The 288358-nt window shown below is 48.3% G+C and overlaps 3 protein-coding genes and 3 non-coding genes across 12 annotated transcripts; 4 read left to right on the top strand and 2 right to left on the bottom strand.

Moving 5' to 3' along the window:
- Positions 1–39459: 39459 nt before the first annotated feature.
- On the top strand, positions 39460–39598 carry LOC114810849. Its single transcript, XR_003758540.1, has one exon. It is a non-coding gene; the product is annotated as a small nucleolar RNA SNORA7 (small nucleolar RNA).
- A 19148-nt stretch (positions 39599–58746) lies between these two features.
- Positions 58747–58884, top strand: LOC114810939. The gene has a single exon (XR_003758628.1). It is a non-coding gene; the product is annotated as a small nucleolar RNA SNORA7 (small nucleolar RNA).
- Positions 58885–65676: 6792 nt separating this feature from the next.
- On the top strand, positions 65677–83655 carry PTH (parathyroid hormone). Its single transcript, XM_029059841.2, has 3 exons — positions 65677–65762; positions 66470–66752; positions 83533–83655. The coding sequence occupies exons 1-3, from the start codon at positions 65677–65679 to the stop codon at positions 83653–83655; spliced, it is 492 nt and encodes a 163-aa protein (XP_028915674.1).
- Positions 75191–140219, top strand: BTBD10 (BTB domain containing 10). Of its 5 annotated transcripts, none has more exons than XM_029060611.2 (9): positions 75191–75364; positions 102332–102461; positions 125340–125554; positions 129072–129357; positions 133240–133342; positions 134423–134543; positions 136519–136716; positions 137945–138055; positions 139012–140219. In XM_029060611.2, the coding sequence occupies exons 2-9, from the start codon at positions 102361–102363 to the stop codon at positions 139317–139319; spliced, it is 1443 nt and encodes a 480-aa protein (XP_028916444.1). In that variant the 5' UTR covers positions 75191–75364; positions 102332–102360; the 3' UTR covers positions 139320–140219. The 5 variants fall into 5 exon arrangements, with proteins under 5 accessions (XP_028916444.1, XP_039767396.1, XP_039767397.1 ...); XM_039911462.1 differs by having other exon boundaries at positions 129069–129357; XM_039911463.1 differs by lacking the exon at positions 102332–102461 and having other exon boundaries at positions 129069–129357.
- Positions 140220–144125: 3906 nt separating this feature from the next.
- ARNTL (aryl hydrocarbon receptor nuclear translocator like) lies at positions 144126–213053 on the bottom strand. 3 transcript variants are annotated; one of them, XM_029061188.2, is made up of 20 exons: positions 212902–213053; positions 175552–175663; positions 170803–170942; positions 168105–168258; positions 166470–166490; positions 164563–164601; positions 161500–161541; positions 159805–159962; positions 157039–157118; positions 156217–156309; positions 155225–155342; positions 154271–154420; positions 153015–153261; positions 152281–152387; positions 149747–149897; positions 148762–148850; positions 146687–146795; positions 146065–146158; positions 145059–145161; positions 144126–144789 (listed from the first exon to the last, which is right to left on the bottom strand). In XM_029061188.2, the coding sequence occupies exons 4-20, from the start codon at positions 168242–168244 to the stop codon at positions 144632–144634; spliced, it is 1899 nt and encodes a 632-aa protein (XP_028917021.1). In that variant the 5' UTR covers positions 168245–168258; positions 170803–170942; positions 175552–175663; positions 212902–213053; the 3' UTR covers positions 144126–144631. The 3 variants fall into 3 exon arrangements, with proteins under 3 accessions (XP_028917021.1, XP_028917023.1, XP_028917022.1); XM_029061190.2 differs by lacking the exon at positions 166470–166490; XM_029061189.2 differs by lacking the exon at positions 175552–175663.
- Positions 213054–245430: 32377 nt separating this feature from the next.
- LOC114810409 lies at positions 245431–245568 on the bottom strand. Its single transcript, XR_003758109.1, has one exon. It is a non-coding gene; the product is annotated as a small nucleolar RNA SNORA7 (small nucleolar RNA).
- Between the last annotated feature and the right edge of the window lie 42790 nt (positions 245569–288358).

Below are 288358 nucleotides of genomic sequence, written 5' to 3'. Positions count from 1 at the left end.
GTTAAAGCTGGAGGAGCAGTGAGGCCTAATGGAAAGAGCCTGGGCCTGGGAGTCAGAGGACCTGGGTTCTAATTCTGGCACCACCACATGCCTGCTCTGTGACCTTGGGCAAGCCACTTCACTTCTCTGGGCCTCGGTTTCCTCAACTGTAAAACGGGGATTAAATGCCTGTTCTCCCTCCTACGTAGGCGTGAGCCCTGTGAAGGACAGGGACTGTGTCTGACCTGATTAACGTATATCTACCCCATTGCTTAGACTGTGAAGCCTATGTGGGACAGGGACCGTGTCCAATTGATTATCTTGTATCTACCACAGTGGTTAAATATTATTTTTATCATTATTTTATAGTGTTTAACAAATACCATAAGAACATAACAAATACCACAACTATTATTATTAATATTACTACTATCGATATCATTATTATTAACACCGAGCCTGGGAATTTCTCTAGGTCTTGTAATTTCCTCTTTTTTTAAGGTGTTTGTTAAGTGTTTATAATGTGCCAGGCATTGTACTAAGCGCTGGGGAGTTACAAATGAATCAGGTTGGAGACAGTCCATGATCCACCTGGGGCTCACAGTCTTAATCCCCATTTTATAGATGAGGTAACTGGGCCCCAGAGAAGTAAAATGACTTGACCAAAGTCACACAGCAAACAAGTGGCAAAGCCAGGATTTGAACCCAGTTTCTACTTACCCCCAGCCCCGTGCTCTAACCATTAGGTCACACTGTTTCTCCTCTCTAAGAGAAAGAGAAATTGTCCTGGTCACCCCGTTCTTGGGTCTGGAAGGGTTAATCAATCAATAGTATTTACTGATCACTTACTCTGTCATAATTTCATTCTGAAAACAATTTAGCAGAGGTCCAAAGTCTAGAGTATTTATTGAGAGCTTTCTGTGTGCAGAGCACTGTACTGAGTGCTTGGGAGAGTACAGTTTAGAAATAGACACATTCCCTGCCTACAGTGAGTTCATAGTCCAGCCAGGGAGACAGACATTAATATAAATAAATAAATGAATATATTACATATATATCTATGTATGTATGTATATACATAAGTGCCACGGGAATGGAAGGGAGGAGGAAAGAAGGGAGCAAGTCAGGGCAACACAGAAAGAGTGGGAGAAGAGGAAATGAGGGCTCATTCAGGGAAGGCCTCTTGGAGGAGATGTGCCTTCAATAAGGCTTTGAAGAGAGGGAGAGCATTTGTCTGTCCGATATGAGGAGAGAGGGCGTTTCAGGCCAGAGGCAGGATGTGTGCAAGAGGTCAGCAGCAAGATAGATGAGATCGAGGCACGGAGAGAAAGTTAGCATTAAGAGGAGCAAAGTGTGTCGGCTGGGTTGTAGTAGGAGAATTGCAAGGTGAGGTAGGAGGGGACAAGGTGATTGACTGCTTCAAAATCAATGGGGAGGAGTTTTTCTTTGTTGCAGAGGTGGCTAGGCAACCACTAGAATTTCTTGAGGAGTAGGGAAACATGGTCCGAATGTTTCTGTAGAAAAATGATTCAGGCAGCAGAGTGGAGAATGGACTGGATTGCGGAGAGACAGGAGGCAGGGAGGCCAGCGAGGAGGCTGATAATAATCAAGGTGGGATGGGATAAATGCTTGGATTAAGGTGGTAGCAGTTTGGATGGAGAGGAAAGGGAGGATTTTAGCGATGTACAGTTATTATGTATGTAAGTGCCGAGGGGCGGAGGGTGGGATGAATAAAGGGAGCAAATCCAAATGGAAGGGCAACACAGAAGGGAGTGGAAGAAGAGGAAAGGAGGGCTTAGTCTGGGAAAGCCTCTTGGAGGAGATGGGCCTTTAATAAGGCTTTGGAGGTGGGGAGCGTCATTGTCTGCCGGATATGAAGAGGAAGGGCATTTCAGGCCAGTGGCAGGATGTGGGCGAGAGCTTGGCGGCGAGACAGGCAAAATCGAGGTACAGTGAGAAAGTTGGCATTAGAGGAGCAAAGCGTGCAGATTGGGTTGCAAAAGGAGAGCAGTGCAGTGAGGTACAAGAGTTGGTAGATGCATTCCTTGCCCACAATGAGCTTACAGTCTAGAACAGTTAATGAGTTCTTTGTGATCTTGGGTGAGTTACTTAACTTCTCTGTGCCTCAGTTTCCTCGACTGCAAAATGGGGATTCAATACTTCTTCTTCCTACTTAAAATTGTGAGCTCCATGCGGGACAGGGAATGTATTCTCCTGATGAACACGTATCTATCCCAGCATGTAGAACAGTGCTAAACACGTTATAGTTGCCTCACTAATGTCACCATATCATCTTCATCATTATTCATTCATTCATTCATTCAATAGTATTTATTGAGAGGTTACTATGTGCAGAGCACTGTACTAAGCACTTGGAATGTACAAATCGGCAACAAATAGAGACAGTCCCTTCCCGTTGATGGGCTTACAGTCTAATCGGGGGAGACAGACAAAAACAATAGCAATAAATAGAATCAAGGGGATAAACATCTCATTAAAACAATTATTATGTCAATATTTGTAATTTATCTGTTTATTTATTTATATTACTGTCTGTCTCCCCCTCTAGACTGTAAGATCATGTGGGCAGGGAATGTGTCTGTTTATTGTTATATTGTATTCTCCCAAGGGCCAGTGCTTTGCACACCGTAAGCACTCAATAAATGAGATTGAATGAATGAATTATTATTATTATTATTTTGGAAGGGTCCTCAGGAGGATGATTCTGTTAACTATAAATGGAATTTTTGTAATCTTGTAAAAAATTACTTCAGAGGTAAGGGGGAAGCAGCATGGCCTAGTAGATAGAACACAGGCCTGGGAGTAAGAAGGACTTGGGTTCTAATTCCAACTCTGCCACTTGTCTGCTGTTATGACCTTGGGCAAGTCACTTCTCTTCTCTGGGTCTCAGTTACCTCATCTGTAAAATAGGGATTAAGACTGTGAACCCCATGTGGGACAGGGACTTGTCCAACTTGATTTGCTTGTACCTACCCCAGCGATTAGTACAGTGCCTAGCACATAGAAAGCACTTAGCAAATACCATAAAAATAGGGGAAAGGGGGCTTGTGAGCTCCCAAGCAGACTCTTACATTTTACATTTATATTTAAAATTGGGATTTATAAATGAACATAAGTGGTAAGTGGGAGAGTTAAAGTGTACGATTTTATAGACTGTAGAGTCCTGTACAAACTCTAAAAAGAGATGAATGGTGTAACCCAATTTAGTTGGTTTTTGCTGTGTACAAGCTTGAAACGTCAATGGTTTTACCCGCCAAACTATTCCATTCAGAGGAACATCACCCCCAAAACTGAGTTCCATGGGTTTTTGGGCTGGGTTGGGAAGATCAATTTGATGTTATGAGCAAATATTTATTGCTGTCTGACCCAGGGTAAATGGGGTGCTCTTAACTGACAGATCTCCATATCCAAGTTTACTTTCTCCATTATGGAGCTGTTTTGCCAGAGTTTTTATGCTGACCTAAGGGAGAATTTGCGACCCATGTAATTAATTCATTCAATTGTATTTATTGAGCACTTACTGTGAGCAAAGCACTGTACTACGCACTTGGGAGAGTGCAGTATAACAATAAACAGACACAGTCCTTGCCCACAACGTGTAATGCAATCTCTTGGTTTCTCCATGCTTCAGTTACCCCATCCGTGACTTGTTTTCCTTCCTATTTAACTGTGAGCCCCATAGGGGACAAGGATTGGGTCCAACCTGATTAATTTTTTTAAATCAATCCCAGAGCTCAGAACAGTGCTCGGCACGTAATAGACGCTTAACAAATATAATCATCATCGCCATCATCATTATCAGTCAATGTGCCCACTTCAGATCTGCAAGCAAAGTTAAAGTGACTATATTTTTCAAGCTTAGAGTGGGGCAGAAAGTGCAGCCTCCAGAGACACTGGTTGAGGCCAGAGAAAGAGGCAGAGACAGAGGTACCAAGAGAAAGAGAGACAGAGGGAGAGGAGAAAGAGAGAAATCCAGGGGCGATGAGAAATAAAAAAGTCCAAGACAGAAATCCTACAATGCCTACAAAGTTAGGGACTTGTCAGAAAGGGGCCTTAGCCCAGGCCAGGAGCAGCTGAGAGCAGTGGCAATCGATCAATTCACCAATCGACTGTATTCATTGAGTGCTTACCATGTGCAGAGTACTGTACTGAGTTCTTGGGAGAGTACAAGACAACAGAGTTGGTAGACACGTTACCTGACCATAATGAGCTTACAGCCTAGAAGAGGAGACAGATGTTAATATAAATAAATAATTTTTAGACCAACACATAAGTGCTCTGAGGCTCAAGGTGGACTGAATACCAAATGCCACAAGGACACAGATCCAAGTGCATAGGTGATGCAGAAGGGAGAGACAGTTGGGGAATTGAGGGCTTAATCAGGGAAGGGGTCTCAGAGGAGGTGTGATTTTAAAAGGCTTTGAAGGTGATCTGTTGGAAAGGAAGGGAGAGGGTGTCCCAGGCCAGTGGCAGGACATGGGCGAGGGGTCAGCATTGAGATCGATGAGATCGAGGTACAGTATTTAGTTCGGCATTAGAGTAGCTAAGTGTGCCAGCTGGGTTGTAGAAGGAAATCAGTGAGGTAAGAAAGGAGGGGACAAGGTGATTCAAAGTCGATGGCAAGAAATTTCTGTTTGATGTGGAGGTGGATAGGTGACCACTGGAGGTTCTTGAGAAGCGGGGAGACATGAACATTGTTTTAGAAAAATGATCCAGGCAGCAGAGTAGGCCAGAGTCCATAGACTGTTAACAGAACCAGGAATTTTCTGCCATTGCTGGAAATAATCAGAAATAACAGCAGCCATTATGGTTTAGAAATGACCTTGCCGATTTTTAAGGTAAAGGGAAGCCATTACTAGCCCTTTGACTCTACATACCAAGGTCTCTGATAAATTGGAGGCTGAATTATGTTTAAACCCCCATTAATGAAACTCATGCTCCACCAAACATTTTGAGAGCACAGGCGAGAGAGACTTGATTTCTTCATGTTCTTTACTACAAGCTGCACAATAACAATTATGGCATTTGTAAATCACTTACTATGTGCCAGGCATTATACTAATCGCTGGTGGGGGTGATACAAGCAAATCGGACTGGACACAGTCCCTGTCCCAAGTGGGGTACACAGTCTCAATCCCCATTTTACAGATGAGGAATCTGAGGTACAGAGAAGTGAAGTGACTTGCCTAAGGTCACACAGCTGCCGAGTGGCAGTTTCAGGATTAGAAGTCATGAGCTTCTGACTCCCAGGCCCGTGCTCCATCCACTATGCCATGCTACTTCTCATGCCTTTGACACTGTTGACCATCCCCTTCTCCTCAACACATTACCCAACCTTGACTTCACGGACTCCATCCTCTCCTGGTTCTTCTCTTATCTCTCTGGCCGGTCATTCTTGGTTTCCTTCACGGGCTCCTCCTCCCATTCCCATCCCCTAACTGGAGGGTTCCTCAAGAGTCAGTTCTTGGTCCCCTTCTGTTCTCCATTTATACTCACTCCGTTGGTGAACTCATTCACTCCCACGTCTTCAACTATTATCTCTATGTAGATGACAACCAAATCTACATCTCCTCCCCGTTCTCTCTCCCTCCCTCCAGGCTCGTATCTCCTCCTGCCTTCAGGACATCTCCACCTGGATGTCCTCCTGCCTCCTAAAACTCAACATGTCCAAGACTGAGCTCCTTATCTTCCCTCCTAATCCCTGTCCTCTCCCTGACTTTCTCGTCACTGTGGACGGCACTATCATCCTTCCCGTCTCACAAGCCCATAAACTTGGGTCATCCTTGACTCTGTTCTCTCATTCGCCCCACACATCCAATCTTTCACCAAAACCTGCCGGTCTCACCTTCACAACATTGCCAAGATCCACCCTTTCCTCATCATCCAAACTGCTACCTTGATGGTATAATCTCTCATAATATCCTGACTGGATTATTGCATCAGCCTCCTCTCTAATCTCCCATTTTACTGTCTCTCCCCGCTTCAGTCTATACTTCACTCCACTGCCTGGATTAGCTTTCTACAGAAACGCTCTGGGCATGTCACTCCCATCCTCAAATACCTCCAATGGTTGCCTATCCACCTTGGCATGAAGCAAAAACTCCTCACTCTTGGCTTCAAAGCTCTCCATCACCTGGCCCCCTCCTACCTTACCTCCCTTTTCTTCTATAGCCAACCCTGTACTCTCCACTCCTCTGCCACTAACCTCCTCACAGTCCCTCGTTCTCACCTGTCCCGCCGTTGACCCCTGGCCCATGTCCTACCACTGATCTGGAATGCCCACCCTCCTCACATCCACCGAATTATCTCTCTTCCCCTCTTCAAAGCCCTACTGAGAGCTCACCTTCTCCCGGAGGCCTTCCCAGACTGAACCCTCTCTTTGCCTCTGCCCCTCTTCCCCTACCCATCCCCCTATTCCCTCCCTCTGCTATACCCCCTTCCCCCACCACAGCACTTGTGTATATTTGTATATATTAATTATTACTCTATTTTATTAACAATGTGCATATATCCATGAATCTATTTATCTATTTTGATGACATTGATGCCTGTCTACTTGTTTTGTTTTGCTGTCTCTCCCTTTTAGATTGTAGGTCCATTGTTGGGCAAGGATTTTCTCTATCTGTTGCCGAATTGTACATTCCAAGTGCTTAGTACAGTGCTCTGTACACAGTAAGCGCTCAATAAATGTGATTGATTGAATGAATGAATCCCAATAGACTTACGTTGTCAGATGAATATTCCCTAATTCCCCAACCAAATTCTAACAGAAAGTAATCATAATAATGATGATATTGTAAGTGCTTAATATGTGCCAAGCACTGTATGAAGCACAAGGGTATTATTATTAAGTGCCGTCGAGTCATTTCCCATTCATAGAGACTCTATGGATATATTTTCTTCTGAATGTTCTATCCTCTGCCGTAATCCATAACCTTTCTAAATGTTCTTCCATTAATGTTTTTGTGGTCTTTAACCACCTAGCTGCTGGTCTGTCTCTTCCACATTTTCCCTGGACTTTACAAGTTAATCAAGTGAGACACAGTCCCTGTCCTACACGGGACTCACAGTCTAAGTGGGAAGGAGGATAAGTACGTTAAATCACCATTTTACAGTTAAGGAAACTGAAGCACAGAGAAGTAAAGCGAGGTGCCCAAGGTCACACAGCAGGTAAGTGGCGGGGGTGAGATTAGAACACAGGTCCTCTGACTTCCAGGACCGCACTCCTTCTACTAGGATATGCTGCTTCCTTATAGTGCAAACTTGGATCATGACAAAACTGAAGGTAGTTTTATCCTAGTGGATAGATCACAGGCCTGGGAGTCAAAAGGACCTGGGTTTTACTCATTCAATAATATTTGTTGAGCGCTTACTATGTGCAGAACACTGTACTAAGCGCTTGGAATGAACAAGTCGGCAACAGATAGAGACAGTCCCTGCCGTTTGACGGGCTTACGGTCTAATCAGGGGAGACGGACAGACGAGAACGATGGCAATAAATAGAGTCAAGGGGAAGAACGTCTCGTAAAAACAATGGCAACTAAATAGAATCAAGGCGATGTACATTTCATTAACAAAATAAATAGGGTAATGAAAATATATACGGTTGAGCAGACGAGTACAGTGCTGAGGGGATGGGAAGGGAGAGGGGGAGGAGCAGAGGGAAATGGGGGGGAAAAGAGGGTTAAACTGTGGAGAGGTGAAGGGGGGGCGGTAGAGGGAGTAGAGGGAGAAGGGGAGCTCAGTCTGGGAAGGCCTCTTGGAGGAGGTGAGTTTTAAGTAGGGTTTTGAAGAGGGGAAGAGAATCAGTTTGGCGGAGGTGAGGAGGGAGGGCGTTCCGGGACCGCGGGAGGACGTGGCCCGGGGGTCGACGGCGGGATGGGCGAGACTGAGGGACGGCGAGGAGGTGGGCGGCGGAGGAGCGGAGTGTGCGGGGTGGGCGGTAGAAAGAGAGAAGGGAGGAGAGGTAGGAAGGGGCAAAGTGATGGAGAGCTTTGAAGCCTAGAGTGAGGAGTTTTTGTTTGGAGCAAAGGTTGATAGGCAACCACTGGAGGTGTTTAAGAAGGGGAGTGACATAATAATAATAATGTTGGTATTTGTTAAGCGCTTACTATGTGCCGAGCACTGTTCTAAGCGCTGGGGTAGACACAGGGGAATCAGGTTGTCCCACGTGGGGCTCACAGTCTTAATCCCCATTTTACAGATGAGGTAACTGAGGCACAGAGAAGTTAAGTGACTTGCCCAAAGTCACACAGCTGACAAGTGGCCGAGCCGGGATTCGAACCCATGAACTCTGACTCCAAAACCCGTGCTCTTTCCACTGAGCCATGCTGCTTCTACATGCTGCTGCTGCTGAGACATGCTGCTGAGACATGCTGCTGAGACATGCTGCTGAGACATGCCCAGAGCGTTTCTGCAGGAAGATGAGCCGGGCAGCAGAGTGAAGAATAGACCGGAGCGGGGCGAGAGAGGAGGAAGGGAGATCAGAGAGAAGGCCGACACAGTAGTCTAACCGGGATATAACGAGAGCCCGTAGCAGTAAGGTAGCCGTTTGGGTGGAGAGGAAAGGGCGGATCTTGGCGATATTGTAAAGGTGAGACCGGCAGGTCTCGGTAACGGATAGGATGTGTGGGGTGAACGAGAGAGACGAGTCAAGGATGACACCGAGATTGCGGGCCCGAGAGACGGGAAGGATGGTCGTGCCATCCACGGTGATAGAGAAGTCTGGGAGAGGACCGGGTTTGGGAGGGAAGATGAGGAGCTCAGTCTTGCTCATGTTGAGTTTTAGGTGGCGGCCGACATCCAGGTGGAGACGTCCCGGAGGCGGGAGGAGATGCGAGCCTGAAGGGAAGGGGAGAGGACAGGGGCGGAGATGTAGATCTGCGTGTCATCTGCGTAGAGATGGTAGTCGAAGTCGTGAGAGTGAATGAGTTCACCGAGGGAGTGAGTGTAAATGGAGAACAGAAGAGGGCCAAGAACTGACCCTTGAGGAACTCCAACATTTAAAGGATGGGAGGGGGAGGAGGCGCCCGTGAAGGAGACCGAGAATGACCGGCCAGAGAGATAAGAGGAGAACCAGGAGAGGACGGAGTCTGTGAAGCCAAGGTGAGATAAGGTATGGAGGAGGAGGGGATAGTCGACAGTGTCAAAAGCAGCAGGGAGGTCAAGGAGGATTAGAATGGAGTACTCCCAGCTCTGTCACTTGTCTGCTGGGTGACCTTGGGCAAGTCATTTCGCTTCTCTGGGACTCAGTTACCTCATCTGACAAACGGCAACTAAGACTGTGAGCCCTATGTGTAACTTGTACTCTGATTAACTTGTTCTCCAGAGCTTAGTACAGTACCTGGCACATAATAAGCACTTAACAAATACCATAAAAAATCATATTTATTGAGCACTTACTCTGTGCAGAGCACTGTACTAAACGCTTGGGAGGAGTTTGATATAACAGTTGGCAGACACGTTCTTGTCAGAGGTCGTGGGTTCTAATCTCGGCTCTGCCACTTGTCAGCTATGTGACTTTGAGCAAGTCCCTTAACTTCTCTGGGTCTCAGTTACCTCATCTGTAAAGTGGGGATTAAGACTGTGAGCCCCACGTGAGACAACCTGATCACCTTGTTTCTACCCCAGTGCTTGGCATGTAGTAAGCGCTTAACAAATACCATCGGTATTATTATTATTATACACACACACTCTTAGCCTAGAGAGACTTCTTCTGGGAGAGTCATGAGAGGAAAGAATTTGATCAGTGGCAAAGAAGTTGAGGTTTCCCCTGTGGATTTACCCAGAAGCTATTCAGCGTGGCTCATGGTTTATACACTAGCTAAATGAGAGCAGTCATACGTGTCCTAACAGGGGTTGGTGTTCTTTGAATGAAACAGGGCCATGGATTAGAAGATGGAAAACTCCGCTCGAGAGTTCCCAAAAGGGTGAGTCCAAACACATGATTCATTACCTGGTTACCTCCGGGATCAATCTTGTCCAGAAGAACTTGCTCTTCAAGGGAAAGTTTGAGCTAACAGAGTAGCTGGGTTACCGAGAAGTCGGTAAAGAGGGATGGCTTTCTTTTCCACTTCCAGAAACCAGTGGCCAGATAGAGACAGCAGAATATTAAGAAGAGAAGGGTGAATTATTTTCAGGGAAGTCAAAAAGTGATAGAGTTGACTGAAGTCTACTTGTGATACTTGTTAAGAGCTTGCTATGTGTCAAGTACTGTGCTGAGCTCTGGAGTCATAATAAAAACAATAAAAATAGTGATGGTATTTGTTAAGTGCTTACTATGCATGAAGCAGTATTCTAAGCGCTGGGGTAGATACAAGTTAATCAGGTTGGACACGGTCCCTGTCCCACATGCAGTTCACATTCTTAATCCCCATTATACAGGTGAGGGAACTGAGGCCTAGATAAGTGAAGTGATTTGCCCAAGGTCACACAGCAGATTAGTGGTGAAGCAGGATTAGAACCCAAGTCCTAACTCCCAAGCCCGTGCTCTATCCACTAGGGCATGATGCATCAGACACAAGTAGATACAAGATCTTTCCCAGATTGGGAAGGAGTGTGTTTTGGTGGAAAGAGCCCGGGCCTGGAGTCAGAGGACCTGGGTTCTAATCATGGCTCCACCATTTGCCTGCTGCATGACCTTGGGAATTTCACTTCACTTCTCTGGGCCTCAGTTCCCCCATCTGCAAAATGGGGATACACTATCTGTTCTCCCTCCTACTTTAGACCGTGAGTCCCACGTGGGACCCGATTATCTTGTATCTATCCCAGCACTTAGTACATTGCTTGACACATAGTGAGCGCTCAATGAATACCACGATTAGTACGGTTATTATTACCAAGATCACCAGATCAAACCTTGTCCCCTGCCCACACGAGGATAGGGAATAGTGGCATGGAATGATAGAAGATCAGATCAAATCTTCAGCCGATATTCAAAAGAAGGGGCGAGGCAATTTTTTGAGTTGTCATATTTGTGCTCATTATCCAACTTCAGCTTCAGTGACACTGTCCTCTCCTGGTTCTCCTCCTATCTCTCTGGCCGCTCATTCTTCATCTCTTTCTCTGGTTCTGCGTCTCTCTCCTACCCCTAACTGCGGGGATCCCTCAAGGTTCAGTTCTGGATCTGCTTCTATTCTCCATCTACACGCACTCCCTTGGAGAATTCTTTCTCTCCCATGGTTTCAACGACCACCTTTATGCAGATGATTCCCATTTCTACATATTTAGCCCTGATCTCTCTCCCTCTCTGCAGTCTCACTTTTCCTTCTGCTTTCAAGATATTTCTATCTGGATGTCCTGCCATCACCTCAAACTTAACATGTCTAAAACATCACTTCACAAACTTCACAACATTTCCAAGATCCACCCTTTCCTCTCCATCCAAACCGCTACCTTGTTAGTACAATCACTCATCATATACTGACTGGATTATTGCATCAGCCTCCTTTCTGACCTCCCATCCTCCTGTCCCTCCCCACTTCAGTCTATACTTCACTCTGCTGCCCGGATCATCTTTCTAAAGAAACGCTCTGAGCTTGTCACCCCCCACACACTCAAAAATCTCCAGTGGTTGCCTGTCAACTTTCGTGTCAAGCAACAACTCCTCACTATTGGTTTCAAAGCTCTCCATCCCCTTGTCCCCTCCTACCTCACCTCCTTTCTCTCCTTCTATATCCCACCCCACACACTCCACTCCTCACTGGGCCTCGTTCTCGCCTGTCCCACCGTCGTCCCTTGACCCTCGTCCTACCTGTGGCCTGGAATGCCCTCCCTCCTCACATCCGCCAAAGTAGCTCACTTCCCCCCTTGAAAGCCCTACTGAAAGCTCACTTCCTCCAGGAGGCCTTCCAGACTGAACGCCCCCCTTTTCCTCTGCTCCTTCTCCCCTCCCCATCTCCCCGACTCCCTCTCTCTGGTCTACCCCCCTCCTCGCTCCACAGAACTTACATATTTGTTATTCTATTTATTTTATTAATGATGTGTCTATATCTATAATTCTATGCATTTATTTTGATGCTACTGATGCCTGTCTACTTGTTTTGTTTTGTTGTCTGTCTCCCCTGCTTCTAGAGTGTGAGCCTGTTGTTGAGTAGGGATTGTCTCTGTTGCCAAATTGTATTTTCCAAGCACTTAGTACAGTGCTTTGCACACAGTAAGGGTTCAATACATATGATCGAATGAATGAAATAATAAAACAGAACTCGTTATCTTCCCACCCAAACCCTGTCCTTCTTATGATTTTCCCATCACTGAAGACAGCACCATCATCCTTCCGGTCTCACATGCCCATAACCTTGGTGTTATCCTTGACTCTCCTCTCTCATTCAACTCACATATTCAATCTATCACTAAATACTGTCAGTTCAACTTTCAAACATTGCTAAAATTGGCCCTTCCCTCTCGATCCAAACTACTCCCACATTAATCCAAATACTTATCCTATCCCACCTTGAATATGGTATCAGCCTCCTTGCTGACCTCCCCTCCTCCTCTCTCTCTCCCCATTCCAGTCCATACTTCACTCTGCTGCCCCAATCATTTTTCTACAAAAATGTTCAGGCCAAGTTTCCCTACTCCTCAAGAACCTCCAGTGGTTGCTCGTCCCCCTCTGCATCAAACAGAAACTCCCCATTATCGGCTTTAAAGCAGTCCATCACCTTGCCCCCTCCAACCTCACCTTCTTACTCTCCTACTCCAACTCAGCCTGCACAGTTTGCTCCTCTAAAGCCAAAATTCTCAGGGTACCTCAATCTCATCTATCTCTTTGCCGACCTCCCACCCGCTTCCTGCCTCTGGTCTGGAATGCTCTCCCTCCTCATATCCGATAGACAATGACTCTTTCACGACAATGACTCTCCCACCTTCAAAGTTTTATTGAAGGCACATCTCCTCCAAGAAGCCTTCCCTGACTAAGCCCTATTTTCCTCTTCTCCGACTCCTTTCTGCTTCACCCTGACTTGCTCTCCTTATTCATCCTCACCGCCTCCCCCCCGGACCCATGGCACTTGTGTCAATATCCATAATTTACTTATATTAATGTCTGTCTCCCCCTCTTGACCGTAAGCTCATTGTGGGCAGGTAATGTGTCTATTTATTGTTATATTGTACTCTGCCAAGTGCTTAGTACAGTTCTGTGCACCCAGTAAGCGCTCGATAAATACAAGTGACTGACTGGCTGTCCTCTGAGTGTGCCTTTCATGAAAGCCAGATTTTGCCTGGACTATTTCCCCTGGATTTGTCTTGGAGCCAGATGATTCCCAAACCCAGTGGGTGTCTCACCATCATCGTTAGCGGCATTGTTGAGGTCAACAGGCAGAGTGTTGATGCAGAGAGGTGCTTGAGAACATCTAATCTTGGCACGCTCCCTGCTCTTAAGGAATTTACAGTCTAAGGGAGGGAAACGAGCAGATAGAAATCGCCCAACTTTTAATGGGTAAAAGCTGGAACACAGATAACAGTGGTAAAAAAAAAAGTGTGAGAAATACCTGTAAGTGGGTAGAGGCAGGTGGTGTGACCTAACCATGCAGTTGGGGATTAATTTGTCAAAATACCTCTTAGGAGAAGTGGCTTTCTAAAAGGGCTCTCAAAATGGGGCAGGCCAGAGATTCGTACATTTGAAGGGGAGGGAGCACTAGAGGAGGGTAAAGTGAGAGCACTGAGTTACAAAATGAGGAATGCTGGATGAGGTAATTGCAGCTCTGCCACTTGCTTGCTATGTGACCTTGGGCAAATCACTTCATTTCCCTGGGCCCCGGTTGCCTCATAGGTAAAATAGAGATTCAGTACCTGTTCTCCCTCCTACTTAAGACTGTGAGCTTCATTTGGGACAGGGACTGTGTCCCACCTGATGATCTTGTATCTTGTGTCCGTAAGTACGATTGAATCAATGAATGAATACCCCAGCACTTGGTACAGTGTTTGGTACATAGTAAGTGTTTCCCAAATTATTATTATTTACAATTAAAAGGTTCTCTCAGAGGAGCTGAGAGTGAGAATGGGGTGAAGCAGAAGACAGTAGAGGAAGCAACAGGGGAAAAGCAAGGAATAAACAAGCAGGGAATGTGTGTGTCACATTATTAATATTAATAATAAAGGTATTTGTTAAGCACTTAACTATGTTCCGGGCCCTGTACTAAGCGCTGGGGTGGATACAAGCAGATTGGATTGGACAAAGACCCTGTCCCACATGGGGGCTCACGGTCTCAATCTCCATTTTACAGATGAGGGAACTGAGGCCCAAAAAGTGAAATGACTTGCCCAAGATCACACAACAGACAAGTGGCGGAGCCGGGATTAGAATCCATGTACTCTCTCAAGCACTTAGTATAGTGCTCTGCACACAGTATGCCTTCAATACAATTGAATGAATGAATGAATAAATGAAAAAGCCTTAAAGGGAGCTGTGGGGGCTTTGTTAGCAGGGAACATTTCTACCGACTCTTTTTATTAGAAGAGGTTTTTGAGGAGGGGATTTTATATCTGTATTTGACCCCTAGTTTAAGATTCCAGAGAAGATCATGGCTTTCAAAGCTTTTCTAAAATGTCTTTTTCCCTTAGGTAAATCACGCAGATAATAAACCTCATCAGGTGATCAGGCAAGCTGGGAATATTTCCCAACTTGTCCGAACCCATCTAGCTGAGGAACAAAGTGTCATTTAATTTTCATTTGCCAATGTGTCCACACAGTCTCACCAGGTAGGTAAGTATTGATTCAACCAATCCAGCCAGGAGGAAATTGAATCTCGCCTTCTCACAAACTCCCTCCCTGAAGGCACAGAGCAGGTCAGAGAGAGCAAAGCAGCCTAAAAGTCCCTCTTCTTCTTCCTAGTAATTGAGATATTTGTTATGCGCTTACTATGTGTTAAGCACTGTATTAAGTGCTGGGGTATATCCAAGATAATTAGGTCTCACATGGGGCTTACAATCTAAGCTAGAAGGAGAACAGATATTGAATCCTTAGTTTATTGATGAGAAACCTGAGGTTTAGAGAAGTTACATGACTTCTTTTTTCCCCTATGGTTTTTGTTAGGTGCTTACTATGTGCCAGGAACTGTACTGAACACTGCGGTAGATACAAGCTAATCAGGTTGGACACAGTCCATGACCCACATGGCTCTCGTAGTTTCAATCCCCATTTTACAAATGAGGGAACTGAGGCACAGAGAAGTGAAGTGCCTTGCCCAAGGTCACACAGCAGACACGTGGCACAGCTGGGACTAGAATCCTGATTTGCTTGTACCTATCCCAACCCCTAGAACAGTGCTTTGACGCTTAGTAAGTATTTCACAGAAACAATAATAATAATAATGTTTAAAAATGTTATTTGAGACTGTTTTCCATCATTATCATCAATCAGTCAATCGATGGTATTTATTGAGCATCTACTATGTGCAGAGCACTGTACTAAGTGCTGGGAGAGTACAGTGGAATAGAATTAGTGGACACATTCCCCACCCATAATGAACTTTACAGTCTAGGTGATGTAATGATGATGATCATCATCCACAGGTTTTATTGAGCATATACTATGTGCAGAGCTCTATATCAGGAATCAGAGCTCTATATCCGGAATTTGTGAAGGAGTACTATGAACTATGTAATACGAAAGGAGTATTTTAATGTCTGCCTTCCTCCTAGAATGCAAGCTCCTCGTGGTCAGGGATCAGGTCTACCAACTCTTATTGTTCATTCATTCAATCAATCGTATTTATTGAGCACTTACTATGTGCAGAGCACTGTACTAAGTGCTTGGAAAGTACAGTTCAGCATCAAATAGAGACAATCCCTGCCCACACCAGGCTCACAGTACCCACACCAGGCTCACAGTCTAGAACGGGGGGAGACAGACATCAAAATAAGTAAACAGGCATCAATAGCTTCAAAATAGATAAATAGAATTATAGACATATACACATCATTGATAAAATAAATAGAATTATATATATATATATACATATATATATATATATATATATATATATATATATATATAAGTGTTGTGGGGAGGTGAGGGAAGTAGAGCAGAGGGAGCGAGTGGGGCTGATGGGGAGGGGAGTGATATTGTTCTCTCCCAACTGCTTGTTACACTGCCCTGCACACAGTGAGACTTCAAAAAATACCATCAAATAATTGATTGATAAAAGACTCAATGCCTGCTCTCAAGGCAGCATGGCCTAGTGGATAGAGAACTGGCCTGTGAGTCAGAAGGACCTGGGTTCTAATCCCATCTCCGCCACTTGTCTGCTGGGTGACCTTGGCCAAGTCACTTCACTTCTCTATGCCTCAACTCCCTCATCTCTAAAACGGGATTAAGACTATGAGCCTCATGTTTGATATACACTGTGTCCAAGCTAATAAACTTCTTGTATCTACCCCAGTGCTTAGAATAGGGTTTGGCACATAGTAAGCGCTAACAAGTACCATAAAAGAAGGAGCTTCCAATCTAATGGGTAGGAAGGTTGACAATGATGACATAACTCTATCTCGCTTTCTCCATTTATCATCATTTTGGAGAATGAGGTTCCGTGTAATAAATAAATAAATAAATATAGTATTTGTTAAGTGCTTACTATGCATCAAGCACTGTTCAAAAAGCTGGGGTAGATACAAGGTAATCAGGTTGTCCCACGTGGGGCTCACAGTCTTAATCCCCATTTTACAGATGAGGTAACTGAGGCACAGAGAAGTTAAGTGCCTTGCCCCAGGTCACACAGCAGACAAGTGGCGGAGCCAGGATTAGAACCCACGTCCTCTGACTCCCAAGCCTCTGCTCTTTCCACTAAGCCATGCTGCTTCTCATTGCTCACTGCTGCTTCTCGCTGCTTACTCCTGGCTACCGAAAAGTCAAAGCGAAGCCTCTATTGATTAATCAATCAATCAAACGTATTTATTGAGTTCTTACTAAGTGCTTGGTAGAGGACAATATAACAATATAACAGACACATCCCCCGCCCATAACAAATGACTTAATCATCTCTGTGCCCCAGCTTTCTCATTTGTAGAGACAATTGCAGCTGCTTCTTCCTACCCTTCAGCGGTATTCTAAAGTCAAAATAAGAATAATGGCATTTGTTAAGCACATATTAGGTGCCAAGCACTATGATGGAATCAATATAATCGGGTCGGATACAATCCCTGTCCCGCATTGGACAAACAATCTATGGAGGAGGAAGAACAAATGCATTTTACAGATGAGGAAACTGAAGCATAGTGACTTGCCCAAGATCACACTGCAGGCATGTGGCAGAGCCAGGATTAGAACCCAAGTCTCCCATCCTGGGGTCTTTTCACTAGGCCACTTTTGCAATTCCCTCAAGAAAATGAAATGTTTAAAAAAGTGCTGCCAGAATTCAAGGTATCATTATCACTATAACCGCTTTTAGGAGAATGATAAATCCTTGGGGACTTCAACTTCTACGTTAATAATCCCAGCCACCTCCAGGCAATCTGCTTTCTCACTCTGATCAAACAATCGATCAACTTTTTTAATTGAACGCTTACTGTTTGCCCAACACTGTACTAAACCCTCAGTAGAGTACAGAACAACGGAGTTGGTGGACGTGTTCCCCGCCCACAATGATCTTACAGTCCAGAGGGTCACAGTCTAGTATCTCCTAAGCCTTCTTGACTTCTCATTCGCCTCCAGCAACACTGACCATCCCGTCTTTTTAGAAAGCTATTAATCATACTAATAATATTAATGGTATTTGTAAAATGTTTACTATGTGCCAAGCACTGTCCTAAGTGCGGACGTAGATATAAGATAATCAGGTTGGACAGAGTCCCTTTCCCACATGGGACTCACAATCTTAATCCCCATTTTACAGATGAGGTCACTGAGGCACAGTGAAGTGAAGTGGCATGGGCAAGGTCACACAAAAGACATGTGGTGGAGTCAGGATTAGAACCCAGGTCCTCCCGACCTCCAGGCCTCTGCTCTATCCAACAGGCCATGCTGCCAGATCACAGCTTTTCCAATGTAGTCCTCTACTGAGTCTCCTCCTCTTCCTCCTCCTACCTCTCTGACCATTCCTTCTTTTGTTCTTTCTCTGACCCCTCTTCTACCTCTTATCCCCTAACTGGAGGTGCCCTTCAAACCTCTGTTCTAGGACCCCTTTTCTTCTCCTTTGAAATATGTTCTCTTCAGGGACTTATTCGCTTGCCTGGTTTCAGCTTCCTCTTAATATTAATATTAACAATAATGACGGTATTTTAACTACTTCATACGCGCCAAGCTGTGTGCTAAATACTGGGGTCAATAAAAGTTGATCAAATCATACCCTGTGGGGAACATATTCAATCCCTTAGCTTCATTTCCCATTTCTCCATGGGGGACCCCCCCAGACTAGCTATCTATCTCTGACCTCTCCACCACTATCCAATTTCAATATTTTACTGCTCTTCTTTTTTTATTATTATGGTATTTGCTAAATGCTTACTATGTGCCAAGGACTGCATTAAGTGCTGGGGTAGATACAAGTTAATCAGGTTGGGCACAGTCCATGTACCACATGGCGCTCCCAGGCTTAATCCCCATTTTCCAGATGAGGTAACTGAGGCCCAGAGAAGTAAAGTGACCCACCCAAGGTCACACAATGGACAAGTGGAGGAGTCAGGATCAGAACCCAGGTCGTTCTGTCTTCCAAGCCGGTGCTTTATCCACTAGGCTACTCTCTTCCAAGTCTCCCCTCCTAACCACACCCTGCTCTCTTCTTGCCTGCTTTTAATCCCCATCTGCTTCCAGACTTTTCACTCAATCATATTTATTGAGCACTTACTGTGTGCAGGGCATTGTATTAAGCACTTGGAAGAGTACAATAGAGCAATAAAGTCACATTCCCTCAGCCCTCCCTGTCTCCAAAACCCCTCCTAATGTCTCAAACCTCCTCCAACTGGCAGCATCCCATGGCAAATCCACCCAACACCACCACTAGCTCTTACATGTTTATCCTTAGATGTGTATGTATTTAGTAATAGTAGTAACAATATTTACTAAGCATCCACGGGGTACAGCGCATTACAAAGCGGGCCAAGTTCACACATTCCCTGCCTGCAAAGGTTCTTCTCCAATGGGGCAGACAAACATAAAAGTATTTACAAGCTGATAAATTAAAATAAATATAATTGAATGTTCCTGTTGAATTTGAGCAGATACATATGTGCTAAGATTAACAAACACATGAGGTGGCTGACAGGTCTGTATCTGAGGGAAGCTGGGAATTCACTGGGAAAGGCATGAGGGAGGAGTTGGTGGTATCTCAGCTCATTGTGAGCAGGGAATATGTCTGTTTACTGTTATACTGAACTCTCCCAAGAACTTAGTATAGGGAAGGAAAAAGAGTAGTTAAAGATGACAATGAGGTAGAAGGTTCTGAGATAGGTAATCAGCCCGGCCTAGTGGAAAGAGCACGGTTCTAACCTAGGTTCTAATCCCAGCTTCATCGCTTGTCTGCTGTGTGACTTTAGGTAAGTCACTTCTCTGTGCCTCAGTTCCTTCATCTGCCTAGTAGGGATTCAATACCTGCTCTATCTCCTACTTAGACTGCCCAGTGTTGAACCTGGTTATCTAACCCGGCAAGTAGTACAATTCATTCACTCACTAGTATTTATTGAGCACTTACTATGTGCAGAGCACTGTACTAAGTGCTTGGAATGGACAATTCGGCAACAGGTAAAGACAGTCCCTGCCCATTGACAGGCTTACAGTCTAATCGGGAAGGGTTCAATTGGGGAAGGCCCTGTTTCCACGGTAACCTGCTCCGCAAACTGGATCTGAACAGGACCCTGCGCTTCTGACTCCCAGGTGGACAATCTACTCGCCAGACAACTCCTAGTGGAAAGAGCCCGGACCTGGGAGTTGGAAGCCCTGGGTTTTAATCCCGGCTGTCAACTGTTGGCTGTGGGACCTGGGGCAAGTCACCTCACTGGGCCTCGGTTCCCTCATCTGAAAATCCCTGTTCTCCCTCTTATTAGGCTGTCAGCCCATGTGGGAATGTCAGGACCGGGTGTCCGCCCCAACTCTCAGTACAGTGCTTCCGGGCACAAAGTGAACATTTAACAAATACCACAATTATCCTCATCATTATCTGTACTCTAGGCAAAGGGGCAGCGAGCGATGATTATTCCTGGGGACGAACAGGGGGTTGGAAACCATTCACAGATCTGTACCCCAGACACAAAATTCCCTAGGGGGGAAGGCGAGTCACACCACCTTGACTTTCGTCCAACTAAAATTGCAAATCAGAGGGTCTCCACTCGTGGAAACTTCCGAATTGGACAATGGTAAGCCAGATGCTTGACACAAAGGAAGTTCATAACAAAAACCACTTTTTTTTGTTATTATCATTATTATTGAAGGTAACCCTGTGATGGACTGAGAGAGGACCCTTAGGAAGAGAAGTGAATAGTTCGATTTACACATGTTGTTTGAGGATATCCAAGTAACGATGTTCTTGGAGGCAAGAAGAGATGCATGATTGCAGGTTAGATAATAATAATAATCGCATTTGTTAAGCACTTACTATGTGTCAAGCACTGTTCTAAGTGCTGGGGTAGATATGAGGTAATCAGGTTGGACACGGTCCCTGTCCCACATGGGCTCACAATCTTAATCCTCATTTTACAAGAGGCACAGAGAAATGACTTGCCCAAGGTCACACAGCAGACAAGTAGCAGAGCCGATATTAGAAGCCTCTGTCTCCCAGGCCCGTGCTCTATCCACTAGGCCACAAAGTCAAGTCTGGAGCGGTAGATTTGGGAGTCAACCACATAGCGGTGGTAGCCGAATCAACACAAGAGAGTAAGCATACAGCAAAACTGAACAAACAACCATGATCAAGGGATGAGAGAAGGAAGAGGAGACAGAGAACAAGATTGAGAAGGCAAGGTCAGAGGTTGAAGGACTAGGTTAGTACCCCGCCGGTTTTGAGGAAGAGGAAGTGGTCCGCCTTGTGAAGATAAGGAGTCAAGGAGGGTCAGGACAGAGTAGAGTCCATTGGATTTAGCTAGGAGCTGATGGCTGATCACTTAAGAAAGTGCAGTCTCAGTGGAATCAAAGGGTGGAAAACCTGACTGTAATGAGGGAGGAAGAGGAAGAAGAGGAAGAAGAGGAAGACTATGGGGCTATGTGACTGGTTACAGGATTTTTAAATTATTTGAATGGTATTTGTTAAGTATTTTCTATGTGCCAGACACTGTTTTAAGCGCTGGGTAGGTACCAGATAATCAGGTTGGACACAGGCACCACATGGGGCTCACAGCCTGAATCCCCATTTTACAGATGAGAGAACTGAGGCACAGAGAAGTGAAGTGACTTGCCCATGGTCACACAGCAGCCAAGTAGCAGATCCAGGATTAGAATCCAGGCTTCTCTGACTCCTGGCCCTGTGCTCTATCCACCTGGCAATGCTGCTTCTCCATTTGGGGAAGGTTTTGGATGAGAATGGGAGCAGGAAGATGGGTGATAACTGGAGGGGGTTGTGGGATGGAGAGAGAAGGGCTTTTTTAGTATGGGGGAAAAAGTGGACATGTTTGAAGGCAAAAAGGAACGAGGCAAGGGAGAGTGAAAGGTTGAAGATGGCAGTGGGATGGGGGCAAGAGGTTTTAGTGGGTAAAAGAGGGTAGAGTCAATGGCATGGGTAGAGGGGGTGGATTTCAAGAGTAGGTGGGAGACTTCCTTTTAAGAAACAGCTGGGTAGCAGGAAAAAGATGGTGTGGCTGTCCTGAAGTGGAGAGTTGGAAAGGAGCAACTCAGGGAAGTTAATGCTTGATGGTTTCCCTTCGGTCAACAAGGTAGTGGACAAGGTCGTCACAGGGCAGGGGGGAATCTTTGGGGGCATTGGACACTCCAGGACTGTAGATTTAGACTATATGCTCCTTGTGGACAGGGGATGTGTCTACCAACTCTGTTATATTGTACCCTCTCAAGCGCTCGTGCAGCGCTCTGCATGCAGGAAGTGCTCAATAAATATGATTGATTGATCGATGGATGGACTCAGGAGGAGTCAAAAGTTTGGAAGAATTGATGGGAGCTGGCAAAGTGGAATTCAGTGAAAGCCTGGGAGAGTTGTCAAACTGATTCAGGAGCAGAGTTTCAGCAGGACAAAGTGAATTTATAGTTTGGGGGGGAGGTGTTTATAATATTTGTAAAGCGCTCGCTGTGTAATAATGTTGGTATTTGTTAAGCGCTTACTATGTGCAGAGCACTGTTCCAAGCTCTGGGGTAGACACAAGGGAATCAGGTTATCCCACGTGGGGCTCACAGTCTTAATCCCCATTTTATAGATGAGGGAACTGAGGCACAGAGAAGTTAAGTGACTTGCCCACAGTTACACAGCTGACAAGTGGCAGATCCGGGATTCGAACCTATGACCTCTGACACCAAAGCCTGTGCTCTTTCCACTGAGCCATGCTGCTTCTCTGCTTCTCTGTGCCAGGCAGTATTCTAAGCGCTGGGGTAGATTCAAGCTAATCAGGTGGGACGCAGTCCATGTCTCACATGGGGCTCACAGTCTCAATCCCCATTTTACAGATGAGGAAACTGAGGTCCAGGAGAGTGACGTGAGGTCACACAGCAGTCACATGGTGGAGCTTGGATTAGAACCCAGATCCTCCTGACTCCCGGGCCCATGCTCTAGCCACTAGACCAGGCTGCTTTTCTATTTATTAAGTGCTCACTATGTGCCCAGCAATGTACTAAGCTCTGCCACTTGCCTCAGTTATCTCATCTGTAAAATGGGGATTAAGACTGTGAGCCCCACGTGGGACAACCTGATTCCCCTGTGTCTACCCCAGCGCTTAGAACAGTGCTCTGCACATAGTAAGCGCTTAACAAATACCAACATTATTACTAAGCCCTAGGGAACATATGAGATAATCAGACCTCACAGGAGGTTCACAGTCTAAGTAGGTGGGAGGACAGGTATTAAATCCCCATTTTGCAGATGAGAGAACTGAGGCACAGAGACATGAAATGACTAGCCCAAGGTCACACAGCAGTTAATCGGCAGAGCCCAGATTAGAAGCCGGATCCCCTGACTTTCAGGTCTGTGCTCTTTCTAAAAGTCATGCTGATTCTATTATGGATCTTAATGCAGAAAAAAACCTCAGATGCCAAGTGTTACACCCATGATTAATCCACCAGGTCACTGGGCCAGCCTGTCAGCCTAGCATTTGGGTGTCATGGCATGTTTACCAGCTTGGACCGCTTCCCCATATCAGGTCATTGAGGGCTTGATTAGTGTGGGGTGTCACTGAGGCGGGGCATGTCTCATCCTGGCTTTCCACCTAACCTTCCTCCCTGTCCCTCAGACCTACTGCACAAGCTCCCACCCTCTCCCACCCCGGATTTTAGCTTTGGGGGTTGGGCTGGAATGGGAACCAGACTGTCTGGATGGTTGGTCAGAGATGAGATGGGGGCTGGGCTGGACTGGGATTGGAGATGGGGCTGGACCGTTGGAAGTGTGGTCTAGTGGAAAGAACCCGGGCCTGGGAGTCAGAGGAGGTGGATTCTAATCCCAGCTCCACCACCTGTCTGCTGTGTGACCTTGGCCAAGTCACTTCACTTCTCTGGACCTCAGTTCTCCCATCTGTAAAATGGGGATTAAGACTGTGAGTTCCATGTGGGACAGGGACTGTCCAACCCGATTATCTTGTATCTTCCCCAGTGCTTAGAACAGTGCTTGGCACACAGTAAGCCCTTAACAAATACCACAGTTATTATTATTATTATTATTAACCAGACCAGCTGGGAGGCAGGGGCTGGGGCTGGAGCTGGGCTGGAGGTGGAACCAGAAGAGCTGGGAGGCAGGTCAGAGCTGGGGTTGAGGCTAAGGCTGGGTTTCTATTCCTGGTGCAATGTTCCCATCAGAGAACCAGGGAGGAAACCAGGTCTCCTGTCTTCCAGCTTGGGGCTGAGGCTGGGCTGAGCCTAGGGCTGGGGCTGGTTTTCCATTCCTGTTGTATTGCTTCCACCAGAGAATCAGCGTGGGATTGTCACTTCCAGCCACGGGCTGTGGCTGACACTTTCTCCCTGTTGCTCTTGGAACCGGCACTTGCAGAAACAATCACTGTGGACTCGGACACGGCCTGCTCTTCTCTCTCTCTCTCTCTCTCTCTCTTTTCCCTGCTCCTATCCTCTCCCCTCTGGACCCCTTCCCCTTCTCCCTTTCGATCCACCTGCCTTCCCAGATTCTCTTCTATCCCCATTTCCCCAGAACCCTGAGTCCTCTAGCAGATGCCACTCTACATCCTCCCAGGGGGGTGTGTGGTAGGAGGAGGGAGGAGTGGGGTAAGGAGGAGGAAGGGGAATGGGGGAGGGGGCAGAAATGCAAGCCCTCCCTCTTCCTCTTCCCCAGTTTCTTCTCCTTCTCTGCCCCATCCTAAGTCCTCAAGCCAACAACCAATGGTAATTATTGAGCACAGTACTAAGAGCTTGAGAAAGTACAACATAACAGAACTGGTAGATGTGACCCCTGGTAATAAGGAGTTTGCAGTCATCAGGGGGAGAAAGTCATTAAAATAGGTTAGGGAGAAGGGAATTTGTTAATATAAGAATATTTACAAGTCCTCATTAAAACTGGGCAGGGGATCTGAGAGTGGGCGGTCAATTGATCAATCAGTGGAATTTACTGAGCACTTACTAAACGTAGAGCACGGTATTAAGAGCTCGGGAGAGTATAACAGAGTTAGTAGACACAATCCCTGCTCTCGAGGGCTGTACAGTCCAGAGGTTAAGAGTGACATTAAAAATAAATTACAGGTGGCGGGGGGAAGCAGGGAAGCAGCAGAGTATAAAGACCTCCCTCGCTCCTTAAATCCGATAGACAAAGACTCTCCCCCTCTTGAAAGCCTTATGGAAGGTACATCTCCAGGAGGCCATCTCTGACTAAGCCCCCCTTTCCTCTTCTCCCACTCCCTTCTGATGGCCCTGATTTGCTCCCTTTATTCATCCTCCCTCCCAGCCCCACAGTACTTATGTCCATATCTGTAATTTATTTATTTCTATTAATGTCTGCCTCCCCCTCTAGACTGTAAACTCGTTGTGGGCAGGGAATGTGTCTGTTTATTGTTATATGGTACTCTCCCAAATGCTTAGTACAGTGCTCTGCACACAGTAAGCACTTACTAAATATGAGTGAATGAATGAATGAATGAATGAATGAATGAATGAATGAATGAATGAATGAATGAATAAGGATACGTACGTAAGGTGACCATTAACGTCCTTAAGTGGGTAGGGACTTAAGAGCATAGGTGATACTGGGCATGTTTAGAGTCAGGGCAGATCAGGTCTTCCTTGAATGTTGGGCTTGGAGAGAGGGGAAGGGGTTCCTGGTTGGCATGGTCTGGGGGTTCCCCTTTCTGGCTCTTCGTCATCTGCTCCCCTGCTTTACGTCCCCAAGCCTCTTCTTTTTTTTTTCTTAATGGTATTTGCTAAGTGTTTACTACACGCCAGGCACTCTTCTAAGTGCAGGGGTAGATACAAGGTACTTAGGTTGGACACAGTCCATGCCCCACATGGGGCTCACAGTCTTAATCCCCGTTTTACAGTTCAGGTAATTGAGGCCCAGAGAAGTGAAGCGACTTGACTAAGGTCACACATCAATCAGTCGTATTCACTGAGCACTTACTGTGTGCACAGTACAGTACTAAGCGCTTGGAAGAGGACAGTACAACAGTTAACAGACAATCCCTGCCTTCAACAAGCTTACTGCCTAGACAGGGAGATGGACATATAAATGACAGATACATGCAACAGTGCAGTGGGGCTGGCAGGGGGGATGAATAATGGGAGCAAGTCAGGGCAACACAGAAGGGAGTGGGAGATGAGGAAAAGTGGGGCTTAGTCAGGGAAGGCCTCTTGGAAGAGATGTGCCTTCAATAAGGCTTTGAAGCGGGGGAGAGCAATTATCTGATAAGAGGAGGGAGGATATTCCATTGAGATGACCCCTATTTTCCCATTAAAAAATCCAGTTCAGGATGCAACCCCTCTGTCTGCATGTGGTTTGGGGGGCGGGAGGGAGAAATGGGCAACTCCTGGTTGTGGAGGGGCACATTTGCCTGGGAAGCTGGGCAGAGGGGTGCAACGAGGGGTGAGAGGAGAGCGGCTGAAACCGGAACGGTCCTTAACGTTCAGGGGTGCTTATCCACGAGTCAGGTGGTGGTGGTGGAGGACTGAAGTGGGTCCTGACAAGGGCCCCATTTCTCACCCATTTCTGGCATTAAAAACCATGAGGGCTTCAAGACCTTGTGAGACACAGTCAAGTGCCAAACATCCTAGTTGGCTTTGGGGATCACTAGGTGGCTTTGAGACTCCCTAGGGCCATGAGAAGAGCTAAATAAAGAGGTCCCTTCCTTCCACACCATCTAAATCCGGGTTTACCCAAAGGACAGCCAACATTTCTTCATGCTCAACTAATAAAATGGATTGTTCTTTCAGGCCTCCCCTTCTTCCAACCTAGCTAGCCCCAGCAGGGTCATTCATTCAGTCGTATTTATTGAGCGCTTACAGTGCACACAGAACTGGATTAAGTGCTTGGGAAAGTACAATACAACAATAAACAGGCACATTCCCTGCCCACGAGCTTACCAAATACTCACACGATTCTCCAGAAATGGAGCCACTTTAATCAATCAATCAATTGTCTTGATTGGGTGCTTACAGCATGTAGGACACTGCACTAAGCGCTTGGGAGAGTACGATCCAACAGGGTGGGCAGACACGTTCCCTGCCCATCACGAGCTGACAGTCCAGAGGGGATCGTGCCCTTTCCCTCCTAGAAACGGCTCCTTCGGAGACTGCACTACCCGGAGCGAGGCGGGTGTATGCCCCCACGCCAAGAGGTGATCCCAGAAAATATAGAAGGGGTAAGGGGGTACATTGGGGCCCACCCCCACCACAGAATGAGCCCATAGCATCCCTCTGGGGCATCTGCACCACCCTATTTAGGTGACATTAAAAAAAAATCGTGCTCTAGCTAACAACAACAACAAAAAATATCCTACCAAAGGTAGGAAGTACATTATCTGAGACCATACATCAAAGTGGCCAAGCTGGGATTAGAACCCATGTCTTCTGACTCCCAGGCTGTGCTCTTTCCACTGGGCCACACTGGGACAGTACGGCCCCTTTAAGGGAATTATTGAGGAGAGATGGAGGCCTCTAGAGTTCTGATGTCTGCCACACAATACAAAAGAGGAATGTGTGCCAATCCACCCAGTAAGTAAGCTTGGCCCAGCTGTTATCCAACAGAAACAGGCCCAAGAAGGGCAGCGACGCCAATTGTATTTCGTGACTCATGGGGTTGAGCTGGCTGTCACTGAGAGTCACTCAGCCTCTCTCCAAATGGATAAAATAGACTCTGCTGACAGTCCCTTGACTATAAGGGAAGTTTGTCGCTTCTTTTGCTGCCACAGGCTCCCCCGTAAACCGCTAGGCCGCTTGCAAGCCGGCCAATGACTAACTCCGACGGGGCTAGTGACGTGATGGCTTGGGAAGGGGTTGTAGAGAAGCTCCTCCCTTTCTGGGGAATCCACCTTGGATTTTGGTGATTTTACAGCTTGCGTGGTGGAGAATGGCTCTCGGGATTGGGACGGCACCCAGGGCTGGGATTTTCTGAGAAAGTCCCACTGTAACAAATACCATATTAAAACAACAACAACAACAACAACAAAAAAAGAGGTCTGTGAGGCTGAGGAGAACCATGGCTCTGTGTGGGAGAGATGTAAGTTCTTGGTGATCAGGGAATGTGTCTGTTTATTACTATACTGTACTCTTCCAAGCACTTAGTACAGTGCTCTGCACACAGTAAGTGCTCAGTAAATACAACTGACTGACTTGTGTGGGAGAGGAGAACCATAGGGCTCAGATCTCCTCTTCTTCCCTGAGCCCCATGGCACTCCTCTCATTCATTCATTCATTCAACTACATTTATTGAGCACTTATTGTGTGCTAAGCACTGTACTGAGCACCTGAGAGAGTGCAATATAACAATAAACAGACACATTCCTTGCCCGTAGTGATCTCCTCTCCAATACAGACCCATGGTTCTCCTACAGCCCTGAGCTCCAAGGCTCTCCTCTCTCACATAGTTCTTCTCGATGTACCTCGATCTCGTCACCAACCTCTCTCCCACATCCTACCTCTGGCCTGGAAAGCCCTCCCTCCTCATATTAGACAGGTAATTGCTCTCCCCCATTTCAAACCTTACTGAAGGCATGTCACCTCAAAAAAGCCTTCCCTGACTAAGCCCTCCTCTCCTCTTCTCCCATTCCCTTCTGTACTGCTCTTACTTGCTCCTTCATTCATCCTCTCTCCCATCCCCACCACACACATGTATATATCTGTAGATGTCTGTAATTTATGTATTTATTTATTTATATCAATATTCGTCTCCCCCTTTAGATTTTGAGCTCACTGTGGGCAGGAATGTATCTTTTCATTGTTATATTGTACTCTCCCAAGAGCTTAATACAGTGCTTTGCGCAGAGTAAGTGCTCAATAAATATGATTGAATGAATGAATGAAGATCTCCTCTCAACCACAGGTCTCCTCTCCCTTACAGGTCTCCTTTCCCATACAGGTTTCCTCTCCCCGACAGGTCTCCTCTCCCTCACAGGTCTCCTCTCCCACACGGGTCTTCTTCTCTTCCCTAAAAGCCTCCTCTCCCCCATAGGTCTCCTCTCTCACACAGGTCTTCTCTCACAAAGAGACCCATGGTCCCCCTAAAGGCCTGAGCCCTGCATCTCTGACCCCACACACAGACCCTACGACCCTCTCTCCTTGTCACTCTGGTCCCTGCTGGCTTTCCTCCTCGTGGAACCTGGGGCCCTAGAAGCTGCACCCACCCTGTGGGATGCAGCACAAGAGGTAGTGGGGGCCGAGTGAGAAGCAGCAGGGCCTAATGGAGAGTGCACAGGGACCTAGATTTTAGGAGTCACCAATGTGGGAAGAGGTATGGTCTGTCGGTCTTGGAGAAGGAGGGAATTCCAAGCTGGGAGAACAACATAAGCAAGGGAACAGAGGCAGGAGAGTCAAGAATGAGATACAGCTAGAGGAGGTCGACTCTATCTTGTTGGGTCAGGTCCTGTGAGCCTCTCACCCCAACCACCCTTCCCTCAGGAGCAGTGAAGCAGCGTTGCCTAGTAGATAGAACACAGGCCTGGGAGTCAGAAGGACTTGTGTTCTAAACCCGGTTCCGTCACCCGTCGGCCTCGTCACTTGTATGCTGTGCGACCTTGGGAAAGTCACTTTACTTCTCTGGGCTTCACTTCCCTCATTTGGAAAATGGGGATTGAGATTGTGAGCCCTTTGTGGGACATTGAATGAGTCCAACCTGATTAACTTATACCTACTCCAGTAGAAGTAGAGTATAGAGCTGAATATAGAGCCTGGCACATAGTAAGCATTTAACAAATACCATAAAAAAGGAGCCCTGCTTCTTTGCCTAGTTGTGGGAGTGGGGAGTTACGGGAGGGGGGGACTGGGAGAGACTGGACAGAATGGGACATCTGGCTGCTGACGTCACGCCATCTGTCAGTCAACCAATCAGTATTTATTGAGGGCTTACAGTGTGCAGAGCACTGAATTAAAAGCTCGGAGAGAGCACAATAGAATTACCAGACACGTTCCCTTCCCCCGGAGCCTTATTGAAGGCCTATCTCCTCCAAGATGCCTTCCCTGACTAAGCTCCCCTTTCCTCTTCTCCCACTCCTTTCTGTGTCACTCTGACTTGCTCCATCTAGCCGTCCCCCCTCTCAGCCTCACAGCACTTATGTACATATCTGTAATTATTTCTATTAATGTCTGTCTACCCCCACCTTTCTGTAAGCTCATTGTGGGAAGGGAATGTGTTTGAGGTGGTGAGGGAGATTCAGCCTCATCTGCTGCAGCTAACAAACAAGTCTATACGCAATCAGATATGGCAGACCTTTTCCCTCTAGACTGTAAGCTCGTTGTGGACAGGGAACGTGTCTGTTTATTGTTGCATTGTATTCCTCCAGGCACTTAGTACAGTGCTCTGCACACAGTAAATTCTCAATAAATACGATTGAATGAATAAGTGTGTCTGCTTATCATTACATTGCACTCTCCCGAACACTTAGAACAGTGCTCTGCACACAGTAAACTCTCAATAAATATGAATGAATGAATGAATGAATGAATGAATGAATGAATGAATGAATGAATGAATGAATGAGCTTCCAGTCTAGAGATGAGTTTACTGTCCCCTTTCCCTTCCCCTTCCTGGATTCGTGGATTTTTTCAACAACTGCGACTTGGGCGGACAGGTGGTGGAACCCAGCTAGCTGCCCTGACAGCACCAGCTGTTGCTATGACCAAAGGTCAAACAAACAAACAAACAAACAAACAAAAACTGGAGCAGAGGCTGGGGATGAGTTAGGGGAAGGGATGAGGGAGATGGGATGGACTGTGCCTGGGATGGACTGTGCCCAAACTGATTAACTTCCATCTACCCCAGCGTTTAGAACAGTGCCTGCCACATAGTAAATGTTTAACAAATACTATTAAAAAAGAAAACGGGATGGATGAGTGCCAGGTTGGAGTTACACTGCAATTTGTATTTACTTTTAGGACCTCGATGCCCTGTTGGGGCTTGTTCTGCAATGGAACCTAATGATTTATTTAATTTTTAAAAATTATTTTTATGGTATTTGTCAAGCACCTACTTTGTGCCAGGCACTGTACTAAGCACTGGGATAGATGCAAGCTAATCAGGTTGGACATGGTCCCTGTCTAACAGAGGGCTCACAATCTTAATCCCCATTTTATAGATCAGGGAAACGAGGCACCGAGAAGTGAAGTGATTTGACCAAGGTCAAAGAGGAGGCAAGTGGTAGAGCCATGATTAAAACCCAGGTCCTCTGGCCCAGGTCCATGCTTTTCCAAAAGGCCACGCTGCTTCTCTAACCTTGTCCTCTCTAGACTGTAAGCTCACTGTGGACAGGGAATGTGTCTGTTTATTGTTATATCATACTCTCCCAAGCACTTAGTAATAATAATGCTGGTATTTGTTAAGCGCTTACTATGTGCAGAGCACTGTTCTAAGCGCTGGGGTAGATACAGGGTAATCAGGTTGTCCCACGTGAGGCTCACAGCTAATCCCCATTTTACAGATGAGGTAACTGAGGCACAGAGAAGTTAAGTGACTTGCCCACAATCAGCTGACAAGTGGCAGAGCCGGGAGTCGAACCCATGACCTCTGACTCCGAAGCCCAGGCTCTTTCCACTGTGCCACGCTGCTTCGTAAAGTGCTCTACACACAGTAAGCGCTCAATAAATAGTGCTCAATAAATATGATTAACCAACTGATTGACTACTCTAACCCTGTCTCCCTAGCTCCTCCCCAATGCAAACTGGAAGCTCAGCATCTCGGAGGAAGTCCGTTTAGACTGTGAGCCCGTTATTAGGCAGGGATTGTCTCTATCTGTTGCCAAAATGGACATTCCAAACGCTTAGTACAGTGCTCTGCACATAGTAAATGCTCAATAAATACTATTGAATGAATGAATGAGTCAACACTGAATTGGGGCAGATTAGAAGAGGCAGCCGAAGTGAACGATTGATCTCTGCCCCTTCCACCTGGGTCCATCTAGGCTACCTCTTTCTTGAGACCCTGGCCAAAGAGGAGAAGCTGAGCTTCCAAACTGATTAGGGATTTCAATCAATCAGTCAATGATGATGATGATGATGGTATTTGTTAAGCATTTACTATTTGTGCCGAGCTCTGTTCTAAGCATTGGGGTAGATACAAGGTAATCAGGTTGTCCCATGTGGGGCTCACAGTCTTAATCCCCATTTTACACACCTAGAAAGATCTGACATCAAAATAATCAGCAAAAATAGACCATCATAGGTTTAAATCTTTATTATCTTCTGGTAAGTCTCAAAAAACTAGTTTAAATTTTAGTGACAGTAAGATGAAGCACTTGAATAAAATAGACTCTCATGAGGAGCGTGGTCTAGCAGAAAGAGCACAGGCCTCAGATGACCTGGGTCCTTATCCCAACACTGCCCTTACCCGCAGTGTGACCCTGAGTCAATTGATCAAATTTATTGAGCACTTACTGTGTACAGACCACTGTACTAGGCATTTGGTAGAGTTAAATATAGCAATAGAACAGTCAGTTGAAACATTCCCTGCCCAGTATGAGCTTACAGTCTAGAGGGGCAGATGGAAAGGAATACAAATAAGTAAATTACAGATATGTACATCAGTGCTGTGGGGCTGAGGGGGAAATGAGGGTACACATCCAAATGCAAGGGCAACACAGAAGGGAGTGGGAGAAGAAGAAGTGAGAGCTTAGTCGGTGAAGGCTTCTTGGAAGAGATGTGCCTTCAATAAGGCCTCAGAGGTGGAGAGAGTCATTGTCTGTCCGATATGAAGAGGGAGGGGGTTCCAGGCCAGAGGCAGAATGTGGGCTAGGGTTCAGTGGTGAGATAGACAAGATAGAGGTACGATGAGTAGGTTGGAAAAAGAGGAGTGAAGTACATGGGCTGGGTTGTAGTAGGAGAGTAGCGAGGTGAGGTATTCATTCATGCATTCATTCGATCGTATTTATTAAGCGCTTACTGTGCCCAGAGAACTGTACTAAGAACTTGGAAGAGTACAGTACAATAAACAGACATATTCCTTGCCCACAGCAAGCTTACAGTCTAGAGGGGAGAGGCAGACATTAATATAAATTTAAAAATTACAGATGTGGACATAAGTCCTGTGGGGCTGGGAGAGGGGAAGAAAGGGAGCAAGTCACGGCAAAGCAGAAGGGAGTGGGAGAAGATGAAAGGTCGGGGGGGTGGTTAGTCAGGGAAGGCCTCCTGGAGATGTGCCTTCAATAAGGCTTTGAAGGGGGGGAGTGTAATTATCTGTTGGATTTGGGGAGGAGGAGGAGGGCATTCCAGACCAGAGGCAGGACGTGGGAAAGGGGTCGGTGGCGAGATAGGTGAAATCAAGGCACAGTGAGAATTTGGCATTAGGGGAGCAAAGTGTGGTACAGTGAGAATTTGGCATTAGGGGAGCAAAGTGTGCGGGCTGGGTTATAAAAGGAGAGAAGCAAGGTGAGATAGGAGGGGACAAGGTGATGGATTGCTTTAAAGCCAATGGCGAGGAGTTTTAGTTTGATGCAGAGGTGGTTGGGGAATCACTGGAGTTTTTTGAGGAGGGGGGGAAACATGTCCTGAACATTTCTGTAGAAAAATGATCCGGGCAGCAGAGTGAAGCATGATCTGGAGTGGGAAGAGACAGGAGGCTGGGAGGTCAGCAGCAAGGCTGATGCAGTAATACAGGCGGGATAGAATGAGTGTTTGTAATAAATTGGTAGCTGTTTGGACAGAGAGGAAAGGGAGGATTTTAGCAATTTGGTGAAGGTGGGACCAACAGGATGTAGTTATGGATTGAATATGTGGGTTGAATGAGAGAGAGGAATCAAGGATAACACCAGGTTTACGGGCTTGTGAGATGAGAAAGAGGGTGGTACCGTTTACAGTGATGGAAAAGTCATTGGGAGGACAGCATTTTGGTGGTAAGATAAGAAGCTCTGTTTTGGAAATGAGGTGACGGGAGGACCTCCAAGTAAAGAGGTGTTGTAGGCAAGAGGAAATGCGAGACCATATCAAAACACGGGAATGAATGAGTTCTCCAAGGGAGTGAGTGTAGATGGAGAATAGAAGGGGACCCAGAACTGAACCTTGAGGGACCCCCTAACTGTGGGAGTTGAGGGGAGAGAAAGAGCCCTCAAAAGAGACTGAGAATTAATGACCAGAGTTAGAAGGGGGCGAGCTGACTGAGTGCTTTAGACGATGGTAAGGAGTTTCTGTTTGATACCAAGGTGGATGGGCAACCACTGGAGGTTTTTGAAGAGTGGGGAAACGTGGCCTGACTGTTTCTCTAGAAAAATGATCCAGTCAGCAAAGTGAAATACAGACTGGAGTGGAGTGAGACAGAAGGCAGGGAGGTCAGCGAGGAGGTTGATTCAGTAATCAAGGTGGGATAGGATAAATGTTTGGATCAACATGGTAGCAGTTTGGATGGAGAGTAAAAGAAGGATTTTAGTGATATTCTGAAGGTTGAACTGACAGGATTTAGTGACAGATTGAATATGTAGGTTGAATGGGAGGGGGAGTCAAGGATAACACCAAGGTTATGGGTTCGTGAGACAGAAAGGATGGTGGGGCCATCTACAGTGATGGGAAACTCATGGGGCGGACAGTGTTTGGGTAAGAAGATAAGGAGTTCTGTTTTGGACATATTGAGTTTGAGGTGTCAGAGGGATATCCAAGTAAAGGTGTCTTGAAGGCAGAAGGAAATGTGAGACTGCAGAGAGGGAGAGAGATCAGGGCTGGAGATGTAGCTTTGGAAATAATAATAATGTCGGTATTTGTTAAGCGCTTACTATGTGCAGAGCACTGTTCTAAGCGCTGGGGTAGATACAGGGTGATCAGGTTGTCCCACGTGGGGCTCACAGTCTTAATCCCCATTTTACAGATGAGATAACTGAGGCACAGAGAAGTTAAGTGACTTGCCCTCAGTCACACAGCTAAGTGGCAGAGCTGGGATTTGAACCCAAGCCCTCTGACTCCCAAGCCCATGCTCTTTCCACTGAGCCATGCTGCTTCCCCTATGTGCAAATCATCCACATAGAGGTCGTAGTTGAAGCCGTGGAAGCGAATGAGTTCTCCAAGGAAGTGGGTGTAGATGGAGAATAGAAGGGGACCTAGAACTGAACATGGAGGGACTCCCAGAGATAGGAAGTGGGGTCAATTAGTAAATCTGGAATATTTACTGAGCACCTACTATGTGCAGAGCACTGTATTGAGTGCTTCAAAGCATACAATAGAGTGAATAGGCATGTTCTGCACACAGTAAGCGCTCAATAAATACAACTGAATGAATTAATGAATGATCCCTACCCTCAAGGAGCTTACAGTCTAGCTGACAATTTCCTCCTTCCCTTCCCACCACTTTCTAATGCAGTCACAGAAGCCCCCGGTCTCTTGAACCACCCCCACTTCCATCCCATCCCATTTCAAGCCCCTCAGGAGCACAATTGGATTGAGCATGCCTGTTCTCCATTCTGTGCCAGGGATAAATTTTTTTAATGGTATTTTTTAAGAACTTAGTATGTGTCAGACACTGACACTGAGACACTTAGATAGATACAAGCTAATCAGGTTAGACACAGTCCCTGACCTCCTAGGGCTCAAAGTCTCAATCCCCATTTTACAGATTCATTCATTCAATAGTATTTATTGAGCCCTTACTATGTGCAGAGCACTGTACTAAGCGCTTGGAATGAACAAGTCGGCAACAGATAGAGACAGTCCCTGCCGTTTGACAGGCTTACAGTTTAATCGGGGAGACGGACAGACAAGAACAATGGCAATAAAACAAGAACAGTGGCAATAAAACAAGAACAATGGCAATACAGATGAGGTACCTGAGGCCCAGAGAAGTGAAGTGACTTGCCCAAGGTGACACAGCAGGTAAGTCGCAGATCCAGGATTCAAATAGTAATAATAATGGCAATAACTGGCATTTTTAAGTGCTTACTATGTGCCAGGCACTGTACTAAGTACTGGGGTGGATACAAACTACTTAGGTTGAACACAGCCCCCGTCCCACATAGGGTTAACAGTCTCAATCCCCATTTTACATACAAAGGAAATGAGGTCCAGAGAAGTGAAGTGACATGCCCAAGGTCTCACAGCAGATAAATGGTGGATCCCGGATTAGAACCCAGCTCTTTCTGACTCCCACCCTCGTGTTCTGCCCAGTAGGCCACGCTGCTTCTCCAAATTAAAGCTTCCCTTTCCCTATCCCCACCCACTCCTCCATCTATCTCCCTATGAAGGGAAGGACCAGAGGGCAACAGTTTCAGAACCATTTTTCATAGATATAAGGGTATTAAAACTCCCATGTGCTTCTGCAGTTTGCAGAGTTAATAACAATAATAACAAGGATAATAGTTTGCCCGCAGCTATAATGTACTGTATTAGAAAAACACGCAGGAGTTTGGAAGACGCCTACATTGGAATAGAGTTACCCAATGGAACACTCGCCAGAAATATAGTCTGGAACTTTCTTTCTGTGGGTTCCCTACCTCCACAGATGACTTGCATGCTATTGGAACCAGTAGGTCTCCAAACTCTGATCCTACACAGGTTGCCTGCTGCTTCCCCTGAAACACAAACTTAGTCGGGGAATCTTTGAGGGGTAGGGCTCATAATAATATTAATGGTTTTTGTTAAGCGCTTACTATGTGCCAAACACTGCTCTAAGTGGTGGGGTAAATACAGTATACGTAGATACAGTATATGCAGATGGAACCGAGTCCCAGTTCCACACGGGACTCCCAATTTAACTAGAGGGGCTACTATGTACGTATCTTTAAACTCTGCTGCATAATAATAATAATAATTTTTATTATTATTACAGCTTTTGTTAAGCACTTACTGTGTTCTAAGCGCTGGGTTGGATAAAGCAAATCGGGTTGGACACGGTCCCTGTCCCACGTGGGGCTCACAGTCTCAATCCCCATTTTACAAATGAAGTAACTGAGGCCCAGAGAAGTGATGCGACTTGCCCAAGGTCACACAGCAGACAAGTGGCAGATCCAGGATTAGAACCCATGACCTTCTGACTCCCAGACCCGTGTTCTATCCACTACATCATACTGCTTCCCCTTACCTATAATTTACTTTAGCACCTATCTCCCCTACTATGTTACTCTGATAATAATAATGACGGTAATAGTGGTATTTGTTAAGCGCTTACTATGTGCCAGGCATTTGACTAAGCACCATGGTGGATACAAGCAAATCTGGATGCAAGCAAAACTGAGGCACAGAGAAGTAAAGTGACTTGCCCACAGTCACACAGCAGCTGTAGATCTTGGCATAGCTTCCAGTTTTGCAACCCTCGCACCAGCGAAACATTGAGAAACAGAATGGCCTCGTGGAGAGAGGCCAAGCCTGGGAGTCAGAGGACCTAGATTCTAATCCCGGCTAGGCCACATGTCTGCTGCGGGACCTTGGCCAGGTCACTTCATTTCTCTGTACCTCAGTTACCTCATCTGCAAAATGGGGGTTAAGACTGTGAGCCCCATGCGGGACATGGACCGTGTCCAACGTGATTACCTTGCATCTTCCCCAGCACTTAGTACAGTGCTTGGCACATAGTGAGGGTCCAGCAAATACCGTTAAAAAAAAATTGATGTGATCGTGGGTCTGGAAGGAAATTAGCTTTTCCTCAGCGTTAGCGTCATCTGGCGGCAAAATGATGAGCCCGCAGCCACTTCCAACCTCCACTGCCTCCGCAGCCCGAATCCCACGGGGTTGGAAATGCAACCGCCTGTTTTGCAAAGAGAAGCAGCTTGGCTTAAGGGATAGAGCCCGAGCCCGGGAGTCAGAGGACCTGGGTTCTAATCCCGGCTCTGCTACTTGTGTGGTGTGTGACCTTGGGCCAGTCATTTCACTTCTCTGATCCTCAGTTTCCTCTAAAATGGGGGAGGGGGGGCCCATGTGAAACATGGACTGTATCCAACCTGTACCTACTCCAGCGCTTAGAATAATAATGTTGGTATTTGTTAAGCGCTTACTATGTGCAGAGCACTGTTCTAAGCGCTGGGGTAGATACAGGGTGATCAGATTGTCCCACGTGGGGCTCACAGTTTTATTCCCCATTTTACAGATGAGGGAACTGAGGCTCAGAGAAGTTAAGTGACTTGCCCACAGTCACACAGCTGACAAGTGGCGGAGCCGGGATTCGAACCCCTGACCTCTGACTTCCAAGCCCGGGCTCTTTCCACTGAGCCACGCTGTGCCTGGTGCTTAATAAATAAAGAACCATTAAAAGAACCCAAAAAACTCTGCCCCCAAATCATAATTGTAATAATTATGGTATTTGTTAAACTACTACCCTTACGCGTTCTGGGATAGCGATAAAGCTTCCCACAGATGGGCAGGCTGAAAAATATCAGTTTGTTCTGGGGGATTTGGGTCAGTTCGTCAAAGAGAGTCCTATTAGGTTTACTAGAGGAAAAGTCAAGATTGGAGAAGGGAAAGTGGAGAGGATTTCTATCGCCCATCTTTCAGGGTTCTGGCAGCTCAGAGCCCAAAAGTCTCAGCCCCAGTGACCACCATAGCCTTCCTTCCCGACACTCTACATCCCTCTAGACTGGAAGCTCGATGAGGGCAGGAAACGTTCCTACCGACAGTCTAACGTGGTACTCTCCCAGTCTCTCACAACTGAACTCTGTACACAGTAAACTCTCAATAAATACTACTAATTGAGGGTGGGTGTCTGCGCAGGCAGTTAGAGAATGCTTCCTTTGAGAATCCCAATGCCCATGCTGGGGGCAAAATCTTAGGCAGGATGGGCAGTGGTGCTGACTCGAGGAAGCACAGTTTAGGGACTGTAGTCCTTACTCTCTTTGGCTCATTTATATCCCTAATTTATTGATTGATAGTCACATCTATCTCCCCTTCTAGACTATCAGCTCCCCGTGGGCAGGAAATGTGCCCACCAACTCTTTTGTACTCTTCCACGCAATCAAGAGAAGCGGCATGGTGTAGTGGATAGAGTACGGGCCTGGGAGTCAGAAGGTCGTGGGTTCTAATCTGCACTCCTCTCAAAAAATATGATTAGAATGAATGAATTAATTAAACCAGGTGGACACAGTTCACCTCCTGTTCGTCTGGGGGCAGTTTTAGTGGGGGGCAGGGTTCCCCTTTGCCCTGTTCTCCTGCTGAGAAGCAGTGTGGCCTAGCAGAAAGAGCACGGGCCTGGGAGTCAGAGGACCTGGATTTTAATCCTGCTTCTGCCAGTTGCCTGCTGTATGACCTGGGGCAAGTCACTTCGTTTCTCTGGGCCTCGCTTACCTCGACTGTAAAATTAGGATTCAATTCCTGATCTCCCTCCTACTGAGACTGTGAACCCATTCATCCATTCATTCAGGGTATTTATTGAGCACTTACCGTGTGCAGAACACCGTACTAAGCTCTTGGGAGAGTACAATATAGCAATAATGAGCTTTCAGTTTAGAGGGGGAGACAGGCATTAATATAAATAAATAAATTACAGATAAGGACATTAAGTGGTGTGGGGTAGGGAGGGGGATGAATGAAGGAAGCAAGTCAGGATGATACAGAAGGGATAGGGAGAAGAGGAAAGGAAGGCTTTGACAGGGAAAACCTCTTGGAGATGTGTCTTCAGTAAGGTCTTGAAGGCGGGGAGAGTAATTGTCAGATATGAGGAGGAAGGGCGTTCCTGGCCAGAGGCAGGATGTGGGCAAGGGGTCGGTGGCAAGATAGATGAGATGGAGTTACGGTGAAAAGGTTAGCATCAGAGGAGTTGTGTGTGGGCTGGGTTGTAGTAGGACCATGCGGGACAGGCTACCCCAGTGCTTAGAACAATGTTTGACCTATAGTAAGCACTTAACACCCCACTCAGGGTCACACCTGGAGAGTTTCCAATACTCTACCAGTTTCGACTACAGTGGGGAGAGTCAAGCAGAGGCCTATCCATTCCATTCCTGGCTTGGGCAGTGGCTAGCCAGTGGAAGGCAATCTGCTACAAGTCAAAACTCACCCACGCTGGGCAGCAGCGGCTTGGGAGAGAGTTGAGGTAGAGACTCAAGTTTACTGCATGGAAGGAGGCAATGGTAAACCACTTCCATATTTTGACCAAGAAAACTCTCTGGACCCACTACCAGAACGATTGCAGATGGAGGTGGGGCATCCTGGGACAGATGCGTCCATGGAATCGCTATGGGTCGGAGACGACTCGACAGCATAAGACAAGACAAACACTTAACAAATACCATTAAAAAAAAAAAGATGAGGTTGTGGCAACTCCTGCAGCTTAGACAGTGATGCCAAGCAAAGAACTGTGTTTCTTAAGGGAGGGGCAGATGTGAATAGACCAAGATTAAGCCCTTTATAAGCCTTCCCTGCATGGCACCTGCCTTCCCAACCCCTTGGGAGAATGGTAGAGGGAATCAATCAATCAATCATATTTACTGAACAATTACTGGGTATAGAGCACTGTCCTAAGCTCTTAGGAGAGTACAACAGAGTTGGTACAGCTGTCCTCTACCCACAAGGAGTTTACAGCCTAGAGAGGGAGGAAGGCAGCTTCACTCTCCCATTTCACTGAAGCAGAAACTGGAGTAGTCATTCATTCAACTGTATTTATCGAGCACTTACTGTGTGCAAATCACTGTATTAAGCATACCACATACTCCCATGGAGACCACCCAAATAACTATTCGTAGAACAGTGTGCAGGTTCTGGATTTACATCAATCTTCCCTCGACTACTCTGTCTTGATAAACAGGAAGAAGACTGGCGGAGAACCAAAAAGCATCACCATCTTACTTCTGGGCCTCATAGAAACCAGGCTGCCCACCCTCCGAAGCCCTGCCAGGCCATTTTATCAAGGTGGGTGAGGGTGGGCACTCCCTTTCCTGTAAGGCCCACATTGGGGCTACAGCCCTGTCAGGCAGAGGGACTCGGGGCAGTGGGACATGGGGCAGTGAGCCCCAGAAGCCGGGCCAGGCCACGAAGCCAGAGTGAACTTGAGAGGACAGAAGGAGAGCGACTTCAGGAGTGGGACTCACAGCTGACAGGAAGCAAGATGTCACCGCAAACAGTGTTGGGAACTTGTGGCAAAGGAAACTGTCTCTATGGCAAACAGGCCCGGGGCAGTTTCTGGTACCTTCATCTGGGGCAGACTCTCCGGCTCAGGACTCTTCCCTTTTTTTTTAAAAAAAAAAAGGTATGTTAAGCACGTCCTATATGCCAGGCACTGTACTAAGCACTGGGGTAGATAGAAGATACTCAATTTGGACACCACCCAAGTCCCACGTGGGGCTTATAGTATTTTCAGAGAAGAAATAACTGAGGCACAGTGAAAATGTTTTTATGGCATTCCTTATGCTCTTACTCTATGCCAGGCACTGTACTAAGCCCCAGGGTCTTCTTCTTCAAATGCCGTCGAGTCGTTTCTTATCTAGAGCGATTCCATGGACACATCCTCTTCAGAACATCCCGTCTTATGTCATAAAGTCTTTCCGGTATGTGTGTCCGTAGTTTTATCTTGGTAAAGATACGGAAGCGATGTACCATAGCCTTCTTCTGTACACTAAAAACTTGTCTTTGACCGGACGCTTTGATCACTCGATCAACTACCTTTGACTCTTTCCCGTCCCGCTGCTGCCCAGCACAGGTGAATCAGCTTTGTCTGACGCTTCAGCTTAGACCTTTCCATTATGATTAACCCTATATTGGCATAGCTCTAAGCTTCATCAGTGTAGGCAAACTTTCCTGCCACGATAAGGTGTCGATTCAAAGGAAAAAGCGCTGGGGTAGATTCAAGCTAATCAGATTGGATACAGCCCATGACTCACATGGGGTTCACAGTGTTTTTAAAGCTGAGGTAACGGCACAGATCATTTTTTAAAATATTTTATGGTATGCGTTAAGCACTCATTCTGTGCCAGGCACTGGGATAGTTCCAGGCTAATCAGGTTGGACACAGTCCCTGTCCCACATAGGGCTCCCTATCTCATCTCCATTTTACAGATGAGGTCATGGAGACGCAGAGAAGCTTAGTGACTTGTCCAAGGTCACACAGCAGGCAAGTAGCAGAGCCGGGTTTAGAACCTAGATCCTTCTTACTCCCAGATCCGTGCTCCACCCACTAAGCCACAGTGCACAGGGGGTTTGTACTCTGCAGCAGCGGCAGCAGCAGGACAAGGTGACTCAGTTTTCTACCACTGTCCATTCCCGCATGAGGCGGGAAAAGTTTTCTGGGACAAGAATCCTGCTGATGCAGCTCTGACCCTGAGAACTCATGCAGGAAAGACAGAGCCTCATCAGGGAACAATGGACTCAGCAGATCTTAGCTCTGATTCTCCGGGTGTGGATGGCTAGTGGCCCTGAAGAAAAAGCCTGGGTCTGGAAGTCAAGAAGACCGGGGTCCTAATCCTGGCTCCACCACTCATCTGCTGTGTGACCACGGGCAAGTCCCTTCACTTCACTGACCTTGGTTACCTCATCTCTCAAGTGGGGATTAAGACTGTGAGTCCCAGCTGGGACGTGGATTTGTGTCCAACCTGAATATCTAGTATCTACCCCAGCGTTTAGTACAATCAACCAGTCAATGGTATTTATTGAGTGCTTACTGGGTGCAGAGCACTGTGCTAAATGCTTGGGAGAGTACTATACATCAGAGTTGGTAGACACGTTCCCCGTTCAAAATGAGCTTGCAGTCTAGATGGGAGACGGACATTAATATAAATAAATAAATTATGGATATGTACAAAAATGCTGTGGCGCTGAGGGGTGGGGGTAAATAAAGGAAGCAAATCAGCCCATCAGCCAAATGTATTCTTTGAGCACTTACTGTGTGCACAGCACTATACTAAGCACTTGGGAGAGTACAATATAATAACAGACACATTCCCTGCCTACAATGAGTTTACAGTCTAGAGGGGGAGACAGATATTAATAGAAGTAAATAAATTACAAATTTGGACATAAGTGGTGTGAGGCTGGGCGGGGAGATGGATAAAGGGGATGTTAGGGTGATGCAGAAGGGAATGGGAGAAGAGGAAAGGAAGACTTAGGCAGGGAAGGCCTCTTGGAGGAGGTGTGCCATCAATGAGGCTTTGAAGGTGGGGCGAGTACTGCCTTCAACAAGGCTTTGAAGGTGGGGTGAGTAAAGGTCCAGCACATAGTAAGTGCTTAAAGAATACCTTTAAAAAAAACCTGATGGTGAGGGCAGCCCAGACAGGGTAGTGTCTCCAGATCTGCTGCTTGCTGGTCACATAGAAGCAGAATGGTTGGGCCCTTTCCATAGAAAGAGAAAAGAGAAAAATGTGGACAATGAAATACAGGCCATCAGGGTGAGCAAGATTTGACAACCAATTTCTAGATGATATTGTGCCAAAGAGAGGGGCGGCCCTGCTATTGGCAAGGCTATTGTAGCTGGAAAGCAGTGTGGCCTAATGGAAAGAGCACAGGCTTGGAGTCAGAGGTCCTGGGTTCTAATCCCAACTCCGCCACTTGCCTGCTGTTAGACTGTTGGAAGTCACTTAGCTTCTCTGTACCTCAATTTCTTCATCTGGAAAGTGGAGATTAAAGGCATTTTTTCTTCCGATTTAGGTGGTAAGGTCCATGTGGGACAGGGACTGTTTTGAACCTAAGTATTTTGTATCTATCCCAGTGCTTAGTAGAGTGCTTGGTGCATAGTATTATTATTACTATAACTATTATTATTATCATTATTTCCAAAAACAGTTTAGTGAGTATAAATAGCTTTTGTTTGCTTATTGTGGTCAGGGAGCGTGTCTCCAAACTCTGTTATTCTGTACTCTCCCAAGTTCAATGCTCTGTACTCTCCCAAGTAAGTGCTCAATAAATAAGATCGATTGATTGATTGCCTCTCCCTTGAGTGTAAGCTCTTTAAGGGTAGGAAATGCGCCACTTGCTTCTATTGTCTTCAGTTATATTCCTTATAATAATTATAATGATAATTATGGTACCTGTTGAGCACTTACTATGTGCCAAGCTCCTTTCTAAGCACTGGAGTAGATACAAGTTAATCAGGTTGGACACAGTCGTCCCAAGTGGGGCTCACAGACTTAATCCTCATTTTACAGTTGAAGCAACTGAGGCCCAGGAAAGTTGGTATTTGTTAAGTGCTTACTATGTGCAGAGCACTGTTCTAAGCACTGGGGTAGATACAGGGTAATCAGGTTGTCCCATGTGAGGCTCACAGTTAATCCCCATTTTACAGATGAGGTAACTGAGGTACAGAGAAGTTAAGTGACTTGCCCACAGTCACACAGCTGACAAGTGGCAGAGGTGGAATTCGAACCCATGACCTCTGACTCCCAAGCCCGGGCTCTTTCCACTGAGCCACGCTGCTTCTCTGTGCAAGTGACTTGCCCAAGGTCATGCAGCAGATGTGTGATAGAGCCTGGATTAGAACCCAGGTCCTTCAAACTCCCAGGCCTGTGCTCTCTCCACTAAGTCATGCACTCAGATACTCAGCCCATCCTCTTTCCCACTGAGTGCTTCTGTATATTTTTTATAGTTGGTGGCTTCCCCTACCCATAATTTATTTTAGTGTCTACCTCCTCTGCTAGATTGTAAATCAGTCAGTGTGTGCAGAGCACCGTACTAGGTGCTTGAGAGAGTACAGTATAACAGATATAATGGTAGTATTTGTTAAGCACTTACTATGTGCCTAGCACTATTCTAAGCGCTGGGTAGATACAAGGTAACCAGGTTGCCCCACTTGGGGCTCACAATCTTAATCCCCATTTTTACAGATGAGGTAACTGAGGCACAGAAAAGTTAAGTGACTTGCCCAAAGTCACACAGCTGACAAGTGGCAGATGTGGGATTAGAACCCACTACTTATGACTCCCAAGCCCGTGCTCTTTCCACTAAGCCACGCTGCTTCTTGATTCATTCATTCTTCAAGGGAAGGGATCCTGACTACTTACTCCATTGTATGCTCCCAAGTACTTAATAATAATGATAACAATGATATGTGTTAAGTGCTTACTATGTGCCAGTCGTTGTATTAAGCACTGGGATAGATACAAGCAAGTCAGGTTGGATACAGGACAGGGACTGAAAGGCTCACAGTCTTGCCCGAGGTTACACAGCAGACTAGCGGAGCTGAGATTAGAACCCAGGTTCTACTGATAACAAGGCCCGTGCTCTACGCCATAGGCCAGGCGGCTTCTCTGAGGAGCCCCTTCCTCAGAAGAGTCGTGTTAGATGGAGTACACCGACCCAGAAACTTCTGGGGTGTTCTTAACACCCTCCCCTTCCCAGTTCCCATTTATTGCACTGTGTTTCCTTCTGTAGTTTCCCTAAAACCTTCTAACACCAGTTCACTTCCCTCCCACATCTTCAAGGTGCCACACCTGGAAAAATTCGAATGGCATTTATTACGGCCTTATTATCGCTCAGGAAGTCAGAAGCTCAGGGTTCTAATCCTGGCTCTGCCACTTGTCTGCTGTCTGACCTTGGACAGGTCACTCAATTCTCTGTGCCTCAGTCACCTCATCTGTAAAATGGAGATTGAGACTGTGAGCCCCACGTGGGACAAGTGACTGTGTCCAACCCGATTTTCTTGTAGCCACCCCAACTTTTAGTACAGTGCCTGGCACATATAAAGCCCTTAACAAATACCATAATTGTTATGATTATTGTTATTCAATCAATCAGTGGTATTTACTGAGTGCTTACTGTGTGCAGCTCACTGTACTGAGTGCTTGGGAGAGTACAGTATGACAGAGTTGGGACACAAATTCTCTGCCCACAGTGAGCTTACTTACTATGTGCAAGACACTCTACTGAGCGTCGGGAAACACATGAATCATGTATAGGCATGGTACTTGTCTCCCAAAAGGGCTCTGGTTGGAAGACAAACATGACAGATGAATGCGAAAGAAACAGCTGGATTTCAGGCTCCTCTCAGTCCAGACCATACGAAAGGAATAAGGAAGACTTCAGGGATAGGACCATTCAACTGTCCTCTGGTCCACCTTTATTTCCCAGTGAGACGGGTCCTCGAGCCCCGGCCAGGAGATCAATCAACCAATCAGTAGTACTTATTGAGTGCTTACAGTGTGAGCGAGTATGATACAACAGAGTTGGTAGACACGTTCCCTGCCCAAAACGATCTTATAGTCTAAAGGGCATGGGCAGGAAACATGTCTACCAACTGTTATTTTGTCCTGTTGTACTCTTCCAAGCGCTTAGTAGAGTGGCCTGCACTCAGCGCTCAATAAATGTGATCGATTGATGGGTTTAAAGCCACTTGCTGGTGGCTGAGAGAAAAAGGCAGGTCTCACGGAGGCGATCTGCAAGGGGCCACTGTGGAGTCGTGTCCCAGACTGGACAGGAGGAGAGCAGAGCTGAAGTGCTTATCATTCTGGCTCCGTGAGATAATGAAAGAGAGGGGCGAGAAAGGCGTGAGCCATCGGGTGAGTTCCATGAACGCCGACAGCTGCAGGAAACCTTTGGGTTATTCCCAGAATAAACATTCTGCCAAGGCCGAGTTTTCAGTTTCTAAAAGTTACCCCTTTATTAAAAGGAATATTAGACCCAGAGTATGGTGTCGGGAAATTCTGCTCCATAACCTTAACCCACAAAAGGATTCCTAACGCAACCGGAGTTATTTCACTGGCTTGGTCGCTTTTAAAATTTCAGCACCTTACTCAAATCGATGTGCATTCTATGAATACTTTATTGTCAATAGTATTTATTGAGCACTTACTGTGCACAGAGCCTTGTTCCAAGCGCTTATGTACACTCTAGGTACCATTTGCTTACAACTTATGTGCAGTCTACAAATGATTGTATACAATTTATGTCAGCCCAGAGATGAATCAAGGATGGAGTCAGTTTAGAGTTCTAATCCTAATTCAATCGATCATATTTATTGAGTGCTCACTGTGCTGCAGAGCACAGTACTAAGCACTCCGGAGAGTACAACAGTAAGCCCTCAATAAATACGATTGGATGAATTAATGAATACAACATAACAGATTTGGTAGATGAGTTCCCCGCCCACAAGAAGTTTACAGTAGAAAAGGGGAGAAAGACATTAAAATCAATTACAGTTATGTCCATAAAAGCTGAGGAACTGAGAGTTGGGCAAATAAAGGATAAAATCCAATCGAGAGGGTGATGCGGAAGAAAGAGTGAACAGAGGAAAAGAGGATTTTAGATGGGGAAGATTTCTTTAAGGAGAGGTGATTATAATAAGGATTTGAAGGTGGAAAGAGTGGTGTGTGTCAGATATGAAGGAGAGGGAGTTTCAGGCCAGAGGGAGGATTATAGGCAAAGGGTCAGTAGTGAGACAGATGAGAGCAAGGTAATTTAAAGGAACACAGTGTACGGGTTGGGTTATAGCAGGAGAACAGCAAGTTAGGGTAGGAGGGAGAAGATCTAGTGCCCGAAAGCCGACGGTAAAGAGTTTCTGTTGATGCAGAGGTGGATGGGCAACCGTTGGAGACTTCTGAGGGGTGGGGAGATACAGGAAGCAGGAAGGTCAGCAATAGCCGATGCAATAGCCAAGGTGGGATTTGAACAGTGCCTGGATCGGCATAGTAGCAGTTTGGAAGACGTGGAAAGGACGGGCTTTAGTGATGGTGGGAAAGCAGAACCAACAGGATTTGATGACAGACTGAATAAGTGGGTTGAATGAGAGAGATGAGATGAAGATAATGTCAAGACTATGGGCTTGTGAGAGAGGGAGGATAGCGTTCTTGTCTACAGTGATGGGAAAATCCTGGGGAGGACAGAGTTTGAGCGGGAAGATGAGGAGGTAGGTTTGGGGCAGGTTAATTTGGAGGTGATGTTGGAAGCAGGTCCACCAGGGGCTCGAGGAGGTGCTGACCTGTGGGCAGTGGGGCCCCTACTACAGTCATGGGCCCCTACTACAGTCATGGGACCACTTTAGCACTGGAGCTGAGGGCAACTTGGGAGTGGGGAGGGTGAGAAGCCACATGGCTTAGTAGAAAGAGCATGGGCTTGGGAGTCAGAGGACGTGGGTTCTAGTCCCAACTCTGCCACTTGTTTGCTGTGTGGCCTTAGGCAAGCTACTTAACTACCCTGAGCTTCAGTTACCTCATCTGTAAAATGAGAACTAAGAATGTGAGCCCCACGTAAGACAAGCTGCTTACTTCGTATCTACCCCAGCGCTACGAACAATGCTTGGCATATAGTAAGCGCTTAGCAAATACCATTATTATTATTATTCCACCCCAGGGGTGGAAGTAGCATGGGAAGCAGTGTGGCCTAGTGGAAAGAGCGCGGGCCTGAGAGTCAGAAGGATCTGGGTCATTCCCCTCCTCGAACCCCTCATGACAGAAAGTTCCACAGCCATTGACCAGACCAGCAGGGCCGCGTTCAGGGAGTGGGTACCAGGCCATCTTCAGATTGCATCATAAGCCTGTGGGAAGAGGTACATGGTGGACCGTAGTTCAACCCCTCCTTTTTTTTTCTTTTAATGTATCTGTTAAGTGCTTTCTCTGAGTCAAACACCATTCTAAGCCCTGGGGTAGATATGAGCTAACTAGGTCAGACCCAGTCCCTGTCCCTCGTGGGGCTCCCACTCTAAGTAGGAGGGAGAAGAGGAGAACTGAGGCACAGAGAAGTGAAGTGACTTGCCCAAGGTCTCCCAGAAAGTGATTCATTCGTTCATCCAATTGCATTTATTAGGTGATTACCGCATGGAGCACTGTACTAAGCCCTTGGGAAAGTACAAGGCAACAATAAAAAGTGATGCTCCCTGTCTACAACGAGCTCACAGTCCAGAGGCAGATTGGCAGAGCCAGGATGAGAACCCAGGTCCTCTGACTCCCAGGCCCGTGATCTTTCCACTAGGCCATGCTGCTTCTCTGTGGGATTGGTAGAATTAATAAAACACCCAGACAAATTCACCAGCCCTGGGGCAGCACTGCAAACTGGGACGGTGACAGTGTCGATGGATTATGTCATACGTCTATTTTCAGGTTTTGCCATCACCAAAGAGCTCAGAAAGGAACCAGCTCGGAAGTATTCAGAGGGGACTGGTTCCTGGAGTGACAGCATAGACCCTTTCAAGTGATAACAAAGAGGAACTGGCATGTTACTGCTGCTAGTATGAATGCAATGTATGATTTCACGCTGGGGAATGTTCCCACAGTTCCCACGCTAAGAATGTTTGCAATCCGGGTGGAATTTAGCCCTTCGAGATCGAACTTTGTCTTTTAATATGCATGGCATTTGTCCAGGTGATTATATCCTGCCCACCCCCCAATTTAATCAATCAACTGTATTTATCAAATGCTTACTGTTTGCAGAGTACTGTACTAAATGCTTCGGGAGAGTACAATACAATAGAGAGAGGGTGGACACAATTCCGGCCCTCAAGAACTTTGTGGTCAGTGGGTAGAACACAGGCCTGGGATTCAGAAAGACTTGAGTTCTAATCCCGGCTCCGCCACTTGTCTGCTGAGGGACCTTGGGCAAGTCACTTCACTTTTCTGTGCCTCAGTTACCTCATGTGTAAAATGGAGATTAAGACTGTGAGCCCCATGTGAGACATGGACTGTGTCCAAACTGATTATCTTGTATCTACCCTAGCACTTAATGCAGTGCCTGGAACATAGTAAGAGCTCAAAAAACACCACAATTATTATTATGATTAGTTATTATTATTACAACAACAAAGATGACAATGCCTAGTCCTTCTGTTGGCTGGACACTAGTACTGGGTCCAGATGTGAGTCCCAAATCTCCTCACAGATCACTGTTTAGACCTTTCCTCTCCCCAGTGGCTGGGAGACTAAACAGGGTAGGCAGCCATAAACTAGGCAGCCATAAACCAAGACAATCGGTCCTGGAAGCAGCGGCTACTGGAACTCACTGCCCATTTGGGGAGAGCTATGCTCTCCCACCGTAGTCCGGTCCAGGGCAGGAAATATTCTCTGGATGGTGCTCCTTGGGTTGGAGAGGGGGGGACTAAAGACACAAGAAAAACAGACACATCAACGCAGCCCTGAAGTCTCCGTGGCACAGAGGAATTCTGGAACTCATGAAAGGAAACAAGAAGCCCAGAAAAGATGTGCAGAGAAGGGGCCAAGAATCAGGGAAATGAAGACCAACAGGGCTTTGAGATTTGTCAGTCGGGCCTGCAGAAGCAGTTCCGTAATTGGCTCAGGCCATTTTGCCCAGGTTTCTCTTTGATAGAGACTCCAAGATGCTTGAAGGAATCTTGTGAGCTCATCCCTCCAGAGTGTGAGCTCACTGTGAACAGGGAATGTGTCTACCACCTCCGTTATATTGTACTCTCTCAAGTACTTAATACAGAACTGTGCCCACAGTAAGTGCTCAATAAATACCATTGCTTGACTGTGCCAGTCACCATTTTTTTTTAAGATATTTGTTAAGCTCTTAGTATAGGTCAGGCACCATTCTAAGCACTGGGGTAGATACAAGGTAATCACATTGGGTACCTTCCATGTCCCACATGGAGCTCTCAGTTTTAATCCCCGTTTTACAGACGAGATAACTGAGGCCCAGAGAAATGAAGTGAGTTTCCCAAGGTCACACACCAGGTAAGTAGCCGAAGTAAGATTAGAAACCAAGTTTTCTGCCTCCCAGGCCCCTGGTCTTTCCAATAGACCATACCCCTTCTCACTGAGTATCGTACTCAATGCTGGGGTAGACAGAGTACAGTCAGACCAGACACAGTCCCTGTACCACAAGGGGCTCACAGTCCCAGAGTAGAAGTGAGAACAGGAACTTAATCCCCATTTTACGGATCAAAAGGCTGAGGCACAGAGAAATTCAGCGGCAGGCAAGTGGCAGAAGTGGGATTCGAATCTAGGACACCCAGTCCCCATGCCGATTCCTGTGTCCTGGGCTCTCTAGTTCTGAGTCCATTAACTATTTGTGAAACATCTGCAAACCAGAAAAAGGAAGGTCCTGAAATTGGAGCTGTGAGGGAGATAAACTTCCAGCAGAGGTAGCCGGCTTGGCTGGGCCAGCAGGCAAGTCCAGGGTCAGCAAACTAATATTATTAATAATAAAAGTTGTATTTGTTAAGCACTTACTATGTTCCAAGCACTGTTCTAAGTACTGGGGTAGTTACAAGGTAATCAGGTTGGGTAAAATCCCTGTTCCATATGGGGCTCACAGTCTTAATCCCCATTTTACAGATGAGGTAACTGAGGCCCAGAGAAGTTAACTGACTTGTCCAAGGTCACAAAGCAGACAAGTGGTGGAGCCAGGGTACATTCCTCCATCCCTGATCTCTGTAAAAAACAAAAAACAAAGACCAACCTCTGTATCATTAGATATTCTTATACACCAAAAAGTGGCCAGCTCATGGAAAATGGATATGTTCTGCTGATCTCAACCCTCAATTCAAGTTACCAAATAATCAATCTGGGAAAATATTTACAGTTGAAAGACTCCAGACATCTCAGGATCTGCGTCGCAGAGAAGATTTGCACCTCCATCCTTCCCGCGTGGACGGATCACTTACGCCTGGAAAGGCAGAGAATCACCCTTTTCCTGCTTCATCAGTTGCTCAGATCTGCAGAGAGAGCACAAAGAATAGAAATCTGACCTTGAAATACATAGGAACAGAAGCACCTGGAAGACTCTGCAGAAATTGGCCCAAATATCCTCCACCCCCTTTCCTGATTTGCTCAATAATAATAATAACAAAAATAAAGGTATTTGTGAAACGCTTACTGTGTGTCAAGCACTTTTCTATGCACTGGGGTAAATACAAGCTACTCAGGTGTCCCACATGGGACTCACACTCTTAATCTCCATTTTTCAGATGAGGGAACTGAGGCACAGAAGTGTGAAATGATTTTGTCCAAGGTCCCACAGCAGGAAAGTGGCAGAGTCAAAATTAAAACCAAGGTTCTTCTGACTCCAAGGCCCAGGGTCTACCCACTGGGCCATGCTGCTTCAACATGAACAGCCTCAATTGAGTCTACTGGGTGAAGTGTTTGAGGATATACAATAATAACAATAATGATGATGATGACGGTATTTGTTAAGCACTTACTATGTGCCAGGCACTGTACTAAGCCCTGGGGTGGATACAAGCAGTCCTGTCCCACGTGGGGTTCACAGTCTCAATCCCCATTTTACAGATGAGGTCACTGAGGCCCAGAGAAGTGAAGCGTCTTGCTAAGGTCACACAACAGACAAGTGGTGGAACCAAGATTAGAAGCCATGACCTTCTGACTCCCAGACCGTGCTCTATTCACTATTCCATGCTGCTTCTCAGCATGTACCTATTGTATATGTACAAGTATAAGGCACATTGTCCACTCTCAAGCTGCAAGAGTAAGGAAATGCACCAAGGGAAATACAGCCCAAGGTATAACTAAATGTTGCTGGGCTCTGAGTTATCAATTTGAGTTATCAACTCAAGCATCTTACAGGCTAATATGGGGAGAAAAGCAGAGGTAAATTCTAATCCCAGCTCTGCCCCTTGTCTGTTGTGTGGCCTTGGGCAATTCAGTTTGTCTCGGTGCCCCACTTGCCTCATCTGGAAAATGGAGATTTTAGTACAGTGTCTGGCACATGATAAGTGCTTAACAAATGCTATTAAAGGAAAAAAAAAACCCTATTCTCCTACTACTTGGACTGTGAGCCCCATGTGGGACAGGGACGGTGTTGAACCTGATTGGCTTGTATCTGTCCCAGCACTTAGAACAGTGTTTGACATATTGTAAATGCTTAACAAATACCATTTAAAAAAAAGAAGTGAAGAGGGTGAATTTAGAAAGGTGAAGCAACACAGTGGATAGAGCGCGGGCCTGGGAGTCGGAGGGGCGTGGATTCTAATCCCAGCTCTGCTGTGTGACCCTGGGCAAATCACTTCACTTTTCTGGGCCTCACTCACCTTATCTGTAAAATAAGGACTGAGAATGTGAGGCTCTTGTGGGACAAGGACTGTGCCTAACCCAATCACCTTGTAACTACCCCGGCGCTTAGTACAGTGCTTGCCACGTAGTAAGCTCTTAACAAAAATCACATTCATCATCTTCATCATCATCAAGGAATGAACCATCCTGGGTGAGCAGGTTAAGACAGGGGACTCAGGGCAGTCTGCCTAACCCTGGCTCCCTGAAGGTATCCTAGATAGCTATTCCAGCTATGCGGAGCACGTCTTTTGGGCTTTCTTTAGCAGACAGGGCAGTGAGCTAGGAGGAAATCCGGGAACATTCTCCTCATTGCTCCGGGATGAGTACACGGGCCCTGCCGGGGCTTCCAACCGGTCCCGTTGGGCAACGGGAGCCCCCGAGCAGTGAGTCCCCACCCCGTCACGATCCCCCTGAGTGAGCCAGTTGGGTTCACTTCACTCTCTAAGAGAGCACACTCAGGAAGAGTTCTTCCTGAAAAGCAGCGTGGCCTAGTGGATAGAGCCCGGGCCTGGGATTCAGAGGACCTGGTTCCTAATCCCGGCTCCGCCACTTGTCTGCTGTGCGACCGCAGGCAAGTCGCTTCATTTCTCTGGGCCTCAGTTACCTCATCTGTAAAATGGGGCCTAAGACTGTGAGTCCTCTGCAGAATAAGGATTATGTCCAACCTGATTAACTTGTATCTTCCCCAGTGAGTCCCCTCTCTCCTCCCCTTCCAGGCGGATGAATCTCAAAACCAATCCAAGCGGTGAAGCAGCATGGCCGAGTGGAGACAGCAGGGACCTGGGAGTCAGAAGGACCTGCGTTCTAATCCCTGATCCTCCACTTGTCTGCTGTGTGACCTAGGGCAAGTCACGTCACTTTTCCGTGCCTCAGTAATCTCGTGTAAAATGGGGATTCAATACCTGCTCTCCCTCCTACTCAGACTGTGAGCCCCATGCAGGACAAGGACTGTGTCCAAACTGATTAAGTGTATCAGTCCTTAGCACATACTAAGCACATTTAAAAAACAAAAAGAGAGGCCCAGGGCCATGGTTTAATTGATAGAGCACGGGCCTGGGAGTCAGAAGGTCCTGGGTTCAAACGCAACTCCACCACGTCTGCTGTCTGATCTTGGGCACTTAACTTCTCTGGGCCTCAAGTTACCTCATTTGTAAAATGGGGATAAGAGCATGACGTACCATGTGGGACAGGGACTGTGCCCAACCTGATTAATTTGAATCTACTCCCCGTTTAGAATAAGTCCTTGGCACATAGTATTCATTCAATAGTATTTATTGAGCGCTTATTATGTGCAGAGCACTGTACGAAGTGCTTGAACCATAATTATTATTTTATCATTATCACTTATTCATTCAGTCATATTTACTGAGTGCTTACTGAATGCAGAGCACTAAGATCTTGGAAAGTACATTATCATCTTCAGGAGGCCCGCAGCTGCCAGAAGCCAGCAGAGAATAAGCCCCGTAGGGGTGGGACAGGATGAAGCTAGCTCCCCAAGATGAGAAGGCTCTGACTCATCCCAGAGGGCTTCAGACCTTTCTCTGATCTCTGCCCCTTCACTCCCCTCACTTGTAAGCACTCAATAAATATGATTGACTGGTTAAATAAATACCATGGATTGATTAATTGGCACAAATGGTTCCCATCAAGCCTAAATCTCACCCCGACTCTAAACTTCACCCCGCTTGCCACCCTAACCCTCAGCCTAATCTCAACCCTCAATCTAACTCTGATCCTATCTCTCACCCTTTCTAACCCCAACCCTAAGTGAAACCCTAATCCCAGCACCAACCTTAACCCTAACTGTAACCCCAACCCTCACCTAAACCCCAAACCTCTTGCTATCCGGAACCCTAACCCTGTCCTTCCCCCAGTCCTATCTAGCTCCTAATCCTGTATCTCACCCTAAACCCATCCCTAACCCTAATGCTAAACCTCACCAAAACCTAATACCTAACTTTATTCTTCACCCTAACCCTAACCCTATCGTCACCTCACCGTAGCCCTAGTTCTAAACCTATCTCTCACCCTGTCCCTCACCCTCTCCCTTAACCCAATCCTAACTCTCACCCTCACGCTAATCCTCACCCTAACCCTAAAGATAGCCAGAACCTTAACTCTCCCCGTAATCTGACCCTTAACCCTAATCTTCACACTAACACTAATCAATCCCTATCCATCTCCCTAAATCCAAACCTTACCATACCTTTCACCCTCACCCTCACTCTAACCCCAACCCTATGCCTCACTTAACCCTGACCCTAACTGTAAACCTAATTTTTCATTCATCATTCTAACCCAAATCCTCAACCTCAGCCTCCTCCTCCCCCTAACCCTGTCCCTCACTCTAACCCCAATTTTAACCCTAACGGTATTCCTCATCTTAACCACACACTAACCCTCATCATAACCATCTCCCTCAACCTATCCATCACCTTAACCCTAAACCTACCCCTCACCCTAACCTTCTCCATAACCCTAACCTTAACTCTACTCCCAACCTCAATCTAGCTCCAACCCCAAGTGTAACCCTACCCCTAAACCCGGTCGTATCCCTCACCCTAACCCAAACCATAACCCTATTCATAAACCTAACCTTATCATTCCCCAAACCCCAAGCCACACCCTAATCACACAGCTAACCCTAACCTCCGGATCCACCTCTGCCCAGACCCTCATAATCAGGACCCCTCCCATCCCCCTCCCCTCACCCACGACCCACTCCAGGACCCTAAATTTGGATTGCCGGGACCTGCGGGGGCTTGTGGTAGGCCTGACTGAGTTCTCTGGCCAAGGGAGGGGCAGCTGAAGCAGGTAACCTCTGGCATCTCTGGCACTGCCTCGCCCGTGTCTTCCTCAGACTCCTGTCTCTCCCACCTCCAGTCCAAACTTCACTCTGCTGCCCAGACCATTTTTCTACAAAAACGTTCAGCACAGATTTCCCCACTCCTCCGGCAGTTGGCCATCCCTCAGGGCATCAATTTACCAACTCACCATCGACTTCAAAGCACTCAATCACCTTACTCACTCCTACCTCACCTTTCTATTCCCCTATCACCACCCAGCCCACACACTTTGCTCCTCTGATGCCAACCTACTCACTGTACCTCGATCTCGTCTATCTCGCTGACGACCTCTCCCCCATCTCCTCCCTCTGGCCTGGAAAGCCCTCCCTCTTCATATCCGACAGACGATATTTTTCCCCACCTTCAAAGCCTCATTAAAAGCACATCTCCTCCAAGAGGCCTTCCCCCAGCTAAGTCCTCATTTCCTCTTCTCCCACTCCCTTCTGTTTTGCCCTTGCTCTTGGGTTTGCCCCCTTTATTCACCTCTCCCTCAACCCCACTGCACTTATGTACATATCTATAATGTAATTATTTGCATTTATGTCTGTCTCCCCCGTAAGGACTGTAAGCTCGCTGTGTGCAGGGAATATGTCTACCAACTCAATACTCTCTCAAGCGCTTAGTGCAGTACTCTGAACACAATAAGTACTCAATAAAGATGATTGATTTATTGAGGGATTCCGTGGGGCTCAGGTGAGGCAAGGTGCCTTGGGTGGGAAGCTGTCTTTACCAGCTGACTAAGGAAGACAGCTGCCTCAGGCCCAGTGGACTGATCCCCCCGCTATGTGACCTGGGGCAAGTCACTTCACTTCTCTGGGCCTCAGCTACCTCAGTGAGGATTGAGATTGTGAGCCCCATGTGGGACAAAGGACGGTGTCCAACATGATTAATTTGTATCTACCCCAGTGGACGGAGAGAAGACTGAAATAGCTGACAGTTTTTCTCTCCTGGAATCGGTAATTAATAATAAAGGAACTAGTAGCCAAGAAATATGCCGAAGATTAATGTTAGGAAGATTTGCTATGAAGAGTCTGGAAAATGTCATGAAATGTGCTAATATAACAATTGCCACAAAAATGCAAATTGTCAACTCAGTGGTATTTTCAGTGATTAATATATAAGTCCGAAAGCTAGACAGTGAATAAACAGGATAGAAAGAACATAGATGCTTTTCACATGTAGTGTAGGAGAAGGCTTTTGTTGAGTACCATGGATAGCCCGCAAAACAAACAAATGGATTTTGGAGCAAATTAAACCAAAGTGGTGTTTGGAAGGCCAAATGACTCGACTTAGACTAGCATATTTCGGACACACAATCAGGAGGACTGATTCTCTGGAGATGACACTAATGCTAGGAAAAGTCCAGGGAAAATGTGGAAGAGGCAGACCGGCAACTAGAGACCCCCAACCGCCCCCATCAGCCAAGCAGAGCTGACCACACCGCACCTCCCAAATTCAGCTCCGAACCAGAGGACCCTGGTTCCCACTGACGTCTACCACCACAAGACCTCACTGCCCCAGGCCCCCTTATTCCCTGGTGGCTGAAAAGTTCACTGCCCCATCCCCGGAATGATCCATCACCACTGCCAGACATGTGCACACGAACCGCGGGAGATAAAATGTGAGCCCAAGTAATAATAATGTTGATAATGATGGTATTCGTTAAGCACTTCCTATGTGTCAAGCATTGTTTAAGCACTGGAGTAGATACAAGCTAATTAGGTTGCACATGGTCCCTCTCCCATGTGGGGATTAGCGTAATAGATGAGGTAACTGAGGTTCAGAGAAGTGAAATGACTCACTCAAGGTCACACAGAAGACAAGTGGCAGAGCTAGAATTAGAACCCAGATCCTTCTGATTCCCAGGCCCATGCTGTATCCACTAGACCATCCCATGCAAGCGTGGGTCTTTAGGTTTTTCTAAAGAGGGGTCTCGGGTCCTTTTGGTCTTTTGGATCTGGTCAGTCTTTGGACAGCGAGGAGGGTCTGCTAGGGGACATCTCCCCCTCTGTCTAGCTCCTGATGGGCAGGGAACATGTCTACCAACTCTGTTGGACTGTACTCTCAATAGCACTAGTGCAGTGCCTGGCACAAAGTAAGCGCTCAATAAATAGCACGGATGGATTAACAAGAGTCTTCAGGGACCCAGGCAATTTAATCAGTTCTGTTCAGTTAGCAGGCTGTTGAAGTAGTGTTGCCTAGTGGATAGAGCACCAACTTGGGAGTCAAATCCTGGTTCTGCAGCTTGTCTGCTGTGTGACCTTGGGGAAGTCACTTCACTTCTCTGGGCCTCAGTTCCCTCATCCGCATAATGGGGATTAATACTGTGAGCCCCATGTGGGTCAGGAATGGACTAGCTTGTAAGAACAATACCTGGCACATAGTAAGTGCTTAACAAATGCCATCAAACAAAACAAGCAAACCTTGCTGTTGGAAAGCTCAGAACTGCTCCTGCCTGGTATCTAATCGCCACCGGTGTCACCTGTAGACGGGGACCAGGGGAGGAGTTGCTTGAGGCCCTTATTAATATAATGGACGATGAGTCCAAGATGAAGAAAGTCAGAAGTCATATAGGAGGAGGGGAGAGGGGACGGGGCACAGAACTTTACCTTTATTGACTGAGGAGGGTTCAAAAGCACGAAAATCATAGTAATTATGGTATTTGTTATGCACTTACTTTGTGCCAGGCACTGTACTAAGTGCTGAGGTGGATATAAGCAAATCGACCTGGCGCAGTCTCTGTCCCGGCATAGGGCTCACAATCTTACTCCCCATTTTACAGATGAGGTAACTGAAGCCCAGAGAAGTCAAGTGACTTGCCTAAGGGTCACAGAGCAAACACCTCCCTCTAGTCTGAAAGCTCACTGTGGGCAGGGAATGTGTTTGATTATTATTGCATTGTCCTCTCCCAAGCCCTTATTACGGTGCTCTCCACATAGTAATCACTCAATAAATACGACTGAATGAATAATTATCAGAAGTTCTAAGACAGTTTCGTCTCCAATCATGATCCACTAAATGACATCCAGTTATTTTAATGTCTTTCTCCTCCTCCTCAAGACTGTAAGCTCCTTGGGGGCAGGGAATGTGTCTATCAACCCTGTTATTTTGTCCTCTCCCTAGCGCTTAGTGTATCTACTAAAGTGCTCAATAAGTACCACTGATTAACCACTGATGGTATTTGATTCACTGCATTGAGGGTAAATCCCAAGTGATGCTTACTCCATTTGGGACCTGATTATGTTGCATCTACCCAAGCGCTTAGTAGAGTACTTGGCTCTTAGTAAGGCCTTAACAAATGTCACCATGTGGACCGGAAAGGGGCCAAAAACATAACTACCAGAAGTTCCTAACTTAGTTCTCCAATCATGAGCCACTAAATGATGCCATATTATTTTAATGTCCATCCTCCCCCCTCCCAGGGTCACACCTGGAGAGTTTCCAGTCCTCTACCAGACTCGACTACGGGAGGGAGAGTCAAGCAGAGCCCCATCCATTCCATTCCTGGCTTGGGCAGTGGCTAGCGAGGGGGAGGCAATCTGCTACAAGTCAAAGCTCACCCGTGCTGGGCAGCAGCGGCATGGGAGAGAGCCGAGGGCGGAGACTCAAATTGACTGCGTAGGAGTCAACCACTTCTGTATTTTTACCAAGAAAAATCAATGGATTCACTGCGGGAACGATTGCAGATGGAGGTGGGGCGTTCTGGGAGAGATGTATCCATGGTGTCACTATGGGTCAGAGACGACTCGACGGCATAAGACAAGACCTCCCCTCCGGACTGTGAGCTCCAGGGAATGTGTCTACAACTCTGTTATATTGTACTTCTACTGGAGTTTGCTTTCCGGGCAGGATCTGAGGCTGACTGGAATCAGCACTTAGAACAGTGCTTTGCATATCGTAAGCGCTTAACAAATGTCATCATTATTACTACTATTATGACCTGACCAAGCACTCCCCATGCTAGACTGGAAAGAAGGTCACTGTGGGCAGGGAATGTGTCTGTTCTATTGATCTCTCCCAAGTGCTTAGTACAGTTCTCTGCACGCAGAAAGTGCTCAATAATGAATGAAAGGATAGGCAGTGTATAAAGTTGTTGCTGAGCTAAATTCAGATTCCCCATCTGATAATTATAAGCATTTTCCCCATGCTTATTCCCGTGACCCCCTTTTTGCATCCTCCACCACTCCCCTAAATGCTTAATTGTGGAGCAGCATGGCTTAGTGGGTAGAGCCCGGGCCTGGGATTAAGAAGGCCGTGGGTTCTAATTCTGGCTCTGCCACTCATCTCCTGTGTGACCTTGGGCAAATCACTTCACTTCTCTATGCTTCAGTTATCTCATCTGTAAAATGGGGATGAAGACTGCGAGCCCTACGTGGGACAACCTGATTACCTTGTATCTACCCCAGCGCTTAGAACAGTGCTTGGCACATAGTCAGCGCTTAACAAATACCGACATTGTTATTATTATTCACTGGGCTTCGGTTACCTCAGCTGTAAAATGGGGATTGAGACTGGGAGCCCCACATGGGGCAGGGACTGTGTCCAACCCAATTTGCGTGTATCCACCCCAGCGCTTAGTACAATACCTGGTGCCTAGTAAGTTCTTTAACAAAAACCATGATTATTATTGTTCTTATTATTATGTTAAGGCCAGAGGGAGGGTCCAGGCGAGTCCAGCTGAGCTCCATGGTCCTCCTATCTACAGACCCCTCCTCCCGTCCCAACTTCCTCTAAGAGGGAGATGCCCCCTCCCCTGTGGGCATCCCAGAGAGCTTTATCCCAGAGATTCCTTCATCCCTCCAGGCCAGGCAAGCCAGCTGCAAAATCCGGGAGAGTTGCGGGAGAGTGAGAGGGGCCATCTCACGAGCAAGAGAGCCTATCGAGCTGTTCTTGCTCTGCCCTCCTATAAATAATAGTGGTATTTGTGAAGGGCTCGCTACATACTAAGCGCTAGAGCCAAGATAATCTGGTCAGACCCTGTCCCTGCCCCACACAGAGCTCACAGTCTGACCTGTCCTTCCTGGCACCGTGTGAAGGACAGTAGCACACCCAGATCCTGGCATAGGCACACTAGGGAAGCAGCGTGGCCGGGTGGATAGAACACGAGCCTGGGAATTAGAAGAACGTGGGTTCTTAGCGCGAGCCCCATGTGGAACAGAGACTGTGTCTGACCTGATTGACTCAAATCCATCCCAGTGCTTAGAAGAGTGTGTGGCACCGAGTACACGTTTAACAAGTACCATAATAATAGTAATAATGCCGGTCCTATCGCTTGTCTACTGCTGTGTGACTTTGGGTGAGTCGCTTAACCTCTCTGGACCTCTGCACAGTAAATGATCAAGAAATACCATTGATTGATTTTCAAATTTTTCATTTTGTTTGGTAAGATTTTCCAACTCAAGAATGTTCTAATCAATCAATTGATAGATCGATAGTATTTATTGAGCACCTACTTGTGTACAGAGCACTGTACTAAGCACTTGGGAGAGTATAATACAACAGAGTTGGTAGATAAGTTTCCTGCCTATAACGGGCTTACATTATAAGACAAAAAGCTTTAGTTTTTGGAAGCTGCTAAAATTTGAAGACGTGACATAAACTATCAATGGGGCAATATAAAAGATTTCATTTTTCCTACTTGGCACAGAACAGATTACAGAAAGGTGGTAGAGACCTAGGGAGGGTTAGGGAAGCAGCACAGCCTAGTGGAAAGAGCACAAGGCTGGGAGTCAGAAGGACCTGGGTTCTAATCCCAATTCTGCCACTTGTCTGCGTTGTGACCTTAGGCAAGTCACTTCACTTCTCTGGGTCTCGATTTCCTCCTCTGCAAAAGGGCTTAAGATTATGAGTCCCATGTGGGACAGGGATTGTGTTCCACTCAATTATCTTGTATCTACCCCAGAGCTTAGTACCCAGTAAGCGCCTAACAAATACCACAATAATTATCATTATTAGGGAAAGTCTATTAATTATGCAAGTGACCCAGGCGAGAAACCCAGTCAGCAGCAGCAATCCAGGATAAAACGTTGGTAACGGGGACGGTCAAGAGTCTTTAAGAGACTCTACTGATTATATTGTATTTTGAAGCCTGATTTTCTTAATCATCCACAGGATCGTTAATATATCGTTCAAAGTGATGAGGAAATTAAGTCGCGGCCACAATTAGACTTGCGTTTTTTGTGGAACTGCATTCGCATTCCCCAGGCTTGATTTGGAGCCCCCCTTGTTTCCTCTGCTTCCCTAAATGCTTCATTAGCTAAAGCAGAGAGGGGAGAGTCCGGCAGTGTAAGTGGGGGTGTGTGTGTGGCTCAGCTTCTAGATGCTGTGAACCAGAGAGATGGGAGTGAAATGAACTTGGCGGGGGTGGGGGTGGGGATTGGGATGCGGGGGGCGGGAGGGAGGAGGGACACCGGACCCAGCTATAAACAGGGCCGGAGTGTGACCCAGCAGCCTGCCCCTAGACTCGCAACCTCGGTGGAAGCATCGGCCGCTACGATCCATCAGAAGAGGAACCACCCGAAGACCATACCTGGTAAGCGAAGCTCACATCCCTCACCACCCTTGGGGCGATTTTCGTCGCAGACACTGGTTTAGTTCCTGGGGGTTGCCTTCAGAAAGTGCGGCCTACTGTTTTGCAGGGAAGTTTTGAAGAGGCACTTCTACGTGACACGGTCAAATTTGGCAGGACTCTAATGATTATTGTGGTGTTAAGCGCTTACTATGTGCCACGCACTCTGGGGCAGGTTAATCGGGTGGGACAGAGTGGCCGTTTCAACTGGGGCCAATGGTCAAATCCAAGAAACTCTGGAAGGGATCGATTCCGGTCTCTGAAAAATCCCCTGAGTTGCCATGGGCAAAACCTCCACCTGCAGGTGTGAGTCTGGCTGAAGGAATTATAGTTTGGAAGGAAGGGCTGGGTCTTCATGGTAGGGAGAGTTCCAAAACTAAATAGGCTATAAGAAGGTGTCCCGCTAGGGCTGGAGCTTTCTTCCTTTATTCTCGCTCAGCAGCTGATAAATCCTTTAGTTAGAGCAATCAATCAGTCATATTTATTGAATGCTTAATGTGTACAGGGCACTGTCCTAAAGGCTTAGGAGAGCACAACACACTGTATCCGACTAGCTTACGGTCTAGAGGGAGAGGCAGACATTAATAGATATAAAAAAATTATGGCTATGTACGGTCTAGAGGGAGAGATGGACAGTGATAGAAATAAATAAATTACGGGTATGAATATAAGCGTGGCTCAGTGGAAAGAGCACGGGCTTGGGAGTCAGAGGTCATGGGTTCAAACCCTGGCTCTGCCACTTGTCAGCTCTGTGACTGTGGGCAAGTCATTTAACTTCTCTGTGCCTCAGTTACCTCATCTGTAAAATGGGGATTAACTGTGAGCCTCACATGGGACAACCTGATGACCCTGTATCTACCCCAGCGCTTAGAACAGTGCTCTGCACATAGTAAGCGCTTAACAAATGCCAACATTATTATAAGTGCTGTGGGGCCAGGAGGGGTGGGGTGTGGAATAAAGGGAGTAAATCAGGGCATCGCAGAAGGGAGTGGGAAAAGACTATATGAGGGTTTAGTCAGGAAAGGCCTCTTGGAGGAGATGTGCCTTCAATAAGGCACTGAAGGTGGGGAGAGCGATTGTGTGTCTGATATGAGAAGGGAGGTCGTTCCAGGCCGGAGGCAGGATGTGGGCGAGAGGGTCGGCGGCGAGACAGACGAGATGGAGGTACAGCGAGGTCAACGATGGAGGAGCAAAGTCTGCGGACTGGGATGTAGTAGGAGAGCAGCAGGTGGGGTAGGAGGGGGACGAGGTGATTGACTGCTTTAAAGCCACCTGTAAGGAGTTTCGCTCACCGGCTAACCCTGTCTAAATTCGCTCTCAGACCCAAAAGCTGGATTCCTTTCCTGAAGCCTGCCACCTTCTGATCGTTTTAAAATAGCTTCCTCTCTTTTGCCTGTGTGCTTCCTCTCTCCCCGTTTTAGGAACAGAGGTGTCAAGGGTCACCCAGGGAATCTGGAAATCGGGATTAGAACAAAGACTTTCCCTGCATCCGATAGCCAAACTGCCCCCTAGTTCCACAACTCAAACTTGGCACACTCTTCTCTTGAAAAGCAATTAACGCAACTGGTTTTTTTTTTAAATGGTATTTATTAAATGCTTGCTATGTGCCTGGCACTGTACTAAGTGCCGGCAGAGATACAAGCTAATTTGGTTGGACAAAGTCCCTGTCCCACACAGGTCTCACAGTCTTAATCTCCATTTTACGGATGAGGAAACTGAGGCCCAGAGAATCAAAGCGACTTACCCAAAGGTCCCACAGCGGACGAGAGGAGGAGCTGGGATTAGAACCCAGGTTCTTCTGACCCCCAGGCCCGTGGTCTATTCACTAGGCCATGCTGCTTCCTGGCAGAACCGGGGTCATTTTCCCTGCACGTTGCCTGGTGGAACTAACCCACCCCCGGAAGCGACTTCTCGTGCAAACTTCACAGGGACATCGAAAGACTTCACTTCACTTCTCAGGGCCTCAGTTTCCTCAGCTGTAAAATGGGGATTGAGACTGGGAGCCCCACATGGGACAGGGACTGTGTCCAACCCAATTTGCTTGTATCCACCCCAGCGCTTAGTACAATGCCTGGAGCATAGTAAGCGCTTAACAGATGCCATGATTATTATTATTATTATTCATTCATTCATTCAATAGTATTTATTGAGTGCTTACTATGTGTAGAGCACTGTACTAAGCGCTTGGAATGTACAATTCGGCAACAGATAGAGACCATCCCTGCCCAGTGACAGGCTGACAGTCTAAATGAGGGAGACAGACAGCAAAGCAGAAGAGAACAAAACAAGAGCAAGACAACATCATCAAGATAAATAGAATCAAGGAAACATATACCTCATTAACAAAATAAATAGGGTAAGAAATGAAATATACAAATGAGCACAGTGCTGAGGGGAGAGGAAGGGGGAAGAGTAGAGGGTGGGGGTGGGAGGGGGAGCAGAGGAAAGGGGGGGCTCAGTCTGGGAAGGCCTCCTGGAGGAGGTGATTATTATTATAAGTTAAGGCCATAGGGAGGGTCCAGCCGAGTCCAGCTGAGCTCCATGGTCTTCTTATCTACAGAACCCCCCTCCCGCCCCAACCTCCTCTAAGAGGGAGATGCCCCTTCCCCCGTCCGCATCCCAAAGAGCTTTATCCCAGAGATTCCTTCATCCCTCCAGGCCAGGCAAGCCAGGGGCAAAAACCGGGAGAGTCGCGGGAGAGCGAGCGAAAGGGGCCATCTCACGAGCAAGAGAGCCTATGGGGCTGTTCTTGCTCTGCCCTCCTATAAATAATGGTGGTATTTGTGAAGGGCTCGCTACATACTAAGCGCTAGAGCCAAGATAATCTGGTCAGACCCTGTCCCTGCCCCACACAGAGCTCACAGTCTGACCTGTCCTTCCTGGCACCGTGTGAAGGACAGTAGCATATCCAGATCCTGGCATACGCACACAAGGGAAGCAGCATGGCCGGGTGGATAGAGCAAGAGCCTGGGAATCAGAAGGACGTAGGTTCTAAGCGTGAGCCCCATGTGGACAGGGACTGTGTCCGAACTGATTGACTTGTATCTATCCCAGTGCTTAGAAGAGTGTGTGGCACCGAGTACACGCTTAACAAGTACCATAATAACAGTAATAATGCCGGTTCCGTCGCTTGTCTGCGGCTGTGTGACTTTAGGTGAGTCAGTATTTCATCGCTAGTATTTTGGAAACCCTAATCTTGCGTGAAAAAGCATTTTCATTGAAGGGAAAGTCATCTTTAAGACCAACTCTATGGTATTGTACTTTGTACAGTGCTCCGTACGTGGCCAGTGCTCAATAAATACCATGGCCGATCGATTGATTGATGGAACGGATGCTATCTTTTCTTGGCTACTCAGATCCCAAGCATTCTACCACATTTCCAGGAATAAGGTGTCTGGGATCTTGCCTGCAGGATTTCAATCCTGAAGGACACAAAGAATCTAAGTTTTTAGAGTAATACAAGCACCAAGTAGTGTAGATTTGATTTCTTTCATTCAATTAGCTGTAACAATTTCTCTTACCCCCAATCTCTTCTAAGGTCTGCCTCCCCTTGTAGACTGTAAGCTCCTCACGGACAGAGATGGAGCCTCTCGACTCGGTTGTATTTTTCCAAGTGCTTAGTACAGTGCTCTGGACACAGTAAGCGCTCAGTAAATACAGCTGATTGAGTGACTGATTGATTTATAGACATGTTTTGGGAATCTCGGGAGGGCTACATGGATTGCCAAACCGAGGCCCTGAGTTTGACCTCCATTTTCTCTCTAACTAGCAAAGATGATTTCCTTAAGAGATCCCACTAAAGCCGCATTGCTCCTGTGTGCACTTTGCTGCCTGGCAAATTCGGACGGGAATCCAGTGAAGTAAGTCCAGGGTCCTGTTCTGGACCACTGGGGTTTGGCGGGGGTGAGGGGTGGGAGTGTTTTAGGGGGTGGGCGAGACAGAGCGTTTGGGCTCGCCCCCTTTCCTCTGAGCCCTGCGGTGGTGAGGTCCCGGCTCCACCGTTTACCCACTGTGTGACCCTGGGCAGATGGCTTCACTTCTCTGTGTCTCGGTTTCATTCATTTGTTCATTCAGTTGTATTTAATTGAGCGCTGACAGTGTGCAGATCACTGTACTAAGTGCTTGGGAGAGTTCAGTACAGCAATAAGGGGACACATTCCCCGCCCACAGTGAGCTTACAGTCTAGAGTGGGGGAGACAGACATCAACATAAATAAATAGATTTCAGATAGGTACATAAGTGCTGCGGGGCTGGGAGGAGGGAAGAGCAAAGGGAGCAAGTCAAGGCGACGCAGAAGGGAGTGGGAGAAGAGGAAAGGGGGGGGATAAGTCAGGGAAGGCCTCTTGGAGGAGATGTGCCTTCAATAAGGCTTGAAGGCGGGGCGTTTCCTCACTGTAAAATGAGGATTCAATATCTGTCCCACTTAAACTGTGAGCCCCACGTGGGACCGGATCCGACCCCGTGATCTTGGATATCCAGCTTTGAGTGCAGCGCTTGGTCCGTAGAAAACGCTCAACAATGCCCTAACGATTAGGTCACCAGGTCGTATGTCTCTCCTCCTGTCCAGGAAGAGAACGGTGAGCGAAATGCAACTCATGCACGACAGGAGACTTAAACATCATGAGGCGGAAAGGCTGGCCTGGCTAAAACAACAACTGCAGATGGTGCACAACACCAATTCCGGACCCGCGAGGACACCCGGAAATAAGGCCATATGCCCCCGAAGGAGGAGGAGGAACCTATCCTGGATCGCAGCAAGCCCTTCCGACAGCTCCCGCGGAAAAAGAGACTTCTCAGAGTGGACAGGGCCGATGCTGATGGACACCCCAGAACGAAGCCCCAGTGAATGGGTTCCGGCCGGGGTTGGGGAAGGGGCGTGGGAGGGACGAGGGGCAGGGACCGAGAGCCCCGGGGAGTTTCCGTGATAATCCTTAGATGCTGCTATCTCTGAAGCCCTGTTCGGGCCTCCGTTTCCGACCCTTCCCGAAGTCCGGGGAAGTCCGCGGCATCCCTGGCAAAACCCCCATCCCGGTGCCTTGTCGTGATTCTCCCTTTATTAATTTAAAAAGCACTTTCTAGTATTTATGTCTTTCGAACGTGGGTTTGGGCCTAACTTATAAAGGAATAGGCCTGCACTTACCCACTTCTCTCCACCCTGCAATTCCACAAAAAATTAACCAAAAAAAAAAAAATCTACCGATAATCACAAAAAAGAATAAATAAAGCTTGGTACTCATCGTGTGTTAGTACCGTCTTGTTTCTGACTTTATTTCATGGCAGCCCCAGGAAGCCACGATGAAGTTGAAGCAGATTCGAAGGTCCTTTTTCTCTTCACCAACTTCAGCAGCTCAGACCTTGGCTGGATAGGGGCCATCCCAAAGGACCGGGAAGTAGTATTCATTCCATAGTATTTTTTGAGCGCTTACTGTGTGCAGAGCACTGTATTAAGCGCTTGGAATGTGCAATTTGGCAACAGAGACAATCCCTGCCCGAAGACAGACTCAAAGTAGTAATAGTAATGGTGTTTATTAAATGGTCACTGTGTTTGGGGTCCTGTAATAGAAGTTGGGAAAGAATATTCATTCATTCATTCATTCATTCATTCAATAGTATTTATTGAGCGCTTACTATGTGCAGAGCACTGTACTAAGCGCTTGGGATGAACAAGTCGGCAACAGATAGAGACAGTCCCTGCCGTTTGATGGGCTTACAGTCTAATCGACTATACAATTTCTCTAAAAGAATAGAGAAATTGGATTTAGACACGGCCCTCAGGGGGCTCAAATTCCAAAGCACATAAGTGAAGGAGAGAAGATCGGAGAAAGACACGTCCGTGATGATGAAACAATAAAACTCTAAAATGTCATAAAGCATAAGGACAGATGCACAAAATAAACTCAGTAGGCTGCTGTGACTACGGAAGCAGAATTTCAAGCTTCTGTTGGTTCAGGGTCCAAGGCGCATCCTCAGCCTCAACAACGGCTCCGGCAGCCACCAGTCTTCCGGGGATTCCGTGGAGGCTCAGGCTACGGATGCCGTCCTTTTGCTCAGTACAGCGCTCAGCACACGGTAAGCGCTCAATAAATAGGCATGAATGCCGAGGTGGAAAAGGGCAGGATGGGATGGAGCAAGTGGTGGCTACCAGGTGTTTTGCTCACTTAGAACGGCCACCTACCTGCCTCCCCGGGAACCCGGATGGGAAAGGCTGGGCTCAGTCTCTACTAGGTTGTCCTGGAGCCCCCCAGCCAGAAATCTGAGGCCCAGCTGGGTGGCCTTGCTGAACCATCCCACCTGTGAGCGGGAAATGTGGATCGGATTGCTGGGACCATCAGTCGATCACTAAGGATAGAGCACGGGCTCAGAAGTCGGAAGGACTTGGATCCTAAGCCTGGCTCCTCTGCTTGTCTGCTGTGTGACCCTGGGCAAGTCGACTCGCTTCTCTGGACCTCAGCTACTTAATCAGTACAATGGGATTAAGACTGTGAAACCCAGGTGGGACGTGGACGGGCTCCATCCTGATTAGCTTATATCTGCCCCAGCGCTTAGTACAGTGCCTGGCACGTACGTAACAGATACCATTAAAAAAAATTAAAAGTAAGGCACTACCTTGAGGGGCAGGTGAAAGGCATAAATAATGATGATAAAATAAGAACAATAATAGTTGCGGTGTTTGTTAAGCACTTACTAAGTGTCGAGTACTGTATTAATAATAATAATAATAATTATGGTATTTGTTAAGCACTTACTATGTGCAGAGCACTGTTCTAAGCGCTGGGGTAGATACAGGGCAATCAGATTGTCCCACGTGGGGCTCACATTTTTTAATCCCCATTTTTACAGATGAGGTAACTGAGGCCCAGAGAAGTTAAGTGACTTGCCCAAGGTCACACACCAGACAAGTGGCGGAGTCGGGATCAGAACCCACGACCTCTGACTCCCTAGCCCAGGCTCTTTCCACTAAGCCACGCTGTGCTGGTGTAGATAGAAGATATGCTCTGCACACAGTAGGCGCTCAGTAATATTACTGAATGAAAGCTAATCAGATCGGATGCAAGAATTTTGATTTATATTTGGAGGCTTGTCCCCAGGGGGTTTCGGGTCTAGGGTGGCAATGTAGGCTGAAAGGAAATGAAAGAGAGAGAAAGAAAATTGAAACAGGTTAAAACGAGCCAGTGAAAAATGGCTAGAGTGCCAGTGGGTTTCTGCCTGGAGAAGACGGTCGCTTTCTCAAGGTTTGCATTCTGTCTGCCTCGTTCCAGAGCGGGGCGGGGGCTGAATTTCTAATCTGGACCTGCAGACTCTCCCACAGCGACAATAGGAGGGGTCTCCAGGGGTACCTCCGGATTCCCAGCAGAGGATACAATTACCCAGCCCAATCCCAGAAGAGATACCATAATTATTACTGATCAGTTAGTAGTAGATAATAATAATAACGATAATTATGGTATTTGTTAAGCACTCACTACGTGCCAGGCATTATTTTAAGCACCGGGGGAGATGCAAGATAGGTTGGACACAGTCCTTGTCCCACGTAGGGCTCACAGTCTTAATCCCCGTTTTACTGATGAAGTAACTGAGGCATTGAAAAGTTAAGTGACTTGCCCAAGGTCACACAGCAGACATGTGGCGGAGCCAGGTTTGGAATAATAATAATAATAATAACGTTGGTATTTGTTAAGCGCTTACTACGTGCCGAGCACCGTTCTAAGCGCTGGGGTAGATACAGGGTAATCAGGCTGTCCCACGTGAGGCTCACAGTCTTAATCCCCATTTTCCAGATGAGGTAATTGAGGCATAGAGAAGTAAAGTGACAGCAGCCATGTGGCGGAGCCAGGATTAGAATAATAATAATGTTGGTATTTGCTAAGCGCTTACTACGTGCCGAGGACCGTTCTAAGCGCTGGGGTAGATACAGGGTAAGCAGGTTGTCCCATGTGAGGCTCACAGTCTTAATCTCCATTTTACAGATGAAGTAACTGAGGTACCGAGAAGTTAAGTGACTTGCCCAAAGTCACACGGCTGACAGGTGGCGGAGCCGGGATTAGAACCCATGACCTCTGACTCCTACGCCCGTGCTTTTTCCACTGAGCCACGCCGCTTCTCAAACCCAAGGTCGTTCTGACTCCCAGGCCCGTGTTCTAGCCACTAGGCCGATTGTCTCCAGGCTGGGTTTGTGTCCCGGCTGGGTCTATATTCCGCCTGGGTCTGAATCCGGACTGGGTCGATGGTCCAGCTGGGTCTGTGTCCAGGCCGGGCCTGTGCCCGGGCTGCGACTGAACACCACAGCGGGCTTTCCAGGGAGATCGTGGGGCCTATGTCCCTCAAGACGGTTAAAGAAAGAAGGGCGCTGACTGCTCCGGGTGGGTGAGCCATCCACTGGCCGAGAGGCGGGGGGCTGGACCAGATGACCTCTACAAGTCCTGCCGGTTCCGGACCCTGATTCGGGGATGGATTTGCCTCCTCCTCGCCCCCCGCCCCTCTCCCGGGCACCCAAAGATGTCACATCATTGCCCCCCACCCTCCGTCTCATCTCCATTGTTAGTTGCCATTGTTTTTACGAGATGTTCTTCCCCTTGACTCTATTTATCGCCATCGTTCTCGTCTGTCCGTCTCCCCCGATTAGACCGTAAGCCCGTCAAACGGCAGGGACTGTCTCTATCTGTTGCCGACTTGTTCATTCCAAGCGCTTAGTGCAGTGCTCTGCACATAGTAAGCGCTCAATAAATGCTATTAAATAAATACTACTGAATGAATCTCCAGACACCGGGGGGGACCCGAAACAGGGTCTGAAGGATGAACCGCTCTGCTTCTCAACCAGCCTAGCTTGGCTCCCCGCCTTGGGGAGGAAAATCCTGGTTTTCCCTCGTACTTGGGCTCTGCTCGGCCACAAGATGTCCTCCTAAATCTGGCTGACAGCCTTCCCTTCTCTGGAATAGTGACCACAGTGGTACTTGTTGAGCGCTCACTATGTACCAACCGCTTGGCAAGGCCTGGGGGTAACTACAATACGACCAGAGCCAATCCCTGTCCCACGTGGGTGACGTAATCTATAATCTGATAAATAATTATAATAAATAATTCTAGTACTTGTTAAGCGCTTACTGGGGGCCAGCCACCGTCCTCACTGCTGGGTTGGACACAGTCCCTGTCCCACATGGGAGACACAATCTATAATCTGAAAAATAATTATAATAAATAATTCTAGTACTTGTTAAGCGCTTACTGGGGGCCAGTCCCGTCCTCACTGCTGGGTTGGACACAGTCCCTGTCCCACAGGGGATACACAATCTATAATCTGATAAATAATTATAATAAATAATTATGGTACTTGTTAAGCGCTTACTGGTTGCCAGTCACCATCCTTACTGCTGCATTGGACACAGTCCCTGTCCCACAGGGGATACACAATCTATAATCTGATAATTAGAATAAATAATTATGGCACTTGTTAAGCGCTTACTAGGTGCCAGCCCTGTCCTCACTGCTGGGTTGGACACAGTCCCTGTCCCACATGGGATACACAATCTATAATCTGATAAATAATTATAATAAATAATTATGGCACTTGTTAAACGCTTACTGGGTGCCAGCCACCGGCCTCACTGCTGCGTTGGACACAGTCCCTGTCCCATATAAATAATTATAATAAATAATTATGGCACTTGTTAAGCGCTTACTGGGGGCCAGCCACCGTCCTCACTGCTGCATTGGACACAGTCCCTGTCCCACAGGGGATACACAATCTATAATCTGATAAATAATTATAATAAATAATTATGGCACTTGTTAAATGCTTACTGGGTGCCAGCCCTGTCCTCACTGCTGGGTTGGACACAGTCCCTGTCCCACATGGAATACACAATCTACTGTCATTTAATCCCTGCTTGGCAATTGAGGAAACCGAGGCAGGGAGAAATAATTATAACGGTGGTATTTGTTAAGCGCTTACTACATGCCGAGCACTGTTCTGAGCATTGAATCAAATGAGCGGCATGGCGGAGTGGATAGAGCACGGGTCTGGGAGTCAGAAGGTCATGGTTCCTAATCCTGGCTCTGCTACTTATAATAATAAAAATAATGATGGTATTTGTTAAGTGCTTGCTATGTGCAGAGCACTGTTCTAAGAGCTGGGGGGCTACACGGTGATCAGGTTGTCCCACATGGGGTTCACAGTCTTAATCCCCATTTTACAGATGAGGTAACTGAGGCACAGAGAAGTTAAGTGACTTGCCCAAAGTCACAGAGCTGGCAAGCGGCGGAGCCGGGACTGGAACCCATGACCTCTGACTCCCGAGTCCGGGCTCTTTCCACTGAGCCACGCTGCTTCTCGCTGCGTGGCCTTGGGCGAGTCACTTCACTTCTCTCATGGGAAGCAGCGTGGCTCAGCGGAAAGAACCCGGGCTTGGGAGTCAGAGGACCCGGGTTCTAATCCTGGCTCTGCCACTCGTCTGCTGTGTGGCCTTGGGCGAGCCCCTTAACGTTTCTGTTGCCTCAGTTACCTCATCTGTAAAATGGGGATTAAAAATGTGAGCCCCACGTGGGACAACCTGATGACCCTGTAACTCCCCCAGCGCTTAGAACAGTGCTCAGCACATAGTAAGCACTTAACAAATACCATAATTATTACTATTATTATTATTCTCTGGGCCTCAGTGACCTCATCTGTAAAATGGGGGTGAAGACCGTAAGCCCCACGTGCGACAGGGGCTATGTCCAACCCGATTTGCTTGTATCCACCCCAGCGGTTAGCACAGTGCCTGGCCCATACTAAGCACTTTACAAATACCAAAATTATTATTATTACTACACTGCTCTGCGTAGCAAGCACTCGATGAAAACCACTGATTGACCCTGGGGAAGCAGCATGGCCTCGTGGACAGAGCCCGGGGGCTGGGAGTCAGGTCATGGGTTCGAATCCCGGCTCTGTCACTTGTCACCTGTGTGACTGTGGGCAAGTCACTTCACTTCTCTGTGCCTCAGTGACCTCATCTGCGAAATGGGGATGAAGACTGTGAGCCTCACGTGGGACAACCTGATGACCTCGTATCTCCCCCAGCGCTTAGAACAGTGCTCTGCACATAGTAAGCGCTTAACAAATACCAACCTTTATTAAATAGTATTGAATGAATGAATGAGTGGCAAGTGACTGTGTCCAACATGGGATCTGCTTGGATCCACCCCAGGACTTGGTAGAGCGCCTGGCACATAATAAGCGCTTAACATCATAAGCGCTCTGAATTGTCCATTCCAAGCGCTTTGTACAGTGCTCTGCACATAGTAAGCACTCAATAAATGAGAAGCAGCGTGGCTCAGTGGAAAGAACCTGGGCTTGGGAATCAGAGGTCATGATTAGACTGTAAGCCCATCAAGGGGCAGGAACTGTCTCTATCTGTCATCGATTTGTCCATTCCAAGCTCTTAGTACAGTGCTGTGCACATAGTAAGCGCTCAATAAATACTATTGAATGAATGAATGGGTTCGAATCCCGGCTCCGCCACTTGTCAGCTGTGTGACTGTGGGCAAGTCACTTCACTTCTCTGTGCCTCAGTTACCTCATCTGTAAAATGGGGATTTACTGTGAGCCTCACGTGGGACAACCTGATGACCCTGGATCTCCCCCAGCACTTAGAACAGTGCTCTGCACATAGTAAGAGCTTAACAAATGCCAACATCATTATTTCTCTGGGCCTCAGTGATCTCATCTGTAAAGTGGGGATTTACTGTGAGCCTCACGTGGGACAACCTGATGACCCTGGATCTCCCCCAGCGCTTAGAACAGTGCTCTGCACATAGTAAGTGCTTAACAAATGCCAACATCATTATTTCTCTGGGCCTCAGTGACCTCATCTGTAAAGTGGGGATTTACTGTGAGCCTCACGTGGGACAACCTGATGACCCTGGATCTCCCCCAGCGCTTAGAACAGTGCTCTGCACATAGTAAATGCTTAACAAATGCCAACATCATTATTTCTCTGGGCCTCAGTGACCTCATCTGTAAAATGGGGATTTACTGTGAGCCCCACGTGGGACAACCTGATGACCCTGGATCTCCCCCAGCGCTTAGAACAGTGCTCTGCACATACTAAGAGCTTAACAAATGCCAACATCATTATTTCTCTGGGCCTCAGTGACCTCATCTGTAAAATGGGGATTTACTGTGAGCCCCACGTGGGACAACCTGATGACCCTGGATCTCCCCCAGCGCTTAGAACAGTGCTCTGCACATAGTAAGCGCTTAACAAATACCAACATTATTTAATACTATTGAATGAATGAATGAATGAATGAATGAATGAATGAATGAATGAATGACAAGTGACTGTGCAACGTGACTTGCTTGGATCCACCTGGATAATAAGCGCTTAACATCATAAGCGCTCCGAATTGTGCATTCCAAGCGCTTAGTACAATAAGCACCATACGATGGAATGCATGAACAGATACCATTATTATTTATTATAATTATTGATCAGCCTCTATCAGTCGAAGGGGAGCTGAGCCGGCAGCCTACGGGGAGGGGGGGGAGAAACTGACTGCGCAGGCGCGGGAAGGGGGGGTGGAAGGTGGAGGGGTGTTGAGCTCACTGCGCAGGCGCAGGGGGGTGGAAGGCGGAGGCAGGGGGTGTTGAGCTCACTGCGCAGACTCAGCGGTGTGGTGGTGGGGGGGTTGGACTCACTGCGCAGGCTCGGCGGGGGTGTGTGTATGGATGTATGGATGTATGGGGGCTGGGGCTCACTGCGCAGGCTCGGGGAGCTGGGCTCTCACTGCGCAGGCTCACCAGTATGTGTGTGTGTGTGTGTGTGTGTGGACACGTTCGCTCACTGCGCATGCTCACCGGTGTCAGTGTGTGGGAGGGGAGACACGCTCGCTCACTACGCATGCTCGCCTGTGTGTGTGTGTGTGTGTGTGGGGGGGGCCCGCTCGCTCACTGCGCATGCTCGCCTCTCTCTGTCTCTGTGTGTGTGTGAACACGCTCACTCACTGCGCATGCTCGCCTGGAGGGGGGGGGCCTCGCTCGCTCACTGCGCATGCTCGCCTCTCTCTGTCTCTGTGTGTGTGTGTGTGTGTGAACACGCTCACTCACTGCGCATGCTCGCCTGGAGGGGGGGGCCTCGCTCGCTCACTGCGCATGCCCGTCGCTGGGGGTGGGCGGGGACCCGCTGGCTCACTGCGCAGGCGCGCGGGCCCCCCCTCCCCTTCGGCCTCCACCTCATTGTGACGGAGCGGCCGGGAAGTCTCGCGAGAGGCGGGGCCGGTGGGCCAGGTCTCGCGAGAGGCGGGGCGGGGAGGGGGGGGAGGAAGGCGGCGGGCCGGGCCGGGCCGGGTCGCCCTCAGGGGATCCCGGCGGACGGCGGGGACGTAGAGACAAGGAGACAGGGAGAGAGAGAGACACCGGGGGCGTCGTCGTCCGCCGCCATCGTCATCCTGAGGGGCCGCCGGCCTCCCTCCCCGCCCCCAGCAGGTAAGGTCGCCCGCCAGGCGCTCGCCGGCCCGGCCCCGCCCGGCCGAGGAGGAGGAGGAGGAGGAGGAGGAGGAAGGTGGTGGCGCTTGGGACCGTTTTCCTTTTTACTGGCCTCCCTCCTCAACCCCAACCATCTGATTCCTCCTCTTCTTATCGGCCTGCGGGGGGGGGAGGGGGGGGGGCATCTGGGAAGCGCTCACTGTGTGCTCAGCGCTGGGGGGATTCCAGGGGAGGAGGTGGGCATTCATCCAGTCAGTGATACTGATGGAGCGCTCACTATGCGCTAAGCGCTGGGGCGAATCGAGGGGAGGTGGGCATTCATTCGGTGATCGGGATGGAGCGCTCACTATGTGCTAAGCGCTGGGGGGATTCCAGGGGAGGAGGTGGGCATCCATTCAGTGATACGGATGGAGCGCTCACTATGTGCTAAGCGCTGGGGGGATGCCAGGGGAGGAGGTGGGCATTCATCCATTCAGTGATCGTGATGGAGCGCTCACTATGTGCTAAGCGCTGGGGGATGCAAGGGGAGGAGGTGGTCATTCATTCATTCGTATTGATGGAGCGCTCACTGTGTGCTAAGCGCTGGGGGGATGCCAGGGGAGGAGGTGGGCATCCATTCAGTGATACGGATGGAGCGCTCACTATGTGCTAAGCGCTGGGGGAATTCCAGGGGAGGAGGTGGGCATTCATTCATTCGGTGATCGTGATGGAGCGCTCACTATGTGCTAAGCGCTGGGGGATACCGGGGAGGAGGTGGGCATCCATTCAGTAGTATTGATGGAGCGCTTCCTATGTGCTAAGCGCTGGGGGGATACCAGGGGAGGAGGTGGGCATTCATTCATTCAGTAGTATTGATGGAGCGCTCCCTATGTGCTAAGCGCTGGGAGGATACCAGGGGAGGAGGTGGGCATTCATTCATTCGGTGATCGTGATGGAGCGCTCACTATGTGCTAAGCGCTGGGGGGATTCCAGGGGAGGAGGTGGGCATTCATTCATTCGGTGATCGTGATGGAGCGCTCACTATGTGCTAAGCGCTGGGGGGATTCCAGGGGAGGAGGTGGGCATTCATTCATTCAATGATAGCGATGGAGCGCTCACTATGTGCTAAGCGCTGGGGGAATTCCAGGGGAGGAGGTGGGCATTCATTCAGTCAGTGGTATTGATGGAGCGCTCACTATGTGCTAAGCGCTGGGGGGGATTCCAGGGGAGGAGGTGGGCATTCATTCATTCGGTGATCGTGATGGAGCGCTCACTATGTGCTAAGCGCTGGGGGATACCGGGGAGGAGGTGGGCATTCATTCAGTCAGTGGTATTGATGGAGCGCTCACTATGTGCTAAGCGCTGGGGGATACCGGGGAGGAGGTGGGCATTCATTCAGTCAGTGGTATTGATGGAGCGCTCACTATGTGCTAAGCGCTGGGGGGGATTCCAGGGGAGGAGGTGGGCATTCATTCGGTGATCGTGATGGAGCGCTCACTATGTGCTAAGCGCTGGGGGATACCGGGGAGGAGGTGGGCATTCATTCAGTAGTATTGATGGAGCGCTTCCTATGTGCTAAGCGCTGGGGGGATACCAGGGGAGGAGGTGGGCATTCATTCATTCAGTAGTATTGATGGAGCGCTCCCTATGTGCTAAGCGCTGGGAGGATACCAGGGGAGGAGGTGGGCATTCATTCATTCGGTGATCGTGATGGAGCGCTCACTATGTGCTAAGCGCTGGGGGGATTCCAGGGGAGGAGGTGGGCATTCATTCATTCGGTGATCATGATGGAGCGCTCACTATGTGCTCAGCGCTGGGGCGATACCAGGGGAGGAGGTGGGCATTCATTCATTCAATGATAGCGATGGAGCGCTCACTATGTGCCAAGCGCTGTTCTAAGCGCTGGGGGGGGATACAAGGGGAAGAGGTGGTCATCCCTTCATTCATTCAATAGTATTGATTGAGCGCTCACTATGTGCCAAGCGCTGTTCTAAGCGCTGGGGGGGGGCGGGCAGGGGGATGAGTTGGTCATTCATTCATTCAATAGTATTGATCGAGCGCTTACTATGTGCCAAGCGCTGTTCTAAGCGCTGGGGGGATACAAGGGGATGAGATATTCATTCATTCATTCAATAGTATTGATTGAGCACTCACTATGTGCCAAGCGCTGTTCTAAGCGCTGGGAGAGGCCGGGGGGGGCGGGGGGGATACCAGGTGATGAGGTATTCAGTAGTATTTATGGGGCGCTTACTATGTGCTGAGCACTGCTCTAAGCGCTGGGGGGGATACAAGGGGATGAGGTGGTCACCCGTGCATTCATTCAATAATATTGAGCGCTCACTATGTGCCAAGCGCTGTTCTGAGCGCTGGGAGGGGCGATACAACGGGATGAGGGGGTCAGTCATTCATTCAGTAGTATTTATTGAGCACTTACTATGCGCAGAGCACCGTCCTAAGCGCTGGGAATGAACAGTTGGGCAACAGGTCGAGACCATCCCTGCCCAACGACGGGCTCACAGTCTAAACGGGGAAGACAGGCAGCAGAGCAAAACAGAACAAAACAAAAAGAAGACAACATCATCAAGGCAGATAGAATCAAGAGGATGTACACCTCATTTAACAAAATAAATAGGGCAATAAAAATAGACGCAGATAATAAAAACCCCGCGTGGGGCTCCCAGTCTTCACCCCCATTTTAGAGACGAGGAAACTGAGGCCCTGAGAAGTGGGGGTGAAGACTGGGAGCCCCACGTGGGGCAGCCCGATGACCCCGTCTCTCCCCCAGCGCTTAGAACAGTGCTCGGCACGTAGTAAGCGCCTAAATACCAACAGGATTATTATCATTAAGTGAAGTGACTGGCCCCAAGTCACCCAGCTGACCAGTGGCGGGGCCGGGATTGGAACCCGTGATCGTAATAACAATGTCGGTATTTCTTCGGCGCTTACTATGTGCAGAGCACTGTTCTAAGCGCTGGGGGAGAGACGGGGTCATGAGGTTGTCCCACGTGGGGCTCCCGGTCTTCATCCCCATTTTACAGATGAGGGCACTGAGGCCCAGAGAAGTGAAGTGACTGGCCCAAATGCCAAATGATGGTATTTGTTAAGCGCTCACTGTGTGCCCAGCTCTGGGGTAATATTAATCATGATGATGGTATTGAGGTGCTCACTATGCGCCTAGCACTGAGGTAATAATCGTGATGATGGTATTTGTTAAGCGCTTACTATGTGCCAAGCACTGGGGTAATAATAATCATGATGGTGGTATTTGTTAACTGTTCATTATGTGCCAAGGACTGGGGTAATAATAATCACGATGATGGTATTTGTTAAGCACCCACTGTGTGCCAAGTAGTGAGGTAATAATACCCAAGATGATGGTATTTGTTAAGCGCCTACTGTGTGCCAAGCACTGGGGTCATAATAATCACGGTGGTATTTAAGTGCTCACTATGTGCCAAGCACTGTTCTAAGCAGTGGGGTAATAATAATCGTGATGATGGTATTTGTTAAGCGCTTACTATGTTCCAATCTCTGTTCTAAGCGCTGGGATGATGATAATCACCATGGTATTTAAGTGCTCACTCTGTGCCAAGCACTGTTCTAAGCAGTGGGGTAATAAAAATTGTGATGATGGTATTTGTTAAGCGCTTACTATGTTCCAATCTCTGTTCTAAGCGCTGGGATGATAATAATCACCATGGTATTTAAGTGCTCACTATGTGCCAAGCACTGTTCTAAGCAGTGGGGTAATAATCGTGATGATGGTATTTGTTAAGCGCTTACTATGTTCCAACCTCTGTTCTAAGCGCTGGGATGATGATAATCACGATGGTATTTAAGTGCTCACTATGTGCCAAGCACTGTTCTAAGCAGTGGGGTAATAATAATCGTGATGATGGTATTTGTTAAGCGCTTACTATGTTCCAATCTCTGTTCTAAGCGCTGGGATGATAATAATCACGATGGTATTTAAGTGCTCACCATGTGCCAAGCACTGTTCTAAGCAGTGGGATAATAAAAATCGTGATGATGGTATTTGTTAAGCGCTTACTATGTTCCAACCTCTGTTCTAAGCGCTGGGATGATAATAATCACCATGGTATTTAAGTGCTCACTATGTGCCAAGCACTGTTCTAAGCAGTGGGGTAATAATAATCGTGATGATGGTATTTGTTAAGCGCTTACTATGTTCCAACCTCTGTTCTAAGCGCTGGGATGATAATAATCACGATGGTATTTAAGTGCTCACCATGTGCCAAGCACTGTTCTAAGCAGTGGAGTAGTAAATAATAGTCATGATGATGGTGTTTGTTAAGCGCTTACTATGTTCCAATCTCTGTTCTAAGCGCTGGGATGATAATAATCATGATGGTATTTAAGTGCTCACTATGTGCCAAGCACTGTTCTAAGCAGTGGGGTAATAATAATCGTGATGATGGTATTTGTTAAGCGCTTACTATGTTCCAACCTCTGTTCTAAGCGCTGGGATGATAATAATCACGATGGTATTTAAGTGCTCACCATGTGCCAAGCACTGTTCTAAGCAGTGGAGTAGTAAATAATAGTCATGATGATGGTGTTTGTTAAGCGCTTACTATGTTCCAATCTCTGTTCTAAGCGCTGGGGTAATGATACTAATGATGATGATATTTATTAAGCACTTAATATGTGCCACTCACTGTTCTGAGCTCCGGGGTAGATATGAGATCGTCAGGTCGTCCCACGTGGGGCTCACAGTCTTAAGCCCTATTTTACAGATGAGGGAACCGAGGCACAGAGAAGGGAAGTGACTTGCCCAAAGTCACCCAGCTGACAAGTGGCAGAGGCGGGATTAGAACCCACCACCTCGGACTCCCAAGTCCGGGCTCCTTCCGCTAAGTCACGCTGCTTGGGAATCGGGTCGTCCCACACGGGGCTCACCGTCGTAATCCCCATTTTACAGGTGAGGTAACCGAGGCACAGAGAAGTGAAGGGATTTGGCCCGAGGTCACACAGCAGACAAGTGGCGGGGCCGGGATTAGAACCCAGGACCTTCGGATTCCCAGGCCCGGGCTCTGGCCACCGCGCCTTGCTGCTCCGCAGAGGGGGAATGACCGTAATTGTGGTATTGAAGCGTGTATTTTGTGCCAAGCAGTGTGTAAACTCATTTTGAGCGGGGAACGTGTGTGCCGACTTCAGCTCGGCGTGCGCCGGAAATGTGTCTGTTCATCGTTGTATTGTCCTCCCCCAGTCGCTCAGTACAGTGCTCTTGCGCTCAGTAAGCGCAATGAATAGGTGAACGTTGAATTGCAGACTGTGAGCGCATTGTGGGCGGGGAATGTGTTTGATGTTGTACCCTCCCAAGCGCTTCCTACAGTGCTTTACATACAGTAAGCACTCGGTCAATACGATTAATAATAATTATAATAATGATGACGACGATGGTATTGGTTGAGTGCTTACTGGGTTGCAGGCACGGCATTAAGCGCTGGGGTAGATACAAGCTAATCAGGTCAGACGCAGTCTACGTGGGGCTTACGGTCCTAACCCCCATTTTACAGATGAGGAAACTGAGGCCCCGAGAAGCCAAGTGACCTGTCCGAGGTCACACAGCAGGCAAGTGGCGCAGCCAGGATTAGAATCCGGGTCCTTCTGACGTCCAGGCCCGTGCTCTCTCCACTAGGCCATGCTGCTTTTCATCCAAGCACTTATCCTATTTATTGCTATTGTTCTCGTCTGTCCGTCTCCCCCGATTAGACCGTAAGCCCGTCAGAGGGCAGGGACCGTCTCTGTCTGTTACCGATTTGTACGTTGCAAGCGCTTAGTACAGTGCTCTGCACGTAGTAAGCGCTCAATAAATACAAGCTGTTCAAGAACAGCCACACTACCTGGCCTCCCAGTCTATGGGGACGAGAAGTAATAATAATAATAATAATAATAATAATGTTGGTATGTGTTAAGCGCCTACTATGGGCAGAGCATCGTTCTAAGCACTGGGGTATACAGGTTGTCCCACGTGAGACTCACAGTCTTAATCCCCATTTTACAGAGGAGGCAACTGAGGCACCGCGAAGTGAAGTGACTTGCCCACGGTCACACAGCTGCCAAGTGGCAGAGCCGGGATTCGAACCCATGACCTCTGACTCCCAAGCGCGGGCTCTTTCCACTGAGCCGCGCGAGAAGTGTCCCAGAGTTTTCCAGGGTTTTTTTTTTTCCCTTTCCTGGAGTGGAAGGATCAGCCAGGAGAGGGGAGAGCCGCTTCCTCTTTCCCCCGCTCCCCTCTCCATCCTGGTGGAGCCCCCCGAAATGACGGAATTCCTCCACGATAGCGGGAAGGAAGAGAGGACCCGGAAGGAGGTTTGAGGAGCGGGAGCCCACTGAGGTCCAAGTGGGGCGTGAGGAGGGTGATCCTGGCGCTGTCCTCTTCTCGAGCGGGTCGACAGCCGTTTCAGATACCCGGGCCGTTTAATAATGTTGGTATTTGTTAAGCGCTTACTCTGTGCAGAGCACTGTTCTGAGCGCTGGGGGAGACACAGGGTACTCAGATTGTCCCACGTGAGGCTCACAGTGAATCCCCATTTTCCAGATGAGGTCACTGAGGCCCAGGGAAGTGAAGTGACTTGGCCACAGTCCCACAGCTGCCAAGGGGCGGAGCCGGGATTCGAACCCATGACCTCTGACTGCCCAGCCCGGGCTCTTTCCACTGTGCCACGCTGCTTCAGCTTCTACATTTCACCAAGTGGGGAGCCTGTCTCGGCGTTCTTAGGGTTAGACTGAAAGCGGGGGAGCTCAACAGACTGGCTAGGGGGTAGGGACACCCTTCCCCCCCCAAAAAAAATTGGCAGAGAAGCAGGAATCGGGGGCCCTAGTGGGAAAAATCCCGGGCCCGGGAGTCAGAGGGTTTTTATTCCCGCTCCACCACTTGTCTGCTGTGTTACCTTGGACAAGACACCCCACCTTTCCTTTCAAGTACCGTCCCCCAAACCTTCTGTTGCCATTTTTACCACCGCCCCCCACCCCAGCTTTTCTTTCAAGTCCTTTGCCACAAACCTTCTCTTTCCACCTTTACAGCCCAGCCTTTTCCTTCCAGGCCCGTCACCCCATCGTTTTCAAGTCTCCCCTGATTAATAATAATAATAACGTTGGTATTTAAGCGCTTACTATATGCAGAGCACTGTTCTAAGCGCTGGGGGTGATCCGGGGTCATCAGGTCGTCCCCCGTGAGGCTCACAGTCTTCATCCCCATTTTACAGATGAGATCACTGAGGCCCAGAGCAGTGAAGTGACTTGCCCACAGTCCCCCAGCTGACAAGCCGGGATTCGAACCCATGACCTCTGACTCCCAAGCCCGGGCTCTTTCCACTGAGCCACGCTGCCGAGCCGGTCATTGGGCAGGGATTGTCTCTATCTGTTGCCAACTTGTACGTTCCATGCCCCTTGTCAGCTGTGTGACTGTGGGCAAATCACTTCACTTCTCTGGGCCTCGGTTCCCTCCTCTGTAAAATGGGGATGAAGACTGTGAGCCTCACGTGGGACAACCTCGTTCCCCTGTATCTACCCCAGCGCTTAGAACAGTGCTCCGTACGGAGTAAGCGCTTAACAAACATCAACGTTGTTATTATTAGTACAGAGCTCTGCACATAGTAAGCGCTCAGTAAATACGATTGACAGAATGAACGACACCTCATCCTTGCAGACCCACCCCCTCGTCTGTAAAATGGGGATGAAGACTGTGAGCCCCACGTGGGTCAGGGGCTGTGTCCAACCCGATTAACTCCACACGTTGCCGAGCACACAGTAAGCGCTTAACGAGGGCCATCAAAAAAATGATTCCGTTATCGGTTGGACCGCGGTTAAAACCCAGCTCTCCTGATGGTTGTCAGCATTTTCGGTGGCCCGCTGGCCTTTTCCGCTCAGGTTTTTGGAGATCTTTCCCCTCCTGTTCCCACCTTCAGTGGTGCGACTTTTTTCATTTTCCCAAAGCTGCCTCCCAGGCCCTTCTCCCGACCCCTCACACACCAGTCAAGTTACTGGCCGGGGGTCGCCCCGGGCCATCCCAGTCCGTCTCTCTGTCTCTTCCCAACCGATAGTTTTCATTCATCCATTCATTCAATAGCATTTATTGAACGCTTACTATGTGCAGAGCACTGTACTAAGCGCCTGGAATGGACAAATCGGTAACGGATAGTTTTCTTCTCCCGCTTTTGTAGCTTTCTCGTAGCCTCCGGGGGCCCCCGGAAAATCTCGTAGTCCGCCCCTGCCGCCCATTTCACGGCAACAGTGAAGTCCACGTGAAGCACCGAAAGAGTTTCCGGAGCTTCCCGGAGTGTTGAACAACCAGGTGATAACGTGGGCGCCGAGGAGATCGGCTCACAGACCTGCGTTGGTTAGATTTGGAAATTAAAAAGGCTGACTCGGTGCATCCATCTTCCAGGTGGGCCCGCCGTGAAGGTAAAATAAAGAGATCAGACTTAATTAAACGACCAATAACGTAAGGAAACCTTAAAATAGAACACATTGCTCGTCCTCGCTTCTGCATCGTCCAAGCTCTGGGGATTGGTTCTGTTTATTGTTCTAGCGTACTCTCCCAAGTGCTTAGTACAGTGCTCTACACACAGTGAGCGCTCAATAAATACAATTGAATATCCTTAGAGCACTTTGATCCTCATCCCAGCCCCACAGCACTTACATACGTATCCTTCTATTTTGCCGCTCCCCCATCTGACGTTATTGTCGGTCTCCCCTGCTAGAGTAAAGATTCTTCAGAATAGAGGTCTTGTCCCCCAACTCTGTTGAAGTCTGCTCTCCCAAGTGCACAGTACTGGGCTTTGCACATGGTGTGTGCCAAATAAATAACAAAATAACTTTTGATCACTCCCCGTACATCCTCTCCATGTCATTTCCTTGGTGACATCTTGGGAAATGGAAGAACTCGGTAGGCCAAAAACGCAGAACGTTTCCTATGTTAAATTTTTCAAATCAATTTTCACCTCGTATAGAAGTCTTTGCTACCTGGTGAGTGGTGTGGTGATTGTGGTTGCAATCAAGTAATGGCATTTATTGAGTGTTTACTGTGTGCAGGACACTGTTTCAAGCACTTGGGAGAGGATCGTATGACAGAGTCGGTAGACGCGTTTCCGGCCCACGAGAAGCTTATAATGTAGATGGAGTAGACGTTAAATTACGATGTGGCTATAAATGCAATCCAAGAGCGACAACCTAAGGGAGTGGGTATCTGGGAAATGAAGGATTAGTCGGGGAAGCTCTCTCGGAGGAGATGCGTTTTAATATGGCTTTGAAGGTGGGGAGAGTGATCCAGGCCAGAAAAGGGAGGGAGTTCCAGGCCAGAGGCAGAAGGTAGGCGAGGGGTCGGCGGCGAGCTAGGCGAGATCGAGGTTGGCAGAAGACGAGCAAATTGAATGTGCCGAGTTGTGGTAGGGATTCGGGCAAGGTGGTTAAGTGCTTTAAAGCTGAAGGTAAGACGTTTCTGTTGGAAGCAGAAGTGGACGGCCAACGACTGGAGGTTGTTGAGGAGACGTGGACTGAATGCTATTTAAGAAAAATGAGCGGGGCAGCGGTGTGAAGTACGATCTGGAGTGTAAATACTGTTTCGGTAGAGGAGATCTTAGACCAAAACATTTATCCTTGAAAGGGATCCGTGTGGTCATCAGTTGACAGTGAGAAAAATCATTCATAACCAGTGGTATATATCGAGCGCTTACGGCGGGAGGAACACCGTACTAAACGCTTGGAAAAGTACGTGGTACAGTGGAATTAGCGGACATGTTCCCTGCCTCTTGGAGGATATAGTTTGGTAGAGAGAAGAGGGATTGATAGTTACTTGTAATGGGGACAGGGACTCACAGAAGAGGAAAAAGGTTAGGGCCAAAACTTCAAATTGGCCGTGCAATTTCACCGAGAGCCCAAGCGGATTTCTGAAGGTCGTAAAGGGGCCGCGGAGGCAAAAGGCGGTGTGCGTTCCCCCTAAACACCTCCTGAAAATGCCTGTGCTGGCCGGCTACTGGTAGGAGCAGTAACAATATTTATTAAGTGCTTGCTTGTGTGCAGAGCGCTGTAGTCAGCCCTGGGAGAGAATAGCCAGGTGGGAATCAGACACGGTTCCCATCCCTTCGAGAGCAGCTTTGTTGTGGGATTTGAGATTTTCGTGACTGGTCAGATTTTTGTGGCTGGTTTAGTCTCCGGGGGAAAGCGGAAGTGCTGTGGTCTGGTGACCACAGTGAAGGTTGCTGAATTGTACATTCCAAGTGCTTAGTACAGTGCTCTGAGCATAGTAAGCGCTCAAAAAATACTATTGAGTGAATGAATGAGTGGTGGTGGGAGAGAAGAGGGAGGAGGTCCATCCTTCAGCTTGCCTCCTTAACTCCCTCCCCAGCTTTCCCGGCACGAAGACTGAATCTGGGGGTGAAAGGGAGGAAATACTAGACGGGAGTCACTGAAATGAGTGAAGGTGGCTCCTTTTTTTTTTCTATTAAAAAGGGCATTTGGTAGGGGCTTACTGCGTTCATTCAGTAGTATTTATTGAGCGCTTACTATGCGCAGAGCACTGTTCATTCAATCAGTCGTATTTATTGAGCGCTTCAATCACAGTACAATTAAGTACAATTCAGCATCAAATAGACACAGATCTCCGCCCACAACGGGCTCACAAGTCTCGAAGGGGTGGGGGGGAACGACTCTGTGTCATACACTGTTCTAAGCTCTGGGCTAGGTACAAATCAGTCAGGTTGGACACAGTTGGTAGATGTGATCTCTGCCCACCCAGAGTTTTCAGTGTGCTGGGGGAGACGATCATTAAAATAGATTAGGGATGGGGAAAAACTAGAGCCACTGGAGGAATTCTGCTCCTTAAACCAGGCCCTCCCCGACCAAGCCAGGGAGATGGAGCAGCGTGGCTCAGTGAAAAGAGCCCGGGCTTGGGAGTCAGAGGTCATGGATTCGAATCCCAGCTCTGCCACTTGTCAGCTCTCTGACTGTGGGCAAGTCACTTCTCTGTGCCTCAGTTCCCTCATCTGTAAAATGGGGATGAAGACTATGAGCCTCACGTGGGACAACCTGATTACCCTGTATCTACCCAGCGCTCAGAGCAGTCACACAGTCACACAGTTGATGTAGCAAAGCCGGAATTAGAACCCACGACCTCTGACTCTGAAGCCCGTGCTGTTTCCACTAAGCCACGCTGCTTCAGATGTTAACTGACTGGTCCTTGATTCAGGTGCCTCACCCAACAAAGAATGCATTTTGGGGTTTCAGCCTCTATTCCCCCAAATTCCAAATACAGTGATCACCAGTACCCAGCTTGTTTTTCAGGATGATGTTTTAGTGATCTCACTTGGTTCTTCCCCGCACACCCCTTTCCTTTCCTTTGGGCAAAAGGACCATAGCTGTTTACCTCCCTTCCAATAATGATAATAATTAGGGTATTTAAGTGCTTACGATGTGCCAAGCAATGTACTAAGCACTGGGGTAGATTCGAGATAATCAGGTCCACTTGGAGCTCACAGTATAAGTAGAGGGAGAACAGACATCGACTCGCCATTTGGCACGGGAGGGAACTGAGGTACAGAGAGGTGAAGTGATTTGCCCACGGTCACCCAGCAAGTGGCGGAGTGAAATTCGAATCTAGGTCGTCTGGCTCCCAGGCCTGTGCTTTTTCCACTAGGCCATGCTGCTGGGATTCTGCACACCAAAATATCACCTAGGGCTGACAAGCACTACTCCCCATCTTCCCTCCCACACCCCCCCCCCCCTTTTCTTTTTTTTGGATCTCTGGTTGTTAGCTGGTCTTTCCCTTTCTGCCATCCCTCAGACCTCTCTCTCAGACCTAATCTCCTGAGCCTCTGCGGATGTGACTGCCATAGACTGTGTCCTTTGTTAGTCAGAGTACTTTGGTAATTCCTCAGAATTCTCTGTTCTTTGTCTTCATGAGCGATTGCGGGAGTACCGCTTCCCAACCCTGCAGGAATATCACCAAAGATGTCCTTTTGGGAATTGCCTGGTCTGGTGCCCTGGCAGGTGGGATCTGGGAAGTAGGAATTGCAAAAATGGTTGAGAATCAGTTTTCAAAACTCTTGTAGGGGGTGGGGTAGGGGAATCACTTGAATTTCATTCCTTCATTCAGTAGTATTTATTGAGCGCTTACTATGTGCAGAGCACTATACTAAGCGCTTGGAATGTACAAATCACTAACAGATAGAGACAGTCCCTACCCTTTGACGGGCTTACAGTCTAATTGAGGGAGACAGACAAAAACAATAGCAATAAATAGACTCAAGGGGATGAACATCTCATTAAAACAATAGCAAATAAATAGAATCAAGGGGATGTACATCTCATTATCAAAATCAGACCAATACCCTTAAAAATTGCTTTTCTCACTGGCTACCTGATAGGTGGGCTAGGAGTGTTTTGTCTTAGACTCCCCAGATCTGTGACTTGATGGGCTTGATTTCTCCTACGGTCCCTGGCTCCTCCCACGGGCTGCAGAAAAAGTTAGGTTTTCTAAATCTGTGCAGCAATGATTCTTTATTGTAGCTCTGGTAAGAAGATCACGATGAGTGGAGAAAAAGTACTTGCCATTCTAAATGCCAGGGAACGTACTGAGTTTTTAGTTTAGAAGTGCTAGAAAGGCAATTCTTTTACACCCTTGTGCAATTAACTGATGTTCATAATAGTCATATTTACTAAGTACTTGCTGTGTGCAGAGCACTGTACTAAGCACTACATTCCCCGCCCACAATAACAGTACAATTACAGTAGTCTAGAGGGGGAGATAGACATTAATATAAATAAATGACAGATAAGGACACACGTACTGTGGGGCTGGGAGGGGGGTGAATAAAGGGAGCGAGGCAGGGTGACGCACAAGGGAGTGGGAGAAGAGGAAAAGAGACCTTAGTCAGGGAAGGCCTCTTGGAGGAGGAAATGTACCTTCAGTAAGGCTTGGAAGGCGTGGGAGAGTGATTTTCTGTCGGATTTGAGGAGGCAGGATGTGGGCAAGAGGTCGGTGGTGAGATAGATGAGATTGAGGTACAGTGAGGTGGTTAGCATGAGAGGAGCGAAGTTTTCTCCCCTTTTCAGTGACATTAGGTAATGTAGAATTTGTTTGAGTACTAAAATCATCATCAAGAACATATTGTTTTGCAATTTCGAGGCCCAAGAAAGTCTGCATATTTGAGGTGTGGTTGTGAGCTACAGAGCCCTCTTCGTTCCGACAGTTAAACGGTGTAAACTCTCTGCGGTCAGGGATTGTGTCTGCCAACTCTTGTGTTATTGTTGTGTTGTACTCTCCCAAGCCCTTAGTACAGTGCTCTGCACTGTGTTCATTCAGTCAGAAACAGACACATTCACATTCCCTGCCCACAACGAGCTCTAAGCCTCTAGACTGTAAGCTCTAGACTGTAAGTTAGTTAAGGGTAATAATAATAATAACTGTGGTATTTGTTAAGCGCTTACTATGTCAGGCACTGTTTTAAGCACTGGGGTGGGTACAAGCAATTCGGGTTGGACACGGTCCCTGTCCCACATGGGGCTCACGGTCTAAATCCCCATTTTACGGGGTGAGTGAGGCCCAGTGAAGTGACTTGCCCAAGGTCACACAGCAGACATGGCAGCGCGCAGGTCCTTCTGATTCCCAGACCCGTGCTCTGTCCACTTGACCATGCTGCTGTTCTGTATGGACTTAATCAGTTGTATTTATTGAGCACTTACAGTGTGCAGAGCACTGTACTACCTAATCTGCTGATTCCGTTGTATTGCACTCTTCTGAGTTCTTTAGTGTGGTGCTCTGCCCGAAGTAAGGACTCAATAAATACCACTGATTGATTGCACACAGTAAGTGGTCAAAAAATCCAGTCAATTGATTCAGTAACGCCGAACTATGAGAAGCTTTCAGAATTCCCTGGGCCGTCGAGTCTGATTTTACCACACCTACAGTTTTCTCGGTGGTGGGAGGGGGTGGGGGTGACGTTTTCCATAGACTCGGCGATGTGGAAAACTCACCTTGACCGATGCCTCGTGCTCGCCCACGACTGCTGCTTCTGAACTCGGCACATCGCGTTCCCTCTGGAGAGTTGCACGCTGTCAGAGAACACTGCTGAATCCCCAAACGGCATGTCCTAAAAACCTGCAGTGAAAACGTGTCGGAGAGGAGAGCAGCGGATACGGGCATGAGCGTTGTAGCAGTCGTGTTCGTTTGTTCATTCAGTTGTATTTGAGTGCTTACTATGTGCAGAGAAAGTACAGTACAACAGTAAGCAGACACATTTCCCTGCCCTCAGTTAGCTTATAGTCTAGACGGGGGAGACAGACATTAATACAAATAAGTAAATTACAGCTATGTACATAAGTGCTGTGGGGCTGGAATGGGGGGAAGAACAAATGGAACAAGTCAGGGTGATGCAGAAGGGAGTGGGAGAAGAGGAAAGGGAGGGGGGGCTAGTCTGGGAAGGCCTCCTGGAAGAGATGTGCCCTCAATAAAGCGTTGAAGCGGGGGAGCGTCGACTGTCGGATCTGAGTAGGAAGGGCGTTCCAGGCCAGAGGCAGGACGTGGGCCGGGGCTCGTCGGCCAGACAGTTGAGATGGAGGCACCGTGAGAAGGCTAACGCTAGAGGAGCGAAGTGTCGGGCCGGGTTGTAGGAGAGCAGCAAGGTGAGGTGGGAGGGGGGCAAGGTGGTGGACTGCTTCGAAGAGCACTGTAATAAACACTGAGAGAGACTGCCCCGGGGAACAATGTCAATTAGAGTCTGCTAATTCTTTTGTATTGAGCTCTCCCAAGTGCTCAGTACAGAGCTCTGCCATTAGTAAGCACTCAATAAATGCCATCGATTGATTGATTAAGCTCATTTTGGGCAGGGAACGTGTCTACCAACTTATACTCTCCCAAGCGCTCAGTACAGCGCTCTGCACGCAGTAAGGACTCAGTAAATCCGATTGATTGACTCGGTGCCGACTGGCCTGGGCTCTAAGGTTGACCTTCCCTTCCAAGATGGTCTTCTAATGGAGAGGTCGTCACGAGTGTGTCGCTTAATTGTACGTTTGTCCCCCGGGCTGAAGAACACACTTTTTGTGGCTGCTAGGTACCCACTCATACTGGAGACACATGTGTTCTGCAGCTTTCAACCATTCCAGCATCACAGCAGTGGTTCAGGGAGCTCTGAACTGCTGCTCTTTCCCTGTACCTCCCCCCCAACCTCCCCTCTCCTAAAATGGTCACTGCTCCGACCAGGCCTTATCCTCCAAGTCTTTCCTAGGTGATAACTCTTTGTGACTGTTGATTTTTGCCCCTGAACTTAAGATACTAATCTCTTTTTCAGGCTCATGAGCTCCCCTTTTCCTATCCCTCCGTCTCCCTCTCACTGAACTCATCATTGCCGATAAATCCATTCCAAAAGAGACAGTTGAATATTGGAGAAGATCATGCATTTACCTTTCCCTAATTAGGGTATAACCATTTTTTTGCCCTTTCACAAGGTGGTTTGTATTTACGTTATTCCGTCTTTCCCGTCGTGACTGTCTTCAAACCCTGCCCCGTTCTATTTTTAGATTCCAAACCCCTCACCCGGGTATTTTTTTCCCCCAGCGCTCGGTTCGGTGCTCTGCGCGGAGTAGACACTTAATAAGTATGAGTATTTCAATTTTGATTAAAGTGGGAAGGTGCCCGTGCCCTGCCTTGAGGACGGATTTATTTTTGAGAAGAGGACAGGCCGTCCTCAGCAAGAGGCTGACGGAGAAGAATTATTGTCGGCGTCTAGCCCGAAGCAGAACCGTGGTGTTTGGGTGGCATTTCCCATTTTTCCGTTTAAAGGAAGGATGTGGAAGAACAGGGAGTGCTGTAGATGGGGGAAGGCTCCTAATTTTAGATTGGTGTTGAGTGAATCAGTGGTATTCATTCAGCGTTTACTTCTGCAGAGCACTGTACTAAGCGCTTGGGCGAGAATGATGCAGTGGAGTTGGTAGACGGGTTCCTTGCCTACAAGGAGCTTGCTGAGAGGAGGAGGAGGAGGAGCTGGTGGATATAGAGTTCCTGGTGGAGAGGACGCTAGAAGAGGTAGGCAGGGGCTCTCCAAGTGCAGAGTCTGCTGACCTTTGGCCCTGACCCTTGGGAGAGGGAGTGATTTTTGTGTGCATTTAACACCTGGGGCAGAAAAGAATTGAAATAAAGCAATAAAACTGAAATAGAGATAAGGCAGAGGCATTTGAGGACTGGTAATTTAATCTGATGAAGGAAGGCAGCGTTTTTATAGCCCTCAATATGGCCTTTCTAGATCTCCCTGCTAGGGAGAGCTCTAATTTATTTTTGACACCTCTGTAAATATCCAGTCTAAGGTTTGGCTATTTGCAGAGGTGTCAAAAAGAAATTAATATCGGATGTGAAGAAAGGGCAAGGAGGGTACCAGAAATGAGGGGCCTAAAGAAGCAGCTTGGACTCGTGGAAAGAGTATGGGTCTGGGAGTCAGAGGACCTGGGTTCTAATTCCGGCTCTGCCATTTGCTTGCCATGTGACCTTGGGCAAGTCACTTAAACTCTCTGTGCCTATTTCCTTCAACTGTACAATAGAGATTAAATACCTTTTCTCCCTCCAATTTAGACTGTGAGCTCCTTATGGGACAGGGACCATGTCCAAGCTATTTAACTTGTACCTTAGTATTTGACACAAAGAAAGCACTTAACAAATGCCATAGAAAAAATATATGATGGGTGACTTAAAGCGATGGGGGAAGGAATGCGATTTGTGACTTGAAGGTATTAAGGGGCTCACTTTTCTGTATCCACATTTATCCAAAAGCTATCAGTTTTAGGCCTGGATGGTAATTTCCCCTGATTCGGAGTTGTCGAGGCGCTTGGAGTCGTTTATTGCCTGGAAAGCCCCATCAAGGTGGTGCTGTCACTTTCCCCAAAGTTATTCCCCATATCTGGATTGGTCACTTGCCCACCTGAGTTCACTACCAGTTTGTGTATCATGAGCAATGCAACATAATAATAATAATTGTGGTATTTGTTAAGCGCTTACTATCTGCCAGGCACCGTACTAAGCACTGGGGTGAATACAAGCAAAGGGGCTTGGACACAATCTCTGTCCTACATGGGGCTCAGGATCTTAATCCCAGTTTTACAGATGAGGTAAATGAGGCCCAGAGAAGTGAAGTGACTTACCCAAAAGTCACACAGCAGGAAAATGGAGGAGCTGGGATTAGAACTCACAACCTTCTGAAAACTTCACGGACTCTGCGTTGTGTTCAAAAGGGTATGTGCGGGACGAGTTTATTACTCCTAGCGCTTCTTCTAGCACTAGTTGGGAGTGCTAGTTGACTACTAGTCAAAACCAGCTCAACTTCAAGCATTGCAGACTTTCTTTCTACGCAGTTGGTCCGGCATCCTAGCTTCACAGCGTGATCATAGAGCACAATTCATTATATATACCTTAATATAAGCAGCAGTAAAGTCTGCTTGGGGTAATCATTAGGCCCTGCCTAGTTCTCTTTATTAAGGAGATCTGAGCAAACGCAGCCGATAAGCAGGTTAGGAATCCTGACCTAGCTTCATCCTGTCTCGAAACCAGGACAAATGAAACTTCCTGATAAGACAGATCCTATAAAGGATGAAACGAAGGAGAGAGGAGATTAGGTGATGTGCCTGCTTCCAGTAAATGGTGGCTTGGCCAGACAAAATGGACTACCGTCTCTCGGTATTCTCCCACTCCTAGGGATTCAAGCACCGGAGTTACTCTTGTTCACGTGAACAAGGCGTCTAGGAGACGGTCAGGAAGGCCTAGAAGAAAAACAGCTCCGAGGGAAGGGTTGGATCAGAAGGGACTGATACAAGGCCCAGACCCCTAACACAGCTTTGTCAGCCTACTTTTCTTCCCCGTCGTGGGCGGGAATCGGTGTCTTCCGACTCTGTCGGACCACACTGTCCCCAGCGCTCAGTCCAGGGCCCTGCATACAGGAAAAGCTCAGTAAGTACCATCCATCCGTGGACTGAGTGACCGCAGTGGGACAGAGCTGTGAAGAGGAATGACCAGACCGTGAGCCGGCGCCGAGGGGAAGCTCCCTAGTAATGGCAGCCGGTGAGCAGCCTCCAAAAAATGGGGAAACCAGAAAGATAAGGGGAATGGGGTAAACTGGTTGTAACACCCCCCTTAATTAGTTCGGTAGCTCTGTAAGTCCCGTCCCCCCAGGGTCCCTGAGAAATACTCCAGGCATATACGTATAAGCTAGAGTGATACAAGGGGAGGAACTGAGAGAAGAGTGGTGGGAGGCATTATCCCTGTCGACTTAGCTTTCAGCCATAAACGTTCACTTCTCGGCCCCCTTACCATCGCCGCGTACCTACTCTCCTCTTGAATCACAAAGAGGTTATATTGCCGAGCTCCTCGGATCAAGAGGTAATGCCGGGTCAGCCTCGGAAGTCCACATGCAACCCAGAAACGGCTTGGAAATGAAATTTCAGAACCATTGGGTGTTCTCCTCTAGATCCTTTTTTTTTTTTGTGTGCCACAGATGGTATGGGCCTGATATAGAATCAGATCCTATATTCTTTTGTACCGCCATTTGGCTTTCAATTGTTGTGCACTAAGGCGTTTTCCTGTTTTGGGAGGTAGGTGGCTATCCAAGGGTGGGGAATCTGAGAGCTAGAGATTGCTCTTCGGGCTCAAGATGGGGCGGGGGATTCTAGGTCAGGAAACGTGTACGTGTGCAGTGGGATTTTTCTCACCCACTTTTGACTGGCCTGGACCCGTGGACTGCAATTTTCAGTCGGGTGATTGGGCGAGCACAAGATAATGTCTGAGTGCTCAAGGGCCGAGAGTCAAGGGGATGGGATGAAAGGCAGCTTTGGTCTAATCAAAAGACAGGAATGGCGGGGATGGGGCGGGTCACGGTTCCAGCTCAGGTAGTCCTCTAGACTGTCAGTACGTCAGCTAGACCGTAAACTCATTGTGGCCAGGGAATGTGTTACATTGTTGTATTGTACTTTCCCAAGTGTGTAGTACAATGCTGCACATGCACTAAGCACGCAATAAGTAAAATTGACTGAAATCTGACTGACTGACTGACTGACTGACGATCCTGTCCTCTAGGCTCCTGTAGCTTTTTAAAAATAATAATAGTGGTATTTGTTAAGCGCTTACTATGTGCCAGGCACTGTATTAAGTGCTGGGTTGGATATCAGCAGATCACGTTGGACACAGTCCCCGTCCCATACAGGGCTCACAGCCTCCATCCCCATTTTCCAGGTGAGGTATCTCAGGCCCAGGGAAGTGAAGTCATTTGCCCAACGTCACACAGCAGACATGTGGCAGAGGCGGGACTGGAACCCAGGTCCTTCTGACTCCCAGGCCCGTGCTCCATCCACTAGGTCATGTTGCTTTTTATTGTAATTATTATTATTTTATGGTATCTGTTGAGCGCTTACAATGTGTCAGGCACTGAGAGAGATGCCAGATAATCAGGTTGGTTGCGGTCCAGTGTCCCACGTGGGCCACCACGGTCTTAACCCTCATTTTACAGATGAGGCAGAGGCAAGCGAAGTGACTTGTCCGAAGTCGCACGGCGGACAGGCGGCAGAGCCGAGGCGAGAACCCGGGTCCTTCTGACTCCCAGCCCCGTGCTCCATCCACTAGGTCACACTGCCTTTCTCCCCGAACGGATCGGATCTCCACAGCTCAGAATCGAGTCAGGTGGTGAGTCAACAAAAGAGCTGGACCAGAACCCACAGAGTGCCAACCCCTCCCTGCCTACGGAGCTGTTATCCGCAAAGCAGCGTGGCCTGGTGGGTAGAGCCCGGATCTGGGAAGCAGAAAGACCTGGGGTTTAATCCCAGCTCCGCCACTTGTCCGCTGGGTGACCTTGGGCAAATCACTTCACCCCTCTGGGCCCTGGTTACCGCATCTGTAAAATGGGGATGGAGACTGTGAGCCTGTGAGACTGTGATTTGTTTGTATCCTCCCCAGCGCTTAAGACAGTGCCTGGCACGTAGTAAGTACTTAAATATCACAGTATCATCTCTTCTGCTTAGATCCTTTATAATAATAATAATGGTATTTTTATAAATGCTTACTATGTGCCTAGCACTGTTGTAAGCGCTGGGAGAGATACAAGGTTATTAGATTGTCCCAGGTGGGGCTTATAGTCTTAACCCCCCTTTTTCCAGATGAGGCAACTAAAGCACAGAGAAGTGAAGTGACTTGCCCAAAGTCACACAGCTGACAAGTGGCGGAGCCGGGATTAGAATCCACCACCTCTGACTCCCAAGCCCGGGCTCTTTCCACTGAGCCACGCTGTTGTTTTCCCATTCCTCAGAATCGTCCTGTGGGTAGTTGTCTATTCCTTGGACCACTGGCTTTGAGGTGCTCAGTCAGCTCTTTTCCATATATTTATTGTCGTTCATCTCCCATCATACGCAAGTTCTGGTGCCCCTTTCCTCCCAAACTAATCTACTCCCTGATCCTCATTTTCCTAGCACAGGCTGGGGAATCAGAGGACGTGGGTTCTGATCCTAGCCCCGCCACTTGTCTGTTGCGTGGCCTTGGGAAAGTCATTTCATTTCTTGTGCCTCAGTTACCTCATCTGTAAAATGGGGATTAAAGCTGTGAGCTCCACCTGGGACAACCTGATTGCCCTGTATCTTCCCCAGAGCTTAGAACAATGCTTGGCACTTAGCATGTAACAAATTCCATCATTATTAGTGTGCCCAAGCCCTTCATTTTGCCAGGAGCTTCCTCCCATTTCATAGTTGGCCAGCTGCTGCTCTCCTCCATCTTCAAGACCCTCCTGAAATCACATCTCCCCCAGGAGGCCTTCCCTGATTTACGTCTCCTCTTCAGCACCCATTTCACTCCCCCACGGCCTTTCAGCATTTCTCTATCACTTAAAGACCGTGAGCTCGTTATGGGCAGAGAATCTGTCTTCCAGTTCTGTTGTATCATACTCTCCCAAGTGCTTAGTGCTCTGCACAAAGTTACCACTCAGTAAATACCATTGATTGCTTGATAATGCACATCTCCCCACTTTGATTGCTTGATAATGCACATCTCCCCACCTCCAACCACACTTGTACGTATCTTTATGCTCTGTTGCTTCCTCCTACGTGTAATTTATTTTAGTATCTGTCTCTCCGCTAGATGGTAAACTTCTTGAGGGTAAGGATCACGTCGATCCTAAGTGTTTTCCTAAACACTTAATGTAAAATTTTCCATAGAGAAAGCACCCAGTAAATAAAGGATAAATGATATTTATATATTATAGATCAATAAGTGGTTAGTTGCAACTGTGATACCGACTTGATTTATCCTCCAAGTCCATGCATGTTTTCTTTTCCCTTCTCAATCTTTTCCTAAATTTCCTTCAACTTCAATAGAGCAGCTTGGTGACTTCAGTCATCGCTTCAACCTTGCAGGTTTTATGAGTCTTTTGGCAATTGCGAACTTCATTCCCTCTGTCGGTGTCACGCATTTAATTGCAAAGCCATGCAATTTGAAGAGGTGCATGTAGAAAGACCGTTATTCCCAATATTGGAAAGGAGGAATATATTCAGTGTTAATCTATTGAAATGAATGCAAGCACACTTCTTAAATTCTCAGGGTATAATCATAAGTTTGCTTTTGCATTTCTTTCCATTTTAAAATGTATTTGAAATGCCTAATAATGTACTTTTTGAGAGTGAAGCTTTATAGCTTCCTTAGAAAATTAATTTTAGGAATCTCAATATTTCTTTCTGTCGCATGATATTGTCTTAGCAGTATTTCTGTAATCTATATTTATTGGCTGAAACTCTCCTAAAAGGAGACAGCAAGGATGCTCTAATGAGAATACTTTGTTTTTGATTGTTTTTTGAAAGCGTTCCCGCATTTTCCCTTTTTCCTTGGAAAAAAGTGATCTGTGTCGTCAGGAAAGCACCTTCTCTTTCCGAACCAAAATGGGGTTCGTCATTGCGGCGCTTCCGTCGGCCTCCTTGGGAGACCTCGGCTCTCCTGACCGGAGGCAGCGGGGAACAGGGGATGAGGGGAGAGGCAACTTTTCATTTTTGAGTCTGCTGGGTGGACTTGAGGCTGTGGGAGCGGGTGGGAAAGGACGACACGGCCAGTCTGGCAACGGAAGAGAACTTTCTGCTGCCACGTCACAGCTACTAGATAATAATAATAATAATAATTGTGGTATTTGTTAAGCGCTTACTGCCAGTTCCCTTTTCCCCTTGTGAAGTAAGCTCCTCCTCTAGACTGTCAGCTCCTCCTCAAGGCTGTAAACTGATTGTGGGCAGGGGAATGTGCCTGTTTATTGTTATATTGTACTCTCCCAAGCGCTTAGTACAGCCCTCTGCATGCAGTAAGGGCTCAGTAAACTTGATTTATTTTAATGGTACTTGTGAAGCACTTACCAGGTGCCAGGCAGTGTTTTAAGCGCCAGAGTAGATGCAAGGCAATCAGGTTGGACCCAGTCCCACATGGGACTCACAATCTTAGTCCCCATTTTACAGGTGAGGTAACTGAGGTACAGAGAAGTGAAGTGACGTGCCCAAAGTCTCACAGCTGACAGGTAGGGGAGCCAGGACTGGAACCCAGATCTTCCTGACTCCCAGGCCCATGCTCTATCCACTAAGATTCAACTGACAGGTGCCTTTCATGGCTGAAAATAATTTAGATTACCAGTGAGCCGATCTGTGTCTGAAAAGAGTGGAGAGAAGCTTTTGAAGGCAGACACCCCTCGCAAATCATAAACTGTGGTGTTTGTAAATCTTTTACTATGTGCCAAGCACTGCAGTAAGTCCTGGGCTAGGTACAAGATAAACAGATGGGACACACGGCCCCTGCCTCGCTCGGGACTCACAACCCAGGGGAGAGGGACAGTAGGGATTGAGTCCCCATTTTACAGGACGGGGAATGGAAGGACAGAGAAGGGAAATGACCCGTCCAGGATCACCCATCAGAAGAGTGGCAGACCAGAATTAGAACCCAGGTCTGTGTTCTTTGAACTAGGCCACACTGCTTGTCTATGCCGCTGAGATTTCCGCAGTCTGTTTCTGAATGTGATATTGCCCGTGACTTTTGCCCCTCTGGAGGAGTGATGTGGGATGGGGGCTCCAGCCCTAGACACCTCCACCCCCAACCCAGGGCACTGGCCTCGGGATTGGGAAGGTGAGGCTCCTGCTTATTCCTCCTTTCCTGGTTTTGTGAGGAGGGCTTGGCCAAGGATCTGACACTGTAGAAAGCGAGGCCGACTGGAAAGAGCACAGACCTGGGAGTCAGAAGGACCTGGCTTCTAATCTCGCCCTCACCACCTGTCTGCTGTGTGACCTTGGGCAGGACACTTCTCTGCACCTCGGTTTCTTCATCTGTAAAGTGGAAATTGAAAGTGGGAGCCCCACGTAGGACAGGGACTGTGTCCATCATGGTAAATTGTATCTTCCCCAGGGCTCAGTATAATGCCTGGATCACAGAAAGCACTCAATAAATGCCAAATTAAAAAACACGTACAAACATGTACATATTCGATTTCTTTTAAGAGTAACGTATAAAGCATTTTGGGGTGATTAGTGTCTCACTCTCACAAACCACGTAGTATACCAAAGATTATTTAGGTGATGGGTTTTATACGTTGTTGGGGAAATAATTATTTGCCTTTGAAGGTGTTCATCAAATAGGTGTCAATTTGAGACATCATCATTTGACACCATTTATGCAGCACTTATTTCCTATTTGGAATTGCAAATGGATGAGGTTTTAATAATCGGATGAATCTAGAAGCACAGCTTTTTTGATGTCTTAGACAAATCAGTCCTGAGGGTGAAAATTATGCACCCAGGGCTACTTTTCCTGTCAGATCTACTTCTAAGGAGGCTGTTTGAAAGGGAATAAGTAATTATGATAATGCATATTTGTGCATGAATACCTTTTGGGGGTGTTTTTTATTGGGGAGGCAGGGGGGGCGGTAACACTTCATGTTCCAAGTGACCTGGCATAAGCTTCCAAAGAACAATGGCTGACAAAGTCTATGGACTCAGAGAGTGTACTTTCTACTTTTGGTAGGATTTTTGTTGTTGTTAGCTAGAGCATGATTATTTTTTTCCCCATTTTTATTTAATGACACCTAAATAGGGTGGTGCAGATGCCCCAGTGAGATGCTATAGGCTCATTCTATGGTGGGGGTGGGACCCAAAATGCCCCCTTACCCCTTCTGTATTTTCTGGGATCACCTCTTGGCGTGGGGGCATACACCCCCCTCGCTCCGGGTATTGCAATCTCCGAAGGAGCCATTTCTAGGAGGGAAAAGGCACAATCCCCTCTGGACTGTCAGGTCGTGGTGGGCAGGGAATGGGTCTGCCTACTCTGTTGGATTGTACTCTCCCAAGCGCTTAGTGCAGCGTCCTGCACCCTGTAAGCACCCAATCAAGACGATTGATTGTAGTGGCTCCATTTCCGGAGAACCACGTAGTATTTGGTAAGCTCGTTGTCGACAGGGAATGTGCCTGTTTATTGTTGTACTCTCCCACCCTCCTCACACCCCTTGTCGCACCCCCTTCCCCAGCTTCCCAGGCAAATGTGCCCCTCCACAACCAGGAGTTGCCCAGTTCTCCCTCCCCCAAACCACAAGCAGACACAGGGGTTACATCCTGAACTGGATTTTATAATGGGAAAATAGGGGTCATCTCAGTGAAACGCCCTCCCTCCTCATATCAGACAGATAATTGCTCTCCCCCACTTCAAAACCTTATTGAAGGCACGTCTCTTCCAAGAGGCCTTCCCTGACTAAGCCACACTTTTCCTCATCTCCCACTCCCTTCTGCGTCACCCTGACTTGCTCCAGTTATTCATCCCCCCTCCCACCCTCACAGCACAGATGTACGTATCTGTATTTCTATGTCTGTCTCCCCGTGTAGACTGTAAGCTTGTTGAAAGCAGGGATTGTCTGTTAATTGTTGTATTATCCTCTTCCAAGCGCTTAGTACAGTGCTCTGCACACAGTGAGTGCTCAATAAATACTATTGATTGACTGACCGACTGACACCACGCCTCGGAATCCTCTGTTCCCTGGTTAACGGGCCATACGGGAAGCAGCGTGTCCCAGTGGAAAGAACACGGTCCTGGGAGTCAGAAGGATCTGGGTTCTAATTCTGGCTCCACCACATGTCTGCTGTCACCTTGGGCAAGTCACTTCAATTCTCTGGGCGTCAGTTCCCTCATCCGTAAAATGGGGACGAAGACTGGGAAACCCCATGTGGGACAGAGACTGTCCAACCTGATTACCTTGTATCCATCCTCATGCTTAGAACAGTGCTTGGCACATGGCAAGCGCTTAACAAGTACCACAATCATAGGGGGCACTTGGGGTCAAATACGCACAACCTGGGTTTCACGGTGATCGTTCACTGAAATAAATCACTACGTATTGCGAATGAGTAATTTATAGCCTTATCTTCTTTTGGTAAAGAGGGTGTATTTGGTGTCTTTTCACACGGGGATGGCTAAACTTAATTTACAGGTCCAGATTGGAAGGTGTCATTGTACCTTTTTTGTGCGTGGGAGGGTGGTGGGGAAAGATCTAGAAGGAAGGAACCCATGGAAGGCTGGGCAGTAATTGCGCATGGTAAGACAACCCAAAGTCTTTATCTGTAGTGAAAATGCATGCCCACCTAAAACGGTACTTGAAAAACCTGTCAGCCTTTGCCCTGGAGAGAAGAGACAGTGGGGAGAAAACACAGACCCGTGCTCTTAGCACCATCGGTCTTCCGAGGCATGGGGGGACTTTTTCAAAGATGAGGAGATGCCGATTTATTTATCGATTGATTTTTTTAATGGTATTTGTTAAGCGCTTACTACGTGCCTGGCACATAGCACTAAGAGCTGGGATAGATACAAAATAATCCAGGTCGGGCACAGCCCGTGTCCCGTGCGGCCCAAGGAAGTGAAGTGACTTGCCCAAGGTCACACAGGAGACACGTATAAGAACCCAGTTCCTCTGACTTCTGGACTATGCTCTTCAGTCATTCGTATTTACTGAGCGCTTACTGTGGGCAGAGCACTTTACTGAGCGCTTGGGAAAGTACAATGCAAAAATAAACTGACATTCCCTGTCCACAATAAGCTTACAGTCCTGAGCTCCTTCCCCTAGGCCACACCGATTGCCGTTTGCCTAGGAATGTCTTCCCGTCTCCCCCTTTTCATCTTCCTTTCTGATCCCTCCTACTCAGTTTCCTGCATCTTCTCCTGGAACATTTCAGTATGAAAGCACCTTGAATCTTCAGAAGATTCACCTTGTAACGGGGAAGGCAAGCGCTCTAACTCTCAAAGGGAACACCGCACAGGGTTGCTGTCACATTTCTGTGCTGATTGCAGAAAGAAAGTTTTTTTTTTTGTCAAGATCTTGGTACTCACCCCATCTTCAGCCCCACAGCACTTATGCAAGTAGCTCTAATTTATTGATATTAACCCCTTGCCTCCCCCTCCAAACTGTGAGCTCGTGGGCGGGGATCGTACAGTGCACTGCACACAGTAAGCGCTCATTGATTGATTGCTGGCATTGGAATTTTGTTAGTATTCAATTTAAATGAAGGCTATGCTGTTTTGTTTTGTTTTTTCCCTTCAGGGTTGCCCCGTATTTTGGGATTCGTATTACCTTTTTTTTTTTTTTGCCTCGGTCAAGTAGTAGTATTGTAATTTTCCCCAAAGTGCATATTGTGCTGTTTTCCAGAAAGAATTCAATCTAAATGGGGGAAAAAAAAGTAAAATAGCTAAACTATGAAATTTTGTGAGAATATTTTTACTAGGTTTTTGGTAAACCTAGTGAGAGCTGAAACGATCGACACTCCGATGAAGACTTTTCTGATGCCTTTTGTCTGGGGTGTTAGTGAATGTGTCCTCGTTGGTGTAATGCTGCCCAGAGGAAAATGTAGAGCTGTCCCGCGAAGGGACGAACGTTGAAATTCTGCATGCGTTACGCTTCGAAGGTCAACACTGCTCTCTTACCCAGATGGTACATGCTACACGTGTGCTTTCAGAACCGTTTGGGGCGGAAGCTTGAAGTGGGATGGCCGGCCGGCCCCATCCTTATGACAGTAACTCCAGTGATCCAGAGAATTGGGATCGGAAATTGCACAATAGACCTCGTAAGCTTTATAAACACTCAAGGTAGGTGGCAAACGCATACTTTGCATATCAGAGCGGTGATCAACAAATCGGTTGCAGTCGTGGCAAGCCCCATCGGAGAAGGAAGTCGTGTGGTCCTTGCCGGATAGCTTAAATGCTCTTCGATGAAACATTTATTGTAGTTCCCCTCGATCTATATCGGTATCTGTTTTGAATTTTATGATCGGCTGTAAGCAAAGTCCACGAGGCATTAAATTGGTACCCTGATTAGCATCCCGCACCGTGGCTGGCCAAGATTAGGTTCGTGCTGTTTCTGTGACTCCCTTAAAAGAGAGCCCCGCCAGCCTGAATAATTCCAGGCCCCCGGATCTTTCTCGGGGAGTCTCAGGGGTGTTTTGATCCTCACCACCCTAAATTTTCAGCTCCATGCCTTTTTCAATTCCTTGCTTTTCCGCCCCTCTACCTGTGGCGTGACTAATGCTGTAATTGAGTGACCCATTTAACACTTACCGATTTAAAGTGCCGTAGTTATAAATGCTTCTTTTTAAAAAGGCTTGGCCTATAAGCTTCCTGCAAGTCCCAGTTTTTTTACCACACTCATTCATGGCTCCATTCCTGTCTATACGTACTACTGTCTTGTGATTCCCATGACTTATGATGGAAATTCAGTACAGTGCCTGTCACATAGTAAGCGCTTAAATACCATGATTATTACAAGCTCAATGTCCGTACTCTGAAGACTTGCGATCTAATTATCGTTTGGCGTTTCTGGGTCTCCTTTAACCGGCCTCGTTGGGCTGAACTGGAATTCTGGATTTCGGGAACGCAACGTGTTCCGTTGCTTTCTCTGCCAACCTCAGCGGCCTTCCGTTCTCTCGAGGTCATTGACCAGCTTAGAAAAAATCTGCCGCCCTCGCAGAGTGAGTGTTCTAGAAATTGTGGCAATCGGAATACGTGCACGTTGTCAGTTTGCATCAGTTGGGATATAGGCTAGATTTTTACCTTCTACAAGTCAGGTGCCCTCAAAGTCGTAGCTGTGTTTTTCTGAGTAGGGTGATGGAGAAGCATGATTATTTCATGAAAAATAGATATTCTAGTCATTACTCTGCACTACTTTAGTTTTCCCGGATTGTTTATTAATATGATAAATGGTTTTAATGCATCTTCATTTCAGATGCGCACACTGAGGATATTTCCTATTTTATATAATCCCTTTATATATATATATATATGTATGTGTATTTACTTCATATATATACGAAGGGGTTATATAAAAGGGAACGTATCTTCACTGTAGATAGTAATAAACATATACGTAAGTGAAGATCAAACTGTTTGGCCATTACCAATGACATTAATGTACCTTGGATGACATTTAATGACATTAATGCACCTTTTGAACAGACTGCTGAGTCTTTAGCAGTGAAACCTTTTCATCGCACACAACATCGAAGAGACGCTGGAAATCAGCAAGCACTGAGTTCTTTTAAGGGGATTTGTTAAGCACTATACCGAACATTGGGGTAGATAGAAGCTATTCAAGTTGGATCCAGTCCCTGTCCTATGTGGGGTTCACAGACTTCCTCCTCATTTTACAGATGAGGTGACAGAGGCACAGGGAGGTGAAGTGACTTGGCCAAGGCCACACAGCAGATGAGTGGCTGTGCCGGGATTAGAACCTAAGTCCTTCTGGCTCCCAGTTCTATGCTCCATCCATAGAGCCACGCTGCTTCTTCCAAGAGCAAAAGACCCTTGATCCCCAAAACAGTGGAGGATGGCAGTTTTCCAAAGGAAGGCAGCAGGAGGTGGAAAAGAGAGGAAGAGAATGGCCACCCTAGGGCCATTGAGGTTCCCGAAACTAATTATAAATGAAGGAAATAATAATAGTAATAATTTGGGTAATCGTTACGTGCTTACTGCGTGCCAGACACTGTTAAACACTGGAGTAGATACAAATGATTTGGGTTGGGCACAGTCCCTGTCCCATATGGAGCTCTCAGTCTGAATCCCCATTTTACACGTTAGGCAGCTGAGGCACAGAGAAGTCAAATGACTTGCCCAAGGTCACACAGCAGACACATGGTGGAGGTGGGATTAGAACTCAGGTCCTCTGACTCCCAGGCCCGGACTCTTTCTACTAGGCCATGCGGCTTGCCGTAGAGTTTGTATTTGACCTGCTAATATTCCTCTTCTACTGATTTAGCCAGATTTAATGCAGTAGAATTTCAGAAAGAGCGATGAACTCACCACCCTACAGGCTTTTCCGGACTGGGTCAGCCTATCGATGGTTCCTCCGAGACCGGTGGCATTATCATACTCTCACAAGCGCATAGTACAGTGCTCTGCAAACAGTAAGTGCTCCACAGATTCGATGGAATGAATGAATCGGTGCTGAAATACTGCAGTCCTTTATTTGTTTTTACTTTGATTTGAGGCAACGTAGGACCTCATCGATTGGGTTTCTGTGACCTTAAGAGCATTTAAGCGTCAAATTTATCAAACATCAGAAAATGATCTGTGGAGTTGTAATTCAAAGCGATGGGTTTTTTGTTTGTTTTGATGGCATTCATTCATTCAGTCGTATTTATTGAGCGCTTACCGTGTGCAGAACGTAACTAAGTGCTTGGGAAAATACAAGACAACACTAAATAATGACATTCCCTGCCCACAACGAGCTCTCATTGTAGAGTTGTTAAGCACGCACTTTGTGCCAGGCACTGAGCACTGGGGTGGCTACATGCTCATCTGGTTGGACACAGACCCTGTCCCACAGAGGGCTCACGGATTTAAATCTCCATTTCACAGATGAGGTGACTGAGTCCCAGAGAAGTGAAGTGACTTGTCCAGGTTCACCCAGAAGAGAAGCGGCCGAGCCAGGATAATAATAATAATGATGGTATTTGTTAAGTGCTTACTATGTGCCAGGCACTGTACTAAGCACTGGGGTGGATACCAGCAGGGATTGAACCCTAGGTCCTTCTGACTCCCAGGCCCGGGCTCTTTTGCGTAGGCTGCGCATTTACCTCAGTTACCTCATATGTAAAGTGGTACATACTACCTACCTCATAGTACAGTGCTCTGCACACAGTAAGCGCTCAATAAATACGATTGAATAAACGAATATGTAAAATGGAGATCGAGACTGTGACCCCATGTTGAACAGGGACTGTGTCCAACCCATTTTGCTTGTAGCCACCCCAGTGCCTGGCACATAGTAAGTGCTTAACAAACACCATAGTTATTATTATTTAAAATGTAATGTGCAGTATTGCCAGAGTTGGACAGCCAATGCTTTGGGTGTCTTGGAGGAGGGGGTGGGCTCTCCACCATATCAGGGATCCCGAAGGCAGGCAAGGGTGACCAAACGATGGTATTTGATAAGTCCTTACCATGTGCCAGTCACTGTACTAAGCACGAGGGTGAATACAAGCTAATTGTGTTGGACACAGTCCCTGTTCCACGTGGGGCTCACAGTCTCAATCCCCATTTTTATCATAATAATAATAGTAGGGTGATCTCTTAATTATACAAGAGTGGTGGATTATCAGCGCCCTCCCCACTGCCCCTTCATTCAGTCGTATTATTGAGCGCTTACTGTGTGCAGAGCACTGTAGGGTTGGAGGTGTTGGCTCCAGATTGCCAGAGCCATCTGATCTTTATTCATTCAGTAGTATTTATTGAGCGCTTACTTACTAGAGCACTGCACTAAGCGCTTGGAATGGACAATTTGGCAATAGATAGAGACAGCCCCTGCCCACTGACGGGCTTACAGTCGCAAGGGTCCTGCTGGCATGGCTCAGGGCTCGGGCTAAGTCTGTTCCACTGGACTCCGGAGCCCTCCCGTGAATATCGGAGGTACTTTTGACTTGGCCACTTATCCTGGCGGAGCCGATAAAATCTGCAGCTTTACTCCCACGAGCCCTGCAGCCAAGACTGGAAACCCCGGGTTTCCGCAAAGCATGCAGCGGCCCGTTCCCGCTCTCAGACCTCCAACTGTGTGAGGCAGCGGGGCCCGGTGGGTAGAGCACGGGCCCAGGAGTCAGAAGGACCTGGGTTCTAATCCCAGATCCACTGCTTGTCTGCTGAGGGACATGGGGAAGTCACTACACGTCTCCGGGCCTCAGTTCCCTCATCCGTCAAATGGAGATGAAGACTGTGAGCTCTGAGGGAGGTGGACTGTGTCCCACCTGATGAGGATGTATCCTCCCCAGCTCTTAGAACAGTGTTTTGGTACATAGTAAGCCCGTAGCGAGTATCATTATCATCGTTACTATTGTTATTACTAATAATACTAATGATGACAATAAGCGTGATTGCGGGAAGTACTGTTTGTTTGCCTGTACCTTACAGTTTTCCACTTGGTCAGAGTTGGAGGTTGACCCAGGAGACAGGTTGGTGAAGCCCACGATTTTTAAATCATCAGTTTATCCAGCAGTACCTATCGAACACTTACTTGGCACAGGGCACTAGAATAATCGCCGGGGAAGCATCCGCTAGAGAGCAGTTTATCTCCCCTCGGAACGGGTTTGCGTGTGTGTGGGTATTTACTGCCGAGCCTCAAGAGGGACGAGGTCGACGTAGGGGTTGCTGGCGAACACAAGGGCTTGTCAGCGAACTCACGTCAAAGAGGGTGGACTACCTTCTCTTTTGCCCCTTCTAAGCACCCGAGCCATTACGCTTGGGATGACGCATTAGCAGCACACAGCCGTCACTTATTCATATTGATATTTTTATTTACGGTAACGTCCGTCTCCCCCTCTAGATTGTGAGTTTGTTGCGGGCCGGGAACACGTCCACCGAGTCTGTTGTATCGTACTCTCCCAAGCGTTCAGGAAGCGCTCAATAAATACCGTTGATGGACTGATTAACCGAGGGTGGCGGGGCCGGGGTGGCCGCTGTCGTCTCCCTCTGCTCCTGCCCTTTTTCTCGCTCCCCTCAGATGAAACCACTGGGCAGGCTGCCCGAGGTCCAGCTAAGTTCCCATCTGTAATTTTTCGCTGCCCCCTGCTATTCTGCGGAGCTGATCTGTTTACTGCAGCGGTGCCGGCAGTGAAAATAAAACTCATAGTCAGTGTTTTGAAGAATCTCTATAGCAGCTGTTTTTTAGAGAAAGAGCCCGTGCTGCTCTTTTTTTTTTTTTACTCCCCATTATTGCTGTGGGGCATCGAGGGCCAAGATCACCGACTTCCAGTCATTGACTCCTCTGAGACTCCCAGGATCTGGCAAGAGGAGTCTGGGGAAGGGGCTTTTCTTGCCCACCAGGCTACCAGTGCCCAGGCCATCCACCTCTAAGCAGCGTAACCTCGTGGCTAGAACACGGGCCTGGGAGTCACAGAACCTGTGTTCTAATCTTGGCTCTACTATTTGTCTGCTGTATGACTTTGGGCAAATAACTTTACTTCCCTGGGCCTCAACCACTCCTCCCACCCTTGTTAAGGGCTTACTGTGTGTCAGGCACTTTACTGAATGCTGGGTTAGATACAAGCTAATCCGATTGGACACAGTCCCTGTCCCACATGGGGTTTACAGTCTTAATCCCCATTTTCCAGGTGAGGTAACTGAGGCCCAGAGAAGTTAAGTGACTTGCCCAAAGTCACACAGCTGACAAGTGGCGGAGCCGGGATTAGAACCCATGACCTCTGACTCCCAAGCCCGTGCTCTTTCAACCGAGCCACACTGCTTCCGCTAGTACCATGAAGGGCACATGGTAAGCACTTAACAATGGCCGCAATTACTATTAAGACTAGTATTAATCATTGTTAATCTTCATAAGCATGTTAGAATTAGTAGACCTGATCCCTGCTCTCAAGGGGTTTAAAATCCAGTGGGGAAGGAAAACCCTAAAATAAATTATAGCTAGGAGGCAGTAAAAGAGAATAAGAATATGTATATAAATGTATGAAGGTGTGTTAGTGACCAGATGCTGAAGTGGTAGAAGGAAAAAGGGAGGTTGTGTGAGGTGGAGGGATGACTGTCTCTATCTGTTGCCGATTTGTCCGTTCCAAGCGCTTAGTACAGTGCTCTGCACATAGTGAGCACTCAATAAATGCTATTGAATTGAATGAATGAGAGCAATCAGGGCCGGCCTCGTGGAAGAGATCTACTTTCTGGAGGGTTTTGAAGATGATAAAGAAGAGGAAAACTGGTCTCGGTCTGCCGGTTGTGAAGGGCGAGGGACTTTCTGACGGGAGAGAGGGGATGAGCAAGAGGTTGGTGACAGGAGAGACAGGAATGAGGCCCAGGAGGCAGGTTGGCGCGAGAGGAATGAAGAATGGGAGCGGGGGTGTTGTGGGAGAAGATAGAGGCCAAGTAGGAGGAGAGAAGCCAATGGCTTAAGAATTTCTGCCACAAGTGGAGAGGAGTGGTCCTACTGTTGACAGTCTTTCAGGAGGGAGGGGTCCACACTGTGCACTCATACACCACATTTACTCACATAATTGCCCCACTTTTTGCATCCTTTTTGGAATCCCTGTTGATCGCAGGGCACTTCCCTGGGAAAAGCCACCATCTTGCTGCCAGGAAGCAAACTGGAAAGAATCAAATGGTACAATGGAGCAAAGACACCTCAGGAGTTTGGGAGCTGAGTGGGGCAGCCTTAGCGGGAAGTGCTGCCTTTTCTTCAGTCTGCATTTCTTTGCCTAGACCCTTTGCTCCTGACTATACTGACTCTCCCCTTGGCATCGATTTACTTTCCATATCGCATATTCCATATATTCTTCATTTCTGTCCAGTCTTCCCCCTTCCTAATTTTGAGAAGCATTGTGCCTTCGTGGGAGGAGCACGGGAGTGAATTCTAATCCCAGCTCTGGTCATGGGTTCGAATCCCGGATCTGCCACTTGTCGGCTGTGTGACTGTGGGCAAGTCACTTCACTTCTCTGTGCCTCAGTTACCTCATCTGTAAAATGGGGATGAAGACTGTGAGCCTCACATGGGACAACCTGATTACCCTCTACCCCGGCGCTTAGAGCAGTGCTCTAGTAAGCGCTTAACAAATGCCAACATTATATGTCTGCCATTGTGACCTTGGGCGAGTCACTTAACTTTTCGGTGCCTCAGTTACCTCATCTGTAACATGGGGATTAAGACCGTGAGCACCACGCGGGACCTGGATAATGTCCAACCCGATGAGCCTGTGTCTACCCAGCGCTTAGTTCAGTGCCTGACACATAGTGAACGCTTAACAAATATCATTTAAAAAATAAAACCAAACCAACCTTTATTGGGCCTCTAGCTGAAATCTTTCCTTCCTCTGTTTTATTCATGTCTCCGAAATGCTTTATTAGGCCAGTGTTGTGTCTCCAAAAGCTCGTGATAGAGTGACACAAGGCCGGCCCACCTTCCCGGACTTCCCCATTCCAGACCGTGGAAGTGGCTTTCAGAGGCCCTTCCCGACTTCCCGCCCTCCCTTCATTCATTCACTCGTCCAATGGTATTTTTTTGGCAGCTTACCATTCATTCATTCAATCAATCATGTTGAGCGCTTACTGTGTGCAAAGCACAGTACTAAGCGCTTGAGAGAGTACAATATAACAACAAATAGACACATTCCTGCCCACAGTGAGCTCACAGTCTAGAGAGCGCTGTGCAAAGCACTGTACTAAGCACTTGGGAGAGTACGAGATAATGAACAGACACATTCCCCGTCCACAACGAGCTTACAGTCTAGAGGGGGAGGCAGACATTAATAAAAGATACAAATATGTATATAAGTGTTGTGTGAGCCCAGTGTCCTGTTCCTACCCCAATGCTCAGTATGGTGCCTGGCACATAGTAAGCGCTTAACAAATACCACAGTTATCAACATTATTATTTTGACTTTTGTGAATAACCCACACCAGTTGAAGTAATAGTGGAAAAGTAGCCCCGAGGGGAGTAGCACTTGATACGTTTGTTGTATTCTGATTTAAAAATTTTTTTGGGTTTTAATTTTGGTAGGACATTCATTCAGTTGTATGTATTGAGCACTCACTGTGTGCAGAGCACTGTAATAAGCACTTGGGAAAGTACAATGCAACAATAAGCAGTGACATTCCCTGCCTACAACAAGCTTAAAGTCAGGGGGGTCGGGTGGGGACACAGACATCGATACAAATAAATAAAATTACAGATATGTACATAAGTGTACATAAGACATGTAGGTCGTGACATCATGGGCGAGATCAGAGCCAGCCCAGGGCCATTCCAGTTTTAGTAGAAGTTGCTACTTTTTTCCTTAACTGTTTTGGCTTCTTTTCTCTTTTTTCCTCTCTCTTTCTCTCTTTTTTCTCTAATGCTTTCTGACTCGCATTCTTCCACAGCGCTTCTCTTGCACGACCCAAACAATTTAGGCTTCCGAAAGAATTTACCAAGTGCACCGGTAGCTTTTGGAAGGTCACTGAGTCGAGCTGCAATGCGAATGTATAAACCCCAACGCCTCCAGCCCGCTCAGGTTCCTGAAGAGCAATGCACCGCACGTTTAGAATCGGACGCTGCGGCAAGGTTTTGCTCCCGCACAGGAGCACGGCGCTCCCTTTCACGCCCGAAACCGCATCGAGACCGAACCGTCCGGGCCTCGTGTACGTTGCAGAGGGCGCGTGGGTCTTTAGCGGCAGGTAGGAGCGGAAGAGTGTGCTCTAAATAATTGCTATTCACGGGCGTCTCTTGACTTCGCCTCCTTGGGTTTAGATCCCGGTGAATCCTCGCTGTCACGTAGAAGGCTCTTTTTGGGGCGGGAGGAGGAGAAGAAAAGCAAAGGATGTCTTTGGAAACCTGGCAAGCCGCTGGGGCTAGATTTAGCTGTACAGATGGCATCTGGCAAGCCACCAAGAGGCTCTCTTCTCTCGCTCATTCTTCGGCGCGTCTGGCGATCACAATATCCAGGGGCTGCTCGGAGATGGAGAGGCAGAGCGTTCACAGCTCACAGGAGGCCGTCAGGTCCAAGACGTCAGAGCCGCACTACGCACGGCGGAGTCAGCGGCTGTGAGGAAACGAGCTGAATTAATATCCAGAGGAGGGGAGGGGTGGCGTTGCATCGCCAAACATCCAACAGCCGGAAGAGCTGCCGGGGGGGATTATCGCCTCTCGGAGGGAAGGCACGGAAAAGGGGGCGAGCGTGGGGCCGGGGAAGGAAGCGAGGCGGGGTGTCGGGTGGGGTGGAGGAGTCCGGAGATGACGATGGGAAAATCAGCGATTCCCTTCAACTTTGCTAGTAATGTCCGAAGATGCTAACCCGCCTCTCGGGGCCGCGCTGCTCGAAAGGGCAGAGCTCCTTTGTACTCGGGTTTCAAAAATTTTTCTTTGTTTTTGTGTGCCTGTTCGGGCGGACCCAGCGGGAAGGTGTGTATTCGTTCGTCTGTTCGTTCGTCGTCCGTTCCACGGTAATCGTCTCGGTGCCGAAAGGTGTGTGGGACCGTTTTACGGTGGGATCGTAGGACGGTTCGGATGACAAAAGGTCACTTTGTCTTTGTGCGTGTGTATGTGTCCGTGGGGTTGTGTGACTCCAGTAATGAGCTCTTTTGAAGGAAGTTGAGTGCCTTTGTATTATCCTCTGTGGGTTTGGAATCTTTTCGGTCGTCGTACAGTTTAAGTATGCATCGAGACGGAGACCCCCCCTCCCCCCAACACACATACGCCCCCCACTTTAGGGGAGCCCCAGAATAGTCACTTCTAAGGGAAAGATTAACTTTGCAGCGGTGAGTCTGATAGCTTGAAAGTAAAAGCAGAAAGGAATATTACAGAAGACCAAATTGAAAGTGATTTTTCCCGGTCTTTTGGGCGATAGGAGGGGGGGACTCCTCAGCTTTTCATCGGTCGATCGGTCCCTTGAGCCTTCAAGCGTGTCAAAAGGAGCGAGCGGGTGGATGGGGCTCCTCGGCACGGTCCCGCTTTGACTCTTATTGTTCAGCTAACGGCCAGCGAAACAAAGCCCGTCTTGGAAGGCATTTAAAATTGGCGCATGAAGTTGACACTTTCCAAAAGGCTCCTCTTTTCCAAACGGGGGTTAACGACTCTTATCAGCCGAGTGAGGTTTTAAATGGGCAGAGAAAGCTGCTGACTAATTCGGAAATGGACATTAACACCGTACACGTTTTTGGCTAATCTGCTCCATTCTCTCTCTCTCTCTGTGGGCATTTGTGGTCAAGGAAGGCTTTGCGGGGGACAGTCTGTGGGAACTCACAGCTGTTTTTCAGAAGGTCATGGGTTCTAATCACGGCTCTGCCACTTTTCTGCTGTGTGGCCCTGGGCAAGTCACTTAGCTTCCCTGTGCCTCAGTTATCTCATCTGTAAAATGGGGATTAAGACTGTGAGCCCCTTGCGGGACACGGACTGTGTCCAACTTAATTCGCTTGTATCCGTTCCAGTGTTAAGTACAGTGCCCGGCACATAGTAAAGGCTTAGCAAATACCACGATTGTTATTATTTTTTAAAGCACATATGTTTTAAAGCATTGAATTTGTTCAAGAGGTGAGACCCTCACCTGAAGTTAGCAGATAAATGTGTCTGTTTATTATTTTATGTTTATTGTTATACTCTCCCAAGCCCATAGAACGGTGTTTTGCACACAGTAAGCGCACAGTAAATACGGTGGAATGAATGAATGAATAGGAAAATCCTGCCAATTATCCCCCTCACCCCTACCTTCCCTGGCAAAATATTGATGGTTCATCTCAATGTGGTAAGAAAACATTGCATATCATCAGCATGCCTCACTCACTGACCAAATTTGAGCCTCAGTCTACTCCTGACTTAATTTTCTTGCTCCTCAACTGTAAACGAAAATAGCCAAAACTCAACTCACACCTTTCTGCCCATTATCCGTTCTCCTTTCATTCAGCACCTCACTCTACTTCTGTTTAAGCGAAGAAAGGAGAGCTCAGGTTTTGGACTAGTTGGGGTCACTTAAACCTGTCCAAAATCTTTGCCGGTGTAGTTTTTGAATTTTGTATTTGATTTGTAGACCGAAAGGAAGGGGAGCCTGTGATTTTTTTTTTTTTCCTTCGTCTTGTCTAGCCTTCAGAGTTCATTTGCAGGGTTTTATGCAATGGCTCAGCCGCAGTATACGGAAAGCAATAAAGCCAAATGTGGACACGATTGTAATTTAGGGGGAGGGCTGGAATCGGAAATGGTGGCTCTTGGTTAATCACATATATTGTGAGAGAAAATCGAGGGTCGATTTCTTTTTTTCTTCAGAAACCTACATCACAATTTTGGCCATCATTTCAGGTACAGATTCAAGCTATTCAATTTTTCCCTTGATTAGTTAGCTACCCAACAAGAACACATTTCCTTCGACCCTCGTGAAGGGAGGGTCTGATCATTTCACAAGGGACCAGGGAGTCAAGTTGATTGCATTTGCCTTTTTTATCTGCAAAAATCAGCTCTTTGGGACTGACTCTCTGCATGAAGTAAGATTGATCGCGAGAGGTTTTGGAATGAAAAGTCAGCAGATGATCAAATGCAGCAGCGTTGTCTGAGCCTGCCAATCGAATAGATTTACTCCAACGCCCTCTCTTTATTTTGGGTTGTTATTGTGTAACTTTTCGTTCAACAACAGACTTTTGCCAATAGTACTCCTTGAGTGCTTCTGACTTGCGAGTCTAAAGTAAAGCAGCCTCCCTGGGAATAAGTGGGAAGGAGATAGATTCTCTAAGCAATCACCTCAGCTGGCAGGAAAACGCGAGCCACCGGGGACTTTACGAAAGCGTTACAAGGTTAAAGAGAAGCAATGCGGCCTAGTGGAAAGACTGGCTTGGGAGTCGGAGGACCTGGTTTCTAATCCCAGCTCCGTCACCCCATCTGCTACGTGACCTTAGGCCGCTTGCTTCACTTCTGTGCCTCAGTTACAGGTGAGGACCTGTAAAATGGGGATGAAGACTAGGAGCCTCATTTGACACATGGGTCTAATCCGATTAGCTTGTAACTACCTCAGTGCTTTGCACGGTACCCGTAGATAGTAAACATTTAACAGATACTTAAAAAATAAAAATAATCACGCCTCCAGAGCAGGACGGTAGTGGTAAGAGAGCCCTGCTTTTCCTGGTTCCGGCTCGTGTTGATTCCGACCGGCATTACCCCTCTCCGTTTTTGAGCAGGGCATTTGCTTAAATCCCCAGCCTTTTTTGAAGTGCACGCGAAAGTGACAAAACAGCACTGTAGGGTCACTCTGCCTGAGCGCTGAATTCAGTTTCCGTTCCATGAGCACGTCGAGGAGTTTGTTTCCGCCGTCGGAGAACAGTTGGGAATTGCGCAGTGAGCAGATCGTTGAAGTGGAGTCGTCTTGGGGTTTCTGCCTTTTACCCATTGGTCACCTGGCTGAAAGGAGAGAGCCAGGCCCTGAGGTGGTTTGAGAAAAAAAAGATGATCTCCGTCCACCTCGATTCTTTGGTTAAACTGGCGAGGGGGCGGAGGGTTGCCGGGAAGGATGTGGAAAAGCCCAACTGGAGGAAAGAGAGTCCTGGGAAATCAAATTGCTTTCAGGGTACTTGAAATTTTGAAGTGCAGATGTGAGTCAGATAGTTCAAGTGAAGATGCTCCAGTTTGTCAGAAGCACTAAACAGCACCCCCCGCAACCAAGTCTGCATATTAAATCGCAAAATCATTGCTAATAAGGCACTTAAAGGAGAGAGAAGATCATTTATATTAGGAGCAGACAAGGAGAGTGTCTCATGTTAATGAAGAATTTAATATTTAAACTGTAGTAAAGGAAATAGCCCAGTCTTTCTCCTTTTTTTCCTAAGATGACTATATGTTGATAATTTTCCTTTCACATGGTAGGGCTAATTCAAATAGGAAGATCTGACCTAAGGAACAATTTATCCCATCTGCCCCTAACAAAGACCAGTGATTACTAATCTTACTGTGTAATAGAAATGGCCGGCAAAGAACGGAGCAGGAAGGAGGCGGGTCATTTTCATCAGGACCAGTGAGAGGAAACTTGCCTTTGTAATGAGTTAAGATTAAGTTTCTCCAATCAGTCAGTGGTATTTATTGATGCCGCGTACAGAACTCTGTACTGAATGCTTTGGAGAGTAATAATAATTGTGGCATTTTTTAAGCACTAGTATGTGCCTGGCACTGTTCTAAGCACTGGGGGAGATACAAGATAATTGGGTTGGACAGAGTCCCTGCATCTGCTTAGGGCTCCCAGCCTTAATCCCCAATTTACAGATGAGGTAACTGAGGCCCAGAGAAGTGAAGTGACATCCCCAAGGTCACACAGCAGACAAGGGGCAGAACCGGGATGAGAACCTAGGCCCTTTCGATTCCCAGGCCCGTAGTCTGTCCACTAGGCCACACTGCTTCTGAAGAGCAGCAGAACAGAGTTGGTAGACACAGCCCCTGCCCACTACGAGCTTTTCAAAGTCATTTGATCTGATCTGTGATCTGATGGGAACTTCTGATCTCATCAAGCCAGTCCTACTCTTTTCCAGAATGCTAAGCTGCTGCATCATAGCGGGTATTCCTACAGTTTGTTGTTTCTTTCCCTCCGCCCCCCCCCCCCCCAAAAAATGGAAATTGCAAGAGAGCAAAGAACTTAAAGGATATCCTTTTGGCTGATTTCTTGTCAGTCCAGGTATGGCTTAATTGTTCGGGATTGGTTAACGATGTTTCCAAAGCATTAGCGCTCTGATTGCATAACCTGAATAATTAGTTTCTGGCCTCAGCTTTGCAGCGGATTTGAGAATTCTTAGATCATGCGATGGGTACTGAATTAAACTGGAAAATTTAGGCTTGTTCTCCCCACCCCCACCCCAGCCCCCAAACTTTAGTTCCCAGAGCACGCAATAGTCATTTTTGGTACTTTGGGTATTTTTAAAAAGGGTAAAAATGGTACTGAAATTGTATTGGGTGTGAACTATTTCATTTCTCCATTGGCTCCCAGCCCCCCAAGTAGGGCAGAGTCTTGGCATTAGCATGGTTTTTATTTTTCTTTCTTTCCCTGCCCTGTCAGGCTTAGCCCGTGGGGTGTTGCAGAGGGGTGCGGGAGGAAGATTGGAGGGGAGACATTCAATCGATCATTCCATTCAATCATATTTGAATGCTTACCGTGTGCAGAGCACTATACTAAGCGCTTGGGAGAACACGATATAACAATAAGGAGACACATTCCCTGCTCACAATGAGCTTACCGGCCAGGAGGGGAGAGAGACATTTTCTCTTCCCAACCTTGGCTCGTAAAAACTTAATTGGCACTGGGAAGCAGCCTGGCCTAGTGGATAGAGCTCGGGTCTGGGAGTGGCAGGACCTGAGTTCTAATCCTGGCTCCACCACTTACCTGCTGTGCGACCTTGGGGAAGGAGCAGATTTTGGCCACTGTTTCTCTCCCTCCCACCCCCCGGCTCTTGGTTTGTAGAGTAGCTTTGGCACTGCTTGCCCCAGTTGCCTTCTCCAGGGTCATCATGTCACCTCCCCCCTCCTGCTTCGGCAGAGCCCGGATAGACCAGAGTCGGGAGTCGAGGGAGGAGCAGGGCCCCTGGGGATTCGTGCCCAAGATCTGGGGGGCTGGAAGGGGGGCAGGCACGGTAACCCGGCCTGCCCCGTCATCCCTCCCCCCGACCCCGATACATGCATTCCAGGGCCCATTAAGGAGAAGTGTGTTGCCTGACATGGGAGACCTTTGTCCCTAGGCTTCTGAAAGGAAATAATGGAAAGGAAGTGCTCCTCAGCCTTTCAGGTTTCATTTCCCAAATATGTGTTCCTTATCTGTTGTTCAGTTCTGCCTAGCCCCATAAAAGGCTAATGCATCACCTGCTGCGAATCATTTTTATCCATCTTTAAAGACTCATCCCGTAAATTCAGACTCAATTAGTTTGTTTCCCACAGTCTTGGTAGCCCCTGTTTTTTTTTTTTTTTAAGTGATTTCTCAAAGGCTCTGCCAACAATCAGGGTTATGATCAACCGAAAATCCAATTTTCTCTCATTCGGTCATACTTTGTCAGATTTTTTTTGTGCTTACTGTGTGCTGGGCTCTGTACTAAGAGCAGAGTGTAACAATTAACAGACATATTCCATGCCCAGAGTGAGCTTACAGTCTAGAGGGGAGAGACAGATGTTTTCTCTTCCTACCTTGGCTGTGACAACTTGTGTCCCTGGGCCTAGTGGATAGAGCCCAGGCCTAGGAGTTGGAAGGACCTGAGTTCTAATCCCAGCTCCACCACTTGCCTGCTGTGAGATCCTGGGGAAGTCACTTCACTTCTGTGTCTGTTACCTCATCTGTAAAAAAGGAAATAATACTGAGCCCCATGCGGAACATGGACTGCGGACCCTGATGCCTGGTACATAGTAAGCGCTTAACAAATACCATTTGAAAAAAACAAAAACAGAAAAACGGGGCATGTGTGGATGAGCTCCCAAGAGGGGAGAGTTTCTCTGGAACTTTGGGCCCTGTGACCCATTTGCTGTTGCCAGAGTAGTCAGTAGGTTATTTGGGAGTGGGGGCTCCCTTCAGACCTAGGAGCCCAGCGCTTCAGGCCGAGCTGGGACAGAATTGCCTCGGTGTCGACCCAACCACCCCCACCCCCGGGCCATCCTCTGTGTTCTGGGATGGGATTCCCAACTCTACCACGACTGGCCGTGGTAAGGATGGGGTGGAGAAACTACACCGTGACCTTGGAAAGGTGGCCTTGGGCTGTGCTGATATCACAGGGGCCGTGGGTCTCCTGAATCCCTCCTATATCAGTATGTCTGGTCTCCTCAAACCTCCAACTTCTGAGTAATAATAATGATAATAATGGTATTTGTTAAGCACTTACTATGTGTCAAGCCCTCTTCTACGCTCTGGGGTATCCAGATACAGGATCGTCAGGTTGGACACAGTCCCGATCCCACATGGAGCTCACAGTCTGGATCCCCATTTTCCAGGTGAGGTGACTGAGGCACAGGGAAGCTGAGTGACTTGCCTGAGGTCACACAGCAGACAAGTGGCGGAGCCGGGATTAGGCCGCTAGGCCATGTTGTTTCCCTAATGGACCGCCCCCTCACCGCCGCCGTCCTGTCCCGTTGTTTCAGCCGCACGTCGAGCCTTGCCGGCCTCCGAGCCCTGCCTGCCATCTTTGGGAATTAATTTAGAGGGATTCCTCTCCTTCAAGATGTCCCCAGGCCCAGTGCTCTCCTTCCCTCTTTCCCCTCCAGGCAGGGGCATAGCAAAATCATACCCAACAGAGAAGCCGCTTGGCCCAGTAGTTAGAGCACGGACCCAGGAGTCAGAAGGACCTGGGTTCTAGTCCCAGCTGTGCCGCTTGTCGGCGGAGTGACCTTGGGCAAGTCACTTCACTTCTCTGGCCTTCACTTGTCTCATCCACGAAATGGGGATGAAGAGTGTGAGTCCACCAGCTCTTTTGGAATCCGTTCAAAGTTTTAGCACGCTGACTGATCAGAAACTGAGCCCTGTGTCCAGCTGCCTTCTCCACGTCAAACTGTGTCCCCTTTCCAGGCCTCTGTAGTCTCAGAGCACACTCGGTGAACAACTGTTGGACCGTGGTGTGGCCTTGGGCAAGCCACTTCACTTCCCTCGGCCTCAGTTACCTCTTATGGAAAATGGGGATTGAGACTGTGAACCTTACATGGGATAGGGACTGTGTCCAACCCAATTTGCTTATACAGTACAGTGCCTGGCACAAAATAAGCATTTAACAAATACCACCATTATTATTATTACTTGAGGACAACAGTTAAGTCCACCTTAGGCTGCTCTTCTCCAAGTTAAAAACCCCAAGTTGCTTTGCCTGGTTTTCGGGACTTTGTTTCCAGCCATTAAATGATTCTTGTAGCTCTTCTCTGGATGCATTCGAGTGTCTTCCACATCATTTTGAAAGCGCCATGATCAGAATCAGACGCATTAATGAGGACCCGACCAAAATAGTGTGTAGTGAAGATAACACTTCTTTATACTTCCCTTTCAAAGTCTTCTGTTGATATTTTCTTAGTACTGGGTTGATTTTTTTTAAATTGCTTTATTACTGTCATCTTGTCACTTTCTGTGCATTCCAGGTCTTTCGTTAAACATGGTTTGTGCCCAATCGGTGCTTCCCCATCTTTTTTTTGTGATGTTGGAGCTTGTTTTGTCCCTAGATGTTTTGTCTGGCACTTGACCTATGGAACTTCTTTCTCCGGCCTGGAATGCCCTCTCCAAATCCGACAGACGATCAGTCTCCCCACTTTCAAAGCTTTGTTGAAGGCACATCTCCCAGAGACTTTCCCCGACAAAGCACTCATTTCCTCTTCTCCCACTCCCTTCTGTGTCATCCTTACACTCGGATTTGCACCCTTTATTCACCCCTCCCTTAGCCCCACAGCACTTAGGTACAGATCCGTAATTTCTTTATATTAATGGCTGTGTCCCCCTCTAAACTGTAAGCTCACTGTGGGCAGGGAACGTGTCTACCAACTCTGTTTCACCGTACTCTCCTAGGCGTTTAATGCGGCGCTCCGCCCACAGGAAGCGCTCAATAAATGCAACTGGTTGAATTTATTGAGCGCCTGCTGTGGGCAGAGCACTCTACCAAGCACTTGGAAGAGTACGTTAACTGGGTATAAAATGATTTTTAAACAATGGGAGCAGGATGGAGGAAAAGAATATAGCAGTGAGTCACAGGAACCTGTCAGGATGAGGTGGCTGAATAAGGATAAGTCCACATAAGTGCTGAAGATGGCTAAAAATGCAAAAGACATTTTGAAGAACCGTTTTTCCCAATTTATCCAAGTCATTTTGATTTTGGTCTTCCAGAATCTTAGCAATCCTGCGGAGCATGGAAAGGGAAGGGTATTGGGGATGGGGGAGAAGGTGGAGGGGAGGGAGGAGGGGAAGACAGAGAGAGAAAATAAATATAAATAAGGAAAGGGTAGTTGCTGTGGCTCCCTTTGGCCCATGGCAGAGGCTGTAGCTCAATGGGGTGGGCATTCCGGGGGAGAAGGAGTGGAAGAAGATAAACTGAGGCAGCCCGGGCATCCCAGGCCCTTGGCAAGCACGGGGGCTGGGCAGATGTGAGCCTCCCGGGGGAGGAGGAGCAGGAGTCGGTGCGTTGAAGCCGCCCGAGTGTCGCTGGGCTGGACCAGGATGGGCAGCCCGTGGGAGAAGGAGCCGAGGACGGCACGCCGAGCAGTTTCCCCGCCCCCCCGCTGCAGATTCCCACTGGGAGGAGCCCCCTTTCCACCCCTCAGGGGGCCTCCGGGAGCCGCTGGGGGCTCGTGCCCCCTCCCAACAGCACGGAGCAGCAGAGGTTTACATCCGTGGCCATTTGGAAACGGCCAACGGTCTCCCCTTCTCAGGGTGCTGGACCTTCCCCGGCCCACAAGCCACACGGGCAGACGGGCGATGGCAGTTGCAGGGGTAGCAGGGGTTGTGGAGATGTAGAAAAGCGGCAGCTCCCTCTGCTTCCTCCTCATCCCCCAGGCCAGGCCAGAGTCCCGTCCCCTTTTCGGGGGGCTTGGGCTCAACTAGCCCGCCTTGGCGGCGCTACCGTCTGGTTGCCGAGGGAATGGAAACCCTGCCCCCGGGAGAGCCGTGAGGGGGACCGCTCACTTTCAGCATCCCCTGAGCCCGAGGGTGGGGAGTAGAGGTGCCATCTCGGCTCCACCTCCAGCACCTTCCCCACCTGAGGGTAAGGATGAACTAGCCCGGGGCACAGGTGTCACCCCCGCCCTGCCTGGTCCGTTAGGGCCGCGACCCCTACTGAGCGGGCCGTTCCAGGCAATCCGGCGATGGTATTTACTGAGCGCGTACTTTGTGCAGAGCACTGTGCTAGGAGCTTGCAACCGCAGGGTCCCAGGACAGTGCAGTGAGGCTTTAAAGCAGCTTCTTTGGCTGCACAGATTTTGACCGGGAAAGCAGCCACGGCTGTATTGGGATTGGGGCTAATAATAATAATAATAATAAATCATCCTCCGTCCATCCTCATCCTCCTTCCATCCTCATCATCGTTGGTATTAAGCATTCATTATGGGCCAAAACCCTGCCCTAAGCAGTGGGGTAGTTACCTGATAACCAGCAGAATGGTCCGTACTGTGCCCATCTACCCTCCCCAGTTCCTGCCACTTTCACAGCAACCATCTTTGCTGACCGATGCCCGTCTCCAGTGTGAAGAAAGCGATCCCCGTGAGCTTATTTGGGAAGCGGGGAAGAAGCTTGGCCTGGTGGGAAGAGTTCGGGCCTGGGAGTCAGAAGGACCCGGCTTCTAATCCCGGCTCTGCCGCTTGTCTGCCGTGCGTGACCTTGGGCGAGTCACTCCACTTCTCTGGCCCTCAAGTCACCTCATCTGAAAAGTGGGGATTAAGACTGGGAATCCCACGTGACGTGGACTGTGTCGAACCTGATTAACTAGAATCTACTCCAGTGCTTAATTCAGAGCCCGGTACATAGTAAGCGCTTAACAAATGGCCTAAAAAAAGAGTGGGGCACCTTGTCACCCTACTCTCTGCAAGTGCCCCAGAAATTACCGTGAGTTCTTCAGGATGTTACAAGCCCTTGAAACGGAGGTCTAAAGTACGCCGTCTTCGAAGCCTTAAAGCCACCTATTTTTGAAGGTCGTCCCTGAGGGTAGGGAGAGTCTAGGTAATACGGCAGTCAGTGCATTAGGACATCACTGTATCGGTTTACAGATATAAGCGTTTCCAAAATCCGGCCCCTTGACGGGCCCGAGACCCAAACGATTTCTTATCCGGTTTCCAGAGTCAGTTGAGCTTAGTACGCCGTCTTCTGAGAACACCGTCCTCCTTAATGAGAGTCGGCTTGGCTCGGGTTCAAATCGAACATTTGTCTTCCCCGCCGCCAGTCCTCGCCGTCTCACCCTCGCCCGGTACATTTCCAGCCAGCCTCGCATCCAGAGAGAGGAGGCTTGACTATTATGGGGCCAGAAGGAACTTGGCAGCGGAAGGTATTGCAGCAGTAACTTCCCCTGCATCAAAGGTTCGCTCCGCTTGGCGTACTCCCTTCCTCGGCCTAGTTCTCTAAGACCTGGGACCCAGGGAAATGGCTGATGGGAAGGAGATGCCCACCTTGATATGGGGGAAAAAAAACCAAAGAGAATGTTGTTTCGGAACTTTCTCCCGCCCCTAAACCCCCCCCCCCCCAATCTCTCTCCATCGGCCGTCGGTGGGGCAGTTGGGTGGGTCGCCGACCTTCAGCAGGCGGGCTGTCAGGTGAGGACCCAGGCTTCTGGGCCTCCAGAGAGGCGACCTTGAATAGCTGCAGGCACTGAATCGGGCCTGGCTAAGGTGCCGTCTGGGAAGGGAACCGCCTCACAAAGAGCATGAGGGTCAGGAAGGCCGCTGCTCCAGGCCAAACCGGAGAGGCTACTGAGCCCTCCGGGAGCAGTCGAGTGAAAAACAGAGTGTCCCGTCTCGTGTCATTCCCCCCCACCCCCGTCCCCAGGTGATACAGTGTTGGGGTGCAGGGGGCTTTGCCAGAACCTTCCTGAGTTGGGACAGGGCAGACTTGCCTTCCCTGAAAGCAGATGTCAGCACACACATGGTTCCCTACCCCTGCCTTTCGGCCCCCGGTCGATCAGCCCCCGAGTCTGGACGCGTCTGCCGGGCTTGGACCCAGAGTCATCTCGGGAGAGCGGGAGAGCGGGTGATGGGAAGAGATGGTGGGGATGAATAAGCATTAAGTGGTCACTCTCTGCTAAGCCTAAGTCAGACCAGACACAGTTCTTGTCCTCTAAGGCCTTTCCATATAAGAATCAGGAAGAGCAGGTCCAGAGGGGTGAAGCGACGTGGCCGAGGTCACACAGCAGGCCGATGACAGAGCTGAATGGAGCACTTCGCTCTCCGCAGTCGGCCACTGCGGCTCCTGGGCCAGTGCTGTTGTGTTTTCCAAGCCCTTAGTACAGTTCTCTGCACTCAAGCTCTCGATAGATAGGATTGAGTTGAATGAATGAACGGAGGAAGCGACTAAACAGAAGAGGATAGGCGTCCTCACCCCAACCCCCTTTTATGGTAATTGTTCAACAGTCTTAATCCTCATGTTACAGATGAGGTAACCGAGTCCCAGTGAAGTGACTTGCCCAAGGTCACAGGTGGCGGAGATTTAGAGCCCAGTTTCTGACTTCCAGGCCCGTGCTCTGGCCACTAGGCCACACTTCTTCCCTTAAGGTTGGGTAAAGAAGAAAACCTAAAATCTAATGTGGGCAGAGAGCGTGTCTGTTTATTGTTGGATGGTACTCTCCCGGGCGCTTAGTACAGTGCTCCGCACAGAATAACCGCTCATTAAATACAATCGAGTGAATGAATAATCCGGCAGTGTTCTGTGGAAAACCACCCGGCCGGCTGGTCTGGAAACCCCGTAACGGTCACTGCGGAGTTTTGAGGATGGGTGTAGTTAGCCAGTCGTCCCAGTGGTGCTTTCCCGTTCTTTGGCTCTCCGAGGCGAACTTTACTCGAAGATGACCTCTTCAGGAACTTGGGTCGACACGGAGGTCCACTCACCCTCCTACTTCAGAGAAGCAGAAAATCTCTAGCGATGCAGCTAAGAAGGGTGGTTTTCTTCCAGATTTTTAGAGGGTGAAAGGGTGAATGGGGCAGTCCCGAGGCAGTACGATCGTCATCGTGGGCAGGAACGTACCTATCGTATCTGTCACCTTAGCACCTTTGAGCCTCAAATCTGCAAAACTAGCCCTCCTGAAAGCTCACCTCCTCCAGGAGGCCTTCCAGACTAAGCCCCCCTTTTCCTCTGCCGCCCCCTCCTCCCCATCGCCCCGACTCGCTCCCTTTGCTCTACCACCCCCCCGCCCCACAGCACTTGTGTGTGTATATATGTACATATTTATAATTGTAATTCTATTTGTATTAATGATGTGTATATATCTATAATTCTTATTTATAATGATGCAACTGCTGCCTGTTTTACTTGTTTTGATGTCTGTCTCCCCCCTTCTAAACTATGAGTCCGTTGCAGGCAGGGATTGTCTCAATTTGTTGTTGAATTATACCTCCCAAGCGCTTAGTACAGTGCTCTGCGCACAGTAAGTGCTCAATAAATACGGTTGGATGTTCACCCCAACCCCAGGGCACATTATTTACATATCTTTAAATTGTGTATTCTCAATTGTTGATATTAAAGTCTGTCTCCCCTCAAGACTGTGAGCTCATTAGGGGCATGGAACATGTCCACTAATTCTGTTTAACTCTCCCCAGGGCTCAGTACAGTGCATGGGTTCGAATCCCGGCTCTGCCACTCGTCAGCTGTGTGACTGTGGGCAAGTCACTTAACTTCTCGGTGCCTCAGTTACCTCATCTGTAAAATGGGGATTAACTGTGAGCCTTACGTGGGACAACCTGATTACCCTCTGTCTACCCCAGCACTTAGAACGGTGCTCTGCACATAGTAAGCGCTTAACAAACACCAACATTATTATTACAGTGGTCTGTACCTGGTGAACACTTAATAAACACCACTGATTATATTACCCTCTCCTGAGCATTTAGTACAGTGCTCTGCACACAAGTAGGCGCTCAAAAAATGCAATTGATTGGTAAGCCAAGGAACCAGACCTTAAAGGTGGTATGGCTTTTGTTGCCGAGATCATTGAAGCGTCCTCATTTTTGAAAAGCCCTAGTCTTTTTTTATTGACAGTACAAATGACCTGTAACTTAGTCAGTCAATTGTATTTATTGAGCACCTACTGTGTGCAGACCACTGTGCTAAGAGCTCGGGAGAGTACAGTGTAACAGTAAGCAGGCACACTCATTCATTCAGTCATATTTATCGAAGGTTTACTGTGTGCAGAGCACTGTATAAAAGACATTTATTCACTCGTGTCTATTGAATGCTTACTGGGTGCAGAGCACTGTACTCGGCTCTTGGGAGAGTACAGAATAAAAGACATTCATTCACTGTCGAATTTATTGAGCACTTACTGTGCGCGGAGCACTTACAGTCTCAAGGGGGAGACTCAAGGGGGAACGTGGTTGTCACCATTTTTGTTTGGTTTTCTTCCTTTCAGCACGCCATCCCGCGTGGCCAAGGGAGGAACGGAGCACATCAAAATGAGCCTCCCCGGGGCCAGCGGTGGGCCGGAGAGATCCCGGGACAGGCGGAGGTCAAGCGACCGGTCCCGGGACTCGTCCCACGAAAGAGCCGAGTCTCAGCTAACGCCCTGCATCAGGAACGTGACCTCGCCCACCAGGCAGCACCACCACCACCACCACCACCACGTCGGTATGTTCACTCAGTCGGATTTATTGAGCGCTCATCGCGTGCCGAGCACTGTACTGAGCGCTTGAACGACAGTAGCATGGCCCGACCAACGACCTCGCCTTCTGGGAAAACCCGTCAGTCGATCGTATTTATTGAGTACACGCTGCGTGCAAAGCACTATACTAAGCGCCTGGAAGAGGACAAGATAATGGTACCTCCAGCACCTTCCGAGAAAGTCAGTCGTATTTATCGAGCGCTTACTGTGTGCAGAGCACTGTAATAAACACCTGGGAGAGGGCGATGCAACAACAGACAGACACATCCCCTTCCCACATCAGGCTTACAGTCTATATACAGGCGATAATGATGGCTGTGGTATTCATTCAGCGCTTACTATGTGCCCAGCACTGAACTAAGTGCTGGGGAAGGTACACGGTCATCAGGTCCTACATAGGAGGGAGAACAAGTAGTTACACGCCCCCCGCCCACCCCAATTTTGCAGATGAGAGAACTGAAGCACCGAGAAGTGAAGCGATTTTCCCAGGGTCACACAGTGGCGACAATTTGGCGGAACCCATATTAGAACCCGGTTCCCTGTGACTCCCTGTCTTAGGTTCTTGCCACCAGGCCAAGCTGCTTCCTCTTCCCAGAGTAGGGCTTTTCATTTTAACTGCCTCAAATAGCGTGTGGCCCGCTGAATTTTCACAGCGTCTAGCTTTGTAGAGTGAAATACTGATTTACTCCCGGGGTCCTCAGTATCAATTTGGGCTTGGCTTGCTGCTTCTTGCTTTCAAAGAACAGCTTCGAAGGCACCCAGAGGGGGCTCTTTAGACCTCTACCGGAGCCTGAAGCTGGCTTTAAGAGAGATTAGTCGAGTGCCTTTTAAGGCAGAAGAGAAAGATTATTTTATTCCCAAATACCGAACACTACTGTACTTTGTTAAAAAAAGAAAAAACAAAAAAAACCCATAATGGAATGTGTTTTTTTGGAGCGCAACTCGACAACACAGCTGAATAGATCAGCTTACTGGGAAGCAGCCTGGCCCTAGTGGAAAGAGCCCGGGACTGATAGTCAGGAGGACCTGGGTTCTAACCTTGGTTCCTCCCCTTGTCTGCTGCGTGACCTCGGGCAAGTCACTTCACGTGTCCGGTCCTCGGTTCCCTCCTCTTTAAAATGAGGATTAAAGCTGTGATCCCCATGTAGGACCTGGATTGGGTCCAATGTGATTAGCTGGTAGCTTTCCCCCAGCGCTTAGTACAGCGGTTCATCAGTCAAGCGTATTTTCTGAGCACTTCGGGCAGAGCACTTACTAAGCACTTGGAAGAATACAGTGCATTATAACATCCGCAGTCCCTGCCCAAGGCAAGTTGCAGCCTAGGGGCCTTTAACTTAGCATATAGTAAGCGCTTCACAGGCACCATAATGATAGACAAGGCTATGTGGAAGGGGCTGGCCACTCAAAGGAGAGATCCCAAACTCCACCAAATTGAGCCAGCCTGAAGTTCCCTGTCCAGATCTAAAGTCTGGATGTCCTCCCTCCCTCCGGGGCCAACGTTCATTCCTTCATTCGGATGTATTTATTCTAGGCTGTAAGACCCTTTGTTGGGTAGGGATTGTCTCTATTTGTTGCCGAATTGAACATTCCAAGCACTTGTACAGTGCTCTGCACACAGTAAGCACTCAGTGAATACGATTCAATGAACGATGGACTGAGTGCTTACTGTGTGCAGAACACTGTACAAAGTGCTCGGGAGAGTACAGTACAACAGTAAACGGATACATTCCCTCCCATAATGAGTTTACAGTGTAGAGGGCGAGACAGATATTTACTTTGTCACAGATCTGCCAGTCAGTTGTGTTTATTGACCACTTACAGTGTGCAGAGCACTGTACTGAGCGCTTGGGAGAATACAGTAGACGATAGATTCCCTGCCTACAAAGAAACAATGGGAACGAAGGTTCCCTCTGAGCTGCTAGAATGAGATGAATGAATCTGGGAACCTCAAGCTTGGGTCCTGGGGGGCGGGATCCAACGGGGGTCCTGCTCTATTTGAGCGAATCCAAAATTCACACAGAACAGAGCGACCTTCCCAGTTTGTCCTCGGCCAAAATTGACAGATACCGCTACAAATGGGAATCCGTGAAGAAGAATGGTACCTGTTAAGCGCTTATTTTGAGCCAAGCACTATTTTAAGCACTGGGGTAGATACAGGTTAATCAGGCTGGGCACGGTGCCTGTTCTACCTGGGGTTCGCATTCCCCTTTTTCAGATGAGGTAACTGAGTCCCAGAGAAGTGAAGCGACATGCCCAAGGTCCCACAGCAGACAAGTGGCGGAGCCAGGATTAGAAGCCAGGTCCTTTGGACTCCCAGGCCCACGTTCTATCCACAAAGCCACGCCGCTCGGGTCCCTATAGAATGTGTGATTTTTGTCCAAGAAGGCGTCTTGCACTCCCCGTGTCCAGTCCCTTTAAAACTTCCAAATTATCAAACCAAAAATTTTTTTACTTGGCGAACTTTCCAAGCCTCCGAAACGGCAAGCCTCCACATGCAAATCGCTCCTTCCCTTCCCCCAACCCCCCCCTTTTTTGTTATGTTTTCCACGCACATGCTTTCTGTCAGTGTGGCGAATCAGGAGTGTACCCTGCATCAAAATCAGCATGCCCAGGTGCCTGGAATTTGCAGGGGTGGAAATTTGATTGAAAACAAGAGCGGGTTGTGATCGGAAACCCTCCAGATCCCTTATCAAGTGGCCAGATTCGTGGACTCCAGACCCCGCTCGGTATCAGTCGATCAATAATATTTATTGAGCGCTTCCCATTTGCAAAGCCCCGTACTGAACACTTAGGAGAGTACAGTACAGTGAAGTGGATAGAGCACGGGCCTGGGAGTCAGAAGGACCTGGGTTCTAATCCTGGCTCCGCCACTTGAGTCAGTCGATCGTATTTATCAGAGCCCTGTGCTTGGAAGAGTACAATATAGCAGACGCATTCCCTGCCCACAATGAGCTTTTCATTCATTCAATAGTATTTATTGAGCACTTACTATGTGCAGAGCACTGTACTAAGCGCTTGGAATGAACAAGTCGGCAACAGAGACAGTCCCTGCCGTTCGATGGGCTTACAGTCTAATCGGGGGAGACGGTCTAGGGGGGAGACAGACGTAGTAGGTCTAAACTACAAACTCATCGTAGGCAGGGAATATGTCTTAAATTGTTAATATTAATGTCCGTGCCCCCCGCCACTTGTCTGCTGTATGACCTCGGGCAAGTCACGTCACTTCTCTGCCCCTCAGTTACCTCATCTGGAAAATGGGGGTTAAGACCGCCATGGACTGTGTCCTTACGTTGCATCTACCCCAGCCCTTAGAACAGTGCCTGGCACACAGTAAACATATAACAAAAACCATTAAAACAAAAAAAGAAGGTACACCCGAATGAGCGGCCACATTCCCTGCCCACAACCAGCCTGCAGTCTAGAGGGGGAATGTTGCGGACATCTGTTACGGCTCACCCGGGGTCGTGCGTCTTTCTGTGGCAGAGCGAGAGAAGGATCACAGCTCGTCCCGCCCCAGCAGCCCTCGGCCCCAAAAGGCGTCCCCGAGCGGTTCCAGTAGCAGCGTGGGGCTCAGCAGCCGCAACAGCAGCCAGTCGAGTTCGGACGGGGGCTGCAAGACGGCCGGGGAGCTGGTGTTCGTCTACGAGAACGCCAAGGAGGGGCCGCGGAGCGTCCGGACGTCCGAGCGCGTGACGCTCATCGTGGACAACACCAGATTCGTCGTCGACCCGTCCATCTTCACCGCACAGCCGAACACCATGTTGGGCAGGTGGGTGTGGCGCCCGAGGGAAGCGTCCGGACTCTGCCGCGGCCTCGTGCTGGCCTTGGGGGCAGCGGGGCTAGTGGATAGAGCACGGACCCGGGAGTTGGAAGGACTTTGGTTCCAGTCCCGGCTCCGCCACTTGGCTGCTGTGTGAAGACAGTAATAATAATGGGACTTGTTAAGCGCTTAGTATGTGCCAAGGACTGTTCTAAGCGCTGGGGTAGATAAAGGTTAATGAGGGTGAACGTAGTTCCTGTCCCTCATGGGGCTCTCAGACTCTTAATCCCCCTCTTACTCATGAGATCACTGAGGCCTGGAGAAGTGAAGTGACTTGGCCAAGGTCACACAGATGACATGAGGCAGAGCCAAGATCAAATCCCTGGTCCTTCTAACTCACAGGGCCGCACTCTATCCACTAAGCCGTGCTGCTTCTCTGAGCCTCGATTCCCCGGTCTGGAAAATGGAGATTAAGACTGTGAGCCATATGTGGGACATGGACTGTGTCCATCCCGATTAGTTTGTATCTGCCCCAGTGCTTAGTATAGTGCCTAGCATATAGTCAACTCTTAACAAATGCCATTCAAAAAAATAAGGGAATCCAACTCATCCTTGGTTTTAACCTTCTGGAGCTAGTCTAGAATTGGCTGGAATTGTGGAATTGTAATTGTAGAATTATTGTGGAAGTCCAGCTTTCTTGTCCTGGCAACGTTTCCTATGCCACTCCCGTTTAGGAACTCTATTCATCATCTCTGACCTCTTTAATCAAGCAGAGGTATTTATTGAGTGCTTACTGTGTGCAGAGCACTGTACTAAACGCCTGGGAGAGTACAGTACAGCAGACTCAAACACATTCCCTGCCTATAACCAGCTCACAGACTTAATAAGATGTTCGTTCATGGAGCTAGATCTCCCAACTCGATTATAGTGTACTCTCCCAAGTGCTTAGTCCAGTGTTCTGCACACAGTAAGCGCTCAACCACCACCCACTGAATGATGGATTGATCAGTCCATTCCCTGTTAGAAGGAGGCCCTCCTTTGTGTCTCTGTGGCGGTTTCTATCACAGGATGGTGGTGATGGTGGTGACTGAGAATGACTGGTGACTAGAGAGGCTAGGCTGACTGGATCCCAGGTACATTCTAAAACCACCTTCAGGTATGTTGTAAAACCAGCATCTCTAACCTCATTTACCCAGATGAGAAGGGTGGAGAATTGCGATGAAAGGAATGTGATAGAGCCGGGGGGATGGTGCATGTTTGTGGATTTCCCCGGAGCGGAAGCCAGCTGGGTAAGGTTGTCGCTATTGAAATCAGTCCCGGAAGGCAGGCAGTCATTACACTTGAGAAACGTCTAGAGGAGTGATGAGTTTTGTGCTTTCTCTCCCCTCCGTCTCCCCCTCCTTCCAACCGCTTTGCATCGAACTGGAAGCATCTGCCAACTTTTTCCTAATGGAGTAATTTTCGCATAGCTGCGGGTCTGCCCTTTCCGTAGGAAAATGGAGATGGAATAATTTCTGACCTCCCATTCTGCCCCATTGGGGGTGAGCTGTGATAGATACCCCTTCCTCTAAGAAAGTGCAGCATGCAGAAGCAGCATAGCCTAGTGGAAAGAGCACAGACCTGGGATTCAGAGGAACTGGGTTCTAATCCTGGCTCCAATAATAAATGCTTATTGGCATGTGGCAAGTCACTTAACTTCTCTGTGCCTCAGTTTTCTCAACTGTGAGGTGGAATTAAATACCTGTTCTCCCTCCTGCTTAGACTGTGAGCCCCTTGTGGGACAGGGACTGTATCCAAGCTGATAGCTTGTATCTGCTCCAGAACTTGATTCATAACTAACTAATAGCACATATCTACCATTCGTTTAAAAAAAAAAAATCATCTGGGCCCTAAAGAAAAATTCTGCAAATATTCAGTCTGGGCTTCAGAATTGAGCCAAATCCCCACATTGTTTCAAGTGGTTCATTGGTTTGTCCTAATGTCACCGATTCATGAATTAGAGAGAAATTGCGGTTCGTTTTGAGTTCTGAGGGACTTATCTCTCCACAAGCCCATTTTTTTCAAAAAAAAAAAAAAGATGTTACAGTTGTCCCTGGAACCGTCAAAGGACTCGGGTGGGTTTTGGAAACTGCCGAGTAAGAACCCTTGCTCTGAGGTAATCCCAGGCTTACAGTACAAGAAGAAAGCCTCCTTTCGTTTGTGGGGTCGAAAGTGTCCTCTGAGCTACTCCAGTATTCAACTTACAGTACTAGAGGACGGTTCCAATTTGGTAGAGGGGGAACACATCCTTTCCTGTTTCCGTTTCCACAAAAACTTGGCCAGTTGCTTCCTGTCCCAAGATAAGGGGAGGGATCTCAGCTTGAGGAAAGAACGAGCGAAAATGCATCCATTTGTGGCGTTTCTGGGGATGAAGTCGAAGCTGGAACGTTCCGGTTTCGGTAGCAGAGTTCTCCAGGCATCTCCCGGGCTAAAGTTGGCCCTTACTAACTCCTCGGGGTGAGGTTGGAGGCTCGGCTGGCTGGCGAGGAGGTGGCTATGCATATTTCCAAATGATTGTGGCTTTGAAAAAGACCTCATTTGGGCTACCAGAAAATGCCCGCTTACTGACCCTCGTTCTCGAGAATAGATAACGTTTCTTGAGAGGAGCCAGGAGTGGGCGGGGGTCGCTGCGAGGTAACTTCCCTGTGCCTCAGTTCCCTCGTTGTAAAATGGGGATGAAGACCGTGAGCCCCATGTGGGAGGTGGACTGTGTCTAACCTGATTAGCTCATATCTACCTCAGCCCTCAGTATTGTGCAGACTGAAAGCTTGTTGTGGACAGGGAATGTGTCTGTTTATTGTTGGACAGTACTCTCCCAAGGCAGTACGGTGCTCAGCACACAGTAAGCACTCAGTACATACAGTCGACTGACATAGTAAGTGCTAAACAAATACCATAATAGGATTTGGCTGTTCTTATTTTTCATTTGCTGGATATCTGACTTGAAATATCCCCCCCCACACCTGGCAACTGGAAGAGGCGTTGTCCGCTGGGAATGAAGCTGGCATTCATCAATTTCTAAATTGGGAAATGATTGGGTTGCTGGGAACAGAGTAGGGAAATAGTACTGTATTACTAGTAAACTACCTGGAAACAATTCAGAGGGAACCAGTGTTTTGGGTCCAGCACCTTCCACCAACCCTGTTCGAACCCTTGTGCTTTTTCTGCTTTTTTCTCTGTAGCTTTTTCTCTCCCGTTTGTGACTGAGACTTCTTGGACTCTGCCAGCATAGGAGTGGTGGGAGAGGATCTGTTTCTCAGCTGCCTCCCTCCTACTAGGATCTTCTTTCTTGGCTTTTCCAGATTCTTCCCCCGTCCCTAATCCACTGGTTTTGGAAACCCCCTGCCTGTGTGTGACATTTTGCTCATTCATTCATTCAGTGGTATTTATTGAGCACTTACCATGTGCAAAGCACTGTACTCAGTGCTTGGGAGAGTACACTAAAACAATAAACACATTCACTTGTCTGATATGTGACTTTGGGCAAGTCATTTAACTTTGTGCCTCAGTTACCTCATCTGTAGAATGGGGATTGAAGCTATGAGCCCACGGGGACAAGGGACTGTGTCCAACCCGATTTGTTTGTATCCGCTCCAGCGCTTAGGACAGTGCTTGGCACATAGTAAGTGCTTAGCAAATATCATTATTATTATTATTATTGGCCAGAATGAGTGGTAGTAAAGAAATATACTGCCATGTCAGCGTGTTCCACTTGAGCCAAAAAGATTTTTCTCTTAATTTGTAAATCGAAAACGAATTTCCCTGGTAGAGATGGAAGTGTGCTTATCATTTTTCGGGAGAGGGTGGCGCTAATATTTATTTATTTGTTCCTCCTTTCTTGACCCTTTCCAGGATGTTTGGATCAGGCCGAGAACACAACTTCACGCGTCCCAACGAGAAGGGGGAGTTTGAGGTGGCCGAGGGGATCAGCTCCACGGTTTTTCGGGCCATTCTGGTGAGTGGCCCCGGAAACACCCTCCCTACCCCCGTCCCCATCCCCAGTGACATTCTGCCAACTCAGGACATGGGAAGAAAGGAGATAGGGGCGAAGCCTCCGGGTGCTTCTTCTGGCAGCCTTTGCTTTCATATTGGAGACTCGAGCGGGAAGGAGTAGAAAATCCATCCAGTAGGTAAGAGTATGGGCCTAGGAGTCAGTAGGAGGTAGGTTCTAATCCCGGTTCCACCAGTTTTCTGCATGTGGGACCTTGGGTAAGTCATTTCACTTCTCTGGGCCTCATCTGTAAAATGGGGATAAGACCTGTGAGCTCCCCGTGGGACAGGGACTGTGTCCAACATGATTATCTTGTAACTGCCCCAGCGCTAGTACAGTTTTTTTTTTAAAAAAAAATCCTGACTCATAATGTCTGTCAAGTTACTGCTTTAGTCTTCTGTTTCATTTACCAGAAGAGCAATTGTAAGGTTGAGGGCCAACCTTTCTCCCCAGCAGAGATGAAGTGCGATTTTCAGGACATGTCCCGGGCACCCTCCTCTCTTAGCCCTGCAGGAGAGCCGGTAAACACACCCTGGGTAAGAGGAAGTAGGCCGCGATCGAGGCAGGGAAAGATTTTAGTTGGCAGAACCTTCACCGTCAGGGTGAGGCTACTCTGCGAGGCCATGAAGTTTCACCCCGGTCATCTGCAAGGATGAGGGAAAAAAGGGACAGGAACCTCCTGATCGGGGGCGGCGGAGGACCGGGCTCAACGATCTCCCACCAGTCCCGTTTGGAAAGGGCGGTTAGCTCAGCCCCCACGGGCGCTCGGCCTACTGGGACGAGATAAGCCTGGCTGGGAGCGGATCTTCCCCAGCCCCCTCCGATCGTCCCCCCTTTCCCCTCCTCTGCCACGGTCCCGACTAGGCCCGTGAAGCCTGAGGGAGGCGGCCGGGACGCAGCCGGCCAGAACTGGGGGGAGGGTCCAACAAGGCCTTCCTCCCCGCGCCCTTCTTTTTCCGGAGGACGAACTGCCACTCGCTCCCGCCGAGGTTTCCGACGTGAGATGGCGCTCAGCTTGGCTTCCCAACCCCCCGTCTCTTGCAGGACTACTACAAATCTGGAATAATCCGCTGCCCCGATGGGATATCTATTCCAGAGCTGAGAGAAGCGTGCGACTACCTCTGTATCTCCTTCGAATATAGTACCATTAAATGCAGAGATCTCAGTAAGTACGACCCTTCCGAGAAGCCTTTTCGAAAACCTAGTGGTAATGGGGCTGTGAAGTTTGGTGGAGAGTGGGAGGAGAGTCTTCAAACAACCAAAACCGAACAAAGAAACACGTAAAATATCTTGATTTTTTTGCAAATGGGGTGTTTTAAAAGTTCACGAAAGAGCACTGTAGTCTTAGATGGAAGCCCTAGAATCACCTGCGGTACTAAATAATTCACAGAAGAGCACTGTAGTCTTAGACAGAAGCTCTAGAATCACCTGCAGTGGTAAATTCCTCTGACAGTCAATCAGTGATATTCGAGCGCTTCCCGTGTGCGGAACCCCAAACCAAGTTTTTGGTAGAGTTCAGTACAACAGAATCATATACGTTCCTTGCCTGTGACGAGCTTCCAAGTAATGGGACCTTACCAGCGACTGACTTGAAAAGGCTCAGTTTAGACAGTCGTTCAACCTCTTGGGTGGGCTTAGCCGTTCACGTGTTCCACGTGGGGTTTTAACCTGAACTTTGCATGGAGGAAGATACCTTAAGCAAAACCGGTTTCTAGTGACTGAGGTGGTGGGGTCTTTTTAGAGCAAATCGAGTAGGGTGGCTATAGATCACTGTTAGAGAAGAATCAGCCCCGGGGCATTGTAGCAAGGAGCTCGAATGGGACAGCCAAGCTGGTCGAGGTGAGAGCGGGGAGAGGGAGGCTAGGGGGGTTGTTGGAGAGGCTTCAGTCTGGAAAGAGCAAGACAGAGGGGAGGGCAAACTGATGCTCCTGACTTTTTCCTGGCGCGTTCCCCGAGGCCCCTGATGGCGCGGGGCCAGTGTAAGGTGGTTGCCGATCAGAGACCGTGCTACCAGCCACTGAAAGCTCAAGGTGGGGAGTTGAAAGTGAGCAGCCAGGGCACTTGGTCTCTTAGAAGATGGGGTCTCGCTGCGTATGGAGTCCAGCCCCCTGCGGGGGCCGGGCGTACTGGTGGAGAACAGCAGGAAAGTCTAAAAAGGTAATAATAATGATGGTATTTGTTAAGCGCTTACTATGTGCCAAGCACTGTTCTCAGCGCTGAGGTAGATACAAGGTAATCAGGTTGTCCCACATGGGGCTCATAGTCTTAATCCCCATTTTACAGATGAGGTAACTGAAGCACAGAGAAGTTAAGTAGCTTGCCCGAGGTCACACAGGAGACAGGTGGCGGAGCCGGGATTAGACTCTACAATTTTTGACTCCCAAGCCCATGGTCTTTCCACTGAGCCACGGTGGTTAGGATCAATTTCTGGACCAGAGGGGAAAGGTCAGCAGTGTTGGCTCGTCCGTCCCCTGGCACCCTCCCGGGGTCCATCCCAGGGCGGATCTGGGTGACGGTGTTTATAGGGGCTTCCTCGCTCGCCGCTCGGGTCCATTTGATTCCCGTCCGGACCACCCTGAGGTGAAGCTTTATGGGCTCTTTATGCCACTTTGGTTTCTTTGTCCTAAACCGACCTGGTCCCGCTGGTTTTTTGAGGCCCTCACCCGGGGACCGGTGAAATCCCCTTTCCCTAGGTAACCCCTGTGGCAGGTGGGCCGTCTGCATGGGCAGAGGTGCAGAGTGACTGAAAGAGTGTGTGGGGGGGTGGCTGGGTGTGGGGGCGTCTGAGGGGGTGGCTGAAGGTGTCTGGGGGTGGCTGGGGGTGTAGGTATGGCAGGGGACCGGGAATAGGGGAGCCTCTAGTCCCAGGATGGCTGATGGTCACTGTCAGGGCAGCCTAGTGCTCTCCCCTGGGCTTCCTGCAGGAATTTCCCAGGAGTCTAAAGTCCAGATGCATTCCCTTCCTGCCCCGGGAGCTGCCCTTACCGTTCGGACGTGGGCGGGAGTGTGGCGGTGGGGGGTGCGGGCCGCCCGAGGTGACCGCGGGCGGCCAGGGAGGGAGCTCGTTCTGGGCCGGTGGTCCCCGGCGCCCTCCGTCCCACCGACCGTCCGTCCAGCCCCGGGTGCGGTTTGCCTTTCAGGCGCCCTGATGCACGAGCTGTCCAACGACGGGGCTCGCCGGCAGTTCGAGTTCTACCTGGAGGAGATGATTCTCCCCCTGATGGTGGCCAGCGCCCAGAGCGGCGAGAGGGAGTGCCACATCGTGGTGCTGACCGACGACGACGTGGTCGACTGGGACGAGGAATACCCCCCGCAGATGGGCGAGGAGTACTCACAGAGTACGTACATCTCGACCCCTCCCAGGGGCGCGCCCAGGGCGGGAGGCTCACTCTCTCCCTCTGCTCCTGTGGACGTGCGCACGCCTGTGTCTCTTTCCATCTCTGCATCTCTCTGTGAATCTGTTTCTGTGTTTGTCTCTGTGACTGTTTCTCTGTGTCTCTGGTCTCTATCACTGTTTTGACTTTCTGTGTCTGCCTGTGTGTCTCTGTGTCTCTGTGTTCTCTATGACCGTTTCTCTATGTGTCTCTATCTTTTTCCTTGGTACCTGTTATGCCTCACACTAGTGCTGTTAATTGTGTTCCTTGACCCCGGGTTGCCACTTTCTGCTTGAGGGGCCTAGTCCTCTGACAAAATAAGGCTAACTTGGCTCCAGCTCCAATGGGCAGAGGGCCGGAAGGGTCACTTCTGGCGACCCCACCTCCCACCGCACCCTTTCCCGGGCCCGCGGCTCCTCAGTGGTTGCCTCGCCGAGGAACCGGGAATGGGATTTTTCGAGAGCTCACGGGGGAATGAGCAGTTCGATCTCAATTAGGCTTCAGATTTTCATCTTTTTCAAAAAGACACAATGGGACTTTCCAAGGTCCAAAAGCAGTCAGCGTGGCCTGGCTTGGAAGAGAGCTTGGCGCGGTCTGTTTGGCCAAAAGGTTTGCGCTTCACTCTTCAAGGGGTCGGTCCACCAGGGAGGATGAGGAGCAGGAGGAGGAGGAAGGTGGTCTGCCCCTCTTTTCCCGCAGCCCCCAGCTCAGGGGAAGGCTGACCATAGTTGGCAGTAGGCTGCCTTGTCCCAACCACCGACCAGCGCGGCATGATGGGCTCCAGTTTGTTTAAAACCTTCTGAGAAATGGGACTGAGGCCTCAAACCCGCCCCACCCTTGCCAAAGTCAGCCCTCCTAGAGGCCGGGAGCCCCTCACCCCCGAAGACTCCCTGCTGGGCGGTTGGGGGGTCGGAAGCGCTGCATGCCAGCCTGTCCCAAAGGCAAAGAGGGACAGGTTCATCCTAGCAGTCGGTCGTGTTCCCAAGAAGCGGAATGATCCCCTGGAGGGCGGAGCCGCCCATGCCCCAGATGGACAGTCGTCCGCTCGCTCGCCCCAGCTGTTTCTCGTGGCGTTGGCCAGTGGCCCGTCCCCTCGGCTCTGCTGGTGGGGGCGGAGGGATGGGCGGAGGGGGTTCCTGCCGGAGCCCCCGCCGGGGAAACCAGCCGGTCCATTCTCTTCCCTCTTCCCCAGTTATCTACAGCACCAAGCTGTACAGGTTCTTCAAGTACATCGAAAATCGGGATGTGGCCAAGTCTGTCCTGAAGGAGCGTGGCCTGAAGAAGATCCGGCTGGGGATAGAAGGTAAGGACCACACAAACAAGCTTCCGGTTGAAACCAGTGGTCCAGCTTCCCGCGGGTGGAGAAAGTTACGGGCTGAGCCCAGTTCAGAGAAGCAGAACGGTGTAGTGGATAGAGCACGGGAGGGAAGGTCACGGGTTCTAATTCCAGCCCCACCACTTGTCTGCTGTGCGACGTCGGGCATGGCACTTCACTTCTCTGAGCCTCAGTTCCGTCATCTGGAGAACGGGGATTGAGACGGTGAGCCCCACGTGGGACAGGGATTGTGTCCAACCCAATTGGCTTGTGTCCACCTCAGTGCGTAGTACGGTGCCTGGCACTTAGTAAGCGCTTAACAAATGCCATTATTAATTATTATCGTTATTAGCGTTAAGCGCTTACTCTGTGCCAGGCACTATACTAAGCCCTGGGGTGGATCCAGGCTAATCGGGATGGACACAGTCTCTGTCCCACATGGGGCTCTTAGGCCCCATTTTCCAGATGAGGTCACTGAGGCCCAGAGAATAATAACGATGGTATTTGTTAAGCGCTTACTATGCACCAGACTGTTCTAAGCACTGGGGGAGATAGAAGGTTATCGGGTTGTCCCAGATGGAGCTCACGGTCTTACTCCCCATTTTACAGATGAGGTAACCGAGGCACAGAGAAGCGAAGTGCCTCGCCCCCCAGCAGACAAGTGGCGGAGCTCTGAGCCTCAGAAGGGGTTGGGGGTGGCCCGCAAACCTGGGTGGGACGGCCCTACCTTCGCCCCGGTGCCCGCCTGGGGTGGCGTTCTCTCTCGCTACGCCTCCGGCTCGGGTTTCAGCACCCGGACGCTAGGTCAGCGACTGGCGTCCGTCAGGCCTTGGGGCTCCCTCTAGTGGATTTAGGCGACTCCCCCCCCCCCCCGCCCCCAAAGCCCGGCCCGGAAGTGGGACGGGCCCCCACCTGACGATGCCCGCTCCTCCCGGCCTCCGCAGGCTACCCGACCTACAAAGAGAAGGTGAAGAAGCGACCGGGGGGCCGCCCGGAGGTGATCTACAACTACGTGCAGCGCCCCTTCATCCGCATGTCCTGGGAGAAGGAGGAGGGCAAGAGCCGCCACGTGGACTTCCAGTGCGTCAAGAGCAAGTCCATCACCAACCTGGCGGCCGCCGCCGCCGACATTCCCCAGGACCAGCTGGTGGTCCTGCACCCCGCGCCCCAGGTGGACGAGCTGGACAGCCTCCCCCCGCACCCCCCCGGCGGCCACGACGGCGAGCCCGACGGCCCGGGGCCCGCGCTCTGACCGGCCGGCCCGCCCGGCGGAGACCCCGTCTGCCCCCGGGGGGGCCGGCACCGCCCGGCGGGGAGGGGGCCGCGGCCGGGGAGAGCGCGGCCGGGTGGCCGGGGGCGTGGCGCCGGCCCCCCCGGGGGGGTCCCAGCTCCGTAAACGTGTCTGTCTACCGTAGGTTCGTGAAACCAGTCCTTCGTTTGCCCGGCTGTCCTCTTTCTCACACAGCCGGGTCCTTCCAGACACGGGGGTGCCCGGCGGCCGGCCGGCCTCCCTGCCCCTCCCCCCCCGGCCCCGGGGGGGGCCTCCCTCTCGTAGAAAACGCCGTCACCGAGCGGATCGGACGCGGGCCGGCCCCGAGCGTGGCGCTTTACCCGCGGTGGCGCGGCCGGTTCGGGAGAGGGCCGAAGCCGTCTCTCGGAGTCGCCGGGTCCGAGACGACGTGGGCGTCTGCGAGAGCCTCCCTCCCGCTCACACGTGCAAAACCGGGTTGGTGCCGGTCTGATCGGCTCCGGGCCCTTTAAGGATTTCTCACCCCCTCCCTCCCCCGCCACAACCACCTCCCCACCCCCTTCCCCACCCCTCGCCGATGAGCACAAAATGAGCATTTCCCCGTGGGCTCGCTGAACGAATAGGGTGGGATTCGGCCTCCTCCCGCCACCCGGGGGTCCGGGACGAGAGCGGTGTTTCACTCGGTCCCGGGACACGCGGAACGGGCCGGGGGCCCGACCCGAGATTTGAGGGGTGGGAGTAATGGGGAGGGTCAGACCCCACCCTTACCCTTGGGTCTGTTCAGTTATTTATTGACTCATTTTTCATAAGTGTCACGGGCTAGGAAAATGAAGTGTTTGCTCTCGTTTACTAAATGAATGTCAACTCGAGTTTTTCATTGAAATAAAAATTCCATTATTTTAAGGTGTGCGGTCAGCTTCCTGCCCTCTTCTGCCGCCCCGTCTTTTCCCCGGGGGATGGGTGTGCGGGAGGCGCCTGCGGGGCCCGCTTAGACGGCGGGTGTGTCCCTGTCAGATCTCTGCGTGTATCCGCGTGGCGTAGTGGATAGAGCACGGGTCTGGGAGTCAGGAGGTCGTGGGTTCTAATCCAGACTACTCCGCTTGTCTGCTGTGTGGCCTTGGGCAAGTCAGTTCACCTCTCTGAGCCTCAGATACCTCATCTGTAAAATGGGGATTGAGGCTGTGAGCCTCGTGTGGGACAGGGACTGCGTCCAACCCTTTTTGCTTCCAGTGCTTTGTACAGTGCCTGGCACACAGTAAGTACTTCACATATACTACAATTAGTAGTATTATAAAAGTTCACAGAATGTGTGGCACGGGGCTTGTGCCCAGAGCAGTTTGCTCCTCTGCTAATGGCTCTTCTATCTTTTCCTTTCTTTTTTCCTTTCTCTTTCCTTTTCTTTTTTTTCTTATTGTGTGCAGAGCACTGTACTAAGAACTTGGGAAAGAACAATTCAGCAATAAAGAGACAATCCCTGCCCACAGTGAGCTCACAGTCTTGGTGGGGGGAGACAGACATCAATGCAAATAAAATTACAGATATATATGTTGAAGTGATGTGGGGTTGGAAGATGGGGGGAAGGGGGGAGAGCAAAGGGAGCAAGACAGGCCTATGCAGAAGGGAGTGGGAGATGAGGAAAAGTGGGGCTTAACCTGGGAAGGCCTCTTGGAGGAGATGTCCCATCAATAAGGCCTTGAAGTGGGGGAGAACAATTGTCTGACGGATCTGAGGAGGGAAGGCGTTCCAGGCCAGAGGCAGGACGTGGGCCGGGGTCGGCGGCGAGACGGAGGCTGCGAGAAGGTTAGCACCAGAGGAGTGAAGTGTTCAGGCTTCGTTGTAGGAGGAGAGAAGGAGGTGAGGTAGGAGGAGGCAAGGTGGTGGACTGCTTTAAAGCTAAAGGTGAGATTTTGTTTGCTATGGAGGTGGATAGGCAATCCCTGGAGATTTTTGAAGTGTGGATGACACGTCCTGAACGTTTTTGTAGAAAGACGATCCGGTATCGACTGGAGTAGAGAGAGACAGGAGGCTCGGAGGTCGGCAAGGAGGCTGATGCAGTAATCCAGGCAGGATAGGATAAACAATTGGATTAACATGGTAGCGGTTTGAATGGAGAGGAAAGAGCGGATTTTAGTGGTTGTGAAGGTGGGACCGACAGGATTTGGTGATGGATTAAATATGTGGGTTGAATGACAGAGAGGAGGCAAAGGCAAGGATAACGCCAAGGTGACGGGCTTGTGAGACCGGAAGGATGGTGGTGTGGAAAGTGATGGGATGGGATGGGAAAGTCAGGACGAGGACAGGGTTTGGGTGGGAAGATAAGGAGCTCTGTTCTGGACATTTTAAGTTTGAGGTGACGGGAGGACATCCAAGTAGAGATGTCTTGAAGGCAGGAGGAGATGCGAGCCTGAAGAGAGGGAGAGAGATCGGGGGAGGAGATGTAGATTTGGGTATCATCTGCATAGAGATGGTAGTTGAAGCCATGGGAGCAAACAAGTTCTCCAAGGGAGTGGGTGTAGATGAAGAATAGAAAGGGACCAAGAACTGAACCTGGAGGGACCCCCGCCGTTAGGGGTTGGGGAGGAGCCTGCGAAGAAGACTGAGAACGAGCAGCCAGAGAGATGAGGAGAACCAGGAGAGGACAGTTTGGGAAGCCGAGGTTGGATAACGTTTCCAGGAGAAGGGGGTGGTCCACAGTGTCGAAGGCAACTGAGAGGTCGAGGATTAGGATGGAGTAGAAGTTCTTGGTTTTGGCAAGGAGATCATTGTTGACCTTTGAGAGGGTGGTTTCAGTGGAGTGAAGGCCCGGAAGCCAGATTGGAGGGGGTCCAGGAGAGAATCGAAGGAGAGGAATTTGAGACGGCGGGCGTAGACGACTCGCTTAAGGAGTTTGGAGAGGAATGGTAGGAGGAAGACGGGGCGATAACCGGAGGGAGTCGTGGGATCAAAGGAGGGTTTTTTGGGGATAGGGGAGACGGTGGTATGTTTGAAGGCAGTGGGGAAGAAGCCACTGGAGAGTGAACAGTTGAAGATGGCTGTTAGGGAAGGAAGGAGAGAAGGGGCAAGAGTTGCTGTACGGTGTGAAAGAATGGTGTCTGATGCGCATGTGGAGGGGTGGCATTTGAGAGGAAGCGGGAGACCTCCTCTAGACATACTTTCTCTGGCCAAGGCAGGTGACAGTGGCTCTCCCCTCTCCCCCAGCCACAAGTAAGTACCCGGCAGAGAGAAGCGTTTTCATCGTGGACCCCACCCCCAGCCGGCAGCAGGACCTGGGCAGGGCGGTGAAGGGAGAGCCTCGAGGCACCAGCGAGGCCGAGTGGATAAACCACGGGCCTGGGAGTCAGAAGGACCTGGGTTCTAATCCCAGCTCCGCCTCATGTCTGCTGTGTGACCTTGGGCAAGTCGCTTCTCTGGGCCTCAGTTTCCTCATCTGTAAAATGGGGATTCAGACTGTCAGCCCCACGTGGGACAGGGACTATCTCCAAACTGATTACCTCTTATCTACCCCGGCGCTTAGAGAATAAGCACTTAAGTACCGTTGTTATCATCGTGCCTCAAACGGGTCGGTTCAGGTTCTCCTCGACCCATCCGTTCCGTTTCCCAACTCATTGTGGGGCCCCACGGTTAGAGGGGTCCTCCGGGAGCGGGAGAGACGCGGGTTAGACGAGGAGGTCCAGGGGGTTCGGAGAGGTCCCGGCTGGTGAAGTCCGGCTCCCGGGCTTGCGTTCAATCGGTCGTGGGCCTGGGACTCGGGAGACCTGCCTGCCGGGGGGGCCTGGGGCAAATCAAAGACCCCACCCTGGGTCTCCTCTATTCCTCCACCTTTAAAAAGGAGGGAGCGACACCCGATTTCTTAGCAGTGGTCTGGTGGGGGGGCGCCGGGCCCGCAGCAGCGGCAGAATACCCAGCGCAAGGTGCCCACGCCGAGCCCCCCGTAAGTCCAGGACAGATGACCGGTCGTCTCTGGAACCGCTCAAGCGGAAGATTCCCGCAGCCCATTGTGGATTTCCAGGACCTCTCAAGGTAAGGGTTTCTGCGTGCTCTCTTTGAAAGGCGGAGGGCTCGGTCCCGTTTACGTCGGCATCAGAGGAACTTCCTTAGAGAAGTGTCCCCGCAAACAGAGCCTCTGAAGAAGGGGAGGAATCTGCTCATTTTGCAGGACTCTGATGGACCACCTATTAAAGGGAGGAGTCTGAGAAGCGTTTGGGAATTTGGATTTCTTTGGGGCAGGCAGCATGGCTTAGCGGATGGAAGCCGGGCCCGGGAATCAGAAGGACCTGGGTTCTAATCCCAGTTCTGCCATTTGTCTGCTGTGGTACCCCGGGCAAGTCACTTCACTTCAGTGCTCCTTAGATGCCTCGTCTGTAAAATGGGGTTGAAGCCTGTGAGCCCCTGTGGGACTTTGTGTCCCACCTGATTAGCTTGTATCTACCCCAGCTCTCAAACAGTGCCCAGCCTATAATAAGCGCACAATATATACTCACCCAAGTGCTCGGTACAGTGCTCTGCACATAGTAAGTGGTCGATAAACACAAAAAGGGAATCCACAAAGAGAATGCGGTGTGCGGGGTCATTCATTCACTCAGTTGTATTTATCAAGCGCTTACTGTGTGCAGAGCACTACTAAGCACTTGGAAGAATATGATACAACAACAGACACATTCCCTGCCCACAGCAAACTCACAGTCTGTCCCCTCCCTCCTTTAGGGACACCGCGGCTGGAGGCAGAGCTTTCCCCCCTCCCCACATTCTACCCCACCCCCCGCAGTTCATCGACCCCTGTCTGATAAAAGAGGCCAGGCCTGCTGCTGCTGCGTTTATACAACAAGGGCGACGTTTATTTTAAAAATATTCAACTGTCTAATACATTACACTTTTACCATATTTATAGGAAAGGGTTCTTACCGGAAAGAATAAACCGCTTTATGATACAGTCGGTATAAGAAATATCCATCCACCCGGGAACCTCTGTAGTGTAAAAACACCGGACGTCGGAAATGACCGCTGGCATAGAAAGGCGACCGCCGACGTCGCCGGGGCGCGGACGATCGAGCTTCCCGCGGACGGGATCCCTAAGGTCCGGAGGGCGGCAGCCCCCGGCCCCGCGGGGCTCGCTCGCCGAGGCTTCGGGGCTCGGAGCGGGCCGACCCCGGGGGCCCGTGGCTTCGTGATATGGCTTTTATGATGTCGGAACATAAAAGCGGCTCGCTCGCGATCCACTAAGCTTCACGGACGGGAAAAGTCCACCCACCGCTGAGGCGCTCGGCTGCCGGGGCTCGTGGCCGGCGGGTGGGGTGGCCGGGGCTGGGGGGGGCCGCTCACAGCGGCCACGGGAGGTCACTGAAGTCCACGGGGCCTCCGAGGCCTGCGTCGGCCTCCAGGAGGCTCATGATGACAGCCATGGCCGCCTCGTCGTTGCTCGGGCTGCTGGAGCCCTGCTCGTGGTCGATCATGTCTAGGCCTATGTGGTTCTCACCTGGGCCGGGTGACAGAGCGCGGCCGTCGGGGAGAGCCTGCCCCTCCGCACCTCTCCATCCCTCTCCACCCCGTCCTTCCCCCTCTGCGGGCTGGGGCTCGGTCTTCCCGGGGCCGGACTTGGGGGCAGTCGCGTGACCTCTCCTCCCGGGGCGTCCGGAAGGCCTTAAGGCCATCTCCCCAACTCCGAATCCACGCCAAGCGGGCTCCGAGAGGCCGCAGGTCCCATCCACCTCGATCCCGACGGGACGCGGCCCGTTGGTGGCTTACCGAGAATGGAAGAGCTGTCCGAGTAGGGGTAGCCGGAGTTGTCCGGGACCTGGCCGGCCAGGAGCCCGGCCGGGGGGATGTCCGGGGTGCCGCCGTTGAGAATCTACAAGTGGAAGGGGCAGGGGTGATGGCTGATCTGTTCCCCCGAGGGGCGGTTACCCCCTTCTCCGCCGCGGTGCAGCCTCAGGGAGGAGACTACCGCCCGCCTCTTCTGGACCCCTCTTCTCCTCCCAGGATCCACTCACTCTGCGCTCAGGGCCGGCGGCCGATGGTGCCGACCCCGTACCCACTCCGCTAATCGGGTCTGAGGCTGCTGTGGCTCCCCCACCTCCACTGTGGGGTGGGGGGAGGGGTGTGGCCCCCGTGGGGTCCCCTCCAGCCTGGCTCCAAGAAATCTGTCTCCTTCCCTTACTCCTTCCCTCCCTCTCCCTTCCCCATCTCTCTCTCCCCCCTTCCCCATTTCTCTTCCCTTCCTCATCTCTCTTTCTACTTCTCTCTCCCTCCTGCCCCAAATCTCTCTCCCTCCATTCCCAGCTCTCCCTATCCTTCCCCAGCTCTCTCCCTCTCTTCTTCCCTATCTCTCTCTCCCCCCTTCCCCATTTCTCTCCCCTTCCTCATCTCTTTCTCCTTCTCTGTCTCTCCTTCCCGAAATCTCTCTCCATCCATGTTCAGCTCTCCCTATCCTTCCCCAGCTCTCTCCCTCTCCCCTTCCCCATCTCTCACTCACTTTCCCCATCTCTCTGTCTTTCCCCGTTCCCTTCTCTCGGTCCCTGTAATCCCGCCCCAACCCAAGCGTTTTCTTCGGCCCTAACGTTTGCTTAGTTCTCTGTGAGCAGTAGGAAGCAACCCTGATCAGACTGTAAGCCCGTCAAAGGGCAGGGACCGTCTCTATCTGTTACCGATTTATACGTTCCAAGCTCTTAGTACAGTGCTCCGCACATAGTAAGCGTTCAATAAATACTAAATGAATGAACCCTGGCCCGAAAGTAGAGCTGGGCCGTCCCACCTTCTTGGCTCCGGGAGAAGCGGCGTCGGGGGGCGGGGTGCTGGTGATGTTCAGCGGGCTGGAGCCGCAGCTGGACGGCGAGGGCCCTCTTATCCTGCCCGGGGAGACGCACGGCCGTTAGGGGGGTGAGGAGAAGGGGTCCCGTCGGCCCTCTCGTTTCCCCCGTGGGGCCTGGGGACCACCCGCTCCCCTCTGCCCCAACCTGTTGCCCGCTGGAGGGCCTGGCTCCCTAGGCGGCTCGAGAGAGTCCAGTGCCTTGGGTGAGCACGCCCGGAGGGCCCACGGCTGCCGGCGCCCCGGCCCCAAGATGAACCCCGTGGGCAGGGGATGGAGGAAGGGGAAAGGAAGTTGGCCGTAGGGTGGCAGCAGCCCGCCCCGGAGCAAATACCCACTTCCTGGCTGCCGCTCCGGCTACTGAGCCGGAGGGCACGGAAGGGCCGGTTTTCACGTGGTCCGTTCCGGTGCCCCCGAGCAGTCAGCGGGTGGGGGTGATGAGCGCGGCCTGGGAGGGACGGGTCAGCTGGGCTGGCGCTCGGAACGGCGGGATCGGTCCAGCGCGTCCGCCTGCCCTCGGCGCCCCGTAGGGCGGGGCCGGGCCCGGTACGGGGGGTCCGCCACTCACCGGTGAATCTCCATGACCTCCTCGGCTATCATCCGGCCGATCTTGCCCGCTCCGGCTCGCGTCCCGCCGGGGATGCCGGGGACCGTGGGGTGGGGCCTCTTGGGGCCTCCTGGGAAGAAGGAGCAGCACCGGGGTGCAGAAAACCGTGTGGCGGGGAGCGCGATGCCCGACCTGCCCCAGGCGCACGCGTGTTTAACCTTTTCGAGGCAAGGCCCCGCCGCCGAGAAACGCCTGCCCACTCCAGCGGCTCTCTCCCTCTTCATCCGTGGTATTTATTGAGCGCTCACTCTGTGCGGAGCACTGTACTAAGTGCTCGGGAGAGTACGATACAAGAGTCGGCGGACACGTTCCCTGCCCGCAACGAGACCCTCTTCCTCAGCGGCTCTCCTCTCCCATCCCAGCTCACGCTCTCCATCCCTCTCAACGTAACTTTCTCCCTACCTCATTCTCAACTGGGGTCTTGGGCACGTCCTCCCTCCTGCTCAGATCCACCTCTTCACATCCACCAGGCCATAGCGCTCCCCCTCTTCCGAGCCTCCCCTGTAATCCCACCACTTCACTTTTCAAGTCATACCCTCCCAACTCCCACCTCAATGCTTGGGCACTTCAGCACTTTCGTACAGCACGGCCTAGTGGATAGAGCACAGGCCTGGGAGTCAGAAGGTCATGGGTGCTAATCCCGCCTCCACCATTTGTCTGCTGTGTGACCTTGGGTAAGTCACTTCACTTCTCTGGGCCTCAGTTCCCTCATCTGTAAAATGGGGATTGAGACTGTGAGTCCCACGTGGGACAGGGATACTGTGTCCAACCCGATTTGCTTGTACAGTGCCTGGCATATAGTAAGCACTTGACAAATGCCAGAATTATTATTATTATTCCCTACCACATGGGCACTTATTTTTTTCCCTGATCCATCCCTTCATCTCCTTTTGCCTTCTCTCTGGAAATGAGTTTGTGACTGTCTTCCCTGTTACACTAGAACATGGGTTCGAATCTCGGCTCTGCCATGTGTCAGCTGTGTGACTGTGGGCAAGTCATTTAGCTTCTCTGTGCCTCAGTTCCCTCATTTGTAAAATGGGGATTAAGACTGTGAGCCTCACGTGGGGCAACTTGATTCCCCTGTATCTACCCCAGCGCTTAGAACGGTGCTTTGCACATAGTAAGTGCTTAACAAATACCAACATTATTATTAGAAGCTCCCCGAGGGCAAGGATAATGTTTACTAACTCAGTTGTGCTCTCCCAAATGCCCTCTAGGCTGTAAGCCTGTGGTAGATAGGGAATGTGTCCACCAACTCTGTTATTTTGTACTCTCCCAAGTGCTTAGTACAGCGCTCTGCACATAGTAAGCGTTCGATAAAAACAACTGCTTGACTGCCTGTGCTCTCCCTCAAACAGCAGGTGCCCAATAGCCAGAGAAGCAGCATGGCCTAGTGGATAGAGCACAGGCCTGGGAAGTCCGCAGGACCTGGCTTCTGATCCCAGGTCTTCCACTTGTCTGCTGTGTGACCTTGGGTAAGTCATTTCACTTCTCTGTGCCTCACTGACCTCATCTGTAAAATGGGGATGAAGACTGTGAGCCCCACCTGGGACAGGGACTGTGTCCAACCCGATTTGCTTGTATCCACCCCAGCGCTTAGTACAGTGCTTGGCACACAGTTTAAGTGCTTTACAAATACTACAATGATTTTGACTGATTGGGGCCCACCCCCGAGGCTATGACAGGGTTGTTGGCCCCAAGGGGTCGGAGGGCTAACCTTGAGCCCTCGCCCGCTTCCCCAGAGGGAGGCAGAGAGTGCCGGAGGGGCCGGTGCCAGCTTCCTCGGCCTGGCCCACAAGCACCTGCTCAAGGTAGGACAACCCAGTGGCCCCCAGGACCACCACATCCTTGTGGGGCTTGCGATGTCTGCAAGCCACGGGGCCCACCAGAGCCACTGGGGGCTCAGGACCCTCAAGCGTTTTCGTCGGGGCGGGAGGAGAGCGGACCGGCCGGGCCAGGCAGGGCGCGGTGATCTCCCAGACGCCACCTGCCCCCGGGAGGCCCTGGAGAAGCAGGATGGCACGGCGGGCACTTACCTTCTCCGGCTGGCAGCGCGTTGTCCATGCTGTGAGGGGAGGCGGCGTGCTGGGCGAAGGCCGGGTCCCCGCTCTCCGCGACGGTGGCCCTGCCGAACACAGGGAAAGGAGAATCGGTGCCGTGCCTCGGGCGGGCAGCGTGGGGAGGGTGCGGGGCCCTGGCCAGGAGCGGGAGGGTTGGGTGGGGTCGGGCCGCCTCCCCCTGAGCTCTGCCAGCGGTGGTCACCCCCCCGTCATTAGGGGTTGCTGACCTCGGTGACTGCCGACAACAAGGAAAGACGCCCAGGCCCAGCTCGGCCTCAGCAAGGCCCGGACCCTAAGGGGTGGTCCCTCCACCATCTTCAACCTGCCTAAACCTAACCTCGGCCCTAAGCCCACCCACGCTACCTTCCTCTCCGCAGCCACGACTCCCTCCCCGGAACCACAACGAGGGAAACGCTGGGGCCTAGTGGAAAGAGCCCGGGCCTGGGAGTCGGAGGATCTGGGTTCTATCCCCAGCTCTGCCACTTGTCTGCTGGGTGACCGTGGACAAGTCACCTCTCTTCTCTGGGCCTCAGTTCCCTCATCTGAAAACCAGAGATTTAGACAGGGAGCCCTGTGTGGGGCGTGGACTATGTCCAAACTGATGATCTGGTATCTACCCCAGCGTTTAGTACAGTGCCTGGCACTTAGTATGCACTTTTCAGGTATCTTTAAAAAAAAAACAAAACAATCCAGGTGCCCCGCACCGCCCGGTTCGCCTCACAGAACTGGAAACCGAGCTGCTCCCTGTTGTTCTACCCGCTGGGTTGGAGCGATGCCTAACTCCAGCTTAGTCTCCCCTTCCCCAGCCGGTGACTGGGCTGCCCAGCAGAATTCCAGAGTTGGGAGGGGAGGGAGGAGCTGGACCCAAGTCCCAGGGCCCGCTGCTGCCCTCATCCCTCTCCATCTGGGCACCCAGCAGCACCCGAAATAACAAAAGCACGGAGCCCGGGGGGACACTTACGACACCACCGTGTTGGTGGAGACGATGTATTCCACGTCTTTGGTCCAGGGGTTCATGAAACTGAACCAGCGACTCCGCAGGGTGATGAAAGAACCGTCTTTGACTTTAAACTTGTAGCAGTCGGTCGTGATTTTTTCCCTCGTCTGGAGAACTGGACGAGCGAAAGGGACAGTGAACGCGGACGCTTCTCTCGGCCCCACGGGGCGGCTTGTGACGGGACGAGAACGGGAGAGGGGACACCGGCAGGCGGCTTATCTGACCTATTTTAACCTTATCTGAGGTCTACACTGAGAGGCGGCACAAGCGGATGCTGGGAGTTGGGGGACCCGAGTTCTAACGGTGGCTCCGCCGTTGGTCCGCTGTGGGACCTTGGGCAAGTCACTTCACTTCTCTGAGCCTCAGTTCCCTCGTCTGTAAAATGGGGATAAAGACTGTGAGCTGCGTGGCACAGGGACTGTGTCCAACCTGATTCGCTTGCTTCGACCCCAGCGCTCAACACAGTGCCTGGCACATAGTAAGAACTTAACAAATACCAAGAAAAAAAGTAGTCACAACCTGTCCCCTGTCCCCCTCGCCCTTAAGACCGTGAGCCTCGAGGGGGACAGGGACTGTGTCCAACCTGATTATCTTGTATTTGTCTACCCCAGCGCTTAGTACATCGTCGGGCAGTCAGCGTTTAACACATACCACAGTTATTGTGATGATTATATACACTTTGGGGGCAGAACTCAAAGTCAGACATTTAGATAAAACAGCATAAGGCTATCGAAAACTGAACACTGACAAGACTTTCAAATGAGAGAAACGGGTTTCAAAGACCCACAGTCCCCTGATCCACCTCTAAACCTGTGGGCCCAGAGACTCACAATAAGCCCTTACCAACATTTGGCCTAGAGGAAAGAGACCGGGCCTGGGACTTGGGGGAATCTGGGCTCTAATCCCAGCTCTACCACTTGCCCGCCACTTAACAAGCCACTTAACATCTCTGTGCCTCAGCTTTCCCATCTGTTCTCCCTCTGGGACCGTGAGCCCCATGTGGGACAGGGACCGTGTCAATCGGATTACCTCGTATCTGTCTGCCGCTCTCGCCCTCTGGGTTGTGAACTCGTTGAGGGCCTGGAACGCGTCTACCAAATCTGTTATATTGTACTCTCTCAAGCGCTTGGTATAGTGCTCTGCGCACAGTACGCGCTCGATAAATGCCATTAATTGATTGCCTTAGTTACTGGAATATAGTAAGTGCTTAATAAATACCAAAGCATTATTATTATTATCGCTATCTGTCTGACCTCGGAGAAACATTTCCATCAGAGAGCACGCTACAGGCCCAGTGGGGCAAAAGGGGTGGAAGTGGGGGATGATACTGGCTAGGCAGAGCGGAGCTGGTGGCCTAGCTAGGTGGTAGCCTAGCCTGTGGCCTGGCTAGCTGGTGGCCTAGCCGTTTGTCTAGCGAGTGGCACAGTTGACGGCCTAGCTAGCTTATGTCCTAGCTGGTGTCCTATCTCGTGTCCTAGCTCATGTTGTAGCTGGCAACCCAGCTGGTGCCCTAGCAGGAGACAAAGCTGGTGTCCTAGATGGTGGCCTGGTTGGCGGCCTCCGCAGCTCAGCTTTGGCTCGGGCCGGGCCAACGTCCACAGTCCCATTCCAGAGGCCTTGGACCTTCGTGCTCAGCAGGGCACCGGATTCTGGCCCAGAATGGGGTCAAAGGGATCAGCCTGTATCCACCTCTGGGCTGGCCTCCCAGCCTCCCGTCTCTCCCCACTCCAGTCCATATTTCACTCTGCTGCCCGGATTACTTTTCTACAAAAATGTTCAGATCACGTTTCCCTCCTCCTCAAGACCCTCCAGTGTCGCTCATCCACTTCCACATCAAACACACACTCACCATTGACTTTAAAGCACTCAATCACCCTGCCCCCTACTCCCTCACCTCGCTACTCTCCTACTACAACCCCGCCGAACAATTCACTCCTCTAATGCTGACCTACTCACTGTACCTCAATCTCCTCTATCTCACCACCGACCTCTCGCCCACATCCTGCCTCCGGCTCGGAACGCTCTCCCTCCCTCTTCTTATCCTACGGGCGATGGCTCTCTCTCCCCCTTCAAGGCCTTATCGAAGGCATATCTGTTCCAAGAGGCCTTTCCTGAATAAGCCCTCCTTTCCTCTTCTCCCATTCCTTTCTGCGTCGCCCTTGCGCTTGGATTTGCCCCTTTTATTCACTCCTTCCTCAGCCCCACGGCACTCATGTCCATATGTGTAATTTGTTCATTTAAATTAATGTCTGTCTCCCCTTCTGGACTGTATGCTTATTGTGGGCAGGGAATGTGCCTAAGGACTCTCTGTCAAGTATTTAGTACAGTGCTCCGTACACGGTAAGTGCTCGATAAATACGAGCGACGGATTGATTTCGATCGAGTTCCCCTTCGATCGTGATGGGCAAGGAACGTGGCTGCCGATTCTGTTGCAGTATACTCTCCCAAGCGCTCAGTAAAGTGCTCTGCGCACAGTTGATGGATTGATGCCATCTTACCTTGCCTGTGGCATTCTGCAAGGTGGCTTATGTCATCCTGGTGAAAATATTCATAACACGAAGTGCCTAGGAGCTCTTGCGGTAAATACGCCAGGATGGCTGTTGCCCTAGAAGGAGAACGTTTTCAAAAGACAAAAGGACAGACAGGTTACCGGATCAAACCTCCCTCCCCACTGAGGAGCGGACGGCGCTTGGACAAGTGAAGTTACCCCAGGCTGGTGGTGCGTCTTCCGAGACGGCTCGGTCTGTGGATCTCCTTCAGGGATTTGTAGTTTGAAATCATGACTTTATTTTATGGTATCTGTTAAGCGCTTACTGTGTCTCAGGCACTCTACTACAGGCTGGGGTAGACACAAGCTGATCAGGTTGGACACAGTCTGTCCCCCACAGAGGGCTCACAGTCTTAATCCTCATTTTTCAGGTGAGGAAACTGAGGCACGGAGAAATGAAGCAACTCGCCCGAGGTCTCACAGCCGACAGGCGCCAGAGCCGGGATGAGAACCCAGGTCCTTCTGACTCCCACGCCCGTGCTCTATCCACTAGGCCACGCTGCTTCTCGGGAAGGTCAGTGAGGAAGCGGGATTTTAGCAGAGCCCGAGGCCCGGCCCGGGTTCCCCCGCTTCACTGCCGCCTCCACGGAGGAGCGGGTGGTCCGGTCCCTCGCCCCTCGAGGGACCGCCCCCACCCTGGGGGGGGGGAGGGGTCTTTGATGGCGCGGGTTCTCCCCGCCTCACCTCTGATCTACGAACACAAACTTCCCGTCGATGGCGTGGCGGGACACGTATTCCGTGGGCTTGACCCTGATGTCCCCGTTGGCCGGCTGAGGGACGACGTGGGGGTGGAGCCGTCCGATGGCCACCAGGCAGCTCAGGTTGCAGCCTTCGTTGTCTGGCTCGTTGTCCTCGTCCAGCCCCATCTTGGTGGGCGGCCAGCTCTTCAGGTAGCCCGTGCTGTGGATCGTGCAGAAGCTCTTGCGGTCCGCTGGGGAGGGGGGGAGGGGAGGGAGCCACGGGTCAGAGGTCAGGGCTGCCGAAGGGCGGGGGGGCACGGTCGGGAGGGGTGGGGGGCGGGGGACAGCGGGGGGAGGCGGATTGGGTCCAACGCCCCCCCTCCCTCCATCCTGGCCTGTCCCAGTGAGGGTCCGGCTGACAGAAATGATAACAGAGACGGCAAGCTTCTCTCCTAATAATAGTAACAATAATTATGGTATTTGGGAAGCACTTACTATGTGCCAGGTGCTGTATCAAGCGCTGGGGCGGATACAAGCAAATCGGGTTGGACACAGTTTCAATTTACAGACAAGGTAACTGAGACCCAGAGAAGTGAAGTTATTTAGACTGTAAGCCCATCAAAGGGCAGGGACTGTCTCTATCTGTTACCGATTTGTACATTCCAAGCGCTTAGTACAGTGCTCTGCACATAGTAAGCGCTGAATAAATACTATTGAATAAATGAATTTATTGTTATTGTTTTAATGAGATGTACATCCCCTTGATTCTATTTATTGCTATTGTCTTTGTCTGTCTGTCTCCCCCGATTAGACTGTGAGCCCATCAAAGGGCAGGGACTGTCTCTGTCTGTTGCCGATTTGTACATTCCAAGCGCTTAGTACAGTTCTCTGCACATAGTAAGCACTCAATAAATACTATTGAATGAATGAATGAATGAAAGAGCAGACAAGTGGCAGAGCCGGGTTTAGAACCCAGGTCCTTTTGACTCCAAGGTTCATGCTCTATCCACTCTGCCACGCTGAGGATGCCCCGAGCCCGTTTAACGGGGGGCAGGAAAGAAGCCCTCTGTGCCCACCCCAGGCACGAGACTTGCACGCCCAGGCCGAGTTTCCTTCCCCGAGAAAACCCGGAGAAACTCGTCGTCCTGACCGCAGCCCCTGAAACTAGGGTCACCGGCCCAGAAAACCGTTGTGGGTTCTGCAGAAGGGAAGGGGGTCCCCTGGGACCATCCCAGGGCGGCAGCGAGGGCAAACGGTTACCTTTTTTCTTTGAACACGTGGAGGGGAAGTCTTTGTCTTCCACCTTGACGGCGGGCCGATTGCACTTCATCCTGCAGAAGAAGGACCGTCTCGCCCCGGAACATAACCGCGAGGGCCCGGGAGTGATGTCTGTCTTGACGGGAAGTCCAGCTGCACGCAAACACATGCAAATTCATGAGCCAAAGTCGGGCGGTCTAGGGGAAAGAGCGCAGGAGACAGAGATGCTGGAATCCCCTTTCCTGGTAAGGTCCCCTGGTGACCTTGGGTCGGACATTTCACCCCGGGGCTGGGGGAGAAGGCCTCTGTTTTCTCATCTAATAATAATAATTGTAGTATGTGCTTACTATGTGCCAGACACCGTACTAAGCCTCAGGATGGATACAAGCAAATCGGGTTGGACGTGGTCCCTGTCCCACATAGGGCTCACTAACTCGATCCCCATTTTTCAGGTGAGGTAACTGAGGCCCAGAGAAGTGAAGCGACTTCCCCAAGATCACACAGCAGACAAGGGGCGGAGCCGGGATTAGAACCCGGGATTAGAGAAGCAGCGTGGCTCAGTGGAAAGAGCCTGGGCTTCGGAGTCAGAGGTCATGAGTTCGACTCCCGGCTCTGCCACTTGTCAGCTGTGTGACTGTGGGCAAGTCACTTAACTTCTCTGTGCCTCAGTTCCCTCATCTGTAAAATGGGGATTAACTGTGAGCCTCAAGTGGGACAACCTGATTCCCCTCTATCTACCCCAGCGCTTAGAACAGTGCTCTGCACATAGTAAGCACTTAACAAATACAAATACAAACAAACCCAGTTCCTTCTGCCTCCCATGCCCGTGCTCTATCCTCTAGGCCATGCTGCTTCCTATACCATCATTAAATTACATATTATATACGAATACCTTTATAGTATTAAATACCATCGACTGATTGGTTGATTGGGACTCGGATCCGATTCGACACTCACTTTTTGCGTCGATGAGTCTCTCCCGTGGAGCGGTGTCAGACGAGGAGAGCTGCTCCTTCACTTTGGCGATATCCTTGGGGTGCAGATAGTCGAACAGACTCTGGCCGATTAGATCGTTCTGGGCACGGGAAGGCAAAAGGGAACAGAGGGGGAGTCTTCTCCATCAGCGTCCAGTAGATCGCCCGCGCTAGAGTGGCTCGGGCTGGCAATCGCCAGAGAGAGCCTGGCTGTCTTGTTTTCTGTGGCCACCCCATTGGGCCGCAGTGTCCTCTCTGCCTGCTGGCCTTCAGGTCCTCTGCCAGGCTCCGTCGCTGCTGGCACATTGGTAGCAGCTGATTGCCGGGCTGGGAGGTGGCACGGGGATGGGGGCAGGAGGGCACTGGGGCTCCGCAGGGTTGCCCGGGCCCGGCACCGTGGGTCTGGAGTCATTCCCCTTTCCCTCCAGCCTCGTGGCATCCTCTAACGCTCTTCCTTGCCGGGATCCTGACGGCAGCCTCTGGCCAGAGCCGGTGAGGGTGACCACATCCCGTGGCCTGACCATTTAGCTCTACCTCCGGCTCTCTCCTCTCCAAGGGACACAGTGGACTAGCCACGGCTACGGACAAACCCTACTCTACCCAAAGAGCGGTGCGGGGGGAGATAAAGCCACCTGTCTTGACCCCTCGGTGCCAACCACATCGCGGGAAAAAGCCCCGCCCCTTCGGGGACCTGTTGCCCCTTCCCCAGACGGACATGAGCCGACGCTGTGGAAGGAAGTAAATTCAAACTCAGGTGGAAAAATTGTAAGCTGCATTTTTCACCATTGCCAAAAGTGCAATATTTATGATCTCGAACAAGACCAGAAAAAAAAAGAGAGAGAAAGGGAAAGACGTTTGTGACACTAAGAATCGGTGGAGGCCGAATGTGGCCGAAGGTTTTGGGGCACCTCCTCCTGCCCGGGGACAGAAATGCTGGCGAACGGGGCCGTGAGAAGTGGATAGCAGAAGACCTACCTGGCTGTAGTTGAGGATTTTGAAGACCGATTCCGAAACAAACAGTATCTTCCCTCTGTCGCATCCTACGACGAACAGGAACCCATCTGCCGCCTAATTAGGAAGATGGATCGTCTAATTACCATTTCTCATCCATTCAGGGAGGTGGAGAAGGGAGTCGATTATTTGGGGTCGAAGACTCCTAGCCTCACCACCCTCCAAAGGCACCCCCGGGCCTGAGGGTGCATGTTTCCTTCATGTAAAAATCAAACCCCATATTCCCCTAATGAGGTATTTTCAGACACGTTATTATTGTCCAGGAACAAAGATCTCCGGTATAACTTGCAAGTTCAGCTGTTATTCCTCCCTTCTGCAGCTTTCGTCTGGAATACACCGGGACAACATTCCCCATAGGGGGCCATCTTCGGAGCGGCTGGGTGATAGTAACAATGACTCGGAAAGCGCCCAGCGTCCGGGGAGACCAAATGGACGGTGAGGATGGGGCACATGAGGTAGATGGCAGCCTCCATTCAGGACGCTGGGGAGATCCCTCGAGGTGTGGGAGGAGGGGCCCACGTTCTCAGCCTACAGTGTCCTGCCCTGCTGTGCCAACCTGCACCACGAAGACCGACGTACGCTCCAGCCCGCCCGGGCCCTGGGCAGATCAGCCTCGCCGGTCAGCCCCAGGGGCACCGGAAGGCCCGGTTGGGCTCTGCCAGCCTCGCCATCGGCGCTTGGCACCCTGCCCCTCCCGCACGATGTTCTCTAGGAGCGATACGGCCACATGGAGTCGTCGCCGGCAAGGAGGAGACCTCTCACCGCGAGGCCGCGACACCCACGTACCCTGAGAATCAGATGCTTGAGTTCGTCGTCCGACAGGAAGGCGGGCTTGTAATTGGCTTCCGTGTAAGGGTTGGTGGCGCCTTGGGGAGAAAGACAATTTGGGAGCTTTAAATCGAGGGGGAGTAAACACTCTTCCGAGTGCTTAGTACAGTGTTCTGCACACAGTAAGCGCTCAACAAATACGATCGGCTGACATTCAGAAAAGCTCTTCACAGAGGTTTGGCCCCCAAATACTGCACTAACTTCAATCCTTGGGGATTCTCTAAAGTCTCCTCCAGTCGGGTTCCAAATGCAAGGATCTCATACATTAACTGGGACCGAGTTGACTTGGAAAGACACCCCTGAATGAAATGATTTTGATTTGAGTTGCTTAGGGTATCTGTTAAGCGCTTACTCTGTGTCAGACACTGTTCCGGGGGATGGGGAAGGTACACGTTAATCAGGTCGGACACAGTCCCCGCCCTGCGTGGGACTCACAGTCCAAGTAGGAGGGAGAACAGATATCCCCATTTTACAGTTAAGGAAACAGAGGCCCAGAGAAGTGAAGTGACTTGTCCAAGTTCACACAGCAAGCAATGGGCAGAGCCGGGATTAGAACCCAGGTCCTTCCGACTTTCGATCCCGGGCTCTCTCCACTAGGTCACGCAGCTTCTCACAGATCTGGTGTCCTCTGGGAAATCTCTCACGAAACTGCTCTTCTCACGAAGGGCAAATTTAAGCCATAAGTAAGACAAGTTGGGCGTTTTCCATTTCTAAGTCATTCATTCATTTAATTCCAGAAGCAAGAATGTGGTGGCTTTAAAGTCTGCCATCAGAGGGCGTCTCGGTGGCCTAGATAAAAGGATCGATTCATCTCAGATTCCATCAAAACGCTTCTCCAGTGGGCAGTGCCATCTTTGCTGGCAAAGTCATCCGACTGCTCAGAACCGAATAGGCCGGGGGGCAGACAACCTCTCTCACCCCATCTCTGTGGCCAAAAGAACAGAGGGGTAGAGGCCTACGATAATACAATGCTCCTATCTGTGTTCTGGGCCCTTTGATTTCCAGACTCAAAGCTGGCATCTTAGTACATCTTAAAAAATGCCAGCAGCGGACCGACTGGTATCAGGGCCCCGGAAAGTGAAATCAATTTAGGAAACCAAAATGAAACAAGAAAAAGTTGGCCATTCCCAAGCCCCAAAGGGAAGGTGAAAAACGGAATTCAGTTCATGGCTCGTGTATCGATTCCTGTAGAACATAATAGTGATCCGGGTTCTCGGCAGTTCAAAAGAATTTGAAGCGTTCCCACCTTAATACAGTTCCCATTCCGTTTACTCGAAATTCATCCCAAATCGGTCTTCCCGCATCTTTTCCGATTACACCCTCGGCGTGCCGTCCCTTTTAAAGTCCCACTCTTTAAGTACACAGTGCTTCGTGCGTTATTTCCATTTTGCCGACTATGGGAGACGGTGAACGTATTTGTTCCCGATAGCTAATCCCTGGCTCCGTGGTGATACCCGGCTTCAACCTGCTCCCAGCTGGACATCTGCTCACTGATGCCGCCCCCTCCCCTCCCTCCTCGGCCTCCCCAGTTACGTCAGAGAATTAGCATCTGTCCAATTTTTCCACAACTATCTTCATACACCCGCCCAGGCAGCCCAGGGCTGACTCTCCTGGGGTCCGGAGGTCACTCCCGTTCCTCTACCTTTCTTCTCCTTCATCCTCCTCACGATTAGTCGACGGAGGAACGCCCCCGCGCCCCTCCTCTCCTGCTCCCTACCCCCCTCTCCATGGCATCTGGGAAAGGGGACTCGGGTGGAAAATTCCCGAAATATGAAATGCCATTCAGTGCTCCCGGCTGATATGAAAATTCAGCACGCCCAAGAGGGTGACTCACTCTCTTTCAAGGATCACGATGAAATTTCCTCCTAAAAATGGAAGCTGGCTCTAGTGAGCGTAGAGTCACCATATCCGCAAGACTCGTTCAGCGGGTGCTCACGGACAGAGCCCGTAATTCCATCTCAGGAACACGTTGGCAAAGGCCCCCTCTTACTAAAGGCCATGCTACCCACGCAAACTTGATTTTGGAGGTGCCTATTTGCCCTGAAAGAAACTGATTCAATATCAGCACATACTGGCTGATAAGACAGATGGTTATCTGACGTACAATGACTCTCCCCAATCTCAAAGCTTTATTAAAGGCACATCTCCTCCAAGAGGCCTTCCCTGACTAAGCCCTCCTTTCCTCTTCTCCCACTCCCTTCTGCATTCCTCTGACTTGTCCCCTTTATTCACTCCTTCCCTGGCCCCACAGCGCTTATGTCTATATCTGTCATTTATAAATCCGTCTCCCCATCTAGACCGTGAGCTCGTCGTAGGCAGGGAACGTTTCCATTATATTGTTCTGTTGTCCTCTCCCAGGTGCTTAGTACAGTGCCCTGCGCATAATAAGCACTCCATAAATACGATCGACAAAGACCGATATTTGGGATTGCGGTTACTGAAAGTTACGACCCAACGGTCCTGCCGGGAAACCGACCCCAGCGATCACGTTCGTCCAATCCTTTCCTTCGGTGGGGTGCGTGTTCTCACAAAATCCCATCCCCAGGCTGGAAGCTGGCCGACTGTTCCCATGCTGTCAGATGAGCATCTCCGGATATGAACCTCCTAGCCAAAATGCCAACCACATCCCAGCATAACTGGGTGAGATTCCTGCCCCTCCCTGGGAATGGCTTGGAGGTGAATGGGCAGCAAACCCCACCTGGCCTTGGAGTGACAGCTACTCACCCCTCAACGTCTTCATGTGCTGCACAGCCATCCGCAACACCGTGAGCTTATCCAACTTCCTGGACATGGCGTTGCAGGTGGGCACTAGGGACGCTAATTCGTCGATGAAGCTGTTCATCTTATCCCGTCGCCTTTTTTCGATTTGACTGTGGGCTTCCCTGAAGGGCCACAGAATAAAGATTACAACGGCCTGTTGAGGTGGGCTCCCGCCATCTCACGTTCTGGGTGCCCTGGAGGTGGAACCTTCTGGACTGGATTCAGGACTGTATTTATTAGTGTTAGAATTCTGGCGTCAGCCACTGGTAGATTCTAGCTCGGTGCCATTTTTGGGAGATGGCTACTAAAAAACTATCTCTTATGTCGCTCTCTAGCCCTAGCAAAATTTTATGCCCCGAATTCCCTTTCCCCATTGAACCTCATTTTTTCAATACCTATCCCACTCCCCTTTCACAGCCTACGAAAACTCTTTGGTCCCAAATCCCCAAGAGAACCAAGCCAAGGGACTGGTCCAGTTTGAAGGTGCTCTTTAAGGGCTGAAAGGCTGCTTGCAAGATGGTGAGAGAGGGAGGAGAGGGAGGAGAAAAAGAGAGGAAAGAAAAGGAGAAAGGCGGGTGGAGAAAGAGAGAGGAGAAAGAGGAGAGAAGGAAAGAGGAAAGAGGAGAGACGAAAGAGAGACAGAGAAGAGAGGAGGGGGAGAGGAAAGAAAAGGAGAAAGAGAAGAAAGAGGAAAAAGAAGAGAAAGAGGAGAGAGAGGAGAAAGGGGAAAGAGAAGAAGTGACAGAGAGAAGGAGAAAGGTGAGAGAGAGGAGAGATAGGAGAAAGAGAGAGAAAGAAGGAGAAAGAAGGAGAAAGAGGAGAGAGAGAGAGAGAGACAGAGAAGGAGGAAAAAGGTGAGGGAGAGAGAAAGAGGAGAGGAGAGAAAGAGGAGAAAGAGAAGAGAGTTTTCTGGATAGGGCCAGCATAAGAGAGCTACTGTTTCCATTTTACCCTTCCCTGCACCCCCAGGAATCATCCCACTGTGTCTTTGAAATGTACACAAGTCAAATGCTTCTGCCCCAAGGTGGACATTGACAAAGTTACTGTCCTTCCTTCCAGGGGGGCTGCCCGATGACCCTTCCAGGCCCAGCGGAGAGCCCAATGGGGAACAGCCATGGCTTCCCTGGAGTTGCCCAGGAAGAAATGCCACCTTCACGGTTAAAGAGTCTCTTTGCCCCGGGGGCAATGTGGCACCAGTAGGTTTAGGGTCCTCGTTTGGAGACTTTTTTCCACCAAGCCAACCCTAAATGCTTGGTTTTTCTCATGCCAGGGATGAAGAAATGTGTCAGGTAGGACAGCGGTGAGCAGGGCAGCGTTTGCCCCCAGCTCCGCGAGAGGGTTGCTTTGAGAAAGGGGAGGGAGGGGGCAAGAGCCCACCCGGGGGTGCCCAGAAGCGCTAAGCTCTGAGTCGGCTGCTCTGTTGTAGTGGTCAGGAGCCGGCCGACTCCTTTCTCCCATATTCACAGCAGGATTCTTTCTTCCTAATGGGGAAATGGCGGTTTCCCTGACCGACCGTCGGCTGGGAATGTGTCTGTGATATTGTTCTAGTGTACTCTCCCAAGCGCTCGGTACAGTACTCTGCACACGGTAAGCGCTCAATGACTACGATCGACTGAACGACTGACTGGCCTTCTCCGATACGAGAAGCAAAGACTTTACCTCGCGTTTTTGATTCGGCCTTGCTGGTCTGTGTATTCCAACCTGGAAGGGGAAAGCAGTTTGTCTTGAGAGGCATTTCCTTTGTATTTTATCACTCAACAACAGTAAACAGGAGAAGAGAAGCAACGTGGCCTAGGGGATAGAGCCCCGGGCCTGGGAGTCAGAAGGACCAGGGTTCCGATCCCGGTTCCGCCACTTATCTGCTGTGGGACCTCGGGCAAGTCACTTCACATCTCTGGGCTTCAGTTCCCTCATCTGTAAAATGGGGATTAAGACTGTGAGCCCCTTTTGAGACAAGGATGTGTCCAACCTGATCAGTTTGTATCTATCCCTGCATTTAGTACAATGCCTGGCACATAGTAAGCGCTTAACAAATTCCATTAAAAAGAAATAATAAGGGTCCTTGTTTAGTGCTCGCTATGTGTCAAAAATGGCACCAAATCTTGGGGTAGGTAAAAGAAAATCAAATCCTACACAAGACAGGAAAACAGGTGCATCATCCCCATTTTACAGATGAGGAAAGGGAGGCCCAGAGGAATCACATGCCTTTCCCTAGGTTCCACAGCAGGCAAGTTTGGTGGAGCCAGAACTAGAGGCTGGATCTCATGACTCCTCTAGACCAGGCTGTCTCCCATAGCGGACCTGGTGCCTAGATTTGTTTTTTCATTCTTCTAGTGGTGGTGTGGCCTAGTGGAGAGAGCCCGGGACTGGGAGTCAGAAGGACCTGGGGTTCTAATCTCGGCTCTGCCACTTGTCCACTGGGTGACCCTGGGCAAGTCACTTCTCTGGGCCTCAATTACCTCATCTGTAAAAAGGGGGTTAAGACTATGAGCCCCATGTGGGGCAGGGCCGGTGACCAACATGATTAGCTTGTATTTACCCCAGCGCTTAGTACAGTGCCTGGCACATAGTAAGCACTTAACAAATAGCATTTAAAAAACATTTGGGAGGACCTTTTCCTGCTATGCTGTCCCTCAATCCCAAAGAATTTTCCAGAGTGGGCAACAGGTTGCAGTACAGTCCCAGGTCCCCGGGGCCTCTCAGTTTCTGCCCACCATCACACTCCAAGCGCTGTGCTGGCAGCTTCGGCTTGAAGCTGTTGTCTGATCTGCCAGTAGCCCGAGAACCCTTAATGACTGGTTTGCCACCTGTCAGGTCACTGGCATCTTAGCTGCATCTGTAGTTTTCTGCTGTGAGGAATCTGTTCTTATCGCTGTATGCGTCTGTCTTCCCCTTCTGACATAGTGAGCCTCTTGTGTTTCACGGCCCGTGGGTTTTTTTTATCCTATCTGTTAAGCACTTACTATCCTCTGGACTGTAAGCTCATTCTGGGGGATTTGTCTGCTTAATGTTATTTTGTACAATCCCGAGTGCTTAGTACAGTGCTTTGCACACAGTAAGCACTCAGTATATACCACTGAATAAATGAATGTGCATTTAATAATAATAATAATAATGGTGGCATTTGTTAAGCGCTTACTATGTGCAAAGCACTGTTCTAAGCACTGGGGGGGGATACAGGGTGATCAGATTGTCCCACATGGGGCTCACAGTTTTAATCCCCATTTTACAGATGAGGTATCTGAGGCACAGAGAAGTTAAGTGACTTGCCCAAAGTCACACAGCTAGCAAGCGGTAGAGGTGGAATTCGAATCCATGACCTCTGACTCTCAAGCCCAGGCTCTTTCCACTGAGCCACGCATTTAGTGTTGCATTGTACTCTTCCAAGCGCTTAGTACACTGCTTTGCACACAGTAAGTGCTCAGTAAATACGACTGAATGAAGGGTCTGTTTATTGTTGTACTGTAATCTCCCAAGTGCTCAGTACAGTGATCTGCACACACTAAGTGCTCAATAAATACAACTGAAAGAATGAATGTGGAAGGCACTGTTCTAAGACCTGGAGTAGAGAGAAGATTACCAGGTTGGACAAGATCCATGTCCCACCTGGGACTCACAATCTTCATCCCCATTTTACAGATGAAGGAACTGAGACCCAGACAAGTGAAGTGACTTGCCCAAGGATTTACAGCAGAGAAGTGGTGGAGCCAGGATTAGAACCTGTGTCTGATCTGATTCTCTTATATGGATTGACCTCCAGTGCTTAGTGTGGAGTAAAGCCTCAATAAATAACATTACCGGGGTTTTCTCCTTCAAGGCATCAAGACCCGTAACCTAGTGGATAGAACCTGGGCCAGTCAGAGGACCTGGGTTCTAATCCCGGCTCCACTGCTTGGCCCCTGTGTGACCCTGGACAAGTCATTTCACTTCTCTGGGCCTCAGTTACCTCATCTCATGTGGAGATACGAGTGTGAGTCCCATGTGGGACAGGGACCGCGTCCAACCTGATTATCTCGTATCTGCTCCAGAGCTTAGTAAAGTGCCTGGCACATTGTAAGCGCTTAACAAATAACAAAAAAAGGTGTTAAATTGGCAGAAGTAATTGCAGTGCCGAGGACAAAGCGGCTTTTTGAAGTTATTTGTGAGGCCTGGATGACAGCTCCAAAGGACGGGGTAAAGTTGGTGGAGGAGGTGGGTCAAACTAAGAAACAGCATCTGGCATTCATTCATTCATTCAACCCTACTTTTTGAACGTTTACTGTGTGCAAAGCCCTGTATTAAGTGCTTGGGAGAGTTCGATATAATAATAGACAGACACCTCCCCTGCCCACAACGAGCTTACAGCCTGAAAAGCGGTCAACAACATTCATCAGCTGTTTGGCATCTGCTACCACTACTAATAATAATTGTGGCATGGGCCTGGAAGTCAGAGAACCTGGGTTCTAATTCCGGCTCCCTCACTTGTCTGCTGTCTGACTCTGGGCAAATCACTCAATCTCTGTGCCTCAGTTACCTCATCTGTAAAAGGAGGATTAAAGACCTCGACAGATGCCCTTGCCCGCAAGAAACTTACACTCTGGAAAGTCTCCTGAAATGCACCAGTAAGTGATTCTAATCAATCAATTAATGGTATTTATTGGGCACTTCCCGTGTGCAGAGCACTGTACTAAGCGCTTGGGAGAGAAAAACACAACAGCACTGGTAGACACGTTATCTACTTACCTTCCATGCTGGTCATCTTTGTCGGTATCCATACTTTCCCTACGCAAAAACAAGACAAAGTATTTAAATGCACTTCTTGTTTATGAAGAACTTTTTCAGACCTTTCGAACACAAACAATAATATTCAAAAAAGGACCAAAGAGTAGATGGGTTTTCTTCTGAGAGAAAGAGCAACCCCACAAAGGGAAGCCCTGAATGGAAAGTGTGTGGTCCTGGGTGTAAGAGGTCCTGGGTTCTAATCTCCGTTCTGCTTGTCCGCTTGTCCGCTCTGTGACCTTGGGCGAGTCACTTCACTTCTCTGTGCCTCAGTTTCCTCACCTGAGGATTAAATGAGAATTAAATCCTCCTTCGACTTCAACTGTGAGCCCCATGTGGGACAGGGAAGTGTCCAATCTAATGATCTTGTATCTACCCCTGCGCTTAGTATAGTGCCTGATACATAGTAGGCACTTAGCAAGAACCATAAAACGAAACAAACACTGATGGGGGTCCTTGCTGTAGTCAGAGGCACTGCTATGTCATTTTGCAGCTTTTATCACCCGTTTCCAGAGACCCATCTGCAACAACTGCCCCCGTTTCAATAATAATAATAATTGCGGTCTTCGTTGAGTGCTTATTATGTGCCAGGCTCTGTACTAAGGGCTGAGGTGGATACAAGAAAATAGGGCTGGAGACAATCCCTGTCCCTTCTGGGGCTCACGCTTTTCATCCCCATTTTCCAGATGAGGTAACTGAGGCTCAGAGAAGTGAGGTGGCTTACGCAAGGTCACACGGCAGACAAGTGGGGGAGCCGGGATTAGAACCCAGGTCCTTCTGACTCCCAGGCCGGTGCCCTGTCCACTGGGCCAGGCTTCTATCCACGGCCAGCTCCCGTTCCTCTGGGGTCGTGCCTGGAAACCCTCCTCCAGGCTAGGAGGACTTCACCCACTTCCTCGATGAGGAGAATGGGGGCTGAAATCGGCTCCAGTGTGCTCGGGAACCGACAGACAGGGAAGGCCGGGGCAGGAGCCTTGAGGCAGCGGTTCCCAGGCCTACTGTCTCTCCTAAAAGCCCAGGTTTAACCTTCCCCCCCCCGGCTGTGTATTCTTTCCCAGTGCTTAATGCAGTGCTCCACACACAGTAAGCACTCAATAAATACTACCACTACAGGCCCTGGGAGGGAAAGATCAGAGACGTCAGGGGCCGAGTCTCCACAGTCCCCAGAGCGCCGAGCTTGAATGACCTTGGGGAGGAGCAGTCGTGGCCATTCTGACTCCCCCCTTCCTCTCCTTAATCACCTCCCTCTTCCAGTCAGCAAGTTCTCCTACTTTAGCCACAATTCCTGAGCAGGTGACATGCTTTAGTGGCCATTTCGCCCCACCCTCCCTTTCAAAGAGGCGTTAAACTAATCGTTTTTTTAAATGGTATTTATTAAGTGCTTACTATATGCCAGGCACTGTACTAAGCACTGGAATAGATATACGCTAATCAGGTTGGACACAGTCCTTGTCCCACATGAGGCTCACCATCTTAATCCCCATTTTACAGATAAGGCAACAGAACAATAATAATAATAATGGCATTTAAGTGCTTACTATGTGCCAGGCAATGTACTAAGCACTGGGGTGGATACAAGCAAATCGGGTTGGACACAGTCCCTGTCCCACATGGGGCTCACAGTCCCGATCCCCATTTTCCAGATGAGGTAACCGAGGCCAAGCAACAGACAAGTGGCAGATCAGGGATCGGAACCCAGGTCCTTCGGATTCCCAGGTCCGTGCTCTATCCATTAGGCCACACAAAAGCAGTTTTCCCACTATAAGCCCACCAATACAGCCAGTAATTTCAGTATCACCTATCTCCGTGTCACTCATATGTGGCACCGGGAGGTCTGAGTGGTTACAGAAAGTGTGAATGAGTTTACTTACTCAAAAGAAAAGCCGTCCAGCCTGAAAAGAAAGCAAAACAGTATTACCCCAGCGTACGAACGCAATCCAGTGTCTTTTGAGGCCAGGATGAGGGACGTTTCAGAGCTTTATCGAGGAAGGATGTGTGTGGGGGCATCATTATTGCTCTCAAGGGGAAGTAGAGTAAAGCAGTGCCATGCTGATTTGGACAGAGATTGGGTTAAGAATATCAACCGGGAAGACCAAAAGTGCTTCTTCACTACAAGCTCGTTATGGGCAGGGAACGTGTCTACTAATTCTGTTGTACTGTACCTTCCCAAGTGCTTAAAATAGTGATCTGCATATGGTAAGCGCTCAATAAATACCACTGATTGATTCAGCAAAGAGGCATCCGGGGCAAAAAAATCCTTCCAGGCCACTGGGATGTGCCCGTGGGCCAAGAACTAGGCGCATTCCTTGGTTCTACCTATTTCTTCCTTGGAAGGGGTCCCAACAGATTGAAGAGAAATAACAGGGCAATCGGCCCGACTCTTCGGGATCGCTTTCCGATGTGCAGGGGAGGGAGGAGTTCAGAAGCGTCAACTAGGTCTCGGCGCAACCAGATCGGCTGCCCTCACTCATAATAATAATAATTGTGGCATTTGTTACACGCTGGGATAGATACAAGGGCATCAGGTTGGATACAATCCCTGTCCCACATGGGGCTCACAGTCTTAATCCCCATTTTACAGGCGAGGTAACTGAGGCCCAGAGAAGTGAAATGACTTGCCCAAGGTCCCACAGCAGATAAGCTGCAGAGCTGAGATTAGAGACAAGTCCTTCAGACTCCCGGGCTCTATCCACCGGGCCATGATGCTTCTCTCCCTCACTCCCTCAATCCTTTCGGAAGAGGAGAAGCAGTGGATATTCAACGAGCTATAGAAAGCGGGACCCTCGAACCACCCACAGGAGTCACTCCAAGCCGGATGGTATGGACTCTCCTGGCACAGTGGATAGAGCTCGGGCCTGAGAGTCAGAAGGTCTTGAGTTCTAATCCCAGCTCTGCCACTTGTCTGCTGCATGACCTTGGGCAAGTCATTTCACTTCTCTGTGCCTCACTGACCTCATCTGTAAAATGGGGATGGAGTGTGTGAGCCTGGGACAAGGACTGTGTTCCAACCCGATTTGCTTGTATTCACAGCTCAGCGCTTAGTACAGTGCCTGACACACAGTAAGTGCTTAACAAATACCATTGTCATCATCATCATCATTATTATTATTATATATCCTCAAACACTGCACCCAGTAGACTCAATTGAGACTGTTCATGATGAAGCAGCATGGCCCAGTGGGTAGTGGCACATAGTATGCACTTAACAAATACCACAGCTATTATTATTATTATTCCAGGGACTCTGTCCAATGCAATTTGCTTGTATCCAGCCCAGGGCTTAATATAGTGCCTGGCATATAGTACATAGTTGACAAATACCGCTACTATTATTATTATTGTTCCAGGGACTGTGTCCAATCCAATTTGCTTGTATCCAGTCCAGTGCTTAAAACAGCGCCTGGCACATAGTAAGCACTTAACAAACCATAACAATCACCGTTATTATTACTGTCCTGCCGGGTTAGTTAAGAGGCCGCAAAAAGGCCAAATCTGCAAACGCTTACTGATAATCTGTCGAGCTGCCTTTCCGTTTCCGACTGCAGTCCATCCCTGTCGCGCTGAGGGAGCTGGAGATGAGGTCGGTAGGCCCGGGGGACATGAAGTCACTTATTGTAGAAGAAATGTCCATCCTCTGGTCGGCCATTGGATCGTCCAAAACTGCCAAGAAGAGCAGGGGGATTGATCGGCCAAAAAGCTCCACTGTCTGAGGAGAACGGCCAGAGAGCATCTAGATACACAGTGGAGTCTAGTGATGACTGATCGCTCTGGTCATTCAGACAATTTTTAATCTGCTCGAGAAGCAGAGAACTGGGATAACTGAAGTCCACGGACGAATCCCCAACGCTTTACCCACCGGTTTCCAAGCTTTCGAGAATTGCTGTTAATTATAAAAATAGCTGGCTGAGCTAATTTCGCCTCAATCGATCAATAGTATTTACTGTATATTTATTTTGTGCAGGGCACTGTACTAAGCGACTGGGAGAAAACGATACTATTACGTTCCCTGCCCATAGCAAGCTAACAATCTAGTGACCTTGGGGAGGGAATGTGACTATTTATTGTTACACTGTACTCTCCCAAGTGCATAGTACAGTGCTCTGCACTCAGTAAGGGCTCAATTAATATGAGTAAATGAATGAATGAACAGAGACCTACTGCAAGCTTACTGTGGGCACGGAAAGTGTCTGTTTTACTGTTATACTGTACTCTCCCAAATGATCAGTACAGTGCTCTGCACACAGTAAGCGCTCAAAAAATATGACAATGAATGAATGAACAGCATTCATACTGCAAGCTTGGTGTGGGCATGGAAAGTGTCTGTTTTACTGTTATACTGTACTCTTCCAAGTGATTAGCATAGTGATCTGCACACAGTAAGCCCTCAAAAAATACAACGGAATGACTGAATGACTAACTGAACTCCTCTGCATCCTGCTTGATTCTGCCTCCGCTCCCCACTCCCTCCGGCCAGTAGCGGAATCACCAACCAGCCTGCTAAGTCCACAGTGGCTACCCTGTCTCTCTCTGACCAGCCACCCCAACTGGAGACCAGACTATCCCCATACCCTGGTATCTCCCAGAAGCCCTCGTCCCAAAATCAACTCAGCAAATGCATCTCCAACCTTCCCTCCTCCCCCCTGATCCGCGGCCCCACCTACGCAGATGTCACTGAGCTGGAGATGAAGTCTAGGGGTGTCAACCTCTCCTGCAGACAGTAGCAACCCACAAAAAAAAAAAAAATCCCAAAGGGAAGTGGTGTAGCCTAGCGGAAAGAGCACGGGCCTGGGAGTCAGAGGACCTGGGTTCTATTCCCGGCTCTGCCACACACCTGCCGAATGACTTCACTTCTCTGTGCCTCAGTTCCCTCATCTGCAAAATGGGGTTTCTAAACTTTTCTCCCTCTTATGTAGATTGTGAGCCCCATGTGGAATCTGGTCATCTCGTATCTGCCTCGGTGTGTAGTACAGTGCTTGGCACATAGTATGCATTTAATGAACACCACAGTTATTATTGAGTGTTTTCTGCGTACACAGCAGTGTACTAAGTGCTTTCACTGTACTTTTTAAATTACTATTATTTTTAGAGAAACATCATGTCCTAGTGGAAAAAGCACAGGCCTGGGAATCAGAGGGCCTGGATTCTAATCCCAGGCTCCGCCACTTGTCTGCTGTGTGACCTCGGGTATGTCATTTCACTTCTCTGGGCCTCAATTATTTTGTCTATAAAATGGGGATGAAGATAATAAGTGGGACAGGGACTGTGTCCAGTCTGATTAGCTTGCATCTACCCCAGCACTTAGAATGGTGCTTGACACATAGTAAGCATTTCACAGACACCATCATTATATATTTGGTTCCTCTAGCGTCACACCTTTTCTCGACTGAGCAAAAAACTCAGGGTCTCCAATTGGCTTAAAAGAGGGATGGGGGAGAGAGAAGAGGCAGGGCGAAGAGAGGAGAAGGTTAACTCAAAGGACGGTCTAAAGAGGGTTTTCCACCTCGGGATCAGAAGTGTGCGCATAGCTGGAGTCCACAAAAACGTGGGCAACATTTAGGAGGCCCCAATTGAAGTCACTCTGTCAATCAATCGGTGGTATTTATTGAGCACTTACTGTGTTCAGAACACTGTACTAAGCTGCAGTACAACAGAGTTGATAGATGTGATCCCTATCCTTAACGAGCTGACAGTCTACAGGAGAAAGGGATGTTAAGATGGGTTAGAAATAGGGCAAATTGACTACCGCCTAAGGGAATGCAGACCCAACGAGCAAAATCTTTTTAGATTTTGTGAAACCCTGGAGAGAGAGCCGAGGAGGGAGGCCACCACTTCAGGCCCCCTCCCCATTTCTGCCACACACCTCCTCCAAGAGGTCTTCCCTGACTGAGCCCCCCTTTCCTCTTCTCCCACTCCCTTCCGCGTCGCCCTGACTTGATCCCTTTATTCACACCCCCTCCCAGCCCCAAAGCACTTATGTACAGACCGGTACTTTATTTATAGCTATGTCTGCCTCCCCCTCTAGACTGTCAGCTCATTGCGGGCAGGGAACGTGTCCGTTTATCGTTTTGTTGTACTACCCCAAGAGCTTAGTACAGTGCGTGCTCTGCACACAGTAAGCATTCAATAAATACAAATGAACGAACTGAGTGAATGAATAAATGAATGAATGACAACAAATGCCACAAGGCCTAAAATAGGTCTTACCCAAAGGCAGAACTGCAGGCACACGGAAATCCGATCAAAGATGAGAGGGGCTCAGATTTCCACCCACAGCCAAGCCAGGAGCGGCGGTTCACTTCCCAACCTGTTTCATGCCCTGCCGTCTCCCGCCGGTCACTGTCCACCTGGAAGGGGGAGAAACAGGAAGAAGAAGAAGGGGAAAAAAAAAAAGGAAAAATGAGTTCAAACCAGTGGCAGCTCACAGTTGTCCATTTATATCTGGGTGCAGAGCAGAGGGAGAAAGAAGCTAATTTCGTCTCCCCGTTTCAGGGAGGGATTTCTGGGTGGTCCCTAAACATGATCTCACTGGTGGGAGGACATCAGTGGCAGAGAGAAGCCCGGGTTTGTCTCGGAAGTCCATCCGTCTGACCAAAGGCCACGGCTACAAAGAACCGCTGTGTAGATAAGGGCGGCTAGACCCCAGGGACCGGGAGGAAGCCAGGGATCGGGAAGCCTGGAAAAAAGCATCTTGGAATAAACTCTTCCACAGCCGGGGGTGGATTTTGCAGATTTCTGATTCTCGCAGGCTGAATTGCGAGACGTCAGAAGGTTCACATGATAATAACTCTGGTATTTGTTAAGCACGTACTGGGTGCCAAGCACTGTACTACACACTGGAGTGGATACAAGTAAATCGGGTTGGACACGGCCCCTGGCCCGTGTGGAGCTCACAGTCTCAATTCCCATTTTACAGATGAAGTCACTGAGGCACAGAGAGAAGTCACTGACCCCAGGTCACATGGCAGACAAGTGGCGGAGGCAGGATTAGAACCCAGGTCCTCCAAATCCCAGGCCCATGACCTTTCCACTAGGCTGTGATGCTTTTCACCATTACTATTATTGTTGTTCCCAGGCAGGCATCAGAAGCACAGACTTTCAGTTAATTTTTTATGGCATTCATTAAGGGCTTAATATGTGCCAGGCACTATACTAAGCGCTGGGGTATCTACAAAGTTGGACACAGTCCCTGTCCCACATTAGGCTTACAGTCTCAATCCCCACTTTCCAGCTGAGGTCACTTGAGGCCCAGAGATGTGAAATGACTTGCCCAAGGTCACACACCAGACAAGAGAAGGAGCAGGAATTAGAACCCAGATCCTTTTGACTCCCAGGCCCAGGCACTATCCACTAGGCAATGTTGATCCTGAGGTACGTGTATTTCTGCTAGAACGGGGACCACAATCTAGCAGAGGAGACAGTTATTAAAATAAATATCAGGTAAGGGTAGCACTGGGGTATAAAACCACGTATTTGAGAGTTGTAGGGCTGGGGGCGGGCTGAGTAATAATAATAGTAATAATGATGATGGTATTAGTTAAGCACTTACTATGTGTCAAGCACTGTTCTAAATGCTGGGGTACATACAAGCTAATCAGGTTGGACACAGCCCCTCCCACGTGGGGTTCACGGTCCCCGTTTTACAGATGAGATAACTGAGGCACAGAGAAATTAAATGACTTGCCCAAGGTCACATGGCAGGCATGCTGCTCCTACGCGCTTCAGGGTGGTACTGATTACAAGGATGGGGCAGCCAGGAGAGGAAAGAGGGTGAGGGCATGAGAGTTTCTAAGGCTTCTGGGAGGAGATGTGATCTCAGTAAAGGCTCTAAAAGACAGAGAGAGTCTGGTCTGTCGGATACGTATTCTCTCAAGTGTTCAGTACAGTGCTGTGGACACAGTGAGCGCTCAACAAATACCATCGAATGATCAATCGAGAGCTTTGAATCCGAGGCGCTTCTGCATGATGCAGAGGTGGATGGGCAAGTGTTGGAAGTACTTGAACAGGTGGGATAGGTACACAGAACAATTTTTCCTTTTTTTTAGGAAAATGATCTGGGCAGCAGAATGAAGAAGGGAGAGGTTGGAGGCCGGTTCAGTCGTCGAGACGGGACTACCCTTTTGAAGCCTACCCCAACTTGTGTCCTACCCTGGTAACTTCGAAGCCTTCTTCCCTCATCACGGCCATCGTCGACGACATTTATTAAGCGCTCAGCATGTGCGGGGCACTGTACTAAGCGCTTGGGAGAGCACAATACAGCGGAGTTGGTAGACGCATTTCCTGCCCACAAGAAGCTTACGGTCTTACTGTGATTATGAAGTAGAAGAGACCCATCGCTTTTTCTGCTCAGTACCCTCCATCCGGCCCCCCACAGAGCTCCCCCTAGCCAGGCCCTGTTCCCAGCCCTGCCTACCCTTCAATCTATCAATCAATGGTATTTATTGAGCACTTACTATGTGTTGAGCACTGTACTAGGCGCTTGGGAGAGTACACTATCACAGAGTTGGCAGACACATTCCCTACCCGCAACGAGCTTACTCTCATAATAATAAGTACTCGTCCGCTCAACTGTATATATTTTCATTACCCAATTTAGTTTGTTAATGAGATGTACATCTCCTTGAATCTATTTATTTGCTATTGTTTTAATGAGATGTTCATCCCCTCGATTCTATTTATTGCTATTGTTCTTGTCTGTCCGTCTCCCCCGATTAGACTGTAAGCCCGTCAAAGGTCAGGGGCTGTCTCTATCTGTTACCGATTTGTACATTCCAAGCGCTTAGTACAGTGCTCTGCACATAGTAAGCGCTCAATAAATGCTATTGAATGAATGAATAGTATTTGTTAAATGCTTACTATGTGCTAAACACTGTTCTAAGCACTGGGGAGGACACAAGCAAATCAGGTTGGACACAGTCTATGTCCCACATTGAGTTCACAGTCTTAATCCCCATTTTATAGATGAGGTAACTGAGGCCAAGAGAGGCGAAATGGCTTGCCCTAGGTCACAGAGCAGACACGTAGTGGAGCCGGGATTAGAATCCAGATCCTTCTGCCTCCCAGACACGGCTCTATCCACTAGGTCACGCTGCTTCACACTGTCCCCTGTGCCCCACCACAGCGGGGTCTAGTGGCTCCCAGAGTTCAGTTAGGCGGCAACCGGTCAATGGTATTTACTGAGCGCTTACTGTTTACAGATGACTGTACTAAGCGCTGGGGAGAGTATGATATAACAACGTAACCAACACAGTCCCTGCCCACATGGAGCTTACAGTCTAGGCGGGGGGAGACAGACATTCACATAAATAAATAGCACTGTCCGGTGACCCCCGCTGAGGTGGGGGGAGGGGAGAAGCTCTGGTCGGGGGCCTTGCCCAGGTGGTAGGGCCCGGGCTCCGGCAGGCGGACAGCAAGACGGGTGAGCGCCCACCCTGTTTATCTGGGCAAAGATCCAGGCCCGCCTGAGCCCACTACCCACACAAAGGAAGCTCAGATGGGGGATTCTTAGCCTCCGGCTGATGAATGAAGGAACGAGTCAATGAGCGACAGAGCGGTTGATTTACGAAGCCCTTAAAAACTGGCTTTCGAATAGACCTCGCCAACCCCGTGATTACTGGTGGCGAGCTCTGCCATCAATCCATTTTGTACTGTCTTTTAATAACTCTGCTCTCATTCGGGAGCTTTTAAAAAAGAATCCAGCAAGAGGAGAGGGAAAAAAAATAAAAAAGATTTAGTGACTTTTCAGCCTCCAGCTGATTTCTGCTCGAAATATCCTATAAATAAAGGGAACAGTGGTCTAGAACGCACTGTAAACACCCACGGTCAAACCAAGCCAAATTCTTCCAATTATGACCCTCAGCCTGTTGCCAAGATACTTCTAAAGGACCTACTTGAAAGTTTGCCATCTAGACCATTTCCTGATTAAGCTTCCCTGAAGCAAAGAACCAAAGCAGACTGCCTCTCCACAATATCTCCCCTCCAACCCGTCTTTCATTTTCCTGCAACAGGATCTCGCCTCTGCATTTTAATTATTCTGCAGACGGTGAGCTCGCTGTGGGCAGGGAATGTGCCTGTTTATTGTTCTGTTGAACGCTCCCAAGCGCTCCGTACAATGCTTTGCACACAGTAAGCGTTCAATAAATATGACTGAATGAATGAAATGAATTACAAGGAAAACGAAACTTTTTTTATGGTATTTGTTAAGCATTTACTATGTGCCAAGTACTGTGTGAAGCACTGGGGTGGATACAAGCTAATCAGGTTGGACACAGTCCCTGCCCTACATGGGGCTCGCAGTCTTCATCCCCATTTTACAGATGAGGTCAGTGGGGCTCAAGAGAAGTGAAGTGACTTACCTAAGATCACAAGGCAAAGAACCCAGGTCTTCCTGCCTCCCAGGCCCGTGCTCTATCCACTGGGCCATGCTGCTTCTCTGAAACTCTTGAAAATGGAATGTTTTGAAAGGGTCGGCTGTCATGTGATTGGTTTAATCGCACAACAAACCTGATCAGGAGAATATTACGAATGTTTCCCCGAACAAAAGGGGGTCAACTGACTCTGCTTAAGTCAAGATCTTCCAAGCACTGACAACTTTCACACCATTATGTTAGCGCTGGGATTAGAACCCCTCTGACTCCCAAGCACATGCTGCTCTTTCCACCAGCCTTCACTAAAGAAATCAAAATGGTCTTCTTTTTTTTAGTGGTATTTTTTAAGTGCTAACTATGTGCCAGGCACTGTACTAAGCATCCCTGTAATAATAATTATAATAATAATGATGGCTGTACTAAGTCTTCCCCGGCCTAAGCAATAAACTATGGTGAATTTTCCACTTTTCAAACACTGTCACAAACCCCCCCTTCAGGTAATTCTCGAAATTCAAATTTACCAACAGAAGAAGAGCTCCAAACTGCCTAAAAATTCCAATGGAAAGGCAAAAGACACAAAAAACCCTACCTTGCGCTAACGATTTCAACTCAAGTAGGGAAGTGGATTTCCTGGAGATCTTCAAAGATGCCAAAATACTCCAAAACCCCGCTGGTGTTTTGTAAATCCCGATGAAGATTCCCTTGGGATTTAAAGGACATTAAATGCTTTAAAGGGTCCGGTTTTTTCTACCTTTAGCTTAACATCCAAACTTCTGTTACATCACAGCCTTTGGAGAGAGCAAGGAAATGAACAGCGAATAAACACGACAGGAGGACGGCTGACGTCCCTAAAACTCATCCAACGTGTGTGCGGTAAAGGACAGTTCATGTCTGGTAATGACTTTCGATTCCCTAACGAGATTAGTCGGTCTAAATCATCTCGATGAACTAAGCGATGGCCTCGGGGTAAGGGGGAAGTTGGTCAGCACTGCATTGGTCAACTTCGGGAGGATAAGAGCGACAGGGCATCACTGTCGACAGCCTCGGCGAAACAGGCCGGCTCTGGGAATCAGGAGACCTGGGTTCTAGACCCGGTTCTGCCCGTCACCGGCTAACATGGGTGAGGACCGTGTGGGCACCTCGTGTGGCTGTTCAAGGGGGCAGTACACGGCCCACGTCCCGGGAGGAACACGATCGGTAGGAACCAGGCATGCACAAGGCCCTGGACAAACCACTGGCATTAGAATCAATTTCTCCATACGGGATTATATCTCTGTGCAGTGACTGATAGGGAGAAGAGAGGCTCAGCATTACTGCATAAGCCACAAGCATTAAAATCTATTCCTCCCCCCCTAGTTTAAATCTCCCTGTGGTGACTAGCAGAGAAAAGGGAGGGCAAGTAGCACCGTGCAAGCCACTAACACTAGAATCAACTCCTCTGCAAGCGTTCTCGTTCCTGAAGGCTCACGGCTGAGGTTCAGTAGTGTCTGTCTTCCCCTCTAGATTGTAAGCAACTCTGGAGAAGCATTCCACCACCTTTCTCCCTCCTATCTTACCTCACTGCTCTCCTACTACACCGGATCCTCAAACTTGGCACAGGGAATGTGTCTGTTATATTGTCATATTGTACTCTCCAGTGTTCAGTACAATGCTCTTCACACAATAAGCGCTCAATAAATACAACTGACCAAATGACTGACCTCTAATGCTTACTTACTCACTGGGTATCGATCTCGTTTATCTCACCGCTGACCCCTCACCCATGACCTGCCTCTGGCCTGCAACATCCCCCCACCTCCCTCCTTCATATCCCACAGACGGTCGCTTGCCCACCTTGAAAGCCTGATTAAAAGCACATCTCCTCAAGAGGTTTTCCCTGACGAAGCCCTCCATTTTCTCTTAAGAATAATGTTGGTGTTTGTTAAGCGCTTACTATGTGCACAGCACAGTTCTAAGTGCTGCGGGAGATACAGGGTAATCAGGTTGTCCCACATGAGGCTCACAGTCTTAATCCCCATTTTACAGATGAGGTAACTGAGGCACAGAGAAGTTAAGTGACTTACCCACAGTCACACAGCTGAGAAGCGGTGAAGCCGGAATTCAAACCCATGACCTCTGACTCCCAAGCCCATGCTCTTTCCACTGAGCCACGCTGCTTCTCTTCTCGCACTCCTTCCTGCATCCCCCTTGCACTTGGATTTACGCTCTTTATTCAACCCTCCCACAGCACTTATCGGGCTTGGGAGTCAGAGGTCGTGAGTTCTAATTCTGGATTAGCCACTTGTCGGCTGTTTGACTACGGGCAAGTCTCTGTGCCTCAGTTACCTCATCTGTAAAATGGGGATTAAGACTGTGAGCCCCATGAGAGACAATCTGATAACCTTGTATCTATCCCAGTGCATAGAACAGTGCTTGGCACATAGTAAGAACTTAACAAATACCATCATTATCATTATTATTACTTACATACATATCCATAACACATTCATTTATGTTAATGTCAGTCTCCCCCTCTAGACTGTAAGTTCTTTGTGGGCAGGGAACGTCTCTACGAACTCTGTTATACTGTGCTCTTCCAGGTGATTAGTACAGTGCCTTGCACACAGTAAGTGCTCAATAAATAGGACTGATTAATCGACTGAGCTTCTTGAGGGCTTGAAACTTGTCTTCTAACTTTTGTAATCTACCAAGCACTGAATACAATGCTCATTTGAAGGGAGGCAATGTGTCTGTTTATTGTTGTACTGTAATCTTCCAAGCTCTAAACACAGTAAGTGCTCAATAAATACAATCGACTGACTGACTCTGCAGAGTAGGTGCTCAATAAATGCTAATGACTGCCCAGATGGGTTGCTCTACCCAACTGGATTCCCTGAGCGGAGGCAGAGCTAAACAAAGTAAAAGGGCATTCATCAATCAATCAGTGGTATTTATTGAGCACTTATTATTCATTCAATCATATTTATGGAGCGCTTACTGTGTGCAGAGCACTGTACTAAATGCTTATGTGCAGAGCATTGTACTAAGCGCTTGGGAGAGCACAATACAACAGAATTTTCTCTGCCCATACTCATTTATGTTACATTTCAAAGGGCAACATGACTGCTTGCTCCAGAAGTAATACTACAGTGCCGGAGCATGGAGCGGTTGTATTTTCAGGTTGAAATGATCCCCCCATTCAGCTTTCCCCAATACTGCAGACCCCTGAAAGAGAACATCAAAGAAGACTGTTCTGAATGCTCTACCTCAGTTTGCTGATACAAGGCAGCTAACTTCCATGGCATGCAAAGTAGCTGGCCCCTCCCAAGTGCTTAGCTGAGTGTTCTGCACACAGTAAGTGCTCAAGAAATACCACTGATTGAATGATCGATTCTCCTGAGAAGAGCCAACGGTGATTAGTCAATCTATCCCTGGTATTTAGTCAGTAAATTCTCTGGTTTCAATCACCTTGTCCCCGCCTACCTCACCTCATTACTGTCCGACTCCAACCCAGGCCGCACACTTTGCTCCTCTAATGCCAACTCTCTCCCCGGACCTCTATCTTGTTTATCTCGCCTTTCACGTCCCGACTCTGGCCTGAAACACCTTCCCTCTTCCTTGACGACGGACAATTACTCTCCCCACCTTCAATGTTTTATTGATGGCACATCTGCTCCGGGAAGCCTTCCTGGACCAAGCCTTCCTTTCCTCTTCTCCCATTCCCTTCTGCCTCACTCTGACTTGCTTCCTTTATTCATCTCCCCCTCCCAGCCCCACAGCACTTGCGTACACTTCTGTAATATTATTTACTTATATTAACATCTGACTCCCCCTCTAGCCTGTAATCTCGATTTGGGCAGGGAATGTGTCTGCTTTATTTTACTTTCCCAAGTGCTTAGTACAGTGCTCTGCACAGAATAAATGCTCAACAAATACGATTCACCGACTGACCAGTTTGTAGGCTCTTTGGGGGCAGGAATCATGTCTACCTCCTCTACTCAATCAATGGTATTTATTAAGGACTTACCGTGTGCAGAGCACTGTACTAAGTGCTTGGGAGAGCACAATTCAACAGAGTTGGTAGACACATTCCTTGTCTACTGCGAGTTTACATTCCAGTGGGGGTAAACGGACATTAATCAATCAATCAATTCATTCAATTGTACTTACTGAGTGCTTCCTGTGTGCCGAGCACTGTACTCAGCATTTGGGGGAGTCCAACAGAACAAAGATGATGGACACATTCCCTGAAGACTGAAGAGGTGCCCAGTTAACCACTGATTTCTAATCACGGAAGCGGTTCACTCAAAGCACTGACCAAAAACCTGGGGTACTCAAACATCTAAGTTCTTAGAACAGCGCTCTCAACAAATACCAGCAGCATGGCTAGTTGGCTAAAGCCTAGACCTGGGAGTCAGACAGACCTGGGTTCTAATCCCGGCCCCGCCACGTCTATTGTGTGACCTTGAGCAAGTCACTTCACTTCTCTGGGCCTCAGTTACCTCATCTGGAAAACAGGGATTAAGAGTGAGTCCCATGTGGGACAGGGATGTGTCCAACTTGATTAACTACCCCAGAGCCTAGAAAAGTGCTTGGCACATAGTAAGTGCTTAACAAGTATTATTATTATTATCTGAAGACAAGGTGAGTTCCCCACCCAAAAGAGGGGCAGTCAGCTTTGACCTTTTGTCTCTGGGATTGGTTGGCCGTGCCAGGGTGAGCACACGGAGGCCAGGTTTGTGGGCCCCACGTTGCACCATCCTGCGGGGCTCCTTGACCATTTGCGGCTGGCAGCCGAGGCCTGTTTGGACGGCCTTGACCTCCCCAACCGGACCAACCAAGCGGTGCTCTGACACTCTCTAAGTCTTACAGTCCCAGAGCCACCCAGAGCATCACGTGTGGGCGGCAGCGAGGGACACACCAAGGCCATTCCGCCTCCCGAGATCTATACATTCATTCAGTCACTCAATCGTATTTATTGAGCGCTTACTGTGTGCAAAGCACTGTATTAAATGCTTGGGAGAAAACAATAGAACAATAAACAGACACATTTGCTGCCCACAACGAGCTTACAGTCTAGCAAGGCATTAGTATAAATAAATGACAGATTTGGACATGGGTGCTGTGAGGCTGGGAAGGGGGGATGAACAAAAGGGAGCAAGTCAGGGAGAAGAGGAAAGGAGGGCTTAGTCTCTATGTGGATGATCCCCAAATCTACATCTCCAGCCCTGATCTCTCTGCTGCCTTGCATTTCCTCTTGCCTTCAAGACATCTCCTCTTGGGTGTCCACCAGTCACCTCAAGCTTAACATGACCAAAACAGAGCTCTTTATCTTCACACCTAAACCCTGTCCTCCCCCTGACTTTCCCATCACTGTAGATGGCATCACCATCCTTCCTGTCTCACAAGCCCATAACCCTGGCGTTATCCTTGACCCCTCTCTCTCATTCAACCCACATATCCAAACCGTCACCAAATCCTGTCGGTCCCATCTTCACGACATCACTAAAATCCACCCCTTCCTCTCCACCCAAACGACTACCACATAGTAAGTGCTCTATAAATACAATGGAATGAGTGAATGAATGAACAACCACCCCTTCACCCCTCCACCCCCACTTCCCTCCAGCCACCTCCCTCCATCCACCTCCCCCCAAAACCCCACCCCCACCCCTACTTCCCTCCGACCCAGTCACCGGGAGCCCCGAGGTGTAGAACTGCCTACGAAATTCAGAAATGTGGGCTTTGCTCTGACTCATGAAATAGAAATAACTCGAGAATTTGGATAGGATCTCGGGAAAAAGCTCTCTCAATAACTGCCAGCTTGATTTCCTGTTCCGGATCATCTCCCATATTTCTGAGCAACCGTGAAGCCCAGAATTCAGGAGATAAAAGGTAATAATAATAAGAGTAATAATGATGGTATTTGTGAAGCGTTTACTAAGTGCCTGGTAGGGCACTAAATGCTGGAGTGGATACAACCAAATCAAGTTGGACACAGTCTCTGTGAGTCCCACAGGGGGCTCACAGTCTCAATCCCCATTTTATAGATGAGGTAACTGAGGCCCAGAAAAGTGAAGCGATTTGCCCAAGGTCACACCGCAGACAAGCGGCAGAGCCGGGATTAGAACCCATGACCTCCTGACTCCTAGGCCTTTGCTCTATCCACTATGCCACGTCTTGGGATGCAGCTCAGAGGCTGCCGGGTCAATGTCAGACTGAGTGGCCCAGGGGAGAAAGAAAGAAAGCAAATCCAGGAAGAGCTCCTTGGATCCCTGTTCCTATCCCGATGGAAGCCAATATACACACACCACTGCTCTGCCCAATGGAGTAGGGAAAACAGCTAAGCCAAGTTCACAGCCAATATAAAAACCCTTCTTTATTCTTCCAGGTGATTTTTTTTAATAGCATTTGTTAAGTGCTGTCTTTTTTTATGGTCTCTAAGCACTTACTATGTGTCAAACACTGTTCTAAGCACTGGGGTAGGTACAGATTAATTAGGTCAGACACAGTCCCTATCCCTCATGGGACTAACAGCCCAAGTAGGAGGGAGAACAGATACTGAATCCCCATTTTTCAGTTGAGGAAACTGAGAAGTGAAGTGACTTGCCCACGGTCACACAGTAGACAAGCGGTGGAGCCGGGATTAGAACCCAGCTCCTTCTTACTCCCAGGCTTGTGAGCTTTCCACCAAATCATGCTGATTCTCCGTGTACTCTTTGAATCTACTTGTTAATATCCGTCTCCCTCTTTGTAAGCTTGTTATGGGCAGGGAATGTGCCTGCTAATTCTGTTTATTGTACTCTCCCAAGTGCTTAGCAGTGCTCTGCACACAGTAAGCGTCCAATAAATCCCACTGACTGATGGATACTCATTCCTAAACAGCCCTAAGAAGGCTGAAGACATTGATCACCTAAGTTGATCGGATCCTCTAGACTGTAAGTTTCGTTGTGGGCAGGGAGCGCGTCTGTTGTATGGGACTCTCCCAGGTGCTTAGTACAGTGTTCGGCATACAGTAAGCACTCAATAAATACTACTGATTGATTGATAATAATGTTGATATTTGTTAAGCGCTTCTATGTGCAGAGCACTGCTCTAAGCGCTGGGGTATACAGGGTAATCAGGTTGTCCCACATGGGCTCACAGTCTTAATCCCCATTTTACAGATGAGGTAACTGAGGCACAGAGAAGTTAAGTGACTTGCCCACAGTCACACAGCTGCCAAGTGGCAGAGCTGGGATTCGAACCTGTGACCTCTGACTCCCAAGCCCATGCTCTTTCCATTGAGCCATGCTTAGATTGATCCAAACTTCTCTGGAACCAGACACCCGAGCATCCATAGAAATCCCAGGAGCCTTCACTCTAGCTAACGGTACTGAAACCCACAAAAATCACCACGATCCCCTAAGCCTGAAAAAGCTCATCCGCCTGAATTCGCCAGATTTTAGGACCGAAAAAAAAAAACCACAACAAATAAAAACCAAGCTGCCTAAAATGTGGAAATAATTGTGACCAGAGAGGCCTTGGAGTGAGGTTGGCATCATCCAGGGGAACAACTTTACTCTCAGGGTTTTAGAGACAAAGAAGAGAGCAGCCAGATAACTTCAGCTCTGGAGGTAGGTTAGCATCACCCAGGAGAACGAATGCGCTCTCGGGGTTTTAGAGACGAAAGAGAAAGCAGCCCAAGAACCTCGGTTTGCATTTGGACAATCTATGCAGATTTCATTTTTTCAATCGACAGGCTGCATCGTGCCTCCTGGACCATATATGGAACAGATTCTATCGGGCAAGTCAGGACAGCCACCAAGCCACGCCTTTGAAAAAAGAACCAGGAACAAAACCAAGTGTATGTAGACAGCCATCCTCAATTGGGAACCAAAAGAAAATTACGCTCTGTTGCAGCAAGTCTGGTCTCGCTGGGAGCTGAAGAAGAATTCACAGCAGGCCGCATATAGCTACAACTGAGCGCCTCGCTGGTACTTCCAAAAATCAGCGTTACAAAAGAAACCGATGCGCATTTGAAATCAATCAAATTTACTGAGCGCTTACTGTGTGCAGAGTACTGTCCTACGTGCTTGGGCGGGTACACTATAACAGAGTGGATAGACACATTAATAATAACAATAGCAGTATTTGTTAAGTGCTTCTATGTGCCAAGCACTGTTCTAAGCGCTGGGGTGGATACAAGGTAATCGGGTTGGCCACAGTCCCTGTCCCACATGGGGCTCACAATTTCAATCCCCATTCTACAGATGAGGAAACTGAGGCCCAGAGAAGTGAAGTGACTTGCCCAAGATCACCCAGCAGACAAGTGGAAGAGCCAGGATTAGAACCCACGACCTTCTGATTCCCAGGCCCCTGCTCTATCTACACCATGCTGCTTCTCATTCCCTGCTCACGACAAGCTTCCGATCTAGAATTATTGAATCTGGAATACTATCCTGATGAAATGAAATGGGATAAATCATCAACTGTCTCTAATGAGAAAACTTTAGATGCATCCCATATGTATACCAGATTATATTCTTTGAAAATAGGATTGCATCTTGGGATAGATTTTCCACGGATCTGTTCCAGAATCTTGGAAAATAAAGACTGTGAGCTACTCTGTGGGTAGAGATTGTGTTTACCAACTCTATTGCACTCTCCCAGGTGCTTACTACAGTGCTCTGCACACAGTAAGCACTCAATAAATATCGATTGACAGAAGCCGTTGCGTTTGGCTTCATTACACTATTGCTTCATCTTAAATTCAAAATCACTTGAGGCATTTATTAAACATTTAATATGTGCCAAGCACTGAACTAAGCCCTGGGGGTGAATACCCCATAAATAGATCAGACACAGACCCTGTCCTACACAGGATTCACAGACTACAATGTATTGAACCCCCCATTTTACAGATAAGAAAACTGAGGCACAGAGAATTTTAAGTGACTTGTCCCACCTAATTCATTTGTATCTACCCCAGCATTTAGAACAGTGTTTGCCACAGAGTAAGCGCTGAACAAATACATTTTTTAAAAGTAGCAGAGCCAGGATTTGGAACCCAAATCCAGACTCCTTCCACTAGCACACCCTGCTTCAAACTTCAACTAAATGAGTCGTGGTGTCTTTATGGGTTTCTGAAGGAGGTTGAATTAGTAGAATCTTGTGCTGACTGTGGCAGTGACTTTTTGACTTGAGTGAATATTTTTTTCTCCCAACACACTCTGAATAAAAAGAGCTGTTTTCTGGTCTTCAGAGAGAGCCCTGTGGTTGCTGGGGGCTTATCGATAATTAATCGATTGATCGTATTTATTGAGTGCTTACTGTGTGCACAGTACTGTATTAAGTGCTCGGGAGAGTACAATATAACAGAGTCGGTAGGTATGTTCCCTGCCCACAAGGAGCTCACAGTCTAGATGGGAAGGGAGACATTAATAAAAATAATTTAGCTACTGAGTTTCTGCCCTGGGCCCCCATTTTGAAGGAGTTCCTTGGCGTCTCAGTTAGGAGACCGTTCTTACCACCTCCACATATCTTCTCTCTTCTCCACTACCTCATCCCCCCACTTTCCTCTGCTGCAAATGTTTGCAGTCCCTCTATTGGTCAATCAATGGTATCGAATGAGCATTTATTGTGTCTCTGCACTGCACTAAGCGCTTGGGAGAATACGCTGCACAAGAGTTGGTAGACAGGTTCTCTGCCCACAAAGAGCTTACAATCTAGGGGAAGAGACAGACGTTAATATAAATAAGTTATGGATACAGACTTGGGAGAGATGGAAAACACAATCCCTAGCCATGAGGCGTTCACACTGCACTGAACGAAATCCACCATATCTAATATTTTAAACTTCCTCTTCCTCCAAATCCTCATCATGGATTTTGAGCTTTCCATTCTCTGCCTTTCTCCGCCCGTGTTTGTGGGAAGGGCTAATTAATGCTCTCGCTGGATTTCCCCGAAGTCCAAGGAACCGATATTTGCTCCCATCTGCCTCCAACAGACTCAAGATGGGGGAAGAGAGAGGTCGTGTCTGCTAATTCTGTGGTACTAGACTCTCCCGAGCGACTGGCTCAGTGCTCTGCACATAGCAAGTGCTCTATAGAGAAGCAGCTTGGCCTAGTGGATAGACGACGGGACCGGGAGTCAGAAGGCCCTAGGTTCTAATCCCAGCTCTGCCATTTGTCTGCTGTGGTCAATGGTCCCAGGCGGCGGTAGGGGAGAGAGGAAGCACCTGAGCTGAGGTGGACAAGAAGGCCAACAGGTGACCTGAGGCTGGTGGAAATGCGGACCAGCCAGGGGGATTGAGGTCAAAGCAGCACGGATGCCCAGAGCACTGGTGTGCCTGGCTGAATGGCTTGCGGTGCCAAGGAGTGTGGCCTAATGGACAGAGCATGACCTGGGAGACCTGGGTTCTAATCCCGGCTCCGTCGCTTGTCTGCAGTGTGACTTTGGGCAACTCATTTCACTTCTCTGGGTGGGCAAAATGAGGATTAAGACTGTGAACCCCAAGTGGGACTGTGAGCCCATTGTGGGCGGGGATTGTCTCTATCTGCTGCTGAACTATACTTCCCAAGGGCTTAGTACAGTGCTCTGCACACAGTAAGGGCTCAATAAATACGGCTGAATGAATGAATGGGATGGGGACTGCGTCCAACCCGATTTGCCTGCATCTACCCCAGCATTTAGTACAGTGCCTGGCACATAGTAAGCACTTAACAAATGCCATGATGATCATTATCATTACTATTAAGGGTAGCCAACACCTGCGTTCCCCAATGCTGAAGACCAGACAGCTTCTGAAACAGAGTGGGGACATCACGTCACTTCTCTGGGCCTTACTTCCCTCATCTGGAAAATGGAGATTAAGACTGTGAGCCCCATGTGGGACATGGACTGGATCTAACTGGATTAGTTTGATCTACCCCAGTGCTTAGAACAACGCCTGCCACGTAGTAAGCACTTAAATACCATAAAAAAAAAGTCCGGTTCCTATTCAGACTCAGGCATTGGATGGAATGCCTATAGAAACTAAGAAACAATGACAACCGTTGTGCTTTTTTACGCAAACACTACAACACTCAGTCATTGTCTGGCTCGTCTCCGTGTGCTAAAGCACGCTTTTACTTCCTACTTGGTCCGTGACAAACATTCCCACAGTTGACACACCTACACTTCAATCAGTCAGTCCGCCTTATTTATTGAGCACTTACTATGTGCAGAGCGCTGTACTAAGCATTTGGGAGGGTACAATATAACCACAAGCATTTCCTACCCACAACAGGCTTACAGTATAGAAGGGGAGAGAGACATTAATAATATAACTTGACCCAGAAAGTTAGAAAACATCTAACACAGGTTCCTTAGAAGGATGAATCAATTGTATTGATTGCACACTTCCTTTATTCAGAGAACTGTATTTAAGGGCTTGACAAAATTCAATATAACACAGTTGGTAGATGTGATATCTGACCAGGAGGAGTTTATAGGCACTAAGATAAAATGAATAATTTGAAAATAATGGCAACTGTTCTCAAGATGATGTTGATGTAGTTTATACTGCCAGAACTAATGGTTGAACTTAGAACGCATGATAACTTAAAAAAAAAACAACCACAGAATAACTTAAAAAAGAAAACTGTGATGATCATCATTGGTACTAAGAGAAAATCAAAACTGGGAGACATTGCTGGTGGATTTTAATAGCCCAAAGGATTAAAGGTTGGTCAGAGTCTGTCAAGCAATCCATTTTTTTTTATGGCACCAGTTAAGCACTTACTATGTGGCAGGCGCTGTACTAAGCGCTAAGATAGATACCAGCTAATCAGGTTGGTCTCAGTCCCGGTCCCACATGGTGTTCACGGTCTTAATCCCCATTTTATAGATGAGGGGATGGAGGCACAGAGAAGGTAAATGATTTGCCCGAAGTCACATAGCAGAGAAGTGGCAGAGGCAGAATTAGAACCCAATTCCTTCAGACTCCCAGGCCCGTGCTCTGTCCACTAAGCCATGCTGCTTCTCTCAGTGGTACTGAGTGCTTACTGAGTGCAGAACACTGTACTAAGCACGTGGGAGAGGACATAGAGAGTTAATAGACACATCCCCCTACCCACAGCAGTCTAAAGGGGGAAATAGACATTAATATAAATTCTGGATATGTACGTAAATGCTGTGAGGCTGAGAGTGGGATGAATATCAAGTGCTTAGAGGGTACAGACCCAACTATTTAGGTGTCGTAGAAGGGAGAGAGGAAAAGGGGGCTTAACTGGGGAAGGCCTCTTGGAGGAGATGTGCTTTTAATAAAGCTTTGAATGGAAGGGAGAGTGGTGGTCTGTTGGATATGAAGACAGAGGGCATTGCAGGCCAGAGGCAGGACGTGGACGAGGGGTCGGCGGCAAGACAGATGAGATTGAGGTACAGCGAGGAGGATGGTGTTAGCGGAGCCAAGTCAGTCAGTCAATCGTATTTATTGAGCGCTTACAATATGCAGGGCACTGTACTTAGCACTTGAGAGAGCACAATATAACAATAGAATGGACACATTCCCTGCCCACAGCGAGCTTACAGTCTAGAGGGGGAGACAGCGCACCAGCTGGGTTGTAGAAGAAAGTCAGGGAGGTACGGTGAGTGTCGTAAGTTATAAAACAAAGAGCGCCCGAGGAATATCTGTCGGGAGGGAAAGAGAGAAGGCGATCCTTTGACATTAAATTTACACTGAGGGGAAAATGATTTAAGTTAAATACTCTTGTGGGAAGAACAGTGTGAAATTCAGACATCAAGAATGGAGAAGTGCAGTAGAGTTCAGCTACAGTCCCTCAGGGATTCACACCGGCTCGGTTTCAGCGTGAGAGCTTGCGCTCTTTTTACCTCCGTCTGGACATCTGGTGGAAAGTTTCAGTATCATCCAGAACGTCAGGAATTCATTAGGACTTAGCGCGAGAGGAGGCAATGTTTGCCAGCAGAGAGGAGGTGAGGACCGGCAGGCTGACGAGGGGAGGGCTGGCTCCTGGTCAGGTTGGCTCAAAGTGTCAGTCAAATGCCCACTTGCTTCTCCACTCTCACCGCCTGGGTCACCGCGGACCTCCCGCCCACATCCTGCCTCTGGCCGGGAATTCCCTCCCTCTTCATCTCCGACACAGGATCGTTCTCCCCACCTTCACAGGCTTATTGGTGGCTCATTTCCTCCAGGAGGCCTTCCCCAATTACGCCCCTCTTGTCCCTGTCTCTCTTCTAATAATGATAATAATAATAATTATGGTGTTTGTTAAGTGCTTACTATGTGCCAGCCGCTATACTAAGCACTGGGGTGGATACAAGCAAATCGGGTTGGACTCAGTCCCCATCCCATGTGAGACTCAGAGTCTCGATCCCCATTTTCCTGATGAGGTAACTGAGGCACAGAGAAGTTAAGTGATTTGCCCAAGGTCACACAGCAGACAAGTGGCAGAGCCAGGACCTACAGATCCCCAGGCCCGTGCTCTATCCACTATGCCATGCTGCTTCTCTAGTGTCCTCCTTCAACACATATGCATGTGAATCTGTATTCATTCATTCATTCAATCATTTATTTAGCACTTACTGTGGGTAAAGCACTGTACTAAGCACTTGGGAGAGGACAATACAACAACAAGCAGACACATTCCCTGCGCACAACGAGTTTACAGGCATTAATGTAAAGAAATGAAACGAAATGATAGATATGTGCATAAGTGCTTCGGGGGTGGGAAGGGGGGTGAACAAAGGGGGCAAGTCAGGGCAACACAGAAGGGAGTGGGAGAAAAGGAAAGGGGGGCTTAGTCAGGGAAGGCCTCTTGGAGGAGATGGACCTTCACTAAGGTTTTGAAGGTGGGGAGTGTGATCTTCTGTCTAATACCCTTGAAGCACTTCTTAAACTTACGAAGCAGTGTGGTATAACAGATACAACAGGGGCCTGGGAGTCAGAAGGTCCATGGTTTCTAAGCCCAGCCCTGCCACTCGTCTACTGTGTGACCTTGGGCAAGTCACTTCACATATCTGTCCATTGTAAAATGGACATTGAGACTGTGCCCCACATGGGACAGTGTCTGTGTCCAACACAGCTTGCTGTATCCACCCCGGTGCTTAGTACAGTGCCTGGCACACAGTAAGCACTTACATATGATTTTTAAAAAATCTATTGAGCACTTAGTGTTTGTAGAGTGCAGAGCATTGTTCAAAGTGCTTGGGAGAAGACAAGTTGCTCAACAAATCCCTGCCCTTGAGGCACTTTCCATCTAGCAACTCTTTCACTTAGGTAAGGCAGCTACCTTTCCTCACACCCACCCCATCCTGTTATCTTGACACTAGTCATCCCACCTGAGCTGCAAATTGGCCGCAAAGTGCCCATGGGTGCTGCGGGTAGGGTGAAGAGTGGCTGTACAACTCTACATCCGGAGGTTAGGCTGTAAGTTCACTGTGGCCAGGGATTGTGTCTATTGTTATATGTGTCTACTCTCAAGCGCTTAGTAAAGGGCTCTGCACACAGTAAGCTCTCAATAAATATGACTGAAGTGAATTGAGGTCATCAGGGTAACAGTGGAAGATGGGAAGGGGATCAGAAAATAGGGCTGTCCACTGTGGGCTGGGATAGTCACTGTTTATGCATTGTACTTCCCCAAGCACTTGGTATAATGCTCTGTACACAGTAACCACTTAATAAATATGACTGACTGACTGACAATGAATACATGAACCCTTGATCCCTGTTCTGGCCCTTCTAGACTGTAAGCTCCTTGTGGGCGTGGAAAGCCTACCCACCTCCGTATTAAACAAAAACTCCCCACTGTTGACTTTAAAGCTTTCCATTGCCTTGCCCCCTCCTAGCTCACCTCCCTTCTCTCCATCTACAACCCACCCCGCACACTCCACTCCTCTGGTGCCAACCTTCTCACTGTGCCTCCATCTCACCTGCATGGCCGCCAACCCCTGGCCCACGTCCTGCCTCTGTCCTGGAACGCCCTTCCTCCTCAAATCCGCCAATCACTCTTCCCCCCTTCAGAGCCCTACTTCACCTCACCTCCTCCAAGAGGCCTTCCCAGGATAAGCCCCGCTTTTCCTCAGCTCCCCCCCTCCCTTCCACGTCACCAGGACTCGCTCCCTTTGTTCTTCCCCCTCTCCCCACTCCACAGCACTTATGTATATATGTAGAGATCTATAATTCTACTCATTGATATTGATGCCTGTTTGATGTCTGCCTCCCCACCTCTAAATTGTGAGCCCGCTGTGGGCAGGGATTGGCTTTCTTTATTTCTGTATTGTACTTTCCAAGTGCTTAGTACAGTGCTTTGCACACAGAAAGTGTTCAATAAATACGATTGAATGAATAAATGAATGAACTCTGTTGGATTTGTTGAGCAGGACTAAGCTCATTGTGGCCAGGATTTGTATCTGTTACATTGTTAGACTGCCTTCTCCCAAGCACTTAGTACAGCACTAAATACGCCTGGCTGATCTGTGGTTAGAGAACACATATACCAACTCTATTTTTTTGGTTTTTTAATGATATTTAAGCATTTACTATGTGTCAAGCACTGTTCTAGGTGCTGGGCTAGATGCAAGTAAACAGGCTGGACACAGTCCCTTTCCCACATAGGGCTCAAAGTCTAAGTAGGAGGGAGAAGAGGTATTGGATCCACCCTTTTAGAGTTGAGAAAATGAAGTGACTTGCCCAAGATCACCCAGCAGGAATTAGAATCCAAGTTCTCTGACTCCCAGGTCTATACTATTTCTATTAGATCATGGTACTACTTGTACTCTCCCAAGCACTTGGTACAGTTCTCTGCATGCAGAAGCACTCAATAAATACCACTGATTGATAATAATCAACAAATTGGGAGGGCTATTTGCTTGTTTTTAAATTTAAGGTGAAGGTTCTCCCAACTGAAATTAATCCAAGTTTGCACAGTCCATTATGAAAAAGAACGCTTCGAATCTTCATAGGTAAACCATAGTCAAAATGACTGAAAATGCAAGGTGGAGGAAAATGCCGATTTTACATGTGTACCACAAGGAAAAAACACAGCGTATCAACCTTTTTTTAGAAACTGCAGGAATGTCAAATGAGTCAAGTAAATCACAAGATGGATGGCATGAAACAGCTCTTCTTTAAACTCAGATATGAGGGGGGAAATTCTGACACCTGGATCACCTCAATCAATCTAGAGAATTACACATTTTAAACACTATATGTGTATATATAAATATATATATATTTGAATATATATATATTCAACAACCAATTCTTCCCAGATAGTTTTCACCCCCATAAATCCTGAAGTATTCAAGGCCCCTGACTAGCTAAGACATGAACATTTTGTACTGAGAATTTCAAGTGACTATAAGGCTGTCAATCAATGGTATTATTTACTATCCTCTAGACTATAAGCTCGTTGTGGGCAGGGAATGTGTCTGCTATACTGTACTCTTCCAAGTGTTTAGTACAGTGCTCTGCACACAGTATTCATTCAACAAATACGACTGAATGAAAGTATGCAGAACACTGTACAATTCAACAGTTGGCAGACCCATTCTCTGCCTACACAAAGTGTACAGTCTACAGGGGGAGAAAGATGTTAAAATAGACCTTCACCTCATAAAGATGACATACGAAAAGAGTGGGATTTTCCTTTCAATCTGAGATTTTTATATCACCTAATCTGCAACAACAAGTATTCTGCTAGGCCACTTGCTTCTGTGCTAAATTTCTTCCGAAAGCCAATTTTTAACAGCTTTGCCATACTGACTAATTCAATGAATGATCCAGATGCTTGTTTTCCTCAAGTTTTCCTTTACCACAAAAAAAAAAAATCTCCTACAGTAGTATCCGATAATGGTGTTTTGTTTCCTTCCTTTCCAAGGCTGCTTCCTGCTTAATTAAGGCCCGGCATGTTTACAGACCCTAGAACGACCACATTTGAATGAAAAATAGCCGCATTTAAATGTTTTTGTACTCAGAAACATTTTGTATCCTTAATTACATCCCCTCAGCTTTGCTTCTGCCAATTCCCACACACCTCATGGACAAAATTCCAAGAAAAATTCAGTTGATTTTCTCCTGGTTTTAGAGGTGGCTAATTAACCTCAAGAACTCTAGTGCACAGACTCAAACCTTCCCTCTTCACACCACTATGATTTACAAAACCCATCGTGCTTGGAGACCGTTACAGGAAAAGTGTACCCCAAAAGAAAAAAAAAATCGTATTTATTGAGCACTTACTGTGTGTGCAGAGCACTGTACTATGCACTACAGAGTTGATAGACACGTTCCCTGCCTACAACAAACTTATAGTCCAGAGGGCGGTATAAAGGCAATAGCTCGTGAAAGCACACGATTTTTTTTTTTTAATGAAAAGCAGGCCTTCAGATCCTTTCGTCCAAAGAACGCAAGCAAGGCCACCTGGACTATCTCGTTTATCTTTCATGACGACTTCGCGGATAGGTGAGCAGAATTTCCGATTCTCATTTAAAGACAGAACAGGGACCTGGAGACTTTGGAATTAAAGGTCCATCATTAAACCATGTTTCATTTCTCTTCCACTCGGTTTTCCCATTATCCCACAGAACTATGCTGGGTCTCAAATAGGCGACCAATCACCAGGGCAACCCACTAAATGAAAAATCATAAAGCTCATCCATTGTAATCCCCACTGGTTTGCGAAGAAAGGCAAATAAGAAACCATGCCTTGAAATGCATACAGAACCTGAACCGCAAACAAATGCCTGAGGTTATTTTCTTCCCCCAAGGAGGACAAGTTACATAAATGTAAATACAGTTGGTTAAGCCTGTGATATGGAAGGTGATTCCCAAGTTAGGCAGTGTGGCCTAGTGGATAGATTCTCTGGGAGCCAAAGAACCTGGGTTCTAATCCCTACTCCACCACTTACTCGCCGTGTGACCTTGGGCAAGTCACTTAATTTCTCTATGTCCCAATACCCTCGACTGCAAAATGGGGATTAAATAACTCTTCTCCCCGCTACTTAAATGGGGGACAGGGGCTGAGTTCCATCTGATTAACTTGTATCTACTCCAGCGCTTAGTACAGTGGTTGACACGTAGTAAGCGCTTAACCAATGCCACTGGAAAAAAAGTGAAATAAAAGTATAGTCACATCCCAAGCCACAACCACTCCACAGATACAACCTGAATTGCTTAAGGTTCTATCCTATTCATACTGTCCAACCCGCCCCAGGGTTCCTGCTGACATACAAGGATGTAAATCTCTCAATCAATGGTATTAATTGAGCACTTACTGTGTGAAGAACACTGTACTAAGCACTTGGGAGAGTACAATATAACTGAATTGTAGATACATTCCTGCCCATGAGCTTACAGTCCAGAGGACTGTATGAATTACTGTATCAATCTCCTGCTGACCTCCCTGCCTCCGTTATCTCCCCGTTTCAGTCCAAACTTCGCTCTGCTGCCCGCATCGTTTTTGTACAAATCGTTCAGGCCACGTATCCTCACTCCTCAAGAACCTCCAGTGGTTGCCCATCCGCCTCAGCAAGACACAGAAACTCCTCACCATTGGCTTCAAAGCACTCAATCCCCTTGCTCCCTCCTACCTCACCTCGCTACTCTCCTACTACAACCCAGCCCGCACACTTTCACTCCTCTAATGCCAACCTTCTCTCTGTGCCTCTATCTCATCTGTCTCCCTGTTGATCCCTCACCCATGTCCTGCCTCTGACCTGGAACTCCCTCCCTCTTCATATCGGACAATTACTCTCCCCCAAGTCTTATTGAAGGCACATCTCCTCCAAAAGGCCTTCCCTGAATACACCCTCTTTTCCTTTTCTTCCACTCCTGAATTGCCCTGACTTACTCTCTTTATTCATCCACCCTCTCAGCCCCACAGCACTTAGGTACCTATCTGTAATTTATTTATATTAATGCCTGCCTCCCCCTCTAGACTTCACTTCTCTGCACCTCAGTGACCTTCCTCCTCTCTCGCCCCGCTCCGGTCTATTCTTCACTCTGCTGCCCGGCTCATCTTCCTGCAGAAACGATCTGGGCATGTCACTCCCCTTCTTAAACAACTCCAGTGGTTGCCTATCGACCTCCGCTCCAAACAAAAACTCCTCACTCTAGGCTTCAAGGCTCTCCATCACCTTGCCCCTTCCTACCTCTCCTCCCTTCTCTCTTTCTACCGCCCACCCCGCACGCTCCGCTCCTCTGCCGCCCACCTCCTCACCGTCCCTCGGTCTCGCCTATCCCGCCGTCGACCCCTGGGTCACGTCCTCCCGCGGTCCTGAAACGCCCTCCCTCCTCACCTCCGCCAAACTGATTCTCTTTCCCTCTTCAAAACCTTACTTAAAAATCACCTCCTCCAAGAGGCCTTCCCAGACTGAGCTCCTCTTCCCCCTCTACTCCCTCTGCCATCCCCCCTTTACCTCTCCGCAGCTAAAGCCTCATTTTCCCCTTTTCCCTCTGCTCCTCCACCTCTCCCTTCCCATCCCCACAGCACTGTACTCGTCCGCTCAACTGTATATATTTTCGTTACCCTATTTATTTTGTTAATGAATTGTACATCGCCTCGATTCTATTTAGTTGCCATTGTTTTTACGAGATGTTCTTCCCCTCGACGCTGTCTAGTGCCATTGTTCTTGTCTGTCCGTCTCCCCCGATTAGACTGTAAGCCCGTCAAACGACAGGGACTGTCTCTATCTGTTGCCGACTTGTTCATCCCAAGCGCTTAGTACAGTGCTCTGCACATAGTAAGCGCTCAATAAATACTATTGAATGAATGAATGAATTGAATGACCTCATCTGTAAACTCCCTGGCCATGGACTGTCTCTGTTATATTGTTCTATCCCAAGCGCTTAGTACAGAGCTCTGCACACAGTAAGCGCTTAATAAATCTGACTGATAAGCTTACAGTCTAGAGGGCAACAGTCACCACAGAGAGGGATTAACCCAGAAGCAGCACGGCCTAGTGGAAAGAGCACAGGCATGGGAATCAGAGGATAGTACTAATCCCAACTCCATCACGTCTGCTGTGTGACCTGGGCGAGTCACTTCACTTCTCTGTGCCTTGGTTACCTCCTCTGTAAAATGGGGATCCAATACCCGTTTCTCCTTCCTTCCTACTTAGATTGTGAACCCTGTGTGTGGGACAGGGATTGTGTCTGACTTGATGATTTTGTACCTTCCTCGGTGCTTAGAACAGTGGACAGGGAATGTGTCTATTGTTGCATTGTGCTCTCCCAAGCACCGAGTAGAGTGTTCTGCACACACGAAGTGCCCAATAAATCTGACTGAATGAAAAAATGAATTGCATGAACAGTGTTTGACACAGAGAAAGCGCTTCACAAATTCCACAATTATTATTATTCGTACTATTAGTCCTTCAACAAGTAATATGGATCTCAGAGGGAGCTCTGTCCTCAAAAAATGTGAGATTATCAAGGCGCTGAAGAGATCCCAGAGCAGATAAGTGCCGTTGAACTGGGGAGGCAAACGTCATTTAGCAATGGATGTGGCAGAGGTTTGTTTGATTAGTTCTCATTCAATCTTTGGAGCTCATTGCACTTCAAAGTTCCAGTGCGTTATTATAAGATGCTCAGAAGGATGAAGAAGCAGTTAGGTTCTCAACACCCATGGAGGGAAAAATCTTGGAATACTTTCAAAAAAGCAGTGGAATTTCTCAAAATGACTAAGGAATCCTTAACGGAGTGCCAGGGTGGTGCAGGTGTTAGCCTGACACGAGGTAGGTTAAAAAGAGGCCTACTGTTCAATCTGTTCTTCACTACAGCTTGAAATGGTGTCAGAGAAACAGCTTGGCCTAGAGGATAGGGCACGGGCCTGGGAGTCAGAAGCCCTGGGTTCTAATCCCAGCTCGGCCCCTTGCCTTCTGTGTGCCCTTGACAAGTCACTTCACTTGTCTGGGCCTCAGTTACCTCACCTGTAAAATGGGAATTCAGACCGTGACCCCCCATGTGGGTCATGGACTGTGTCCAAACTGATGAGCCTGTATATAACCCAGTGCTTAATACAGTGCCTGGCGCTGCCCATTGTTGGGTAAGGACTGTCTCTATTTGTTGCCGAATTGTACTTTCCAAGCGCTTAGTACAGTGCTCTGCACATAGTAAGTGCCCAATAAATACCATTGAATGAATATTTAGCGCTTAACAAATATTTCAAAAAGTGAAACCACGAAAAAATAAGAAAAAGAACACTATTACCACAGTCTCTAGAACAAAATTCTACTTTTGCAGCCTCCTCATTGCAACTCCTCATTCAATATTGTGATGTTATGCTTTGAATCACTTTAATGATGCTATTCTAGTATTTGGCATGGAAAGGAATTTCACGTTACTTTTCCAAAGGGCCTGGGATGGGTCCTAATCTATAACAGACAAGTCAATGGGGAGAACACTTTGGAGGCACATAACTGAGTTGTGTCTTGGAAGGGAGCGTGATTCTGAAATCTACAAAAGAAACCCTGAATAGACACTTGAAACATTCCCTTCCCACATTTGGTTTGTCTCATTCCTGCCCATTATCGTTGTGGGCAGGAATATTCATTCAATCATATTTATTGAGTGCTCACTGTATGCAGAGCACTGTACTAAGCATTTTTGAAGTATAACTCCAAATAATTGTGGGAGCAGCGTGGCTTAGTGGAAAGAGCATGGGAGTCACAGGTCATGGGTTCTAATCCCAGCTCTGCCACTTATCAGCTGTGTGACTTTGGGCAAGTCATTTCACTTCTCTGCACCTCAGTGATCTCACCTGTATAATGGGGATTAAGACCGTGAGCTCCACTTGGGACCACCTAATTACCTTGTATCTATCCCAGTGCTTAGAACAGTACTTGGCACATAGTAAGAGTTTAACAAATACCATCCACATCATAATTCAGCAACAAATATGTCTCTTTGTTGTTACACTATACTCTCCCAAGTGCTTAGTACAGTGTTTCGCACACAGTGGGAGCTCAATAGATACAACTGAATGAATGAAGAATTCTCTTCTTCGATAATTACCAGGCGAGCCCTCCCTTGACCACTGACAATCAGGTCTTCATCACCTCCTGGTGGAAATCAATCAATGGCATTTACTGAATGCTTACTGCATGCAGAGTACTGTACTGAACACTTGGGAGAGCACAACAAGAGTTGGTGAGTTCCCTGTCCACAGGGAATTTACGGTCTAGAGGGCGAGACATATCACTACATAATTTAAAGATATGTAAGTAAGTGCTGTGGGGCAGAGGGTGGGGTGAATACAGAATACCCAAAGGGCCCAGATCCAAATGCATAGATAGACTGTGAACTCGTTGTGGATAGGGAACTTCTACTCTGTAATAGTGTATATCCCCAAGCACTTACTACAGTGTTCTGCACAGAGTAAGTGCTTAATAAATACTATCGATTGATTGACCCAGAAGGGAGAGGGAGCCGGGAAAAGGAGGGCTAAATAAGGGAAGGCCTCTTAGAGGAGATATGACCTTAATAATGCTTTGAAGGAGGGGAGAGTGGTGGTCTGGTGTATATGGAGCGGGACGGGGTTCCAGCCAGAGGGAGGATATTGGGAAAAGCGTTGGTGGAGAGATAGAAGAGATAAAGTTTGCAAGCTGACCATGGAGGAGTGAAGTGTGCAGGGTGGGCAGCAGTAAGTGGTCAATGAGGTGACGTGGGAGGGGGTGAGCTGATTGAGTACTTCAAAGATGATGGTAAGAAGTTTCTGTTTGATGTAGAAGTGGATGGGCAACCATGAGAGTAGTCTTTGAGTAGTCGGGAGGTGTGACCAGAACGCTATTTATGAAAAATGATCCGGGCAGCAGGGTGAAATCTGGACTGGAGTGGGGAGAGGCAGGGGCTGGGAGGTCAGCAAGGAGGCTGATGCAGAAATCAAGGCTGGATAGGAGAAATGCTTGGATTGGCAAAGTAGCTCTCTGGAGGGAGAGGAAAGGGATTTTAGTGATGTCGTGACGGTAGAACCGACAAGATTTGGTGACAGACTGAATACGGGGGTTGGATGAAAAAGATGATTCGAGGACAACGCTAAGGATACAGGCTTGTGCAAAATGGAGGATAGTGGATTTGTCTACAGAGATGGGAAAGATGGGGAAGACAGGTTTGGGTGGGAAGATAAGGAGCTTCATTTTGGACGTGTTTGGTTTAAGATGTCAGTGGGCCATATAGGGAGAGACATGTGCACACCATTACTCTACTGGAGAGTTTGTTAGGAATGCACAGGCGCACACACACTCTCGCGCACACACACACACACACGCACACAGAGACACACTTTAGCCTAACACACTTTACTCTCAGGTCTCTGGAGATAAATCAGCTCACTCAATCAATCAATAGCATTTGCCGTGCTCTGCACACTGTACTGAGCACTTGGGAGAGTATGATTTAACAGAGTTGGTAGACAAATGCCCTGCCCATCCAAACAGGATGCCCAAAAGAGTCATGGAAACAGAAACTGTGACAGGAAGCAAGTGATGATTTATACGGGCAATTATTTCTTTTTAAAAAAAGAGATCGGTGAAGACTATTAAATTAGATATGACTCAACATGAATCGTCATCTCTTGGATTACACGGGACACAATTAAAGTCGGTCAGCTAAAGAACACAGGGCCTGGTTCTCAACAGGGCTGGTCCATAACAACTTTACTGACTGTTCATCACCAACAAAATATGTCTCCCCAGACAGACCTGTGGAGTAAGAAAGAATGAATTCACTAAGCCTTTCCATAAGCGGAGGCCTGAATTCAATCTAGCTAATCCCGGTGACAAATTATTAATGGACGGGAAACACAGTTCCTGACCCAAAAGAACAGAGGCATGGCCCAGTGGATACCGCATAGACCTGAGAGTCAGAAGGACCTGGGTTCTAATTCCGGCTCCATCACTTGTCCGCTGTGTGACCCTGACCAAGTCACTTCACTTCTCTGGGCCTCAATTACCCCATCTAAAAATGGCGATTAATTATGCTACGAGCCCCACAAGGGACTCAGTTTGTGACCAACCTGATCATCCCGTATCTATTCCAGGGCTTAGCTTGGCACATAGTTAGCACTTAATTACCATTTTCAAAAAACCAAACAATAGAAACATTTCTTGAGAGCTCACTGTACGCAGAACACCATACTAAGCACGTGGGACAGTAAAACAGAACCCTCCCTCCTCACATCTGCCAAACTAGCACACATCCCCCCTTAAAAGCCCTATTGGAAGCTCACCTCCTCCAGGAGGCCTTCCCAGACTAAGCTCCCCTTTTCCTCTGCTCCTCCTCCCCATTGCCCTGACTCCCTCCCTCTGCTCTACCGCACCTCCCCCACCCCACAGCACTTGTGAATATATGTAATGTATGTCTGTCTCCCCCCTTCTAGACTGTGAGCCCATTGTTGGGTAGGGATTCATTCATTCAATAGTATTTATTGAGCGCTTACTATGTGCAGAGCACTGTACTATGCGCTTGGAATGAACAAGTCGGCAACAGATAGAGACAGTCCCTGCCGTCTGACGGGCTTACAGTCTAATCGGGGGAGACAGACAGACAAGAACAATGGCAATAAATAGAGTCAAGGGGAAGAACATCTCGTAAAAACAATGGCAACTAAATAGAATCGAGGCGATGTACATTTCATTAACAAAATAAATAGGGTAATGAAAATATATACAGTTGAGCGGATGAGTACAGTGCTGAGGGGATGGGAAGGGAGAGGGGGAGGAGCAGAGGGAAAGGGGGAAAAGAGGGTTTAGCTGTGGAGAGGTGAAGGGGGGGTGGTAGAGGGAGTAGAGGGAGAAGAGGAGCTCAGTCTGGGAAGGCCTCTTGGAGGAGGTGAGTTTTAAGTAGGGTTTTGAAGAGGGGAAGAGAATCAGTTTGGAGGTGAGGAGGGAGGGCATTCCAGGACCGCGGGAGGACGTGGCCCAGGGGTCGACGGCGGGATAGGCGAGACCGAGGGAAGGTGAGGAGGTGGGCGGCAGAGGAGCGGAGCGTGCCGGGTGGGCGGTAGAAAGAGAGAAAGGAGGAGAGGTAGGAAGGGGCAAGGTGATGTAGAGCCTTGAAGCCTAGAGTGAGGAGTTTTTGTTTGGAGCGGAGGTTGATAGGCAACCACTGGAGGTGTTTAAGAAGGGGAGTGACATGCCCAGAGCATTTCTGCAGGAAGATGAGCCGGGCAGCGGAGTGAAGAATGGAGGGATTGTCTCCATTTGTTGCTGAATTGTACTTTCCAAGCACTTAGTACAGTGTTCTGCACACAGTGGGCGCTCAATAAATATCACTGAATGAATGAATGAACAATAACTGCAGAGGGCTCAAAACTTCAGTTCCAACTTGAAAGCCAAAGAGTCAGGAAGTCTACGCAGAACGTCTAATTGGAATGGAATGCACCACTCACAGCTAGTCTCCTTTGAGCGATGTTACCAGCACGGTCCAAGTGGCCCATTCCATTCCCGACGAGATACTGGCCTCTTTCTGACTAGAGTTAGCCCGAAGGTTGCTGAGGCATCGACCCATCACCGCCAACTGTCGGACCACCGGTAACTGGCTCGGAATCATTTCTGTCACTGGCTTCCCCTAATTCCAAATCGGTCAAATGGGAACGTAGTTGTGGGATTTCTGTGCTTATTACGTGTCAAGCACTGCACTAAGCGCTGGGTAGGTACAAGATAATCAGGTTTGGCACAGTCCGGGTCCCCCCTGGGGTTTCCAGCTTCAGTCCACACTTCAGTCTGCTGCCAGGATCATTTTTCTACAGAACCTTTCAGGCTGTTTCCCACTCCTCAAGAACCTCCAGTGGTCGCCCATCCACCTGCGCATCAAATAGAAACTCCTTACCATCGGCTTTAAAGAACTTAATCACCTCACGCCTTCCTATCTCACCTCCCTGATTTCCCACTACAACCCAGCCCCCACACTTCGCTTCTGGAATGGCAACCTACTCTGTGTAATCTTGATCTCTCCTCGCTGCAGACTTTTCTCACCCTTTATATCCAACAGACCATCACTATCCCCACCTTTAAAGCCTTAGTAAAGCCACATCTCCTCCGAGAGGCCTTCGCCATCTAAGTCCACATTTCCTCTCACTCAGTGATATTTATTGAGCACTTACTATGTGCAGAGGACTATACTAAGCACTTGGGAGAGCAGAACAGAATTAGCAGACACATTCCCTGCCCATAATGAGTTCACTCTCTTCTCACTCCCTTTTGCGTGGGCCTTGTAATTTCATTCAGTCGTATTTATTGAGCGTTTACTGTGTCTAAAGCAATGTACAAAATGCTTGGGAGAGTACAATATAACAACAAACAGACACATTCCTGCCCATAATGAGCTCAGTCTAGAGAGGGAGACAGACTTTAATATAAATGAATAGATAGATAAATTACAGATATACACATATGTGCTATGGGGGGGGGGGGAGACGGAGGATGAATGAAGGAGCAACTAAGGGCGGCTCAGAAGGGAGTGGGAGAAGAGGAGAGGAGGGCTTATTCAGGGATTTGCACTTGGATTTGCACCCTTAATTCACTCCTCCCTCAGCCCCATAGCACTGATAATAATAATAATGATGGTAACTGTTAAGTGCTTACTATGTGCAAAGCACTGTTCTATGTACATAGCTGCAATTTATTTAATATTGACGCCTGTAATCTCCCCCGGACTGTAAGCTCATTGTGGGCAGGGAACAGGTCTACCAACTCTGTTGTAGTATACTCTCCCAAGCTCTTAGTATAGTGCTCTGACCGTAGTAAGTGCTCAAAAATACAATTGATTGATAGGAATGGGGAGCCGGTATTAAAAGTCCCCATTTTACAGATGAGAAACTGAGACCCAGAGAACTGAAGCAACTTGTCCAAGATCACACAGCAGGCATGTGGTGAAGCCAGGATTAAAACCTAGGTCCTCCGTCACCCAGGCCCATGTTCTTTCCACTAGGCCACGCTTGTTTTCCAAAAGAAAAGAAACAAACAAGTTTGCAAGGGTTGTCTGCTCACCAAGCTGGCAATAAATTTTCGGAGAGTCATGGCTCAAAGGTAGACTTTGTGAAAGAATACGCAGCCTTAACGTGTCGGAGAACTTAAAGAAGGATTGTTTTGCCTGGAAGAAGGAGGCCCCATTTAAAGCTCTCCTGGGAGGTTTATCTATGCCAAAAGTTCAAGACTTAAAGTTCTCCCAGCTCGCTGAGGAGCACAGCAGATTGGACACGCAGTTCACATTCGATGTCCCGCTTCTGCCAACGCTGAAGCAGTCCAAGCGTGACTGGACATTGATTCCTATTTCAGGATTCCAGTCTATCCTAACAGCCAAGTGACGTTTAATCTTCTTCCTCCAGGGTGTGCAATACTGACTTAATCCTAAAAGAACTGAGTTGGGTTGAGCAGGGGCAATATTTTGCAGATCTGTAGATCAACCGATGAAATATGTGTTTCTCTCTGGGAAGTGAGAGGACGGAAGGAACAGGATGGCCTAGTGGAAAGAGTGTGGACTTGGGAGCCAGAGGGTCTAGGTTCTAATCCTAACTATGCTGCTTGTCTGCTGTGTGACCTTGGGCAAGCCATTGCACTTCTCTGGGCCTCAATTACTTCATCCAGAAAATGATGATTAAGACTGTGAGTCCCTTGTGGGGCAGGGCCTGTGTCCCATCTGATTATCTTGTATCTACCTCGGTGCTTGGTATAGTGCCTGGCATATAATAAGTGTGTAACAAAAATTAAAAAATAATAATAATAAAGCTGAAATAGCAGATAGCATCAGTATCCAGTCAGCATCTTCACCTCTGCATCTCAATGGTTATCCCACTGTTAATGTGTGATTCTCTATTTGGACGGAGCATTTGACATATTTTAGGTTCACTTGTTTCTTGTGCACAAAATAGGAAGTATTTTGTATTGACTATCAATTAGTCAGTCAAAGGTATATATTGAGGCTTACTATGTTCAGAGCACTGTACTGAGCGCTTGGTAGGGTATTCATTCAATCATATTAAACACTTACTTATGCAGAGCACTGTACTAAGTGCCTGGGAGAGTTCAATAGACAAACAACAGACACAGTCTCTGCCTACAACGAGCTTACAGTCTTGGAGGGGCTGGGGGAAACAGATATCAGTACAAATAAATAAATTACAGATACGTACATAAGTGCTGTGGGGCTTGGGGGAGTGTGGGGAGAGAAAAGGGAGCAGGTCAAAATGACGCAGAAGGGAGTGGGAGATGAAGAAAGGAGGTGCTTAGTCTGGGACGGCCTCTTGGAGGAGATGTGCCTTCAATAAGGCTTTGAAGGTGGGGAGAATAATTGTCTGTCGGATTTGAGGAGGGAGGGCGTTCCAGGCCAGAGGCAGGACGTGGGCTAGGGGTCATGAGTGAGATAGGCGAGATGGAGGCACAATGAGAAGGTTAGCTCTAGAGAAGCAAAGTGTGTGGCCTGGGTTGTACAAGGAGAGCAGTGAGGTAGGAGGGGGCAAGGTGGTGGCCTGCTTTAAAGCCACAGACATATTCCCTGCCCAGAAAGAGCTCATCTTACCCACAGGCAGCATACGTTAGCTTTTCCGGAAAGTTTGCCTGGGACCTCTACACCTGTTCTCCCTCTCCCTTTCACTGACAGACCCATGTGGGCTAGGAAACTGTGCCCAACCTGATTATCTTCTATCTACCCCAGCGCTTAGTACGGTGCTTGGCATCCGATAAGCACTTAACAAATACCATCACCATTATTAACTCCATTATACCGTACTCTCCCAAGTGCTTAGGACTGTGCTCCAAACACCACTGATGATGACAATGTCCCGCTGCTTTCAGGGGTTTGCCTCCAATGGCCTCAGGCAGGGGAAGCAGCGTGGCTCAGTGGAAAAGAGCCTGGGCTTCGGAGTCAGAGGTCATGAGTTTGACTCCCGGCTCTGCCACTTGTCAGCTGTGTGACTGTGGGCAAGTCACTTAACTTCTCTGTGCCTCAGTTCCCTCATCTGTAAAATGGGGATTAACTGTGAGCCTCACGTGGGACAACCTGATTACCCTGTATCTCTCCCAGCCCTTAGAACAGTGCTCGGCACATAGTAAGCGCTTAACAAATACCAACATTATTACTATTAGGCTCCTATTTTCTGCTACGGGGTTTTGGTGGGGGAGATGCCCTCAGGCAACGTAGAGAGGGCAGCCTCCAGGAGGAGAAGCAGCCACAGCTGCCCCATCAACCACCCTTCTCGCCAATCAATCGATGGTATTTACTGGGCGCTTCCTGTGTGCAGCGAAGCAAGAGAGAGAGAATCAGCATGGAGTAGTGGCTAGAGCACGGGCCTGGGAGTCAGAAGGTCATGGGTCCTAATCCTGGCTCTGCCACTTGTTTGCTGTATGCTTGTCTGCTGCCTGTCTATCCCCATCCTACCTCTGGCCTGGAATGTCCTCTCTCCTCACATCTGCCAAACTAGCACACTTCCCCCCTTCAAAGCCCTACTCAAAGCTCACCTCCCCCGGGAGGTCTTCCCAGACCGAGCCCCCCTTTTCCTCTGCTCCTCCTCCCCTCCCCGTCACCCAACTACCTCCCTCTGCTCTGTCCCCCTCCCTGCCCCACAGCACTTGTGTATATACATATTTATTAGTCTATTTTATTAATCATGTATATATATCTTTAATTCTATTTATTTATATTGATGCTATTGATGCCTATCTACTTGTTTTGTTGTCTGTCTCCCCACTTAATAATAATGTTGGTATTTGTTAAGCGCTTACTATGGGCAGAGTACTGTTCTAAGCGCTGGGGTAGATACAGGGTAATCAGGTTGTCCCACGTGAGGCTCACAGTTAATCCCCATCTTACAGATGAGGCAATTGAAGCACAGGAAAGTGAAGTGACTTGCCCACAGTCACACAGCTGCCAAGTGGAAGAGCCGGGATTCAAACCTATGACTTCTGACTCCCAAGCCCGCGCTCTTTCCACTGAGCCACGCTGCTTCTCTAAACAGTCAACTAGTTGTCTAGTTGTTGGGTAGGGATTGCCTCTATTTGTTGCCAAACTGTACTTTCCCAACGCTTAGTACAGTCCTCTGCACACACTAAGTGCTCAATAAATACGATTGAATGAATGAATGACCATGGGCTTCACTTCACTTCAGCTCACTCGTCTGTAAAATGGGGAATGAGATTACAAGCCCCACGCAGAACAGGGACCATGTTCAACCCGATTTGCTTGTATCCACCCCAGGGCTTAGTACAATGCCTGGCATATAATAAGCACTTAACAAGTACCATCGTTTACAACACAAAACAGCTGGTGGACATGATCCCTGCCCACAAGGGGAGACAGAGGTGAAAATCCATTGCGGATAGGTGAGGGGTGGCCCTGGATGGGGCGGGAATCTCCTGCTCCTTCAGAGGCCCTGCAAGGGTCGCCAGAGAAGGGGCAACAGCCAGGGCTGGACGTTGCTTTGGCCAGGGACAGAGTGCGGGCGCTGATGGGCCTGCCGGTTGAAGCGGACACTGGGTCTTGCTGCCACATTTACATGGGCAGGGAATGTGTCCATTATATAAGTCATGTGTTCTAATCCCGGCTCTGCCGCTTGTCTGCTGTGCGACTTAGGGCAAGCCATTTCACTTCTCTGGACCTCAGTGACCTCACCTGGAAAATGGAGCTTGAGACTGTGAGTTCCCCGTGGGACAGGTATTGAGTCCAACTCGGTTTGCTCATATCCACCCCGGGTGCTTAGTACAGTGCTTGCCACATAGTAAGCGGTTAAGAAACACCATCATCATTATGATTACTGTCCTTTCCCAGGACCTTAGTAGAGGACTCAAAAAACACAACTGACTGACCAGACAGAATGGTCCGCACCAACAAGCTTGTCCTCCCTCTGTCTCTGCTACCACTTCGCTTTTATGGTATGCTTAACTATGTGCCAGACACTGTGCTAAACTCCTGGGTTGACACAAGCTAATCAGTTTGGACACAGTCCGTGTGCCACAAGGGGTTTACTGTGCACTTCCCGATTTTACAGACGAGGGAACTGAGGCGCAGAGAAGTGAAGTGTCTTGCCTGAGATCCCAAAGCAGACAAGTGGCAGAGCCAGGATTAGAACCTAGGTCCTTCTCTCTCCTCTGGCTGGTGACCAGATTTCCATCGAAGCGTATGATTTGGTTCTAACCTTTGTTGTACCCATTTATACTGAACATGGCATGAAGAGCACCCTTCACTAGTCGGCTAGAACTACCATTTTTTAGATTTTTGCAGATCATTCTGCTAACAATGTTATTATCATAGATTTTGTTATTATTATAGTTCCTGTTAAGCACTTACTATGTATTGAGCACTGTTTTAAACACTGGGGTAGAGACAAATTAGTCACGTTGGACACAGTCCATGGCCCACATGGGGCTCACAGTTTAAGTAGGAAGAAGGACTGAATCCTCATTTTACAATTGAGGAGACTGAAGCATAGAGAAGTAAAGTGATTTGCCCAAGATCACACAGCAAGCAATTGGCAGAGCTGGGATTAGAACCCAGGTCCTCTGATTCCCAGGCCCAGGCTCCTTCCGCTAGGCCATGCTGTTTCTCATGAATTAACCATGCCAACATACTTTTCCTGTCCAGAATTTTAGCATCGACTGTTCAACAAGAAATCTGAAATTCTGCTGGCTCATGTTTTACCTCCAGCTCCACTCAGGTTGGTCCGGACTTCAATCTGAGGCATAACCCACATTAATATGAAAATACAAAGCATGGGACATTTTACTGGCCATTTGACACCAATTGCCTGCATTTCATTTTTAAATGTCACTCCCCAAAATTGTGCTTTTAGGGAATTATTTGCTAAATGCAATGTTTTGGGAGAAAGAAAAATGTAGGTCAGGAAACCTTGCTCCCTTTGACTTCAGATTAACTGTGAATACTGTTTGGAGAACAAGAGGGGGATTTATTATGTAAATGTTAGTTATTTTAGGTTTGATTTTTAATCATTTCTCCAGATATTCACTTCTCTTTTCCAAAACAGAACCACTTATCCTTACAATGAACCTGCTTGAAAAGATATTGCCTTGACTAAAGACAAAAAGTATTTTTTTTCAAATATGCATTAGATGAACAGTAGAGCAGAATCAGCAATAAATGCATAAAATCTAAATTAAGATAGAAATGGATTAAAGTTCCTTTAGGGAACACATCTCCCCCACCAACCCCCGCCACCATGACCCCGATAGATTGACCTAATTTATGAATCTTAACAGGTGAGGGATAAAAAAAAAAACAAAAAAACATTACAGTGTTCCTGAATTTTGAAGTGACTGGGAAAGCGGAGAACCTGAGTTCTCCAACTCACGGTAGCAGGGAATGTGCCTGCTAACTCTGTTGCCTTTTACTCTCCCAAGTGCCTATTACAGTGCTCTGCACATAGTAAATGCTCAATACATACGATTGCTTGATCAATTGATAATCCCAGCTCTGGTACTTGTCTGCTGTGTGATCTTGGGCCAGTCACTTCACTTCTCTGGGCCTCAGTTACCTCATCTGTAAAATGGGGATTAAGACTGTGAGCCCCATGTGGGACAACCTGATCAGCTTATATCTACCCCAGTGCTTAGTACAGTGCCTGGGACATAGTAAGCACTTTACAAGCGCTTAAGAGAAGCAGCATGGTTTAGTGGGTAGATCATGGGTCTGGGAGTCAGAAGGACATGGGTTCTAATCCCGGCTCCACCACTTGTCAGCTGTGTGATCCTGGGCAAACTCATGTCACTCCTCTGGGCCTCAGTTACTTCATCTGTAAAATGGGGATTGAGACTGTGAGCCCTACAAGAGAGAGGGTCTGTGTCCAACCCGATTTGCTTATATCCAGCCCAGTGCTAAAAAATGGTAGTTCTAGCCGACTAGTGAAGGGTGCTCTTCATGCCATGTTCAGTATAAATGGGTACAACAAAGGTTAGAACCAAATCATATGCTCCGATGGAAATCTGGTCACCAGCCAGAGGAGAGAGAAGGACCTGGGTTCTAATCCTGGCTCCGTCACTTGTCTGCTGTGGGATCTCAGGCATATAATAATAATGATGGTATTTGTTAAGCGCTTATTATGTGACAGGCACTGTACTAAGTGCTGGGGTGGATACAGGCACATCAAGTTGGACACAGTCCATAGTAAGCGTTTAACAAATACCTTTTTTAAAAAAGAAAAAGCAAAATCCTGGAATCCCATGCACCCATTTTTATAGGATCTCATAGTTTCAGTACTGGTGACACCAGTGAGACGGACCACGATGCCCTGAGACATAAATGTACCACGTCAGGATCAATTAATGAATGTCATTTATTGAGCGCTTACTCTGCGCAGAGCACTGTACTAAGCACTTAGCAGAATACGATACAACTCGGTGTACATTCCCTGCCCAAAATGAGCTTGCAGTTCGGGTTGCTGGGGGGCGGGGGCAAAGAAAACTACAGGCGCCTCTCAAAGTCTTCCCCAAAAAGCACCAAACGGGAAGCTTCTTGGGATCAGGGCTTTGTTGTTTTTAGCTAGAATTCATTCAAAGAGGCAAAAAACTGTAGAATGACGTGGATCAGATTGTCTATTATTCATCAAAAAACTCATTTCTCGACGAATGAGTACGTGGTGCCGAAGGAGTCGGGGGGCAAAGGGGAGCGGGGGAAGTACCTCGGGGGTTGCAGAGGGAGGTGGGGGACCAAGGGGAGAGACCAGTCCCCTTTCCATGCTCTTGTCTTTAAAAAAAAAAAACGAGCTAAGCGCTAGGGCAGACCCAAGCTAATCAGGTTGAGCACAGTCCCTGCCCTACATGGGGCTCACAGCCTCAATCCCCAACTTTCCAGATGAGGGAACTGAGGCCCAGAGAATAATAATGCTGGTATTTGCTAAGCGCTTACTATGTGCCAAGCACTGTTCTAAGCACTGGGGTAGATACAAGGTAATCACATTGTCCCATGTGGGGCTCACAGTCTTCATCCCCATTTTACAGATGAGGTAACTGAGGCACAGAGAAGTGAAGTGACTTGCCCAAGGTCACCCAGCGGACAGGTGGAGAAGCAGGGATCAGAACCGATCTTTCTGTCTCCCAGGCCAGGGCTCTATCCATTAGGCCACGCTATTCCTGCCCCTACTCGGGCTCTGCCACTGCCAGAGGTGGGTGAGGGAGGAGGGGCGGGTCTCTGAGGCCAATCTGAGTTCAGGTCAGGTCGGTCATCACATCCTGAGCTCCTAAAGGGACAGAGCTGTCCACAATCCCAACAAGAGCATCCATCCATCTCTCTGATCTCTCTCTTTCCCTCAGCCAACTCCATTTGGGGGGCTGGGGGTGGGCCTGGAGCCTGCAGGGGTCCTGCAGAGGTGGGACACAGAGGATAGTGTCCTTTACAGGGGCAACATCTCATTCTGCTGCCTCCTCTGCCCCCTCCCATATAATAATATTAGTTAAGCGCTCACTATGTACTAAGTGCTAGGGTGAATATAAAAGCCCAAAGTCTGGGGAAGGAAGGATGGCTCTGTATACCACGAGCACCAAGGAAAGCCAGTCTCATTTTGATGCCCTCTCCGACCCCTCCGTCCACAAGGCAAACGGGGGGTGCTTCGTGTGGCTCCTCGCGCTGGACAACTGCCAAGACCCTTCTCCCCGGTGACACTTGTCCAACCCAGGCTTGGCTTCCCGCAGGTCGGTGCCTCCTTGTTGGGGTGGGATTGGGGACGGAAGGGGGAGAGAGATCCCGGCACCCCGGCACCTGGGGTCTTTCAGCCCTGCCAGCCGTCTCAGCAGGCAAAACTCTCCTCGAGGGCAGAGTGCAAAATCAACAGATAGAAGCAGGCGGAGAGAGACAAAATGAAAAATGCAAGCGTGCTTTCTTCCTAAAATCCAGATGGGCGCTCTCAGCCCCCACCTCCAGGCTGTCCCTCTGCAGCTCCGCAATTCCCAGGAAGATCCCCATCCTCTACCCCGAGACCTGTGGGGGACTGGGGTATTGGGGCGGGTTGCAAAGGGAACCTCCCCTCATGTTTCATCCTCCAAAGACGCCTTCCCCCGCACCTTCACTCCCAAACGGGACCATCTCCTCCACCCCAACTTCTGCAGGACCCCCGCACGCTCCAGGGGCTCCCCACCCCCCAAATTACATCCCCACCGAAAAAGCCTATGGGCTCTTTGAGATTGGGGGGGGGGGGCAGCAGAATGGGATGCTGTGCCTTTAAGAGGCAGTGTCCTGTGGGTCCCCCCACCCCAACCTCTGCAGGACCCCTGTTGACTCCAGGGGCTTGCCCACCCCCCAAATCATGCCACCCAAAGGGGACTTTGGGCTTTTATATTCACCCTAGCACTTAGTACAGTGCCTGATACATAGTAAGTGCTTGGCTAGTACCACAAATATTATTATTATATGGGAGAGGGGAAAGGAGGCAGCAGAACGAGATGCTGTGCCTGTAAAGGACACTATCCTCTGTGTCCCACCTCTGCAGGACCCCTGCAGGCTCTAGGCCCCCCTCTCCCACCCCTCAAATCATATACCCACCAAAGGGGCTTTTGGGCTCTTTGAAATTTGGGCGGGGGGGGGAAATGGGAGGCAGTAGAGATGTTGTGCCTTTAAAGTATACTGTCCCTTGTATACCCCCCCCCCCAACGTCTGCAAGACCCCTGCAGGTTCCAGGGACTGCCCACCCCGCAAATCATAACCCCATCAAAGGGGCTTTTGGGCTCTTTGAGACAAGGGGGAGGCAGCAGAACGGGATGCTGGGCCTTCCAGGGTCACTGTCCCGAAGGTCCCTTTTCCCCAATCTCCGCAGGACCCCTGCAAGCTCCAGGATCTTCCCACCCACCAAATCATAGCCCCTAAAAGGGGGGTTGGGCTCTTTGAGATGTGGGAGTCGGGGGGAGAGGAGGCAGTAGAGCAAGATGCTGGGCCTTCCAGGGACACTATCCCGGGTGTCATCCCCCCTCCCCAACCTCTGCAGGGCCCCTGCAAGTTTCAGGGGCTGCCCACCCCCAAAATCCTCCCTCCAACCCCCAAGAGCGTTTGGGCTCTTTGAGATTTGGGAGTCGGGGGGAGAGAAGGAAGAAAACAAGATGCTGTGCCTTCCAGTGGCAGCATTCCCGAGGGTCCCCCCTCCCCAACCTCTGTAGGACCCCTGCAAGCTCCAGGGCCTGTCTACCTCCCCCACCCCAAATCATAGCTCCCTAAAAGGGGCACTGGGCTCTTTGAGCTGTGGAAGTGGCGGGGGAGAGGAGGCTGTAGAGCAAGATGCTGGGCTTTCCAGGGTCACTGTCCTGAGGGTCGCCCTCCCCAACCTCTGCAGGACCTCTGCAAGCTCCAGGACCTGCCCACCCCTCAAATCATGGCCCCCCCAAAAGGGGCACTGGGCTCTTTGATGTATGGGAGTTGGGGGGAGAGGAGGCAGTAGGGCAAGATGCTGGGCCTTTCAGGGTCACTGTCCTGAAGGTCTCCCCATCCCCAACCTCTGCAGGATCTGCCCACCCCCCAAATCATGGCCCCCAAAAGGGGCATTGGGCTCTTGAGCGGGGGGGGGGGGGAAGGAGGCAGTAGAGCAAGATGCTGGGCCTTCCACCAGGGTCACTGTCCTGAGGATCCCCCCCCCAACCTCTGCAGGACCTCTGCAAGCTCCAGGACCTGCCCACCCCCAAATCATGCCCCCCCCCAAAAAGGGGCACTAGGATCTTTGATGTGTGGGAGTGGGGGAGGAGAGGAGGCAATAGAGCAAGATGCTGGGCCTTCCAGGGTCACTGTCCTGTGGGTCCCCCCTCTCCCCAACCTCTGCAGGACCCCTGCAAGCTCCAGGGCCTGCCCACCCCCTAAATCATGGTTCCCCCCAAAAGGGGCACTGGGCTCTTTCATGTGTGGGAGTTCGAGGGAGAGGAGGCAGTAGGGCAAGATGCTGGGCCTTCCAGGGTCACTGTCCTGAGGGTCCCCCCTCCCCAACCTCTGCAGGACCCTTGCAAGCTCCAGGGCCTGCCCCCCCAAAATCATAGCCCCCTAAAAGGGGCGTTGGGCTCTTTGAGCTGTGAGAGTGGAGGAGGAGACGAGGCAATAGAGCAAGATGCTGGGCCCTCCAGGGTCACTGTCCTGAGGGTCCCCCCCTCCTCAACCTCTGCAGACCCCTGCAAGCTCCAGGGCCTGCCCACCCCCCAAATCATGACCCCCCCGCCCAAAAGGGTCACTGGGCTCTTTGATGTGTGGGAGTGGGGGAGGAGAGGAGGCAATAGAGCAAGATGCGGGGCCTTTCAGGGTCACTGTCCTGAGAGTGCCCCCTCCCCAACCTCTGCAAGACCCCTGCAAGCTCCAGGACCTGCCCACCCCCCAAATCATGCCTCCCCCCAAAAAGGGGCACTGGGCTCTTTGATGTGTGGGAGTGGGGGAGGAGAGGAGGCAATAGAGCAAGATGCGGGGCCTTTCAGGGTCACTGTCCCGAGGGTCCCCTCCTCCCCAACCTCTGCAGGCCCCCTGCATTCATTCAACCGTACTTATTGAGCGCTGACCGTGTGCAGAGCACTGTGCTGAGCGCTGGGCGAGTCCCCCCCAGCCATAAAGGGGGACAACCCCTGCCCACAACGCCCTGATGCGCCCCCCACCTCCCTTCCCCCGCCTCTGCAGGACCCCTGCAGGCTCCAGGGTCTGCCCGCCCCCCAAAACACAGACCCTAAAGGAACGTTTGGGCTTTTTGAGCTGGGGGAGATGGAGCAAGATGCTGTGGCTTCAAGGGACACAGCCCCATTTGGCCTCCCCCCCACCAGAGGCGTTTAGTACAGGGCTCTGCACCCGGTGGGCGCTTACTAAACACAACGGGCTCACACCCAGAGACACACACCTCATCCTGGAGCTAAAGGATGGGGGGGATGGAGGGGGCCTGCGCCTTTAAGAGCGAAGGGGGGCGCTGGCCCTTTAAGGGAGGCAGCGAGAGCCGGCCGGGGCAGGACCAGGAGCGGCCGCCCGGGGGCGCTGCGCCGCCCCCCCTCGGTTCGGTTGGGTTCGGCTCGGTTCGGTTCTGCTCGGGCGGGGACTCACCGCGGACGGGTCCGAGGGGTCGGTTCCTCCAGCGGCGGCGGAGGCGACGAGCCCAGCCGAGGTAAACAGGCCCCTCCGTCCCTGACCTACTTTCTGCCTTCCCTAAATGTCGCACCACTAACCTACTTTCCGACCAATCCGCTCCCCGCCGGGCCGGGCCCGGCCCCCCCGCCCACCAATGGCCGCGCCCCGCCCCGCTCCGCCACCCCGCCCGCCAATGAGAGCGCCGGACGGCCCGGATACCTGCCTCTGTCCGGCAGCCAATCGGGAGGCCCGCTGGGGCTCCGGGCTCCCGGCCAATCGGAGCGCGGCGGCCGGGCCCGGAGGGCCAATGAGAGCGCGCCTGGGGAGCCGCTCTGGCCAATGGGCGCGCTACCTGCCGCTTCGCCGCCGCCAATCAACGAAGAGGAATCGGCGCCCGCCCTGGCAGGCCACCAATGAGAAGGTGGCTTCTGCAGAACTCACCCCACACCTCCGCCCCCAACCAATCGCACCTGCTTTCCACTTGCCTTTCCCCCTGGCTTTTTTAAATTAATAATAATAATAATAATAATAATAATAATAATAATAATAATAATGTTGGGTTTTGTTCAGCGCTTACCCTGTGCAGAACACTGTTCTAAGCGCTGGGGGAGATCCAGGGTCATCAGGTTGTCCCACGTGGGGCTCACAGTCTTCATCCCCATTTTACAGATGAGGTTACTGAGGCACAGAGAAGTTAAGTGACTTGCCCACAGTCACCCAGCTGAGAAGCAGCGTGGCTCAGTGGAAGGAACCTGGGCTTGGGAGTCAGAGGTCATGGGTTCGAAGCCCGGCTCTGCCGCTTGTCAGCTGGGTGACTGTGGGCAGGTCACTTCACTTCCGTGCCTCAGTTACCTCATCTGTAAAATGGGGATTAACTGTGAGCCTCATGTGGGACAACCTGATGACCCCGTATCTCCCCCAGCGCTTAGAACAGTGTTCTGCACATAGTAAGCGCTGAACAAATACCAACATTATTATCCAGCCAGTCGTATTTATTGAGCGCTCACTCTGTGTGCAGCACTGTGCTCACCGCTTTGTCAAGCGCTTACTATGTGCCAGGCACTGTAATAATAATGTTAGTATTTATTAAGCGCTTTACTATGTGCAAAGCAAGCCCGTCAATGGGCAGGGATGGTCTCTGTTGCCGAATTGTCCATTCCAAGCGCTTAGTACAGTGCTCTGCACAGAGTAAGCGCTCAATAAATACTATGGATTGAATGTTCTAAGCACTGGGGGGATAAAGGTGATCAGGTTGTCCCACGTGGGGCTCACAGTTTTAATCCCCATTTGACAGATGAAGTCACTGAGGCCCAGAGAAGTGACGTGACTTGCCCAAAGTCACAGAGCTGGCAAGCGGCGGAGCCAGGATTAGAACCCACGACCTCTGACTCCCCAGCCTGGGCTCTTTCCACTGAGCCACGCTGAGTACAGGTGTAGGTACAAGCTAGTCACGTTGGATTGAGGCCGTGTCCCGCGTGGGGCTCACAGTCTTCGTCCCCATTTTACAGATGAGGGGACTGAGGCCCAGAGAAGTCAAGTGACTTGCCCAAGGTCACACAGCAGACAAGTGACAGAAGCGGCATTAGAATCCACGACCTTCTGACTCCCAGGCCTGTGCGCTAATTACTAGGCCACGCCGCTTGGCCCTGTGCCGAGGCGGACTCGCACTTGCAGTCCGCCCTCACGCAGGGACGCAATTGTCTCTGAGCCAAATCATCATCATCAGAGGCATTTATTGAGTGCTTACCATGTGCAGAACACTGCACTAAGCCCTCGGGAGAGTACAACGCAACAATATTACAGACATCGTCAGCTTTGGCGTGCCAGCGGCATGGCCCAGTGGATAGAGCTCGAGCCGGGGAGTCGGAAGGACCTGGGTTCTAATCCGGGCTCTGCCTCTTATCTGCTGTGTGACCTTGAGCAAGTCAATCAAATGTATTTACTGAGTGCTTACTGTGTGCGGAGCACTGTGGTAAGCGCTTGGGAGAGTACAGTACCACAGAGGTGATAGATACATTCCCTGCCTGCTTCTGCTACTACTGCTCCAGCCTCCTGCTGCCCCACTTCTCTACTACCCCAGAGAGTCAGAGTTCATGGGTTCGAATCCCGGCTCTGCCATCTGTCAGCTGTGTGACTGTGGTCAAGTCCCTTAACTTCTCTGTGCCTCAGTTCCCTCATCTGTAAAATGGGGATCAACTGTGAGTCTCACGTGGGACGACCTGATTACCCTGTATCTACCCCAGTGCTTAGAACAGTGCTCTGCACATAGTAAGCGCTTAACAAATACCAACATTATTATTATTTCATGGCCTCCATTGTCCAGCATCTCCTCAGGATGTTGGTCCTCCCTGCTACGAGGGCCTCATGGGGCAACTCCTAGGACACTATCCCCGGGGCAATACTCCCAGGATAATACCCCCCCAGGACAATGCCCTCAGGAAAATACCCCCAAACTCCAGTTCAGCCCAAACCCAGGTCCTCCGAGCTTCCGCCAGCCTGGCCATCCGTTCAGTTTGACACCTGGCAGTCCAGTTTTCAACTGGCCTCTTCCCCGCCCAGTGCAAATATGGAACCAATGCTTGTTGATGTTCAGTGCCAAGACTCCTTCTCCTTTGGCTCCTGTTGCATATTTCCGCAGCTCAGAATTGGCACCAGAGTCATCCTGACTTGGGAGGAGATTGCAAAGACTCTGGAGCAGGCGGAGTTTGAGGGTCTTCTTTTTCATGGTGTTCGTTAAGCACTTACCTTGTCCCAAGCACTGGGGTAGAGTCAACGTAAACCAGTAAGACACAGTCCCCGTCCCAAAGGGGGCTCACAGTTTAAGTGCGGCAAAAAACTGATGTTTTGTTGGTTCATTAAATTGCATCCGTTAAGCACTTACTATGTGTCAGGCACTGTACTAAGCTCTGGGGTCATCAGATCATCAAGATCATTAGATTGGACACAGTCCATGCTCCAGATGGGGCTCACAGTCTTAATCCCCATTTTACAGATGAGGTGACTGAGGCCCAGAGAAGTGAAGCGACTTGCCCAACATCACACAGCAGACAAGTGGCAGAGCCGGGATTGAAACCTGCTTCCCTATAGGAGAGGAAACTGAGGTAGAGAAAAAATGAAATGATTTGCCCAAGGTCACACAGCAGGGAGGTGGCAGACCCGGGATTAGACTCCCAGACTTCCTGACCCTTGCGCTGTCCACTAAACCATACTGCTTCTCTAGACCGTAAACTCGGTGTGGGAAGGGAATGTGTCAACCAACTCTGTTATATTGTACTCTCCCAAGTGCATAGTACAGTGCTCTGCACATAGTAAGCACTCAATAAATACACTGATTGATCGATCGATTGATCAATCAATTGCTCCCTCCAGTTTTCGCCCCATCTCCCTCCTACCATTCCTCTCCCAACGCCTTAAGCAAGTAGTCTACACCAGCTGTCTCAAGTTCCTCTCCTTCAATTCTCTCCTTGATCCCCTCCAATCTGACTTCCATCCCCTTCACTCCACAGAAACCGCCCTCTCAAGCCACCGCTGATCTCCTTCTTCCCAAATCCAACGGCTTCTACTCCACCCTAACCCTCCTCGACCACTCAGCTGCCTCTGATACTGTCAACCACCCGCTTCTCCTGGAGACATTATCCAACTTTGGCTTCACAGACAGTGTCCTCTCCTGGTTCTCCTCCTATCTCCCTGGCTGCTCATTCTCAGACTCTTTCCCCAGCTCCTCTTCTGCTTCCCACCCCCTCCTTGTGGGGGTCCCTCAAGGGTCAGTTCTGGGTCCCCTTCTCTCCTCCATCTGTACCCACTGCCTTGGAGAACTCATTCTCTCCCATGGCTTCAACTACCACCTCTATGCAGATGATACCCAAATCTATACCTCCCACCCTGATGTCTCTCCCTCTCTGCAGTCTCACATTCCCTCTTGCCTTCAAGACATCTCTACTTGGATGTCCTCTCACCACCTCAAACTTAGCATAGCCAAAACAGAACTCTTTATCTTCCCACTCAAACCCTGTCCTATCCATGATTTTCCTGTCACCATAAACACCACCACCATCCATTCTGTCTCAAAAGCCCATAACCTTGGCATTATCCTGACTCATCTCTGTCATTTATCACTAAATCCTGTAGGTTCGACCTTCACGACACTGCTAAAATCTGCCCTTTCCTCTCCATCCAGACTGCTACTACGTCAATACAGTCCCTCATCCTATCCCGCCTTGATTACTTTATCAGCTTTGAAAAGGGGGAGAGTAAATGGCAGATTTGAGGAGGGAGAGCATTCCAGGCCAGAGGCAGGAAGTGGGCTAGGGGTCGGCAGCGAGACAGATGAGATCGAGATACAGTGACAAGGTTAGCACTAGAGGAGCAAAGTGTGTGAGTTGGGTTGTAGATGGAGAGAAGCGAGGTAAGGTACGAGGGCGCAAAGTGATTTAATGCTTTGACCAATGGTGAGGAGTTTTTGTTTGATGTAGAGGTGGATGGGCAACCACTGGAGTTTTCTGAGGAGTGGGGTGATATGTCCTGATCATTTTTTTAGAATAATGATCCGGGCAGTGGCATGAAGTATGGAGTGGGGAGAGATTGGAGGCTGGAAGGTCAGCAAGGAGACTGATGCAGTAATCCAGGTGGGATAGGATGAGTGATTGTATTAACGTCGTAGCCATTTGGAGGAAGAGGGAAGGGCAAATTTTAATGATGCTGTGAAGGTGGGACTGACAGGATCTAGTGATGGATTGAATGATGGAGAGGAGTCAAGGTTAAAGGCAAGGTTACAGGCTTGTGTGTGACAGGAAGTATGGCGGTGCACTCTATGGTAATGGGAAAGTCAGGAGTAGGACAGAGTTTGGGTGGAAAGATTAGGAGCTCTGTTTTGGACATGTTAAGTGTGAGGCGACAGGAAGACATCCAAGTAGACATGTCTTGAAGGCAGGAGGAGATGCAAAACTGGAGAGAGTGAGAGAGACGAGGGCTGGAGAAGAAGATTGGGGTATCACCTGCATAGAGGTGGTAGTTGAGGTCATGGGAGTGAATGAGTTCTCCAAGGGAGTGGGTGTAGATGGAGAATAGAAGGGGACCTAGAACTGAACCTTGAGGGACCCCCACAGTTAAGGGGAGGGAGGTAGAGGAGGAGCCCGTGAAGGAGACTGAGAATGAACAGCCAGAGAGACGAGAAGAATGAGGAGAGGACAGAGTTAGTGAAGCCAAGGTTCGATAACGTTTCCAGGAGAAGGGGGTGGTCCAGGTGGTCCACAGTGTCAAAGGCAGCTGAGAAGTTGAAGAAGATCAGGACGGAGTAGAGGCTGATGGATTCGGCAAGAAGGAGAATATTGGTGACCTCTGTAAGGGCAGTTCCTGTGAAGTGAAGGGGATAGAAGCCCGAATAGAGGAGATCAGGGAGGCAATTGGAGGAGAGAAATTTGAAACAGCGGGTGTAGACCACTCGCTCAAGGAGTTTATAGAGGAATGGTAGCCACCCCATAGCCCACATCCTTCCTCTGGCCTGGAACGCCCTCCCTCTTCATATCTGACAGAAGCCTTCCCTGACCAAACCCTCATTTCCTCTTTTCCCACTCCCTTCTGCACTGCCCTGATTCACTCCTTTTATTCACCACTCCTTCAGCCCCATGGCATTTAGGTACATATCCATAATTTATTCATTTATATTAACATTTGTTTCTCCCTATAACTGGGAACTCACTGTGGGCAGGGGCTGTGTCTACCAACTGTGTTCTATTGCACTCTCCCAAATGTTTAGTACCGTGCTCTGCACACAGTAAGCTCTCCATAAATATGATGGATTGATCGATTGATTCCCTCTCAAGGAAATGCTTTAGGATCTCACAAAATCACCATACTTCTGGAAAATGGGGTCTTCCCATGCATTTGGATCTGTGACTTTCGGACATTTGATATTCACCCCACCCCCAATCTCACAGCACTTACGTGTATATCTGGAAATTACATGTTCTCAATGACATTCATATTAATATCTGTCTCCTCCTCTAGACTGTAAGCTAGTTAGGGGAAGGGAACATGTCCACTAATTTGTGTTGTATCATGCTCTCCCAAGCACTTAGTCCAGTGCTCTGTGCATAGTAAGCGCTCAATAATTACCCTTGATTGATTGATCACATACTGGTCACCCAGTGTAATGCATGTCACATGACATATACCTCCTTGTTTGGAATTCATAAGGGCTATCTACGAAGCCTGTGAACCTTTCACCTCAAAACCCTCACATTCTTCTTTTCCTTTTAGGCCTGGTCTCCTCCCTGCTAATCCTTCCTACTCTGCCCCCCTTTCCCCTCTTCTCTGTCTGTTCCCATCATTCCTCCAGGGAGGGTGACTGTTCTTCCCCAAATGGGTCTCCGCTAAGAAGCTCTGCATCCCTTTTCCTCAGCTCCTGGTGTTTTCCTCCTTTATGTCCTTGACTGGTGGGATAATCATCCTGGGAGTCAGGATGGTTGAGCGGTATTCATATCCCAGTCTCCTCTGGAAGTGTGGTTTCAAATCCCATTTGTGACACAGATTTTTTCCCCCACTCTGGACTGTAAGCTCGGTGTGGGCAGGGAATGTGTCTGATTATTGTTGAATTGTACTCTCCCAAGTGCTTAGTTCAATGCTGTACACATAGTAAGTGCTCAAAAAATACAATTGAATTTTCAGCCCCATGGGTTCTGGAGCTTAAATCCAGAGTGCGGCAAATTTGCCTTATGTCAGTCACCCAATCTATTGTATTTACTGAATGCTTACAGTGTGCAGAGCACTATACTAAGCACTTAATAATAATAATAATGTTGGTATTTGTAAAGCGCTTACTACATGCAGAGCACTGTTCTAAGCGCTGGGGTAGATACAGCGCTGGGGTAGATACAGGGGAATGAGGTTGTCCCACGTGAGGCTCACAGTCTTCATCCCCCTTTTACAGATGAGGGAACTGAGGCACAGAGAAGTGAAGTGACTTGCCCACAGTCACACAGCTGACATGGGGCAGAGTCGGAATTCGAACCCATGACCTCTGACTCCCAAGCCCGGAGAGTATAGTATAAAAGAGTTGGTATACATTTCCTGCCACTCAATAGCATTTATTGAGCACTTACTGCATGCATGGCACCGGACTAAGCACTTGGTATAGTACAGTATAATAGTGTTGTTGTCAGTCTAAGCATTTAGCTGACAGTACAGATCAATTGGCCTGGCATAGGATGCCAGGACACTGATGAGTGTAGACTATAAGCTCCTTGTGGGCAGGCAACATGTGTACAATCAGGTTGGACATAGTCCCTGTCCCATGTGGGGCTCGCAGTCTTAATCCCCATTTTACAGATGAGGTCACTGAAGCACAGAGAAGTGTCCAAAGTCATCCAATGGACAAGCGACAGAGCAGAATTAGAACCCAAGTCCTCTGACTCCCAGGCCCGAGCGTATTATTATGGTATTTGTTAAGTATTTACTATGTGCCAAGCTCTGGGGAAGATCCAAGATAATCAGGGCAGAGTCATGATATATTTAAAAATCGTGGGGGTGATATTCTGGAAGCTCGGTCATTTTTGATGTTTTGTTACTCTGAAACAGATGTTTTAAAATCTGCTCTCATACGGTTCTGAGAAAGACAATGCAGTGACCAGGGGAATGCTTCCATCCAAGGAGAATTTGGAAAGATGATGATTCCAGATGGGAAGGGGACTTCGAAACAGGGACCTGATTAAGCTGTTCCTGACCATGAAGGAGTTGGCAGGAGGAACACAGGGTTGTTCATCCACCCCTACGGTACCAGGATAGCGGGGTTGGGGGATGGGACACTCTCTGAGCTGTCGAAAGAAGAGGCCTTCTCTGACTAAGCCCCCCTTTCTCTTTTCCCATTCCCTTCTGCGTCACCCTGACTTGCTCCCTTTATTCAGCCCCTCTCCCAGCCCCATGGCACTGATGTCTATATCTGTCATTTATTTATTTATATCAACGTCCGTCTCGCCCTCTAGACTGTAAGCTCATTGTGGGCAAGGATTGTATCTGCTTATTCCTCCATCATACCCTCCCAAACATTTAGGTCAGGGCTCCGCACACAGTAAGCACTCAATAAATATGAATGAATGAACAAATGATGCTTTTTTTCACCAGACCTGGGACGTTCATCAATCAATCAATGATATTTATTGAACGCTTACTGTGTGCAGAGCTCTGTATAAGCACTTGAGAGAGTACAATACAACAGAGGTGGAAGACACGTAATCTGCCCGCCACAAGCTTACAATCTAGAGGGGATAGACAGACATTAATATCAATAATTTAGGTGCTGAGCTTCACCCTGAGCCCACCATTTTGAAGGAGTTTCTTGCGTCTCAGTTGGGAGACCACTCTACCCATCCCTCCACCTCATCTCCACCCTTGTCTCTGCTGCAGATCTTTATAGTCCCTCTATCAATCTATTTATTCATTTATATTAATGTCTGTCTCCTCCTCTAGACTGTATGCCCCTCATGGTCAGGGAATATGTCTGTTTATTGTTCTACTGTTATCTCCCAAGCGCTTAGTACAGTGATCTGCACATAGTAAGTGCTCAATAAATATGACTGAATGAATGAGCCATCAAAAGAAGATTTTTTTTCACCAGACCTGGGCCATTCACCAACCAATGATATTTACTGAGTGCTTACAGTGTGCAGAGCACTGTACTAAGTAAGCACTTGGGAGAGTAAAATGCAACAGAGCTGATAGTTACATTCCCCACCCACAACAAGCTCCTCCCACCCCCTTCTGCGTCTCTCTGACTTGCTCCCTTGATCTTCACCCTCCCAGCCCCATCGATGTATGTACTTATCTGTAACTTTATTTGTATTGTTGTCCATCTCTCCCGCTCTAGACTGAAAGTTCGCTGTGGGCAGGGAATGTCACTGTTTCTTGTAGTGTTGTACTTTCCTAAGCACTTAGTACAGCACAAAGAAAGCGCTCAATAAATACGATTAAATGAACAAGCTCACAGTATAGAAGAAGAGACCGACATTAACTTATCTCCTGGGCTGAGGCTCTGTTTCCGGCATTCGGCAATCGGTCAGGGCATTTCTCTGTCCCAACTGGCTCCACTTCGGTGAATCTGTTCTTCCAACTAAGATCTGCTACCTGCTTTTTTACTCTCACTTCCCTCCTGTCTCCAGAACAATCTAATTTCAAAGCAGTCAGCAAATTTTATTTGGGTTAGAGGTGAAAGCGAAACTGAAAGTGACTAATTTCCTAAATGCTTTTCAAAGTATTACTTCTATGCTTCCTAATGCAGTGGAGTTATCAAAAACACAGAATTGATGAGCAGTCAAGTCTTCCCTCAGTACAGCTATCCCTCAGTTGTTTGGGGTTTGAATATCTACTAATAATTAAATCGATCAGGCAACGGTATCTATTGTGCACTTACTGTGTGAAGAGCACTGTATTAAGCGATTGGAGGAGTACAATACAACAAATAACAGACACATTCTCTGCCCACAACGACCTTCCAGTTAGAGGGTGTCCCTGCTCCTTACTCTCCCCATCACCAAATGCTGGACTGAACCAAGGCCCCGCCGTGGCAGGAGTGCGAAGTAGAGACGAGGCTGTAAATCAGGCAGCTGTGAGGATCCCCAGCCAGACTCAGCGATGCCAGTGGACGAGATGCCCAACACACTGATTTATTGGCAAGGGGGCAGGCCATGCTAATGTGTTGCAAATGCTAAGCCTGAAGTTGGCCGCAGACCCATTCACATTTTTCTATTTAGGAAATTCTCTTCAGTAATCCCACGTCCCGGGCGGACCCATCCTGTGTCGGTTTAACTCCCTCCCTCTGTCACTCCCACGTAGAAACTCAACGCGTACCCTGGGGGGAAATAGCCTGCCTCACAGGGGCTCCTTTTTTCCGATTTCATCCAACGAGATCCTGACAGAGGTTGCAGAGTATGAAGTGATTACTGGTTGTGGAAGGGATAAAGGACTTGTGGTGGAAGTCATCCAGTCTGCAATCCTTTCTCGCTCTCCCCAGTGAGGGGCTAATTCAAGGTCATAAAGTCCCGATTCCTCTTTGAAGAAAGAAAAGACCTCAGGTCCAAAGCTTGATCTATAAGCCCTCCAGTATTCTGTCATGTCCCCTTCTTTATGGTATTTGTAAAGCGCGTACTACATGCCAGGCACTGTACTAAGACCTGGGTTAGATATAAACTAATCAGATTGGGCACCATCCATGTCCCTCATGGAGCTCACAGTCTGAATCCCCATTTTCCAGATGAGGTAGAAGAAGTGAAATGACTTGCTCAAAGTCACACAGAGGAGAAGTGGTGGAGGTGGGATTAGAACTCAGGTCCTTTTAATTTCCAGGCCTGTACTCTACCCACTTGGCCACGCTGCTTCTCTGCCATCTGACATCATCCTTTTGTTCCCTCTGGTTTGCACTTTTACGGAGCCAGTCTGCCTTCATAAAATGCAAGGGAGATTTGACCATCACAGTAGCAATTCTATTAGACGTCTTCTTGACCAAATCCCACTAAGCTTGCATTACATTTTTTTTACAAATGTTCGAATAGGTGGAGGCATCTCCAATCCATTAGATAGTTACACATTGATAACAAGAGAAAGAAAACATACATCCTGTCCCAGATGAATGAAAGCTTCGTTCTAAAAGCAGCACTCATAAAATTAAGGAGAGAAATCCCAGCTTTTGAAGCATCAAATGTGTTCATCTTTCCCAGATCCACAGGGACTGTAAGCTCGTTGTGGGCAGGGGACGTATCCGTTTATTGTTATATTGTGGTTAGAACAGTGCTGTGCACACAGTCAGCACTCAATAAATATGACTGACTGAGGGGTGATGATGATGATACTGAAGATGATGACGGTGGTGGTGATCATTGCTCCACCTAACTTCCCTTTACTGTTGAAAAGAAAATAATTAAAATATATAAAATTAATTTATAAATTGGTAGTTATTTATTTATATTGTCTGTCTCCCCCTATAGACTGTGAGCTCAATGTGGGCAGGGAATGTATCTGCCAACTCTGCCTACTGTTCTCTCAAGCGCTTAGTACAGTGCTTAGTGCATAGTTAGCACACAATAAATATCATTGATGGATTGACTGACACCCCACCAAGCATCCTTCCCATCTCTCAAGGCTGCAATCTTTGTATTATCCTCTCTCTCTTTCAAAGTCCCGTGACCCAATCCTTTCTGTTATTGCCTGACAATACTTCTCAGCTAACCCCTTCCACATCAATCAATCAATCCATGGAATTTACTGAACGCTTACTGTGTGCAGAGCACTATACTAAGCACTTGGGAGCCTTCAGTACAACAGAACCTAGTGTCTTGGAACCTAGTACCTCCTCGCTCTACTTTGCACCTCTGTTTATACTCAATTGCTTACCCCTCTCGGTAATTCTTTGAGAGTCTGCATCCCCTTGCTAACTCTTTGAGGCCAGGGATCATGTCTACTAATTCTCCCATACTCTCCTACACACTTTAGGTTTCTGTGGGCAGGGAATGTGTCTGTTATATTGCTGTATTTTACTTTCCCCAGCACTTAAAACAGTGCTCTGCACACAGTAAGCACTCAGAAAATGCCATCGACTGACTTACTCAGTGCCTGCACATCGTACACAGTCCGTAAATATATTAATTGATTCACTTTTGATGATGGAACCTTAACAGATTCTGAATGCCTATTGTTTAGAACAATGCCCAGTGCTTAGAACAGTGCTTGGCACATAGTAAGCTCTTAACAAATACCATCATTATTAATTCAGAATGCAGCACTATGAGTTTTACAATGATTTTTACAGCACAATTGTAATTTTAAAAAAGAAGCAGAATGATCATCTTTCCCCAACGTGTTAACATTTTCACAAGATGATACTTTCTGTGTCTTGTTTGTGCAGGCAGAGACTGTGAGCTCATTCTGGGCAGGGAATGTGTCTACCAACTCTGTTGTATTGTACTCTCCCGGGTACTTAGTACAGTGCTCTGCACACAGTAAGTGCTCAATAAATACCACGGATTGACTGATGTTGCTTGTTTCCTTCATGCAAGCAGGTGACACAGACATGACAGTGAATCTATTCCCCGACAATTGTTTCTAAAATTGGTTTGGCTCTAATGGGTCCCTGTCTCCAACTCACACACCCTCCCACAAATTGCTGGCAATAAAATTTTCATTCCAAAGAGAGTAATAATCACCACAGTTCCAATTCTGTTCCTAACCAGTATTAGGAAAGAGTTCTCTTTTTTCATCCCTTGACTATTTCAGCTTGGTGCCTATGGAATCATATATATGAAGCCATCTCATTCTGTTCAAAGGGAACATTCCTAAAAAGTTACCATTTCAAATTGGGTATTCTAATGAATTCATGGAAAGGCAGTCCTGGAACCCAAGGAGGCTGGCGGACTCACAGGTTTGATAATGATGGTGTTTCTTAAGGGCTTGACTATGTGCCAAGCACTGTTCTAATTGCTGAAGTAGATACAAGAACATCAGGCTGGACGCGGTCCCTGTCCCCCAAGGGGCTCACAGTCTTAATCCTCATTTCACAGATGAGGGAACTGAGGTCCAGAGAAGTGATTTGCCCAAGGTCACACAGAAGATGAGTGGCAGAGCCGGGATGAGAACCCACATCCTTCTGATTCCTAGGCCTGTGTTTTACCATGTAGTGTGCTCCAGCTCTAGCAGTACCCATTTGCAGCCAGATTTCCATGCTACTGGCCACCTCTGCTCCACTCAATCAATCCCTCAGTCCCGTGTAATACCTGGGCTGTAGACATCCAATTCTTAGGAGAATTGGTAGAATTATAGGAGAAGGAGAGGAAACGCTGCCTATGGCGACGGAGTGAGAAGGGCAAAATCATCACTCCCCTGGAGGCCCTGGAGGAGTGGTATCTCAACGCAGAGGGAGAGCTCAGAGTCTTGACCTCAACCATCAGTCTCTGGCCTCTTCATTCCTCTAAAGCTCATTTCGCTCCTCTAATGCTTGACCTTCTCACTGTATCTCGATCTCGTCTAACTCGCCACCGTCCCCTTGCCCACGTAATAATAATAATGTTGGTATTTGTTAAGCGCTTACTACGTACCGAGCACTGTTCTAAGCGCTGGGGTAGATACAAGGCAATCAGGTTGTCCCACGTAGGGCTCACAGATTTCATCCCCATTTTACAGATGAGGGAACTGAGGCACAGAGAAGTTAAGTGACTTGCCCAAGGTCACACAGCAGACAAGTGGCGGAGCTGGGATTAGAACCCATGATCTCTGACTCCCAAGCCCGTGCTCTTTCCACTGAGCCACACTGCTTCTCTACTACCTCTAACATGGAACACCCTTCCTACTCCTGTCAGATAGATAATTGCTCTCCCCCACTTCAAAGCCTTTTTGAAGGCACATCTCCTCCAAGAAGCCTTCCCTAACTAAGCCCTCCTTTCCTCTTCCCCCACTCCCTTCTGCATCGCCATGACTTGCTGCCTTCATTCATCCTCCCTCCCATCCCCACAGCACCTAAGTATATACCTGGAATTTATTTATTTACTTATTTATATGTCTGTCTCCCCCTCTAGACTGTGAGCCCGTAGTGGGCAGGGGATGTGTCTGTTTGTTGCCGTATTGTACTCTCCCAAACGCTCAATACAGTACTTTGCACACAGTAAACACTCAGTAAATATGACTGAATTAATGAATCAAGTTGGGGTCTCTAGCATCTTCCCAGAAAGCCCCATCCACTGTTTTGTGGCACATATTTTTTGGAGTTGAGTTAAGAGGTAAGAAGGAGGAGAGAAGAAAAGGCAGGGAGAGGAGGGGGGCTGGGGGTTATGAGGAACAGAGTGACCCAAAAAGAAGTAAAGAAAGAGAAAATGAGGTAGGTAGGGAAGAGTGCTGAAAGATCATAAAAGTAGATTTAAAAAAAACACTGTGGACCCCAGATGAGTCCCATGTGGGACAGGGACTGTATCTAACTTGATTGACTTGAAAAGCAGCGTGGCTCAGTGGAAAGAGCCCAGGTTTGGGAGTCAGAGGTCATGGGTTCTAATCCCGGATCCGCCACTCCGCCACTTGTCGGCTGTGTGGCTTTGGGCAAGTCACTTAACTTCTCTGTGCCTCAGTTACCTCATCTGCAAAATGGGGATTAAAACTGTGATCAGGTGGGACAACCTGATGACCTTGTATCCCTCCCAGCACTTAGGACAGTGCTTGGCACAAAGTAAGTGTTTAACAAATGCCATCATCATCAATGACTTGTATATGTACCCCAATGCTTAGTACAGTGCTTGCCACATAGTATATGTTCAACAAATACAATAATAATAATAATAATAATAAAAGAAGAGGTCAGCAAAGAGACATGGAGAAGAATAGACACTGTAATGATAATAATAGTGACATTTGTTAAGTGCTTACCATGTGCCACACAGTGTACTAAGCACTGGGGTGTTTTTTTTCAGTGCTTAGAACAGTGCCAGCACTTAGAACAGTGCTTTGCACATAGTAAGCACTTAAATACCATCATCATTAGTATTATTATACAAGCAGATTGGGTTGGACACAAGTCTGGTGGGTTAGCAGTCTTAATTCCCATTTTACAGATGAGGGAACCGAGCCATAGAGAAGTGAAATGACTTGCCCAAGGTTACAGAGCAGACAAGTGGCAGAGACGGCATTAGAAGCCAGGTCCTTCTGACACCCAGGCCTGTGCTCTATCCACTATAATGTGCTTATTTTCCAAAAGTAAAGTAGTATATGTAAATTCCCACTAAACCACTTTAATCCTCCTCATTCCAAAGAGAATTTCAGGCAAAGCGATGGATAGTTCTTCAGTTCCACAGACAATGACTTTTCTAATTTTGGGAAATTGACAGAATATTCATCATTCCTATATCTTGTGGATATGTTAGTGTTTAAATCCGTTCTTCTCTATAGTAAAATTGTGGGCAAAATACGGTCAGCCATATCTTAGCTGTTATAATTCAAAATCATAGAAAAGAAACTATCCAATGGGCGGTAAAAACTTTGACCAACTCTACTGTATTGCACTCTCCCAAGAGCTTAATACAGTGCTCTACACATAATAAGCGTTTGATAAGTGCCTTTGATGATGATGATGATGATCCAAATGACTCAAAATTATCCAGAAAATGCAAGATGGGTTTGGGAGAGGATGGAAGGAATTCCCAGAAGGAAGAAGTGATTCAAATCTCTTTCCTCTGGTCTGAAGAAAGCAATCTTCTAATTGGAAGAGCTAGACAAGAGCTAGGTTATGTATTTTATAAGGAGAATCTTCCAGGAAAGAAGAGAAAAAAAAATCATAATCTTGGATTTGGGGTATAAATTCCAAATTTAATGCCTGGAATGCCTTTCCTCTTCATATCTGATGGCTGATCACTCTTCCCATCTCCAAAGCCTTAATCAAGGCATATCTCCTCAAAGAAGCCTTCCCTGACAACCCTCATTTCCTCTTTTCCCGCTCCCTCTTACTTGGATTTGCACCCTCCCTTAGCCCCACAGCACTTAGGTCCGTATCCACAATTTATTATATTAATGTCTGTCTCTCCCACTGGACTGTCAGCTCCTTTTGGACAGGGAACATGCCTACCGATCCTGTTACACTGTAACATCCCAAGCGCTTAGTACAGTGCTCTATGCACAGTAAGTGTTCAATAAATGTGATTGAAATTGTGCTTCCTCCTCTCTAGAACAATATAAGAATACAGCATAATACACATCAAGAAGGAGTCATCTCTGAAAAAATTTCTCATCAAGTTCTAAGAAATGTACATACTCAGAATAAACTAGGTGAGCCTGCAGTGAGGATTCTTCTGAATCAATCAATCATACCTTTTGAGCATTTACTATGTACATAGCACTGTGCTTAGCGCTTGAGAGAGTACAATACAACAGAGTTAGTAGATACGCTCCCTGCCCACAATGAACTTACAATCTAGAGTATTCTTCAAATCCAAAACATGATTACCTTGAGGTAAATTATGTGTGCCATGCTTAACACAGCTTTCTCTGGGCTTTGAAAATGTATCATAAGAACAACTTGTGTCCTATTTCCTTGGTCTTTTTGAGTCTACATTAGCACTGGCAGAGTTTCTCTAAATTGTAAGCTCGTTGTGGGTAGGGAATGTGTGTATATCATTCTATTATACTCTCCCAAGCGCTCTGCACAGTGCTCCACACACAGTAAGCACTCGGTAAATACTACTGACCGACAGACTTCTCTGACATCTTTCTTTCCTTTCACAAAAAAATGGCCCATCATAAAATGACAATGCCTTAAAATTGTATAAAATGGAGATTACCCTAGCCCTCGAACTCGGCCTGGTAAACACGTGCAAACCATTTTCTGGCCCACAATTTTACAAGCCTTCTCTCTCCCAGCAGTGTTTTTCTTCTACACCTGGCACAAGTTACCATTCATCCTGCAAGAGTTGGCAAATGTCCATATCCAAGGCCATTCCAATAAATGGTAACTCTTGGTTCCTTTTGTTCACGGAACATAAACTCGAGAATAACCATGTAGAATATTTTTCTGGAGGAATGGACTCTGATTGCTCAAATATGTACCAAAGTCCAGGAAGAGCCTTTAAGCCATTAGAAGCTCCCCAGTCGGGATAGAACAGGGCGTGAGGCTGTGGAGAGGAGGTTCATGGGACTGTGAATTTAGACCATTTTAGACTTTCCTTGGAAAACATTGCTCTTTTGGCAGGAGAAAACAAAATTTGGTTGGAAATATTACCCAGCCATATGGAGGGTGTTTATTCCTGGTGATGGAATGTCACTTCAATCAGTGTCAAAATGCTTTCTGCTTGAGAGAACAGAGGTAGGCCTTCAGGCCACCCCCAAAACCCATTTTTAGGGGTGTGGAATTTGGTCCCTGATTGAAAAGTAACTTATGTATATTGTCCGTTTATATATCCTTGTCTTCCCCATTAGATTATAAACTCCTTGAGAGCATGTGCAAACCATACTTTCATACTTTCCCCATGACAACAACAATAACAATTGTGGTATTTGTTGAGCGCTTACTTTGTGCCAGGCACTGTACTAAGCGCTGGGGTGGATACAAGAAAATCAGGTTGGACACAGTCCCTGTCCCCCGTGAGGCTCACAGCTATAATCCCCATTTTACAGATGAGAGAACTGAGGCACAAAGAAGTGAAGTGACTTTCCCAAGATTACAGGGCAGACAAGTGGCAGAGCTGAGGTTAGAACCCAGATCCTTCTGACTCCCAGACCCGTGCTCTACCCACTAGACAATGATAGGACCCGAGTGTCCAGTACAGTACTCAGAGAAGATGCTCAGCACAGTGCTCTGCAACCAACAGATCACCAGTACGGTTCTTTGGAGGCGGAAGGAGCTCAGTACAGTGCACTAAACACAGAAAGCATTCAATCAGTAAAGCACTGCAGATTGTGACGATGATGAGGAAGAGGATGATAACGATCATCTTTAAAATGAGCTTGCCATTGAGGCAGAGATTGGGAATTTTGTGATTTACATTTTTAGGTGATTGACGAGTTTTGATAACAAGGTGAACAAATGGACTCTTCTTAGGTAAATGTAATTCAGGTGGAATCAGTTTCCCAAACCCGTTATTGTAGCAATGAATATAATATTATATATATATATTATATTGAACAAAAACTCCTCACTCTAGGCTTCAAGGCTCTCCATCACCTTGCCCCTTCCTACCTCTCCTCCCTTCTCTCTTTCTACCGCCCACCCCGCACGCTCCGCTCCTCCGCCGCCCACCTCCTCGCCGTCCCTCGGTCTCGCCTATCCCGCCGTCCACCCCTGGGTCACGTCCTCCCGCGGTCCTGGAACGCCCTCCCTCCTCACCTCCGCCAAACTGATTCTCTTTCCCTCTTCAAAACCTTACTTAAAAATCACCTCCTCCAAGAGGCGTTCCCAGACTGAGCTCCTCTTCCCCCTCTACTCCCTCTGCCATCCCCCCTTTACCTCTCCGCAGCTAAAGCCTCATTTTCCCCTTTTCCCTCTGCTCCTCCACCTCTCCCTTCCCATCCCCACAGCACTGTACTCGTCCGCTCAACTGTATATATTTTTGTTACCCTATTTATTTTGTTAATGAATTGTACATCGCCTTGATTCTATTTAGTTGCCATCGTTTTTACGAGATGTTCTTCCCCTTGACGCAGTTTATTGCCATTGTTCTTGTCTGTCCGTCTCCCCCGATTAGACTGTAAGCCCGTCAAACGGCAGGGACTGTCTCTATCTGTTGCCGACTTGTTCATCCCAAGCGCTTAGTACAGTGCTCTGCACATAGTAAGCGCTCAATAAATACTATTGAATGAATGAATGAATATGTAACATATTTAAGAGTAATGTAGAAGCTTCAGCCCCCAAGATGGACTCTGTCAGTCCTAAAGTAATGCCTGCCTACTTCTGAGTGGGAAAACACCCAGGAGGAAGATAAAGCAGAACCAGTTGAAAGAGGACAGTGAAAAGATTTACACAGTCATTCAATCAACTGTATTTACTGAGTGCTTACTGTGTGCAGAGAGCAGTATACTAAGCACCTGGGAGAGATAACAGACATGTTCCCTGCCCATAACGAGCTTACACTCCAGACACTACAGTCTACCCACCAAAGTATTTTTTGGGCTATTTAGTATTTGGGCTATTTCATTATTACTTATTATTTATTATTTGGGTTATTTTTTAGAGCACAACTGAAGCCAGAGACATTCTAAACCAAGTAGAAGAGGACAGTTCTGGCTTCTCAAGTCCTGAGCCCTATTAACTGCTGAAATGGGAAAATTGAATAGCGTCCTCTGCATGTCATTTGTTTTGTTTTTTGTAGGACAGGAAGTCAGATGGGAAGGGTTCCCTCTCGTTCCATGTGAGTACCAAAGAGATTACTCACCCTTTTTAACCTATGAGTCAGACAGGAGGTTGGAGGGTATTTCCTAAGCAGGCGAACGATTTTGATAAACAAAACAATCGGCGTGTGACATCTTCCAGAGTCAACGTTAGAACTGGGAAGAATAAAAAGGGATTGGTGTGGGCTTTCAGAGTCAAATAGAAGGAGTGAAAATAAAATTTGACGTAAGGGCTGATCTGCCAGACCCTAGCCCCTCTTCCTCCCCCACCCTCCACCCGAAGGCGAGTTTCTCCGAGATGTTGGCATACTTATTTCATGAACCGATTGTATTGTATCTACTTCAGCACAGAACACGGGAGGAGGAGCATGGCCTAGTGGAAAGAACACAGGCCTGGGAGTCAGAGGACCGGAGTTCTAATCCTGGCTCTCACAACTGCTTGCTGTGTCATCTTGGGTAAGTCACATCATTTCTTTGTGCCTCAGTTTCCTCGACTAAAAATGGGGATTCAATCCCTGTTCTCTCTCCTACTCAGACTGTGAGCCCCATGTGGGACAGTGACTGTGTCCAACCTAAATAATTGTTACCTAACCCAGAGCTTAGAAAGATGTTTGATGCAGAGTTAATGCTTAACAAATACCATAAAAAACCAGTACTTGGCACCTAGTAAGTACTTAATAAAGCCTGCAATTTTGATGATGATGATGTATTTATTTGAATCTGAATATGGGACTGGGTTATTTCTAGGCAGGTTATTATGGATGATTGCACTGATAGCACTGTTCTCAGCAGGATTGGAACAGAGAGCTCTAGAGGTAAATGACTAACCGAGGTTAGGAGATGGAGGTTTAAATTACTAACAAATATTCACAACATCAACTAGATAATGAAGAAAATTGAAAATTTTACATCTGCCCTCAAAGTTAATTAAAAAAAATACATGACGTCAAATGATTGTGCAACTGCATATTCAATCTTTTTTTTTTAGATGGTATTTGTGAAAAGCTTAAACATTCCAGACACTGTTCTAGCGCTGGGATAGATACAAGGTAATCAGGTTGGACACAGTCCTTATCCCACATGGGTGTCAATCCTCATTTTACAGATGAGGGAACAGAGGCCCAGAGAAATGAAGTGACTGAACGCTCGTCGTGGGCACTATTTATTGTTGTATTGTCCTCTCCCAAGCATTTAGTACAGTGCTCCACACAAAGAGCTCAATAGTTACAATTGAATGAATGAATCAATCAATCAATGACTTACCCAAGGTCAAAAAGCAAAGTGGAGGCTCAGGTCCCTCTGACTTCCAGGCCTGTGCTCTATCCACCAGGCCTCACTGTTGCTCAAAATGTGCTAAGGCAGTAAGTAAACACATTTTGCTCCTCCCATTTCAGCCATCTTGGGGTCTCCCGGCTGGGATGGGGGGTGCAGTGCCTGTCATTGTGGCAAATTTGGAGACAACAAATTGGCAAATTAGATTGCTGGACTAGACTGTGAGCCCCTCAAGGGACAGGGTTGGTGTCTAAATCCCTCCTCTGTGCTCTTTCCTAGCACTCAATACAGTGCCCTGCACACACCAAGTGCTTAATGAATACTATTACTACTATCTGTGTGTTTACAATGTGCTATTCAAAATCGGAGAGGACCGAGTCAAGCTTTGGTTGGGGGACTATTAACGATAACAATTAAGTTTAGGCTTTTTGCTGTTTTTTTTTCCACAGGACTGAATGATACGTCATCATCGATGGTATTTATTGAGTGATTACTGTGTGTAGAGCATTGTACTAAGTGCTTGGGAGAGTACTATACAACAAAGTTGGCAGCATGGCCTAGGGGAAAGAACAGGGGCTTGGGAGTCAGAAGATGTGGGTTCTAATCCCGGCTCCACCACTTATCTGCTGTGTGACCTTGGGCAAGCCACTTAACCTCTCTGTGCCTCAGTTACCTCATCTGAAAATGGGGATTAAGACTGTGAGCCCCACATGGGACAACCTGATTACCTTGTATCTACCCCAGTGCTTAGAATAGTGCTTGGCACATAGTTAAGTGCTTAACAAATACCATAATTATTATTATTATTATATGTGCCCTGCCCACAATAAGCTTACAGTCTAGACATCTTAGTTCCTAATTCCCACAAAATGTGCTGAAAGATAACAGTGAGTAGCAGAACTGGTACAAGAATCACCTACCTAACCAACATGTTTGTGGATCATCTTCCTCGCTGAATTCCTCCAGCTCCTGCCATTTGTCTGTTGGAGGAGCTTGGCAAGTCACTTAACTTCTCTGAGCCTCAGTTACCTCATCTGATAAATGGAGACTAAATCATACTCTCGCCTACTTAGAATGTGAGCCCCATAGAGGAGACAGGAACTGTGTCCAACCTGGTTACCTTGTATTTACACCAGTGTATAGTACAGTGCCTGGCACATAATAAGAACTCAGCAAGTACTATTTTTTTAAAAAAATCATTATACTCAGCAATTGGGGAAGTTCGGTAAACCCCCGAAACATAGTCCCTACTCACAAAGAGCTTATTCTACTCACAAGGAAAGGTGATGTTACTTGAAAACAGAGTTTATTGAATAAAAGGAGTTACTGATCAGGGGGTGGAGGGAGAAGCAGCATGGCCTATGGACCTGGGAGTCAGAACACATGGGTTTTAATCCTGTCTATGCCACTTGTCTGCTATGTCACTATGGGCCAGTCACTTCACTTCTCTGTGCCTCAGTTACCTCATCTGTAAAATGGGGATGAAAAAACTGGGAGCCCTATGTGGGACACGGACTATGTCCAACTGGATTATCTTGTATCTACTCCAGTGCTTAGGAGTATATCTGACACATAGTATTTGTTTAACAAATATCATAAAAAAAAGAGTGGAGGTAGGGGGAGGTTTAAGTTATTATTATTATTAATCATATTTATTGAGCACTTACTGTGTGCAAAGAAAATCCATGAATCACTTTGTCCATTGCCAGTGAGAAGGATTTGAATGGAAACAAGCACCTGAAACCAATCATCAGAAACTTGTCTACCAACTCTGTTATATTGTAATAATAATAATAATGTTGGTATTTGTTAAGTGCTTACTATGTGCAGAGCACTGTTCTAAGTGCTGGGGTAGATACAGGGTAATCAAGTTGTCCCACATGAGGCTCACAATCTTAATCCCCATTTTACAGATGAGATAACGAAGGCACAGAGAAGTTAAGTGACTTGCCCAAAGTCTCACAGCTGATAAGTGGCAGAGCTGGGATTCAAACCCATGACCTCTGACTCCCAAGCCCATGTTCTTTCCGCTGAGCCACGCTGCTTCTCTATAATAATGTTGGTATTTGTTAAGTGTTTACTATGTGCAGAGCACTGTTCTAAGCACTGGGGTAGTTACAGGGTATTCAGGTTGTCCCACATGAGGCTCATAGTCTTCATCCCCATTTTACAGATGAGGTAACTGAGGCACAGAGAAGTTAAGTGACTTGCCCACAGTCACACAGCTGACAAGTGGCAGATCCGAATTCAAACCCAAGCCTGGGCTCTTTCCACTGAGCCACGCTGTTGTACCCTCCCGAGCACTTGGTACAGGGCTCTGCACACAGTAAGTGCTCAGTAAAAATGACTGATTGATTGTTTGATTTGTTGCACAGCAGCTGAATAAATCATCAAGTGCCAGGTTATCTTTAAATTTCCAGGAAGAGTCCCTTGCACCGTCTTGCGATAGCCCTCAAGACTATCCTCTAAAATCATCTTTGGACTGAGGACAAGAGATTTCCCCCAGGTAACATCGTTAAGTGTTAGGATCCATTTCGAGGTGCCAGTCTGGATCGACATTTCCACAGCGCCCCAGGTAGCTCCCTTCTTCTCTCAGCACCCAATTACGCTGTCGACACCCAGGGCGGGTTGGCAGTGCTGAGGCTGCTGTCACCATCCTGCCAGCCCTGGCACGCAAGGCCAAGCTGTCGTTCCCAGGCGAAGCCCATCTGTCAGCCAAACGGGGCAGAGAGCCTTGTTTTTCTTTTTATGGTACGTGTTAAGCACTTACTATGCGTCAGGCACTGTACCAAGCGCTGGGGTAGATTCAAGCTAATCAGATAGACACAGCATTGATAGTGGGTAGGTGCTGGCCAAGTGGAAGGCTCCGGAAATCTTTGGGTGGGGAACGTGTCTTAATTCAGTTGCACTGTACTCCTCCGAGTGCTTACTACAGTGCCCTGCACGTAGGAAGCACTCCATAAATACCAGTGATTGATTGATCTTTGGGCAACTACATGTCAAGGGGCCAAACTCCTTTGAAATAGACACAGGCTTGAATTTGAGTTCAGTGCCACCGCCCACCCAAACTCCAATGTCACCTCTCCCATCCACTGGAAAGACTATCACTTTGCTCACTCTTCAAGAACTTCCAGTGGTTGCCCATCCACTTCCGTATCAAACAGGAGCTCCTTGCTGGCGGTTGTAAAGCACCCAGTCATTTTGTTCCCTCCTACCTCACCTCAATACTCTCCTACTAATAACCCAGCCCATACACTTCGCTCCTCTAATGCCATGCTCCATCTCGGCTATTTCGCTGCCGACCTCTTCCCCACATCCTGCCTCTGGCTTCTTATCTGACAGACAATTACTCTTCCCTGCTTCAAATCCTTATTGAAAGCACATCTCCTCCAAGAGGACTTCCCTGACTAAGCCTTCATTTCCTTTTCTCTCATTCCTTTCTGTGTTGCCCAGACTCGGTCCCCTTATTCATCTCAACTCCTTCAGCCCCACAGACCTTACGTACTTATCTGTAATTTACCTATTTCTATTAACGTCTGCTCCTCCTCTAGACTGTAATCTCTAGCGGGCAGGGAATGCATCTTATATCGCTGTGCTGTACTGTCCCAAGCACTTAGTACAGTGCTCTGTACACAGTAAGTTCTCAGTAGATACAATTGATTGATTCGCTCTCTCAAGGTGGAGAAAAGCAGAGTTCTGGATTCCTATAGGAGTTTCAGGTTTCTGTCCCTTGATAAAAGCACCAGATGAACACTTTCACTCCCTCTAGTAACTCTAAAACCAAAAAGCCCAAACTGGAACAGAGTATAAATCTTGAATTGCAAGCAGACACACTCTCTAAAGGCCATGAAGTGACACCCAGGGTTCCTCTTGAAGCTTCCTTTCCAGAGGATTCCAGATGAAACTATATGGTGAGAATGTATCAGCCTCCTTGCAGACTTTTCTGCCTCAGATTTCTCTCTTTTCCAGTGATTAATTATAAAAACCACAGTAGCGATTGTCATCTTTAAGCACTGTATTTATATTAATGTCTATCTCCCCCTCTAGACTGTAAGCTCATAGTGGGCAGTATATATATCCGCTAAGTCTGTTGGACTGTACTCTCCCAAGTGCTTAGTATGCTACTTGGCACGTAGTAAGTGCTCAATAAATATCATTGATTGATCGATTGAAATCGATCTAGGGGCCAAACTCCCTCGAAAAAGATACAGACCCAAATATGAGGTCAACCTCCCCATCCCCACAAGCTTGCCTGTTCGCCGGACAGACGATTACTTTGTCATCCCAAATGGAAGAAAGTGAAGTTCTGGGTTCCTTTAGGGGTTTCTGGTTTCCATCCCTTCACAGGATGCAGATGGTCTGTCCAATTTAAGGGGCACCAATGAACACCTTCACTCCCTCTCATGACGCTGAAACTAAAAAGTCCAAACTGGAGCAGAGAATAAATCTGAAATCGAGAGCAGACGCACTCTCTCTGAGCCCTGAAACTTCACCCAGGTTTCCTCTTGAAGCTTCCTTTCTAGAGGATTCCAGACGAAACTATTCCCAAAGTCTCCAGAATTGTATCAGCCTCCTTGCAGACTTCCCTGCCTCTGATTTCTCCCTTCTCCAATTAATAATGTAATAATAATAATTTTTTGTTAAGCACTTCATTTATGCCAAGCACTGTAGTTATGTCAATGTAAGTCTGCCCCTCTAGGCTGTAAACTCGCTGTGGGCAGGGTCCGTGTCTGCTGTCATATTATACTCTCCCAAGCACTTAGTACAGTGCTCTGCACATAGTAAGAGATCAATAAATATCATTGATCGATTGATATTGGGGCTCACAGTCTTAGTAAGAGGGGGAACAGATATTGAATCCCCATTTTGCAGATGAGGGAATTGGGGTCCAGAGAAATTAAATGATTTGCCCAAGGTCACACAACAGGCAAATGATGGAGCCGGGATTAGAACCCAGGTCTTCTGATTCCCAGGCCCATGCTCCTTCTCAATTTCACAGTCCATATTTCACTCTGCAACCTGGATCATTTTTCTAAAACTTTGTATTGCACACATCTCCCTACTCTTCAAACACCACCAAAGGTTACCCATTGCTCTTCACATCAAGACGAAAATCCTGGTCATTGGCTTTAAAGCACTCAATCAGCTCTCTCCTTCCTTCTCTCTTCTCCCACTACACCCCAGCTTGCACTCTTCACTCATCCTCAGGTAACCTACTCACTGGACCTCCCTTTCATCTCTCGCATCACTCATGTCCTATTCCCGTCCTCCTCTCTGCCCAGAACATCTTCCCCCTTCGTACCTAACAGATTAATTACAACCATCCCTATCTTCAAAGGCCTTCTGCAGTCACCAATACTGAGACTTTTTTTATGGTATTTGTTAAGTACTTACTATGTGCCAAGCACTGTACTGAGAACTGGGGTAGTTACAAGCTAATCAGTTTGGATACAGTCCCTGTCCCACATGGGGCTCAAAGTTTTACTCCCCATTCTACAGATGAGGGAACTGAAGCCCAGAGAAGTGAAGTGTTATGTTTCCGAGCATCTAGGGCTGGTCAGTCAATCGTATTTATTGAATGCTTACTGGATGCAGAACACTATACTAAGCATTTGAGAGAGTACAATATAACAATAAACAGACACGTTCATTCATTCAAACATATTTATCGAGAGCTTACTGAACTAAGCGCTTGGGAGAGTACAACAGAACATTATAACAGTCACATTCCCTGCCCACAGTGAGTTTACAGTCTAGAGGGGTTTAGAGCAATTTCTCTGTCCTCAGTCTCCAATGACAGATGAGTCTTGGCACTGAGATTTCAGGGTGGAGAAACGGAGAAACTTTAGATTCAGTCAGTCAGTCACTGGTTTTTACTGGGTGCTTACTAGGTGCAAAGCACTGTAACTAAGAGTTTGGGAGAGTATAATATAGCAGTAGACAGACAAATTTCCTTCCTACAACAAGCTTCGACTAAGACTAGAGGGTGAGACAGACATTAATAGAAATAAATAAATGCTATGTGCAAAAGTGCTGTGGGGCTGATCTGGGGGATGAATAAAGCAAGCAGTCAAGCGACGCAGAAGGAAGAGAGAGAAGAGGAAAGGAGAGTTTAGTCAGGGAAGGCCTTTTGGAGGAGACACACCTTCAATAAGGCTTTGACTCAATAAGCAATTAGAGTCTAGACTGTACGCTCGTTGCAAACAGGGAATGTGTATACCAACTCTCTTACATTCTACTCTCCCAAGCGCTTAGTACAGTGCTCCACACACAGTCAGGGCTCAATAAATAGAATTGATTGGTTAATTGATTGGAGTGGACTGCTGTGCTGGTGATGTATGCAGCGCCTCTCGCACCCTTTCTGTGGGCCTTTTTTCCACCGGGGTCCGGACTGCCCTGGTGAATCAGGCGGGTAGCGGGGCAGCACGTCGCAACGTACGTGCAACAGGTTTGGATATTCGCAGAGTCCATATGCGGCTGAATCGACTGCAGAGCCGTGTCAGCAAGTGGTTGCCTTGGTTACCATCTTAGCCCGCACTGCCCACATTCGTCATTTATTTTTCAGGATATTCCTGCTGGGCATTTTAGATCATGAGCATCCCAAAGGGACAAGGACTGTGTCTAATTTTGTGTATTCTAGCCCGGTGCTTAGCATGTTCTAGTTGATAGAGCACGGGCCTTGGAGTCACAAGGACCTGGGTTCTAATCCTGGCTCCACCTCTTGTCTGCTGTGTGTGACGGGGGCAAGTAACTTTGCTTCTCAGGGTCTCAGTTACCTCATCTGTAAAATGGGGACTAAGATTGGAAGCCCTATCTGGGACAGGGACTGTGTCCAACTTGATTAGCTTATTCCTTCCCCAGAGCTTAGTACAGTGCCTGGCACACAGTAAGCACTTTACAAATACCACTTTTGTTATTGTACAGTAAGTTCTTGGTAAATATCGTACTATTACTACTATTAAGGAGAAGCGGCATGGCTTAGTGGATAGGGCAGGGGCCTGGGAGTCAGAAGGTCATAGGTTCTAATCCAGGCTCTGCCACTTGTCTGCTGTGTGACCTTAAGTGAGTTACTTCACTTCTCTGTGCCTCAGTTACCTCATCTGAAAAATGGGGATTGAGACTGTGAGGTCCACATGGGACAGGGACTGTGTCCAGCTCAATTTGCTTGTTATCCACCCCAGCGCTTAGTACAGTGCCTGGCATATAGTAAGCACTTAACAAATACCACAATTATTACCAGCATTAATATTACTACTACTAGTACTACTACTACTAATGATGGTATTAGTTTAGAGTTTACTACGTGCCAAGCACTATTCTAAGCACTGGGGTAGATACAAGGTAATCAGGTTGGCCCACATGGGGTTCACAGTCTTAATCCCCATTTTAAAGATGAGGTAGCTGAGGTACAGAGAAGTTAAGTGACTTGCCCGAAGTCACACAGCTGACAAGTGGCAGAGGCGGGAACACACAACCTCTGACTCCCAAGCCTGTGCTCTTTCCACTAAGCCACACTGCTTCTACTCCTACTACTAACTACCCACCTGCTAGAATGTCTCAAGTTGTTTTTTTTGATCAGAAACCTTGACCAAAGATGCTATAGCCCCAGCCCGGCATGGCCCTAGTTGCAGAGGTAAGACTAGAACCCAGGTGTCCTGATTTCCAGAGCAATGCTCTTTCCACTGGACCCCCAGCAAGGCTAACAGTAAGCTGTCAGTCAGTGCTGCTTGTATCTATAACAGCGCTTGGCACTTAGTACCGTGCCTGGCACGTAGTAGGTGCTTAGCTGTGTGACTTTGGGCAAGTCACTTAACTTTTCGGTGCCTCAGTTACCTCATCTGTAAAATGGGGATTAAGACTGTGAGCCCCACGTGGGACAACCTGATTCCCCTCTGTCTACCCCAGCACTTAGAACAGTGCTCGGCACATAGTAAGCGCTTAACAAATACCAACATCATTATTATCATTATTATTATTATTAACAAATACCACAATGATGATGATATGATGAGATGTTGATGATAATGGAGGAGATGGAGGAGCAAGACTAATTATGATTGGCAGCTCCTTTTTTTTTTAAAAAAAAAAGGTATTTTTTTAAGCATTTACTGTGTGCCAGGCTTGTACTAAGTGCTGGGGTAGGTACAAGCTAATCAGGTCAGATGCAGTAGTGGTCCCATGTGGGGAATGCAGTCTTAATTTCCATTTTACAGATGAGGTAACTGAGACCTAGAAACGTTAAGTGACTAGCCCAAGGTCACACTGCAGACTTGCAGTGGATCAGGATTAGAACCCAGGGCCTCTGAGTCCCACAAAAGCCACAGTGCTTTTCATGCTGTCAATTAGTCGATCAATGGTATTTATTGAGCACTCTATGTGCAGAGCACTGTACTAAGTGCTTAAGAGAGTAAAATTCAGAGTTGGTAGACATGTTCCGAGGTCTTTTCACTAAGCCACCTTGCTTCTCCTTGTGGGCAGGGAACGTGTCTAACAATTCTGTTATATTGCACTCTCCCAAGTACTTAGTACATTGCTCTGCACACAGTAAGTGCTCAGTAAATACTACCGTTAATATGCAGCTTTCTGTTTCAGGATCTCCTGGACCTGGTCTTTTGGGGGTAACTCCCAAACACTTATACGGTGCTCTGCACATAGTAAGCGCTCAATAAATACAATCATGAATATGCAACTTCCTCTTTTAGGATCTTTTGGACTTGGCTTTCTGAGGATAACTCCTTTCGGGATTCAGATGATGCTTCCCGGACTTGGCATCTTACGATAATCTTGCCTTTGTGGTGAACCTATCAACTCTGTGGTAATGTACTCTCTCAAGCATTAGGACAGTACAGTACTGTGCGCACAGTAAGCGTTCAATAAATGCCATCGATTGACTGATTGATTGACTGAACACAACCAGGAGGCTCTTCCCCCACGATTGTAAACTCATTGTGGGCGGGGGTTGAGAAGCAGCGTGGCTCAGTGGAAAGAGCACGGGCTTTGGAGTCAGAGATCATGGGTTCGAATCCCGGCTCGGCCACTTGTCAGCTGTGTGACTTTGGGGAAGTCACTTAACTTCTCTGTGCCTTAGTTACCTCATCTGTAAAATGAGGATTAAGACTGTGAGCCCCACGTGGGACAACCTGATTCCCCTGTGTCTACCAGGGGACCCAGAGCTTAGAACAGTGCTCGGCACATAGTAAGCGCTTAATTCATTCATTCAATAGTATTTATTGAGCGCTTACTATGTGCAGAGCACTGTACTAAGCGCTTGGGATGAACAAGTCGGCAACAGATAGAGACAGTCCCTGCCGTTTGACGGGCTTACAGTCTAATCGGGGGAGACGGACAGACAAGAACAATGGCAATAAACAGCGTCAAGGGGAAGAACATCTCGTAAAAACAATGGCAACTAAATAGAATCAAGGCGATGTACAATTCATTAACAAAATAAATAGGGTAACGAAAATATATACAGTTGAGCGGACGAGTACAGTGCTGTGGGGATGGGAACAAATACCAACATTATTACCACCTCTGTTGGATCATAATCTCCCAAGTGCTGCTTAGTACAGTGGTCTGCATACAGTAAGCGCTCAATAAATACAATTGATTAATTGATCTATTGAAGGGGAACTTTGCCTACCTATTCACCCATCTCATGTCCCCTGGGACCCCCCGGCCACCCCCAATCCTGGTGAGGTGGACAGGCCAGAGACCACACCCACCCCTCCTCCCCACTCAAGCCTTGCATGGCCCAAATGGATAAAACACAGTCTGGCCTGGGAGTCAGAAGGACCTGGGTTCTATTTCCAGCTCCACCACTTGTTTGCTGCGTGACCCTGAGCAAGTCACTTCACTTCTCTGCATCTCAATTACCTCATCTGTAAAATGGAGGTTAAGGCGTGAGCCCCACGTGGAACAGGGACTGTGTCCCACCTGATTAGATCGTCTCTATCCCAGCTCTTAGCACAGTGCTTGACACATAGTAAGCACTTAACAAATGCCATCCTTATTTCTCCGGTTGTTGTGTTTAGCAGCAAGAGGCATTTCTGAGGTCTGAGGGATGAGTGCGATCTCACAGTCGAGCTGCACATTCGCTGTTCCCACTGATTTTCCCGGTTGAATGGGAACATTTTCAAAGAGGCTGCAGGTCTCTAGGCAACACGACTCTCCTCCCCCAGAAGCAGATTTCCCAGAGTGGCTTGGCATTTCCACTGGCTGGTTTGCCAGTCTCGCATCCATATGTGTGTATGTATATAATCTCTTTTCCGTCTGGCATATGAAGCCGGACTTCTCCGCTGCTTCGACGGTGTTCTAAATGTTCTTGGCATTTGGAAACCAAGCTCATCCGTTCAGGTACCCTGAGGTCAAATTGCCCTGGGAATAATAATGATGGTATTTGTTAAGCACTTACTATGTGCCAAGCACTGTTCTAAGTACTGGGGGAGATACAAGGTAATCAGGTTGGCCCACGAGGGGCTCACAGTCTTAATCCCCATTTTACAGATGAGGTAACTGAGGCACAGAGAAGTTAAGTGACTTGTCCAAAGCCGCACAGCTGATAGGCGGCAGAGCCGGGATTAGAACCCACGACCTCTCCCTCCCAAGGCCATGCTTTTTCCATGGAGCCACGCTTCCCCGGGAATCCAGGGGAGAGAGAGTCCTAGAGAAGCAGCATGGCGTGGTGGCTAGACCCCGGGCGTGGGAGTCAGAAGGTCGTGGGTTCTGTTCCTGGCTCTGCCACATATCTGCTCTGTGAGCTTGGGCAAGTCGCTTCACTTCTCTGGGCCTCATTTACCTCATCTATAAAATGGGGATTAAGACAGAGTGCCCCACATGGGACAGAGACCTGATTCTCTTGCATCTACTCAGGTGCTTAGAATAGTGCTCGGCACATAATAAGTGCTAATCAAATGTCTTTATTATTATTATTGTTAACCTGGCCCGGGCCCCTGAATCAATCAATCAATCAATCATATTTTTTGAGTGCTTACTGTGTGCAGAGCACGGTACTAAGTGCTTGGGAGAGTACAGTGTAACAAGTATGGAGACTCACGATACATGCGGTGCTCAGAATGGAGAGGGTCTCCTTTTGACCCAACAATTCCTGTCCTGTGCATAGTTGAGGGAAAAAGAGGCAATGGGGAAGTGGATGGGAAGGGCAGGGCTTAAAGGGATAGAGACTCTGGGGCTGAGAATGGCATCTCTGGACAGAGAGTACTTAGGAGACTGCATACAAACAGATCACAAAAGAAAATCTGCGCCTTTCACTATTCATCCATCAGTCTATCAGTCAGTGGTACCTAACTGAACACTTCCTATGTGCAGAGCACCGTTCCAAACACTCGGGAGAGTACAGTACAACAGAATTAGCGGACATGTTCCCTGCCCATCATGAGCTCACAGTCTAGAAGCAGCGTGACTCAGTGGAAAGAGCCTGGGCTTGGGAGTCAGAGGTCATGGGTCTGAATCCCAGCTCTGCCACTTGGCAGCTGTGTGACGGTGGGCAAGTCACTTAACTTCTCTTTGCCTCAGTTACCTCATCTGTAAAATGGGGATTAAGACTGTGAGCCTCACGTGGGACAACCTGATTACCCTGTATTTACCCCAGCGCTTAGAACAGTGCTCTGCATATAGTTAGCGCTTAACAAATACCAACATTATATTATTATTAGAAGAGGGGAGACAAACATTAATATAAGGTAGCGCACAGCACTGAGAGGCAGAAGACCTGGGTTCTGAGGCTGACTCTGCCGCCTGCCTGATGTATGATCTTGGGCTAGTCACTTAATAATAATAATAATAATAATAATGGTATTTGTTAAGTGGTCTTGTGTGCCAAGCAATGTTCTAAGCACTGGGATAGATACAAGGTAATCAGTTGTCCCACGCAGGGCTCACAGTCCTAACCCCCATTTTACAGATGAGGTAACTGAAGCACAGGGAAGTTAAGTGACTTGTCCAAAGTCACAGCTGATAAGTGGCGGAGCCGGGATTAGAACCTACGACCTCTGACTCCCAAGCCCCTGCTCTTTCCACTAAGCCACGCAGCTTCTCTGTGCCTCAGTTTCCTCATCAGTAAATTGAGAATGAGAAATCTGTTCTCCCTGAGATGAACACATCTGTGTCTGATCTGACTGTGTTGTATCTACCCCAGTGCTTAGTAATGACAATTGTCTTATACTGTCGAGTCTTCTTCGACCCATGGCAACACCATGGACACATCTCTCCCAGAACGCCCCGTTCTCCATCTGCAATCATTCTGGTATGTATCCATAGAATTTTCTTGGTAAAAATACAAAAGTGGTTTACCACTGCCTCCTTCCACATGGTAAAATCGAGTCTTTGCCCTCTATTCTCTCCCATGCCGCTGCTGCCCAGCATAGGTGAGTTTTGACCTGTAGCTGATTGCTTGCCACTCGCTAGCCACTGCCCAAGCTAGGAATGGAATGGATAGGCCTCTGCTTGACTCTTCCTCCCATCTTCAAGACTGGTAGAGTACTGGAAACTCTCCAGGTGCGATCCTGACAGGGGAGTAATGATAATAGTAATGGCTTTATTCATTAAGTGCTCATTAGGTGTTAAGCGCTGGGCTAGGTACAAAAGCAATCAGATCGGAACAGGACTCCCAGTCTAAGAGTCAGTCAATCCATCAGTCGTATTTATTGAGCACTTACTGTATTCAGAGCACTGTGTTAAGGGCCTGGGATAGTACAGTATAACAATAGACAGACACATTCTCTGCTCACAACGAGCTTACAGTATACAGGGGGAGACAGACATTAATATAAATAAATCAAATTTTAGATATGGACATATAAGTGCTGTAGGGCTGGGAGGTGGGAAGAGCAAAGAGAGCAAGTCAGGGTGATGCAGAAGGAGGTGGGAGATGAGGGAAAGTGGGGCTTAGTCTGGGAAGGCCTCCTGGAGGAGATGTGCCTTCAATAAGGCTTTGAAGGCAGAGGAAGAGTAATTGTCTGTCAGATGTCAGGAGAGAGGGTGTTCCAGGCCAGAAGCAAGACACGGGAGAGAGATAGGCTGAGAGATGGACAAGATCGAGAGAAGGTTGGCATTAGAGGAATAAAGTGAACAGGCTGCCTTACTTAGAGTATAGGGAAAGACCCATAAGCTAGAGCTTCAGATAATAGCCTTAAGAACTATAGAAAAATCCTATGAAAAGAAAATGGAGTCATCCTATTTTTTCTGACAAGGAAACCGAGGCACAGAGAAATCATTTACCCAAGGTCACCCAGCAGAGCAAGTACAATGCTTGGCATACCATAAGCACTTAACAGACACCCCGATCGTCATTAGTATTATTAAGAACTCACTCTTCCTCCGCAAGTCCTAGCTGCCTTTGGGGTCCAGCCTTCCGAAGGAAGAGGAGCAGGCTGCTTCCGGCCTGGCGTCTCTGATCGGGGCCGCTCACCGGTTCTCCGTCAGGGACTGGGCATCAGGGACTCTGCGATCGAACTGCGGCTCTCGTGTGCGGCCTTGGGTCCGTCTCAGCAGCCTCTCCCTCTGTCGGTTTGCTCATCGCTGAGGAGAATGTCAGCGTGACCCGTGAGTTGGCTTAAACCACACTCAGCGCTGCCTCTTTCTCCAGGTAGGTTATTCCATGGCCAGTCTCGAAATCGCAGTTTCCAAAAGCCCCGCCGCCCCCCTCTGATCACCACCAGGGCAGATGCCCCGAGATCCCCACCCTACGGCCAAGTGGGGGAGTTCCTAGTGACGGGCCAGGACGTTCATCCAAGGAGCGCTGCATCGTAGGGGGGTCTGGGCTTTCAGCATCCCAAAACGTAGATCGGAAGCACTCAGGCTGAAGGATGAGGTATCCATGGTAACCATGGGACAGCCCTGTGGGTCAGTCCTGTGGGACTGTCACCTGGACGGCTGTTGGGGAACCCTGTCGGTCAGCCCAGTGGCACATCCTGGTGAGCCAACCCCATGGAACAGTCACGTTGGACGGTCACATGGGAAAGCCACGTGGAACAGCCCTGCAAGCCAGCCCCGTGGATGAATGTTGGGGCAAAGAGCGATCCCAGAGCAAGCTTTGCCCACTGTATCCTCCACCGCCGGTTGTCGCAGTGGGTACGGACTGCCGGGTTTTTAGGAAGCCCGATGATACATAACTATAAATTGTATATTATGAATGATATATTTATATTAATGTCTGTCTCCCCCTATGTATTACAAGCTCTTTGTGGGCCATACATCTCTGTTGTTTTGAACTCTCCTTAGTACGGTGCTCTGCACACAGTAAGCGCTCAAGCTCGTTGTGGGCGGGGAATGCGTCTGTTTATTGTTGGACTGTACTCTCCCAAGGGCTTAATACGGTGCTCTGCACACAGTAAGTGCTCAATAAACACTATTGAATGAATGAATGAATAAATACTAATGATGATGGGATACTTCCCTGAATGCTCTCTAAATGGAGCATTCCAAGAAAAGGATGTTGAAGTAGTCCATTAGGTAGAAGAGATTCATTGACCAACACTGGGTTTTCTTCCAACCATAACTGAGCATAATCAAACATTTTATGTGATGTCTGAATGCACACCGGATTCTATTTATCCTGACTTTACAGACTAATAAACAACCGTTTGTCCGCTTTCTCCGAGTGGTTTATTTTGAGTCTTCCATAACCGCCCAGGATGAAAGCTAACTTTTAGAAGCTGAGTACAGGATTTTGTTTCTTTGTGTGTTTGTATGTCTCTCTGAAGGAAAAGATGACTCCGCCGTTGCTGCTGCTCTTCGCGGTTGTGACTACCGATTTTCAAAGTTCCCCCACAGAGCCCCTTTCCAGGGAGAAACCTGTCTGGTTGGAAACGGGCATGGCCTTTGGGGCTAATGTTGGTCCCGATTTTTTATTTAAATGGTATTTGTACTGTACTAAGTGCTGGGGTAGATACGAGAAAATCGGGCAATCGGGTTGGACACAGGCCCTGCCCTGCGTAGGATTCACAGTCTTTACCCCCATTTTACAGATGTGATAACTGAGACCCAGAGAAGTGAAGTGACTTTCTCAAGGTCACCCAGCAGACATATGGCAAAACTGGAATTAGAACCCTCGACCTTCTGACTTCTAGGCCCATGTTCTATCCACTTGGCTATGCTGCTTACTGTATGGAGACCACTGTGCTAAGTGCTTGGAAGAGGACAATAAACTGAGTTGTAAGATCCGGTTCCCGCCCTCCCCTAGTTTACAGACTAGAGTGGGAGACTGACATAAATATAAATGAGTAAATTATGGATATGGGAGTCAGAGGGTCATAGGTTCTAATCCTGACTCCACCACTCGTCTGCTGAGTGACAATGAGCAAGTCACTTCACTGCTCTGTGCCTCATTTCCTTCATCTGTAAAATGGGGATTAAGATTGTGAGTCCCATGTGGGACAGGGACTATGTCCAACCTGATAACCTTGTATCTACCTCACTGCCTAGAACAGTGCTTATATTGTACTTTCCCAAGTGCTTAGTACTGTGTTCTGAGCACAGTGAGTGCTCAGTAAATACCACTGAATGATAGATTGATTAACTGATTAAACTGAGGGGCTACTCCCTTTAAACGACCCGGAAGCAGCTGGCTCTTGGATCTACCAATATCTAGATTCGGAGGTGTATGAGCAAACCTGTGTCTGAATGGACTGTAGTAAAGGCTTGTATAGTGGGAGCCCTTTCCTCAATAATAATACTAACTGTGGTATTGGTTAAGTGCTTACTATGTGTCAGGCACAGTACTAAGTGCTGGGGTAGATACAAGCTAATCAGGTTGGACACAGCTCATCCCACATAATAATTAATAATAATTATGGTATTTGTTAAGTACTTTCTATGTGCCAGGCATTGTACTAAGCTCTGGGGTGGATACAAGCAAATTGGGTTGCATACAGTCCCTGCTCCACGTGGGCCTCACAGTCTCAATCCCCATTTTACCGAGATGAGGTAACAGAGGCACAAAGAAGTGACTTGCCCAAGATCACACAGCAGACAAGTGGTGGAGCCAGGATTAGAACCCATAGCCTTCTGATGCCAAGACCCATCCTCTATCCACTTCTTCATGGGACTCACAGTCTAAATGGGAGGGAGAATAGTTACCTAATTCCTCATCTTGCAGATGAGGACAGTGAGGCACAGAGGAAGTGAAGTGACTTGCCCAAGATCACCTAGCAGGGCAAGTGGTGGAGCCGGGATTAGGATGCAGATGCTCTGATTCCCCGGCCTGCGCTCTATCCGCTAGGCTGCACCTCTTCTCAACCGTTGCGAAGCCCTTCCTAATGGAGCAGTGGGAACAGAGGTGGTGGGTACTAATGGCAGCTGGTTGTCTGACAGAAATTGGCCTGTGGCCTTTGGCTCCAGACCACTCCAGCAACCCTGAGGTGGTTAACCTCCTTGGGCCACCCCCCAGCTCCGTGGAAGAAATGGCAATCCACTGTGGCTCTGGTCCTCTGAGTCTAAGCTAACAAATGCAACCACCAAGCAAATCTTGGCCCAGAGAACGAATGAAATCGATGCTTTCAAATTACAACTCAGCCCACACGCTTTGCTCCTCTAATGCCAACCTTTTCATTGTACCTCCATCTCGTCTATCTCACCACCAGATCTTGTGCCCACGTCCTGCAACACTCTCTCTTCTCATAACCAACAGACAATGCCTCTCCCCTGCTTCAAAACCTTATTGAAGGCACATCTCCTCCTCCAAGAGGCCTTCCCTGACTAATCCCTCCTTTCCTCTTCTTCCACTCTCTACTGCGTCGTCCTGACTTGCTCCCTTTATTCATCCCTTCTCCCAACCCCACGGCACTTATGTACATATCTGTAATCTATTTATTTCCATTAATGTCTGTCTCCCCCTCTAAACTGTAAGCTTGTTGTGATCAGGGAACTTGTTTCCATTCCTTGTTATATTATGTGCTCCAGCGTTTAGCCAGTGCTCTGCACACAGTAAACGTTAAATACGATTGACTAACTAGCTGACTGACCCAACAATGCACCCCTTCTAAGGTCGGAAGCCCTGGGCTGGCAGACCAGCTTGAGAAAAGAACAGCGACAGTTTCTGGTGATGTTTCGCTGGACGGCTGATCCAATCCTAAAAATTAAACCCAAACTGAAGTCAGGGCTGGGAGCTTGCAATGCGTTTTCAAGATGAGATCGTAAAAACCGCAGGATTCCAAAGGCCCCAGGCATTTCTGCAGACAGCTAGCACTAAGCACGATGTTCCTAAACTGATTTCCTAAAAGGCCCCAAGAGAGTTGCTTCTTGAATGAACAAAGCAAACCCTCCCCATCCCGCTTATAATTTTGCTGCTGGTGCATTTTTTTAATGGCATTTGTTAAGCACTTACTATGTGCCAGACACTGTTCTAAGTGCTGGGGTGGATTCAAGGTCATCAGGTTGAATGTAGTCCATGTCTCACATGGGGCTCACAGTCTTAATCCCCGTTTTATAGATGAGGTACCTGAGGCCCCGAGAAGTGAAATGACTTGCCCAAGGTCATAGAACATACACGTGGCAGAGCAGGGATTAGAACCCAGGTCTCTCTGAGTCCCAGGCATGTGCTCTATCCACTAGGCAACACGGCTTCTCAGTGGTTCAGAGGGAAGTCTAGTAAACATTGAATCCGCATTTTCCAGATGAGGGAACTGAGGCTCAGAGAAGTGAAGTGACTTGCCCATGGTTAAACAGCAGGAACATGGCAGAGCAGGGATTAGAACCAAGGTCTTCGGACTCCCAGGACTGTGCTCTTTCCACTTGGCCACACAGCTTCTCACAAGATGAGATGCTTAACTTCGTCTCTACACTGAAAGGTCATTATGGGCAGAGAATGTATCTACTGACACCATTTATTGCACTCTCCCAAGTGCTTAGTACAGTCCGCTGCACACATTTAGAGCCCAATAAATACGATTGATGGATACAGTGCAGTAGAGTTGGTAGACATGTTCCCTGACCTCAAGGAGCTGACCATGAATCTAGAAGGGGAGACAGACGTTTCAATAAATTAGAGATAGAGGAAAGAGGAAAGAGCAGAATATAAGGATATGACAGCTTCTCTAAAATGTTCACATTTCTCTGAATGATTCATCTGGAAATCCTGCAGCCAATTTCCATTTTTTTCTAACAAAAATCTGCTTGCCATCCTTCCTGTTCTATCTGATCTCCCGCTCTAAGCTGTAAGCTCATTGCAGGCAGGTACCATGTCTACCAACTCTGTCGTATTGTACTCTCCCAAGCGCTTAGTACAGTGCGCTGCACACAATAAACGCTCAATGGATACCAGTGATTGATTGATTCCAAATCCCCTGGGCTTTGGAAATCAAATCAATCAATCAATGGTATTTATTGAGCACTTACTTACTGCAGAGCACTATACTAAATGCTTGGGAGAGTACAATGGAATAATGAACAAACATTCCCTGCCCACAATGAGATGTGAGGCCACGTTAATCATTTCCACAAACAAATAACAAATCAGCTTGGCAGTTGCTGGGAGGATGTGGTCTAGACCACGTCCTTGCTAGGAACGAATTTAGGAACCTTATTTATAAGGTTGGAGGGAATCTTAATCTAGCATGTGGTGAAAGGCTTTGAGTCAGGCAGGAGTCCTCTTTCTGGGTTTTGGAATAATGATTTTCTGGGTTTTTTAGTGGTATTTCATAAGCACTTACTATGTGCCGGGCACTGTACTAAATACAGTATTAAATACTAAGTTGACGAGCAGCAGGGAGTAGTGGCTAGAGCAGGGGCCTGAGAGTCAGAAGGTCATGGGTTCTAATCCCAGCTCTGCCACTTGTTGGCTGGGTGACCTTGGGCAAGTCACTTCACTACGCTGGGCCTCAGTTACCTCATCTGTGAAATAGGGATTGAGTCTGTGAGACCCACTTGGGACAGGAACTGCGTCCAACTTGATTTGCTTGAATCTACTCCAGCGCTCGGTACAGTGCCTGGCATGTAGTAAGCTCTTAAAAAATACCATCACAAACTCCTCTATTCCCACTTTCCTCTGGCTTAGCTCACAGTGTCCTCTTTCCTTGAGCAGGGGTGTGCTCTCTGCTTTTTTATGGTGTTTGCTAAAATCTTACTATGTGTCAAACACTGCGTTAAGCACGGGAGTAGATAGAAGAGAAGGGTTGGAAACAGGCCCTGTCCCATATGAGGCTCACAGTCTAAGTGGCAGGGAAAACAGGAAAACTGAGGCACAGAGAAGTTGCCTAGTGGATAGAGCCTGGGCATGGGAATCAGAAGGACGTGGCTTATAATCCCCTGGGCATGGGAATCAGAAGGACGTGGTTTATAATCCCGGCTCCGCCACTTGTCTGCTGTGTGACCTTGGCAAGTCACTCGATTTCTCTATACCTCAGTTCCCTCATCTGTAAAACGGGGATTAAGACTGTGAGCCCCATGTGGGACAGGGACTAAGCTCCTTGTGGACAGGGAATGTGTAGGTTTATTGTTGCACTGTACTCTTCCAAGCGCTTAGTATAGTGCTCTGCACACGGCACCCAAATATACAATTGACTATGTCCAATCTGATTAGCTTGTATCTACCCCAGCAATTAGAACAGTTCTTGACATATAGGAAACACCTAAAAAATACAATCACTATTATTAGTGTTATTTTTAAATGACTTGCCCAAAGTCACACAGCAAGCAATTGGCAGAGCAGCATTTGAACTCAGGTCCTCTGACTCCTAGGCCCCTGCTCTTTCCATTATGCAATCCTGCTTTGAGTGGCATAATTTACTGATCTCCGTCTGTAAATTTGCAACTTCCCTAGGAACGACTGGAGATTTTAAAGGAGATTTCCCCCTCTGAATTTTGTCACCTTGTTTAACAACAACAAAGGGAAAAAAACCCAAAAAAACCCGAACAGTCTGTCCTGGAGGCGGGCAGTGCGGCGACCTATAAGTGAGGTTAGAACTGTTTTCTGAGAGGTGATAAAAGCTTTCCTCATTCTGAACAAGAGCTTAATCACGCTCCTCGCTTCTGTAATAATGCTCCTCTCTAATTAATTGGCTCTCTCTGTTATGAGAATTCCTGTTCCATTTTCTCTCCATCACGACCACCATTTTACCGGGCATTTTTGCAAGGGATATTTTTTTTTTTTTGGTGGGGGAGAGGTCCCGAATCTGTTCAAGGCAATCCTGACATTTGGTGCCAGGAGGATATAACAATAATAATAATAATGGTTGTGGTATATGGTAAGCACTTACTATGGGCCAGGCACTGTACTAAGCACTGGTTGGATACAGGCAAATCAGGTTGGACAATGTCCCTGTCTCACATGGGGCTCACAATCTTAATCCCCATTTTACAGTTGAGCTAACTGAGGCTCAGAGAAGGGAAGTGACTTGCTCAAGGTCACACAACAGACAAGTGGTGGAGCCAGGATTAGAACCCAGGTCCTTCTGACACCCGGGCCCATGCTCTATCCATGCTGCTTCTCCACCTTCCCCATCTGCAGGGCTGACACCCACCCCCATCCCACTGTCTAATCGCTTGACCTCAGGGGCGAGGGGCTCAACAGCTGTCAATCAGGAAGACCCCCGGACCAATCACGGTGCTTTACTGAGGATGCAGCCCAAGAGCTTAGTACGGTGCTCTGCACATAGTAAGTGCTTAATAAATACCACCGATTGATTGACTGCTGCAGCCCACATGCTGCAAGAAAAATATGCGGCAAACTCCCGCCCACAGTAATACAAGAAGGTTTGGAACGTTAGGTACTGTACTTGGAGGAGGATTCCCTCGATGCTTTCTGAGATGATTGAGAGGCTGGGGAAGAAAGGGGTAAGTGGGGAATGGCAGGCTGGAAATTCTTTCGCTGGCAGCCAGCTGAAGAAACCCAGATGCCTGACCCAAAGACAGTGCCCACCTGACTAGGTCGAGTCGGGGAAGGCAGAGAAGCCTCTTTGGCAGCAGCTTACTCTCACTCACTCCAAGTTCTCCTTGCCCAGGTGCCTCGGGCTTCCCCCTCAGCTCCACTCGGCCCTCATTCCCAACCGTTTCCAGCTTCCTCCTATCTGCCCCCCATTCATTCATTCATTCAATCAATTTATTGAGCGCTTACTGTGTGCCGAGCACTATATTAAGCATTTGGAAAGTACAATTCAGCAACAAATAGAAATAGAGATAATCCCTACACAACAATGGGCTCACAGGCTAGAAGGGGGAAAACAGACAACAAGACAAAACAAAACAAGTAGACAGGCATTAGTAGCATCGATATAAAAGATAGAATTATGGATATATACACATCATTAATAAAATAAATAGAATAATAAATATGTACATATATACAGGAGTGCTGTGGGGCGGGGAGGGGGGTAGAGCAGAGGGAGTCAGGGCAACGGGGAGGGGACGAGGAGCTCCCAGCCATCTCCAGCTTCCCCTCAGTTGCCCCCATTCCCAGACATCTCCATCTTTCTCTCAGATCCCTCTGTCCCCATTCCCAGTGATATCCAGTTTCTGCTCAGCTGCTCTCTGCCCTCATTCCCAGTCATCTCCAGCTTCCCCTCAGCTTCCTCAACTGTCCCCATACCCAAACATCTCCATTTTCCCCTCAGATCCTCTCTGTCCCCATTTCCAGCCATACCCAGTTTCGCCTCAGCTGTTCTCTGCCCCTGTGCCCAGCCATCTCCATCTTCCCCTCAACTTCCCCTCATCTGCCCCCATTCCCAACCATCTCCACATTGCGGGCAGGGAATGCGACTGCTAATTCTGTTGCATTGTCTTCTCCAAGCGCTTAGTACAGTGTTCTGCCTTAATAAACACGACTGCTGGATGGACAGATTGATCTCCAGCTTCCCCTCAGCTTCCCGTCAGCCACCCCCATTCTACAAGCCTCATCCCTGAGCCCTGGCATCACGTAGAACTGTGTCAGGAAGGTTGGGGTACACACCCCTCTCCTCCTGCGCGATCTCCGGTCCTCTGCCTGACGCCTTCCCTGACAAATCTCTCTCCATCCTCACCCCCTCAGCCTCTCGACTTTTCAGCTGTTTGTTACTGATTCATTTACCCTTTCTCCCACTCTTTTAACTGCTGCATATTCATCACTAAATGTCTGCCTGTCTCCTCCATTTGATTTAAACTCCTTAATGGGAAGAGCTGCAGCCTTTACTTCTTCCGAATGTGAGAGAAGCAGCGTGACCTAGTGGAATGAGCAGGGCCCTGGGAGTCAGAGGTCCTAGGTTCTATTCCCAGCTCTGCCACTTACCTGCCGTGTGACCTTGGGCTAGTCACTTCACTTCGCTGCCTATTTCCTCATCTGTAAAATGGGGATTAACCACCCCCCTTCCTACCTAGACTGTGAGCCCCATGTGGACAAAGGACTGTGTCCAATCTGATAACCTGGAATCTACCGCAGAGCTTAGAACGGTGTTTGGCAGATAGTAAGCGATTAACAAATACCGTAACTATTATCATGTTATCTTAGGACAGTGTTCTTCTCCAGGAAGTAAGCAGTATAATGTTCTTTTGTGTGTATGTGTGTGTGACATTTCTTAAATGCTTACTATGTGTCAAACTCTGTTCTAAGTGCTGGGGTAGGTACAAGTTAATTAGGTTGGACACTATCCCTGTCCCACATGGAGCTTATATGGAGGAGGGGGAACAGGTATTTAGTCCCCATTTTACAGTTGTGGGAACTGAGGCACAGAGAAGTTAAACAACTTGCTCAAAATCACACAGGAAGCAATAGGCAGAGCTGGAATTAGAACCCAGGTCATCTGACTCCCAGGCCAGCACTCTTTCCATTAGGCCACACTGCTTCTCACGTGTTGTACACATAGCAGACACTCAATGAAGTGCTCTAAATACAGGAGACATCCAGTACAGTATTCTGCACATTGTAGCACTCCCTACAGTGGCCTGCACATGACAGACACCCAGTTCAGCGCCCCACACCTGTAGGAAGTTGGTACCACAGGTGCCTAGTTCAGGGCTCTGCCCACAACAGGGGCTCTGTGGATACTGCTGATAATAATACTCATTTATTCATTCATTCAATCATATTTATTGAATGCTTACTGTGTGCAGAGCATTGTACTAAGCACTTGGGAAGTACAATCAGCAAAAAATAGAGACAATCCCTGCCTAAAATGGGCTCGTAGTCTAGAAGGGGGAGGCAGATATCAAAAGAAATAAACAGGCATCAGTAGCATCATTAGAAATAAATAGAAAGAATTATATACACATCATTAATAAAAAAATAGAATTATAAGTATAAGTATGTACATATATCCACAAGTGCTGTGGGGCGGGGAGTGGGGGTAGAGCAATGGGGAGGGGAGGAGGAGAAGAGGAAAAAGGGGGCTTAGTCTGGGATAGTAGCACAGTGCTGTGCACAGAGACTGCACTCAATAAATACAATCGACTGTTCAGGGTTTTTGAATCCCAGGAACAACTCGATGGATGATGTTTCCATCCTAAGACAAACAGCATTACCAGCGTTTTTAATTTCCAACCAGCTTTGCCATGCATCAGTTTTGACATAATAATAATAATAATAGTAATAAAGGTATTTGAAAGCACTTACTGTGTGCCAAGCACTATACTAAGCGCTAGGGTAGAGCAGCGTGGCTCAGTGGAAAGAGCCCGGGCTTGGGAGTCAGAGGTCATGGGTTCGAATCCCAGCTCTCCCACTTGGCAGCTGTGTGACTGTGGGCAAGTCACTTAACTTTTCTGTGCCTCAGTTACCTCATCTATAAAATGGGGATGAAGACTGTGAGCCTCACATGGAACAATCTGATTACCCTGTATCTCCCCCAGCGCTTAGAACAGTGCTCTGCACATAGTAAGTGCTTAACAAATGCCAACATCATTATTATACAAGATAATCAGGTCCAACATGGGGCATACAATCAAAGTAGGAGGGAGAACAGCTATTGAATTCCCATTCTGCAGATGAGGGGACTGAGGCACAGAGAAGTTAAGTGACTTGCCCTCTAGCCTATAAACTCTTTGTGAGCAGGGAATGTGTCTGTCCTATTTTTGTAGTGTACTCTCCCAAGTGCCTAGTACAGTGCACATAGTAGGTGCTCAGTAAATACCACCTCCTGTCCCATCTTGAAGACTGTAAGCTCCTTGTGGCCAAAGAACGTGTCTGTTTATTGTTCTATTGGCCTCTCCCAAGTGCTTAGTTAAGTGGTCTGCACCCATTAAGTACTCAATAAATACATTTGAATGAATGGGCAGGGTTCTCTCTAGGAGCATTCAAGTTCTTGCTGCATTAGCCTCCTTCATCCGGCCTCTAATTCTGGCAGAATTAGTCACCTTTAATGGTTGCGTCTCATCAAACTTCCCTTTTCTGCTTTCAGGTACTCCCACTAGTTTCTCTCTCTTTCCTTTCTGTTTTTCATTTCCTTGGTAGCGTCAGTTAGCCTCTCCCCCGCAAGCTCAATTTTGGGAACAAGGTTAGCTGGGCTATCTGCAGAGCTTTATAGAACAGGAAGTAATAATAATGATAATAATGATGATGGTTATTATTACTATTATTATCACGGTATTTTAAGCCCTTACTAAACAGTCAAGCACTGTTCTAAGCACTGGGATAGGAACAAGTTAATTAGATCGGATGCAGTCCCTGTCCCAAGGAGACTCACAGTCTAAATAGGAAGGAGAACAGCAACTGAATCTCCATTTTAGAGTTGAGGAAACTGAGGCCCAGAGAAGTTACGTAAATAGCTCGAGGTCACACAGCAGGCTATTGGCAAAGCAGCATAGCCTAGGGGATAGAACAAAGGCCTGGAAGTCGAAAGGATTTAGGTTCTAATCCCAGCTCCACCCCTTGTCTGCTGTGTGAACTTGGACAAGTCACTTCACTTGTTCGTGCCTTAGTTCCCTCAAGTGTAAAACGAGGATTAAGACTGAGAGCCCCATGTGGGACCTGGACTGTGTCCAACCTGAATAACTAGTATCTACCCCAGTGCTTAGTACAGTGTCTGGACTGGAATGCTCGCGGTGGGCAGGGAATGTGTGTATATTGTAGTATTGTACTCTCCCAACTACTTAGTACAGCGGTCTGCACACACACTAAGTACTCAATAAATATGATTAAATGAGTAAGCACATGACAAACACTATTAAAAAAAAGTCCTCTGATGACTTTCCAGTAGGCCATGCTGCTTCCCTAAGATCTTTCCAGTCTCCTTATCCTCAGTGATTCCACAAATCCCTCCCTTGCCAGTAGATTTCTGAGAAAAAGAGACAGAGAGAGAAAAGGAGAAAAAGAGACAGAGAAAGAGAGAGAAAAGATGGAGAAAAAGAGACAGAGACAGAGAGAGGCAGATACAGAGAAAGAGAGAGAGAAAAGTTGGAGGAAAAGAGACAGAGAGAGAAAAGATGGAGAAAAAGGGACAGAGACAGAGAGAGACAGAGACAAACAGACCCAAAGAGTGAAAAGATGGAGAAAAAGAGAGACAGAGACAGACCAAGACAGAGAGAGACAGACCCAAAGAGAGAAAAAATGGAGAAAAAGAGAGGACAGATACAGAGAGAAACAGACAGAGACAGAGAGAGAACAGATGGAGAAAAAGAATTACAGAGAGAGAAACACACGGAGAAAAAGAGAGACAGAAAGAGAGACAGAGACCGAAAGAGAAACAGATGGAGAGAGCGACCGAGATAGAGACAGAGAAGGAAACAGATGGAGAAAGAAGACAAAGAGAGACAGATGGAGAGAGAAAGGCAGGGAGAGAGTGAGAGACAGAGAGAAGCAGAGAACGAAACATATAGAGAGAGACACAGAGAGACATAGAAAGAGACAGAGATAGGGGCCCAGAGAGACAGACAGAGGCAGAGAGAGAGAAAGAAGAAGAGAGAGAGGTGTGCTAAGGGCCTGCTCTCCCAATGGGAAATGTCTATTTTTTCATTGTTTCACTTTTTGAAATGATATTCGTTAAGCGCTTAGTATTCATTCAGTGGCTTAGAGAAGCAGCATAGCTCAGTGGAAAGAGCATGGGCTTGAGAGTCAGTGGTCATGGGTTCGAATCCCACTTGGCAGCTGTGTGACTGTAGGCAAGTCACTTAACTTCTCGGTGCCACAGTTACCTCATCTGTAAAATGGGGATTAAGACTGTGAGCCTCACGTGGAACCACCTGTTTACCTTGCATCTACCCAACGCTTAGAACAGTGGTCTGCACATAGTAAGCACTTAACAAATACCAATATTATTATTATTATTTATTGAGCACTTACTATGTGCAGAGCACTGTACTAAGCGCTTGGACAGTACAATTCGACATCAAATAGAGACAGTCCCCACCCAACCTCAGGCAGTGCCAAGGCACTGTATTAAGCACTGGGGTAGATACAAGCTCATCAGTTTGGACACAGTCCATGACCCACATGGAGCTCACAATCTCAATCCCCATTTTACAGATGAGGTAACTGAGGCTCAGAGAAATGAAGTGACTTGCCGAAGGTCACCCAGTAGACAAGTGACTGTGAGCTCGTTACAGGCAGGGACTGTGTCTGTTTGTTGTTGTACTTTACTCTCCCAAGGCCTTAGTACAGTGCTTTCCACACAGTAAGTGCTCAATAAATATGATTGAATGAATGAAATTGGCAGAGATAGATTAGAACCCGTGACCTTTTGACTCCCAGGCCTGTGCTTTATCTACTACTTTAAGTCACTTAAACGATCGATCAGTGCCTCAGTTATCTCTTTGCTAAAATGAGGATTAAATCCTATTCAGATTTTAAGTCCCATGAGGGACAGGGACCGTGTACAACCTGATTATCTTGAATCTCCTTCAATGCTTAGAACAGTGCTTGGCACATAATAAGAGCTTAACCAGTACCATTAAAAAACAAAACAAAACAAGAATCCACCTTCCCATTTGGAGTTAGCTATGGATCGTCTCCCGCCTTGCTCGCTCTCCCCAGCTCAGCATTGCCTGGGAAGATTGCGCTCAGCACAGTGCTCTGCACACAACAAGCGTTCAGTAAAGACCACTGATGGTGGTGATTGGAGAGGAGGGTTCTTTGTTGCCTCATTTTTCCCTGGAAATGAGAAGCACTGAGGGCTAGTAGTTAGAGTCTGGACCTGGGAGTCAGAAGGACCTGGGTTCTAATCCTGCCTCTGCCACTGGCTGTGTGACCTTGAGCAAGTCACTTCACTTTTCTATACCTCATTTCCCCTATCTGTAAAATGGGAATTTAGACTGTGAGCCCTATGTGGAGCAGGGACTGTGTCCACCCCGACTGCCTTGTATCTACCCTAGTGCTTAGAACAGTCTATGAGAAATGGGGGCCTTTTAATGGCTATTGCAGACACATCAAACATAAATCATTTTGATGCTGACACATCTCCCAGGTAAACCATTTTATTGCTTATTTCTCTTTACTTAACCCATCCTTCCCTCATCTGTGAATCTGTCATCTGTTCTTTTGGTGTTGCTCCTGGTGCAATTAATCAACCAATGGCATTTACTGAGCACTTACTATGTGCAGAGCAGTGTACTAAGCACTTGGGAGAGTACAATCTATCAATCGTATTTATTGAACACTTACTGTATGCAGAGCATTGTACTGCGCACTTGGGAAAGTACAATAACACAGAGATGGTAGAAACATTCTCTGACCACAGTGAGCTTACAGCCTTACAGGAGGCAGATAGACATGAATATAAATAAATTATGGCTATGTACTAAACGTTGTGGGGCTGAGGGAGAGGGTGAATAAAGGGTACAAATCTAAGTGCAAGGGTGGTGCAGAAGGTAGTGGAAGAAGAGGGAATGAGGGCTTAGTCAGGGAAGGCCTCTTGGAGGAGGTGTGCTTTTAAATAAGACTTTGAAGGTGGGGAGAGTGATGGTCTGTTTGATATGAAGAGGGAGGGCATTCCAAGCCAGAGGCAGGATGTGGACAAGGGGGTCAGTGGTGAAATAGATGAGATCAAGGTACAGTGAGTACAAAACATCAGATTTGGTTGACACATTCCCTGTCCATAAGAAGCTTACAGTCTACGCGGCGGAGACAGATTATAAAATAAATGATGGATATGTACATAAGTGCTGTGGGGATGAGGGTGGGGAGAATCTTGTCTTATACCGTCGTCGTCTCCGATCCATAGTGACACCATGGACACATCTCTCCCAGAAAACCCCACTCTCCTTCTACAATCATTCTGGTAGTGTATCCATAGAGTTTTCTTGGTAAAAATACAGAAGTGGTTTACCACTGACACCTCCCACGCAGTAAACTCGAGTCTCCACCCTCGACTCTCTCCCAAGTCGCTGCTGCCCAGCACAGGTGAGTTTTAACTTGTAACTGACTGCCTTCCACTCCCTAGCCACTGGCCAAGGTAGGAATGGAATGGGTAGGCCTCTGCTTGACTCTCCCTTCCATAGCCGAGCCTGGTAGAGAACTGGAAACTCTCCAGGTGCCATCCTGAGAGGGGGTGGGGAGACTATCAAGTGCTTCAAGTGGACAGATCCAAGTACCAGGGTGATGCAGAAGGGACAGAGAGACTCACCACCTTGGCCACGCTGGGCTTTCCACAGAGAAGCAGCACAGGCTAATGGACAGACCCCAAGCCTGGGAGTCAGAAGGACCTGGGTTCTAGTCCCCATCTGCCAATTGTCTGTTGGGGGACCTTGGGCAACTCACTTCACTTCTCTGGGACTCAGTTACCTCATCTATAAAATGGGGATTGAGACTGTGAGCCCCACGTGGGACAGGGACTGTGTCCAACCCAAATAGCTTGTATCCACACCCGCACTTAGTAGGGTGCCTGGCACATAGTAAATGCTTTACAGATACTGTTATTATTATTATTTCACAACAGAAGCCACAGTTTCCACCCTAAAACATGGCTGGGGTGCATTCCCCGTCTTCTTCACTCCAGGTCTTCAACAAGACTAAAAAGTTTCCAAGAGAGCTGGAAAAACCCAAAATGTACAGAACACAGTCGCCTTCTTAGAAAAACGCCAGCATCGACGTTGATCAAATAGTTCCACCTGCTGGTTAAAGAGGGAAATAAGCTCTAATGACTTAGGGCCTCTCTTCAATTAATAATAATAATAATAATAATAATTATGTTGGTATTTGTTAAGCGCTTACTATGTGCAGAGCACTGTTCTAAGCGCTGGGGGAGATACAGGGTCATCAGGTTGTCATTTTCCAGATGAGGTAACTGAGGCCCCGAGAAGTGAAGTGACTTGCCCACCGTCACACAGCTGACAAGTGGCAGAGCCGGGATTCAAGACCTCTGATTCCCAAGCCCGGGCTCTTTCCACTGAGGTACGCTGCTTATTATTTTTATTTTTTTGATGGTACTTGTTGGGCTTACTATGTGTCAAGCACTGCTCTAAGCGCTGGGGTAGACACAAGGTAATCGGACCGGATACAGTCACTGTCCCGCATGGGGCTTACAGTCTAAGTATCTGTAAATTGGGAATTAAGACTGTGAACTCTTAAATGGGACAGGTACTATGTCCATCATTCATTCATTCATTCATTCAATAGTATTTATTGAGCGCTTACTATGTGCAGAGCACTGTACTAATCGCCTGGAATATACAATTCGGCAACAGATAAGAGACAATCTCTGCCCAGTGACAGGCTCACAGTCTAATCGGGGGAGGGAGAGGGACAAAATCAAGACAATATAATCACGATAAATAGAATCAAGGGGATGGAGACCTCATTAACAAAATAAATAGGGTAATAAAAATATATACAAATGAGCACAGTGCTACAGGGAGGGGAAGGGAGAGGGGGAGGAGCAGAGGGAAAGGGGGCTTAGCTGAGGGGAGGTGAAGGCGGGGAAGGGGGAGGGAGCAGAGGGTGGAGGAGGAGCAGAGAGGGAGCAGAGGGAGCAGAGGGAAAAGGGGAAGCTCAGTCTGGGAAGGCCTCTTGGAGGAGGTGAGCTCTCACTAGTGCTTTGAAGAGGGGAAGAGAGTTAGTTTGGTGGCTGTGAGGAGGGAGGGCGTTCCAGGCCACAGGTAGGATGTGGGCCAGGGGTCGACAGCAGGATGGATGAGAAGGAGCCCCGGTGAGGAGGTTGAACTAGGCTGGGCAGCAGACATTCCTATGTCCTTTCCCCCAGCCCAGTTACTTATGCTCCAGATTATCATCCTTCATCAATTTATGTCGGCTTGTGTTTTTCATCAGATTATCAGCTCCTTGGGGGCAGCTGATGTGTCCACCAACTCTGTTGTATTATGTTCTCCCAAGTGTTCTCGTCCGAAATGGGTTTCGCTTTGGACAGAGTTGAAAGGGAGTTGGGTCTTTTACAGAGTGTGGGTCAGGGAAAGGTTAGCGCTAAGAGCTTCTCCGGTCGGTTGGGAAGAGGGAGAAAGAAATCTCATAAATGCTTATTGGACCTTGTCACTCCCCAGAGTTTAGTACAGTTATTTGCAGATAGGAAGTGCTTAACAGATACCATGAAAACAAAAAAAGGAGGAGGTGAAACAGGTATTTGAAGCTCATTTTGTGGTTGAGGAAACTGAGGCACAAAAAGTGAAGCAACCTGCTCAAGATCAAGTAGCAGGCAAGTGGCGAAGCTGGGATGAGAACCCAGGTCCTCTGACTCCCAGGCCCGTGCTCTATCCACTAGGCCACGTTGCGTTCCTATTGATGGTGTCTGATGATTAATCAGTCATTCAAACAGCCAATCAATCCCCTCAGGATTCCTGACCTTAAGGAGTTGATAATCTAATGGATCAGGGAGAGATTAAAATAAATGGCAGGTAGGGGGAAATAACTGCAATTACAGATATGGATAAGGATAAGAATATGGATAAGGTTATGTACTGTGGGAGTAAGGGGATGACCCAGGGGACGAAAGAGATGCTGAAATCGTGGGTGAGGGGGTTAGGGTGTGGAGACGGGAGGTTACTCGGGAAGGCTTCCTGAATGAGAAGCGATCTTTAGAAGAGTTCTGAAAGTTAGGAGAGCAATGATCTGCTGTGGATAAAAAAGTAGGGAGCTCCAGGCAGGAGGGTGGGTGTGAGCAAGAGATCTACAGTGAGAGGTGAGATCAAGGTAGCGAGAGAGGAGCAAATCGGGTGGCTGGGTTCTACGAGGAGATCAGAGAGGTGAGGTAGGAGGGAACAAACTGATGAAGCCAGTGATGAGAAGTTTCTGTTGGAGGAGGCGATGGATGAATTTTTGAGCAGTGGGGAGACATGCTCAGAATGATTTTTTAAAAAAGTGATTTGGGCAACAGAAAGAGAGAGATTTCTTCCTCCTGACTCTCCTCCCGGTCCTGGCCCTGTTGATGGGCAAAGAGGTCAGTGATGTCTCAACCCACTTCCGCCCCACTCAGCCCTTCATATATGACAGTCCACCACTCTCCCTACCTTTAAAACTCTCCTAAACACCACATCTCCTCCAGGAGTTCTTCCCCGACTAAGCACCCATTTCCCCTACTCCCTCTCCCTTCTGCATCACCTAAGCACTTGGTATTCACCCTATCCTCAATCCCACAGTATTGATGTACATAGCTGCAATTTATTTTAGTGTCTGTCTCCACCTCTATATTGTAAGCTTGGGTTTGTGTTTGCTTATTTTTTTGCGGTACTTGCTAAGCGCTTACTATGTGCCAGGCACATACTAAGAGCTGGAGTAGACACAAGATAATCAGGTTGGACACAGTCCATGTCCCCATGGGGCTCACAGTCTCAATCCCCATTTTACAGATGAGGGTCCTGAGGCACAGAGAAGTGAAGTGACTTGCTCTAGATTACACAGCAGGCAAGTGGCAGAACTGGGATTAGAACCCATGACCATCTGACTCCCAGGCCCCTGCTCTACCCATTTTACCAGGCACTAGGCCACCCTGCTTCTCGTTGTGGGCAGGGAAAGTGTCTACCAGCTCTGTTGTAGTGTACTCTCCCAACTGCTTAGCTAAGTGCCCTGCACACAGCGCTCAGTAAATACCGCTGATGATGATGATGATGATGAAGATGTCCCCATTAGTAGCATCAACCCCAAGCTCCCAAGAGAAGCAGCGTGGCTCAGTGGAAAGAGCACGGCTTGGGAGTCAGAGGTCATGGGTTCGAATCCCCACTCTGCCACTTGTCAGCTATGTGACTGTGGGCAAGTCTCTTCACTTCTCTGGGCTTCAGTTACCTCATCTGTAAAATGGGGATTAAGACTGTGAGTCTCACGTGGGACAACCTGATTACCCTGTATCTACCCCAGCGCTTAGAACAGTGCTCTGCACATAGTAAGCGCTTAACAAATATTAACATTATTAATATCTTGCATGCACTTTCACAGAAGATCAGGAGATGGCAGTCCTATCTTAACAGAAGCTTCTTTTTGACCCATGATTTTGAGAATGGGAATCCCTGGGAATAATAATGATGATGGTATTTCTTAAGTACTTACTATGTGCAAAGCACTGTTCTAAGCACTGGGGGAATACGAGGTGATCAGGTTGTCCCACGTGGGGCTCACAGTCTTAATCCCCATTTTACAGATGAGGTAACTGAGGCACAGAGAAGTGAAGTGACTTGCCCAAAGTCACAGAGCTGACAAGTGGCGGAGCCAGGATTAGAACCCATGACTTCTGACTCCTAATCCCGGGCTCTTGCCACTGAGCCAGTAATAATAATAATAATTTTGGTATTTGCTAAGCACTTATGTGCCAAACAGAAGCGCTGGAGCAGATCCAAGATACAAGCAGATCCCATGTGAGGCTCAACAGTCTAAGCAGGAGGAGAACAGGAATTGAATCCTCAATTTACAGATGAGGGAACTGAGGTCCTGAGAAGGTCACACAACAGGTAAGTGGCAAATGCAGGATTAGAATCCAGATCTTCTGACATTCAGTCATTCATTCAATTGTATTTATTGAGCGCTTACTGTGTGCAGAGCTCTGTACTGAGCACTTGGAAAGTACAATTCGGCAACAGATAGAGGCAATCCCTACCCAACAACGGCCTCACAGTCTAGAAGGAGGAAACAAAACAAACAAAACAAAACAAAACAAAAACAAATCAGGTTGGACACAGTCCCTGTCCCACACAGGGATCCCAGTCTCAATCCCCATTTTACAGCTGAGGTAATAAAGGCACAGAGAAGTGAAAAGTCATAAGGTCACACAGCAGACAAGTGGCGGAGCCGGGATTAGAACCCACCACCTTCTGACTCATGGGCCCTTGCTTTATACACTGTGCCATCATGGGCAGGGAATATGTCAGTTTATTGTTGTATTGTACTCTCCCAAATACTTAGTATAATGCTTTGCGCACGAGTAAACGCTCAATAAATATGATTGAATGAATTAATGAAGTGCAGCTGGGAGCAGGATCAGCAGTGCCTTGGAGGACCTTTGAGGCATCTATTTATGCCTTTGAAATTTCACAGATGACAACTTTGCTAGCTACAAATCATTGACAGGAAAGGGTGTGGAGGACTGGTTTTATCATCTGAAGACCAGATTCCAATTCAAACCAGGGATTATTGTCCCTGAGAGGGGGAGGGAAGCAAGCCCGGGAGAGGAGGTGGAGGAGGTGGGGACAGGTGGCTTTCTTTAATGGTATTTATTAAGCACTTATTATGATCCAGGAACTGTACTAAGCACTGCGGTAGGTACAAGATCATCAGGTTAGACACAATCCATGTTCTAATATGGGTCTCACAGTCTTATTCCATAGTTTACAGATGAGGGAACAAGCCCAGAGAAGGGATGTGACCTTTCATTCATTCATTCAATCATATTCATTGAGCTCTTACTGTGTGCAAAGCAGTGTACTAAGTACTTGGGAGAGTACAATATAGCAATAAACAGACACATTCCCTGCCCATACAAGCCCACAGTTTAGAAGGGACCTGCCCGACATCATCCAGCAAACAAGTGGCAGAGGCAGAATTAGAACCTAGGTCCCCATGACTTCCAGGCTCTATCCACTAGGCCATGCTGTTTTGGGGTGAGGAGTTTGGGGAAGGGAAGAGTAGGATGGGGATGCAAATTAGCACACCCAGGACAGTGGAAAGGAAACACCAGGTGGGAGGAGAAAAAACAGGAGCAAGAAGAGATAGATAATAGTTGTTCTCTCAGACACCCAACTAGGAATAATAATAATAATTGTATAATAATTGCAGTACTAGTTACGTGCTTATTGTGTGCCATGCACTGTACTAAGCACTGGGGTGTATTCAAGCAAATCAGATTGACACAGTCCCTGTCCCACATGGAGCTCACAGTCTCAATCCCCATTTTACAGATGAGGTAACTGAGGCCCAGAGAAGTGAAGTGACTTGCCTGAGGTCACACAGTGGACATGTGGAGCCAGGACTAGAACCCGTGACCTTCTGATTCCCCAGGACTGTGCTCTATCCGCTAAGCCATGCTGCTTCCTAAAAAGTTAATCAGATTGGATGCAGTCCCTGTTCCACTTGGGGCTCACATTCTTAGTCCCCATTTTACAGCGAGCCCTGAAAAGAGGATTACAGTCCGGGGAAGAATTAAATCCTAATTAAAGGAAAATCTGAATCTATCCAACTCCAATCCAGGATGCTGGGAAGGGGAGGCCAGAGGGAGGGGGCTTGAAGGCCCACCTTATAAAGGGGCTCTTTTAGACTGTGATGGCCAAAGGGTGGGGTGGGAAAACAGCTGGGAAAGGTCATGGAAAATTTAGGGGAAAAACTCCGGATGATGCTGTGAGCATTGTGCTCAGCGGGGGCTGGAAAGGAAGGGGAGATGAGCGCATGGAATCTGTTCTCACCGGAAGATGGAGCAGTAGGAGATAGATGCAGGATCCAGGGGGGCTTGGATAGATCCGTGTTTGAATGATCTAGGCCACTGGTGTAGTAACGGTTGTACCAGCAACGGGGAAACAGCCTGGCCTAGGGGAAAGAGCTCAAACCTAGGAATCAGAGGACCTGGGTTCTGATCCCGGCTCCGCCGCGCATCTGCTGTGTGACCTCAGGCAAGTTGCTTCATTTTTCTGGGCCTCTGTTACTTCATCTGTAAAATGGGGATTAAGATTGTGATCCCTATGTGGGACAGGGACTGTGTCCAACCTGATTATCTTGCATCTATCCCAGCGCTTAGTACAGTGCTTGGCACATAGGTAGTGCTTCACAAATACCATAAAATAAAGTTTAAGATGGAAAGCGGAGGTTTAGGGATACTAAGTGCCCGCTAGGAAGGCTATATAATCCCAAGGGGTCTCTCCAAGAAGGGGGAATGGGAGCACCTAGTATGTGTTTAACAAATACTACAGTTATTATTTCCATTATTATTATAATCACAGTCTGGTAGATCACACCATTCTGTGCCCTGGTGGTGGTAGAAGATGGGGGACTGCAGGGGCGGTAATTGGGGAGGAATTGAATCTCAGGGCACAAAGACCCAGGGGCCTGTGGAGCAGGGTTTCCAGGAATCCAGATAAAAATGATAATAATAATGAGAGTGGTATTTATTAAGCCCTTACTATGTGACAGGCACAGTACTACATGCTGGGGTAGATACAAGCAAATCAGGTTGGACACATTTCCTGTGCTTCCTGGGGCTCACAGTCTCAATCCCCATTTTCCAGAGGAGGTAAGTGAAGCATGGAGAAGAGAAATGACTTGCCCAAAACTACATAACAGACAAGTGACGGAACCAGGATTAGAACCCATGACCTTCTGGCTCCCAGGCCCATGCTGTATCCACTAGGCCATGCTGCTTCCCCGGATGTTGGATCACGGCCCATCCCGCCTCCTGCTTTAGGGGGTTTAGACCATGGGTATATTCCAGCAGGAGGGAGTTAGGTGCCACATACAAGAGCAACGCTTCCCTGGAAGGAGCTGGGGATGAGGGAGATGGCGAAGGGAGGTGATGGCCATGCTGGTGCCATCCTGTTTCCCAGCCAGGACCACAAGGAGGAAACGGGTGAGGGCAGGGTGGACGTTCACCGCCCTCCCCTTTGCCCCTCTCTCCTTTCTGTCCCCTTTACCTCTTTTCCTCTTTGGGCCTCCCCTTTCTCCCCATTTTAGACCCCACCTTCCCTCCATCTGGCCGATAGGACCGGTTTCCGGCCCCCTCAATCAGCAGTATCCAAGAAAACAAGAAGCCAATTACAAAGCAAAAGTTGGGAGTTAGAGGAACCTGGGTTCTAGTCCCAGTTCTACCCCTGACCTGCACTGTGACCTGAGGCAAGGCCCTTAGTTGCTCTGGGTCTCGGTTTCCTCATCTCTAAAATGGGGTCAGCAATACTTGCTTCTCCGTACTGCCCTCGGGGCTGTTGTGTTCATTCGTTCAGTGGTATTTATTGAGCACTTACTGTGTGCATAGCACTGTACTAAACTCTCGGGAGAGTACGATATAACAATAAGCAGACACATTCCACTCTCCTAAATGCTTAGAACAGTGCTCTGCACACAGTAAGTGCTCATTAAATGCCACTGATTTGCACACAGTAAACACACAACAAATACCACTGAGCAATTCACTGAGTCACAGGGACATTGTGAAATCATAATGAGATAAGTGACATAAAGAACACTTTTACATGCTTATGTATCCAGGATGCCATTATTATATATTTGTGTGTGTGTGTGTGTCCTTTGAAGTTCACTTACAAGTGTTTGTCTCAGCATCTGAAAAATGATTAATCATGCAGGAGTTTGTTTCAACCCAACATCTCCCTGTGACTGACTGTAATACACATTACGCGTGAAGCTCTGTTCTCAGAGAGAAAACAACTGGCTTTTCGGTTCTCAAATTGGGTTAATCCCTGCTCCAGCCTAGAAAGGCCTAGTAATTGAAAGCTAAACTCATTGGCCAAACAAGCCTGATTCCCACCCACTGCTGGTGGCCCTTTCAGAGCCACACAACTTTCAAGACTTAGCCAGAACCACAGTCATTCCTCTGAGTTTCATCTCTCTGAAAGGAGAAAACTGGGTCTTTCAGCTCCTAATGGTCATTACAAGGAGGAATGCTTTTTGACCTTGGGCAAGTCATTCAACTTCTCTGTACCTTAGTTCCCTCATTTGCAAAATGGGGATTGAGACTTGAAGCTCTATATGGAACATAGACTGTGTCCAACTTGATTAGCTTACATTCTACTCCAGCTCTTAGTACAGTGTCTGGCATATAGTGAGTGCTTAACAAATACCACAATTATTATTATCAATTATTTTCACAAGAAATGTTTGTCAGCCTTTCAAGAGACAAAATTCCCATTTTAGTCACTGATATTTTTCTGTTTAACCAGTGTTATTTATGGTTCCTGCGAAGCAGCGTAGCCTAGTGGATAGAGTTTGGGCCTGAGAGTCAGGCCCAAGGTTCTAATCCCAGGTCTGCCTCTTGTCTGCTCTGTGACCTTGGACAAGTCACTTCACTTCTCTATGCCTCAGTTTCCTCATCTGTAAAATGAGGATTAAGTCTGTGGGCCCTGTGAGGGTCAGGGACTATGTCCGACCTGATTATCTTGTATCTACCTCAGTGTTTGGCACATAGTAAGCACTTAACAAACACCACAATTATTATTATTCCTGATCACGTGGTGGCTGAGATTTTACTCACAGCTGTGACATAATTAGAATGACAATGGTGGTCTGCCTACTTAATCAACCCTAGAATCTACTTTGCATTTCTTGCGGCAGAAAACACCATTGGAGAGGGTGGTGGTGAGGGGATTTGGAGGGGAGATGGTCTAGTTTTGCAGAAACAACAGCAATAATGTCCTGTGGATGTAGGATTCCCCCTGATGTGAAAGGCATGAGTGAAATAAACCAAAATCTTGTATTTATTAAGCACTAACTGCATGCAGAGCACTATGCTAAGAGCTTGGGAGAGTACAGTAGAAGGGAGTTAATAGACACATGTCCTGCCCACAACAAAGCCTAATAATAATAATTTTGGTATTTGTGAAGTGTTTCTATATGCAGAGCACTGTTCTAAGTGCTGGGGTAGATACATGGTAATCAAGTTGTCCCACATGGGGCTCACAGTCTTAATCCCCATTTTACAGATGATGTAACTGAGGCACAGAGAAGGTAAGCGGCTTGCCCAGTGTCACACCACAGGCAAGTGGCAGAGTCGGAATTAGAAGCCACGTCCTCTGACTCCCAAGCCTGTGCCTTGAGCCACGCTGCTTACAGTCTAGAGGGGCTAAAGTGATAAAATGATAAAACACGAGGAGCACTGTGGCCTAGTGGAAAGAGTACTGGCCTGGGTCAGAGGACCCAAGTTCTAGACTCTGCCAGTTGCGTGCTATGTGACCTTGGGCAAGTCATTTAATTTCTCTGTGCTTTAGTTTCCTCAAATGTAAAATAGTGATTCAATACCTCTTCTCCTTCGCACTTAGGCTAGTTATAGGCAGGGAATGCATCTGCTAATTCTGCTGTATCGCATTTTCCCAAGTACGTAGTGCAGTGCTCCGCACATAGTAAGTGCTCAATAAATACAATTGATTGACTGATTAAACTGTGAATCCCATGTGGGACAGGGACTGTGTCCAACTTGATTAACTTCTATCTTCACCCTCTAAATTACCTTGTATCTTCACCCTCTACATCAGCTTGTATCCTCCCCCTCTAGACTGTAAGCTCGTTATGGGCAGGGAATGTGTCTAATATATTCTTATAGCGTATTCTCCCAAGCACTTAGTAGAGTGCTCTGCACACAATAAAGCACTCAATAAATATGATTTACTGAATGGTTTTGCCCAGGCTTAGAACCGTGTGTGACACATAGTAAGTGCTTAATAATGATAACTAATAACGATAATAGTGTTAGTAATAATTATTATTACTATGAAACATCTGGACTCAGTCTTTTCCATTCATGGTTAAGGAAGATATGCCTACTGACTTGTTTTCATGCGATGGTTTATTATTCTATGGTTTTCCCCTTCAGTTGCTCAACCACAGACTGCTCCCAATGAAGTCAAGTATTTTCGTTAGCCAACACGGGCATTTTTCTTCCAGCTAGAAGGGGCGTGTGAATCTGTGACAGCCTGTGGGGTCTTTGGTCTGGCACTGGTCTGGGTTTGCCTGGCACCGGTAACTGCAAGACCTGGATTAAGTGCAGTGTCGGTTTTGTTTCTCATTGTTTCCACACCTACCTAATCACTGTTTGTGCCACTTGAATTCCAAGTCCTCGTTTGGTGCCAGCAGAGACTTGCGGGAGAAGAAAATGTGAAAGTTCGGGAGCGTTCCTAATAGACACCAATAATCAAAAGACTCCCAAGCCCGTTTTCTTTCCACCAGGCTATGCTGCTTCTATTGAGTGTTTACTGTTTGCAGAACATTGTCCTGATCATTTTGGAGAGTACAGTATGATAGAGTTGGCCAACACAGTTTTTGTCCTTAAGGAGCTGACAGTCTAATAATTGCTATATTTGTTAAATCCTTATTATGGGCCAAACACTGTGCTAAGCACTGGAGTAGGTACAATACAATACAATACAATCGGGCCTCACAACCTATGCAGGGAGGGCGAACAGGTATTATTATTTTTTTATAGTATTTGTTAAGTGCTTAGTATATGTCGGGCATTGTACTAACTACTGGGGTAGATAAAGGTTAATCAGATTGGACACAATGACCCACATGGGGTTCAGTCTACATCCCCTTTTCATAGATGAGGTAACTGAGGCACAGACAAGCTAAGTGACTTACCCAAGGTCACACAGCAGACGTGGTGGACCAGGAATTAGAACGCAGGTCCTTCTGACTCCCAAGACAGTGCTCTATCCATTAGGTGGTGCTCCTTCCCTTGACTATAAACTCACTGTGAGCAGGGAACGTGTCTGTGATATTGTTATATTGTACTCTCTCAAGCATTTAGTCCAGTGCTCTGTGCCCAGAAAGCGCTCAATAAATCCTACTGACTGACTGAATCCCCATTTTACAAATGGGGAAACTGAGATCCAGAGAAGTCAAGTGACTTGCCCAGGGTAACACAACAGACTAGTGACAGAGATGGGATTAGAACTGGATCTCCATAATCCCAGATCTATGCTCTTCTCACTAGGGCATGTCATTTAAAGTGGGGGTGGTCGAAGAGCTGCCTGGGGACAGGCTACTGGGGGAGACATCTCCAGCTGGATTTTCTCAGGGGCTGGGGCCAGAAGTCTAAAAAGTGAAGATGCATTCATTCATTCAATAGTATTTATTGAGCGCTTACTATGTGCAGAGCACTATACTATCATCAACTTTGAAACACTCAACAGCTTACCCCAAACTAACTCACTGATCTCCTACTACAGCCCAACCCATACGCTTTGCTCCTCTAGAGCCAGTTTACTCACCGTCCCCTGATCTCTGTCTGTATAATAATAATAATTTTTATTATTATGGTATTTGTTAAGCACTTACTATGTGCCAGGCATGGTACTAAGCACTGGGGTGGATACAAGCTAATAGGGTTGGACACAGTCCCTGTCCCACATGGGGCTCACAGTCTTAATCTCTCTCTGTTTTATAGATGAGGTAACTGAGGCCCAGAAAAGTAAAGTGATTTGCCCCAGGTCCCAAGGCAAAGAAGTAGCAGGACTGGGATTAAAACCCAGGTCCTTCTGACTCCCAAACCTGTGCTCTAGCCACTTGGCCAAGCTGCTTCTCCCCCTTAGTCCTGGAGTGCCCCTTACTCTCTCTTGTTGGGTGAGGTAGGCCTTGTTAACCACCAACTAGCTCAATTTCTCCCTGCCTCCCCTTCATCACTGCAGAGAGGATGAAAGAAGCAGAAGGAAAGCAGCTGGACTAGATAAGAAGGGTTCAAATTAATGAGGTTGTGAACTTCTAAAAGCTAACAGGAAACCAACTCTCCCTGTTCTTTCCATGTTCTCTTACCAGAAACAATCAATTGATAATTAACTGCATTTACTGAGCACTTACCTTGTGCAGACCACTGTACTAAGGGCTTGGGTGGAGTTGGTAGACACAATCCCTGTCCCCAATGGGCTTACAGTCTAGAACAAGATCTATCAACCAATCAGTCAAACAGTGGGATTTATTGAGCACTTACTATGTGCAGGGCACTGTACTAAGCACTTGGGAAAGTACAATAGAATAGAATTAGCAGATGCATTAAGAGCTTACAGTCTAATCAATCAATTAATGGAAAGTTCCTGGTGGGCAGGGAATGTGCCTGTGAATTTTGTTGTATTGTACTTTCCCAAGTGCTTAATACACTGCTCTGCATTTAATAAGTGCTCATACAGTGCTCTGCACATAGTAAGTTTTCAATAAATACCATAAATACCTTAAAAAAACCCACAATTATCATTACTATGCTGGCATTTGACTTCACCAAATCCATTCTCAGTCCCAGTTCATAATAATTAATAATGATAGTAGTTGTTAAGTGCTTACTATGTGCCAAGCACTGTTCTAAGAGCTAAGGTAGATACAAGTTAATCAGGTTGGACACAGTCCCTGTCCCTCATGGAGCTCATAATCCCCATAGTCCCCAAATAGAGGGAGTAGGATTTAATTCCCATTTTACAGATAGAATAACTGAGATCCAGAAATAAAAAGCGACTAGCACAAGGTCACACAGCAGACAAGTGACAGAGTTGGGATTAGAACTCAGGTCCTCTGAATCCAGGCCCATGCTCTTTCCACTAGGCTGCGCTGCTTCTCTGTGGGCTGTCCCAAGTTGCTGTCTGTACTCTCCTAAAGTAATATTCAGGGAAAGATGACTCCTGCAAACTCTCCTTTCCACCCAAACGCTTTTCAAATCGGCCCTGAACTGCAGAGACAAAGCCTGGTTGGCATTTCAGACGGCGGAATCTCTGTGTGCTTTGCTAGAGGCTTATGGCTGAAACTCCTTGCTCAACGGAAACATTTTTCCTAACCGCCCTTCCCTCCCCAGGATTTCCTGACCCTGTTGACTCTTCTGTTGTCTGTCCTCCAGAGCCCTGGAACACAACACACCTTTTAAGTAGACAACAAACCGATCAGGGTGGATTGAACAGTGGGTCCTGGAGTGCTATATTATTTTGCAGGCATTGCTTCAGGGTGTTTGCCAAATAACTTGTTGAAGGAAATTCCAGCCATAGGGAAGCCACACTGTGAGCAGTAGCAAAGTGCAATTAATTCCACCTTTTCATCGTTCATTCATTCAATCGTATTTATTGAGCGCTTACGGTGTGCAGAGCACTGTACTAAGCGCTTGGAATGTACAATTGGGCAACAGATAGAGACTATCCCTGCCCAACAACAGGCTCACAGCCTATAAGGGGGAGAGAGACAGCAAAACAAAACAAGTAGTCAGGCATCAATACCATCAAAATAAATAGAATCGTAGATATATACACAACAGTAATTAAATAGAGTAATAAATAATATATACAAATATACACAAGTGCTGTGGGGAGGGGAAGGGGGTAGAGCAGAGGGAGGGAGGAGGGGGATTGGGGAGGGGAGGAGGAGCAGAGGAAAAGAGGGGCTCATCTGGGAAGGCCTCCTGCAGGAGGTGAGCTCTGAGTAGGGCCTTGAAGAGGGAAAGAGAGTTAGTTTGGTGGATGTGAGGAGGGAGGGCATTCCAGGTCAGTGGTAGGACATGGGCCAAGGGTCGATGGCGAGACAGGCGACAATGAGGTCCTATGAGAAAGTTAGCGGAAGAGAAGTGGAGTGTATGGGGTGGGCTGTAGAAGGAGAGAAGGGAGGTGAGGTAGGAGGGTGCAAGGTGATGGAGAGCTTTGAAGGCAAGGGTGGGGAGTTTTTGCTTCATGCGAAGGTTGATAGGCAACAACTGGAGGTTTTTGAGGAAGGGAGTGAAATGCCCAGAGCATTTCTGGAGAAAGAAACCTTTTCCCAGCAGCATTTTCCGTGAGGAAAATCACCTGTTCTCCCATCTCCCCTCATCCTTTTAAAATTAAAAATGGTATTCAATAAGCCCTTACTATGTTCCAGGCACTGTGCTAATGCTAGGGTTAGAGACAAGAAAATCAGGTTGGTCACAATCCCGGTCCCACACAGACCTCACAGTCTTAATCCCCATTTTACGGATGAGGGAACTGAGACTCAGAGACTCAGAGAAATTGTGACTTGTCCAAGGTCACCCAGCAGGTGAGTGGTGGAACTGGAATTCTCATCCTCTGACTCCAGGCCCATGCTCCTTCTGCTAATAATTAATTAATTAATAATGGCATTTGTTAAGCGCTTACTATGTGCAAAGCACTGTTCTAAGCGCTGGAGCAGGCAACACTGCTTCTCGTCCTTTCAACTTTAAATCAGGCACTTATTCCTCTCTATTTTCTCTGCTTTTGTCATCCACCCCCCCTTGTTTTTATGGTATTTGTCAAGCATTTACCATGGGCCGGGCACTGTATTAAGTGCTGGGGGAAGCAGTGTGGCCTAGTGCAAAGAGTATGGGTCTGGCAGTCAGGAGGACCTGGGTTCTAATCTCTGCTCCACCACATGTCTGCAGTGCTGTGCTTCAGTTCCCTCAACTGCAAAATGGGCATTCAATACCTGTTCTCCCTCCTACTTGGACTGTGAGTCCCATGTGGAACCTGATGACCTTGTTTCTACCCCAGTGCTTGGTACAGTACTTGACAGAAGTATGTGCTTAACAAATATTATTATTATTCTTATTATTATCATTAGTCAGTCAATATTTATTGAGCACTTACTGTGTACAGAGCACTGTACTAAGTTCTTGGGAGAGTACAATACAACAATAAACAGATACGATCCCTGCCCACAACGAGCTTTCAGTCTAGAGGAATGCTTTAGGTTTGAACACACTTGGTAGCCTGACAAAAAATGGTACCCAACGATATTATTGGATGACTCCTTGTCTGGGATTATTGCGTGGCTCCAGTGGCCCCCTGGCCACTTTCGGTTGATGGCACCAGCCCAGGCGCTGTTCTTAAACTTTGAAGCCAACTTCCAAGCTAAATCTTCTCCCATTCAATTAATGAATTCATCAATCAATGGTGTTGATTTAACACTTATTGTGTGCAGAACTCTGTACTCAGAGCTTGGGAGAGTATAATGTAACAGAGTTGGTAGACAGATCCCTTGCCCACAGCGAACTAAATCTTCTCCCTGAGAATCAAATCTTCCTCCTCCATGATAGGTTTGACCCGCGCACAGGCCCTCAGTTCTCAGTACTTCCTTCAGATCTGAAGAATGGGAGAAAACACCTGTCTCTAGAAAAGGGCTAGCCAAGCCCTCCCATTTGCAGGGTGACTGTGTGGGATTATTTGTTTTTATTTTTATGGTATTTGTTAAGCACTTACAATGTGCCAAACACTGTTCTAAGCACTGGGGTAGGTAGAGGTAAATCTGCTCATACACAGTCCCTGTCCCGCATGAGACTCACAGTCTCAGTAGGAGAAAGGACAGGTATTTAATCCCCATTTTTCACTTGAGGAAACTGTCACAGAAAAGTGAGGTGACTCACCCAAGGTCACACAGCAAACAACTGGCACAGCCGGGATTTGAACCCAGGTCCTCTGACTCCCAGGCCCAGTTCATTCCACACTGCTTCTCACAGTAGATCCTAAAGGCAGCCATATTGGAGTGGGCCACTGTCCTAGGCTTGGTCACAGCTGGAGTCTCGTGTCGGGCCACGTGAAATAGTATTAAACCCCACCTTCGTCATTAAGAGAATAAAATCGAGCTCCGGTCAAACTCAGCCTGTCTTCACAGCATTAGGCCATGCAGTTTGGAAATCTATCTTGCCTCCAACAGTAATAATTATGGTACTTGTTAAGCTCATACTATATTCCAAGCACTATTCTAAGCATTGGGTAGTTACAAATTAATCAGATTGGACACAGTCCCTGACCCACATGGGGCTCACTCTTTTAATCCCCATTTTACAGATGAGGTAACTGAGGCCCAGAGAAACTAAGGGACTTACCCAGGGTCACACTGCAGACATGTGGCTGAGCCAGGATTAGAACCCAGGTCTTTCTGATTCTCAGGCCCATGCTCTCGCCACTAAGCCTTGCTGCTCTCTCCCATATCCTGCCTCTGGCCTGGAACGCCCTCTCTCTTCATATCTGACAGACATCGCTCTCCCTTCCTAAGTAATCCAAGAGGCCTTCCCTTCCTAAGCCCTCAGTTCCTCTTCTCCCACTCCCTTCTGCGTCGCCCTGACTTGCTCCCTTTACTCATTCCTCCCTCAGCTTCACAGCACTTTCTCACATATCCATAATTTATTTATATTAATGTCTGCCTCCCTCTCTGAAATGTAAGCTCATTTTGGGGAGGGAACTTGTCTCCCAACTCTGATATATTGTACTCTCCCAGGTGCTTAGTACAGTGCTCTGCATCCAGTAAGCACTCAACAACTATGATTGATTGACTGATCGATTGGTGGGCCTATCTGGGCCTTGGGAGCGTTCAGTCCTCCTGGCCACAGGTAATCCCCAGTTATTGGCAAACTATGGCTCTCGAAAAACTTTGTGCGAACTCCAAGAGACGGGCAGAATAGTAAAAGCAAAGTCAAGTATTTGTTCCATCATCCCTGTCTTTTTGGACCTGCCAACCTACTTGTAGGAATCTGTTCTTTTCTGTCATCTTTTAGGTGGCTTTGTATTTATGTGACTTCAACTTTTGCCTGGCTTACCTCACCTTATTTTTAGATCGTAAGCCTCTAGAGAGCCAGGGACCATATCTTACTCTCACCTGTATATATCTTACCAATGCATAATGCAGTGCTCTACACACAGTAAGTCATAATGCATGCTATAATTTAAAATCATAATTACTGTGGAATTTGTTAAGTGCTTACTATGTAGATACGGGATAGTTAGTTTGGACATAATCCCTATCCTATATGGGACTTCCCAGTCTAAGGGGGAGGGAGCACAGGTATTAATCCCCATTTTACAGATGAGGAAATGGAGGCCCAGAGAAGGTAAGTGGCTTGCCCAGGTCAGATGGTGGATAAGTGGCGGGATTAGAACTCAAATCCTCTGATTCCTCTAGGCCAGGATTGTTTTAGGGCCTTCTGGGAGATGCACATTAGCAGCAGCTCTCATCTTTTAACAATAATAATAAGAATAATAATGTTGGTATTTGTTAAGTGCTTACTATATGCAAAGCACTGTTCTAAGTGCTGGGGTAGATACAGGGCAGTCAGGTTGTCTCACATGAGGCTCACAGTTAATCCCCATTTTACAGATGAGGTAACTGAGGCACAGAGAAGTTAAGTGACTTGCCCACAGTCACACAGCCGGGATTTGAACCCATGTCCTCTGACTCCCAAGCCCGGGCTCTTTTCCACTGAGCCATGCTTCTTCTTTTCTGCCTCTTACCCTGCCAACCTTTTGAGAGTGTTGACAAGTAAGTATTCTAATTGCCTAGGTATTACTGTTATTTATTTTTGTTATTATTATGCTGTTTGTTAAACCCTTGCTATGTGTCAAGTACTGTTCTAGGTACTGGGGTAGATACCAGTTTATCTGGTCGGACACAGTCCCTGTCCCACATGCAGCTCACAGTCTATGTAAGAGGAAGAACAGGTATCGAATCCCCATTATACAGTTGAGGAAGCTGAGGCCCAGAGGAGTGGAGTGACTTGCCCAAGGTCACACAGCAGGCAAGTGGCAGAGCTGGGATTAGAACCCAAGTCTTTTGACTCCCAGTTCTTTGCTTTACTCACCAGGCCACGCTGCTTCTAATCCAGCTCAAACTGGAAGCTGAAGTAGCTAGGAAACTCACCCACTCCAACAGAGTTCTGGAGCAGGGGAGAGGGTGAAACATTGTCAAAACCCAAGAGAGAGGCTCCTTTCAGAGCTTCGATCGGCCAGGATTTTAGAAGCCCTAGAATGTGGGAGGAGTTGATGGGGCGGATCCAGAATCACCTCAGTGAAGAAACCCGGGGCCCTGACTGAATCGCTCAATGTGTTACTCAATCCCAGGACCAATCCCTAGGGGCCCATATCAGGCGAACCCAGTGCTCAACAGACGTTGGATGGCCAACTCCCAGTTCAGAAAACATGCCCAGACTGACAATGGTAAACATGAGAGTGGAAAAAAAAACCCCTCTGTTCAGGGAAGGAATATAAAAACCTGAATGAGAGGTGAACAAAGCTCTTCAGAATGCGTGACCAAGAGCTCAGCCAAGGTCACACATGGCACCAGGAAACTGAACACCCCATCCCTTCCAGCTGAGGTTTCCGCCAAGAAACTAGGGAGGTCACACCTTTCTGGGCCCACGTGATTCTTCCCATCAACAGCTCACGCCAGCCCACAGATGACAAATTTACTGCAGTGCTGCACTTTTTTTCTTTAACACTGATAATAATTGTACTACTTATTAAGCACTTACTATGTGTCAGGCATAGTACTAAGCGCTGGAGTGAATACAAGCAAATCGGATTGGACACAGTTCCACTTGGGCTTACAGTCTCAATCCCGATTTTACAGATGAGGGAACTGAGGCCCAGAGAAGTGAAGTGACTTGCCCACGGTCACACAGCAAAGTGGTGGAGCCAGGGTTAGAACCCATGACCTTCTGGCTCCCTAGCCCGTGCTTTATCCACTAAGCAATGTTGCTTCTCGATTCATTCAATCACATTTATTGAGTGCTTACTGAGTGCAGCGCACTGTACTAAGCACTTGGGAGATACAATACAACAATAAACACATTCCCTGCCCACAATGAGCTCACAGTCTAGAGAGGGGTAGCCAGAAACCAAGGCAAATAAATAAATTACAGATAAACACCATTTCTAAGCACTGGGGTAGATTAGACATAGTCCCTGTCCCATATGGGGCTCACAATGTTAATCCCCATTTTATAGGCGGGGGAACTGAAGTACAGAGAAACAAAGTCACTTGCCTGAGGTCACAGAGCAGGTAAGTGGAGGATCTGGGATTAGAATCCAGATCTTTCTGACCCCCAGGCCTGTGTCTTTGGATTGTACCTGAAGACCAAATGGGTCTGGTTTAAACATTTGGATTGCCTCTGGGAGTAGATTTCACTAAGATTGCCCCAAGCCTCTTAAAGTCATTTTGTTTGCTTACACCTTGCAAATGTCCACGTGATTTAGCATCTATTCACAAATGGCTTTCAACTTAAAGTGAGTAACATTACTCTCCTTCCTGCTTCCCCCTCCTTTGCTCTCCAGCCTCTCTTTCTGGCCCAGATTCTCTGGCCTCAGGAGCCCAGGAGAGGGTTAAGAGCACTGAGGGCCTGAGAGTGGAGTTAGAAGAAGGGAAGCTCATTGCTGTCCAGAGCAATAATAAAAATAATAATAATAATTGTAGAATTTGCTAAGCATTTACTATGTACCAAGCATGAAAAGCAGCATGGCTTAGGGCACAGAACAGTATAGCAATGAACAGACACATTCCCTGTCCACAACAAGCTTACCGTCTAGAGGGGGAGTCAGACATTAATATAAATAAAGAAAAGAAATGAACATAAGTACTGAGGGATTGGAGAGGGCGGTGAATAAAGGGAGCAAGTCAAGGTGATGCAGAAGAAAGTGGGAGAAGAGGAAAAAAGAGCTTAGTCAGAGAGGGCCTCTTGGAGGAGATGATCCTTCAATAAGGCTTGAAGGAGGGAAGAGTAATTGTCTGCCAGATATGAGGAGGGAGGGCATTCCAAGAAAGAGGCAGGACATGGGTGAGAGGTCAGCAGCAAGATAGATGAGATTGAGGAGCAGTGAGAAGGTTAGCATTAGAGGAGTGAAGCAAGCAGGCTGGGTTGTTGTAGGAGAGTAGCAAGATGAGGTAGGAGGGGGTAAGGAGCTTGAGTTCTTTCAAACCAGTGGAGAGGAATTTCTGTTTGTTACGAAGGTGGTTGGGCAACCACTGGAAGTTCTTGAGAAGTGGGGAATCATGGGCTGAACGTTTTTGTAGGAAAACAATCTGGGCAGCAGAGTGAAGTATGGATTGGAGTTGGGTGAGATGGGAGCCTGGGAGGTCAGAGAGGAGGCTGATACAGTAATCAAGGCAGGCCAGGATGAGTGTTTGTGACACGTGACAGCAGTTTGGATGGAGAGAAAAGGGAGGATGAAATGACAGAATTTAGTGATGGATTGAATATGTTGGTCAAATGCGAGAAAGGAGTCCAACCTCAGCCTATCGTCCTACTGGCCTCAGCAGGCCAATTTTACAACCACTTACCTGGTGCAGGATACAGATTCGGACATGTCAGTGGGCAAGTGTGAGCTACCTGCTTCAGGGTCCACCCTGCCCTCACCAACCTTTTGTTTAGAAACAGTGGGGGAAAGCCAGAAGCTCAGGAAATGGAATATGTGATTTTCCAAGTGTCTCTGTCCCTCTCAGTCCCACAGCACTCAGACTGTAAGCTCGCTGTGGACAAGGAACTTTATCTACCAGCTCTGTTGTGGTGTACTCTCCCCATCTTAATACAATGCTCTGCACACAGTAGGAGCTCAATAAATACCACTGGTTGGTTGATCAATGTTGGTCTTCCCCTCTAGACTGTAAGCTTGTTGTGGGCAGAGAACGTGTCTACCAACTCTGTTGAAATGTACTTTCCCAAGCACTTAGCATAGTGCTCTGCACACAGTAAGCACTCAATAAATACCACTGATTGATTGATTAATATCTGTCTCCCCCCTCTAGACTGTTAGCATGTGGTGGGCCAGGAACTTGTCTATCAACTGTTGTATTGTACTCTCCCAAGGACCTAGTACACTGTTCTGCTCACAGGAAGCATTCAATTAATACAAATGACTGACTGCCTGACTCTGTGACCCGAGGCAAGTCACTTAATTTCTCTGGACCTCAGGTACCTCATCTGTACAGTGAGGAATAGAGCTACGAGCTCCATGTGGGACATGGACAGTATCCAAACTGATTGTCTTAGATCTGCCTCAATACTTAGTACAGTGACTGGCACATAATAAATGCTTAACAAATAATATTTTTTTTTAAAAAAAAGATGTGGGGTTATAGGTGGAAAGTGGGAGAGGTAAGGGGTTTCAGTAGGCAATTTGTCTGGGGCCTTTGGACCTGAATTAATTTGGTGAAACTGTGAGCCTGGGTTCCTGGAGGATTTGACCTCGGAAGTGAATGGCTGGAAGGTTGTTAGTAAGGAACAACAGCAGTATTAGGGTGTCCACAGGTTGAAAAGTGCTGTATTAAGTGCTTGGGAAAGTACAAAACAATCAAATGACTCATTCTCTGCCCATCACGAGCTTACGCTCTAATGGGAGAGACAGTGTTGAAACATTTACCAAATAGAGTAATCAAGATAATTGAATGTACAACTGAATAGACGCATACACCAAAGAGCTGAGGATGAGTATAAGTCCGTAAGTGTCCAAGATGAGCAATTCTAAGGAATTTCTCTTTCTCCCGACCTGACCTAGAAAAGAGAGTTCAATCCAGGTAGAGATGGCAAAGTTTGTATGACTATTTTCCCACTCATCTAACACTGACTTTCGTAACCTCAAAAGATAATAACAATATTAACAGTGACAATTATAGCATTGTTTAAGCACTATCTATGTGTCGAGCACAGTAATAAGCGTTGAGGTACATACAAGATGATCAAGCATTCACCGAGCGCTTACTGTGTGCAGAGGACTATTCTAAGCACTTGAGAGGCTACAGTAGAATAATAGACATATTCCCCGCTCACAGTGAGCTTACAGTCTAGAGGGGGAGGCAGGCACAGAGAAGCGAAATGACTTGCCCAAGATCACACCGCAGAAAAGTGGCCATGCTGGGATTAGAACCCAGGTCCTCTGATTCCCAAGCCCAAGTTCTAACCATTAGACCACGCTGCTTCTCAAGATCACACCGCAGAAAAGTGGCCATGCTGGGATTAGAACCCAGGTCCTCTGATTCCCAAGCCCAAGTTCTAACCATTAGACCACGCTGCTTCTCAAGATACTCACAGGGTCCCTTCTGAAGCTCCCAGAGTGGGTCAAGATCCCGTCCCAGAACGGGCTGGGGTGGAGAGGACCTTGTCCACCCCTCTCATCGCGCCCCTCTTGTCTGTCTCCCCCGATTAGACTGTAAGCCCGTCAAACGGCAGGGGCTGTCTCTATCTGTTGCTGACTTGTTCATTCCAAGCGCTTAGTACAGTGCTCTGCACATAGTAAGTGCTCAATAAATATTATTGAATGAATGAACAATCAGAATGGCATATGCACCTGGGGTAGGTGTGTGTGCACATCTCAGCCTCTACTCTGATGAAGTGACTCAGAGATGATGCACACCTGCAGCCAAGCCCTCTATTCGCTGGCTCTGATGCAGGGTTGGGGAAGTTCCAAGCTCTGCAGATCCCAGGGAGGCCACTGATTAAGCAGTAGACACGTAGCATGGACCTCGGAGTCAGAAAGTCATGGGTTCTAATCCCGACTCTGCCACTTGTCTGCTGTGTGACCTTGGGCAAGTCACTTCCCTTCTCTGGACCTCAGTTACCTCACTGGAAAATAGGGATTGAGATTGTGAGCCCCACATGGGACAGGGACTGTACACAACCCTATTTGCTTGTATACATACCAGTGTTTGGTCAAGTGCTTGGCACATAGTAAATGCCTAACAAATACAATTGTTACTTTTTATTATTATAGTTCTGCTCCGAGAGCCGGGGCAAGCAGCTGACAGGGGGGCCCAGGGGACTTCCTGGCTAGCAGAGAGAGGGAAGTGTCCCCAGTGCCAATCACAGCAGTGAGAGCAGCAGCCAAGCCTGGGAAATAAACAGTTCTCCGCATCTGCTGGGTGGGTATGGGATGTCACCTCTAGTGCTGCTGGTTGGGGAGGAAGGGGGCCATTTTGGAATTCAGGAAGTCATCCTGCCCCTCCCACCATCTCCCCACCCCCACCACGAACCCCATCTGGGGCCCCGTGCTTTGTCTGAATTTGCGCTAATTAGAATTGGGTTCCATCTCCTCTAAGGACAGCGGGATCATCCGTGGAGAAAGCAACCAGGGAGTCAGGCCCACAACCTTCTTCTGCCCTCCACAGATTTACTACAGCAGGAGAAATGATAGTAATAGTAATTATTATTATATACAATATAATCATTGTAGAATAATACAATTATTACATAAAATAATTATTGTATATCATTATCATATTCACCATATAATTATTGCATAATTATATTATTATATACAACAATATTATTATTACTATTATTGTGTGTGTGAAATGCTTACTATATGCCAAGCACTGTTGTAAGCACTGGGGTAGATACAAGTTAATCGGGTTGGACACAGCCCCTGGACCACATGGGGCTCACAGTCTTCATCCCCATTTTACAGATGAGGGAACTGAGGGCCAGAGAAGTCATGTGACCTGCTCAAGATTCCAAAGCAGACATGCAGCTGAGGCGGGACTAGAACCCAGATCCTTCTGACTCAGAGGCCCGGGCTCTAGCCACTAAACCATGTGGCTTCTCAAGGGGCGCTCAGGCTTGGAGGATCCTGAACTCTGGACCACTCCTAAAATATCCCATGCTCTCATCAAAATGGCCCTTTCCAACAGCAGTCTCTGCATATTTTACTCCTCAGAGTCACCTAATTGGATAGAGTAAGATTTTGTTTTTTTAATTGCATTTGCTATGTGCCAGGCACTGTACTAAGCATGAGGGTAGATACAAGTTAATGATGTTGGACACAGTCCATGTCCCTCATGGAGCTTAGTACAGTGCTCCGCACACAGTAAATGCTCAATAAATACAACTGAATGAATAAATGAATGAATGGAGCTTCCAATCTTAATCCTCATTTTATAGGTGAGGTAACAGAGACACAGAGAAGTTAAGTGACTTGTCCAAGGTCACTCAGCAGACAAATGGCAGAACTGGGATTAGAAGCCAGGTCCATCTGACTCCCCCTGCCTACAAAGAATTTAGAGTTCAGAGGGGGAGACAGATATTAAAACAAATTACTCAAGTGCTGTCGGGTTGAGGGTGGAGTCAATATCAAGTTCATCCATTCATTCATTCAATCACATTTACTGAGGATTTACTGTGTGCAAAGCACTGTACTAAGTGCTTGGGAGAGTACAATATAACAATAAACAGACACATTCCCTGCCCACAATGAGCTTATAATCTAGACACTCTGCTAAAAGGGTGCTTATAGGGTACAGATCAAAGTGCATACATGGATGAAGCAGAAGGGAGAGGGAGTAGGGGAACTGAGGGCTTAGATGGACAAGGCCTCTTGGAAGTGATGTAATTCTTAATAAGGCTTTGAAGATGGGGACATTGAAGGTCTGTCAGATATGAAGAGGGAGAGTGTTCCAGGCCAGAAGGAGGGTATGGGCAAGGGGTCGACAGCGAGATAGATGAGATGGAGGAACAGTGAGTAGGTTGGTCCTAGAAGAGTGAACTGTGTAGGCCAAGTTTTAGCAAGAAATCAGCCAGGAAAGGTAAGAGGGGTTGAGCTGATTAAATGCTTTAAAGCCAATGGCAGGGAGTTGCTGTTTGACATGGAGGTGGATGGACAATCACTGGAGGTTCTTAGGGAGTGGGGAGATATGAAGTGAACTTATTTTAGAAAATGATGTAGGCAGCAGAATGAAAAAAGGGCAGAGTGGGGAGAGAACGGAGGCAAGGGAGGTCAGCAGGGAGGCTGATGCAGTAATCAAGCAGGGAGATGATAAGTGCTTGGATCGGTATAGTAGCAGTTTGGATAGAGAGGAAAGGGCAGATTTTAGTGATGTTGTGAAGGTAGAACCAACAGGATTTGGATTTCATGACATTAAATATGTGGGTTGAATGAAAGAGAGGAGTCAAGGATAATGTCAACCTTAGGGGCTTGTGAGGCAGGGAGAATAGTTGTGTTGCTTACAGTAATGGGAAAGATGGGAGAGGGCAGGGTTTGAGTGAGAAAATGAGGAATTCTGTCTTAGAGGTGTCAGCAGGACATCCAAGTAGACAATGATGATGGTATTTGTTAAGCACTTACTATGTGGCAAGCACTGTTTGTGTGGTAGATATGTAAGTAGATATGTCCTGAAGGCAGGAAGAAATGAAAGACAGCGGAGAAGGAGAAAGGTCAGGGCAGGACAGATAGACTTGGGAAGCATCTGCATAGAGATGGTAGTTAAAGCCATGGGAGCAAATGAGTTCTCCAAGGGAGTGGGTGTAGATGGGAGAATATTAGGGGACCCAGAACTGAGCCTGGAGGCACCCCCCACAGTTAGAGGGAGAGAGGCAGAGAAGAAGTCTTTGAAGGAGAATGAGGAGTGCCCAGAGAGACAGGAGAGGACAGAGTCAGTGAAGTCAAGGTTGGATAATGTTTTCAGGAGAAGGGGGTGGTCCTTAGTGTTAAAGGCAAATGAGAGGTTCAAGAGGATTAGGATGGAGTAGAAGTCGTTGGATTTGACAAGTAGGGGTCATCGGTGACCTTAGAAAGAGCAGTTTCTGTGGAGTGAAGGGAGCAGAAGCCTGATTGAAGGGGATTAAGGAGAGATTGGAGGGGAAGAACTAGAAACAGTGGGGGTAGACAACTCACCCAAGGAATTTGAATTGGAATAATAATAATATTGGTTAAGTGTCTACTATGTTTCAGGCTCTTTATTAAGCGCTGGGGTAGAAACAAGCAAATCAGGTTGGGACATAGTCTATGTCCCAAATGAGGCTCACAGTCTTAATCCCCATTTTACAGATGAGGTAACTGAGGCACAGGGAAGTGAAGTGACTTGCCCAAGCCACACAGCAGATAAGTGGTGGAGATGGGATTAGAACCCATGACATTCTGACTCCCAGGCCCGTGATCTATCCACTAGGCCACGCTGTGTCCCTTGGTTGGAGGGAGGTGGGGCGACAACTGGAGTGAACTGTGGAGTCAAGGGAGGGGATTTCAGGATAGGGAAGACATGAACATGCTTGAAAGGAATGGGGCCTCTGGAGATTAAACGGCTGAAGATAACTGTGAGGGAGGGAAGAAGGGAGGGAGCAAATGTTTTGATAAGGTGAGAGGGATGGGGTTGTAGGCACAGATGGAGGGGCTGTTTGCAAATCACTGTATTACTGGTGAACTTCAGCCTGACACATAGGCCTGGAGAATGACTCCTGATGCCAAAGAATCTGAAGTAAATCAGTGAGTGGTCTTTCCCAGCCATCCCTCTCTAGCCAAACTGCTACCACGTTAATCCAAGCATTTATCCTATCGTGTCTTTATTTATCGCATCAGCCTCTTAGCCGATCTCACTGCTTCTCTCTCGCCCCACTCCAGTCCACACTTCACTCTGCTTCCTGGATCATTTCCCTTAAAAAAATGTTCAGTTCACATTTCCCCACTCCTCAAGAACCTCCGGTGGTTGCCCATCCAGCTCTGCATCAAATAGAAACTCCTTGTCTTTGGCTGTAAAGCACTCTCTTCTCCCTATTCTTTCTCTTCTTTTTCCCCTTGTCTTCCTTCCCTTATTTTCTCACATTTCTCTTCTCCCCTTTGTCTTGTCCCCATTCTTTTCTTGACCCTCTCTTCCACTGAGAAGCAGAGTAGCCTGGTGGAAAGACCATGG

Source organism: Ornithorhynchus anatinus, chromosome 3, assembly GCF_004115215.2.
Source record: "Ornithorhynchus anatinus isolate Pmale09 chromosome 3, mOrnAna1.pri.v4, whole genome shotgun sequence".
Classification (NCBI taxonomy): Eukaryota; Metazoa; Chordata; class Mammalia; order Monotremata; family Ornithorhynchidae; genus Ornithorhynchus; species Ornithorhynchus anatinus.
This window is presented reverse-complemented; position numbering and strand designations above follow the sequence as displayed.

What these genes read in the sequence shown, in the direction of transcription:
- PTH (XM_029059841.2), top strand. Translation starts at nt 65,677, where the DNA reads ATGATTTCCTTAAGAGATCCCACTAAAGCCGCATTGCTCCTGTGTGCA. An exon ending in TCGGACGGGAATCCAGTGAA is followed by an intron (nt 65,763 to 66,469) that starts GTAAGTCCAGGG and finishes CCTCCTGTCCAG; the next exon opens with GAAGAGAACGGTGAGCGAAA. An exon ending in AACGAAGCCCCAGTGAATGG is followed by an intron (nt 66,753 to 83,532) that starts GTTCCGGCCGGG and finishes CCGCTTTTGTAG; the next exon opens with CTTTCTCGTAGCCTCCGGGG.
- BTBD10 (XM_039911461.1), top strand. Translation starts at nt 111,611, where the DNA reads ATGTCCGAAGATGCTAACCCGCCTCTCGGGGCCGCGCTGCTCGAAAGG. An exon ending in GGGCGAGGAGTACTCACAGA is followed by an intron (nt 136,717 to 137,944) that starts GTACGTACATCT and finishes CCTCTTCCCCAG; the next exon opens with TTATCTACAGCACCAAGCTG. An exon ending in GATCCGGCTGGGGATAGAAG is followed by an intron (nt 138,056 to 139,011) that starts GTAAGGACCACA and finishes CGGCCTCCGCAG; the next exon opens with GCTACCCGACCTACAAAGAG.
- ARNTL (XM_029061188.2), bottom strand. Translation starts at nt 168,244, where the DNA reads ATGGCCGACCAGAGGATGGACATTTCTTCTACAATAAGTGACTTCATG. An exon ending in TTTGTGTTCGTAGATCAGAG is followed by an intron (nt 152,388 to 153,014) that starts GTGAGGCGGGGA and finishes TTCTCCTTCTAG; the next exon opens with GGCAACAGCCATCCTGGCGT. An exon ending in GAGGTCATGGAGATTCACCG is followed by an intron (nt 146,159 to 146,686) that starts GTGAGTGGCGGA and finishes CTCCCCGGGCAG; the next exon opens with GATAAGAGGGCCCTCGCCGT.